We start from the raw sequence: 288,358 nt of genomic DNA on the forward strand, positions 1-288,358 counted from the left end.
ATTGCTTTAAAGAATAGTCTGGTCAGACAACTTCTAGCCATTGTTATAAACCCTGACTTCTTGCTTTTTGCCGCTGAGATTGTTGGGTGTCTTTCTCCCTGCAGATTGTTGTTTTAAGACTGTGTTTCAAAATCCCCTTCAAAATCCCCTTCTTTGGGTCACCATCCAGTTGGATGTGTGTTTCCTTGTACATATATTTTTAAAGATTTTATTTATTCCTTTTAGAGAGAAGAATGTGTGTGTGTGTGTGTGTGTGTGTGTGTGTGTGAGAGAGAGAGAGAGAGAGAGAGAGAGAGAGAGAGAGAGAGAGAAGGAGGAGGAGCAGGAAGCATCAACTCCCATATGTATCTTGACCAGGCAAGCCCAGGGTTTTGAACTGGTGATCTCAGCATTTCAGGTTGACGCTTTATCCACTGCGCCACCACAGGTCAGGCTCTTTGTACATATCTTAATTACCACACATATCACACCAATAGGTCAAGCTATTGGTCTAACTGCCTGTCTTTCTGACTGGATTGTGATGTCCTCCAAGGAAAATACAATCTTATTTATTTTTGAACTGTCCTTCATTCTCAAAGGGGCATGACTGGCATAAGATAGTGCTTAATAAAGTTTTATTAAATGAAGAGTTATCCACCTATTTACAAAAGAATTTAAGGCCATGTACTCTTCTGGATCAGAGTAAAACTATGTGGAATATCATCCATAGTACCTAGCCCCAGTGCGTTACAGAAAGTACTTACTTTCAGTAAATGCTAAGTATTTAATGTTCTGTCAGTGAAATATCTGAGGTAATGCTAGGAATAAGGAAACTTATTATTAAATCTACTTCTGTAGATAAATTAAGATTTTCATGTCCAACTGAGTTTCAGGACTCCGAATCAGGCAAGAGAAAAATTAAGAATTGTTGACTATAGAGCTAGTATTGAGGATTTCTTCTCTTCCCTAAATTGGGCTATGATTCCAGAATCTTGTGCATAGTTAAGGCACCAAGATATGGTGCTATTGGGAGCAGGATGCCATAGTCTATAGGAGTTGCTGCCAAGAATCTACCATTCTAGCCCATTCTGGCTCAAGGCCCAGCAATCTGGTTTGCAGCTGCCCCTGGTTCCGTCTTCTTAGGCACACCGTGCAGCTATTTCCTCTCTGTGGTTGTGTCTTCTTCCTGGGAGCACAGCCCTCTGTTTTGCCTTGCTCTTTCTCCTGGTAACATTTCCCTCTAGTAGTGGGGAACTGTTTTGATGGGCAGAGTATAAGGTGCTGAGGTGAGAGGAGTCCTGACTTCTTCTCCTCCTCTTTTTTTGACCCTGATTACCCTTTTACCAGAGGTTGAGGCTTTTGTTAACAAAAGTCAGAAAAGGCCCTGGCCGGTTGGCTCAGTGGTAGAGCGTCGGCCTGGCGTGCAGAAGTCCCGGGTTCGATTCCCGGCCAGGGCACACAGGAGAAGCGCCCATCTGCTTCTCCACCCCTCCCCCTCTCCTTCCTCTCTGTCTCTCTCTTCCCCTCCCGCAGCCGAGGCTCCATTGGAGCAAAGATGGCCCAAGCGCTGGGGATGGCTCCTTGGCCTCTGCCCTGGGCGCTAAAGTGGCTCTGGTCGCGGCAGAGCGACGCCCCAGAGGGGCAGAGCATTGACCCCTGGTGGGCAGAGCGTCGCCCCCTGGTGGGCGAGCCGGGTGGATCCTGGTAGGGCGCATGCGGGAGTCTGTCTGACTGTCTCTCCCCGTTTCCAGCTTCAGAAAAATACAAAAAAAAAAAAAAAAAAAAAAAAAAAAAAAAAGCCAGAAAGACTCATAGGCTATGCCTATATTCCATTATGCCTCATCTCTCTCCTGAGAAAATGATTGCAGAATCCCTACTGGCATGAATTGAGAGGAAGGGAAAGGGGAAAAAAACAAAACAAAATTAAACAAAGCAAAGCCAAAAGCAGAAATTGATATCTCAGAATGCTCTCCTGGTCACACAGTAGTCCCCTAGTTTCTGGGTCTCATCAAAATTGTGAGAATTAAAAATTAAAGTAAGGAATTTACAATAGTGTTTAGTACATGGCCAGTGAATGCTTAATAAATGTTAGCTATTATTTTCTAGGGCTCCTCTACTCAGGGAAAAACCTAGGTTTCTGTTTCAAGTCAGGTCTTCCAGGACAATTACCCTTACTTATGTTCAAAGTAGTGCCAGCCTGTGTGAGTGACCTATTCACCATGCTTCTGGTGGACAGTTCAGCCTGCATGCTGGACCAATTTCTGGTCTCCCTATGGGTGAGGTTGCTACCATATCTGTAGGGGATTCTCTTTCCTCTCAACACTGGTATCCCTTTCAACCCTATCCATAATCCCCAAAAGTTCACTCACAAGTCCAGTTGGTACTCCCCAGTCCGGGTTTGAGTCCAGGTTTTACTGGCCTTTCTGGTAGACCTGGGATTGGATAATTACATTGAAATTCAGAAGCAAGATGCAATTTTTGGCACTGATGTTCTTTAATTAAATTCAACACGCATTTATTGAGCACCTAGAGCATGTAAAATCTGGTTCCTTTAAATACATTTGGCTCTTAACTATTTAGTCTGTTTTAGTTGCTCAATTTGGATTCATTCTGATCCACCTTTAAGGGTTTTATGAAGAATAAATATTAAAATGGAAAATATTTGTACAATTCTTTGTAAGTATAAACGTCTTGTATGGATGATTGCTGCTACTGTATTAATATTAATTGCAATGACAACACTGCACCTTCCCAAGCACGAGTTAGCAGTTGTAAGGCCAAAAGCAGCCAGACGTGAGAGGTCAGGGGCGGTGCCTCCAGCACGTCCAGCCCAGAAGAGGCGGGGCCTTAAGGAGTGTGCCCAAATCCCGCCCTTTACTCAGCCCCTTTCGTCGGCGCGGCGTAGGCGGTTACCATGGCGATGACGTATAGTAGGCGGGGCGGGGCGGGGCTATGGAGAGGAGGAGGAAGATGGCGGGAGGGCGGCTCTGAGGAGACCTCGGCGGCGGCGGAGGAGGAGAGAAGCTCAGCGCCGTGCCGCGCCGGGGCCCATGTGGGGAGGAGTCGGAATCGCTTTTGCCGCCGCCGCCGCCGCCGCCGTTGCCGCCGCCTGTAACTGCTGGACCGGAGTGGGAGTGAGGGGTAAACGTCAGGATGAAGTTCGCTGAGCACCTCTCCGCGCACATCACTCCCGAGTGGAGGAAGCAGTACATCCAGTATGAGGTACCGGCGGCGGCCGGGCTGTGGGAGGTCTCCGAGGGGCCGCCGTCTCGCCAGTCCGACCTCCGCGGCCGCCTTCCGCTCTGGCTGCCGCCCCGCGCCGGGGCGGACTTTGACCCGGTGCCGCGGGAAGGCACTGCGGCATCCCCGGCGCGCCGGCCCCTCCGGGCCCCGCTGACCTTCCCCTCCCCCGCAGCCCCGCTGCCGCCGGGGTAACGGATATGAGGGCGACGGGCCCGGAGGGAGGGCACTGCCCCGCCGGGGCCGGGGCTTGGTGGTGGGAGGGCGAGCCGCAGGTGGGAGCCCGGGGGGAGCGTGCGGGCAGCCCGGGGTCGCGGCGCTTCCGCGCTCATCCCCCTTCCCCGCTCCCTCTGACCTCCGGTCCCCACCCTGGGCCAGCTCCCCGCGCGGCGAGGTCAGCTCTTGTTTCTCTCTCCTCACCTCTCACCACGGAGTCCTCTTCCGAGATCAGCCCTTCCAGTGGTTCCCTCCATCCCCCCGAGCCCTTCGGCTTTCCCTCACTTGCCCACTGTTGACAAAGGCTTCGCAACTGGGTTGAAACTTGATTTAAATGTATGTCACATAATGCAGTTGTTACAGTGTGCACTCGTATTGTAATCAGCTATTCTGTTTTGATAATGTTACTCGTCTTTTTACTGATTGCGTGAAGTATCCAAAGTAATCACATCTTTGGTTTTGGCTCTTCTGTGGTTTTGGAAGGGAGGAAAGGGGAAGAGGAAGGATGAAGGAAGAGAATTAGTAAAAATTTCAGTTTCTTTTCCTCTAAAATTTTTGTTAACTAGGGCGAAAGTACTGTGTTGTAAACAATGTACTTTTAAGCCATACCTGTGTGTTACAGAGATCATGTCACCCCTCCCCTCTAATTAATGTGATAATAGCTCCAGGAAGGTATTTTAATAGATAGTGATAAGGAACCTTACTGTAATCCAGGGAATAGCATAGATAATGAACCTATTTATAGATGCAGAAGGTAAAATACCTGATGGGCTTTCAGCATCGCAATAGGTTATTCTCAGTCGCTGGCAATAAAGCTCTTGGATAGAGAAAGAAAGACTTCTCTGTCAGCTACAGGAATTCACATCAATGTTATGTGCAGGAACAAAGAGTATAAGATCAATATGAACACAAATATGCTAGCTAGATTTTATGAAGTAAAATGTTTTAGTTCTTAATTTCTATTTAAGGTCAGTGATACATACGGTCTTTAGGCAATAGCACGAGTTTATTCATATAGCAGTTGTAATAATTGAAAACAGGGAAAGGGATGTGGATAGGTTAAAAAGAACCTTGGAAGATTGTAAAATAAATTCACCTTGTAACATACAGTATTTGATTATGGCCAGAAATGAAAGGCCTAAAATTATTAATGCTTTTCTTGTCACTTAATTTTCTGATAGTGTTTTGTGGCTACATTTGTAAGAATGACATGAGGGACTGGCTTTTCAGCCTGGAGAGTTTTTGATTTATTGTTTCTAATAACATTTGGTCAGTTTTAAAACCTTGGCTAGAGTCCAGACGATGGTTTTTATTGCAAGGATGGTATTGGTCTTTCATCTTTCTAGTAGTAATTTTCAGCACCACTGCCAGTTCTTCATAGAGGCAACATCTTGCACTTGCTGTATAGTATGGCATGCTTGATTTTGGGCAGAAGTAATAGTGGCTGTATGCTATGATTCACTTTAAGTATTACAGCACTTAACTGTTTCATAGAATTGTATTAATTTGGAATATCTGAGGCTGGAAGTGGAAGCATATGATTTAGTTTGAAAATGCAATTACCTCTTGATTTGTAATGTCAGCTTTGTGGCTGGAGTAACCACAGTAATTCTGGGACTCCTTATTCACATACTACATTTGTATACTAGTCCTACATGGTTACTCTAGGTTGGTCACAGAAGGACAGAATTCCTGAGCATATATGTGATTGGATTGTCTTTCCTGAGCCAATTATAAAATCCTTTTTTGAAAAATTCATTTACTGTGGGATATTTGAAATTTATTCTGCAGAAAGTCCCTACTGTGTGACACCTGTCTTGGATAAACTAATTGTCTGGTAGGCAAAATTAAATAATGGGCACTTTTCTTTGTGAATTGGAACTATTAAAAACATTTTAAAATACGGGTAGGGTCTGTGTGTTGTATATTGTTTCTTAAGAGCTGGGGCTGTTTCTTTAAAAATACTTAAAGAGGCATAAATAGTACTATTTAGTATCTAGACATTTTGGCAGCTTAAAAATTTAGTGGAAAAAAGGAACATTATAGAAGATGTTAGCCTTTGATAAAGAACCTTCTTGTAATGCAGTAACATGCAGTGTCTCATGTATGAAGTTGAGGCTCTTGAAACACTCTTAGTAGAACAGATATTTGCATTTGTTATTCAAGCACTGGTGGTGAAATTCTGTTGTATTACCCCTGATTTCTAGATTCATCTTCTTTGGTTTTTATGTCATTTTGCTATATTATTTTACTTTAAACACACAAGACATTACATATTAGCTGACAGATGTGTTTTCTATCTATAATTATATGTATTTTTGTGTATACATGGCCACACACTAAGTGCTAGTTCTTGTATATATTAGCCATGAGACCCTGGGAATAGTCTTTCCAGGGCTCTTTCCTCCTCCATAAAGTTAGAATATAGAGCCAGAGCTTTTCAGGGTTCATTGTAGTTCATAGGTTTTTGATGTAACCTTTATTTTTCTTCCTTGGATTGTTAAAATTATTGGAGTTTCTAATTTAAAAATAAATTGTGAAGTTCTTAGGCTAGGTTTTAATAGGCAGAATAATAAAGCATAAAAGAATAGAGCAACATGGAGAACCATATAAAGAAAATATATTTGATCCATTTCTGAATAGTTTTACAAAGAATTAACACAAATGAGCATAGACTATTCATTCCTCTTTCCGGTAATTATTTGAGTGTAAATCTTGGCATAAGAAATAAATCTTTGTAAGAACATTTCTTTAAAATTTAGAATCAGTGATTGTGTATTTTAGAGTTCTATAATTGATTAATCAAAATTAACTTAGACCAGTTTCAACCAAATAGACTAGTATGTCCATGTTAATATTGTATAGAATATTAGCAAAAGAAGCAAATATCTTTGGTGCCTTAGGCTGCTGATTTGTGTTTTCTTTCCTAGGGTCTTGTGATTCTTTTGGTTTCTCAGGAACCCAGGGGTGGTTGTTTTCAGTGTATATTGTAGTTTTGTAATAATAATGAGGCATCTAAATTTTAGAGTTTAAGGGAAATATAGAGATTATCAATCTCCTTGTTTTTTCAGGCAAGGAAACAAAGGCCCAGAGACGTTAAGTCACTGTCCATGATCATATATAGGTAGATAGTCTCTTGAGCTCAGATGTTCAAGCATTGGGAGTCAGGTTGCCTAGCCTACCTGTGTGACCATGATTAAATCACTTTCTCTTTCTAGGCTATAGATTCTTCATCTGTAAACAGAGCCACCTGGATTTGATGGTTTCTAAGTCACAGCCCTATATTTTCTAAGGACCCATCTGGTTCTAAATTTCTGTATGTCTTATGCTTTAATTATGTTTGATATATAAAGAGGAAAGAATGTAAAAGACTGTTATTAATAACATCCTTTTAAATTAACAGTGTCTTTTCCAAAGTTTTTTATAAGATTTTTAATCTGTGAATGGAAAGCTGATTCAGGGGAACTTTTGTTTAACTTAAATAAACAGTGATAGTCATGGATTAGTATTTTTGTTGTAGGATTTAGGAAAGGAGAGATTCTGCATAACTGCACATCCCTTATTTTCAAGTGTAAGAAAACATTGCCATAACATTGTTGTGATTTTCATTATAGAATGCTCCCATGAGAACACTGTGTTGCAGGCTTGGATTTCCCAAAGGTATTGTGTTGATTAGCTTGGCTTAACTTGCCTTGCTGAAACTTGTTTGAAATTTTCAGTTTGGCCACCCGATGGGGCACAAACCACGCTTTTTCTTTCAGTACTTCTGCAAATGAAAGTATAGTATAGCATATTTAAGATGACACTTGTAAATGATTGTGTCAGTAAGATGCTTAGCATTTACAAATGTTTCTTAAATGAGTGAATGAATATTGTATAGGACAAGAAGGTATTACTGTTCATTCTTATCTTTATATAATGAAATGTGTTAGTGAAAATATCCTGGAAAGATTATACTTGCCCATCCATCCTTGCAGGTTGGTTTTGGAACAGCATTTGGGTGAAGGCCCAGATCATAAGAACCTAAGAATCTTATTTGACCTAGTGTGACCATGGAAAATTTGACCTGGCTTTAAATCTAGTCCTAATCTGGAAAGGATTTGAGAAACTGATTGAGTTGTGTTGGTTAGGGGTTTCAAGTATATTTCTGTCAGACCTCAAAGGAGAGTAACCAAAATTCCCATGGAGTAAGAGAAGATAGTATTGGAACTATTAGTTATAGTTATTTTTGTGCATAAGACGAGGAAGAAATTACTAATATTTAATAAATGGATTGATGTTTTAACCTTGTTTAGAAGGTATTCTGAGGGAATTTTTCAGTGTATAGTCATGTTTCAAAACCAACTGAATTCTGAAGTTTGAACTAGAATATTATATCACAGAAATATTAAGCTTTTAAAAAATAATGAAGCCTTTTCAGTTTTCTCTAAAAGTATTGTAATAAATGATCATTTCTTAGAGTAATAATATTTTTGTAGTATTCATAAAAAGTCATTCTTTTTTCATTGTCTCATCTTTGATAACTTTTATTTAAAGATTATGTTTTTTTTTTTGTTTTGTTTTTTTTCTGAAGCTGGAAACAGGGAGAGACAGTCAGACAGACTCCCGCATGCGCCCGACCGGGATCCACCCGGCACGCCCACCAGGGGGCGACGCTCTGCCCACCAGGGGGCGATGCTCTGCCCATCCTGGGCATCACCATATTGCGACCAGAGCCACTCTAGCGCCTGAGGCAGAGGCCAAGGAGCCATCCCCAGCGCCCGGGCCATCTTTGCTTCAATGGAGCCTTGGCTGCGGGAGGGGAAGAGAGAGACAGAGAGGAAGGAGAGGGCGAGGGGTGGAGAAGCAGATGGGCGCTTCTCCTGTGTGCCCTGGCCGGGAATCGAACCCGGGACTTCTGCACGCCAGGCCGACGCTCTACCACTGAGCCAACCGGCCAGGGCCAACGTGCAGTTTTTAAAAGGGTCAATTTAGCCTGACCAGGTGGTGGCGCAGTGGATAGAGCGTCGGACTGGGATGCGGAGGACCCAGGTTGGAGACCCCGAGGTCACCAGCTTGAGCACGGGCTTATCTGGCTTGAGCTAAAACAGCTCACCAGCTTGGACCCAAGGTCGCTGGCAAGGGGTCACTTGGTCTGCTGTAGCCCCCCAGTCAAGGCACATATGAGGAAGCAATCAATGAACAACTAAGGTGTCAAAATGAAAAACTGATGATTGATGCTTCTCATCTCTCTCCATTCCTGTCTGTCTGTTCCTATCTATCCCTTTCTCTGACTTTCTGTCCCTGTATAAAAGGGTCAATTTATAAATAAACATATTTATGAGGTACATAGTGAATCTCTTTATAATTTTTAATTTTTTTTGTAGGGATTTGACATAAAAACATTTGGAATACTGCTCAAGTTGTGCAGCTTAACCAAACCTGGTTGGTGGGTTGCCTGGTATTAAACTGGCGTTTAAGATGGAGAGTGTCAGAATTCACGAGGGTTCTTGCCTTTTTAGGTCTTCCCCTTACCTAGTAAAAGGTAAAAGAAACCAAGTAGACAAAGCTCATGAACATAAATACCTTAAAAATTATTCATTCATTCAAGCAATATTTATAGGTGTTCTACTATTTGCTACAGGCGGGAAGATTTATTAAATTCTAGCTCTTTCATTATCTTAAAAATAGAAAAAACAAAAACCAGTATTTTTGTGGGGTTTTTTTTGGGGGGGTGGGTGGGAGGAGAGGCAGGGAAAGAGAGACAAGAACATTGAGTTGTTCCTGTAGGTGCCCTTACCAGGGTATCGAACCAGCAACCTCTGCACTTCAAGACAATGCTCCAACCAACCAAGCTATCTGGCCAGGGCTTATTTTTTTTTTAATTTTTTTAAGAGACAGAGAGAGGAGCCTGACCTTTGGTGACTCAGTGGATAAAGCGTTGTCCTGGAACTCAGAGTTCGCCGATTCAAAACCCTGGGCTTGCTGGTCAAGGCACATATGGGAGTTGATGCTTCCGGCTCCTTACCCTCTTCTGTCTCTCTCTCTCTCTCTGTCCCCCTCAACAAAAAATACATAAAAAAAAAGAAGAGAGACAGAGAGGAAGGGAGAGAAGAAGGGGAGAAAATGAGAGAGAGGTGAGGGAGAAGGGAAGCATTCATTTGTTGTTTTCAGTTGTACATTCATTGGTTGCTTCCCATGTGTGCCTGACCAGGGATCGAATCCGCAACCTGCTTTCCAGACGATGCTCTTAACTGACTGAGATAAGTAGTAGGGGCCATATTTGGTTTTATATTTTGGTTAACATACTGTTTTCAAAATTGAAAATGTAGAAAGGGGAGATTGCAGATTGAGGTCTTGGAACATTGTTATAAATTTGGATCACTTTTATAAATGATATGGAAGACTTTCCTCTTAGTTTTTCAAACTCTGTATTATATGCCTTTAAATCTTATTTGTTTATAGGAGGAAATAGTTAACCTATTTCTTTACATCACCAAGCAGGTGTATGGTATCTATAGGGACTGATGAGAAAAAGTAGTTATTTTTTTAGAGGTTAGAGGAAAGTATAATTAACCTGCTGTAAGTATAACTTAAAATTTTGCTATCTCTGTAACAAGAGGGTTGATATGTTGATTAGGAAAACATAGTTGGCCCTGGCTGGTGGCTTAGTGGATAGAGCATCAGCCCAGTGTATGGCCATCCCAGGTTTGATTCCCAGTCAAGGCACACAGGAGAAATGACTATCTGTTTCTCCCTCCCTACCTCTTCCCCTTCTCTCTCTCTTTTTCTCCTGCAGCCAGTGGCTCAGTTGGTTCAAGCGTAGGCCCCGGGTGCTAAGGATAGCTGGGTTGATCTGAGCATCAGCTTAAGTTGCTGAGGATAGTTCAGTTGATTTGAGCATCAGCCCTAGATGGAGGTTGCTGGGTGGATCCTGGTCGGGCACATGTGGGAGTCTGCCTCACTGTCTTTCCTCCTTTCACCTAAAAACCAAAAACAAAACAAAACAGAAAGAAAACATAGTCATCTCTCATTGATTGAGCGTGACCTATAGTATTTAGACCATGCACCAGGAATAAGGAGATACAAGTCATTAGACCCAAGTTCTGTCTCTGTCTATTCATAAGTAATTAGTGAACAAGTGATTGTTTTGAAGATTGAAGGGGTGAAATGTAATCAGACAGGAAAGCGGGGAGTTTTTAGATTATTGTGTGAGTGAGTGAATCACAAAGTTGTGATTCACAGAGTAATTCATATGCTTTGTGGACTTTTTTTATACCTCAGAGCAGTGTTTTTAAACTTACTGGTCTTGGGACCACTTGAAACTCTTAAAAATTATTGAGGGATTCCAGTATCTACTGATACATGCTGTACTGGAAATTAAAACAAATCTTTAAAATACAAAAGTATACAAATACACCTACTAGCCATCAGAGAGGTGATATCACACTTCTTGTAGCCTCTGGAAAACTCTACTGTGTACTCTTGAAAGAATGAGAGTGAAAAAATAAAACCAAATGAAGTTGTAGTAGTATTATGAAAATAGTTTTGACCTTTCGGGTTCCCTGAAAAAGCTTCTGAGAGTTACTGTTTTAGGGTACCAGACTCCCATCAGAGAGTAAGGAGGTGGTCTGAGGAGAAGCTCTCTGAGTTGAATTAGTGGAAATACCATCAGCTTGTCATTAAGGAGAAAGGAGTTAACATATTGAGCAGTTAGAAATCAGGTGTCAGCTGCTTTACAGCAATTCTGCAAGATAGATGGTTTTTATTTTATTTTTTTAGATTTTATTTATTCATTTTAAAGAAGGGGGAGAGAGAGGAGGGGTAGGAGCAGGAAGCATCAACTCCCATATGTGCCTTGACTGGGCAAGCCCAGGGTTTCGAACCAGCGACCTCAGCGTTTCAGGTCAATGTTTGATCCACTGCGCCACCACAAGTCAGCAGATGGTTTTTATTATCTCCATTTTACTGATGAGGAAACCTAAGCTTGGAGTATGGCTACACACATAGTAAGTAGAGCGAAAATTTGAAATCAAAGCTGTCATACTTTGTTCTTGCTTTCATATGGGAATTGTAAATATAACACTGGTCATAGCAGTGGCAATAATAACAGCTGTTATCTTTTGAGTGCTTACTGTGTGAGCACTATGGTAAGTACGTACTTTAAAAACATTTTCTTGTTATAGCAAGACATTCAGCTAGGTCGTTAGCTTTGTTTATAGATTGGGAAAACTGAGTCTTAGAGCAATTAATTATGTTGATACTGCTAATAATTGTGGGTAGCAGAGGTGAGATTGTAAGAACTCCTGCTCTTAATTCCTACATCATACATACATTTAGGTGTGATCTGGTCTATTCTGCAGCACCTGCTAAGGCAGAGGTCGGGAACCTATGGCTTGCGAGCCAGATGTGGCTCTTTTGATGGCTGCATCTGGCTCGCAGACAAATCTTTAATAAAAAAAATAATAACGTTAAAAATATAAAACATTCTCATGTATTACAATCCATTCATATCCTACCACTCATATTCATGGTTGCGGGTGGCTGGAGCCAATCACAGCTGTCCTCCGGGACAACACCAAATTTTTATTGGATAATGCTTAATGTACATGGGTTGTTGTATGGCTCTCACGGAATTACTTTATTTATTTTATTTATTTATTTATTTTTATTTTTCTGAAGCTGGAAACGGGGAGAGACAGTCAGACAGACTCCCGCATGCGCCCGACCGGGATCCACCCGGCACACCCACCAGGGGTGACGCTCTGCCCCTTCGGGGCGTCGCTCTGCCGCGACCAGAGCCACTCTAGCGCCTGGGGCAGAGGCCAAGGAGCCATCCCCAGCGCCCGGGCCATCTTTGCTCCAATGGAGCCTTGGCTGCGGGAGGGGAAGAGAGAGACAGAGAGGAAGGGGGGGGGCGGAGAAGCAAATGGGCGCCTCTCCTATTTGCCCTGGCCGGGAATCGAACCTGGGTCCCCCGCACGCCAGGCCGACGCTCTACCGCTGAGCCAACCGGCCAGGGCCCAGAATTACATTTTAAAATATGTGGCGTTTATAGCTCTGTCAGCCAAAAAGTTTCCTGACCCCTGTGTTAAGGTAATTGTTGGTCTCTTTTTAGTCCCAGGTCTCCTCTGCATGTTTTAGTAGAGTCTGGTCTGGAAGTAAGTATCTCTGTTAACTTCTATTTTCCTAAAGATTATCAGTGTAACTATTATTAGATAGGCAGCTGGTAAATATAATAGAAGACCTTATGAGGGTGAGCCATAAGAAAAAGATAATGCAATCCAGTGATAAGGGTAACAAGAGGAAGATAAAGAAAAGTAGGCATACTTCTTGCTATGGTGGCATTTGGCTTCTACATCATACATCAGAGAATGTTAGACCTGTAAGGAATTTCAGAAAGTATTTGGCCCAATTCCCTTTTTCTTACCTAAATGGGAAATGAGGTCCAGAATGGTTTTAAGTTATTCAAAGTCACATGGTTTGGTTGGTGGCTGAATTAACACAATCACTCTAATTTATTTTGTTACTTTTTTTATATCCAATGCTAATATGTTAATAATGCATACTGATTAGACTCTGAAGCCATACTGCCAAGGTTCATATTTCAGCTTTAAAAGTTACTAGCTGAGTGACCTGAGACAAGTCACTTACGCTCTGTGTTTCAGTTTCCTCATTTATAATATGGGTGCAATAATATTAGCTTTATAGGACTTTTGTGAGGATTAAATAAATTAAAATACAAAAAATGCCTAGGACAATGACTGCCTGGCACATAATAAGAGCTATATATGTGACATTAAAATAATACAGTTAAACAGTATTAAATATTGAGTTAACAGTATATTTGCGAGGGAAACCGAACCTCAAAACTTGTCCCTCTGAACTTGTTCAGTTCAAGTTTTCTTGGAAAATGGCTTTATTTTAGCTATTATTCCTGTTATCTGTGATATTTTTGTTAATCAGTTGTTCTTAACCTTTTTATATATAGTAAGAAATTTAGATAGGAAAAATTATGTCACTTTGAAATAAATTAGTTCACCTTGGTCATTTGTCACTTCTGTTCATTTTGGTTATATATTGTATCTCTGTATTTTTTTAATTGGGGTGAAATGTACGTGTGTATTCGTAAGTATGTCTGTATAGCTTGAGTTGTTTGAATTTTTAGTGGCTATTTAATTTTAGCTCTTTTCAGCTTTCTAATATAATTTAATTTTTAATACTAGAATTGATTTTAGAGTTGACTACGAATTTTTCAGCACTTCTTTTTTGTAGATGAGTAAATTGAGGGCAGAGTGACCAAGATATGTGGTTTGTCTCATAGCTAGCTGATAGCAGAGCCTAGAATGAGAATATTGCCTCCTGCTCATTGCTGTACCTTGCTGAGTCTTACCACTGCCATATAAACATTTCTTTGCCTTTAAATTTTAAGAATGAATTCTCTTTGTAAGAGTCAATATGAATTTAAATGTTTTGTTAATGATTACTCAAATATTCTGCCTTAATACATTTAATTTGAATCTAATTCATTAGATTACATTAATAACCTAAAATAGTTCTTGTGGGTGTCAGTTAAAAGACTGAGTCAATTATGAGACTCAAACCTTAATATTATTGTTCACTGAACTTACAGAAAATTAGCCATTGTCTCATCTGCGTAGAATCTATCTTAGGTGAGGAGACAGGACTAAGGAATTAATGGTAAGGCTTGAGTGGTTAGGTATAGAGCAAGACTCAGGAAAGTTGAAGCATCATTTAGGCATTCCTCTGTAACAATTGTATTTGAATGTTAACACAGGTTATGTATGTTACCTGTACATCTCCATCTTGTATTAAGACACATTATGAAACCAAAGTTGGGACATACACAAAATGACTAGCAAAGATCAGAATACATATTAAACCAATTAAGTATTCTTGAGTGCCACCTTCCTTAAAAAAAAAAAAAGCAATAATATGATTATAACAGCAGCTAATGTTAATTGAGTGTGGCAGGCATTTTACATTTAATCCTTATCCTCTCAGGTAGGTTTAATAATTCCTGTTTTATTATTATTTATTTATTTTTTTGAGGAAGAGGAGGGGAGATAGACAGATTCCCGCATGCGCTCTTACTGGGATCCACTGGGCAACTTCCATCTGGGGCTGATGCTCAAATCAACTGAGCTGTCTTCAGTGCCTGAGGCTGATTCTTGGACCAACTGAGCTATCATCAGTGTCTGAGACTGATGCTTGGACCAACCAACCTATCCTCAGACTCTGAGGCTGATGCTTGAACCAGTTGAGCCACTGACTGTGGGAGAAGAGAGAGAGGAGGGGGATCAGGTGGGGAAGAGAAGCAGATGGTTGCCTCTCCTGTGTGCCCTGACTGGGGATCCTAACCTGGGACGTCCATATGCCAGGTGAATGTCATCTATCCACTGAGCCAATTGGTCAGCACGCTTTTTTTTTTTAAATAACAGATAATGAGCCTGACCAGGCGGTGGCGCAGTGGATAGAGCGTTGTACTGGGATGCAGAGGACCCAGGTCCGAGACCCTGAGGTCTCCAGCTTGAGCACGGGCTTATCTGGTTTGAGCAAAGCTCACCAACTTGGACCCAAGGTCACTGGCTCGAGCAAGGGGTTACTCCATCTGCTGAAGGCCCACGGTCAAGGCACATATGAGAAAGCAATCAATGAACAACTAAGGTGTTGCAACGAAAAACTGATGATTGATGCTTCTCAACTCTCCCTTCCTGTCTATCTCTCTCTCTCTCTCTCTCTCTCTCTCTCTCTCTCTCTGTAAAAAAAAAGAAAAATAATAATAATGAGTGAAAGACCATGGTATCTGCCTGAGATGTCATTAAGGGATGAGAATTAGCGATTCAGAAGAGCATGGCTAAAGACAGTATATGATGAAAGTTAGAAGTTCATGTCTGTCCCCTACAGATGTGGCTAGACCTCTGGAAAAGAATTGCTTTGGTATTAATTTAGTGAAGTTTATTATTTTTTTGATTTTGTTTACTCAGTGAATGTGGATTTAGCCTTTTTTACTTAGTTTTATTTAACAAACTCAAATTTGATCAATAATAATGAAACCGAGATATTCTTTGCCATTTTTCAAATATTTTTAATAACAAAACTGTTGGTAATCTGGTTGAATCACTACTTCTGATGACAGAGTTCATACATCTTTTGATAAACCTTCCTTTTTGAGTATAGTAAGCTTTGAAATATGAGAATTTCAAATTATGTTGCTATTAGACATCTGCTGTAGAGGACTGCAACATGTTTTCTCTAGGATTTGTTTCCTTAGTGTCATGAACTTTAAAAAAATTCAGTTCTTACTAAACTGAGAAATTAGAATTGAAATTGTAATAACTCTTTAAGCCTGGGCAAGTCATTTAGCCTTTCTGTGCCTCAAGGTTCTTATCTTAAACTGGAGATAGTAATAATGGTTACTTTAGAGGATCATGAGAAGTGAAATGAATTAATAATTGGAAAGCACTTAGGACAGTAAGTATAACACTTCCTCGCATAGATGTAGGGAGTGAAGAATTGAATATAATGGTTTAAACCAGGGGTCCCCAAACTAGGGCCCGCGGGCCACATGCGGCCCCGTGAGGCCATTTATCCGGCCCCCGCCACACTTCCGGAAAGGGCACCTCTTTCATTGGTGGTCAGTGAGAGGAGCATAGTTCCCATTGAAATACTGGTCAGTTTGTTGATTTAAATTTACTTGTTCTTTATTTTAAATATTGTATTTGTTCCCGTTTTGTTTTTTTACTTTAAAATAAGATATGTGCAGTGTGCATAGGGATTTGTTCATAGATTTTTTTATAGTCCGGCCCTCCAACGGTCTGAGGGACAGTGAACTGGCCCCCTGTGTAGAAAGTTTGGGGGCCCCTGGTTTAAACCTAGGGAAACTTGTAGAGAATAACTATTTTAGGGGGTGGTAAGCCTTTTTTTTTTTTAAAGATTTTATTAATTTTAGAGGATCAAGAGAAGGGGGGGTGTAGGAGCTGGGAACATTAACTTATAGTAGTTGCTTCTTTCTTGTATGTGATTTGACCAGGCAAGCCTCTGGTTTCTAATTGGTGACCTCAGCATTCCAAGTCAATGCTCCATTCATTGTGCCACTACAGGTCAGGTAGGGGGTGTTAAACTCTTGAAATTAGATCTTAAATATGCTGATTTTATGTTTGAAATGCCTATAATTAGATATAAGTAGCTGGAAATTTGTATCAAAAATTGTATGAAAAGGTAAGACTTATAATTGAGATAGTAATTAAAGAATTAATTCATTAAGGGAAAGTAATATGTAAGGCAGAAAAAGAGACCCAGGAAATCTTGGAAAATATATTGTTGTAAGAGACAAGGGTCTTAAGGGTAAATAGATTATCAGAAGTGACATTGTAAACAGGTCAGTGAGAATGAGGAATAAGGATAGGACTTTTGGTATTACAAAAGCAGCCCATTGATAAATTTTGAACATAAATTGTCTTTGGCTAACTTTATTCTGGGTTTTAAGAGGTTAAATTCATTGAGGCAACCCATGTATACTTTTCATTTGAGAAATTTGGCTAACAAGAATAGGATAGAACCTTTTGGAATGAGTAGACTAAAGGAAAAGTTTCCTAAAGGATATGAGATTTATTCAGATTTGAAGGCAGTAGAGGAAGTAGCTTTAATTTCATATAAGTTTTTGTTTTAATTGCATTTTCCTCACTTATTAGCTGTGAGAGCTTTAAAAGTTATTTTATTTCTCTGAACTTCAGTTTTCTTGTGTGTAAAATGGAGATAATTACCTTGCAAGGATATTGTGAGAATTAGATGTAGTAATAGTATATGAAAGTATCAGCAAGGGCCTTACCTATAGAAGGTACTTTTCAATGAAATATAGCTGTTAATTTCTATTATTAAAAATTAGCCTGAGAAGTAACTTTTATTAATTTATTCAATAGACATTTATTTTAGGGTGTTGGTACTCAGTCTTTACTATAACGAGACCTTTTTTCAGGGTCATGAAATTTCTAAGAAACCAAATGATAGCAGCTGGACTTTTAGAATCCATTGCTTGAAAATCTACATTCTGACAAAATTAATTACTGTAGTTCATAGATTTTGAGATACACATTCCCCTGGCTCCATGTTCTAGCACTTAAAAAAAATTTTTCCCCCCATTGATTAGAAAGAGAGAGAGAGCATCAACTTGATCCACTTAGTTGTTCCATTTAGTTGTACACTCATTGGTTGCTTCTTGTGTGAATCCATGACCTTGGCGCATGGGTAGATGCTCTATTCACTGGGCCAGGGCCCATGTTCCACCACCTGTGAGCTTGGGATAAATCATATAGATGTCATAGTTTATTGGTAATGTTGCGACAAAGAGAGGGACAGACAGATAAGAAGGGAGAGAGATGAGAAGCATCAAGTCTTTGTTGTGGCACCTTAGTTGTTCATTGATTGCTTTCTCATATGTGCCTTGACTGGAGGGTGGGGAGGGCTACAGCAGAGCGAGTGACCCCTTGCTCAAGCCAGCGACCTTGGGCTTCAAGCTAGCGACCTTTGGGCTCTAGCCAGCGACCATGGGGTCGTGTCTGTAATCCCACACTCAAGCCAGCAACACTGTGCTCAATACGGCAACCTTGGGGTTTTTAGCCTGGGTCCTCTACTTCCCAGTCCAACACTCTATCCACTGCACCACTGCTTGGGCAAGCTTGGTAATGTTTTTCTTTTCCTTAATGGTACATAAAATAATGGTATGTTGGGTAGTATTTTGTTAAATACAAATATGTTCATATTTTTGATAAGTAGTAGTATATTTGTGGAAACATTATTTAGCCCAGTGGTCCCCAACTTTTGGGGGCTATGGACCGGTTTAATGTCAGAAAATATTTTCACGGACCGGCTTTTAGGGTGGGATGGATAAATGTATCATGTGACCGAGACAAGCGTCAAGAGTGAGTCTTAGACGGATGTAACAGAGGGAATCTGGTCATTTTTAAAAAAATAAAACATCGGCCTGACCTGTGGTGGCGCAGTGGATAAAGTGTCAACCTGGAAACGCTGAGGTTGCTGGTTCAAAACCCTGGGCTTGCCTAGTCAAGGCACATATGGGAGTTGATGCTTTCTGCTCCTCCCCTTTCTCTCTCTCTCTCTCTCTCCCCCCCTCTCTATAATGAATAAAAATAAAAATGAAAATCTTTAAAAAAATAAAACATCGTTCAGACTTAAATATAAATAAAACAGAAATAATGTAAGTTATTTATTCTTTCTCTACGGACTGGTACCAGTCCGCGGCTTGGGGGTTGGGGACCACTGATTTAGCCTACAGAGAATATCTAGTGTATTAAGGTTTTGCAGTAGTGAAATTGGAGCAGTGTAGTGGTCTGAGACCTATGGATTAGAAACTTTTTTTATAGGCAAATAGGAAACAGCATTGCAGAACCTTTGGGTTTCTTTTGTTTTCTTTCAAACAAACTGGCAGACTGTTACTAAGAGAAGTGAGAATTTATGTTGCAATAACTGTTATATTTGGGCAAAGTCCAACATGTTTTACCAACTTGTATAAACTTTATATGTTAAAGAGGACTGGAAGCCAAAAACACTAAGAACCTTTCTTGATCCTGGTAAATGAAAGAGGTTTGAATTTTGTTTAGAAAGAAAAGGTGAAAGTAATTCATTTTGGATTTAGGTTTGTGAAGATGAAATTGGTTTTCTCCAATATGGAAGATAAGCCTGTGTGCAAAGATAGATTGGACCATTCTGCATGCCTTAGAGGCCAGCAGAGGAGTATAGGCTTTCTTTTGTGGCCATTGTGAAATCCTTGTAACTTTTGATCAGTGCTTTGGAAGCATTGATCTAGCAGCAGTTGGTGAGATGTGTTAGAGATATGAAAGCTTATAGGTTGGTAAACCAGTTGAGAGTCTGTTGAAATAGGTCAAATAAAAGGAGAGAAGGAATTGTAAAAGAAATTGTGGTAGTAGCATTGACTAAACCAGATCACTAATCTCAGGGCTGGAAGGGAGAATGCAGAATGTTAACTCCACTGGGACAGGGACTTCTATTTTCCTCATAATGTGCCCCAGGTACCTAGAACAGTGCCTGGTACATAGCAGGTACTCAATAAGTTCTTTGTTGAATGAATGAGAGACCATAGTTACTGAGATTGTGAATTTGTGTGATTTGGATACTGGCAATGACAATAACAGAAATAAAGGACATGAGAAGAGTAGGCATCAGGGAGAAAGTGAATTGAATTTTAAATATTCTGTGTTTATGTTAGCAGACATTTGGCTGAGGATATAGGTTTGAGATTTAGTCACATAGAAATAAAAAAAGCCATTTCAATGAATGTCAGGGTTAGTACAGAAATACGTAAATGTGAATATAACACGATATATTCTAAATTACTAATTCCTATTATAAATTATATATTTTTATACATTTAACATGCACTTAATAAGTTTAATAATTTAATGTTGTAACAAGTTTTGCATATTGAATTGCCTTTTACTGATGGGAGGTACTTTTGAATTACATGAAAATTTTGAGTCATATATACTCTTTCCAATAATATAGTACAGCTAGTGCTCGATTTACGACCACGATTGGTTCCAACAGACTGGCTGTAATACGATTTGGTCGTAAGTTGAGTAGGATATATGTACAGTACTGTGAAATGATGTTATAAAAATCTTTAAGTCATATTTTATCATAATTTTCTTTCATTATTGTTATATATCATAATTTTCTTGTTCATTTTATGCCATTTGTATCATCTCTACACCATTTTGTTTCTTATTTTTACATTTGTCAGGTTTAAGTAAAACACTGCATTACCAGTACAACTGGTTTAATATTTGCAAAACATACAAAATTACAAAATACAGGTGCATACAAAAATACAAAATACAGGTGTAAAAAATACCATAGGAAACATTTTCTAAATTGCAAAACATATCAAAATATATAAACATGTACAAAACATTTTATTGGCCGTTGGTGCTTGGCTGTGGATCATTAATGTCGTCATCTGAGGCAGCAGTTGGGGTTACCGGAGTTGGTTTTTTCATAAACATGTGCAATCACATTCACTTTCTTTCCTCCTTTGTACTTGTTCACTGATTGCTTTCTCATATGTGCCTCGACCAGGGGGTTACAGCAGAGCGAGTGGCCCCTTGCTCAAGCCAGTGATCTTGGGCTCAAACCAGTGACCATGGGGTCATGTCTATGATCCCATGCTCAAACCAGCGCCCCTGCACTCAAGCTGGTGAACCCATGCTCAAGTCGGATGAGCCCGCGCTCATTTTCGTTTGGAGATCAATGGCCTTTCTTTCCTTCTTGGCAGTTTGAGGCGTTGACAAAGACAATTTCCTCTTGGTAGACATCTTAGGAGGGGTTTGATGAAAAATACCCAAGACACAAAACACAAATTGCTGTACTGAGTCTGGGATAACAGTTGAAATGGTGCACGCGGAGATGGTAGTGCTACTGGAAGCTGGTCCGCACTGTCATACGCCCAGCTGGGCAACGCTTGTGCTGCCAGACGCGGAGCAGTCGTGGCTAGCGATTGTGGTCGTAAAGTTGAATGGTCGTAAGTTGCATAGGTCATAAATTGATCAATATCTGTATAGGTTTTGAATTTAGTAGGTGCAAGAGTGCATTAATTTAAAATGTTAATATATTAGATAATAAGAAATTGTATAAGAATTTTTATTGACTTTATGGATTATTTCTATTGTCAAAAACAGGTAGGTTAGCTTATCTATTTGGGGATAAAAATGAAAATTAATTAGATGAGTATTCTTTGTACAGGACACATGGGAATGCTAGAATGTCCTCTTTTGAGGCTTATAATTTGCTTCACAGAAATGTCCTTAGCACTTTAGTATTAGGAAAACATGTCTGATTTCTAGATGATGAGACAAAGAAACCAGGTCAGATGTAACTGACTTGCACATTATTCACAGACTACCCAGTATTTCTGGTGAAAAAAATTAAACAATGCAAAAAGAGGAAGTAGAGACCAAAAAAGAGACAATTGGATAGCATTTCTGTGGCACTGTAGATCAGCACACGATGTACACATTTTTAAAAAATATCAAAATTTTATTATTTGAAAGTTCCATTTGGATAAGTTTTTAGGTAAAAAAAAGTCTCATGTAAGTTTTATCCAATTATAAAACACTGTTAACAGGATAATTCCTTTAAAAGTATATAGCAAATATTTCTTGCCCTTTCTTTTCAAATACCTCTGTTTATTTTGTTTGTTAATGCAATAATTAGATTGCAGGCAGTATGCTGACAATGAATGAATGTTGAAGCATTGAGAACCACATATGTTAGGTATTTTATTGATAAGACTTGATAATATTTATAGTATGTTATATATGAGGCTAAGGGTGAGTTGTTAAGAAGGAATTTTTCTAGCTTCTGATCTCCTTGGTCTGTGAAACATATCTATTCTTTGGAAAGGAGAGTAGAGATGATTTACTATGGGTTATTAAAAATTAACATTATAAGAAATTTGTATTGGCAGTATTATTGAATACATATTAAATTTGAACTATAACCTGTTTTGTGCAATATGTTGTAGAAAGTTCAAGTAATATATTTAAGATACCTTGTTATTTAAAGCACATGCAAATTGGGATGTGTATATTTTCCTAGGAATCTAGGTTTCCTATGAGAATTAAAAATGTATTGAGGTCTGACCTGTGGTGGCGCAGTGGATAAAGCGTCGACCTGGAAATGCTGAGGTCGCCAGTTCGAAACCCTGGGCTTGCCTGGTCAAGGCACATATGGGAGTTGATGCTTCCAGCTCCTCCCCCTCTTCTCTCTCTTCTCTCTCTCTCCCCCTCTCTCCTTTCTAAAATGAATAAATAAATAAAAAAAATTTTTAAAAAGAAAAAAAATGTATTGTGTTCATGTCAGCAGTTATTTTAAAATATAACAGGAGCGTATTTGAGATCATTGACTTTCTTGTATACTATTAATGCCAGGAGATTATTATAGTGCTTATGTTTATGCTTGTTTAGTTACATTGGCTCCAGGTAGTACTATATTACTTTGTGAAGAGTTCATAAGAACTGAAGTAGAGGACCAAATGTTGCCGCAGCCCACTGTGTGCCGTAAGTTTTGTGGTAGTTCACATTCTGTTAACTAACATTCTTTGAGCATCTTTGTTATAAGTATGGTTCTAAGTACTCTTAATGTATAATTATGAATCATAAGTATTTGTGTTTTAAGAGTTTTTAATTTTCACTTTATATCCATGAAGTAAGTACAGTGTGTCCATAAAATCATGGTGCACTTTTGACCGGTCACAGGAAAGCAACAAAAGATGGTATTAATAGAAATGTGAAATCTGCACCAAATAAAAGGAAAACTCTCCCAATTTCATACCTATTCAGTGCAGTTCGATGTGGGCTCACGCACAGATTTTTTTAGCGCTCCATAGTTAGCTATCCCGTATAGCCTTTATAGACTCGTCACTGACTGATGGCCTACCAGAACGGGGCTTTTCCACCAAACTGCCGGTTTCCTTCAACTGCTTATCCCACCGAGTAATGTTATTACTATGTGGTGGCGCTTCGTTATAAACGCGCCGATATTCACGTTGCACTTTGGTCACGGATTCGAATTTAGCAAGCCACAGAACACACTGAACTTTCCTCTGTACCGTCCACATCTCAATTGGCATGGCCATGGGCTGCTCCACTGTATACATGGTGTTATGTCATCATCTGCGCATGCGCACATACTGCCACATCATCCTACAGAAACTGGGAGGGTTTTCCTTTTATTTGGTGCAGATTTCACATTTCTGTTTCTTTTGTTGCTTTCCTGTGACCGGTCAAAAGTGCACCATGACTTTATGGACACACTGTATAATCACTATTACTGTTTTACACATGAGGGCACTGAAGTACAGAGCAATTAATTCTCCCAAGCTAATAAATGATAGAGTTGTTTTTCATACATACACATTGACTCTGTAGCTCCTAGCACTCTTCCCTGCTGCCTCATGTAGAGAGGAGGTACTGAAGAATAACATCACATCAGACATAAAGGCATAAAGAAATTCCGAACTCAGAACAGGTATACTGGCAGTCAGCATGGTGTTTATATTACCAGTTAAGATTTTGTCTCTGCAAACAACATCTATTTTTCTGTTATGTTAATGTTGTCGGTTGAATAGTATTGGCTTTGTGGTTGTATTTGGATTTAATTTGTAAGATTTTACTGTTAAGTGAGTTCTTATAAGCACTAAGAGTTTTGTCCTAGTTTACATATATTTCAATAACATAATAACAGAAAAAATGACACTCAGATGCTGATGAACAGGATTGTTTTGAATCCTTTGGAAATCAAAGGAATCTTTTGTAATGGACATGAATACATATTGATTTTATTTATTATACAAATTCAGAGTTTTATAAAAAGTATTGGATTCCCTTAAAGTAAACAGCAAGAATTGAGGAAACTCTTTAAATTGTTGTTTTATGGTTTTGGATGTATTCCTCCTGACCCAGGCAATTGATCTGGGCGACTCATAGACAGTCCTTCGGTACTTATATAGACAATACTTTGTAGGCTTCCCTATGTCTCCAGTTCCAATTGGGGGCTATTCTTTTGTCAAAGGCATAGAATGGCATCTTATTTATGGAGTTCTCTGGGGTCTATTACTATAAAAAAAACAAAAGGTCTTTTATTCAGAGGAAATCTTAACTAGTAAAAAGTAAAAGGAGTTCTATGATTTCACTAGGGTTGTCTTGATTTAAATGAAATTATGATTCAGTTTTATAATCAAAATTAGAGTATCATTTTTCTCTTTATAAAATTTTAATCAGTTTTTAAAACTTAATTTGGTAAGCTTTCCTTTTGCAAATTTAATTCGTTTTCATTACATGTCAGAGATTCGACAGTGTGCTTTTTCAGTCTTTAAGTAATTTTCTCCAAATAAGAAGCCCTTTTAAATTTAAGAATTATTTATTGAGCTCCTACTGTGTACAAGCCACTCTGCTAGTCATTGATGATTTATTTGGTTTGTTATCACATCATTTAATTTTTATACACATGGCTGTTATACTTCAGAAGTACTAAAACTTATTCAGACATTTAAATCTGTGATACCTGCTCCCATGATAGATTTACTTCTATAAGTATTCTCTGGTTGGGTTTATTTATTTCTTATTCTTTTTTTTTTTTTTTTTTTTTTGGCAAGAGAGATAGGGAGGGAGAGAAAGAGAAGGACAGATAGGGAAAGACAGACAGGAAGGGAGAGAGATGAGAAGCATCAATTCTTTGTTGTGGCACTTTAGTTGTTCATTGACTTGCTTTCTCATATGTACCTTGACTGAGGTTCTACAGCAGAGCGAGTGACCCCTTGCTCAAGCCGGAGTCCTTTGGGCTCAAGCCAGCAACCTTGGGCTTCAAGCCAGAGACTATGGGGTCATGTCTGTGATCCCAAGCTCAACCTGGCGGCCCTGCCCTCAAGCTGGTGAGCCTGTGCTCAAACTGGTCACCCCCAAGCTGGTGACCTGGGTTTTGAACCTGGGTCCCTGGCGCCCCAGGCCTATGCTCTATTCACCGCCTGATGAAGCTGTTCCTTTCTTTTTGTATTTTTCTATTTCTAGTTATTTACTCTGCTCTAAGCAATGTATTAATTTACTGTCTTGAAATATTTTATGGAAAAATTGTAACATAACTACCACTCTACAGCTGTATAGGACTTTGATATAACATGCCAGTTTCTAAAATGAAATAAAGACTTTCTGATGTTTGGTAAAATATTCTAGACTAATTTTTTTTAAGTGAGAGAGAGAGAGAGAGGGACAGACAGATAGGAAGGGAGAGAGATGAGAAACATCAATTCTTCATGCGGCATCTTAGTTCATTGATTACCTTCTCGTACGTACCTTGACTAGGGGGCTACAGCAGAGCAAGTGACACCTTGCTCAAGCCAGCGACCTTGGGCTTCAAGCCAATGACTTTTGGGCTCAAGCCAGCAACCATGAGATCATGTCTATGATCCTGTGCTCAAGTTGGTGAGCCCGTGCTTAAGCGGGTGACCTCGGGGTTTCAAACCTGGCTTCTCAGCATCCCTGGCCAATGCTTTATCCACTATGCCACTGCTTGGTCAGGCAGTGGACTCATTTTTTTTTCCCAGATGATGTTAGTGGTCTCTTGAGATCTGAAATCATAAAAAGAATGGTGAGCATGTACACATTTTTTTAAAAGAAGTCCCAAACCTTTGTCATATTCACTTACGGATTTTGTACGCAAATAGGTATAAGAATTAATGGTCAGCCTGACCAAGCGGTGGTGCAGTGGATAGAGTGTAGGACTGGGACACAGAAGACCCAGATTTGAAACCCTGAGGTTGCTGGCTTGAGCGCGGGCTCACCAGCTTGAGGGCAGGGTTGCTGGCTTGAGCGCGGGATCATAGACATGACTCCATGGTCGCTGGCTTGAGCAAGGAGTCACTCGCTGTGCTGTATCGGTCTCCCCCCCCCCCCCCCCCCCCCCCCCCCCGGTCAAGGCACGTATGAGAAAGCAATCAATGAACAACTAAGGTGCTGCAGTGAGGAATTGATGCTTCTCATCTCTCTCCCCGTGTCCTTTTCTTTGACTCTATCTCTGTCAAAAAAAAGAATTAATGGTCAGTAAACATGAGGCTGAGCTTCAAATACAATCTTTGAAAAGCTGTGGCCCACTAATAAAGGTTTTTTTCAAAAAAAGATTTTTGTTTGGATATTTTCTGTTATCATTGCTGACACCAAATGTGTTCTTTTTTTTCTGGTACCAACAGCCATTTCTCTTACACCAACTGTGTGTCTATAATAATTCAGTTTAATTCTGACACTACCTGGAGTTAGCATAGATCCTATAGGTTAAGGGCTTAGTCCCATAAGTCTCCTCCCCAGTAAGATGCCAGCTGCTATTGAGACTCCTAATCTACCCACACTTCTGCCTGGCTGACTGTAAGTTTGGGATTTCCCACAGCCCTTACCCTCAGGTTTGATAATTTGCTAGGATGACTCACAAGACTCATGAAAGTACTATACTTACTATTACAGATTTATTATAATATAAGGGAAAAAATATATAAGGGATACAACTTATGGAACAACTAAATGGAAGAGGTCCGCAGGCAAGGTATGGAAACAGGTGGCACAGAGCTTTCATGCTCTCTCCCAGACTATCCATGTGTTCATCATCCTGGAAGCTCTGTGAGCCCTGAAGTTTTTGAGAGTTTTTACGGAGATTTTATTAAATCTTTGGTCATTGATAATTGAATTCAGTGTTTAGCCACTCTTCTTTTTTTTGGAGGTCTGGAGTGAGGCTGAAAGTCTTAACCCTCTAATCAGGTTGTTGATTTTTCTGGGGTTCACCTCTGTCCTGAAGCTATCTGGGCCCCTCCCTACCACCTCTCCTCTGTGAGCCATCTCATTAGTATACAACAGACAGTAAACTTCAAGGTTTTCAGAGCCTCGTGTCAGGCACCTGAAACGAGTAAATATTTTTTGTTATAAAACACTTGTATTATTGTGTTGCCTCAAATTCTACATAGATAGTGAATCTTACTGAATATTTTTAGATTTAAGCATGTGTGAAATTAAAATTTTATACATAATTTTCCTACAAAACTTTTTTTAAAATAAAATACGGGTTAAAATGGATAGAAATGTATTGATTTAAATTATTCTTGTTTCTTTGGAAATCCTATTTACTGTTTATTGTCAGGCTTGTTTAATCATGGAACTAACAGGTTGGTCACTAATCTAAAGCAGTGGTAAATTCACTTGGGAAGAATATCATTTTCTAGACTTGAATGCAGAATGGAGGTGTATTTCTTGTCTTTTTGGGTTTTATGTGCTTGAATGACTCTAGGCCAGTGGTCTGGAGATGGGTGATTTTGTTCACCAGGAGATATTTGGTAGGGTCTGGAGACAGTTTTGGCTGTCACTACTTTGGTGGGGAGGTTGCTACTGATATCTAGTGTGTCTCTAGATGCCAGGTGTGCTACTAAAAATCCTGTTATGCACTGACCAGGAATCAAACCTGTAATCTTGCTGTATTGGGAAAATGCTCTAACCAATTCAGCTACCTGGCCAGGACACATACAAGAATCAACCAATGAATACACAAATAAGTGGAACAACAAATTAATGTTTCTCTCTCTCTCTTTCTCTGCTTACCCCCTTACTCTCCCTCTAAAAATCAATTTAAAAAAGACTCAGAAGAATCTATATTTTTAAAAAATCCTGTTATGCATAGAATAGCCCTTCACAAGAAAGAATTGTCTGTCCCAATGGGCAGTTGTACTGAGGTTAAGGAAAGCTAGTGGCCAATTTAGGAACCACCAGTAGTTACATAGATGGTATTCGAAGCTGTAAGTGTTGGGACTGGATATACTGCAGTCACCTCAGCTGATGACGAGCTCTTCTGGAGCCTTACCCACTTAATTAATTCTAGCATTTGATGGATATGAAGACATGCTTTTTGTTCCTGTTCCCAAACCGTCAGATTACCTAAATATGGTTGTTAGTTGATTTCCTAGTATGGAAAAAAACAGTTGCACCTTTAATATCTAGATAGTCCGGAACTGTTATAGGGGACTTTCCAGACCTTCATGTGTAAGTATTTCTATCCAAGATGAAAAGAATTTAGAGATGATCTACATATCAGTATATATGTACTTAACACGACTGAGCTGTACACTTGAAAGTGGTTAAGATGGTGAATTTTATGTTATGTATATAACACAGTTATAAAAATTTGTATCCAGTGTTTCATATTTTTTTACGTGGCATTCCATTGTATTCTTCTAGGACCACTGTTTTTATTGATAGTTTCTATAACTATTATCTTTTAGCTAGAGAGTTTATGTTCTCTTGGGTGATTTCTTTTTTCTTTTTTTTTTTCTGAAGCTGGAAACGGGGAGAGACAGTCAGACAGACTCCCGCATGCGCCCGACCGGGATCCACCGGCACGCCCACCAGGGGCGATGCTCTGCCCCTCCGGGGCGTCGCTCTGCTGCAACCAGAGCCACTCTAGCGCCTGGGGCAGAGGCCAAGGAGCCATCCCCAGCTCCAATGGAGCCTTGGCTGCGGGAGGGGAAGAGAGAGACAGAGAGGAAGGGGGGGTGGAGAAGCAAATGGGCGCTTCTCCTATGTGCCCTGGCTGGGAATCGAACCCGGGTCCCCCCGCACGCCAGGCCGATGCTCTACTGCTGAGCCAACCGGCCAGGGCATTGGGTGATTTCTTAATTTTTCAAATGCCCCTTAATTTTTGAAGTGTATAAATTTGCCCTTGTCTTAAAAATTAGATAATATTGGATTGGTATGAAAATGCTGTATTTTTGTTTTAGCTTCTTAAAATTAATTGAACTGTTTCACTAAAACCTTTATTTAGGGAACCATATGTCATTATGTTTATATTAAAAAAGAAGTAATTGTTCAGCTTCAAATGCTTTTAGTGTAAAGATTACTCAATTCATGTATTCCTTTTATTTCTCCCTAATAGGCTTTCAAGGATATGCTATATTCAGCTCAGGACCAGGCACCGTCTGTGGAAGGTAAGATGCATTAACTACTACATGTAGTCACATATAACCTATTTTTAAGGAAAGATATTTTAAACTGCACAGTGTAAAACTGATACAACCTGTCCAATTATGTAGGCCTTTTAAAATTTTTATAATAATCTATGTTTATATTATATTTCAATCAAATATTTTTGTTTTAGTTTATATTTTTCCTATGGTGGATCTCTTCTATTTCTTAAATCACTTTAGCATTGTGAATCAAAGATCCTGGCTTAGAGTCAAAGTTCTTATATGTGCCATTTTCATCCTCCACCCCCAAATGTGTTTTCATATCTGTCTCTTTATCCATCAACCATCAGTGAGTCCTTAGTCCAGGGGTCGGGACCCTATGGCTCGTGAGCCAGATGTGGCTCTTTTGATGGCCGCATCTGGCTCGCAGACAAATCTTTAATAAAAAAAAAATAACGTTAAAAATATAAAACATTCTCATGTATTACAATCCATTCATTTCCTACCACTTATGTTCATGGTTGCGGGTGGCTGAAGCCAATCACAGCTGTCCTCTAGGACAACACCAAATTTTTATTGGATAATGCTTAATGTACACAGGTCGTTGTATGGCTCTCACGGAATTACATTTTAAAATATGTGGCATTCATGGCTATCTCAGCTAAAAAGGTTCCCGACTCCTGCCTTAGTCCATAATTAGTCTGGGTAACACAGCCTTTTCTTTCTATTTATGCCATGTCTTTAGGCTGGGATTAGTAAAATAACAGCATGTTCGTGTGTGTGTGTGTGTGTGTGTGTGTGTGTGTGTGAGAGAGAGAGAGAGAGAGATAAGCTTTTATTTGTTGGCAAGTACAGTTTGGTAGTCATAAAATGAGTTACCTAAGGACAGTGATTATCCCTCTAATTATCTTTATTGATCCTTCTTCTTTCTGTTACCTCAGCTTCTGCTTATCAGCTCATTCTTTGTGGGTGTAATCTTTGATAGGTTTGGGGAGTTGTAAGTTAAAGTAGTAGGGGTTCTTGTGTCAGTAAATAATTAGGAGCTAATTCAACAACTATTTCTTGAGATAGTGTTCTTTCAAGGCTGGGTAATTTTAAGTTTTCACATCTGATTTTCAGGAGAGAAGAATGTGAAAAAGTATATCCAAGAATATTCTAGTTTAATAGAGATTAATATCTTTATGAAATACCAAACCAAAACACTTTGAATTTATTATAATGATGATCTTTTTCAGGCTTATTTTTATGACATAGATGCTGAAATTGTTAAATAAAACTACAGATTTGTAGTTAAAATTGTGTTGCCTTTAGTGATATAGAAATGTGCATCTTTCACTTCTAACTATTTTGAATTGAAAATGTGCCTCCTTCAATATCTCAAAATCTTTACCAGGATATTGGCACTTAGACATTAGTTATATAATATGTCACCGAATTTTGGTTTATAATATAAATATATTTAGTGTGTTTAGTTCTCTAATATTTAACTGAAGACATTTAAGGTTTATCAAGATGTTTAGTTCTTTTTTGGGTTATAATCTCTTATTTGATGTGTACTAAAGAGTACCTTTTCAAAATATCTTAAGAATGTAAGAAAAATGAAATTACCTGGACTTTAAACTGACTTTCTCACCCAATATAACTTGCTTTAATAGTGATTTTTAAAATTTTTATTCTCTAGGTTGGGCCACTTTAATTTTCTTTTTAAGTTGACCATCTGTTGTGAACTAAGATAATTTGAGATATGTTGAAAGTTATGATCTTTCTTCAGCCCTCCCTGCTGGATCATGTTGTAATTTTCATACACTTTAGCTGTTTCAGAAAAATGGAATCCTTTGAAAGTGTGCTAAAATGAAAATTATTTAGAGTTAAGAATGTTTTTTTTAATCTTGCTGCCCAGAGACGTTAATTTCTTTATACCCAGCCGTGAAGGGAGTTTGTAGGCTGAGCATCCAGATGTATGTTCTGCTTTAATAAGGGAAAGAGCTGCACTTGTTTGTTTTTTCTACTCTCAGATACATTTATTCTGTGTAGTGTTGAGGTTAGGAAAAAATGTTAAAGGAATTATAATTTGTATCTCATTTGCATTGTGATACTATATTAATTTACTATATTTTAAATGGTGTTCAATTGAAATGATAATCATTTTTGTCATTCTTTTATTGGTATTGAGTTTATGTATCTACGCTGTTTTTTAGCTGTTTTCTAAAAAGAATGCACAAAACAGATTTATCAACAAAGTCCAAAATAGTACTTTCAGCTTTTAATACTTTTAATGGAAAAAAAATTTGATAGGCCTCGATTATTTTTTTGAATATTGTCTTTCCCTCTTTTTGTAACTGATCTTTTCTCTATACTTTGAAACCTTTGGTGCCCATGAGCGTTTTCTCTTTTTTTTCCTTGAAACTAGAGTATACCATAAATTGGTGGTTCTCAAATCTGCGGCACATATAAATTAGTTTACCTGTGTTTTTTTTTTATTTGACAACTACTGATACTGATAATCTCAGATCAATAAAAATAGGACCTGGGGATGGATCCTAGGCACTGGTAGTTTTACAGTTTCCCTAGTCAAGAGCCCCTGCCATAAATCTTAAAAATAATTTTTGTTACACAATAATTAGCCAGTATGTTTATAGGCTTCTTAAATTCATTGATAGTATTCTTATTCTATTAGCGTACAGGATATTTTTTGTTTGTTTATATTACATCAGAAGATGTATATTTAAAAATATTGTATTATATTGAATTAAATCTAAGTAATAGCTGCACTGATTGTTTATCTATGTGAAATGGTTATAACTTCACATTATTAGAATTAAAAAATACTTTGCTGATTTGTTACTTGAGATGATAGTAAATTAGTAGCTTCTTATATTTCATACTGCTTTTGTTTAAGATGGGGTGGACTTAGAGTGAAATAAAGGTCATTTGAAATAGATTCTTGAAGAGTGAAGTGGTTTATTTTATAAAAGAGTATTAGATAAAAGGCAAAGTATATGGAGGTTTTTCTTGGTAAGAAGTTGACTGACACTCTTTATTTCCACTAGTGAATTATTACTTTCTTTTAACTTAGTAGGACATTTCAAGAGAGTGCCTTTACTCTTCATTGGTAAAGTGGGCTTTTTTTCCCCACTTAAAAGTAAACCAACCAAACAGAATAAGTTCAATGTGGGATTGTTTACTTCATGTTGTTTTTATTACTCAAACATTCAGAGTCATGGCTATTTTGCTTCATTCATTCTTTAAGAGTGAATTTTATGAACCATTTATTTATATACTGATTCATGAAAAATAAAGGGTTTTTGTTTGAAATAAGTATCTTATGATTATAACTAGGAAATGCTCATATTCTGAAATAATCTCTTATTTCTGGTAAACATTTACATTTAGAAATATATGACTGAAAAGATAACTCAAAATTCTATGTTATAGTTATACATTATATTAATTTTTTTTGGTATTTTTTTCGAAGTTAGAAGTAGGGAGGCAGTCAGATAGACTCCGCATGCGCCTGACCGGGATCCACCTGGCATGTCCACCAGGGGGTGATGCTCTGCCCATCTGGGGCATTGCTCCGTTGTGGCCAGAGCCATTCTAGTGCCTGAGGTGGAGGTGGGGGCCATGGAACCATTCTCAGTGCCTGGGCCAACTCTGCTCCATTGGAGCCTTGGCTGCAGGAGGGGGAAAAGAGAGAGAGAGGAAGGAGAAGGGGAAGGGTGGAGAAGCAGATGAGCGCTTCTATTGTGTGCCCTGGCAGGGAATCGAACCTGGGACTTCCACACGTTGGGCTGACACTCTGCCGCTGAGCCAACCAGCCAGGGCTATATTGATTTTTTAATAATGGAATCGTTAAACATTTTACTGTTTATTCTGTTGTCTTTTTTACAGAAAGAATTGTAGAGCAGCATACATGCCTGTAGATTAAAGGTATCATAAAGTGACTAGAAATTTGTTTTTTTGTTTTTTAATGTGGAACAGCAGATATATATTTAGCGTCCTTAAAGTCAGTCGTAATTGAGTAATGTTTTGAGGAATTTTGGAAATTGTTGTGAGAAACCTTCAGCCTCGATTGTGTTTTCACAATTCCTTCTGTTAATGAGGTATTGTCAATGAGGTATTTAGTATTTGAGTATTGGGACAAATTAAAATTAAGCTGCAAACTCAAGGTTTTGCCAAGTGAATCAATTACACCGTAATAATTAGGATAGTTGCAAGAAAGACAATTTACTTTATTTATTTATTTATTTTTTCATTTTTTCATTTTTCCAAAGCTGGAAACGGGGAGGCAGTCCGCATGCGCCCAACCGGGATCCACCCGGCATGCCCACCAGGGGGCGATGCTCTGCCCCTCTGGGCGACAATTTACTTTAGATATGAAAATATAACTGTTAATATTAGTGCCATTTGACATAGTCAAATTTTGTAAAGCTTGACATATCAAATTTTCAGTGATAGAGAACAACGAAAAACATAAGTTGATATACTTTTCACCTTTCATGATTTTTTCTCCCTTTTGGTGTCTCAGTCATTTTATAGAATTAATCTACTTGGATAAATTATTCACACCTTTTTTGGTTGAAACTTTCTTCTTCCCCAAGTTTGTTTTGATACATATAATTTATATATGTACAAATTTATATACTATTTATATAATTTATACATTATATTTCTTTCAGCTTTTACTCTGAATTAATTTCAAGTAAAGCATCAAACTTAATTTTGTCATTCTGTTTTTAAAATGTAGTCTTTTGTTTAGAAGCATTAATGTTTTTCACTCTTGTGATGGAAAAATCTGAGAATCTGACAGCTCAGATCAAAGAATTAAGAGATCATTTTACCTCTTCCTCATTTTAGATTTGTGTGCTCTGAGACCAAGCTAACCTTTCATGGCTCAGTAAGAACAATCAGAATTACTAATGCTGTATATGACAACAATAGGAGAATTCCAGGGATCAAACTAGTGTTGAAACATACAAAAAGTTTTTTAATATTGACTTTGCATTTTTATTCAGATATCTTTCAGTAACATTTTTAATTAGACATTTCTTTGTATCTCTGTACTTTTAAAAGATTTATGAAGTGTGACTTTGGATACTACTGAATGAACTGTTTGATTTGTTGGGTAAAAGCTTCAAGAAATCTTTCTATACTAATTTTTTTTTTTACTCACATAGTTCCCAGAAGTATTAGGAAAAGTTTATGGAATAGATAAAATATATTAGATAACAATAGTTATAGAGGTTAGGATAAGGAGAAAATGAAGATAGAATAGTGAATTAAAGCTCCAGTAAATTTAATACATAGAATAGATATTGTAAAGGACCTGGTACAGAAAAAGAACATCAGGTAAAAATTAAGGAAATCTTGCCCTGGCTGGTTTGCTCAGTGGTAGAGTGTCAGCCCCAGCGTGTGGATGTCTTGAGTTCGATTCCTGGTCAGGGCACACAGAAGTGGTGCCCATCTGCTTCTCTCTCTCTGTCTTCCTCTCCTGCAGCCATGGCTTGATTGGAGCAAGTTGGCCCCGGGTACTGAGGATGGCTTCATGGCCTCCACCTCAGGCGCTAAGAAGAGCTGAGTTGCAAGAATGGCTCCAGATGGGCAAAACATTGCCTCCTAGTGGGCTTGCCATGTGGATCCCAGTTGGAGTGCATGCGGGAGTCTGGCTCTATCTTTCCTCCTCTCACTGAAATAAATAAATGAATGAATGAATGAATGAAATCTGAGTAAATTATGGACTTTTGTTAATAATATGTCAGTCAATATTGTTCACTAATTGATAAATGCACTGTACTAATGTTAGAATTTAATGATAGGGAAAAGTGAGTAGGGGGTATATGGAAACTCTGGGCTACCTTTTTAACTTTTCTATAAATCTGAACATATTCTAAAATAAATAGTTTATTTAAAAAATAGATGCTGTAAGGTTTTATGTAATTGCCAGATGCTAATTATAAATTGAACTCTAAATTTTCTTGAGTTAGAGGATAGAGGAGAGTATGATTAATTTTATGATTCACATCAGGTAAATATATACCGAGGTTTCTCAGAAAATAATCAATTTTTTGAACATGAGATTTGAGAAATTCTTTTTTTGGACCTTCATGAAGAGTAGTATTTTGTTTGTGTGATGAATAATATCTCCAACAATTTTATGAAAAGCATAATGGTGAGTTTCATAAGACTGTTTCTTACAATCCAAGGGTGTAATGTAAAAACTTATTACTCTGGCCTACAAGGCCCCAAATAATCTGGTCCTATGTCCATGATTTCACCTTCTGAAATTTTCCCTCTTGTTCACTAGGCTCCAGACACATTGCCTTTCTTTTCCTAAATCAGGCCAAGTTTACTCTTATCATAGCACTTGCCCTCTGTTAAAGAATTATCGGATCATCAGTTAAAAATTAAGGAAATATGTGCCCTTCAGAAGGCTTTCTGAATACGCAGTGTTACGTAGCTACCAAGTCACTTTATATTACATCACTCTAGTTTATTTTTTTGCATACCAGTTGTCACTTTCTGATAGCATGTGTGTGTGTTTTTAAGTGTGAGTAGAGGAGATAGACTCTTAATGTGCCCTGACCAGGATTCACCCAGAACCCCTGTTTGGGGAGGATGCTTGAATCAGCCAAGCTATTTGGACCAACCAAGCTATACTCAGGGATGGAACCAATCAAGCCACTGACTGCAAGAGGGAGAGAAGGAAGAGAGGGAGGGCAAGAGATGCAGATGGTCACTTCTCTTGTGTGCCCTGATTGGGAAAAAACCTAGAATGTCCATACCCTAGGCTGATGCTCTATCCACTGAGCAAGCCGGCCAGGGGGCCAGGGACAGCTTGTGTTTTTTTTATTGATTGATTCTCTTGAGACCAATGTAAGTTCTTTGTGATTGGAGATTTTGTCCTTTTTTACTTTTTTATGCCTAGTATCTAAAATAGCCACAGACCTTATATATCTACTGAACACATCAATGGGTAAGAATAAAAATAAATCCTTTCCCTCAATCTTCCTTGAGATCAAAGTACTGTTTATGAAAAAAAAAAAAAGAGTAAATTAGTCTAGCTTGCTTCTTTGTTTTTTAATTTTTAATTCTCCTTAATCTGTGGATACAGAATTTTACTTGCTGGGTAGATGACTAAATGTATTGTTTGTTGTTTAATAATACTAATACTGTAATTTTGTAAGGTATAGTCTTAGGAGACATGTAGCATTTCTTTAAAACCTTTGGAGAAGCAGATGATATGAAGTCCTAGTTTAAAGATTTTGTGTTTTTGTGCATTTGTGTTGTCTTGGTGCCAAGCATAGAATCTCCTTTGATTGCTGAGAAATTATATTTTATAAACTACTAGATGAGTGTATATTTTTTGTAAGATACTAAACATATGTTTTACATATGTGGTATGTCTTCTTTCTTTTTATTTATTTTTTTATTTATTTACATATGTGGTATGTCTTTCTTTTTATTTATTTTTTTGTTTAAATGTCTCCTTTTAAAGATAAATGAAATAGGCATAGATTTGAGGAATCATGTATGAATTTTATGGAGAATTTTTTTCATGTCTACTGAGTGGAATATATTTTTTAATTATTTTCATTAAAATGGAAAGACCTACTGATGCTTTTTTTTTCATATTTTGCCTCTTGTTATAAAGTATTCCTTTTGATGGGGAGTATACATAACTAATGTTAGCCTCATACAGCTCTCTGATTCAGTTAGCTTAATAACAGCTCTCTGACTTTCTGAAATGGAATGAATAGAAACAGTTAAGGACATAAGACACTGACCACTACTTAACTAGTCTCTGCTTTTCAGCTATGTCTTCTTTAGTTCCCCTACCAATTCTCTAATCTTATGACCAGGTTTTGTTGGATATTTTTTACTTAGATTCCCTGTTTAGTCAACTTGGTTAGCAGATGTGTTACGCTCTCCCTAAGCTCCTTAGAATTCAGCTCTTAGTGTAGAAGATGAAAGTATGCTTGTAAATTATTCATTCTGATGATATGCCTGAATGGACAGAGTCCACTTTAGGCATCTTCCACCTTACCTCTGTCCCTAGGTCCTTGATGTTTTAACAGATGTGAGCTTGCTTAGTTCTAGAGGATGGAAGATTGAATTATATTTCTAAATTCATGAAATAATTTTTGCATATATAGGACTACTGTCAAATCCTTGCATTCATTTCATGTTATATATAATCTTATGTCTCCTTCTAGTTTTCCATTTTGTTATCCTGTATCATTTTCTCTTTAAAAATTGTTATATGGCTTTTCTGACCTAGAAATAAAACCATTTGATAATAGAAAGAGCTGTTTGCCACATTCTTTGGTAAATTGGTACATTTACCATAGCTGAGCAGTGGCTAGAGAGTCTCTTTACTGAGTTCTATATTTCTATTGGTGGTGTTTCGTTAGTCCAGGGGTAGTCAACCTTTTTATACCTACCGCCCACTTTTGTATCTCTGTGAGTAGTAAAATTTTCTAACCGCCCACTGGTTCCACAGTAATGGTGATTTATTAAGTAGAGAAGTAACTTTACTTTATAAAATTTATAAAGCAGAGTTACAGCAAGTTAAAGCATATAATAATAATTACTTACCAAGTACTTTATGTCGGATTTTCACTAAGTTTGGCAGAATAAATCTTTATAAAACAACTTACTGTAGTTAAATCTATCTTTTTATTTATACTTTGGTTGTTCTGCTACCTCCCGCCATGAAAGCTGGAACGCCCACTAGTGGGGGGTAGGGACCAGGTTGACTACTACTGGTTTTGTCATTTATTGTTTATTTTTTAAAATCCTGCTTGTAGTGGGTTAATGTTACATGGCAAGACTGTGTATCAGAGACTAGAAGAGAGTTTAACCCAGAAATTAAAGTGCTGAATTCATTTGTAGCTACTGCAACCTTGTTTTGGGAGCAGTGAAAAAATACAGATGGCTAAGAGTGGAAGTTGAGACAGGAGCCAAGCCTACAAGATAATTGTCATCTCTTAAAGAATGATACGTATATTATATCCTCCATTAAGTTGTTTTAGAAAGGTTGAAATGACCTGATTGATATTCAAAGCTATGTAATGAAGTTATTTCTGAAGGGTGTGCTTATTTCATGTTTATATTGAGAAAGAATTGCATATTCATTTGTATTGCGGAAATTTTAACTTCTAGATAGCAAATGTCACCTTCAGTAATAAATGTGTATTCTTTAAAGATGACACTAATCTCAAACTAGTTTAATAATAAGAAAGATGTATATTTCAGTTATAAATAGCATTACTACACAAATTACCAAAGTCTCTTTCACAGAGACTTAAATGTAATTTAATGCTTATTGCGAGAACATAAGATGACAATATAAATAGGTACTCAAGTTATGTGATAAAAATAAATATCAGCTTTTGAGTAGAATACAGGTAGGAAGCTAGCAGAAATTAAGAAATGCTTTGAACACAGGCTTATAATTCTTTGTGACACGGTAGAATATTTTAAAGTATTTTTAGTGCTTAAAATTTTCCTTTGTTTATAAAATCAATACATAGAAAGGCACTGTATTGATTATCACACAGTGCTCTTTTTTATTGGTAAGTTTGAGGGAAGGTCACAAAGTAGAGAAGAGATAATTATAAAACATTACATGATGAAACAAAAAAGCTCTGGGCGTTACTGGCATATACTCTACATTGTAGAGGAAAAGATAACATACCAGATGAATGAATTTGGCCATTTCAGGTAGAAGTTTCTAAACTAGCTATTAAAAAACTGGAACAATTTTTAAATCTTAAAGTTAGCAGAGTTTAAGGTAAAGAAAGTTCTTCTTTATGTTCTTTTTGTTCCCTTAGGCAGAGCCACTTTAGGTGTTTAGTGAATGAAAGCCAATGAGAAAGGTAGAAAGAAGAAACAAAGTTTTGATCAGAGAGTAGCTTTCCAGCACTAGGTACACATTATTGAGTGAAAGAAACAAATTCTTGCCCTTAGAATGTAAAAGAAGCTCTAGAAATAATTTAGATTTTCAATAACTTCTAGTTATTGAGACCATGAAGAGAGATTAGGCAGTCAGAAATTGAAAGAGTAGCTAATACTAGCCTTTCTGTTGCTGCTGTAACAATTTAGCACAATTTAGTGGCTTAAAATATGAGAAATTAAAAAAATATATATGAGAAGTTTATTCTCTCAACAGATCTGGAGACTAGGATCTGAAATCAATGTGCTGACAGGGGCACAATCCTGGAATTTTGTGCGGAGAGTCTCCTTCTTCCAACCTTTAATGATTGCTGGCTTCTTTATCTTGTGGTCCCTTCACTCCAATCTCTGCCTTTTCACTTTGCTTTCTCTTCCATCAGTCTGCTCTCCTACATGTACCTAAGGACAATTGTCATGGAATTTAAGGGCACCTAGGTGATTCAGGGTAGTTTTATCTTAGCATCCTTAATTATATTGCAAGACCCATTTTCCTAAATAAGACATTATAAGTTCTAGGAATTTGATATGGACATCTTTTGGGAGAGTTCCATTTTTGGCCTACCATATCCCCGAATCTGAATTTATAAAATACATTGTAATGTTCCTCAGATTGTGACCTGGAGCTAGAAGTCTAAATTAGGTATTGCTTTCATGTTCTACTCTACCCACTTTGAAAGGATCAAATGATGTCAAAGAAAAATTCAGGTATGATACCCAGAAAGTGAAAAACTGGCCAAGATAGTCAAGCTTGAGTGTATAATATAAGGTCTACTGGAAAGTTCTGTCCGTTTTTGGAATAAAACAAAATACAAATTTTTCTTACCGACAATAAACTTTATTAAATAATATAATTGCCATTATTATTAATGATTTCTTGCCAGCATGAGGGCAGTTTGTATATCCCATTTTTGAAAAATGTTTTATCTTTTGATGCGAAAAATTGAACCAGTGCTTGTTTGATATCTTCTTCATTTTTGAATTTTTTGCCCTTCAAAAAATTTTGTAAGGACAAAAACAAGTGATAGTCGGAGGGTGCTAAGTCCGGAGAATATGGTAGATATGACAGACATGCTTCTGTAGCATTTCTTGTTGAAATTCGTAAAAATTACAGTGGCGTAAATGAACTTTATCAGGAGCCATGGGTACACTATCGCTTCACACATAAGACTAATGTGAATCAACTTTGTTTTAGTTAATTTGCTACGTCAGTATGTATACATTGAGTGATAAAAATAGAGAGGCACACATGCGCCAAATAAACGTGCTTACGTATCGAAACTTGTTATGATAGAAACGGACAGAACTTTCCGGTAGACCTTATATATAGGAAAACACAAATTTATCTGTGTTCAACCAGTGCTACCTGCAAATTATTCTAAACCATAACCCTCTTAAGAATTTATTTTATATTTCCAGTATCCTTGCTGGGGGAAACAAAAAAGCAAGCCTATTCCTTGTACACAGGTTCAGTGTCCCCTCCATGTCTTCCCCCATCCCAGTTTTTATTATGGAAATTTTCAGAACATACAGAAATAAAGAGAATATGTGCAAATCGTACTTACCCATCACCCAGCATTAATCATTATCAGTACAATGACTAATCTTGTTTAATGCCCCCCCAATTATTATGAAGCAAATTTCAGAAATTATATCATTTTATATCTAAATATTTATAAAGGATGGTCTGTGCCCCCATCACACATAAAAGTATTAATAGTAATTTCTAAATATTATTAAATATCTGACAGGGTTCACATTTCCCTAATTGTTTTATTATACTTTCAAACAAAAAGATTCTTTTGAATAGGGACCCAGATAACATTATATGTTATATTGTGATTGATTAAAAGTCTTTTCTCCATTGATCTATTGTTGGCACCATCCATAATGGTAGCCACTAACCACTTGTAGCTATTTAAATTAATTGAAATGAAATATTCTGATCCTTTGTCACACTATGTATCAAGTGCTTAGTAGCCACATGAGGTTAGGGGATACTGCATTGAACAGGACAGAATATTTCACTCATTGAAGACAGTTCTGTTGGTTAGAGCTCATCTATAGATTTCCCCTCAAACTCTTATTTTTTTTACATTTTCTATTTTTTCTTAAAATTTTAAAATAATTATTTGGTAGAATAAAGTGGCTTGTTTGCTTCTTTCAGTCTTCAGATTCTGAATTTTACTGATTGCACTCCTATGGTGTACAGTACCTTAACATGGTCTCTGTTTTCTATAGTTCCTGTAAATTTTTAGTTAAATGTTAGGTACACACATATTTTTCCCCAAGAACACTATATAGGTGCTGATGTGTACTTCTGTTAGGAGGGATATATAATAGCAGGTTATAATTTGTAATGTTACTATGTAGCGATTGATGCTCATTTCCTAGGCATAGATTCATGACTTTAATAATGCTTACAAAATAGTGATATTCTAAGGCTCCCGTATTTATTAGCCAGAATTCTGTAAGAGAAACCTTCCTTCATTAACTGTTTGGTTATCCTTAGTTACACAGACTGTATAGGAAAGGTGGAATAATTTCCTAATTCTTTCCCATTTTTTTTTCTAGTTTTCAAAATAATATTGGTTTCCTAACATTTTCCAAAGATGACCAATGAAACTTTGTGTGTGTGTGTGTGTGTGTGTGTGACAGAGACAGAGAGAAGAACAGTCAGACAGGAAAGGAGAGGGATGAAAAGCATCAATTCTCTGTTGTGGCACCCTAGTTGTTCATTGATTACTTTCTCATATGTGCCTTGACCGTGGGGCTACAGCAGAGTGAGTGACCCCTTTGCTCAGGCCAGTGATCTTTGAGCTCAAGCCAGTGACCATGGGGTCGTGTCTATGATCCCATGCTCAAGCTGGTGAGCTGTGCTCAAGCTGGCGACCCTGGGGTTTCGAACCTGGATTCTCTGCGTCCTGGTCCAACACTCAATTCACTGTACCACTGCCTGGTCAGGTACCATTGAAACTTTTTGATTGTCTTAATGAATTAATATATTTAGATATACTTGGTATGGTTTGGTCCAGTGTAGCCTTTATCGTTATTAAAGATCAGGTTTTCATCTAGGAGCCTCTTCAGGTGATTTCCTCATTCCTTTTGATATGACTCTCATGGTCCTTGATAGTTTTTTTACCTGAGATGACAAAATTTTTTCAGACTTATGTGTTTCTCTAAGCCTGGGACCTGGGATCAGTCACTCTGCCAAGGAGTCTTGGTTCTTTTACTGATCTTGGTATTAATTTCTTTGGAAGCCATATACTTACTGGACACTTCTTTCAAAGTGTCATTGCTACTGAGTTATTCATTATTTTAGGCTTTCTTTGTCAGTGGAAAGAAATACATATATATCCACACATACATGCACATGCACACACTTATAAATATATGTGTGTGTGTACTTTTAAAAAATAAAATACCTCATTCTTTAAAGCTTAGATTGTTAGTGTACTTTGGACTTGAAAGTTCTGTTCTATCTGGAAAGATGGAACTGTGTTGATTTTTGGGATTCAATAATACTCTTAGGCATGATAACCACAAGGACAGCTCTTTGGGATTACAGTGTTGAAGGTAGTGAATCCACCAACACTGATTACAATTTCATAATCTTCATTGAAGGTTGGGAGGTGAAACAGTTTATTATCTATGAGAATGAATGCCAATTAATGGTTCCTGATGAGAAATTGATCACTTACCTATGTGCTTATTACAAGAGGTATAGTCAGTGAGATTGGAAAAGGAAGTTAAATTTATTTTGGTGTGTCACCACATGCAGATAATTTTGCATATGCTCCCAAAGCACATCTTATTTGAGGTTGAAATAGGTATATTTTGAATTAGGGCATTGCAAATCTAGTGTGATAAATATATTTAAGAGTTACTGTTGTTTTGCAGTTGCTCTGTAAGTCCAAATGGTATGTTCTTATTAGGCTATTCACAAAGGGGTCTTTTGGTTGTATAATGATAAAGTGAAATAGTTAAATTTGTACATTTCTTTTACAAAGGACAGAACAGAATAAGAATTTATATTGTAAAATTTATTATTTTTATACTGTTATTTTTTCTGTATGGAATCTCTATTATCTTAGTAGAATAATAGGTTGCTATCTTTTTAAAAGACTATATAATTTCTACTCTGTTCATTCATGACATGATAAATAAATTAGGGTATTTACAGCAGAGAGGAATATTTAACAAGACAAGAATAACGCAGTATATTAAGTAGATATCCTCAGAGCAGTTGTTCCATAATGTCCATAAAAGAATCTTGATGATGAAGTTGTAAGAGAATGATTAATTGAGGAAGTTAGATTTGAATTGGGTTTTGAAGCATAGTTATAGCTATAGGAGAGGGCCTTCTAGACACAGATAAGCAACAGGACAAAATCAAAGGGGTATAAGTACATCAGACATTCAGTTGATTCAATAGAACACTAATAAATGAAAGAGGGTTATTATGGGAGGGTAGTGAACTGTAAGGATGAGGCCAAATGTCTAAAGGGTTTAAAAATTTTTTAAGTTGGACTTTATTTGGTAGCCTAGTATATACCCTAACATTCCCAACATTTGGGGCTGTTAGTCTAAATGAAGATTAGAATTTAGAGATCATTGTGAGTTCTTTGTTTTAGTTCAGCACTATCCAAAATTGTTTTGATACTGTTTTGAACTTCACAGTTAGAAGTCCAGAGGAGTGCAGGCTTAGGTATGGTACCATCCAAGTCTCCAGTTCTGCTATTTTTGTGATTCTTATAGTTGAGTCAACTTCTGTGTTGGGAGTCCTCTTCCATGTTGGGAATCCTCCAACTGTCTGCCAGCAACAATTAGGGCCACATACTCTCTTCAAGAATATTAGAAAAGGTGGATTCATAATGTTTAATTAGCTACCCAACCTAGAATATACATAGAAGCTTTCTTTTTTTTTTTAGGATATATTGACATAGCATAAGATTAGTCATTTAAAAAGTGTACTTAAATTCATGGCATTTAGTATATTTGCAGTGTTGTGCAGCCGTCACCTTTGTCAAGACACAGAGCATTCTTAAATGAAATTGACTTACACTGAGAACAAGGATTACTATAAAGTAATTTTGGCATATGTTTTTGCTTGTTAATTTTGCAGTCAGTCTATATCACGTATATATTTCAGTTTTGATCCTTCCTTGTACTTATATTTAAGATTTATTATTTTGGGGAATCAAATAACTTTCAGAATTTTTCTTATTTATTATAGTAGTTGGAAAAATAAGCAACAAGATCAGAAAACCAGAATAGATCTTTTTTTGTTCCCTTTTGAAAAGAATGAAGTAGTTTATTTAATAGCAGAATTATTTTTCAATTTAGAACATTCCATGGTGGCATTTGGATTTGTGAGACTATACCTTTTTACAGTGCTGACACAACACTGTCTGAATAGGGCTATGGGATATAGGAGAACCTTGTTCTCTATTCTTATTTATAGGTTGTGTGTTACGGACCCAGAAGGGTGAAGGCTATGCTTCCTAATTTTAATTTTCCTTTTGTTGTTTTTATCCCCATTCTCCCAAAAAGAAAAGAAAACTATACTTTTTTTATTTTTAGGACATCCCACCCAGTATAAGCTAAGTGTTGATTGTTGGAAGCATAAATTTTGGGCATTTGTGCAAAATATTTTAGAAAGAATTTAACTTTTATTTTTTAGAAATAACAGCCTTTTTGTGGTTCTGATTTTGTTTGTGAATATCTTCAATCTATACACTATTTTTTCTTCTCATGGTCTCCAGTTCTCTCTGTGGAGGTGGTAGCATTGGTGCTAACTTAGTAACATTTCCAATTAGCTTTTTGTAAGTTTTAGGACCCCTACTGAGAACTTAGAATAAAACAATTAGGCCAAATTTATTTAGAAAAATTAAGGAGACTATTTTAGGCACTATTTTTAGTCAATATGATACGATTAAAAATTATCATGTATTACAGATAAGAATTTTCAGAATTATCAGATGGATTTAATCACTGTCTAATAGTTTGTCTACTGTTTTTGTGAATAGTAGCATCTGTCTTTCACACCATCTATGACTTATAAGACTGGTTCTAAAGAAATGGCTTTAATTTCCTGAAATTTTTTTATTTAACAAATAATAATCATTTACTACGTATGTCTGAGGTAATGAAAAAGTTTGGAAATAGTAGCAGTGGTTTGCACAGCATTGTGAATGTACTTAATACCACTGAATTGTGCACTTGAAAATGGTTAAAGTGATAACTTTTATCGTTTTTATTATGTAAGTTTTACCACAATAAAAAGAAGCAAGAAAAATCTTATCAGTAATTATATCTTTTTGAATGTTAAACCCAACCTTGCATTTCTAGGTTAAATACCCCTTGGTCATGACTTTTTAAAGTATATGTATTGCTGAATGAAATTTGCTGAAATTTAATGAATAATTTTTGTATCTATGCTCATGAGGCTTATTGGTCTATAGCTGTCTGTTTTTGCAATGCCTTTAATTTTGGAATTTGGTGATTAGCAATAAAATATTTGTGTTTTTTTTTACATCAGTTATTTAATCAAACAATGTTTAAATCAATGCATTTAAAATTATGAAACAAAGGCCCTGGCCGGTTGGCTCAGTGGTAGAGTGTCGGCCTGACATGTGGAAGTCCCGGGTTCGATTCCTGGCCAGGGCACACAGGAGAGGCGCCCATCTGCTTCTCCACCCCTCCCCCTCTCCTTTCTCTCTGTCTCTCTCTTCCCCTCCCGCAGCAGCCGAGGCTCCATTGGAGCAAAAGATGGCCCGGGTGCTGGGGATGGCTCCTTGGCCTCTGCCCCAGGTGCTAGAGTGGCTCTGGTCGAGGCAGAGTGACGCCCTAGATGGGCACAGCATTGCCCCCTGGTGGGCGTGCCGGGTGGATCCCGGTTGGGCACATGCGGGAGTCTGTCTGACTGCCTCCCCGTTTCCAGCTTCAGAAAAATGCAAATAATATATATATATATATATATATATATATATATATATATATATATATATATATATAAAATTATGAAACAATAAAGTATGACTACATTTAAAGTTTTATTTATTATGGTTAAAATGTGACAGCGGTTTTGGCAAAACGTTAATAAGTGATGCTGGGCATTGGGCATGTTGGGGCTTATATTCTTTCTACTATCTGATTTATTCATGTTTAAACTTCAACGGATGGCTTAAAAAGACCCCAAACTAATGCTAGTCATAACACATTGAAAAGTCATACGAAAGCCGGTATGTCCCGAAAACATATTGCATTAGAATTTAAATTTCTTCTCTCTTAAAATTGGTTCCTTTGTAATTTTATGTGGTTATATTCTTTCTAAGAAAAAAAAAATAATTGGCACATTATATTGGATGCTTGGAGCAGAGACCCTTGGAAGCTCACAGTGCTCTATGAAATTCTGTCAGTGAGACTATTAATATCTGAAGAAAGTGTAGATTATATTTGTTAATAACATGCAGAGTGAGAGTGGTTCCCCTATAGCCAGAAAACCCCCTGGTGTGCAGAGCTCAGTGTTGTTAATAATGGTTGTGCTAATTCCTGGCCCTTTTTCACGCACTAGTAGACTCTAGGGATCAAGCCTTTAAGTGATGAATTGATAAATACAGTCCCTGGTCCCTGGGTAGAAGTGGTGTGAGAGGAAGCTTCTTCCTCTTTCTCCTTTCATCCTCCCTGAGTTCCTTTCTTTTTTCCTGGCTGTTTTCCTTTCTCCTTCTCTCCTGTGTGCCCATGACCTGTCTCTCTTTCTTAGTCATTTTCCCTTTCACCTGTCCCTTCTCTGTCCTGCTGTCTACTTGTCCTTGATTGTCTTTCTCTCTCTCCCTGACATCTTCTCCTTGCTTGTCTGACTTACTCTGTTTCCCTTTCTTTCTTCCTTTCTTTCAAATACTGTCACATTCTTGTCTGATCCTCTCTCCTTTGTCTGCCCCCATTTGTTTATGTGTTTCTGTCTGTCTCTCTGCCTGTCAGTGTCCCGTCCTTGACTATTGGTCCGTCTGCTTCTCCCCCCAGAGAGGGGTAGACCTATTTAGTATTTGTCTTTCTGTTCATCATTTGGTCTCTCCCTGTTGATCATTCTCTTTCTTGCATCTCTCTTTCCCTGACCGTCTGTCTTTGTCTCTTCCTGTCTTCATCTTCTCTTTTGTTTTCTCTTGCTGTGTTCTAAGTTTTTGTCTATCACTCTTGCTCGTCTATACCTCCTGTCTGTCCCTTTTTCTCCCTTTCTTGTTGTTACTTCTTCAGTCTTTGTTACTAACTTTTCACTTGTTCTTTCACACAATAGAGGCATTGCTGATATCTACTGTACCTAAGGTGCCTAGACTGTGCACAGAGATACTCTAGGATGCTACAGGAGTACCAATGGGATATTTTAACTTTTTGAGGGAAATATAATATATAGCATTACCTGACATCTGTTGGAAGCTGCTCAGACTACTGGTGCTAGGTACTTCAATTTCAATGTTAGATTTTACTATCTTCCTTTTGATATTATATATTTGTATAGACTTTCAGTGGTTTTTGAGGTAAAATTCAAGTACTGTGTGAAAACCACTAAAATCAGAGAATGAGGATAGTGGTGTCCAGTGTGATTTCAGTGTTTGAGAAGTTATGCAGTGCCCAACAGGACATAAATTCTTAAGTTATTTGGACTTAACTGCTTAGTCAGTGGAACTTATTAGGTATTTCTTTTGGCCTGGAGTCAGTGTGAAAAATTACTGGGACAAATTATGGTGTGATTCAGGTAGATTCTGAAACTGTATTCCCAAAGTGGGTTTAAACTGAGGTTTATTATGTGGCCCATGATTATAGTGGGGGACTTGATAAAAGTGTGGGGGACTTTTCAAGGTAGAAATGAGTAGAATTCCTGAATATATACTGCTCACAAACATTAGAGGATATTTCAAAATGAATATGAATTGATAAAATATCCCCTAGTGTTTGTGAGCAGTATAGTTCCTGAGTAAGAAAAGCTCACTTCTCTTGAGACTCTTCTTTACTACTCACATAGAACACTTCATTTCTGATACTTTGGTCAGCAAATGTGTAGGGTTTTTTCCCCCTTACCAAGCAATTCACCAGCTGGGTGTCCTATAATTCTATTCAATTCTGACACTACCTGCTTGTAGTTAGCGCCAAATCCCACAAATAAAGGACTCATTAGCACAAGGCTGCCCCCCCATACATACTCAGACACCAATCGCAAGTCCAAGGTTGTACTTGTGTACTTCTGATTGACTAGCTATAAATCAGGGTTTCCATGACACCCTCCTTGAGTTTGATAATTTAGGTTGCTCACAGAACTCGGGGAAACACTTAAATGTTTACCAGTTTTTATGTAAGGACATTATAAAGGATACAGGTGAACATCCAGATGGAAGGGATACATAGGGCAAGGTACATGGGAAGCGGCGAGGGCTTCTCTGCCTTCTCCGGCACATCACTCTCCCAGCAACCTGGAAGCTCCCTGAACCTTGTACCTTTGGGGTTTTACGGAGGCTTCACCACAAAGATGTAATTGGTCCTTGAGTCAATTTCCAGGAGGATAGGAGATGGGGCTGAAAGTTCCAAGCTTCTAATCACGGCTTGGTTTTCCTGGTGACCAGCCCTCATCCAGGAACCCAGCATGCATCGCCTCAGTAGAACAAAAGATGCTGCAGTCACCCAAGAAATTCCAAGGGGATCAAATTAGCTGGAATCATGATTGCTGAAATTATCATTGTCTTTTCAGCTTCCTCATCCTTCACTTTCCAAGGAGAAAATGGCTTAATAGTGACTGTAATAAAAGTTTGGAAAGTTAACATCCTTTTTGAAAACTTATGTTTTCCAGCCTTCAGCTGTCCCAGCTTACAAAGATTTTTTTGATAGTCTTCAGTCTCACATAGCATAAGCAAATTTTTTCTGTAACAGGCCCCCATATACATAGTTATATGTACCTTTTTACCCACAAGAACAACTGACAGGCAGCGGTGGTTATTTGCATGTGATTATTTTGACAGACATTTTCTCTAAAATGAACAAAGTATTACTTCAAGATAGACAACTGACAATATTTACTGCCAATAAAAATATTTCAGCCCTGGCCGGTTGGCTCAGCGGTAGAGCGTCGGCCTAGCGTGCGGAGGACCCGGGTTCGATTCCCGGCCAGGGCACACAGGAGAAGCGCCCATTTGCTTCTCCACCCCTCCGCCGCGCTTTCCTCTCTGTCTCTCTCTTCTCCTCCCGCAGCCAGGGCTCCATTGGAGCAAGGATGGCCCGGGCGCTGGGGATGGCTCTGTGGCCTCTGCCTCAGGCGCTAGCGCGGCTCTGGTCGCAATATAGCGATGCCCAGGATGGGCAGAGCATCGCCCCCTGGTGGGCAGAGCGTCGCCCCATGGTGGGCGTGCCGGGTGGATCCCGGTCGGGCGCATGCGGGAGTCTGTCTGACTGTCTCTCCCCATTTCCAGCCTCAGGAAAAAAAAAAAAAAGATTAAAAAAAAAATATTTCAAACTTTTTCATTATTATTATTACATTTGTTATGGTGATCTGTAATCAGTGATCTCTGATGTTATTGTTGAATTATTTTGAGGCACCACAAACTATACCCTTATAAGACAGTGGCCTTGATCCACCAACTGGCCATTCCCTCATCTCTCTTCCTTTCCTTAGGCCTCCTATTCCCTGATACTCACCATATTGAAATTACGCCATTTCAGCCTGACCAGGCGGTGGCGTAGTGGATAGAGCTTTGGACTGGGATGCGGAAGACCCAGGCTTGAGACCCCAAGGTCGCCAGCCTTGAGTGTGGGCTCATCTGGTTTGAGCAAAAGCTCACCAGCTTGAGCCCAAGGTCGCTGGCTCAAGCAAGGGGTTACTCGGTCTGCTGAAGGGCGGTCAAGGCACATATGAGAAAGCAATCAATGAACAACTAAGGTGTTGCAATAGGCAATGAAATTAGGCCATTTCAGTAACCCTTCAATGGCCTCTAAATGTTCAAGTGAAAAGAAGAGTCTCATGTCTCCTTAAATCAAAAGCTAGAAATGATTAAGCTCATTGAGGAAGGCCTATTGAAAGCTGAGGTAGGCCGGAAGCTAGGTCTCGTGTGCTAGACATTTAAGCAAGTTGTGAATGCAATTGAAAAGTTCTTAAAGGAAATTAAAAGTGCTACTTCAGTGACCACACAAATGATAAGAAAACAAAACAGCCTTATTGCTGATATGGAGAAAGTTTTAGTGGTCTGGATAGAATATCATACCAGCTATAACATTGCTTTAAGCCAAAGCCTAATTGCAGACCAAGACCCTGCCTCTCTTCAATTCTGTGAATTTTCTAACATCTATACTACAGCTCTTGGATCAAGGAAAAATGTCAATTTTCAAGCCTGACTGTTATTTAAATCCTATAGCTTATGGTTTTTCTGATGGATCTTGGCAAAGTAAATTGAAAACCTTCTGGAAAGTGTTCACCATTCTAAATGCCATTAAGAATATTCATGATTCATGGGAAGAGGTTAAAATATCAACATTAACAGGAGTTTGGAAGAAGATGATTCCAACCCTTATGGATGACTCTGAGGGCTTCAAGACTTCAGTAGAAGAAGTAACTGGATGTGGAAATAACAAGAGAACTAGAATTAGAAATGGACGTGACTGAAGACAGGACTGAGTTGCTGCAGTCTCGTGATCAACCTCAAATGAACGGACGAGGAGTTCCTTCTTAGGGATGTGCAAAGAAAATGGTTTCTCCACCTGGAATCTACTCCTGGGGAAGATGCTCTGAAGACTGTTGAAATGACCGCAAAGGATTTAGAATATTGCATAAACTTAGTTGATAAATAGTGGCAGGATTTGAGAGTTTCCAAGTTTGAAAAATTCTGCGGTAGGTAAAATGCTATCAAACTGAATTGCATGCTACAGAAAAGTCATTCATGAAAGGGTCATTTGATGCAGCAAACTTCATTGTTGTCTTATTTTAAGGAGTTGCCATGACCACCCTATTCCTTAGCAACTATCACTCTGATCAGTTAGCAGCCATCAACATTGAGGCAAAACCCTTTACCAGCAAAAAGATTACAAATCACTGTAAACTCAGATAGTGGTTAGTATTTTTTAGCAGTAAATTACTTTTTAATTTTTTTATACATAATGATATTGTTCACTTAATAGACTATGGTATAGTATAAACGTAACTTGTTATGTGCATTGGAAAACCAAAAAATTGTGTGATTTGCTCTATTGCAACATTCACTCTATTGTGGTAGTCTGGAATAAACCCATGATATCTCTGAGGCATGCCTGTATATGTTTGCAGATCAAAAATGATTGAAATGAGTTGAATGCTGTCAGGGAAAAGTCAGTTAATACCTAGTTCAAACTGGTTTTAATGGTGATGTTAATTGAAAGAGGAGAGCATAGAGCAGGGGTCCCCAAACTACGGCCTGCGGGCCGCATGCGGCCCCCTGAGGCCATTTATCCGGCCCAGCTGCACTTCCGGAAGGGCGCCTCTTTCATTGGTGGTCAGTGAGAGGAGCATAGTTCCCATTGAAATACTGGTCAGTTTGTTGATTTAAATTTACTTGTTCTTTATTTTAAATATTGTATTTGTTCCCATTTTGTTTTTTTACTTTAAAATAAGATATGTGCAGTGTGCATAGGGATTTGTTCATAGTTTTTTTTATAGTCCGGCCCTCCAACGGTCTGAGGGACAGTGAACTGGCCCCCTGTGTAAAAAGTTTGGGGACCCCTGGCATAGAGCTTTATTTACAGTTGAGAAGAATGAAATCTAGTGGAAAGTTTGCAGATAGACTTGCAGAAATAGGGATTGTTGTGAGGGAATCTGAAAGATAAAGTTGGAGAAGTATGCCAGTTTTCTGTCGTGGATTAAAATGTTTCAATTAGGTTTTAATAAATATCGGTGCATTTTACCATCTTTCTAACATATTTCTTAGAGAATAATAGAACAATAGAATAGTTTCTGAAAAGGTAAATGGTTCTGACAGAAGAAAAGAGAGGAGTTAGAAGAGGAGCTGCTTTTTATTATGGTAATACAGTTTACTAGATTGTCTTTCAAGAAATACTAAAAGGAAAAGCAACTTAGTTATCTAAACCAAACCAAAGCATAGTATCTTAGAGAATAAACCTGACTAATGAGGAATGGCAAGCATAATTATATAGAGACATAGGATAGAATTTCTGAAGATTCAAGTTTCTGTTGTCTTAAAGCAGTAGGTGATAAGACAGCCCCTTAGCCATTTGGAAGATTTTCTTTCATGAGAGAAGTAGAATATAAAAGACTTAAGGAAATAGGCCACAGTAATTTTCTGCTGTGCTATAAAAGAAAATTGAAAACTGTTGGCACAAAGTAACATTTATAAATTGATGAATTAGATAGAGCAATATGAGTATGATTTTATGTGTAAGACATGAAAATGCTTATTACAATTTAACATTATTAGATCACTGATTTTCAAAGTGTATTTTCTGGACCAGTATCGTCAGTGTCACTTAGGCACTTAGTGACAATGTAAATTTTTGGGCTCAGCTCAAACATACGAAATCATCAGGGAATGGGGCCTGGGCCATCCGTGATTTAACAAGCTCCTTCAGGGGATTCTGATACATGCTAAAGTTTATAAACAAATTTAGAATGTTACTATCCTTTCTTGTACCAGTCAGTAAATAAAATTCTGTATGTATTATTCTGTTCAGGAGTTGTGCCCTTATGGAGTACCTTAATCAGTTAAATATCCATATCTGAATGTTTATGAGGTAGAATAAAATTGGACCACGTGGTGGTTAGATGCCATTAAAATTTAAAAGAATATCCTGACTGGAGGTGATACAGTGGATAGAGCATTGACCTAGGATGTCGAGGACCTAGGTTCCAGATACTGAGGTTGCCGGTTTAAGCACAGGCTCATCTGGCTTGAGCACAGGCTCACCAAGTTGAGCGCAGGGTCGCCAATTTGAGTGTGGAAACATTGACATGATGCCGTGGTCGCTGGCTTGAACCCAAAGGTTGCTGACTTTTGGTATCATTTGTTAACATTTAGCCTACAAATCTGAGAGTCTTGAGGTTTATAGACTTAGTTGTTAATGATTGGTCTGGAATGCCACTTGGAATAGTATAAAATAGATCTCTGAAAGAAGTGAGGAAAGAATTTCTGCCTATCTTGAATTGGAGCAGGAATTGAAACCATAATTTTTTTGTTGGTTATATGGGTCAGAGTTAGAAAGTCATTGTCCTAATACAGGTAAAATATATCTTTCTCAGGCACAATATTAGGGTTTATATTTTTGTTATACAAATGATCATTTAAACAAAAATGTGTAAAGGAGAGAGTTCAACCTTAAACTAGAAGCATTTAAAATGTTATTTTAAATTAATTGCTATATTTCAGTTACATATTTTAATTTTATTTAGAACTCTCATTTTAGGAAAAAACTACATGAAATTCTAGAAATTAGCTAAAAAATTGTCCTATGCTGTGAAATGATTTGATGTATAATGTAAGTTGAAAAAATTTAATTTTATTCTTAAGTGATAAGTTAATTTATGGTTATTAACTTGAAGTTTGGCTGTTCTTTTGAAAAATCCTGACTAAGGAAGCTAAATGCTTGACCATCAGAACACTGGTCCCAAAATAGAATTCAGACTGTTTTTCAGCTTGACACAGTTGTCTCTCTTGCTTTGCTTTCCTCTTGATAAGATGTTTCCATTTTGGGGATGGGAAGAGCTATGATTATTTATAGGCTAGTGTGTTTTGGACAGGTGGTGTGTTTACGCAGATCAGTGGAATTGTCAATGTTTCACAAGACCTTTAATATGAATACTTTTTATTTTATCATCATCCTTTTATTTAAAAGAATGAAATAATTATGTTGGGTGAATGAAGAACATTCTCTTTAATTTTATATTTTAACACAGAAGGTGTTCTTTATATAGGATGGGGCAAAAGTAGGTTTACAGTTGTGAGTATGCAAAAACACAGTTTATTCTTGTATTATTATTTATTATTTTATTATTTTCCATATGAACAACTATAAACTACTTTTTCCCCACCCTATATATTAGAAATTTTCCACAGTTTTGGAATTATAGTTACTGGTAAACCATACAGCTTTGTCACTGAAAAATTTTAGACTGATTTTGTATCTTCATAAAGAACATAGAAATTATAAACATATTCTTACATTTCCAGTTTCTGCTTTTTATTTGACAGGAGTTTTTAGGGAGTTTTTTGGACCCTTTATAAACCTCAAGTATTTATAAATTACTAAAAATTTCCATATTATATAATTCCAAAATTATGGTAAAGTTAGAAAGTAACTATTGGCAATACTGCATAACAAAAATTTTACAACTTCAGAACACTTCTGAAATTTGGCACATGCACATATTTTTCACCTCTAAAATCATGGTTATATTAATTATGTTAAGTAACCTTTTATTGTACTAGGGCCATTTTGCCACCAAAAGTATCACATGAAATTTTTTCTGTTGACAAATATATAATAGCTCTCTTCTCTAGTGAAGAGGAGTTCACATAAGGACTTGCTTTTGCTTCTTGTAGTAGACAAGAACTACTTTCATTTTATTCCATTTTGAGAGACCCTGCCTCTTGAGAAGCTATTCCCATTTGCTGAGAGACTAGATAATACAGTATAGTACCATTCAGAAAGATATTGAGAGTAAAATCGTTTCCTCCTTTCTTTCTTCCCCTTCATCTCCTTCTGGAACCTCCACTTTCTTCTGTATCCATTAAGCTCTGGTCATCCAAAACCATCTTCAGGTTTCTCTGTTCTTTATTGCACTGAATTGACAATGCATTATAGGATCATCCACGAACTTTATCTTCTAGGAGACATTTGGCTATTTCATGATATGTATCACATGGTTAGAAACCTCTTTCTATCTGTATATTGTGTGTGACCATGAATGCTCATCAGTTTTTTCTGTTTTTGCAGTTTCTGTTTTTCCCGTTTCTGTTTTTCCCATCCTTCTACAAACAAAAATGGGGAGAAGTGGAGTGGGTTATCCTAAATAAAAAACCAGAATCATGTACCAAATCCTGGAGGTGATGAGGGGTGGTTAAAAAAAACAATGTGGCCCTGGCTGCTTGGCTCAGCAGTAGAGCATCGCCCAGTGTGTGGAAGTCCCGGGTTTGATTCCCTGCCAAGCACGTAAGAGAAGTGCCCATCTGCTTCTTTACCCTTCCCCTTCTCCTTCCTCTCTGTTTCTCTCTTCTTCCCCTCCCTCAGCCAAGGCTCCATTGGAGCAAAGTTGGTCTGGGCGCTGAGGATGGCTCCATGGCCTCTGCCTCAGATGCTAGAATGGCTCTGGTTGCAATGGAGCAACAGCCTAGATGGGTCGAGCATCACCCCCTGGTGGGCATGCTGGGTGGATCCCGATCGGGCATATGCGGAGTCAGTCTCTCTGCCTCCCTGCTTCTCACTTAAGAAAAATATCAAAACAAAACAAAAAAACAATGCATAAGCACCATGGTCTAATTCAATGAGGTAAATATTATAAGAGAAAAAAGAGCCAAGTGTTGTGAGAGTTAGAAAGTAACATTCTGCCTTGACGCAAGTTTGGGAAGAGATCAAAGAATATCTAGAAAAGGTGACTTTTTAGCAGGTTCTTGAAACAGGACTAATTTACCTATTAGGTACTGCAAACACCATTTCTAGGGCACATGATTCTCTTAGGAGCCCACAAACTCTGTTTCAATTTTAATGTATTTTAAAATAGGAAGAGAAATAAGTATAAAGTAATGAATTTATAATGAATCCAACCTGTATTATATTCATCTTATACTAATGCAGTTGTAAAACATACTTTTCAATATTTAAAAAAGTAAAACGAGAGGCTTCCAAGGCAAAAGTGCCTGGGACTTGTAAAAGTCATAACGAGGCCTTCCTTGTTGAAGGATAAAGCTTTAATGGGGGCTTGGGAATGAGATCAGCAAAATCTTGAGTAAGAAATTGATAATTAAACCATAGATTCACTTTAAGGAACTTAAATAAATAAGGTTTCTCTTACCCAAGAAGCTACTAGTTGAAGCTCAGTGATGACTGGAGATATAAACAGTACTCAGAGTAAATATCACTTGATAGTCTAAAACCCAAATAATGATGCCATTATTTGTCAATGAATTAGTCATTATGTTGAAAAGCAACATCTATTTTAGTATTTACATAGTCATCAATTCAATATCAAGCTTTTCAGAAAAAATATTTTAAGATCTGCACATAATTGGTAACAGAAATATGTTTAAAATGTGGTGTAGAAAATGATGTCTTTGATACTAAGAAGCACTATAGTTTTTTGGACCCACAAACCCTTTGCCATAAAACTCACATTTTAACATAGAGTGAATCTCTGTTGTGAAACAGGGACTATTTCAGACCTTGATTTTTAGTCACTATTATGAACTAGATCCTGCAGGTGTAGGATATTTATAATTATTATTCCTATTTTATTATTTGGATGAGAAAAACAGTCAAAGAAAGTGTCTTTTCCAGGGTTAAATATTTAAGAAAGAGGCAGGGCCAGGATTTCATCTTCAATAGTCTTGATTCCAGAGCTTTTGTTCCTATGAAACTTCAAGTTGCTAAATTCAGTTCTGGAGATGATGAGTTTAAGGTGTTTATGGGACAGCCTATGGGAAATGTTCAATATGTTGTTTGGAGCTCAGTAAGTAGTGATACAGGCCAAAGATAAAGATTCTGGTGTCCTCCTCGTGTAGGTGGTAAACTTTGGTAGGAAGAACCTACCATTGAACATTAGTACGTATCTTGGAAACCAAGATAAAGGGATAGGTTTAACTATAAGTTCACCTCATGAACTGTGCGTCAGTATTGGAGGAGGATCTCAAAAGATAAAGACTGAAAATAAGTTTAAGTCAAATCTTTTTTTAAAGAAAATTCTATATTAGGTAATATATAACCTGAATTTTCTCCTTATTGCCTTAGCAGCAAAAAGGATGTCACTGGTGTCTATGGCAAAAGTTAAGGTTTTATTTAATCAGCACTGCCTCTCTGTATTAGAGAGGGGACATTGGAACAGAAAAGGATTAACCTTAGAATGTGACCTTATCTGGCAATGATGTCTTTGCAGATATAATTAGTTAAGGGTCCTGAGATTCTTGTCTATAATGAGCCAATGAGGAATAACAGAGATGCAATTTATTTCCCTTGAGGAATAATGGATGTTTTCTATATTTTTATTGTGGTTTCATTGAATAATGCCTGTTGAAAAGCAGAAACACACTTAAATTCCAAAACACATATTGTCAAACAGAGTATGTCTGTTGGGTATTTAATAGTCCAAGTCAATTTGAAAACTGTCTTGTCAAATAATGTCTTTTTCGATATTTTTAAACAGATTTGAGTATGATATTATGGCTCTCTCTACAATTTAACTTGTTTAGACTTAAGAAAAATTGATTTCCGATTAACACCAGATTTCATATGAAAGAAAATATTAGCTAAATAATTAATTCCATGAAATGACATGTATTCCAAACAAAAATAGGCAAAATCTGTTAATTCAATTGAGAGGACAAGATTGAACTTGATCTTTTCATTTTTAAATAGGTATTGTTCAGAATTTGAAGCATCTTTTAAGTACATTTAATGACTCATATTCTGTGTCACATCAAAACTTGAAGTATTTGATGTGTATATAGTCATTAAATATTTTATTGATGGTCAAATGGTGAGAGCTGGTTAGTTGACATCCTTTTAACTTGAACTCCTTGTTAATGATTGTCTTCATCTTCAACATAAGAATATTGTAGTATCTTAAACTCTTAATAACTCTGAGACACCATAATTTTTAAGGTTGAGTTATAAATAAAATAGTAAAGAATAATTATGTTCAGAAGTTTTATTATATATTCCATTGTATTCTAATTATTTGAAATTTTGTAGTTCTTCTCTTATATGCCCTGACCAGGGATCGAACCCAGGGCCTTGGTGTACTAGGATGATGCTTGATCCACTGAGTCACCCAGCCAGGGCCTAGGCTTTATTGTTTCTTTAATACTCTTTCCCATTCAATAGATACTCAGTAAGTTATTCAGATTAATGAAAAAAAAAATTTTTTTTTGAGACAGAGACAGACTGGAATGGGGGGATGGGAAGCATCAACTTGTAGTTGCTTCACTTTAGTTGTTCATTGATTGCTTCTCATACGTGCCTTGACTCAGGGGGGCTCAGGGTGAACCAGTGTCCCCTTACTCAAGCCAGTGACATTTGGGCTCAAGCCAGTGACCATAAGATCATGTTGATGATTCCATGCTCAAGCCAGTGACCTCGGGGTTTTGAACCTGGAACCTCAGTGTCCCAGGTCGATGCTCTATCCACTATGTCACCACCATCAGGCAGGATTAGTGAAGTTTTTTAAAAAAATAAATTAATAGGGAAGACTTTATTACTAATTAAATATGGGACAATACAGAAACATTCTTATTTTTAATTGAACTCTACAAGGCAATAAAAATGTGATAATGCAATTATCTATAGAGAATAAACAGAGCACATATACACAGTCTTTCAGTTGCCATGGCTTTTCAGGTCCTATGAGTCACACTTCCATCAAGATTTATGTGGGTGGGTCCCTAGTTTTCCACCTAAAACTCTTATGTCCATGTGGCAAAATCTTCTCTTATTTAATGTGACTACAGTATCTGTTTTTTGAATTCAAAAGAATGTAACAAAAACATTATTTCCACTTAAACATTTGCAAAGAACAATGTCCTTAGATGAATTTTAAAATTCATCAATTTAGATAGAAATTTTATGTAAATTGCATCCTTCATAACCTGGTATAATAGAGCACAGATGTAGTCAGTCATACCCCAGCTTGAATCACACTGTTACCATTTGCCAGCTATGTGCTCTTGAACGAATCACTGCTGAGTTGCCTGACCTGTGGTAGTACAGTGGATGAAGTGTCGATCTGGAATACTTTGGTCACCGGTTTGAAACCTGGGTTTGCCTGGTCAGGGCACATACGAGAAACAACTACGAGTTGATGCTTTCTGCTCCTTAGCCCTCCTTTCTCTCTCTCTCTTATCTCTCTCTCTCCTTTCTCTAAAATCAATAAATAAAATCTTTAAAAGAAAATGCTGAGTTTTAGTTCCCTTGTTTGTGAAACATTTATACGCTACCCAGCCAATAATGTGCTGGAGCTGGTTTGTACCAGCTCACAAGAGCTGATTGTTCAAGTTTTAGAAATCTGAGAAAGACAAGATGGCCCTGGAGTAGGCTGACATACCAACATCTACCTCCCAGAACCAAGTGGATTACAAACTAATTTTAAGAACTGTCATCTAAAGTTTTAGAAATCTTAGGAGCTGATTATTTGATACAGCCACCATTCAAAATTAAATTACATAAATTTATAATTAAATAAGTTATGTTAAAAACAAAGGCAGTAAGTTCTCAAAACACATCACTTCCTAATTATTTTTGCTTCATTGTACTAGTATTCATGCCTATTATATCTGTATGGCAACTGTATAATGATGTGCTATTGCATATCTCTTCCCAAATCTGTCCAGTACTATTTTATTCACTGGCAGCCTGAAATCTGTCATGGTAGTATTTATACCAAGGAAATTGGTAAATACTACAAACCAGAGCTTGATTTATTGTTTTTTGACTGTCTCAGTTTAAGAAAGTGCCAGTAAAGCAGATTAAACTTGAAAATTTGTTGTGTCTGCTGCCTGTTACTGTGAGCAGCACACAAAAAGTGAAGGAAATATTTTAAACTTTTATCAACTAAACAGAGATGTTGCTCATGTCATTGATGAACAGGTGAAATTATGAAATACATCTTTGCTATTTCACTTTTTAATGTAAGTGAAAATATCAAACAACATAAAGGTTGCAAGTACACTCATTTTTTAGTTGCAACACTAGGTTGGCTTGTTACGACCTTGGCAAAATCAGCAGGAGCATTCTGTGACAATCAATTGGGTCTGAAATTTATAATAAAGAGTATTGTATATTTTGTTATGCTTTTAAAATTGTATCCTATACATCCCTTATCTTAACAAAATGTATAATAAACACATATATTTTATACACACACATACAAACCAAGTGCCGATTTTTAAACATTTATTGGCACACCACTGTGTCTAGCACAGTGCAGGCATTCATTGAATATTGCTTTCCCCTATCCTTTCTTCTCCGTGGTCTTTTCAGACGGAATCAAAATATCTGTTATGTGTAAAGTAATCAGAGTTAGTGAAAGAAAATCTTAACACTGGCTTTAACCTCAAGGCTATTACATCCTCTAGTATTATCATTTTCACCAGTATTAAAACTACCTGAGCTAAAAGGTCAAATGAAGGGATGAGGGAGTATGGTTTTCTTTTGAATATCCTGTGCTGGGAGCTTTCAGGTCTAAAAATACCACTACTTTATTATATTTTAAAGAGGGATATTAGAAGTATATGGGTATAATATTTATTGAATATTGAAAAATAACTATGAATCATAGCAATTACCAACATTTTCTTGAAAATCTTTTTCCTAGTAATGGCAATAATTTAAATTTTGGTTTCAACTTTTTCTTTTTTGTCCTTTGTCCACCTGCTAGTGTAAGTGAGGAAATTATTTTATAAAAAACATTTCAACATTGAGTAGAGTCATGGACTGATTTTTTTTAATCACTACAAAGATATATTATAGATTCTTTGACAACATTACATTTTCTATTATGATTTTTTTTCATTTTTAATCTGAAATAAAACATTTTCTAAAGCTTCTGCTGAACTTTTTTTCTTACATATAGTCACTCTTCTCATTTCTAGTTTACATAAAAGAAAAGCAGCTGTTTGTAGTGCATATCTGATTCCCTTCCAACTCCCTTAAGAGAGGAATTAATTACTGTACATAGAGAAGATGAAACATTGAGATACCTTTCTGTGTGGATTTAATGTTATTAATCAGAGAAAAGTAAGCCTTTGCACGTTTTAATTCTATTATTTCCAAAAGAATAACTTGGATTAATAGTGTTTCCTACTCAAGAATGTTTGAAAATATATAAAGGAATGATTGAATTTTGTTGGCATCATTATAGGAAACCAGTTGACCATATATATGTGGGTCTGTTTCTGGGTTCTCGATTGTCACGCTGTACAATCTGTACATACACTGAGTGTTGTGCCAGAAGAATTTTTAAACCATGCAATACCTGACAAGAAGGAGCACTGACCTCTTCCCTTAGATTGTCAAATAAAAAAATGACAACAACCAAAGCAACAGTAGCTGTCCAGTGTGAATGAATCAAAATTATACCAATTTTGTTTTGTCGAATTGGCAAAAAATATATATTTTTGGTGTGCTGCAAATTTTTAATAATTAGTTTGTGTGTGCCATTGAGAGTAGAAGGTGGAAAATCACCGCGATAGCTTCATAGTAAATCTTGAAATTGGACAGTATAAATTTTCATTTTCAAAATTGTTTGGCTATTCTAAGTTTTTTTGCATTTCCAAATTTTAAAATCTACTTCTCAAGTTTTGCAAAAAAAAAAAAAAAAAAAAAAAGCTTGGATTTTGATTAGGGTAGCATTGAATTTATAGCTCATATATTTCTTCACTTATGTAGATATTATTTACTTTATCTTTGCAACATTTCTAGTTTTCCATGTAGTTTTGGTTTTCTGTATTTTTACATACAGATCTTGTACATATTTTGCTATATTTATTCCTAAGTACTTTATATTTTTGATGCTATCATAGATGGTAATTATTTTAAAATTCTATTTTCTAATTACTTGTTGCTAATATATAGAAATACAATTGAATTTTGTATGTTGCCCTTATCTGAAACCTAGTTGAGTTCATTTAATAGTTCTATGGTGCTTTTATGGATTTCTGAAGATATGGTACGTACACATTGTATTGTCTGTGAACTAAAACAGTTTATTTTCTTATTTTCTGTTCCATGTGCTTTGTATTTTTCATAATTGTTAACCCACAAGCTACAAGGCATTTCTTATTTATGTACCTTTTAGTTAATCATTAGTAACTTCCTTAATTTGAGATCAATTTCTTGCTATTAGTAAATAAATTCTTTTTTTCTTTTTTAATTTTAGAGATAGACAAATCGGGGGAGATCAATTTGTTATTCTGCTTATTATTGCATTTGTTGGTTGATTTTTTAAATTTTTTTATAATTTTTTTATTTTTAATGAGGGGAGGCAGAGACAGACTCCCGCATGCACCTGGACCAGGATCCAATCAGCAAGTCCTTTAGAGGGTGATGCTCTGCCCATCTGGGGCCCTTGCTCCTTTGCAACCAGAGCCATTTTAGTGCTGAGGGGGAGGCCATAGAGGCCTTAGAGCTGTCCTTGGTGCCTGGGGCCAACTCGCTCTAATTGAGCCTTGACTGGCTAGGAGGAGAAGAGAGAGAGAGAGAGGGAGAGAGAAGGAGAAGCAAGAGGGGGAGGATGGAGAAGCAGATGAGCACTTCTCCTGCGTTCCTTTACTGGGAATCAAACCGGGGACATCCGTATGTCGAACAGATGCTCTACCACTGAGCTAGCTGGCCAGGGCCTCATCGGTTGATTCTTGTATGTACCCTGACCCAGTATTGAATTTACAACCTTGGCATATTGGGACAATGCTCTAACCCAGTGGTCCCCAACCGGTCCACAGAGAAAGAATAAATAACTTACATTATTTCCGTTTTATTTATATTTAAGTCTGAACAATGTTTTATTTTTAAAAAATGACCAGATTCCCTCTGTTACATTCGTCTAAGACTCACTCTTGACGCTTGTCTCGGTCACGTAATACATTTATTCATCCCACCCTAAAGGCCGGTCCATGAAAATATTTTCTGACATTAAACCGGTCCGTGGCCCAAAAAAGGTTGGGGACCACTGCTCAAACCAACTAAGCTACCTGGTGAGGGTGAGGAATTCTTTAGTACAGCTTTTCTAAGAAGGCCAGTCATTCAAAGTATTAGTTTCACATTGGTATCTAATAAATAATACTTGGAATAAATTTATTTGAAAATGGAAGTTTCTAATTTTTACAGAAAACTGAAGCCATCTATTTAAAGCTTCTTTTAAGCTGAATCTTTTACCTGCTACTGTTTAAAATTTTAGGACAGTTATTTTATGTTAGATTTACTTTGTGAGCATTAACATTAGTTTTACAAGTTAAATAGCAATTAAAGGGAAGTCACACCTGCTCATGGCATTTAATTATTTTCTGTGTGTTCTTTTATAATATTATTGTTGTCATAATGCATTACTGTTTTATACATTTCACGGAAAATTAAATATAGGTTACTTTCAGAGGTATAGTAATTTCAGTGAACCGGTAGTTCAGTTTGTAGTGGCAGACCCTTTGTCCTATAAAATAGAGCAGATGGCAATAATCATTAAAATAAATCTCACAGCATGTCTATAATTTTAAGTGTGTAAGGGATAGTGAGCTCATTTTTCACTTAGACTATTGAAAATTGTTTCCATCATGGAGGAAGGAGAAAGGAAGAGTTAGTGTCTAAGGGGAATAAATATGTCGCCCATAAGTCTGGGGATATGAGGTTGGGTCCTTATAAATACAGAAAGCAATGTAATGATAGCATCAGCTCTGACACTTAGTAATGGAGAAAGAGAAAGGAGATAGTATAAGTGAAAATGAGATTGAAGCTAATGAACATTTACTTGCAGACTTGAATGCTAACCATGCCTGGCAGGAGATATAGGAAGTGGAAAAGGAACTTGGATTATAAAAAAGTACAGAAGAAATGTGGCAAAATAAAGGATAGTAGTTTGCATAGATGACTAAATTTTAAAAAGGGATATTTCCTTTTTGGGGGAATTTTATGGTTAAATTTGTTCTCTTTGGTATTGTTTTATTGTGGATATTGAATAATTAAAATTATTTGGATATTAAAGTTTACCATAAAACATTAAACAATATTGATATCTCCCTATTCTTATTTTTATCTTTTCTGAGAGCATTAACAATAGCAATTTCTTACTAAAAGTCTTGTATGCTTGATTTTTGGCATATGAAACTTATCCAATTTTTATCTTCTTAATGTAGCTATTCCTATCATTTTTCTTTGGAGATTTTTAGGAACTTTCCCAGTGCAATAGTGCACCAGGGTTGAACAACCTGTGTGGTGAAGAGGCTTGGCTGGCTGTAATTTTACCTGAGGATTAACGTTTTGGCTTACCAGATCCCAGAAGAAAAATGCTCTTTCATAGGCTGTACCTCTGAAATATCTATGGTGCAGTAAAATTAAACATTCAGTTATTTTTTAAAAAAAGAAATACAGCGCAGGTCTTCTGGCTTGTTACTCTTATCATCATAGACAGTATGAATGTACTTTTAAAAGAGTACTAACAATGTAAAGGTAAATTTACTGATAATAGTTTTAGATAGGCACAGTGAATCATTGAACTATAAATTAATTCTCCTGTCCCTCATTTGACCGCATTTTTGTTAGGGCTTACAAATGTGTATTTGGATTTAAGAGGGAAGAGGGAAATCTTACTAATTAAGCTTCAGATAATCTCTTCATTATTTTTTAATACGAAAAGTTTTTATATTGTTCTAATCAATTCTGAAATACAGCATTAAAAAATTGAATTACTGACTAATTTACAAGCAGTATAAATAGCAGAGCTTTGATAAGAAGAAAAAATGCCCACCCACTCCCTTCAAAGTAAAATAATTTTAATAGGAAATTAAATTTAGATATCATAGACATGAGTGGTTAAAAATAATTAAAATTTTGTTCATTAAAATGGTGACAGGCATTAATTATAGTTTTCAAGAGAGATAAGATGGATCTATTTAGTTATTTTGATAGTGTGGAAATCTAAAAAATATATAAACTAGTAATTCTTAGTACATCCCCCCCGCCCCGGAATTTCTATAGAATATTAACTCGGCAAAAGTTGCCTGAAGTTTTTCATTTATATAGGTATTTATTTGAAAAAATAATATTTGGCGATCTTTTAAATATATATAATCTTCAAGTAGTCATAGGAGATAGTGAATTAGACAAATTGGTATATATCTAGCATAGTTATATCTCCCCTTTTCAGAAAATACAGTCATTTGGTGTATGTAAAAAAAAAAATAAAGTTTTATTTGGCTTAATTCCTTTTTTTATAGTGCCTTTACAGTCATCAACTCATTGAAGACACTGAGAAAGGGGTGATCATAGCAGTTAACAGTTTGGGCTCAAGGCCTATTCTCTAGTCCTAGTTCTGCCACTTAGCCTTGTGTCTGTCACCAAATTTCCTAACTTCTTTAGACCTGTTTCCCATTTTTTAAATTGAGGATAAAAATATTACCAGCCCTGTGGCTATAAATGTTAAGGGAGCTAATCCATACAATTTACCTTAGAAAATAATAAATATTTTGCCTGACCAGGCAGTGGCACAGTGGATAGAGCATCGGACTGGGACACAGAGGACCCAGGTTTGAAACCCCGAGGTCGCTGGTTGAGTGTGGGCTCATCCAGCTTGAGCATGGGCTCACCAGCTTGAGTGCAGGGTCACTGGCTTGAGCAAGGGGTCACTCTCTCTGCTGTACCCCCCCCCCCCAGTCAAGGCACATATGAGAAAGCAATCAGTGAACAACTAAGGTTGTTCAACGAAGAATCGATACTTCTCATCTCTCTCCCTTCCTGTCCCTCTCTCTGACTCTGTCTCTGTCAAAAGAAAAAAATATATATATTTTAATAATTTCTAGGTATAATTTGATTCTTTTACCTTCTCATGAAGTCATCAGGGCAGATACTTTATTTTATAGATTGACAATGAAGTTCAGGGAAATTCAAGTGGCTTCTTCTTTTTCCTTTTTTTTTTTTTTTTTTTAATTATTAAGTGAGTGGCAAGGAGGCAGAGAGACAGACTCCCACATGCACCCTGACCGAGATCCACCCAGCAAGCTCCCTACAGGGCAATGCTCTGCCCATCTGGGGCTGCTGCTCTGTTGCTTGGCAACTGAGCTATCAGAACCTGAGGTGAGGCCATGGAGTCATCCGCAGTGCCTGGGGCCAACTTGCTTGAACCATTCAAGCCATGGCTGTGGGAGGAGAAGAGACAGAGAGAGAAAGATGGGGAGAAACAGATGGTCATTTCTCCTGTGTTTTCTGACCGGGAATGGAACCTGGGACTTCCACATGCCAGGCCAACGCTCTACCACTGAGCCAACAGCCCAAGGCCTCAAGTGGCTTCTGCCAAGCTCATATGTCTCGTGTTTAAAGATTGGGACTTAAACCACTGGTTTGATTACTCCCAAGTCCAGTATGTTGATTTTATTTAAGACTCTTTAAACCAGTAAGAGGTTAGATTAGGAAATTTAAAGAGAAATTTTGCAAAAACTTTCTGTGAATAAATAACCAGTTTGGGCAATCTGTTATGCATTTTAGAAATAAATTTATCACTTAATTGCTATCATGTTTTTGAGGTTCCCTTGTACAACTGTAAATATTCTCTACTCTTTGATTTTATCTTAATAATCAGGTTTATGAACAAAAAAATACAAGAATGATATTGTGTATTCTAGTATGGCTTAAAGCAGCAAAATTTTGAAAAAAATAACGTAAATTCCAAATAATATGAAAATTAAATAAACTTTAGAACATCCACATGAGAGAACATTATGAAGCCGTTAAAACCATGATGTTAAAGAATATATGATAACATGGGAAAGTACTCCTAACATAATATTACGTAGAAGGATGTAAACTACACACACACAGACAATGGTCATAATTCTATACAGCACGTACACACCCGTATATGTTCATAGAAAAATATGAAGTTTTATTTAGTTTGAGTGTTTTGTAAACACTAGAAACTATATATTATTATATATTATGTTCTGTTCATAGCTTTCTAAGAGATTCTGCTTCATTTATAGAAGATTCATAGGTGATAACTGATGCCCGTATAGAAAACCCTTGTGTCCCATGATTCTGTTAATATGCCACCTGAATTTAGATTGGAGTCGTGACTAAGATTATATTTATGCAATTCTTTGTGGCTTTGAGAAGAACAAAAGATGAAGAGGATTTTGTATAATGAAATTATAATCATCAGGCATTTCACTGCAGGATTTATGCACACTGATATTTCCCTTTCATAAACTTAACTAGAAAATATTAAATGTGAGTCTGAGGAACACATAAACTTTGCTGTAAGAATTAAAGGCTTCTTATTCCACTGAATTATATTCCAGCCTTTTAGATGGTTCATACTCCTTCCTTTGGTAACTAGAGCCATTCATTTCTCAGTGTCCTTAAGACTCTATTGTTATTTGTAATGATTTTCAGATTCTTGCCCAAATAAATAACTTTTCTTTATGTGAATAAGAATTCTATGGCTAGAAATGTCAGTAAGTTCAGAAAACAGTGTTTTTCACTGGCTAATATTTAGTAAGCTCAGTCAGCTGCAGTCTTCTTGGACTAATTTGTTCCAGGCATTCTGGAACAGGGAAGAATTGCTGTTGTATCCCTTTCTTTTTACTTAAATGACTTTAGCATTCTGAAATAGTAGGTCCAGAGATGGATTAAGGTCAGTTGAGGCCCCGGACACAGAATTAAATATTGGGCCCCTTAAAAAAAAGAGACAGAGAAAATAAAAATACATGTTAACCATATTTTTAAATAAATAAAAAAATATTATGTACTATTAATGTTAAAATTGCACATATGAAACCAAACTTGATATCATTAGGAAAAAGTGTAAAGTTGGGGTTTGCGGGGCCCTTCAGAAGTTGGGGTCCAGGGCGCACGCCCAGTGCACCCGCCATTAAATCCACCTCTGAGTGGGTCTTATCTTTCTTCAAGGTAAATAAGTCACTTTAATTATTTTAAGAAAAATAGAGATGTCTCCTGGGATCTACAACATTTTACATTTAATTTCAAAAGACATTCCTTATAGTTTGTGAATTTCTGGTAAAGAATACCAGTTTTTAGAGTGTCTTTGATTTTCTTTGTGTCTTTATTTTGGTCTTAGGAACTCATTTTGAATAGTGTTTGGCCTTTTCTAAAGGGAAATTCCCATATTGTTGCTTGTTAGAAATATTGTATTATATTTTAATACTTATTTTACTTAATTTGATGCTTTTTAAAATGTTAAAAGATCTAATTTTCTTATGAAAGAATCATTGAGTACTAATGCATATTCTGAGTTAAACATGGAGGATATAGAACTGCAACCCTGTACACACAAAGCATGTCTTCCTATTGTGCATAGGAACAAACTATTGAGGTTGACAAAGCAAAAATAGAATTAAATACCTCTTACTCTCAAAGTAAGCATAATCCTAATTACAAAAATTATGATCTCTTCTAGCACTTAATGAGTAATAAGAGCAAGCTAACACCAGGCTTCTGTGAGAAATATGGGAGCAGGGGCTGTACAGTCTAGTGACTTCAGCAAAAGAGAGATAAAGATATTTAGATGAGTTGAGTTTATAATAACTAAGTCCTGAGGAGAACTGCATGTATACTAAAGAATTTACTCATTTAAGATCTAAATTGCATAATAAAGTTGCCTAAAAGTACAAGGTAAGCTTATACTGTCCTAACTCCCCTAAACATGTACTATGATTCACCTGTACATTACATCACCATGACTTTATACCTGAAAGTTTGTACTTCTTAATCCCCTTCTCCCTTTTCAAACACTCCCACCCCCTCTGCTGACAACCATCAGTTTGTTCTCTGTGTCTTCTATAGCATCTTGTCATATGTTGTTCCTGATGCTTGGAGTGCTTCTGCTGCTCTAGTTAATGCTTGCTTATCTCAGATTTCATTTCAAATGACACTTCTTCAGAAATTCCCATACCTCTCCTCCTCCCAGTCCTCACAGATACCTAGGTATGCGGCTTTTTCTCATCTTTTTTTTTTTTTTTTAATTAAATGAGAGGTAGGGAGGCAGACTCCTGCATGCGCCCTGCCCGGGATCCACCTGGCAAGACCCTACAGGGTGATGCTTTGTCCACCTGGGGCCCTGGTTGGCAAACTGCGGCTCCTGAGCCACATGCAGCTCTTTGGCCCCTTGAGTGTGGCTCTTCCACAAAATACCACATGTGGGCACTACCTCGATAAGGAATGTACCTACCTGTATAGTTTAAGTTTAAAAAATTTGGCTCTCAAAAGAAATTTCAGTCATTGTACTGTTGATATTTGGCTCTGTTGACTAATGAGTTTGCCGACCACTGATCTGGGGCCACTACACCATTGCTCAGCAACTAAGCTATTTTAGCGCCTGAGCCAAGAGGCCCCGGAGCCATTCTCAGTGCCTGAGGCCAACTTTGCTTGACCTTTCCAGCCTTATTGTGGCTGTGGGAGGGGAAGAGGGGGGGGGAGTGGAGAAGCAGATGGTTGCTTCTCCTGTGTGCCCTGGCTGGGAATCGAACCTGAGACTTCTACGCACTGAGCTGATGGTCTACAGCTGAGCCAACCAGCCAGGGCTTCTCATCTTTATACTTTTCCCTCAAATCTTATATTACAGTTTATATATTTTTGTGATTATTTGATTAAAGTCTGTTCCCTAAGGTAGAATGCCATCTCTGAGGGCAGAGTTTATGTGTATTTTGTTTATCATTGTATTCCTAGTACCTGTCTTATTCCCTGGTGCACTTAATACTTGAATGAATGACTCCTGATTGCTCCTATTGCTACTACACCAATGACTTTAGAGTAACATTTTGATGTATGAAGTCTTCTCTGCCATATGCTTTATATAATTCACCCATCTGTTGATAAGGTAGCATTTGGGAAAAATGAATTTCCTAATTTGTAAATCGTACTTTAAAAAGCACCATTTTTTGTAAAAGCATAAGACCAATAATGCTAAATATTCTTTCTATATTTGTTAGAACCTAGTCACATGTTAATTTTTATTTATCAGCTCTCTTTTATGAGTTATTTTTGAGAAGCTAAGAAGTCGTGGAAAGTGTATAGAATATAAAAATGCAAAGAGGTGGTGGTAGTATTAAAGTTAGTGACACTCGCATGAGTGTTCCACAGAATAATGTTCTTAGATTTTTTTTTATTTTTGACAGAGACAGAGAAAGGGAGAGATAGGAACAGATAGCCAGGAAGGGAGAGGGATGAGAATCATCAGTTCTTTGTTGTGGCACCTTAGTTGTTCATTGATTGTTTTTTCATATGTACCTTGGGGTGGGGGACTATAAGCAGAGTGAGTGGCCCCTGGCTCATGTCAGCGACCTTGGGCTTCAAGCCAGTGAGCTTTGGGCTCAAGATGACCTGGGTCCTCTGCATCCCAGTCCGAGACTCGATCCACTGCACCACCACCTAGTCAGGCTGTTCCTGGAATTTTTTTTTTTTTTTTTGTATTTTTTGTATTTTTCTGAAGCTGGAAATGGGGAGAGACAGTCAGACAGACTCCCGCATGCGCCTGACCGGGATCCACCTGGCACGTCCACCAGGGGGCGACGCTCTGCCCACCAGGGGGTGATGCTCTAGCGCCTGGGGCAGAGGCCAAGGAGCCATCCCCAGCGCCCGGGCCATCTTTGCTCCAATGAAACCTCGCTGCGGGGAGGGGAAGAGAGAGACAGAGAGGAAAGAGAGGGGGAGGGGTGGAGAAGTAAATGGGCGCTTCTCCTGTGTGCCCTGGCTGGGAATCGAACCCGGGACTTCTGCGTGCCAGGCCGACGCTCTACCACTGAGCCAACCGGCCAGGGCCTGTTCCTGGAAATTTTAATAGATACTCTTCACCTCTTTCCTCAGCTTCTTCTTGCCATTCCCCCTTCATCCAACCTAGAGGGATTGTAGTCTTATAAATAATTTTGAGAAACACAATATACTTTATCTCTTTTTTATAGACTATTAAGTGTTTATTAGCATAGTAAAGCTTCTTTTGCCTTAAAGCAGTTTCTCAGCCTTGTCGCTGTTGACATTTTAGGAGGGAGAGGATGTCCTGGGCACTGTAGGATATTCAGCAGCATTTGCGGTCTCTTTTGTGTCAGACTAAAGTAAGCATCCCCCTCCCAGTTTCACAACAAAAAATGCCTCCAGACATCGCCACATGATTCTTGGGAGGCAAACTTGTCTGTAGTTGAGAGCTGCTGCCTTAAAGAAATCAGTTTAACTTTGTTTATACTTATATTTCCCAAACTTACTGAATTTTTCTCCTTCACCTGCACACCTAACAACCTGGAATGCTATTTTAAATGATTTAGCAAAAGTAAACTATTCTGCCCCCTCTATTTTTTAGACTCCTCTTTAAAACCCTTTAATACTTTCCACTGAACTTAGAATGAAATTCAAACTCCTTGGCATGGCCTTCCTGTGCGTAAAGGTCTTTACCCACCTCCCTAACCTTATTTTGACCTGTTTTGGGGTCCTCAGGCACCCCCGTTTCCTTTCTTATACACTGTTCTTCTGTGGGGAATCATTTTGCCCATGCTCTTATTCTTTAGGTTCAGGTTTCAGATTAAATGTCATCTCCTAAAGAAAGGTCTTTCTAACCATCTCTTACTCTGTCAGAAAGGATAGTCGTGCATCCTAGTACAGTACTTACCCCTATCTCAGGACCCTGTTTGTGCCTTCACAACACACTTCAGTTTGTAATTTTTTGTATGTTTGTGTGGGTTTCTTCCTGCCTCTGTCACTAGAATGCAAACTGTACGAGGGCATCATTCTTGGTCATCATTCTATCCCCAGCATTTAGCACAGAGCCTAGCATCTAACAGGCAGAATACTTATTGTTGAATAAATGAATATGCTTTATTTATCGGTGTGGTTTTGTTATAGGGTTTAACTTAGAGTTAAAAATATTTTTATTGAAATTTAGTTCAATTATACAGTTGGACAGCTGAAACCTATATACCATATTTCCCCATGAATAAGACACTCTCATGTATAAGATGCACTTTAATTTTGGGGCCTGAAATTTGGGGGGAAAAAATTATTATATAACCTACTGCAATATACTGGTAACAAGTGCGAAACAATGAGTGCAAAGAGAACAAGCACAAAACAGGGAATTCAATTAAAAAAATCTACAACCACGGTATAAGATGCACCCAGTTTTTAGACCCCAGATTTTCCGGAAAAGGTGCGTCTTATACATGGGGAAATACAGTAATTTTATTAATCAGTGTCACCCCAATAAATTCATTTTTAAAAGATGAAAACTATATACCTGGTTTTTTTTAATTTATTTTTATTTATTTATTTATTTTTTTTTTCATTTTTCTGAAGCTGGAAACAGGGAGAGACAGTCAGACAGACTCCCGCATGCGCCCGACCAGGATCCACCCGGCACGCCCACCAGGGGCGAAGCTCTGCCCATCCTGGGCGTCGCCATGTTGCGACCAGAGCCACTCTAGCACCTGAGGCAGAGGCCACAGAGCCATCCCCAGCGCCCGGGCCATCTTTGCTCCAGTGGAGCCTTGGCTGCGGGAGGGGAAGAGAGAGACAGAGAGGAAAGCGTGGCGGAGGGGTGGAGAAGCAAATGGGCGCTTCTCCTGTGTGCCCTGGCCGGGAATCAAACCCGGGTCCTCCTCACGCTAGGCCGACGCTCTACCGCTGAGCCAACCGGCCAGGGGTATGTACCTGGTTTTTATTTTTTGTTTTTTTGGGGTGGGGTCATGTTGGCAAAAAATAAAATTACAGGTATGTAGCTGGATTTCAGTAATTAGTTTATGTGTGCCATGAGATGAAAAAGGTTGAAAATTGCTAGTATATATAAATAAATCCAAAGTGAAAATTAAAAAAAATATAGTTCAGATACTATAAAATTCTCTCTTTGAAAGTGTATAATTCAGTCATTTCTAATATATTCACAGGGTTTTATAACCATCACCACTGTCTAATTACAGAACATTTCATCACTCCCCATTCTTTCCTCTTCCAGCCCCTGACAGCCACTAATCTACTTTCTGTCTCTGGGTTTGCCTTTCTGGACACTTCATTTAAGTGGAATTATGTAATATGTGATCATTAGTGTCAAGCTTCTTTCTCTTTGATTATGTTTTTAAGGTTTATCCATGCTGTACCATGTAATACTATGTTATTCCTTCTTATGGCTGAGTAGTATCCCATTATATGAGTGTGCCATGTTTTGTTTATCCAGTCATCAGCTGATAGACTCTTGAACTCTTTCCATTTTTTTTTGCTATTTGAATAATGCTGCTATGAGCATTTATATATAAATTTGTATATAAACATGTGCTTTCACTTCTCTTGACTATATACATAAAAATGGAATTGCTAGATCATCTGGTAACTTCATATTTAATTTTTTGAGGAAGTGCCAAACTGTTTTTCACAGTACCTGTATCATTTTACATTCTTACCAACAGTATATAAGAGTTCCATTATCTCCCATCTTTGCTAACACTTGTTATTGTCTGTCCTTTTTATTATAGACATCATGGGGGTCTGAAGTGGGATTGTGGCTTTGATTTATATTGCCAGAATGATGATGATGTTGAAATGCTACTGACTGGCCATTTGGAGGAATGTCTGTTGAGATATTTTGCCCATTTTTAACTGGGATATTTATCTTTTTATTGTTGAATTCTGAGAATTCTGTAGAATTTCTGGATATTAGACCCCTATCTGATATGTGGTTTGCAGATATTTTCTTATTCTTTTCACTTTCTTAATAGTGCCTTTTTAAATACAAACATTTTAAATTTTGATGAAGTCAGTTTTTTCTTTCATCACTTATGCATTTGGTATCATATCTAAGAAACCATTGCCTCTTCTAAGCTCATAAAAATTTGTCTTTTTTTTTTTTTAGAGTTTGATAGGGTTAGCTTTGACATTTAGGTTTTTGATCCATTTAGACACATTTTTGTATATAGTGTAAGGTAAGAATGCAACTTCATTCTTTTTGATAATGAATATTCATTTGTTGGAGCTTTATTTTTTTTATTTTAATAAAGTAACAATTTTCACAAAATTATTAAATTTGTTTCAATAGTTACAGTTCAAAAAATAATGTTTGAAGCACATATTATGTACCAGACATATGTTCGGTATAGAACCTATAAAGATAAAAAAAGATAATAACCAGCCCTGACCAATTGGCTCAGTGGTAGATATCAGCCTGGCATTTGGATGTCCCAGGTTCAATTCCCTGTTAGGGCACACAGGAGAAGCAACCATCTGCTTCTTCACCCTTCCTGCTCCCCCTTTTCTCTCTCTCTCTCTCTCTCTCTCTCTCTCTCTTTCTCTCTTTCTCTCTTCCCCTCCCACAGCCATGGCTTGATAGGTTCTAGCGCATCAACCCTGGGTGTTGAGGATGGCTCCATGGAACCTCTGCCTCAGGTGCTAAGAATGGCTCAGTTGTGAGCATGGCCCCAGATGGGCAGAGCATCAGCCCCAAAAGGGGGGGTTGCCAAGTGGGTCCCGGTCTAGGCACATGTGAGAGTCTGTCTATCTCCCCTCCTCTAGTAAAAGAAGAAGAAGAAAAAAAGATAATAACTTCTATCTTCAATATCTCACAGATCTGGCAATTAAGAAAATTTAAAACAGCAATAAAATTTTGAATGAGACATATAAGATAATTGAAGAAATTAATAGTGGTTTTATAGAATAGATTTTTGAGAGATTGTATGTGGAAGTATGATGATGGTATAAGAATAAAGTTTTCCTGAAAGTTGTAAAAATCACTTGATGGTGGTTGCTATGCAGTAGGAATATTTTACTTTGATTAGTACTCTTAGGATTATTTTCTGTTAACTTAGTAATTTGGGGGGTGGATGAGAAAGAAATTGCCTGTCATCTACAAATGTGAGGTAAAAGATAAGACCATAATAGAAATGACAAAGAAATCTTTGCCTCATTATCTCTCTCTCTCTTTCTCTTTTTAGTACAACTGACTAAATTAATATTTAACTCAGAGCAAAGTGTTTTCTGAGTCATACTTCACGAATTCTAGATTTTTTTGACCCCTTTGTCTTTTTTTTCCCCCCCTGTTGATGCTAATCTTATAATCGTTGGTATTCCTGATAGAATTTGTACTTTATGCTAGGTTTCTTTGAACTATGCTTAGTCTTTTGTGACTAATTATTGAATTCATGTTAAGTTCATTTTTGTAGTCTTCTAGGGCTGTGGTAACAGAATACCACAGATCAGGTGTCTAAAACAATGGAAATTTGTGTTCTCACAGTTTTAGGGGCTTCAAGTGCAAGACGAAGGTGGGAGCTTTTCTATTAAGACCCCTCTTCCTGGCTTGCAGAGGGCTTTCTTGCTGTTTTTCTGATGGCCTTTGTAGTGTGCTCAGTGGTAGATATCAGCCTGGCATCTAGGGAGAGTATGGTAGAGAGGGAGAGAGATGTCTTTTTCTATGAGATTAAGGCCCCACCCTTATGACTTTATTTAATCTTAATTATCTCCTTAAAAGACCTATCTCCAAATAAAGTTACACTGGGGTTAGGGATTCAACATATAAATTACAGGGGAAAAGTTGGAACACAATTTAGTCCATACACTCATGTACCACATAGTAGTCACTTTGATATTCTTTATTTTATATTATGAAAATAATTGAGTCTCTCTAAAACTTAACATTCATATGGAAGAGGTAGAAAGCCCGTTGTCATCTATGCTCTCTATACACCTAAACTTCCTCACCTATAAAACAAGGGACTCGAACTGGTTTGTTTCTGAACGCTGTAATTTTCTATTCCTCCAGTTTAGATTTACTGATTTCTAACATTCAGCAGATAAGGTATAGGAAGAATCTTGTAATGGAAACTGATTTGTAAATCAGCATTCTACCAACTTCTCATAACTGAAATAAAAGGCATAATTATCCTATATACCTCTAAATTTTGATAGGGATACTCTTTTTGAACTAGCTATGCTGGTTCGGTTTTATTATATATAATTTAAAATTTGGGTGTGACATGTTTTTCTTTTTGTTTCAGTTAATAATATCCTTTATTTATACAATATAATTCACTTATCCTTCATGAATGTTTCATTATAATGGATTCAAACAATAAGTAAGTGTTGATAGCAAAATGTGAGATTTTTCTCTCATAGCTATTCTTTTTTCAAAGGAGATGACCACAATTAACAGTTCAGTATGCATTCCTGCAATCTATTTAAATGGACCAGAGTATATTAATTTATGCACATATTTTTTCATAAATGAGATCATGCTATCCATATTCTGTTATGTAAATTTTTTCCTAAACAGTGTGCTTTGGGATTTTCACACCTACCAGAATATATGTTTATTACTTTTTATTTATTTATTTTTTTATTTTGCCAACTCCGCCATGGACATCACGACTGCCCCGAGGCAGGATAATCACTTGGCAATGATGGGGAGAGGGCTGAGGTTTTTTTTTTTTGTTTGTTCTGTTTTTTTGTTGTTGTTGTTGTTGTTTTAGAAAGGAGAGAGAGAGGGAGACAGAGAGAGAGAGGAGACAAAGACCGAGAGAGAGAGAGAGAGAAGGGGGGAGGAGCAGGAAGCATCAACTCCCATATGTGCCTTGACCAGGCTAGCCCAGGGTTTCGAACCGGTGACCTCAGCATTTCCAGGTCGACGCTTTATCCACTGCGCCACCACAGGTCAGGCCTGTTTATTACTTTTTAAATGGCTATGTAGTGTTATACAGTATTATTATGATTTATTTAACTATTCTCCTTTTGTTGGACATCACTCTGTTTTATCATTATTGAAAATAATGTGCATGAACATCTTTACACATACATTGATTTGTTTAGAGATTCTTTTAGAATACATCCCCTATATGAGATTGAACACACATTTTGATAGCTGAAAATTTTGATAGCTACTGTCTGATTTGTCTTCGTGAAAAGCTTTATACATTTCCATTTCCAATAATGGAGAGCAAGAGTGCTCGTTTACCTTCACATTGCCATAATAATACCAGTATTTTAAAATTTCTTTCAATATGATAGTTGAAAAATTATATTACATTATTTTAAAGTTGCATTTATTTAATATCTGGGATGTTGAACATCCTTTTATTTTGTTCACTAGCCATTTGTATTTTCAAATGAATTGCTCTAATTTACCCATTTTTATTATGAAATATCTTTTTAATGTTGATTTGTAAGAATTTTTTAAAATGTATTTTAAATGTGAATCTTTTATTTTAAATGTTGCAGATACGTATTCCCTGTCCTTGTCTTTTGACTTAGCTTATGATATCTTATAGACTAGAGATATTTCATTTTGTGACAATGCCAGTCATTCCTTTTATGACCTCTGTTTTGTATACTGCTTAGGAAGACTTCCCTATGTAGAGTTATTTCACTTTTTTATTCTAGTATTTTATAATATTGTTTAACTCCATTTGGAGTTTATTTAAATGGATGGTCAGTGGACCCAACCCTATTTGTTATATTTCATTCCTTCTCACTGATTTGAAGCCACCTTTATCTTAATCTAAATCTCTGTGTATATTCCGATATATTTCTGGAAATTCTCTTCTGTATTGTTTTGTGTTTTTGTTTTTTTTTAGTGAGAGGAGGGGAGGCAGAGAGACAGACCCCTGCATGTTCTCCAACCAGGATCCACTTGGCAAGCCAACTAGGGGGCGATGCTCTGTCCATCTGGGGCAATTTCTCTGTTGCTGAGCAAGCGAGCCATTTTTTAGCACCCGAGATGGAGGCCATGGCACCATCCTCAATGCCCAAGACCAGCTTGTTTAAACCATTCAAACCATGGCTGCGGGAGGGGGGGAGAGAGAGAGAAAGAGAGAAAAGGGAAGAGGGAAAAGTGGAGAAGCAGATGGTCGCTAATCCTATGTAGCCCGATGGGGAATCAAACCTGGGACTTCCACACACTGGGCAGGTGCTCTACCCCTGAGCCAACCAGCCAGGGCCTCATCTGTTTTTTCCATTGTGTTTTACTAATTCCTTTACCAACACTGTACTTCTTTTTTTTTTTTTTTTTTTTTTTTTTGGTATTTTTCCAAACGGGGAGAGACAGTCAGACAGACTCCCGCATGCGCCCGACCGGGATCCAACCGGCACGCCCACCAGGGGTGACGCTCTGCCCACCAGGGGGCGATGCTCTGCCCCTCCGGGTGTCGCTCTGCCGCGACCAGAGCCACTCTAGCGCCTGGGGCAGAGGCCAAGGAGCCATCCCCAGCGCCTGGGCCATCTCTGCTCCAATGGAGCCTCGGCTGCGGGAGGGGAAGAGAGAGACAGAGAGGAAGGAGGGGTGGGGGTGGAGAAGCAAATGGGCGCTTCTCCTATGTGCCCTGGCCGGGAATCGAACCCGGGTCCCCCGCATGCCAAGCCGACGCTCTACCGCTGAGCCAACCGGCCAGGGCCGACAGTGTACTTCTAATTACGCTTAGTTACTGTCTTTTGAAATTTGGGAGGACAAGAACATTTTTCCTTCATTTGATTTATTTTGTATAGCTATTCTTGCTATTTTTATCTATATAGTTTATTTTTCTCTTTCATTTATCTGCTGTTACTTTTTAGTGTTGCTGTAACCTTATTCAGCCTTTTACTTATTTGTGGCGATTAAGTTATATGTGAACTAGAACACTAGATAACACACTGCTTGTATTTTAGATAAAAGTCTTTAAATTGAGGAAATGAAGAATTCACAAGAGATTGATTTATGAGTAGAATGTTCATACTTTAGCACAGTGGTTCTCAAAGTATGCGCTAGAGCGCCCTGGTGTGCCCTAGAAGATTTCTAGGTGCGCCCTATGGTATTCCAGAGAAATATGTGCCTGTTGGGGACCAAAAAACCAACAGGGTTTTTGGAGTTTAGATTTTTGGGGGACAGAGGTGTGGGGAATTGGCTGTAAGCTGACAGTCTGCCCAACCCCCCACCTCATTTGATTGATTAGGTTGCAAAAGGCTGTTAAGCTGTGGTGCTGGATTGTTTACACTACCCCCCATGTTCCCCAGAAAGACTGGAGGCAAGTTTCTTCTATCCTTTGTTTGGTGTAAAGTTAAGATGATCTGTATGTTGGGGGTTTTCTGCACTCAACACAATTAAGAGTAAAAAGAGAGGAATTCTTCAGTGTATTGATGAGGAAATGAGAGTTTGCCTTTCAAATATATGCCCAAACATTGAAGAGATTGCTAAGACACATCAGGCTCATGTTTCTCATAAACACAAGAATGAAAAAACACATTTGTGCTGGGATCTGCCAAATTTACTAAATCTTACTAAGAATGTATCTATAGATATAAAAAGATAACTTTTTTGGTCATTTTTTTAGTTTTTAGCCCTTTTTTACAAATTCTAAAAAGCATAACTCAAAAATAGTAACATAAAATGTTTTTTAATGTCAGAATAAATTTAATTTTGTGATATTTATTTTGTTTAATTACCATAAAAGCATGCTTGGACTTTATATTTCTTTTCTTTACTATTTGACTTTATTATATTTCTCAGAAATTTGTATATAGTGTGCCTACAATTATTTGTAGGATTTTAAATGCGCCCCAACTTCAAAAAGTTTGAGAACCACTGCTTTAGCATATAAAATTTATTACATGTTTCAGTTTCTTAAAGGTGTAGATATTTTATTTTTTCATTTCTAAGTTTTTAGTAATATTTTAAATAGTTGAAGTTGCTGAATATGCAGCCTTTATGTAAACATTAATACAGTGAGTCCATAAAGTCATGGTGCACTTTTGACCTATCACAGGAAAGCAACAAAAGATGATAGAAATGTGAAATCCGCACCAAATGAAAGGAAAACCCTCCCAGTTTCTGTAGGATGATGTGGCAGCATGTGCACATGCGCAGATGATGACATAACACCATGTATACAGCGGAGCAGCCCATGGCCATGCCAGTTGAGATGTGGATGGTACAGAGGAAAGTTCAGTGTGTTCTGTGGCTCGCTAAATTCAAATCCGTGACCAAAGTGCAACGTGAATGTCAGTGCGTTTATAACGAAGCGCCACCACATAGTAATAACATAACTCGGTGGGATAAGCAGTTGAAGGAAACCGGCAGTTTGGTGGAGAAACCCCATTCTGGTAGGCCATCAGTCAGTGATGGGTCTGTAGACGCTATATGGGATAGCTACCTAAGGAGCCCTAAAAAATCTGTGTGTGAGCCCACATCGAACTGCACTGAATAGGTATGAAACTGGGAGAGTTTTCCTTTTATTTGGTGCAGATTTCACATTTCTACCATCTTTTGTTGCTTTCCTGTGACTGGTCAAAAGTGCACCATGACTTTAAGGACACACTGTATATGTGTAAATTATTTTTTAAAACAGAAGCTATGTTTAAATTACTTTATTGAACAACTTTGTTCATTTCTATTATGTTAGGTTAATGAAAGTTGTCTGTTAATAGAGAAACAAAGTAAATATGACCAAACCCATTTTTTGCTTTGGAGTTTTCTTTCTAGAATACAGTAGAAAATGGAAAAAACCACACTAATAGGTAATTAAGTAGAATAAAGTACTGTACAGGCAGTCCCCAGGTTACTAATGAGACAGGTTCTGTGGGTTTGTTCTTAGGTTGAATTTGTATGTAAGTTGGAACAGGTATATTTACCTATTAAATGCAACTTAGACAGATGTTTGTCTTAGCATAGTATTTATTTTTACCTTTCTATGCATATAAATAATTAAACATTTTCAAACCTACAGAACCTATCTCATTTGTAACTTGGGGACTGCCTGTAATGTAAAAGTTAGAAGGTGGAACAAGTAGGAAACAGCAAAAGTAGTTTTATATATGACCCAGAGACTGCCTATATTATTCTTATTTTAAATCAGCTATAGCCAACATCTGTGACCATGGTGCATCTCTAAGGTCAGGTTTTTAAAACGGTTTGACCTGCTTTATGCCTTGAAAAAATAATTCTCAGTGGCCTTGGGCAGCTATAGCCTTTACTGTACCTAAATTGCCGAGCTTACAGGAGGAGCTTAAAGTGGTATCCTCCTTTACTTCAGAATCAATAGAATTCTTCATTATCTGTTCTGTTCTAAATATAAAAAATAGAGAAATAGATGTATATAAATAAAAGTTAACATTTTATATACTACTAATATTTTTACATTTGTTATTCAAATTAAGTAAATAGAGTCAGTTTGCTTTTTAGAACTTCATTTTAAACTTTTTTTTAATGTCTCTGGTACTGTGAATTAATATGTGTGTGTGTGTTGTGTATTACTCAGGAGAATACTATTTCTCTTATTCTAAGGCAAGTGAATTATTTAAGGGTTTCTGGAATTGCACTAAGATTTGGAGCATCCGAGGAACATAAAAGCACCTATACTCTTTCTAGACATTTCCAGCTTAAGTACCCCAGAGATACAGAAATAGGATGATTCTATATTGTGATTTGTATATAGAGTTTAGTCAGACCTCGTATGGGCAGGAACCAAACCTTTAGGTTTGGGGCTTGCTGAAACTACATATATTTGTACTTATGGGATTCAGTAAATCAATATTCTGTATATCAGAACTCACACAATGGGTCCAGCCTACAGTGATTTATATTGATTGGCACACACAGTATTTTTAAAATATCTGGATTTATGGCTTCTCTTGACAATTTGGAAGATCTGACAACCTGGGCCCCATATCACCACATGGCAGCAACTAACTAGATGGACATGTGCTCTCCAGTTTGCCAGAATCCATACCAATCTTTATCCTCAAGGTGGCAGTTGCCATTTATCACCACACTTACACAATCACCCACTTGCTCAATTTATTTATGTTCCTAGCCAGCATCTGAAGGTTTGGAATGTCTCATTTATTATTCTCAATCTACATCTCTTTTTCTGTCTCTAGTGCAGTTAAAGTAAAAATGAGTAGATAGCAATTTAATATTGTTGGAACAGTCAACTCATTTTCCCCAGAAACATGATATATCATATCTTCATTTTCTCTTGCATTTTTCCCCCCTGAAATTAGCTACTCTTGCACAATACTACTCATTTCAGCTGCCAACCCCTTGAATCTTCCTTGATCTTGATCACCTCTGTCTACAGTAATATGTTCCTCTTCTCGAGTTTTAGGACACTTTTTTTCTCCACCACTATAAATTTATTATTGGAGAGGTTTAGAGAGTCTCATTCAATTTAAAAAAATTGTGTGCCTGTGAGGACGCCTTTGATTAGTCTGTTCTTAATATGGTTCACAGTTTACTTTTTCAAAGAAATCCATATATTGACATTTTGAAGACTAAGAAATGCAACGTCAGATTTTATTTTCCTAGTTTCCTAATCCGTGTTCAGACATTAATTTTTTTTTTTTTTTTTTTTTTACAGAGACAGAGAGTGAGTCAGAGAGAGGGATAGACAGGGACAGACAGACAGGAACGGAGAGAGATGAGAAGCATCAATCATTAGTTTTTCATTGCGTGTTGCAACACCTTAGTTGTTCATTGATTGCTTTCTCATATGTGCCTTGACCATGGGCCTTCAGCAGACCGAGTGACCCCTTGCTGGAGCCGCGACCTTGGGTTCAAGCTGGTGGGCTTTTTGCTCAAGCCAGATGAACCCGCGCTCAAGCTGGCGACCTCAGGGTCTTGAACCTGGGTCCTATGCATCCCAGTCCGACGCTCTATCCACTGTGCCACCACCTGGTCAGGCCAGACATTAAATTTAAATATTGTTTTCCTTGCTTTCAGTTACAGATGAGGACACAGTAAAGAGGTATTTTGCCAAGTTTGAAGAGAAATTTTTCCAAACCTGTGAGAAGGAACTTGCCAAAATCAACACATTTTATTCAGGTGAGTGGCTTTTTGGTACAACATACAAGAGACAATTTTTGTTGTTAAAGTAGCGAAACTTGACCATCTCATTGTTTAAACTTCTGGTCATCATTTTAAAACTGGGGCTTGTTTTTCTTGCTGTAGTAAACTTAAGATCTATTTTCCTTAGGTGAGGTGGAAAGAGATCTGGTACCTCAGTGTTTATATTTTATATGGACATTGCCTGGATGTTCTTACAGTTTTAAGGATTTGGGACCTCATTGTTAAGCAGTACCTTGATAGAGCTGCACTGTAGCCTAGTCCAAAGCTTTAAAGAGTCAGAAACTTGATTTTATCATTTCTCTCAGAGCTGAATTACAGTTTGAGCTTTTTAATTACAATAGTTTTATGCCCTTTCATTGCATTGCCAACACTCATGTATCTCTAGAGCAGAGGTAGTCAACCTTTTTATACTGACCGCCCACTTTTGTATCTCTGTTAGTAGTAAAATTTTCTAACCGCCCACTGGTTCCACAGTAATGGTGATTTATAAAGTAGGGAAGTAACTTTACTTCATAAAATTTATAAAGCGGAGTCACAGCAAGTTAAAGCATATAATAATAATTATTTACCAAGTACTTCATGTCGGATTTTTGCTAAGTTTGGCAGAATCAATCTTTATGAAACAACTTACTATAGTTAAATCTTTTTATTTATACTTTGGTTACTCCGCTACCGCCCACCATGAAAGCTGGAATGCCCACCAGTGGGGCATAGGGACCAGGTTGACTACCACTGCTCTAGCGCATGGTTTGCAGAGTGGCGTCTATAAGATGTTATTGAAGTTGAGAAGAAATTATTAGATCTTCTATTTATTTATGTCTTACTCTTTGAAATTTTGGGGGGCTTTTTGTTTGTTTGTTTTTGGGGGGGGTTTTGGTGGGCCACTAGCTTTAATCCTAGCTTGCACTCAGTGGGCCAGAAATACACACAGTAGGAAAACACTTCCCTTTCCATTCAGGGCTCCCAAAGCCACTGACTTATCTGAGTTTCCTAGAATCAAAGGTTTGTACCTCACCAGCCTTATTCACCTTTGTTCCTCACCTCTTTCTCTCTGCACAAACTGGCTTCGCCTTCAGCACTCCGCCATATTGGCTGCTTCTCCTCTCCTCCAGATGGCCTTTTTCTGCTCTCCTCTCTAATGGTAATCTCAGGAACCGAGAGCTAAATTTTGTTTTTAATGTATGTTTACTTCCCTACTTTTTTGACATTTGTTTTTCTGTCTCACAGCGTTAAAAGTTCTTTGACTGCCTCATTGTATTCCAGTTGATCAGGCCCTTCCCAGAATTACTTTCTTGTCCATCAATCATTTTAAACCACTTTGTCCCTTGTACTTATAATCCCTTTACCCTTATGGCCTTGTAATGCTTCTGCCTTGCGAAACTCCAGTTGTGGACCAATCCAACTATTTGCCTTCTTCATGAGTAGTACTGAGCTGCTTAGGACAGCTGGGAAAAAATCATATAGCAGAACAAATTTAACCACTGTGAATCCATTGTTGCATTCTTAACTGTTTTCTCAAAGTCGCCTGTGGATCCTAATCAACTCCCTTTTCCATGCTCCAAAGTGCTCTTCTAAACCCTACACATTCTTACCCTACACATTCTTTTGAGTTCTCTGACCCCACCATCATCCCCCTCATACTTATTAACCTTCTATTTTATAAGTAAAAATAAAGGCCTTCAACTCCAGTTGGTGTGTAATACTTAGGAAGATCTATGCCACTCCCTCCCCCTCAAATATCTATAGACATTCTTACCCTTACTAATTTTTCTCTAGTCTTTCTTGAAAAGGTGTCTCTCTTCAGTCCGTGGCAAATCCCTACAACTACCGATTGAATTTCAGTTTCTTGAGACCTTGCTCCAGTAATTATCTCCTCTAAGATTATTGGGTAAATGCATCATTAACTTCCTTTTTTACTGGTTTAGTCTCCTTAGCAAATCACTCCCTTCAAACAAAAAATAAACAAAGGGAAGCAAATATCTTAACACTGTGTCCTCCTCCTCATTTTTCAATGGTGGCTGATCTTCCTAGGTGGAGGGAACAGTTTATACAAACGTACAAAGCCATTAAAGGACATAGCATTATACCTGTCCTCTTCACAAGCACCTAGAAGGCAGAGACACACTAGGAACATTATTTGAAACTATGCAAATGAATACATTTTCAGCAAGAGAAAGGTGTATAGAAAGAAGGCAGTTTTCAAGGACAAAGATAATTTCCATAATTAGGAGGTAGGAGAATAAAGAGGAAGCAGCAGCGCAGACTGTGATACAATACAATATAGACCGAGGAAGAGAAGACTAAGAGAGAAAGGCATTTGCAGTAGAAAGAGTGTTGAGACTGAGAAAAGGCCATTGAATATGCTCTAGGGCTGCAAATGGAACACAAATGAGGTCAAGTTTATTAGCATTTTTATTTACTATGGTTTTTTTGGGGAGATTTCTGAGCTCAACTCAAAATGGATAATTTAGATCACAAAGAATAGATAATGCTTTTTAGTTCTCAAAGAAAACTATCTACTCTTTTGTGTGTGTGTGTGTGTTTTGTATTTTTCTGAAGCTGGAAATGGGGAGGCAGTCATACAGACTCCTGCATGCGCCCGACCAGGATCCACCGGGTATGCCCACCAGGGGGCGATGCTCTGCCCATCTGGGGCGTTGCTCTGTTGCAACCAGAGCTATTCTAGTGCCTGAGGCAGAGGCCATGGAGCCATCCCCAGCGCTGGGGCCAACTTTGCTCCAATGGAACCTCTGCTGCAGGAGGCGAAGAGAGAGACAGAGAGGAAGGAGAGGGGGAGGGGTGGAGAAGCAGTTGGCCAGGAATTGAACCTGGGACTCCTGCATGCCAGGCCGACGCTCTACCACTGAGCCAACCGGCCAGGGCTGAAAACTATCTACTCTTAATAATAGATACATACCTTTTATATTTTGAATTACACCTAGATATGTTTTGCATATGCTTGTATGTACCTATGTGTGCATATGTAATATATTTAAATATTTTTTCATGAAACTATTTATTCTTACTACTTGTAACTTATTTTGTTTTTCATACTTAATTATTTCTATTTGATTTGATTTTTAAAATCTTGATTTGTGATCTGCTAAATTGCTTCTTTGACCCCATATTGGATTACAATCCTCTTTGAAAAACGGTATCCTCAGACTTGGTTACTTATCACAATCAATTTTAAGCTTTCTACTATTAAAAACTTAGGGGCTGTGATTTAATGACTTCCTTTTTCTATGTGTACTGGCAGGGCCATTAGAGCATGGCTCTTGATGTCATCACCAAGCAGGTACAAATTCATAGTCTTCAGCCTGACTTTTTGCCAGGTCAGGAAGAGATGGGTAATATGAAGACACGATTGCCAGAAATAAAATTTGGCACTTGTCCTAGACAGTATCATTTTTCTCCTTATTTAGCTGCCATTTTCATGGTAGATTGCCTTGTAAACTGTAATCCTCAGACGTGAGGGCACATGAGAAGCTATAAATAGTACAGGGGTGAGTTCAACTTATATACCTACCTTCACTCACATTTTCAAAAACATTTAATGGTTAGCTAAAAAGTTCATTTTTAAGTGAGATGTATAGTCTTGACTGAAACCTTTTAGTACCCAAAACAAATGCTATAAAAAGCCAAACAAACAAAACATAGCATGATTACTACTAAAATGTTGATATTTATTTTCACACCAATTCTGTTACCTACCAATTACATTTTGGATTTTTGAACTTTAAACTTATCATTTAATCGTCCTAAGCCTCCATATATACTTGCATATAAAACCAGCAAATTGATTCCCAGCCTTCTAGGGTTCCACAGATGAGGAGTCAGAGCTATTTTCAGTATTTCAGAAAACCTAATGTAAGTTATTTTATTAAATTTTAATTTTTGTTATATATATTTGGTTAGTAAGATATGGGCACTTAGATTTGTAGATAAAATCTTTTAATATTTGAAGACCCTGGGAAGAGAGGATAATTTGTTAATAGAGGGTTTCTTTTTTCATGAAGTCTCCCAGGTCTCGTCTAACACTAAAAATGGTACCAGTCATGAAGGCTGTGGTGTTAGAAACCTTTTTGTGTGTGTGTGTGTATGACTGGTTAATGTCCTTTTCCATTGGTAATACTATAAATACTTCATGGGACACCATTTTCTTTTCCTAAACCAGTTTGCTTTCTCTCTCCATTCGAAATACTTAGCTTCTTAACAATGTTATGTGCCCACATTAAAAAGAAATACTCAGAATATAGATGTTTCTTTTGGTATTCCACAATTTGAACAGTCAAACCCTTTTCTTTTTATTGATTGGAATGGTTTATATAGCTAAGAGCTTTTTCCTTTGTTTCTAAACAATTTCAATGTTTTTCTGGCCGATCCTAATTTTTTGGCTTCAGTTACTATGTTAGGAACTCACAGGAGTGTTATATGCTTTACCTTTCTTTACCAAAAAGAAAGAGGGATGGAAGGGAGGGAGGAAGCAAGTGAGGGAGGAAGGAGGGAAAGAGGGAGAAAGGGAGGGGATTACAGTAGTGTTACTTGTAAGTAGGAAAATTATAGCAGTAGAAAAAGATTAATTTCTTTTTTTGTGTGTGACAGACAGAGAGAGACAACAGAAAGGGGCAGACAGACAGGAAGGAAGAGAGATGAGACATATCAATTCTTTGTTGTGGCTCCTTAGTCTCCTTAGTTGTTCATTGATTGCTTTCTCATATGTGCATTGACCAGGGAGCTGCAGCAGAGCAAGTGATCCTTTGCTTAAGCCAGCGACCTTGGGTTTAAGCCAGCAACCTTTGGCCTCAAGCGACCATGGGGTCATGTCTATGATTTCACGCTCAAGCTAGTGAGCCCGCGCTCAAGCCAGATGAGCTCACGCTAAAGCCAGCGACCTTGGGGTTTGGAACCTAGGTCTTCGGTGTCCCAGTTCGACGCTCTATCTACTGCGCCACCATCTAGTCTGGCAAAAAAGATTAATTTAACTGTTAAATATTTTCAGGCTTTTTATAAATGCAAGACCAATTGGGTAATAGTTACTCAGAATTATTCCTATTCCACAATTATTCCTATAATCCTCTTTAAAAAAATTTTTTTGTTATTACGTTTTTTGTTTGTATATTTATTTTTGATTGATTTTGCTATTTGTTTTTTCCTATAATCCTATTACACAATGTCTTTTAAAAAATTTTTTTCCTATTGATGAAAGAGAGAAGAAGAGGGAGAGAGAGAGACATACACACACACACACACACACACACACACACATCAACTTGTCATTTTATTTAGTTCTGTTTAGTTGTGCACTCATTGATTGCTTCTCATAAGTGCCTTGACCCCGGGATCAAACCTGTGACTTCGGTGTGCCAGTATGACACTCTCTTCACTGTGCCACCTGGCCAGGGTTATACAGTGTCTTGCTATATGTTTATTTTTCTTTATTCTTATTGAATTTGAGATACTGTGTATTGTTTTTCACTGAGTGTATATAATGAAACATAAGAATCTTTTCCTGAAATATAAATATTCCTTTTACAAGTGATAATATGTAACTGGTACCCACATAGTTAAACTAGGACCTAATGGCTGGTTTTGTTCTCTGCTTTTATTTGTATTAAATGTGGATTAAATATATATATATAATTAATTAGAGTAAAATTCCGATTGTCTTAGCATTTCTTCTAATATTGTGACTCTTTTGAATCTTTAGTTCATTACAACAGAATCAGCTTACTTAAGAGAGCTATTAAGGAGTGGGTAGGAGGTAAAGTGAATTAAAGCAATCAGCCTGCCTTGCTTTCTTGTTAATGCATCTGATGAAAATTAAAATTATTTATGTATTATCCACAATATATTTTGCATTCTATATTTTAACAAAAATGATTGATGGGTTTCTATTAAAGTCAAGCCGTGTGAAACCAACTTTATTTTCTTTCTCTGCTCTCCTTCTTTTTTTCTTCTTTATTTTCTCTGCCTTATTTCTCCTTTACGCCAGACCCTGGCAGCCACTAGTCTACTTTCTGTCTCTATGGATTTATCTGTTCTGTCATTTCTTATAAATGGTATCATATACTATGTGGCATTTTCACTTACCCTGATGTCTTCAAGATTTATCCATGTTGTAGCATGAATCAGTACTTCATTCTTTTTATGGCTAAATAATACTCTGTTGTATATATGTATACCATATTTTACCTACCCAGTTATCAGTTAATGGACATACGAGTTGTTTTCACTTTTTGTTAAAACTACTAGTTTGTATATGTGCACAAGTTTTTTTCTGAACATGTTTTTAGTCTCTTAGATATATACGTAGGAATGGAATTGCTGGATCTTAAGATAACTATGTTTAACCTTTGAAAACTGCCCAAGTGTTTTCCAAATTACAATGTGGCTGTACCATTTTGCATTCTTACTCTTAGTGGCTTTTAAAATTCTATATCTTCATTTGTTAAAAGAAAGGGTACACTTGAGGTTCTGTAGGGAGGGAAGTATGGGGTAGAATGAATAGAGGGTGTTAAACCCAAACATTTTTTCCTATCTAGTTCTAAGTATTGCATGTAGCTTTTTCCCCTAGCAGTTTTAGGGAAACAAACTAGAATAATTAGTAAAAATTCAGACAAGTCACTGAGAGCTTTCACCACCATTTTTATCTTGATGTTTTGACAATTCTGTTTTATTTCCTATAGAAAAGCTTGCAGAGGCTCAGCGCAGGTTTGCTACACTTCAGAATGAGCTTCAGTCATCACTGGATGCACAGAAAGAAAGCACTGGTGTTACTACGCTGAGACAGCGCAGAAAGCCAGTCTTCCACCTATCCCATGAGGAACGTGTCCAACATAGAAACATTAAAGACCTTAAACTGGCCTTCAGCGAGTTCTACCTCAGTCTTATCCTGCTGCAGAACTATCAGGTACTTAGATTCTTACCCTGGAGAATGGAACCTTTAAATAATTCAGAAATTATAATAAATTGGATTACCTTGAGCTGTATCAGTGGGCCCGTCCAAAACAGGAAATCCTTAGCATGCCATTATTCTTTATTTCTTATTGGGCTTTCTGATGTTCTTACTGGCTAAAAACCATGTTATTAGAAGTAGTAAAATAGTGTTAATAAGACTTCTGTTTTTGAAGATTAGTTTTCTAAAACTGTTTTGTACAATATTCAGAAGTAGCCCTTGACTCAAGAACTAATACTTTGCTTCCTATATTCAGAGGCATCTCTGACCATGATGAGTAGAAATTAGGAATAATATATGTATACCTGACCACTATTTGCTATATAAGAGTTTCTCTATTTTTGCAAACCTGTAGTGAAATTTCTATAAATTCAGTTGGACAGTTAACTTTCCTACAGCTAACCCTGACAATATAAAAAGATAACTGACCTTTTAACTTGCCACCAAGAATTCTTTCAGTTTTTTTATCTACAAGCAGCAATATAACTAATCTTGCAAGAAGGAAATTTAGTCACAGCAAATGTGTATACAGATTGTTATATCACATAATATATTTTTTAATTAAAAAAATTTATTGGTTAGCCTGACCAGGCAGTGGCGCAGTGGATAGAGCGACAGACTGGGATGCAGAGGACCCAGGTTCGAGACCCCGAGGTTGCCAGCTTGAGCGCAGGCTCATCTGTTTTGAGCAAAAAGCTCACCAGCTTGGACCCAAGGTTGCTGGCTTGAGCAAGGGGTCACTCGGTCTGCTGAAGGCCCGCAGTCAAGGCACACATGAGAAAGCAATCAATGAACAACTAAGGTGTCGCAACGAGAAACTGATGATTGATGCTTTTCATCTCTCTTCGTTCCTGTCTGTCCCTATCTATCCCTCTCTCTGACTCTCTCTCTCTGTCCCTGTAAAAAAAAAAAAAAAAATTTATTGGTTTTAATAAGAGAAGGAGAAAGAGAGAGAGAGTGAGACAGGAACACTGATCTGTTCCTGTATGTGCCCTGACCGGGGATCAAACTAGCGACCTCTGTGCTCCAGCCAGGACTTCACTTAATGTTTTAAAAATCCAATATGAAAAGTTGAACTACTTTGTATGTGAAAATTTGGAAATACAAGGCATTTATTCTTTTGTAATTGTTTATAAATTTGTTTCTATAGTTAAATCTATAAAGAATTTATTGAAAAACAAATGACTCAATAATAAACATCTCAATTACATAAAAGCATCTCTTTAATCTTTAGAGAGACCTTGTGCACTATTTTTTTTCCATTTAATTCTTGTGATTATTACAGGATCAATTACTATATAAAAACTAAAGGTTATACAAGAAAAGTATTACCTTAGGTAAATACTGGGATTTTAAAATAAAAAATCAATGTAACTCTCACATATGCAGTGGTTTAAGTTGTTAATGCATGTAGTTACTTCTGTTTTTCCCTTTTATAATTCTGCTTTCTTCTTTGGTGGCTTAATAGTTTATTGCTGAAAGAACCACCCAGTTGGAAAATAATTTTAGAAGAATAGAAAAATAATTACATAAGATATATGATAGAAAATTCTTTCCTTTGAAATTTATCCATAGGCTTTATAATTTATTTATAAAAAGAAAATAATATTTCTTTCTTATAAAACATTAACATTTCATATTTCATTAATTATGCTTATGTATTACATGGAAATGCCTTTGTTCAATTTTTTAATTTTCCCAGCAGTTTTGTTTTGGGTCATTATTAAAAGCTCCTTGGGAAAACAAAAATAATTGTAAATTGTAAAAGTTTTGCTCTATCCTCTATTCTTTGAGGATGTTTATTCTGTAAGAATACATTTATTTTGTGAATGATGAGAAGAAAAGGCCAATGGAGAAAGCAGTCTCCAGGTCATGGAATATGCAGCCCAAGGATAACTTAAGATGATTCATTCAAGTATGAGAAAAAAATTGTAAGCAAGCAAGCAAAGCCTAGTTTGGAGTGAGTGCTCATGTATTTTACTAATGGGGATGTGTGATCAGCAAATTGGGAGACCTCTGGTTTAAAGAATCTTGGAAATCCACAGTTTCCTGCTTTTTTTGTGTGTTGATCAAACAACGGAATTTGAGAATGTAGAAAAGTAGGATTTTGATATTGTAGCAGTGGAAAAAATATACTAGCTCCTATCCATTATCAGCAAAACCCTGTAAGTATGATCATTCCTTTTTACTGACTCTTCTTTGCAATCTCATCTCCAAACTGAGAATGGATGGACTCAAAATGAAAGTTAGAGAAATAGGTGATGTTCTATTGTCCGTGCTGGTTTGTACATGCTTGCATAGTAACAGGGCTGAAATGCATACCTATACCAGACCTTCAAAAACCAGATAACTTATAAATGTATTCAGTGTGTGATAAATCCAAAACATTTTCTGAAAATATTTTTTTGATCAAAGAATCAAAATAATGTAAATTTGCTATTTTGAGAACAATTGTTCATAGGAAAATGGAAATAAAAATATTTTGAGTTTAGGACTTCCATTAATTTACTTGAAATAGAAATAATAGTGTCCATACTTAGGGTTTCTTTCTATTACTGATGATGATATACTACCTCGAAATAAAGAAATAAAATAAGAATGAAGATTCTTATCCTTTCAGTAATTGCTTTTATGAAAGCATTGCCATTTCCCTTGGTACTCAGTCTTCAGTCAGCTCTCTCTACACAGAACGCTTATTATTTTTCATATTCTTTTATGATAGTGGAAATTATAGTAGTGTTTCTCATTTCTTTCTGTAGAATCTGAATTTTACAGGGTTTCGAAAAATTCTTAAAAAGCATGACAAGATCCTGGAAACATCTCGTGGAGCAGATTGGCGAGTAGCTCATGTAGAAGTGGCCCCATTTTATACATGCAAGAAAATCAACCAGCTCATCTCTGAAACTGAGGTACAGTAATCTCACTTGTATACCACATATTTCAATAATTTACATATCTCATTTTTAATGAAATAATTCTTTATTTTTGTTCTTTATAATTGATTACTAACTTTAAGCACGTACACGCGCGCACACACACGCACACACGTGTATATATATTGTGATTTTTTTCTTTTGCATAATCAGTACTCATTCACCAAGAGGTTATTAGAGTACCAAATATATAAATGGTTTGGAATTATTTATGCATTACTCATTTAGTATAATGTGTCAGAATTTAATCATATGTCTTTCTAGGCTGTAGTGACCAATGAACTTGAAGATGGTGACAGACAAAAAGCTATGAAGCGTTTACGTGTGCCCCCTTTGGGAGCTGCTCAGGTTAGTATTTGTTTCCAGTTGTTTGCTTGGTTGGTGTTGTCAATTGATTAATCAATGCAATCTGTTTAGCTGATAAAATATACTGATTTCGCCTGACTTGTGGTGGCACAGTGGATAAAGCGTCAACCTGGAAACGCTGAGGTTGCCGGTTCAAAACCCCGGGCTTGTCTGGTCAAGGCACATATGGGAGTTGATGCTTCCTGCTCCTCCCTCCTTCTCTGTCTCTCTTCCCTCTCTATAATGAATAAATAAAATCTTAAAAAAAAATACTAATTTCATTACTTTAAAAAATATTTGTCAAAGTTTTTAGGTAGTTAATACTATTTGTATAAAAAAATCAGATGCCAGATCTCACTTCATAATGAATTGTAATGTCTTCTTCTTACCCTGTATTTCTCTTTTTATCTTTATTTACATGCTAACTTTGAGGTCTCGCCAAATAGTTAAGATGAGATGTGTATTTGACGATAGGAGGTGTCAGATGTGCTAGGTTACAACATAGCTTTATCCAAAATACAATAGTTATACCCAAAAAAGTGTTATTAAATGATACTTGTTATACCCCCCCCAAAAAATTAAGTGATAACTTCTGTGCCATAAAACAAGTCTTAATAAACTAAAAATGATATAAATCATTGAAAGTATTTTCCTGACCACAGTGGAATGGAAATCAATAACAGAAAGAGCTTATCTCATCATAATAAAAGTCATTTATGAAAAACTTACAATTAATATCATACTTAATAGTGAAACACTGAATGCTTTCTCCCTAAGAACAAAAAGAGATATTTACTTTTCTTCAATATTGTACTGGAGATTATAGCCAGTGCAGTAATATAGGAAAGGAAATATGAGGCATTCGAATTTGAGAGAAAGAAGTAAAAGTGGAGGGATTTTTTGCCAATGACATGATGACCTAGAAAAATCTAGTGAATTTATAGACTAGCTACTAGAACTAGTGAGTCACTGAATACAAGAGCAATATATAAAAATCAGTTATATTTCTATATACCATTGTTACAATTGGAGATCAAAACTTTAAAAAATAATACTATTTATAATTAAAATTTGAACTATTTAGGGGATAAGTATGATGAAGGATGGTCAAACTTCAAAATTGCACTTAAATCTCCTATAAGAAAATCAGTATATATATAATTTAATGCCTAAAATTATAATCTTGTTTATTTAGTGACTCAGATTTCTGTAAAAGAATGAATATAACTGGCAACTCTATTCTAGTATTATAGAACAATGAGGGATGATTCTGTGGTTCAAATTTATAAAAATATTGATCACAAAATATTTTTGTTTTCATGGTAGAACTTTGAGACATATATACTGAATGATAGTATATACTAAATATACTCAATATTTTGCCCTACACCCAAAATTCTGTTTTTCTGTTCTCAGCCTGCACCAGCATGGACTACTTTTAGAGTTGGCCTATTTTGTGGAATATTCATTGTACTGAATGTTACCCTTGTGCTTGCCGGTAAGTAGTTTAAAATTTGAAGTTAAATTATTTTTAAAAATATGTCTATGTCATATTCTATCGTTCTGTCAAAGCTACCACCAGACTATCAAAGCTACTGAAAGAGAAATCTGTTTGGGCTAAGTTTTTTTCTTATAAGTGTGGGGGGCGGGTTAGGGTAAGTAATTTTGGTTTGGTTTTTCCCTTTGGGTATATTATCTTTTAAAACATTGCTGGTTGTTGTCTGACCAGACAGTGGCGCAGTGGATGGGGCGGAGGACCCAGGTTTGAGACCCTGAGGTTGCCAGCTTGAGTACGGGCTCATCTGGTTTGGGCAAAGCTCACCAGCTCGGACCCAGGGTCGCTGGCTTGAGTGGGGGGTTACTCGGTCTGCTGGGGGCCCTCGATCAGGACGCATGTGGAAGGGTGGTCGATGAACAGCTGGGGTGTCGCAGCGAGGGACTGATGATTGATGCTTCTCATCTCTTTCTGTTCCTGTCTGTAAGTCTCTGTCTATCCCTCTCTCCTGACCCTCTCTCTGTCTCTGTAAAAAAAAACCCACAAAAAAACACAAAAAAACATTGCTGGTTGTTGATTCCTTATTCTCCATCATTCCCCAGTGTTTATGTACAGTATTACAGATCATGTACTGATTTATTTACTTTGCTTTTTGGAGACTCTTTCACATCTTTTTCAGAACTTATTTAAGAAGTTTGGTTATATTATTTCTTATTCTATGGGAGTTAAAAATTAGAAGGAGTTAGGAGGAATTGCTAGATACAAGTGCACTCCCCACATCAAGAAATGATATAACAGCAAGGGAGACACAATCTTACTAAACCTCCTTTGATATTGTGGATCACTCCTTCATGAAACTATTTCTTAAATTGGTTTTGCTGGAAAACCCCACCCTTTTGGTTTTCTTGTTATACTTTGCTGACCGTTCTTTTCTAGTCTCCTTTGCTAACTGTTTTTTTTCTAAGTGACATCTAAATATTGAGGAATACTACTCGGCTCAATCCTCAAGTCTCTTTTTCTGTGTACATGTCTTTCCTACCTAGGCAATCTTATTCAAACCTATGGCTGTAAATATGTCTACATACTCATGACTCCTGAGTATAAATACTGTTTCCTGTCAATGCCTTCTTTAAAAAAAAAAGTTTTCTATCAATTTCCTATTCAAAATCAAGTAATAGCTTCTCTTACAATATAATTGAAACTTCTTCCTACGGCCTATAAGACCCTACAGGATCTTGCCCATGAGCCTTCTAACTTTACCTTCTGTCAATCTCCTCATACTCACTTTCATCTGTTTTCAACTCCACTTCTGTTGTTACTATTCATTGAACACCCCAAGGTCATTCCCATCTACAGGTCCTTGCAGGTGTCTGAAAGGCTCTTCCCCAAGATGTCTGTGCTTTCTCCCTCTCTTTTTTCATATAGTATCTATTCAAGTGCCACTTCCTCAGTAAGGCCTTTCCTGATCACCCTACCTTAAAATAGCTTGTTCTGTTCCTTTAGCCTACATTAATTTTCTTCAGAGCACTTGTAATTACATGGCATACTATTTTATTTTTGTTTCTCAATACTGTTTTCCCAATGTAAGTTCCTTGATGTGTGGCCATTTGTCCTGTTCACCATTGTATCTCTAGTACAGTACCTAGAACACTGCCTGGGACATAGTAGGAGTTAAAAAAATATTGGTGAAAGTTTGAATGGATGGCAGAGAAAGGACCAAGATGAAATGAAATAATGCACACACACAGACGCACACACACACTCAGGAAAAAGACTGACACATCTCGAAGGTTCTTGCATTTGAAGACTTTTACTTTAAGGGCAAATAATTTTAGCATACCTCAAGAATCTGTGTATTTACCCTTGTAATGATAACTGTGAGTCATGAGTAAAGGGTTAAATTCTACTCAGTGAAACCTGCAAACATAGATAACTTAGAAATAGATGTTATTGTATAAATCACCATTATATTCTGTTTTGGACTTTTAGTAATGATAGTGCAGAAACTGTATTTTTTCATTTTTGTATTTCAAGTTTCTAACAGTGCCAGAGATATAGCAGATGTTTAAGAAATAATTTTACTGAAAATATTATTCCACATAAACATTCTTCTTAATTAAGATTGTGAATTGCACATTATAAAATTTAAATCCAAGTTGTAATTGCTTTTAGAGAGTATGTAAACTTTACTTATTAATGTGTTTTCATTTGTATTTTTAGACGTATCCTTCAATCACTAAAAATTAATAATTATCTGCATAAGCTCATGATTTAATACTAGTATAATTTATGGTATGTATGTATGTATGTATTTATTTACTTATTTATTTTAAGGGGAGGGGAGGAAAGATAGTGAGGCAGACTCCTGCATGCCCTCTGATCGGGATCCACCCAGCAACCCTGTCTGTGGCCTATGCTCCAATCAACTGAGTTAATTTTAGTGCCTGAGGCTGATGTGTTCAGACCAACTGAGCTATCCTCAGTGCCTGGGGCCATGCTAAAACCAATGGAGCCACTGGCTGCGGGAGGGGAAGAGGCTAGAGAAAAGGGGATAAGGGGGGACAGAGAGAGAAACAGATGGTTGCTTCTGTGTGCCCTCACCAGGAATCGGACTGTGATGTCCATAAGCTGGGCCATCGCTCTATCCACTGAGCCACCAACCATGGCCTATGGTCATATTTTAATCTAGTTCTATTTTTTCAGATGAATGCAGTCTTTTTATATAGAATGTGTGGAAATATAAAAAAAGAACCTAGCCCTAGATGACCAAGCTAGTTATTATGGAAACAACAGTTACTGGTCTTCTAAAGGCCTTGCTTGTTGGGTTTAAGTCCCAGCTCCACTGTTTGTTAATTGTTTTGGCTTTAAGGACAGGATGTCACTTAACTTCTCTGAAACAGTTTCTTCATTTGTTAAATGAGCTTACTAACTTAAATTACAGGTTGTTTCAGAATTTATTCATTCAGTAAACAAATTTTATGTATCTCACAGTTTTGCTTGATACCCATGAGTCTTAGGATAGATAAAAGAATCCTTTTTCTATGAAGCTTATCATTATGCTAGGGAGATTAGGACATACATTAAAACAATAATAATACACAGCAAGCTAGAACTGTCAAGTGTTCTAAACAGTCAAGGAAATAAGTGATTATTTTTAAATGAGAACATCAGGGAAGACTTTGTGGAAGAAATGACATTTATACTGGATGTTGAAGGAATGAAAGACATTGTAATAGAAGGAGGCAGATGAGCAGAGATTTTAATTTTAGTTGGCCACAGTAGGGGACGGGGCATAGGAGGAGGGAGTGGGTTATGAAGGAGAGAAGTGATATATTCACCTAGGGTCCTGGTCAGCAAACTGGCTTGCGGCCCACATGTAGCTCTTTGGCCCCTTGACTGTGGCTCTTTCACAAAATCCCACATGCGGGCACTACCTCAATAAGGAATGTACCTATCTATATAGTTTACATTTAAAAAATTTGGCTCTCAAAAGAAATTTCAATTGTTGTACTGTTGATATTTGGCTCTGTTGACTAATGAGTTTGCCGACCACTGACCTAGGGTAAAGGAGAGTATTATTAGATTATAAGAATGAAAATATAGCTTGAGATCAATTCTTAGAGTTCAGGTAAGAAGTGTAAGTAAAACACATTTCTTGGTTGGAAGGAACACATCAATATATATGGTGTATTTGCTGAAAGTTGTTCTTTCTGTAGGGAAAACCATAGCCATTTGTATGGGGAATTTTTCTTTTATTTCCAAGATGAACATGGTGGACTTATCATCATCATTAAATAAGACATAAGAATAAATAAACTTCATTCTTTTTATGTACATGAATCACTAAAGGCTTTTAAAATGCAGGGACAAGTTGAAGTTTTGTCTTCTTTCATAAATACAGATTAAGTTTCTCACCTCAGAGCCCTTCTTTGTTTGATCTTTGTGTTTGTATGAGGAGAGGCAGGGTAGAAATAGTTAAAACCAGCTGTCTATCCTTATTTATCTCCCAGCGGGTGCTTAAAGGATAACAGTGTTGAGAGAGAAACACAGCAGTAGTATGCATGTACAAGCACGATTCTTTTTTCATACATTCACATCAAAAAACAGTGTGCATAATTGCTGCAGTTTCTCAAAGGGACACGACCTCATATTTAGTAATCTGTCGGAAATCTACATAATTCATATATTTACTTTCATGAAGATGAAAAATTACCTGTTTAGATTTTTTAAACTTCTCTTATAGAATCCTAATAACCTTAAGTTGATATAGTAACAGTATACTTGTTCCTTTGCAGTCTATTCTTCACATAACAGCTAGAGTAGCCCTTTGAAATTATTAATCTGGTCATGTCACTTCTGTGCAAAAAAACCTTCCATTGGCTTCATACATCAGAGTAAAAGCATAAGTTTTGACAAAGTACTACAAAGTCTTACCTGATCTGTCCCTGGGTATCTTTATGTCACTTTACCTCTCTTTTATCCTAATTATAGTGGCCTTGGCCTTCCCCTTTTCCTGGAGCACACCAGGCTTTTACTTTTCCCCTTACTTGGAGCTTTTTTCAGATATTCATGATTCATTCTCTGTTTCCTTAAGGAAATGCAAATGATCTATGAATGTCATATCCTGAGAGGTCTTGACTACCCTACCTACAATAACACTTAACATCATTCATCATTCTTTATATTCTCACCATACATTTTCTTTCTTCAGAAATTTATCACTATCTGACATTATACAGAATAGAAGTTTCCTGAGACTGGTATTTTTATCTGTTATTCATTACCGAATCCCTAGCTCTTAGATTGGTGTCATGTATAGTAAGGCCCTAATAAATATTTGTCAAATTAATGAAAAAAATTAAGTTTCCTCAGGTGAAAGGAAAAAGAAACTGATATATACTAAATACTCATAGTCGGCCAAACATTGTTTTAATCATATATTATATATACACACACACACACATACACACATATATATTTTTTTGGTGACAGAGACAGAGAGAGGGGCAGACAGACAGGAAGGGAGAGATGAGAAGCATCAATTCTTCGTTGCGGCACCTTAGTTGTTCATTGATTGATTTCTTATATGTGCCTTGATGGGGGGGCAATAGCAGAGCAAGTGACCCCTTGCTCAAGCCAGCAACCTTGGGCTCAAACCAGCAACCTTGGGCTCAAGCCAGCAACCATGAGATCATGTCTATGATCCTGTTCTCAACCCAGATGAGCCCGTGCTCAAGCTGGCGACCTTGGGGTTTTGAACCTGAGTCCTCTGCATCTCAGTCCGATGCTCTATCCACTGTGCCACCGCCTGGTCAGGCTGTTTTAGTCATTTAATATATGTTGTTCACATTTAGTCGTCTTAACAAACTTTTGAGAATAAATATTATTCCTTGTTATTGACCCACAGTATCCCTACATATTGACCAACAAGGAAACTGAGACTTAGAAAAATTAAATAATTTGCCCTATTATAGCTATGACTTGAAATCTGGTTTTTCGTATCTGACTCCAAAGTAAAGGCTTTCTTTAACCTATATTTTTTAATTATTAAATGTACTGTATACTATAGAGAATACAAAGTTTAATAATAAATGATTATTTAAATTAAGTAAGTGTATAAAGCAACATCATGGCATGCCAAGGCTGCAGGTTGGATCCCTTTTCAGGATACATAGGAGAAGCAATCAGTAAGTACCTAATAACTAAATGGAGCAACTAACTGTAATAACAAGTTGATACTTCTCTTTCTCTTTCCCTCATTCTCTCCCTTCTTCTCCCAAATCAATGGAAAAAAAAATAATAAATGTATAAGGTAGTCCATATAAGAATCAAATGAATGGTACTGATACAATTATTTGGGAAAATTGAGAAATTGTTAGCCAAATTGAAATGTTTGGCACATGGTAGGCTCAAAATGAAACATTGATTCGATGAATTTATGAACAAATGAGGGTTGGGCTCTTAAATAATAAGTAGATTTTGAATTGTTGGAAAGAAGGAGCAAGGCCATTTTACATACAGGGGACAACATAAGCAAATGTGAAACAAAAACTTGTTAAAAGGATAATAAAACTCATCAGGGTAAAAATGAAAATGTTTAGGGGTACTGTGAGATAAGTTTGGGAAAAGTGAGTTGGAGAGCAGACTGTAGAGAACTTGAATTGGGAGACTCAAGTGTTTGATGTTTATAGAGAGCTAAAGAATAATAGTGATACTGAACATTTGGGCATATGGGCAATAGAATGTAGTGGTTAAGAGTGTTGACTTTGAAGCACACTGAGTTAAAATCCTGGCTTTGTCCTATACTAGCTTATTAACCTATCTGTACTCCAGTTTCCTCATTGATCAAATGGTAGTAATAGGTTTTTTGGTCCTTTTTTTGTCTTTTTTTTTTTTTAATTTGTAATAATAGTTTTTAACTCACAGAGCCATTGTGAGGATTAAATGAATTATTTTATGTAAAGATGCAGAGAACAACACTTACCACATCATAAACATTTTATAAGTGTTAACTGTTGTCGTTTATATTACTTTTTAATTTGTACATTGCCATTATGTGTACTATTTCCTTTAATTTTCACAGCAATTCTGTTGGGTAAATATTAGTATATCTAGTTTAATGATGGACAAAACAAAGCTGAAGATGAGTTATGCCAGTAATTCTTAGCTTGACAGAACTGATGTTATGATTCTAAACTATTTTACCTTGATTCCCAGTACTCTAAGAAAGCAGGGGAACAATGGACTAATATGCTAATAGTCAAAATTTTAGGAAAATTACTCTGGTGCAATTCTGCGGAGTGAAATGAAGATGGGAAAGGACTTGAAAGCAAGTTTAGCAAGTCTCTTGAGGTTTAATTTCCTATGCTGGGTTTATATTACTGAGAATTAAGAGAAAGGACAATAAAGGAGACATTATGAATATTCCAACTAACCAATTAATTGATCTTCTTTCAGCTGTATTTAAACTTGAAGCAGACAGAAGTATATGGCCCTTGATAAGAATCTATCGGGGTGGCTTTCTTCTGATTGAATTCCTTTTCCTGCTGGGCATCAACACATATGGTTGGAGACAGGCTGGAGTAAATCATGTGCTCATCTTTGAACTTAATCCAAGAAGCAATTTGTCTCATCAGCATCTCTTTGAGGTAATCAAAGTAAGATATAGAGTCCTACAAATATAGTAGTTTGCATTAGCTATACAGGTGGTTTAGTGGGTACTGAAATCCATCTTCTACTTGAAGAGGACTGTGATTTAATAACTAAATGTTTTTCATACCTTTGTTTTATTAAAGAGATTCTGAGTAATGGTAAAAATAAAAATAACATTTTTTTCCCTCTTTTTGTCTTTTCCATCCCTTACCAGATTGCTGGATTCCTTGGGATATTGTGGTGCCTGAGCCTTCTGGCATGCTTCTTTGCTCCAGTTACTATCATCCCCACATATGTGTACCCGCTTGTCCTTTATGGATTTATGTTTTTTTTTCTTATCAACCCCACTAAAACTTTCTATTATAAATCCCGGTTTTGGCTGCTTAAACTGCTGGTAAGTCCAGAATTTTGTGTATCATTTTTAGATGATATATTGGTCATTGGCTTCCCCCAGGATGAACCCTGGGTCGCTGTATTGCAACAGCTCCAGAGGCAGGGTTCACACTGTAATCTATGGGAGTGGTACCCCAGCTCTGGGGGCACAGAATGCAGTGTGACTGGTACACCTGATGTACATACAGTATGTTATGCAGTGCAGCGTCTCTGCCAAAGCATGTGTGTATTTTTTCCTCCGAATATGGAGAATGAAGTGTCCAGATATTGAAATGATTTTGCAAATTGATAATTAATTCATGATAAATTTAGTTACTTCATTATATAGATTACTTAAGTTTCCTTTATGAAAAAAGTGGTAATATTGTTATTTTTCTGTTAAATTGATGTAGGTAGTCTATCATTTTTATTTTTATGAAAAACTAGTTTTCTAAAAGCAATAAAAATATCTTGTCAGATCACCAAGTTTATTTTGAGAAGTTGTCGTTGACTCTTTGTTTATAATAAATTTTATTTCTTCTTCCACTTTACTTGTTTCTTAATGATCTCAAAATCATGCAGTCTCAGTATTAGAATATATAGTATAGTATTAGGATATGCAAAAATGGTAGCCATATTTGTTTGGTTGGGTTTTTTTGTAATAGTGTTAAGGTAGCTCTGGGAAGGACTTCTGCTTACTCCTAAATTAAGCCAGCTCTATACTGAAAATCAGTTGGGAATGCTTTCATATAATTATCTCTTAGGTTATGAATTACAACCAACAAAAGAACAAAGATTAGTGATTAAACTGACCCATCTCTACACGAACTTTCAGAATTCCCATAATTATTGCCTCACTTCTGTTTCAACTTATAAAACATACTCCCTTAAAGATAAATATTTGAGCCATTTTTATCTCTTGAAATCTACATTAAAATCATTTTTAGTTAGTATAACATTATTAGATTACCTTTCTTATTTTGAGGTCATTTGTCACTTTATTACTGTATTTGTGGAGTTTTAAAACTTATTTGCATTAAAAAATGTATTATTTTATGGTTATAAAGAAATAACTTTAAGATTATAAACACCTGCTATTTCCTGCCTCAATTATTTTGAAATCTCTATATAGTTATTTTGAAATGAGGTTTGAAAGACTTAGAAAACTCAGGTGTTAATATGATATATCATTGTAATAACAAATTAATACAGTTGTGTACATTGTGTGCTAAGTGAGCATTTCCCTAGTGCATTATTTTTGTTTAAAAAGTAAGCTATGATTCATGCATGACCAGTTACTCTTATTAGCAGAATGATTCCCCATTGAATAGACATTTATCTGTGCATCTGCTATGTGCTAATAAATGAGGACTTGTTGATGGAATAGATTGGTAATGGTGATATAAGAAGAAATAATAGAATAATAAAATGTACTATTAGGCCCTGGCCGGTTGGCTCAGTGGTAGAGCGTCGGCCTGGCGTGCAGAAGTCCCTGGTTCGATTCCCGGCCAGGGCACACAGGAGAAGCGCCCATCTGCTTCTCCACCCCTCCCCCTCTCCTTCCTCTCTGTCTCTCTCTTCCTCTCCCGCAGCCGAGGCTCCATTGGAGCAAAGATGGCCCGGGCACTAGGGATGGCTCCTTGGCCTCTGCCCCAGGCGCTAGAGTGGCTCTGATAGAGACAGAGCGATGCCCCGGAGGGGCAGAGTGTCACCCCTGGTGGGCGTGCCGGGTGGATCCCGGTCGGGCGCATACGGGAGTCTGTCTGACTGTCTCTCCCTGTTTCCAGCTTCAGAAAAATACAAAAAAAAAATGTACTATCAAAAGCAGTAAAATACAGAGGAAAACATTGTGGTTTGTTATATTTGTAATAATAATTGTAAATAGGAAAATATTATTTATAGATCATTTTAATATTGGTTAACCTGTTAATTTACTTGAATTCAAATCTCATTGAGAAGCCTGACCAGGCAGTGGCACAGTGGATAGAGCATCGGACTGGGATGCGGAGGTCACCAGCTTGAGCGTGGGCTCATCTGGCTTGAGCAGTAAAGCTCACCAGCTTGGACCCAAGGTCGCTGGCTCGAGCAAGGTGTTACTCAGTCTGCTGAAGGCCCACAATCAAGGCACATATGAGAAAGCAATCAATGAACAACTAGGGTGTTGTAACGAAAAACTTATGATTGATGCTTCTCATCTCTCTGTTCCTGTCTGTCTGTCCCTGTTTATCCCTCTTTCTGACTCTCTCTCTGTTCCTGTAAAAAATAAAATAAAATAAAAAAATCTCATTGAGAAAACTTACCCTTAGACTTATTTCTAGTAAATTTACATGAATGTTTCCACCCTAGTTATGTTTCTCTGATATAGCTCTTTTTAAAGCCTCATCATGAAGTAAAATATTTCCTTTCTTTACTTCTTCAGTTTTTAGTGGGAAAAGAACGTAAGTCACTTGGCCATAGTGGTTAGCACCATTTATATCCATATTTAACTTTGAATCGATGGAATTGATACATGCTACTTTCCTCCCCCCAAATAGCTAAAAAGAAATGATAGGAAATTGATTTATTTTGATATTAATGTTATATATCAAATTAGCACAGTTTTGGGGTGTTTGTTTTTTTTTTACATTTATTAGGTTATACATACATCCTCTCTCCAGATCTGTATTTGCCCTACTTGGAAATCCAATTAGGAAGCATAAACTGACTCAGATTTGCTGAACAAAAATATCTTATTCTTATAGAAGACTACTTAGTTTTTAAGTTAGACTACTTAGCTATATTGGGAATCGATTTTTTCAGTATTTTCTTTAGTTGTATAGTAAAATTTTTACACATGTCTCTACTATAAAGAATATATTAGATACATGTTCTAATTTAATACTGCACTGTTCTGGACATCCTTTTAACAAACCATAAGGTTGAAGATGCTGTTAATCCACATTTTATAAATGAGGGAATCTAGATTCAGAGAGGTTAACTGAGGTCACACAGTAAGTAATGGAGATGGGGGGTGAATGAGCAGTCTGGCTCCATAATCTGTGTTCTTAAACACTACCATTTCACAGCTAGACCTGGTAGTCACTTTATCTAAGGTGCTTAACTTTGGTTGAGTGGATCAAACTAATGGAATATAAAAATCAAATTTGGAAAGAATGTGAATTTTCACAAACCTCTAAAAAGTAGCAATTAAAACTTTATCTCCTTAACCATTAACTGTATTAATTTAGAAGATGATGTTAGCATATATGCTTTATAACTAATTAGTGGCTTTTTTGGTGTGTGTGTACATGGGTAAAAGACCAAATATCCGAAATTATCTCTAGCTTTCTTAATACTGTTACTCAGTGAATCATTAAAATTTTAATCAGAATCACAAGGTAGAAGTTGAAGGATCTTAGAACAAGAAAAGAAGAATTCTTACTCAAAAAGGGGAATTTAGATAAATCAAAGATATTTTTGACTATGTGTAAATGTCAGGGAGTTAAGTAGGGTCTATTTTCCTTCCTTTCATCCTTCTTTTCTCCCTTCCTTCCTCCCTCCGTCCGTCCCTCCCTCCCTCCCTCTTCTTCTTTTCCAAGTGAGAGGAAGGGAGATAGACATGAGGGATCATGCGCTTGACTGGGATTCACCCAGTGACCCCTTCCACCACCGCCTCCCCGTAGGGCCGATCCTCTGCCCATCTGGAGCCCATGCTTACAACTGAGCTATTTTTAGCACCTGAGGCAGAGGCTTCACAGCCATCCTCAGCATCCAGGCCAGTGTACTTGAACCAATCAAGCCATGGCTGTGGGGGTGGGGATAAGAAGCAGATAGTCGTTTCTCCCGTGTACCCTGAGCAGGAATCGAACCTGGGACATCCATTTGCCTGACCAATGCTTTACCACTGAGCCAACCAGCCATGGCCAGATCTATTTATTTTCTACCCCCACCTCACCCTTTTCTCTGACTGAGCTACTTGCTCCCTTTTTCTGTTTCCAGTGTATCTTGTATGTATAGCTATAATAGCACTTACTGCACAGTATACTCATTATTTCTTTAGGTAGTTATTTGCCCAACCAGACTGTGGGTCTTTGAGAGTAGATACTGTTTTTCATTTACCTCTGTAATCCCACAATGCCTGATATATAGTAAATACTTATTAAATCTTTGTTAGATGCATGAATGACTATAATTATATTCTTTCCTTCTTTAGTTGTATTATACCAACATTTATTACTCCCTACTTTCCTTCCTTTATTCACATTTTCTTTTATGTCCCTCCCAGCTTTGAGGCTGAGTTTGGCAAATTGTGAGAGTGAAGGTATGTCTCATGTCAGGGAGAAATCAAAAATTTGTCCTAGGCTACTAGTTTCACAAAATGTGATCCTTTGCTGTCATAGCCTAAATTATCCTCTTGTTTCTGTCTCTGCATCTTTTAGTCTATTCTATACCCTAGCAGGGGTCCCCAAACTTTTTACACAGGGGACCAGTTCACTGTCCCTCAGACAATTGGAGGGCTGCCACATACAGTGCTCCTCTCACTGACCACCAATGAAAGAGGTGCTCCTTCTGGAAGTGTGGTGGGGGGCCGGATAAATGGCCTCAGGGGGCCGCATGTGGCCCGCGGGCCGTAGTTTGGGGAAGCCTGCCCTAGAGTTTCTTGAAACACTAGATGAACTTGTACCAGAACCTCTTCATGCATAAGTGGCTAACATCTCAAACCCTAACTGCTCCCCCCTCCCCAAATATTTGCTGTATCTGGAGCTTGTGGTTGCAGAAAATATAGCTTTTCTCTCTGATTTACTATACAACTTACTAAAAGAGTGGATGATCAAGAGACCGAGTCATGGACTCAAAACTGATGTATTTTATCAGCTCCAGAACATAATGTCTCAGAGTCTGAATTGTGTCCTGCAGACACCTTGTCTGACTTCCAAAGTCCCGAGCAATATCTACAACAGGTAGTTGACACCCAGGATTCATACATAAGATAACCATTTAGCTCCCTGAAATAATAAAGGGAAATATTTAAAGAATAGAAAAAACCAGCGAACTCTGAAAAGAAAGAGCCATAGTCCCCTAGACAGAATATATCTACTAAATGAAGATAGCTAGATGGCAAAAGAGCTACAGATTTATTTTCTCAAAACTACTACTTAGACTTTCTTGTTTTAGGAGTTTGTTTTCACCTGTCCTATATAGAAAGGGTCTGACAGGGTAAGGATTAAAGCTGTCTGCATTCTATCTGCACCTCACTCAAGGCCTCTCAAGACATTCTGTACATTTTGAGGCTGTTTCTGGTGATCTCATTAGTATCTAATCCTACCTCTCTGCAACGTCAGGATTTCTCTTTGCAGAGGTAAACAGGTTTCCACAGAAGAGGTCAGGATGAGTTTGTTGTAGGTCGTCTGTAAAATGGGGATATGAGTGCTACCTAGCTCATAGAATTGTTACAGTGAATGGATTATAAGAAGAACACACAGCATGAATTAGTACTCAATATAATTAACCTGAATTCATTTATCATTGTTTTCAGAACAGTAGGGTTGTGGGCTGATTTTTGAGGCATAATTTCAAGACAAATACAATCTTCACCAGGGCATTAGTGAAATGAAAGTGACTTTGGTTAGAGAAGAAGGTATACTTCAAATGATGAGATGAGCCATCCTTCCCTTCCTATCAATACTTTGTAGGCAGAGGAGACCTTTGTATTCATTTCACAAAGCTCACATCCCAGCTAAGATGGGAGAACATTCCAGAAATTATCATAACACGTGGGCCTCCACAAAATTTACCTTAAAGACCAATGTCAGACAATCTATCAATATTTCTACCTTCTGCCACTCTCTGCTTTCAACTCTTCACACTTCTCTGCTATTTTCTAACTGTAGCTATTTCTTCCTTATCCCACCCCCTTTATTTTCATTCTCAGTTATGCTTTCAATTTATTTCCTTCATTACTAATTCTCAACCTAGTCACTGTTGCCAGGTCCCTGTGTTGTTATTGGTTCATTGGTTTCCATTTTATCAGCTAAAGTAATCATGCTGCATGGTCAGACATGAATTAGAGAAATTTAATATGAATTTTCTTGTTTCTCTGTGTTCCGATTTTTTTTTTCTTTCTCCCAGTTCCGAGTATTTACAGCCCCCTTCCATAAAGTAGGCTTTGCTGATTTCTGGCTGGCCGATCAGCTGAACAGCCTGTCAGTGATACTGATGGACCTGGAATATATGATCTGCTTCTACAGTTTTGAGCTCAAATGGGATGAGAGTGGGGGCCTGTTGCCAAATAATTCAGAAGGTAGGGTATGAATGTGCACCCACACTACTACACTGCCAGTATAAACCAAGACATATTGGGATTGATAACGGAGACATTTAAGATCATGGGGAAAACTCATCCAATAATATAAATTTGATTAAATGTACTTGGCACTCTTTTAGCAATTTCTTTATCTGATATAATTTGGCTCTTAAATTATGATTTTAGCCATTCATTCGCCAAGAGATTTACAACTTACACTTAAAGAATTCTAAAACTTAAAAAAAATAGTTGTAGTGCATGGTAGTTATCTCACAGATGCTTTAGTGCCATCAGTTGCCATCACATTAGTGCTTTTTAATGATTAAAAATACTGATTACTCACAATTAGATCAAGTGCTCTGAGAAAGTCTGTGAATGTTTTAACCTACTGGGAACCTTGTTACTCTTATGACTCTTTTCCCACTCTTAGTTTGTACCAGGAGTTCACATTGTTAAGGAATTTTGCCTTAATGACAAAGACCAAATTCACACAGCTTATGTAACATCTGACTAACAAAAGTTCATGAAGCCAGTGCCAGCACGTTTTCATTGCTTGCCAGCAGATGACAACTGTATTATAGGTTGGTCACACTATAATACAGTCCCAGAATTTGAAGGAAAATTGATTTATCAACTCCATTCTTCTCATTTAAAAATAAAATACAAACTTTGTTCTTCATTTAAAATAAAAAGAAAGGAGTATATAATAGGTGCATGAATGAACAGCCTTCAGTAAATGTAGTATAATGGTTTGGAGTTCATGAAATTGACTCAAGTCACCACTGACTGATATTTGTAGGTTGTCCAGATGTTTCAAATACAGAGCTAATTTTTTTTCTCTTTGACTAATTTACTCATCTTCTAATTGTATTATGGTTCTACCACACCGAAGAAAGTGACTCCAAAAGAGAGTTAGAAACCTAAGATGGCTGATTCTCCCACTAGTCCTTCCTTTGCATTTCACCCTCTTTCCTTGGCTTATTTACCACTAAAATGTTTGAGAATAAAAGAGTTGCAAATAAGAAAGTGATTCTGAAACCCAGGCTCCTAGCTTTTATGGACTTGCTAGAGGTTATAATATATGACTAAATGGTGTGAACAAGTTATTTTATTTTTAATTGTAATTTTTTCTTTGAAATCTTCACAGAACCAGGAATTTGCCACAAATATACATATGGTGTGCGGGCCATTGTTCAGTGCATTCCTGCGTGGCTTCGCTTCATCCAGTGCCTGCGCCGATACCGAGACACAAAAAGGGCCTTTCCTCATTTAGTTAATGCTGGGAAATACTCTACAACTTTCTTCATGGTGACGTTTGCAGCCCTTTACAGCACTCACAAAGGTATCCTGTGATTGACTCAGAAGAGATTTTTCAAAACCCAGGTTTTCAGTTCTTGAATCTGTTTCTTACGTACTGCATACTTTCTCAGTTGTCGGGTTCTTTTTTCCCACCAAAGGTCCTGTCCCCTCAGCTATACTAATTTGTTCTTGAACACAATTTTAGTCTCATTCAAGTATTAACTAACAAGTACCATTAAAAAGAATCAAGTAGATTCTTTTTATCCAGAATAGGAGTTGTGATAACATTTGAAATCCTGAGTATGTTTAATGGGTTCAGTCTGTGGACACCTTGGGTTTTCATTTGGGTTTTTAGACCTGATTATTAATGAGGTTGGGAAATGCTAGGTGAAAAGAGCCCCTCTGGCAATCATGTATATTTTTAATCGCTTTCCTTCACCAAGTTGTAAGGAGTGTTTCCAGCCCATTTAACTGCAAATTGAGTTCTCTTGATCTCTCTAGGTTCTTATCTCCATGGCAACCAGTTATTACTTGAGACTGCTCTTCTGTTGGGAGGAGAAAAAAGCTTTTAGTTCTGAACCACACGCAGTCAAGGCTTTTGAATTTTTAACCTTTTTCGAAGAACTGCCTATCAAAGATCTTGCTTTCTTTTACTAAAATGCATTCCTTCTTTGTATATTTAAATCAATAACAGCCCACACCTTAGAGCCTGCATGCTTTCATTTGTGGGTGGTAAAGAAATGTTACTAATTAAAATCATTACAGTTCTTTTTAAATACTTTGGTAAAAATTTTTCAGTGATTTTTTTAAAAATTAAGACTGTATTTTAGGACCCTTAGTGTACTAGAACTATTGCTTATCTAAATTGTGTCTAATGGTCATGAAAGATTAGAGCAGTGTTTTTTGGTTTGGGGTTTGTTGTTTTTTTTTGGTAAGGCTTGTGATCTGGTCCCCAGAATACATAGACTTTTTTACAGTAGGTTCTGTGATTATAGTAATGTTGATAATGCAGCCAATAATCTTATCACTATATAGGTACTTGTTAGATGATAATTTAGGTACCTCATTGAACAAAACTCATCCTCAAAGCTGTCATAATTTTAACTCTTGATGAGAAATTATGTTAATCAGTATAGGCATGCATCCTGATTTGGTTAATACTAGTGAGTGTTACTAGAGAATTTGTAAACCAGGAAACTGATTTGATACTTGGTACCATATGACTCAAAAACCCTTTACGTTGCTGCCATTCTGGATAAAAATAAGTACTGTTTTTTGGTTGGATTTTTAGAGCATATCTTCAACTATACTGATACCATTTAGTAAGAAGCTGAAAATCTAAATTCCTCATATCTGTAAACACTACAAATCTAAGCAGTGGTTTGGATAGTATTGTGGTCTTTAGACATTTTTTGCTCATCTACCCCTTCAAAGAATCTTTTAAAACTATATTTTTATTTTATTATTTATACTATCATTCAAACTCTATTACTTCTTGGACGTTTTTTAGTTTACATCTGAAATTTTTCATCCTTAGTTTAAATAATAAAAAAAAAATGGGCCCTGGCCGGCTGGCTCAGCGGTAGAGAGTCGGCCTAGCGTGTGGAGGACCCGGGTTCGATTCCCGGCCAGGGCACACAGGAGAAGCGCCCATTTGCTTCTCCACCCCTCCGCCGCGCCTTCCTCTCTGTCTCTCTCTTCCCCTCCCGCAGCCAAGGCTCCATTGGAGCAAAGATGGCCCAGGCGCTGGGGATGGCTCTGTGGCCTCTGCCTCAGGCGCTAGAGTGGCTCTGGTCGCAACATGGCGACGCCCAGGATGGGCAGAGCATCGCCCCCTGGTGGCCAGAGCGTCGCCCCATGGTGGGCGTGCCGGGTGGATCCCCGTCGGGCGCATGCGGGAGTCTATCTGACTGTCTCTCCCTGTTTCCAGCTTCAGAAAAATGCAAAAAAAAAAAATGTAGTTTCTAGTGTATTTTAAATGTTCACATTTTAAAATAAAACTGCTAAATGTTTCTACTAAATGTATCCAGGTAATCTAAATATAAAAGCAGAATACTCACTATAATTTATTTTTTAAAGCAATTTTTTAATAAATTTTTATTAATTTTAATGGGGTGACATCAATAAATCAGGGTACATATATTCAAAGAAAACATGTCCAGGTTATCTTGTCATTCAGTTATGTTGCATACCCATCACCCAAAGTCAGATTGTCCTCTGTCACCTTCATTTTCTTTGTGCCCCTCCCCCTCCCCCTCTACCTCTCTCTCACCCTCCTTCTCTCCCCCCGCCCCCCTTCCCCCCAACCCCAGTAACCACCACACTCTTTTTTTTTTTTTTTAATTATAATTTTATTTTTTTAATGGGGCGACATCAATAAATCAGGTTACATATATTCAAAGATCAACAAGTCCAGGTTATCTTGTCTTTCAATTATGTTGCATACCCATCACCCAAAGTCAGATTGTCCTCTGTCACCTTCTAGCTAGTTTTCTTTGTGCCCCTCCTCCTCCCCCTTTCCCTCCCCCCCCCCCCATAACCACCACACTCTTATCAATGTCTCTTAGTTTCACTTTTATGTCCCACCTACGTATGGAATAATGCAGTTCCTGGTTTTTTCTGATTTACTTATTTCACTTCGTATAATGTTATCAAGATCCCACCATTTTGCTGTAAATGATCCGATGTCATCATTTCTTATGGCTGAGTAGTATTCCATAGTGTATATGTGCCACATCTTCTTTATCCAGTCGTCTCTTGACGGGCTTTTTGGTTGTTTCCATGTCCTGGCCACTGTGAACAATGCTGCAATGAACATGGGGCTGCATGTGTCTTTACATATCAATGTTTCTGAGTTTTTGGGGTATATACCCAGTAGAGGGATTGCTGGGTCATAAAGGTAGTTCTATTTTCAGTTTTTTGAGGAACCACCATACTTTCTTCCATAATGGTTGTACTACTTGACATTCCCACCAACAGTGGATGAGGGTTCCTTTTTCTCCACAGCCTCTCCAACATTTGCTATTACCTATCTTGTTAATAATAGCTAATCTAACAGGTGTGAGGTGGTATCTCATTGCAGTTTTGATTTGCATTTCTCTAATAACTAAAGAAGATGAGCATCTTTTCATATATCTGTTGGCCATTTGTACTTCCTCCTGGGAGAAGTGTCTGTTCATGTCCTCTTCCCATTTTTTTATTGGATTGTTTGTTTGTTTGTTGTTGAGTTTTATGAGTTCTTTGTATATTTTGGATATTAGGCCCTTATCTGAGCTGTTGTTTGAAAATATCATTTCCCATTTAGTTGGCTTTCTGTTTATTTTGTTATCAGTTTCTCTTGCTGAGCAAAAACTTCTTAGTCTGATGTAGTCCCATTCATTAATTTTTGCCTTCACTTCTCTTGCCATTGGAGTCAAATTCATAAAATGCTCTTTAAAACCCAGGTCCATGAGTTTAGTACCTATGTCTTCTTCTATGTACTTAATTGTTTCAGGTCTTATGTTTAGATCTTTGATCCATTTTGAGTTAATTTTAGTACAGGGGGACAAACTGTAGTCCAGTTTCATTCTTTTGCATGTGGCTTTCCAGTTTTCCCAGCACCATTTATTGAAGAGGCTTTCTTTTCTCCATTGTATGTTCTTGGCCCCTTTATCAAAAATTATTTGACTATATATATGTGGTTTTATTTCTGGACTTTCTATTCTGTTCCATTGGTCTGAGTGTCTATTTTTCTGCCAATACCATGCTGTTTTGTTTGTCGTGGCCCTATAATATAGTTTGAAGTCAGGTATTGTAATGCCCTCAGCTTCATTCTTTTTCTTTAGGATTGCTTTGGCTATTCGGGGTTTTTTATAGTTCCATATAAATCTGATGATTTTTTTGCTCTATTTCTTTAAAAAATGTCATTGGAATTTTGATGGGAATTGCATTAAATTTGTATATTGCTTTGGGTAATATAGCCATCTTGATTATATTTATTCTTCCTAACCAAGAACAAGGAATATTCTTCCATCTCATTATATCTTTCTCAATTTCTCTTAACAATGGTTTATAGTTTTCATTATATAAGTCCTTTACATTCTTTGTTATGTGTATTCCTAAATATTTTATTTTTTTTGTTGCAATTGTGAAGGGGATTATTCTTTTGAGTTCATTCTCAATTGTTTCATTGTTGGCATAAAGAAAGGCTATTGACTTCTGTATGTTAATTTTGTATCCTGCGACCTTACTGTATTGGCTTATTGTTTCTAGTAGTATTTTTGTGGATTCTTTGGGGTTTTCGATGTATAGGATCATATCATCTGTAAAAAGTGATACCTTTACTTCTTCTTTTCCGATATGGATGCCTTTTATTTCTTTGTCTTGTCTGATTGCTCTGGCTAGAACCTCTAGTACCACATTAAATAAGAGTGGAGAGAGTGGACAACCCTGTCTTGTTCCTGATTTAAGGGGGAAAGCCTTCAGTTTGTGCCATTTAATATGATGTTAGCTGATGGTTTATCATATATGGCCTTTATCATGTTGAGATATTTTCCTTCTATACCCATTTTGTTGAGAGTCTTAAACATAAAATTGTGTTGTATTTTATCAAAAGCCTTTTCTGCGTCTATTGATAAGATCATGTGGTTTTTGTTCTTTGTTTTGTTGATATGGTGTATTATGTTAACCGTTTTACGTATGTTGAACCATCCTTGAGATTCTGGGATGAATCCCACTTGATCGTGATGTATTATTTTTTTAATATGTTGTTGTATTCGATTTGCTAGTATTTTGTTTAGTATTTTAGCATCTGTATTCATTAGAGATATTGGTCTGTAGTTTTCTTTTTTTGTGCCATCCTTGCCTGGTTTTGGTATGAGGGTTATGTTGGCCTCATAAAATGTGTTTGGAAGTATTGCTTCTTCTTCAATTTTTTGGAAGACTTTGAGTAGAATAGGAACCAAGTCTTCTTTGAATGTTTGATAAAATTCGCTGGTATAGCCGTCAGGTCCTGGACTTTTATTTTTGGGGAGGTTTTTAATGGTTTTTTCTATTTCTTCTCTACTAATAGGTCTGTTTAGGCTTTCTGCTTCTTCTTGACTCAGTCTAGGAAGGTTGTATTGTTCTAGGAATTTATCCATTTCTTCTAGATTGTTGAATTTAGTGGCATAAAGTTTTTCATAGTATTCTACAATAATTCTTTGTATATCTACGGTGTCCGTGGTGATTTCTCCTCTTTCATTTTGGATTTTGTTTATATGAATTCTTTCTCTTTTTTCCTTGGTAAGTCTTGCCAAGGGTTTGTCAATTTTATTGATCTTTTCAAAGAACCAGCTCTTTGTTCTATTAATTTTTTCTATAGTTTTACTGTTCTCTATTTCATTTATTTCTGCTCTGATTTTTATTATCTCTTTTCTTCGGCTAGTTTTGGGTTGTTTTTGTTCTTCTTTTTCTAGTTCCTTAAGGTGTGAAGTTAAGTGGTTCACTTGGGCTGTCTCTTGTTTGTTCATATATGCCTGAAGTGATATGAACTTCCCTCTTATCACTGCTTTTGCTGCATCCCATAGATTCTGATATGTCGTATTGTCATTTTCATTAGTCTGTATATATCTTTTGATCTCTGCACTTATTTCTTCTTTGACCCATTCATTTTTTAAAAGTATGTTGTTTAGTTTCCACATTTTTGTGGGATTTTTTTCCTCCTTTTTGCAGTTGAATTCTAGTTTCAAGGCTTTATGATCAGAAAATATGCTTGGTACAACTTCGATTTTTCTGAATTTGCTGATGTTGTTTTTGTGGCCCAACATATGGTCAGTTCTTGAGAATGATCCATGTACACTGGAGAAAAATGTATACTCAGTCACTTTGGGATGAAATGTCCTGTAGATGTCTATCATATCCAGGTGCTCTAGTGTTTTGTTTAAGGCCACTATATCTTTGTTGATTCTCTGTTTGGATGACCGATCTAGAGCCGTCAGCGGTGTATTGAGGTCTCCAAGTATGATTGTATTTTTGTCAGTTTTTGTTTTAAGGTCAATAAGTAGCTGTCTTATATATTTTGGTGCTCCTTGGTTTGGTGCATATATATTAAGAATTGTTATGTCTTCTTGATTCAGTGTCCCCTTAGCCATTATGAAATGGCCATTTTTGTCTCTGAGTACTTTTGTTGTGTTGTAGTCAGCATTATCAGATATGAGTATTGCTACGCCTGCTTTTTTTTGGATGTTATTTGCTTGGAGTATTGTTTTCCAGCCTTTCACTTTGAGTTTGTTTTTATCCTTGTTACTTAGATGAGTTTCCTGTAGGCAGCATACAGTTGGATTTTCTTTTTTAATCCATTCTGCTACTCTGTGTCTTTTTATTGGTGAGTTTAATCCGTTTACATTTAGTGTAATTATTGACACTTGTGAGTTCCCTATTGCCATTTTATAGATTGCTTTCTGTTAGTTTTGTGTCTTGTTTGATCCTTCTCTTTCGTTTATCTTTTGTTTTTATTTGGTTGTATTCCATACATCTTTCCACTGTTGCTATCTTTTTTAAATCATGTGCTTCTGTGGTGGTTTTTTCAATGGTGGTTACCTTTAGGTAATGAAAAGGGTTCCTACCCTGTTCATTGTAGCGCACTATTTTGTGAGTACTTTTGCACTCCATCGTCCTTTGCTACTGTTAATCTCCATCCTCTCCCCCCTTTCTTTTTGTTGTTGTCACAGTTTAAATTTGGTTTTATTGTGTTCTTCTTGGAGCTTTTACTTGTGGCTTTATTTTTTTTTTGTTCTTTGTATCTGATTGGAGAACCCCCTTTAGTAATTCCTGGAGTGGGGGTTTTCTGATGATAAATTCCCTCATCTTTTCTGTATCTGTGAATGTTTTTATTTCTCCTTCATATTTGAAGGATAGCTTTGATGGGTATAGTATTCGTGGCTGAAAGTTCCTCTCTTTCAGGACTTTAAATATTGGGGTCCACTCTCTTCTAGCTTGTAGAGTTTCTCCTGAGAAATCTGATGATAATCTAATGGGCCTTCCTTTATATGTTGTATTCTTCTTTTCCCTGGCTGCCTTGAGAATTTTTTCTTTGCCATTGGTTTGTGCCAATTTCATTATGATGTGCCTTGGAGTAGGTTTGTTGGGGTTAAGAAAACTCGGAGTTCTGTTTGCTTCATGAATTTGAGGCTTTAGTTCTTTCCACAGGCTTGGGAAGTTCTCATCTATTATTTGTTTGAGTATGTTCTCCATTCCATTTTCTCTCTCTTCTCCCTCTGATATACCTATTATTCTTATGTTATTCTTTCTGATGGCGTCAGATAATTCTTGTAGGGCTATCTCATTTTTTTTAATTTTTGAGTCTCTTTCTTCCTCTCTCTGTTGTGCCTCAAGTTGCTTGTCTTCTATTTCACTAATCCTCTCTTCTATCTGGCCTGTTCTATTAGCCAAGCTTGTTACCTCGTTTTTCAGCTTGTGAATTGAGTTTTTCATCTCTGTTTGATTTGTTTTTATAGTTTCAATTTCCTTGGACATATATTCTTTGTGTTCATTGAGTTGTTTTCTGAGCTCCCTAAATTGCCTTTCTGTGTTTTCTTGTATATCTCTGAGTATTTTTAGAATTTCTATCTTGAATTCTCTGTCATTTAACTCCAAGGTTTCCAATATATTAAATTTTTTCTCCATAGATTTTTCCTCTTCTATCTGTGTTACCTCTCTTTCTTTTGTATCCATGATATTCGATTTTCTCTTCCTTAATGGCATCTGAGGGTGGTTTTGTTGATAGTATTAATGAGATTTAATAAAAAATAAAAAGTTAAAAAAATAAAAAATTGAAAAAAGTTTTTTTTTAAAAAAAATTAATAATGAAATAAAGAAAAAATAAAATAAAAATTTTAAAAAAGGAAATTATTCCCCCCCTCCTTTTTTTCTCTCCTTTCCTCTCCCCTCTTTCTTGAGAAAATCTTGTGGTGAACTGTGAATTATATTGTATTTAATAGAACAAACAATGCCTGTAATGGAGGGCCTGAATTGGGGAAAAGTAATAAAGGGGCAAGAAAAGAAAAAATAAATAAATAAATAAAAGGGGTGGGGGTATGGACCCACAAAAAGCAAATAATGAAAAAATTTGGATCAAGAATAAAATGATTTGCGTTTAGGTGTTGGTTGACTAAGAGTTATGATGAGAGGAGTAAGAGGGAAACAGGAAAATGGGGGGACAAATTAAAAAATTACTATTGTATTTAGTGGAACAAGAGCTTGATAAAATGGAGAGCCAGGGATGGGAGCACTGCTAGTGAGTTAAAAAGGTGAAGTAAAAACCCCCCAAAATGCCACAAACATAAGTTTGAGTCCCAGATAAAATAATTTTTTTGTTATTGAGGTTTGAATGAGAGGAGATGTAAAGGAAAAAGGAAGAAACTAATATAGAGGGAGTAAAGAAGAGAGAGAGAGAAAAAAAAGAGGGAACCACTAAAAGAAGAAAAAAGAAAAAAGAGGAGAGAGAAAGAGAGAGAGAGTTAAGGGTTTTGGAGTGCAACCCTCATAGAGAGAAAGGAAGAGGAAAGAAAAGATAATGGGAGATGTAACACTTATGGGTAGTGTAGTTCAAGGAGAGGAGAGAGTAAGACCGGTAGGGAGTTAATCGACCAAATTGGAGGAGGAAAAAAAAAAGAAAAAAGAAAAAAAAATCAAGGATGAAGATAAGAGAAACAAACGAACAAATATAATAAAATGGGATAGGTTATAAAGTCTGCGGATTATTCTGATTTTGAGAGGTTATCTTCTTGCTTTTTTCTTTTCTCTCCCTCTTCCTGGTCGGCGACTCTGTACCCCGGGTTCTGCCCCTTTGGCACGCTCAGGTAGAGGTTTGCAGTTGATAAGTCTCTATGGCGATGTCATGTATTGTGCTTCAGTCTCGTTGGCAGTCGAGGCTCATTAGCGTTTATAGGCTCCGACAGTGAGAGAGTCCGTGTTCCAGGAGCCTCTCTCCTCGTCTTTCCTTCCTCAACCAGCAGCCTGAGAATCCAGCTATGGGGTTGCTGCTGCCTCTGCCTGGATAGTAAGAGGCTCAAAGAGCGGGCAACTCCCCACTCTTATTTCCGCTCAGCACAGGGCTCTGGGTAAGGCTCAGTCAGTCAGAGCTGCTAGCATAATCAGCCGGGGCTTTCGCCTACTCAAAGACCTCTGGCTCTGTCACTCTGTCCGGTAACACGGGCGGGTCTGCGCAGACCAGGATGTTAGACCGGAAGTCTCGCCCTCTGAGTGAAACCCCCTCCCGCACTGAAAAGTTCCAATGTTGGAATTGGCTCTCGCTCGTCCCTGTATGCCGCTCTTTCAAGGCGCTGGGGCAGCCCGTGACTCCGCCCTCGGCCCACACAAAGGCCCCCGACTCTGCCCCTCCGTGGGACAACACGGGCTCCCACTCCGGAGGTGCTGGGAGGAGTCTCCTTCCCACTCTCCGTGCGCGCAGACCAGGATGTGAGGCCAGAGTCTCGCCCTCTGAGTGAAACCTCCTGCCCACACTGAAAAGTTCCAGTGTTGGAATTAGCTGCGGCTGTCCTCGGGTGCTGGGGCAGCCCGGAGGCTTTCGGCCCACACAAAGGCCTCTGACTCTGCCTCTCTACCACCACACTCTTGTCCATGTCTCTTAGTCTCGTTTTTATGTCCCACCAATGTATGGAATCCTGCAGTTCTTGTTTTTTTCTGATTTACTTATTTCACTCCGTATAATGTTATCAAGATCCCACCATTTTGTTGTAAGTGATCCGATGTCATCATTTCTTATGGCTGAATAGTATACCATGGTGTATATATGCCACATCTTCTTTATCCAGTCTTCTATTTTTTTTTTTTACAGTGATTAAAGCCTTTAAGCAAACTCTTGGCCAATACAGCAAGAATCCATAAAAGAGTATAAAGCAATTTTTAATAGTTAGAAATTTTACATCTGTTTCCCACTGAACTTTATTTTAATGTAACATATTTTTGTTTTAATGCATTTTGTCTGAGCCATATATATGTAAATTAGATTATTAATTTACTATTATTGGAAGGTGCTATGAGATAAAATATTTCTTTGTTGTATTTATCATTACCCTGATTATTATCTATAGTTGATCAAAATTATAGATGTATGACAAACTTTAATAATTATTGCATATAAACATCTCTTAATGAGATAAGTTTATATTATTTCTTACTATTGCATTTTTCAGTTTTTATACGTAAATCCTGAAAAACTGTTAACATAGCTGTGTACATGAAAATGGAATTTTTGTTGTTGCAATGTCGCTCAATTTTGGGGGGACAAATCCTGAGTTCTCTAACCAAAAAGTTACATAGTAGTCTATCATCAATAATCATTTTTAGTGACTTACCAAGATTTTTTATTGAAAATAAACAATAAAACAAAGAATTGAACATAAGCTGAATAAAAAAGGATTTCTTAACTAGTCACTAGAATCATTCACTATTTCTGGACAATATACCAAAAGGCTTGAGTAGAGTCAATCATATGATAATTAGATAATTTTAGAGGCTCTTGTTTAGCTAGACATACTCAAGAAACAAGAAAATCAACATATTGTTAATTTCAGTAATGTTTGCCAATGCAGTATTTTTTGATGAAATGCTTTTACCACATTCTTTAAATATATTTTGAAAAACGTTTTGGATCTGCAGGTTTTATGCATCCAATTTATAGAAAATATATGCCATATACCCTAATTAGAAAACCAGTTAACCATATCAAAAAGTTTGACTTGAATTAACATATACCTCACTTCTTAATTCTAAGGTAGGTAGGTAGATGACTGGGTAGATGGTTGCATAGAGAGAGAGCAAGCATCATTCAGTATTATTGAGAATATTCTGTGAAGCAGCCTGTGCTAGGCACTAAAAATAGAGCAAGAAACAAAACAGGATTATTGCCCATAAGAAATTATAATCTATTAGGAGAAATAATCAATTAAAAAAGGATTAATTAGTTGCACAACAGTGTGACTGTACTTAAAACTTATGAACTATATACAATAGAAATGGTTAAGATGGTAAATTTTATGTGTTTATTTTACCATGATAATTTTTAAAAAGACATTAAAATACAGGGTAGAGAAATAAGCTAGGTACCAGAACAACCTACATATAGCACAAGTCTCTCTAACCTCTAGGTCTCAGGATGTGAGAGATGGAAGTGTTACTGTATCCTACTTCTGTTGTCTTTGACCTGTGGAGCTTTTTTTTTTTAACCTCTTCCCCAGACAAAGCCACACCTTTCAAATGTAAATAATGATATCTATTCTGTTTAACTTCACAATTTGTAAGGATTAAGGTAGTACACATGAAATCACCTTATGCCAGGGGTCTCAAACTCAACTCAGCATGTGGGCCGCAGAGCAAGATCACAGCCGTTCTGCAGGCCGCACTAGGTCTACAAAAGGCAACTGTTACGCAACACTTTTCTCACTGCAGTTGAAAACAAAAAAAAATCAGTACAACAAGCACAATCGTACATGCAGTTTACTCAGTGTCACAAAACGACCAGAAACTGTAGTTCGCATCACAACTGCTGTTAACTAAGCTAATATCTAGCTAGGATGCTAGAGAAATGAAAAATACAAGTAGGCCCCTAGGCTTACTTAATTTTATCCAAAATATTTTGAACTTCGTGGATTAGTCTGCAGGCCGCACAAAATTGTTCGGCGGGCTGCATGCGGCCCGTGGGCCGCAAGTTTGAGACCCCTGTCTTATGCAGTCTAACTTGGCTGCCTAATTGGAATTTATCATTAAATGAAATACAGGTCTCTTTGCTGTATAGAGTGGGTGTATGTGTGTCTTTCTTTATGGAAAATCTTTTTAAGCACTCTGATGGCGAGCTGTGTGGAGTAAGTATCAATTAGGAATGTGTTTGGCTTTTTGTTCAAGTAACAGATGTTGACTCACTGAACTTGGTTCATGTGCCCACAGTTAAAGTAGAGCTTTTTTTAGATGGACAATTGATTAGATATCTTTATCCTATTCCTAAATTTAAAGGAAACGCTATATAGTAAATGTTTCTATCACTAAATACCCCCCCTTTTTTTCCACCAATAAGCCTAAAACAAAGGAGAAAAAATTGAAAATACAACTCAGAGGGACCGTTGACAGAAAATTTGACATTGAGTGATGATCAAAAATAGAATTCAATTTCTGTTATAGTTTTGGGCACTATTCCAAGAGAAAAGGCATCAGAAAACATAAACTTTGGAAATAATCATGAGGTCAAAAGAATACAATCTGTATGGTTATAAGTTAGGTCTTTTCCTGCTGAGTGTGTGTGTGTGCTATTATTGCAAAGGATAAAGTTCTTTGAGAGGGGAAGAGCAGAAGATTGTTAAGTAACCTTATTCAAACTCAAGGATCCAAGACTTTTCAGGGCACTAGTCTGCAGGAGTTGCCATAGTAAAAGCATTATCAAGATTTTTTGTATGTCTTACGTCATCTGCATAATTTGTAAAAACGGAGGCACAGGAGTCAACTCTGTACCTAGAATTATTTTTTAAAAGATGAAGGAGGTGGTTTAGGCCCATTTTAGGGAGACTGTGTGATAATATTGCAGATAACCTCATTTGTTGCAGTAAGAAGGAAACGCATTTTAAACATTTCAGTATATTTCCTTTTCCCTCATTGATTTTAGAAACAAAGGAATGTAGCTAGCAGCCAATCTCCATATTTTAAGAATTCACATTTCATTACAAGCCTAAATTTGATGCCAATTCATACAAGTTTTTGGAATTGGGACTAGAAGAGACAGGAGAATGTTTTAAATGGTTTTTGTGTGTCCTTGAGGTTTCTTGGCTTTGGCAAGGAGTCGCCTGTGGGAGGTACAGTAATAGAAAAAGCCACGATTTTGTCATTTCTACCCAGTTGATGGGGAGAGAGCACTTCATCAGATTTTGTTTTTCTTTACAGTTTCTAACATTCTAAAATATTCATAAATTCGCATTTTGCTCTTTGCTGTTCTCTGAATATATAAAAGGAAAAAAACCTTCTTTTAAAAATACTTTATATTTCACTTTAAACTTTACTGTTAGTATTTGCTAACTTGGGGTAAAAGAAAGATATTCTCTGCTGACTTAAAAACTGAGTTCACTTATGTTTGCTTGTTTTCTCATGCCTAGATGCCTTCTTTTTTTTCTTTTTCTTTTAATTTATTGTGTTTACATAGATTCTAGTGTCCCCCAATGCACTCCCCCGTGTTCCCCTCAACATCCCCCTCGCCCTCCTTCCCGTATTGCCCTCCCCCCTTCCCTCCAGGATTTGCTTTTCAGCTTTCTCTAATGCTGTTATGTGTATATAATTTTACCAATCTCTTTCCCTTCTCTGATCCCATCCTATCAGCGGCTGGGGTTCCTTAAAAGTCCCAGATGCCTTCTTGCTTAACATTTTGTAAGGGGTTCTGTGGCCCTAATGAGGATTCCTCAGCAGTAGCTCAGTGCCTTCAGTGCAGATAGTCACTTCATTGTTTGGGGTGAGCACACATAGTCCTAAAGTGCTTCCTCTCTGGGGGTATGGCCAGTTTGTTATCCTATTTCTACCCTGAATAATAGGCTTCTTTGCCTGAATTTCCAAATTTTAGTCTTGTTATACTATAATAGAAACACTAATTTTTTTTAAGACTTTATTCATTTTAGAGAGGAGATATATATATATATATATATAGAGAGAGAGAGAGAGAGAGAGAGAGTGAGAGAGAGAGAGAGAGAGAGAGAGAGAAGGGAGGAGCAGGAAGTATCAACTCCCATATGTGTCTTGACCAGGCAAGCCCAGGGTTTTGAACCAGAGACCTCAGCATTCCAGGTTGATGCTTTATCCACTGTGCCACCACAGGTCAGACAGACACATTAATTTTTAAAAAAGTTCTCTAGGGAAATATTTGTTCTATTAATGTTTTTAAAGTCATACACAAAATTATTTTTTCAAAAATCATTTACACAAATGTTTTATTTTTTACTAACTGTTGGAAGTAGCTCAAATCTTTAATTTTGAAAGTTGATATTCAAGTATTTCTTGAGTAGCTTTTATCTAGATGGCATTGTGCTAAGTTAAAATACTACACTAACAATCTCATTTATATTATACCTTAACTTGCTTTAAAAATATTATAGCTTTGAATAATTTAAATATTTTTATCTTTCCTCCTGCCCCCTCTTTTTCCCTAATCCCTTGCAACCAGTAATATGTCCTCCATTTAATAATTTTGTCATTTCAAGAGTGTTTCATAAGTGGTATCATATAGTCCTGTAACTTTGGAGTTGTGCTTTTTTCTCTTGGCATCATTATCTGGAGACTCGTCTATCTAATTTGTCCCATGAATCAATAGTCTGTTCCTTTTTATTGCTGAGTAGTATTCCATGGTATGGATATATCATGGTTTAACATTTCACCCACTGCATGACAGTGATGTTGTTTCCAGTTTCAAGCTATTATGAATATAGCTGCTATAAAATAATCATTCATGTACAGGGTTTTGAACATAAATTGTCATTTCTCTGTGATAAATGTCCAAGAGTGCAGTTGCTGGGTAGTATGTTAGCTGCATGTTTAGCTTTTTAAAAACTGCCAAACAGCCTGACCAGGCGGTGGCGCAGTGGATAGAGCGTCAGACTGGGATGCGGAGGACCCAGGTTCGAGACCCCAAGGTCGCCAGCTTGAGCGCAGGCTCATCTGGTTTGAGCAAAGCTCACCAGCTTGGACCCCAGGTCGCTGGCTCAAGCAAGGGGTTACTCGGCTTGCTGTAGCCCCATGGTCAAGGCACATATGAGAAAGCAATCAATGAACAACTAAAGTGCCACAACGAAAAACTGACAATTGATGCTTCACATCTCTCTCTCTGTTCCTGTTTGTCCCTATCTATCCCTCTCTCTGACTCTCGCTCTGTCTCTGTAAAAATAAATAAATAAATAAATAAATAAATAAATAAATAAATAAATAAAATAAGAACTGCCAAACAATTCTCGTTAGCAATGTATGAGTGATCTGTTTTGCCAGGATTTTATGATGTCACTATTTTTTATTTAAGCTCTCCTCATTGGCAACAACTGATCTTTTTACTATCTCTATAGGTTTTCCTTTTCCAAAATGTCATGTGATTGGAATCATACAGTAGGTAACTTTTTCAGGCTGTCTTCTTTCACTTAGGAATAGACATATAAGGGTCTTCTAGTGTTTTTTTTGTACATGATACTTATTTCTTTTTATTGCTGAATAATATTCCATTGTATCGATACGTGCTAGTTTATTCATCCATTCACCTGCGACATCTTGGTTGCCTCCAATTTTTGGTGACTATGAGTAGATCTGCTGTAAATGTCTGTGCTGATTTTTGTGTGTTCATAACTTTTCAACTCAACTCATCATAGGAGTACATTTGCTAGATCTTATGGTAATACTATGTTTAGCTTTGTGAGAAACTGCCAGACTACCTCCCAAAGTGAGATGTTCTTATTCCTATCAGCAATGAAAGAGAGTTCCTGTTGCTCCACATTTGGTATTGTCAATTTTTTGGATTTTAGCCACTTTAATAGGTTTGTGATGGTATCTCGTTACCGTTTTAATTTGCAATTCCCTAATAGCATATGATGCTGAACATCTGTGTGTATGGTTATTTGCCATGTGTTACATATCTTTGGTTAAGTTTTTTGTTCAAACCTCTTGACCATTTTTATTTGGGTTATTTATTATTGTTGTTTTAAGAATTCTTTGTATATTTTGGATACAGTCATTGGATAATATTTGTGAGTATTTTCTCCCAGTATGCAGCTTTTCTTTTGATCCTCTTAACATGATCTTTCACAAAGCAAATGTTTTTAAGTTTGGTGAGGTCAACCTTATCTGTTACTCCTTTTAAAGATCATGCCTTTGGTTTTCAAATCTAAGAACTCTTTGCCTAGTCCTAGATCCTATAGGTTTTCTGTTTTTTTGTGGGGGTTTTTAAGACTTTTATACTTTTATGTCTTACATTTAAATTTGTGATCCATTTTGAGTAAATTTTTGTGTATGATGTGAAACAGGTTGAGGTTCATATTTTTGCCTATGGGTGTCTTGTTGCTCTAGCACATTTTGTTGTGAGGGCTATCTTTCTTCTATTAAATTGCTTTTGTGCCTTTGTCAAAAATCATATTTGTGTGGGTCTGTTTCTGGACACTGTTCTGTTACATTGATATATGTATATGTATCTATACCTCAGCAATTCTACACAATCTTGATTACTGTAGCTGTTTATTAAATTTTGGTGGGGTTTTTGCAACAGAGGGACAGATAGGGACAGAGATGAGAAGCATCAAATCTTTGTTGTGGCACCTTAGTTGTACATTGATTGCTTTCTCATACATGCCTTGACTGGGAACTACAGCAGACCGAGTGACCCCTTGCACAAGCCAGCAACCTTGGGCTTCAAGCCAGTGACTGTGGGCTTACGTCTATGATCCCACGCTCAAGCCGGTGACCTCAGGGTTTCGAACGTGGGTCCTCTGTGTCCCAGTATTATAGTTCTTTTTTCCTTTATATATACATTTTAGAATAATATTGTCTATATCTACAAAAAGTCTTCGCACAATTTTGATAAGAATTCTGTTAAACCTATATATCAGTTTAGGGAGAATTGACATTTTTACTATGTTGAATCTTCCAGTCCATGAACAGTTCTCTCTGTTTATTTAGATCTTTCATTTTTTTCATCTACATTTTATGGTGTTCATTGTACAAGTATTTTACATATTTTTGAGTGATTGTAAAGGATATATTGTTAAATGTTGGTGTTGATGTGTTCATTGCTAGTACATAGAAATACAATTGATTTTAGTATGTTTATTTTATATCCTGTAACTGTACTGAATTCATTCATTCTAAGGGGATTTTTCTGGTATTTTTTTGAGATTAGACGATCGTGTCATGTACAAATAAGGGCAGTTTCATTTCTTTCTTTCTAATTTCTGCGCCTTTAATTTTCTTTCTTTACCTTACTGTGCTATCTCGAGCTTTTAGTACTGGGTTGAGAGCAGATATCCTTGCCTTGTTTTCAATCAGAGGGAAAGCATTCAGTTTTTCATTATTAAGTATAATAAATAAAACTTCCTCAGCTAATTCTGTAGGGTTTTTGTTAAGGAAGCTTTGTCAAGTGGAGAAAGTTCTCTGTTTCTATTTTTCTGAGACAGTTTTTTAAAGTCATGAATGGGCGTTGAATTCTTTTCCAGTGCTTTTTCTAGATCTTCTGATATGATGCTGTGACTTTTTTTCTAAGCTTCAGCCCATTAATATGGTGAGTTAGATTATTGATTTTTCTTTTTTTGAGAAAGAGCCAGACAGACAGACAGGGACACTCAGACAGGAAGGAAGAGAGATGAGAAGCATCAACTTGTAGTTGCAGCACTTTTAGTTGTTCATTGATTGTTTTCTCATATGTGCCCGGCCTGGGGGGCCCTTGCTCAAGCCAGTGACGTGGGCTTCAAGTCAGTGACCTTTGGACTCAAGCCAGCAATCATGAGGTCATGTCTATGCTCTTGTCCATGCTCAAGCCAGTGACGTTGGGGTTTCAAACCTGGATCCTCAGTATCACAGGTCAGTGCTCTATCCACTGCACCACCACCTACCTGGTCAGGCAAATTATTGGTTTTTTAATATTGAGGTAGGCTTGCATCTCTGAAATAAATGCCACCTGGGCATGGTATATAATTATTTTTATGTATTGCTGAATTCTGTTTGCTTATATCTTAAGGATTTTTGTGTCTGTATTCATGGGAGTTATTGATTTAGAGGGACTTGTATTATTTTGGTGGTTTCACCCACTATCTACATATATATGACTACCAAATCTGCGTCTTAAGCTTATTTTAGTTTACATTTGTTTCCTGGTCTTTTTCCACCTTCATGTCTTTTATGTACCTCAAAGTCAACATGTTCAAAACTAAATTTTTCTTTTTTCAGACCCCATATTTTCCATCTCAATTTATGATTCTGTCCCACTTAGTCACCCAGGTTAAAAACGAGTTATTCTTCCCCCCCCCCCCCCCCCGAGATAGAGAGTCAGAGAGAGGGATAGATTGGGACAGACAGACAGGGACAGAGAGAGATGAGAAGCATCAATCATCAGTTTTTCGTTGCAACACCTTAGTTGTTCATTGATTGCTTTCTCATATGTGCCTTGACTGTGGGCCTTTAGCAGACTGAGTAACCCCTTGCTCGAGCCAGCAACCTTGGGCTCAAACTGGTGAGCTTTTGCTCAAACCAGATGAGCCCGCGCTCAAGCTAGCAACCTCGGGGTCTCGAACCTGGGTCCTCCACATCCCAGTCCGACGCTCTATCCACTGCGCCACCATCTGGTCAGGCACGAGGAGTTATTCTTAATTCTACCCATTATCTCACCTTCAATTGCTACCAGTTTTAGTTCCTAAATATTTCTCAGTTTTTACCTGACATCTCTATTCCTTCTATTTCCATTTGGCTCTAGTTCTCTATATTTCTCACCAGGCTACTAAAACAGGCTTCTCATTAGTGCACTATGCCCTGTCTTCACTCCTTAGACTCATTCTCCCCTATAATATGTAGCACTGCACTATTCAGTAATGAAGCTGCCAGCTACATGTGGCTACTGAGCACTCAAATGCGCCTCGTGTAAATTGAGGTATGCACTTGACCAGGCAGTGGCACAGTGGATAAAGCATTGGCCTGGAACGCTGAGGACCCAGGTTTGAAACCCTGAGGTCACCTGCTTGAAACGAGCATAGACATGACCTCATGATTGCTGGATTGATCCCAAAGGTTGCTGGCTTGACAAGGGGTCACTGACTTGGCTGGAGTCCCCTGTTCAAGGCACGTATGAGAAAGCAATCAATGAACAACTAAGTTGCCACAACTATTATTAGTTGATGTTTCCCATCTCTCTCCCTTCCTCTCTGTCCTTGTCTGCTCCCCCAAAATAAGTAAATAACTAACTAAATAAATAAATAATTGTGAGTGTAAAGTACAAACTGGATTTTGAATGCTTAGGATGCAAAAAGAGTAAAGAACTTATTAATAATTATATTTGAATATTAAAATAGCATTTTAAATTAAATAAAAAGTATTACTAAAATTATTTTAACTGTTTTTAATATTTAAAATATGGTTACTAGAAAATGTAATACTGCATGTGTATTTTAAACTATCCTCCCTGAAATATGGTTCTGGATGACTTCCATGTGGAATTTTTCTTGTTTTTTTCTTAACACTTTTCCTGGAATATTATTTTTCTTTATCCTCCTGTGATGACTATGGGTATAAAACTCTTAAGAACCTTACTTTTATTTGTTTTAGATTCAGTAGATGCCATTATCATAAATACATCCAGTATGAATTATGCTTCTAACATGGCACATGTATAATAGAAGCTTAGGGGTAGAATAGCAATGACTCAATTTTCTGTTGTTCTGAACATCATTAAAGTAGGCTAACAGAGTTAGCCAAGAGAGAATTAGATATAATTGCTTGCCTAAAGTGATAATATTTTTTAGTACATCTTCTGAATACCAATGAATACAGATGATTTCGGGGGAAGCACTTATCATTTGGGAGATGAAAAAGATCAAATAAGGGTAATAATTAAAAAGAGACCAAAATGTAGCACATGTAGACCAGGTGTATGCTAGTCATTGTTTGAAGAAGTTCATAAGATAATTAATACATTACTTACTCCAAAATATTCTGTTAAAATATTTGTGTTTTTTAAAAGTCAGCAGATCCTTGTATATGTTTCATAGAAATTGTATAGAAATAGTATGGCCTTAGATAGAAAGGAGGGTGGTACTTGATCCCATTATACCATTTTAAGAATTATACTCTAAGGATAGGAATTGTATTTAATATATAAAAGAAATAAAATTAACACATTGCTTTTAGTTTCATTATTAATTCTTTTTCTTTAAATTACTTTTCCTCCATATTCTCCTTTTATACAATTATTTGAACTCAGTAATTTCCATAATTAAGAAAGAAAATCAACTTTCAGTAATGACTTAATATTACCTATACTTACTTGAGAAATACTCATTTTGTTATCTCCTACTGAATGTGTCTTTTACTGTATTTTCATTTCATTACAAAATGGTGGCTTATTGTGTAATCTAGCAGTTCTCAACCTGTGGGTCGTGACCCCTGTGTTTTGGTCGTTTGACCCCCGCCGGGTTCGCGACCCACAGGTTGAGAACCGCTGGTATAAACTAAATGAGATATTATATGTAAAGCACTTGGCACATAGTAAGCAATCAATTTTTAAAAAGTTGCAAATATAATTTATAGCTAAGTCACTTGTCTTCATTTCTTTTTTATCTTGTTTTGAAAATAAGTGTCAATTTTGTCAAGTTGCTAAATTTGCTTTATTCTTTGCAAACCATAATAGATGAGTTATAGGATCATGCAACCATGATGCTAATAATTGAACTATACTACTAAACTAGACCCTGTGTCTGTCTACAGAATGAAATATATCTCAGAACACATCCAACTAAAACTAGATAATGAGAAAATTTTAAGGCCTTTTAACTTCATTCGTATGGCACAGTGTTATAACATATTCAACCCAATTTGCTTTTGATGAAAAAAAAAGTTTTTATGGGCCCTGGCCAGTTTGCTTAGTGGATAGAGCATTGGCCCAGCGTGCAGGCGTCCTGGATTCGATCCCTGATCAGGGCACACATGAGAAGCGATCATTTGCTTCTCTTCCCCCTTCCTATCCCGCTTCTCTCTCTCATCCTCTCCTGCAGCCAGTGGCTCTCTTGGTTCAAGCATCAGCCCCAGGCGCTGAGCATAGCTTGTTTTATTCCAGCATTGGCCCCAGATGGGGATTGCCAGGTGAATGCAGGTCGGGTCACATCTGGGAATCTGTCTCTTTATCTCCCCTCCTCTCACTTAAAAAGAAAACAGTTTTTGGGGAGGTAATTTAAACCTGAAAATGTGTTTATATCCAAGCCTGACTGTTCATTAGAATCAGTTGTAGACTATTTAAAAAATATTTGTTTTTCTTCCCTACCACTGACTTTCCAGGAGAAGAAGCCATACAGTGCTGTGATTATAAATGTTTACAAACAAGCTGTCAGTGGGAGTGGGGAGAAGGGCCACTGGTTGCAGTGCTTGCTGATATCCATGATGTAAATACTTCCACCATAGCCAGTTTCAAGCTATTAGGATGATAAGTAGCTTTGGATATTGAGAAAAGATGCATAACATCATATAGTGTTTCTCCATCTCACACATACAATAAACATGTAACTGAAAAGAATAATAATAGCAAAATTTAGTAAAATAATTAGAAAGTGACAAATTTTGAGTTTTTATTATTTTTCTTAATTTGATTTTTATGTAATTTAATTTTTAGTAATGACTATGTTTAACAACCAGATTACAAGAGTTTCTGAAAAATTCACAATTGGCTCTCATGAGCTGGTACAAACTGACTTGCACAACACTGGAGCCCTGAGAGATCCATGTATTTTTAACCAACTAACTAATTCTGATACAAGCAACCTGTCAATCAGTTGTTTTTCTAAAGTACCGATCTGATCCTAAAGCCCAAGAAGGCATTCCACAGTCAGACACAAAAGATCTTTCCAGCCTCAGTTCAGATCATGCCCATTCCCTAAGATGCCCTATTTCAACTATGCTAGATTTAGACTACTTGCAGCTTCTCAAACACACCTTGAACTTTCCCACCCTCATGCCTTTTCATTATCTCCTCCAACCTTGAATGGCCTCATCTGCCAGACCTTTGCAGCACTGTTTATTTATCCTACTAGAAATAACTCAAATGCTACTTCCTCTTATTGCCTTTTGTTGGAAACATTCCAGTTCTTCTTGAGTTCTCATAGTACTTTGTTTATAATTCATTTTGAGCTCAAATTTATCAAGAACAAATGGTTGTTTCACTTAGTAGATTATAAACAGCCAAAGGGTGCCTTTGAATCATACTGTAGTTAACACTTTAATACGTGAAAATGATTAATAAACACTTGTTTATTTTAATAGAAGGGATTGCGGATAATATATGATACATCATTTACTTTCTCTGTCTTGGGAAATTAATCAAAATTCAAATTGTTTTTGAATTAGATGTTTTGTATCATTTTCCCCTATTCAGGAACATATTAGTAGTTCTATGCTTATATCCTAGAGAACACAAATATCATGACTCTTGAACTTAAAGAATTTCATTAGAGAACATAAGCATTTAAGAGTGAAAAAAAAGACTAAATTGCACAGCTACATTTGCAAATTATTTTTACTATTCTGATTTAGTGCACTTAATATTATTCACAGCATAAAGTCAAAAGTTACTTTATAGTGTTCCCAATATAAAATCACATTGGGCCTCTGTAAGAAGCAAAATGTCATGCTTTGCTTTGTGGTTGAAGAAATTTGCTTTTATACATGTTCTTAAGGATAAATTTTTCATCAGTAGTTTGCTTTCTGTTATTTTATATAAAAAATTATCTGATCACCATGACAATAAGTATTGACAGGATCTAAGTGTATGAAGGAAATGGTCTAAATTAGAAATAATCCGAGAATTTTTAAGCAAATATAGTACATTCCTTGTTAGCATTTAATAAATTTTTTTCATCTTTAACCCTGAGCTGCCACCTGATGGCAAAAATTAAAATGACATCTTTTGTAATATTAAAAACCTCCATTGCAATTATTTGAATTTTTATATATTCAGCATAGAGCCTCCAAAACTCCAAATGCACACTTGTACAAATTTTATGAGATCCAGTGTTTGATGACTACTTGGGACGTCAGGAGAATCAGCTTTTTATTTTAGCTTTGTGAGACAATGATCATGCTAAAGCAATTTGTTTAAAATCATCCTTTATAGAACCATATAAAGAATCTGTTCTTTAATTAGTTTTATTTAATGAAGAATTTTACTTGACTCTAGTAATTTTCTCTTTCCCTTTTCTTTCTTTAGAACGAAATCATTCAGACACCAAGGTATTCTTTTACCTGTGGGTTGTCTTTTGTATCATCAGTTCCTGCTATACCCTCATCTGGGATCTGAAGATGGACTGGGGCCTCTTTGATAAGAATGCAGGAGAAAACACCTTCCTCCGGGAAGAGATTGTATACCCCCAAAAAGTATGTACAGTGTTTGTGTTTGTTTAAAAAAGAAAACAAACAAAAACCCTCAGGTGTAACACCAGCTAAATCCTATTACAATATATACCCAATCCCAGCCTAATATAATTAGAAAAAATAACTGTTCACTAAAAAATACTGATTCGTTCAGTCAACAGAAATGTATCGGGTATTTATTATATGCTGGGCACTGGAGATATTCTGGTTCTTGAAGAGGCCATGCACTATAAGTAAACATATTGCAATACAATATAATAAAGACTAAAATAGCTTACTATAACATGATTTATTTTTTAATGTGCAATTTCCTCCACTCAAATGTCCTCTCTCCCCTTTGTCTGCCTTGTAAACTCCTATTTCTCCCTTTTTTTTTTTTTTTGTATTTTTTCGAAGCTGGAAACGGGGAGAGACAGTCAGACAGATTCCCCCATGCGCCCGACCAGGATCCACCCGGCACACCCACCAGGGGCGAAGTTCTGCCCACCAGGGGGCGATGCTCTGCCCATCCTGGGCGTCGCTATGTTGCTACCAGAGCCACTCTAGTGCCTGAGGCAGAGGCCACAGAGCCATCCCCAGCGCCCGGGCCATCTTTGCTCCAATGGAGCCTTGGCTGCGGGAGGGGAAGAGAGAGACAGAGAGGAAGGAGAGGGGGAGGGGTGGAAAAGCAGATGGGCGCCTCTCCTGTGTGCCCTGGCCGGGAATCGAACCTGGGACTTCTGCACACCAGGCCGACGCTCTACCACTGAGCCAGCCGGCCAGGGCCTATTTCTCCCTTTTAAAAGTCAGTTTTTATGTTAACTTTCTCTAAAAAGTCTCTCTTTATTTCTCTAAGCGTTATCATAATCCCATTTTACCTTATGCAGCTTCATTTTAGCAGTTATCAAATTGTATTATAATTATCTGGTTAGCTGTCCATATCCTCACTGCCTTGCATAGTTCCTGTCATGTAGTTGTGAGTGTATATAGTCCACGGCTGGATGCACAGTGCTGGGAAAGCGCAGGGAAGGGAGGGCCCGATTGCTTGGCCCATCAGGAATGTATTTCAGCCAGCTTTTGTTAAAGTGCCAATTCAATCTGAAAATATATGGATAATTCGTTGGGAATCATTTTAGGATTTATCTGGATATGAATAAAAACATGAGAGGCTGAATTAAAAAGTCAGAAGACCAAGAGGATCTTTACTCAGATATTGGAAAGAAATTAAACAGTTGACTAGAAATCCTGATAAGTGAATTCTAATCCAGCTTGCTTTCTAACTGTATAGCTATATAACTTTAGACAACCAGACTACAGTATACTGTGAGGCAGAGTATTCATATGAGGTTATCTCTTGATCTTTTCCCAGTTCTAAAATTCTGTGATGGTTGAGGGATTATAGGTTGGGTCACTAATACTTTATACTATGTCAGAATGTCGCCTCAAAATGGTGTGTGAATGAATGTGTCATAATTAGTTGGTGAGTAGGGAAGGCTGTTATCAAGTGTGAGGATTGAAGGTAAATGATAGGAGAGTGGCTACAAAGAATGATAATACGTAGGGTGACTTCAGATAGCAAATGAAGGCAGAAATGGGGATAGTCGTGGACAGTGATCTTTTCCATGTAAATAGCAACAATAACAATGTGCAAACTTAGACTATGTAACCAAAATGGTAGATGTACCTCCATAAATCCCATTTGAAAAGAAAATCAGTAATGGTAAGCACAAGTCAGAGAGCAGACGTGAAGTCATGTAAAAACGGTCCATGCCTGACCTGTGGTGGCGCAGTGGATAAAACGTGGACCTGGAATGCTGAGGTCGCCAGTTTGAAACCCCGGGCTTGTCTGGTCAAGGCACATATATGAATTGATGCTTCCTGTACCTTCCCACTTCTCTCTCATTCTCTTTCTTTCTCTCCCTCCCCTCTCTAAAATGAATAAAAATAAATAAATTTTTAAAAAATGTCCTTTGGCCCCTACTAAATGTGTCTGCCTTATTGTTCCTATTATTCTCGCCTTACTGAGAGATAGACTACATTTATTTGTTATTATGCTGATTGCTTAAAAGAACTGTTTGTATCTTTATGCAAGTGTTAATCCATTCTTCCTTTTAAATATTGCTAATTTACTGGTTTCTATGTAATAAAATTAGTGAATAGAATCTTTCAATCAGTTTCTTTATTATTATACATTTTTATGACCCCAGAAAATAAAGTACTATTATATGCTTTCCTACATCATAATTTGCAGATGTTCACAATAGCCACATCGCTTTCACTTTTAAAACGGTAAATATTGGAATAAAATTTATTCCACATGAAAAGAGAAGAAACTATTTGTAGAGTTTCATGGGGCTTCATTTAAATATTAAGAACACAGCTATGTGAACCTTAAAATTAGTTCCTAGGGATTAACAGTGCATAATATTGAGCATCATACCTAGTTCCAAGAAGCATTTTTGTTATTTAAAGAGCTAATCATCCAGAGAATAATAATGAGCAAATCCATGAATTATCGGTCTGGTCTGTTGGCAGTTTGTGTACAGACTTGTGTAGCTAGAACTGGAATCCTAAAAATCCTGGATACTAGTACCTGGAAGAATTTGTTAGTTGAGTGCTATTTTCCCATGTAAAAATGGAAAACATTCCTTAAATTCAACCATGTTTGTGAAATCTAAGTTTAATTGTGTCTATTGATACCAGAAAGCAAGGTAAAACCTCCTTCAAATACATGGTAAAGCAGTTTGAAAATGAAAGTACAAATGACAGAGTTAATAAATCTGTTAATCTTTTTTAATATTAGCTGTTGCATTATTAGTATATCACGGACATATTAGAATGTCATCTCAATCTGTTTGAGAATCTCATCTGGCTTGTATTTCTTGGGTATAGAAGAGAGTCTGTTATGCAATACGGAAATGAAATATATTTGTTAAATGATTACTTAAATTCAGTTAAACTTCATTTTGAATACTGCACCCTTTAAGGAAAAAAATCCTAAATTTGTGAACTCTTTCTAAAATATAAAATGAAATAGGCCCTGGCTGGTTGGCTCAGTGGTAGAGCATCGGCCTGGCGTGCAGGAGTCCCGGGTTCAATTCCCGGCCAAGGCACACACACAGGAGAAGCGCCCATCTGCTTCTCCACCCCTCCCCCATTCCTTCCTCTCTGTCTCTCTCTCTTCCCCTCCCGCAGCCAAGGTTCCATTGGAGCAAAGTTGGCCCGGGCACTGAGGATGGCTCTGTGGCCTCTGCCTCAAGTGCTAGAATGGCTCTGATTGCGGCAGAGCGATGCCCCAGATGGGCAGAGCATCACCCCCTAGTAGGCATGCCAGGTGGATCCCAGTCAGGTGCATGCGGGAGTCTGTCTGACTGCATTCCCGTTTCCAACTTCAGAAAAATACAAAAAAAAACACCCTAAAATGAAATAAAACTCTTTTTCTTATTGAATCTGTGCTTGTTGGTAAAATGTGTATGAGTCTTGTTGCTGTGATAGGTGTGCTTATTTGTGGGAAACATGATGGGAGGTGTACTCAATTTGCTTATTATTCCGCAGGCCTATTACTACTGTGCCATCATAGAGGATGTGATACTGCGCTTTGCTTGGACTATCCAAATCTCAATTACCTCCATGACTGTGTTGCCTCATTCTGGGGACATCATTGCTACTGTCTTTGCTCCCCTTGAGGTTTTCCGGTAAGCAGACTACCAAAAGTTTATCAAAGATTCTTTTTACATAAAAGATGTTTGAATTAATATTTCTTAAAACTTATACTTGAAGAGCTTAAATTTTACAACTTTTCTCAATGTTATTAGCCTCAGTGTTGGAAAATTAATTCTTACAAAATTAAATAACTACTGCTGATGACATACAACCTTTTTTAGAACTGGGCTTTATTGAAGGATCATGAGTAAAATTTGGTAAGTAAAAAGTCTTAGAACAGAAATTAAAATTTTTTGAGAACTGTTTTTGCAATTTGTCAATCTTGGTTATTCAGCTCAACTTTTTTACTAGAAATAAAAAATTCAGGATAATGATTTAAATCTTCTTAAAACCATCAAGGATTTGATAAGCTGCCCAAAATCTTAAGTGAAGGCAAGTACCCCACCAAAAGCAGAGCACTAAAGCCCATTTTGCACTAAACAAAATTTGCCAAACCTAGAGACTTGAGATTCAGTTGTGATAGCCAGTTCAAATTTGTATATACCTAATAACATAGCTTAAAAATATAACATTGCTAAAAAGTAGTAATGGATGAAATCGCAATTTTAGAGGGAGATTTTAACATACTGTACTTTTCCAGTTAACCAAATTGACCTAATTTGACATGTGCAGAGCACTGCATACAACTATTGAATGCACATTCTTTTAAATGCATGTAGAACATGTAACAAAATTAACCATATGCTAGGCCATGAAGGAAATTTTAGAGGATTAAAATCATAAAAAGATAATGAAAATTCCTGAAGATTTAGAAATTAAGCAGTACATGTCTGAATAACCCATGGGTCAAAGTTGAAATTGTATTAGAAATTAAAAAATATTTTGAGCAGAATGAAATTGAAAATGTGACAAAAGAAAATGTGGAATGCAGCTAAAGCCATTCTTAGAAAGAAGCTTATATTCTTAGATGTGTATATTAGAAAGGCAAAACAGCTCAAGAAATTAGAAGAGTATTTAAACAGAAAATCAAACTCAAAAGAAAGTAGAAGGAAGGAAATATAAAGAACAAATTAATGGAATAAAAAAGAAACACACTATAGAGAAAAATTAACAAAGCCAGAGCCCTTTAAATAGACTAATAAAATTGATGTCTAAATAGGGCCAATCAAGCAAAAAAGGAAAGAAGGCACAAATTACAAATGTCAAAAATACTAAAGATTTTTTTAAAAAGAGCAAGGCAATATTACTTTTATCCCAATAAATTTTAAAATATAGATGAAATATACAAAGTCCTCTAAAAACACAGTTTACCAAAACCAATAAAGAAAAAACAAATTTGGGTATGCTTATATATAGTGAAGAAATTAAATGCATATTAAAATCTTTCCCACAAAGAAAACTACAGGCCCAGAGAATTCTCCCAAATATATGAGGAGGAAATATTTTCAGTTTTACAGGAAACTCTTCCAGGGAAAAGAGATAATAATAATGAGCACTTTCAAGTTCATTTTATGCAGCCAGCATGACTTTGATGTTTAAACCTACAAGGACATTTCAAGAAAGACCTGTCTCATGTACAAAGCTGCAGAAATCCTGAATATTACCTAATAATATTACAACAAAATAAGAGATGTCTGTGCTTGCTGTTTCTATTCTTTCACTCCTCCCCCAGTCTCTCCTTAATTGAATTTGTCTAATCTCCCAATGCTCATACTAAATCACTCTTGTTAATAACCTATAATAATAGCAAAAACTTATGTATTGTCTATTATATACCTGGCACTGTTCCAAGCCCTTTACATGTATTAATTTATTGAATCATTACAACAATCTTATGAGGTAGATACTGTTACTGTCCATTGACACTGAAGCATAGGTTAAGTCTGCCAAGGCCATTACACCTAGTAAGTGGTAGAGTCATGATTCAAATCTAGACCGTCTCTCAGAATCTGTTCCTGGATCATACAGCCTCTCTACTATGCTAAGTCCAGTGGCCAGTTCTCTACTTATTTTACCTCTCAGCAGAGCACTGTCTTCACTTGATTTCTCAGAAAATACTGTTTCACTACCTATTCCCTCTCAGCACCTTTACTACTGCTTCTTCCCCTTCCTAAACTGTAAAAGCTGGAGTACTCCAGGGTTTAATCCTCTGCCTTCAGCTCTCCTCCACTTAAATTATTCCAAAGCCCATGGCTTGAAATGCTGTCCTTTTGTTGTCTTCAGCCCTGACTCCCTTGAACTGCAGACTCATGTCCTCCCAGCTACTGAATTTTCCTCTTGGATATCTAATGGCTCTAGCCTATTAGGGGCAACCTAGATCTCCAGTACATGGTGTTACCATTCCCTGAGACCCAGAACTGAGACCACTCATCCCAGTAAGTCCTGTCAGCTCCATCTTCATACATTCCTAGTCTGCCCACTTCTCATCACCTCTCTTACCACCTTAATCTGTCTCCATCATCTCTTTCCTGGACTGCTGCAACTTTCTAATTGGACTTCCTTCAGCTCTTCTTGCCTTCCTCTGATCTATTTACGCTACAGCAAGTTAAATGATCTTTTTTAAACAAATCACATTCTTTTGCTCAGGACTGGCCTTGTTTTCCATCTTTACTCTGGTTTCTAAGGCCCTCTGTGGATCAGGCCCTTTCCTATCTCGCCTTCTTCATCTCCTGCCTTTTTAACCTCCCTGTTTCACTCCAGCCCCTCTGACCACCTTTGTCAGCACCCCAAAGGCGTTTCCAACGTGGAGGCCTTATACTTGCTATTTCCTCTGACCTTCAACACTTTCTTAAGGGTTTCACATGACTTGCTTATTTGCATCATTTCAGGTTTCTGCTAGACGCCATCTCTTCAGAGAAGCAAGCTCTATCCCCTTGCCCTGCTTTATTTTGTTTAGTGCACTTACCATTAGCTGATTATTCATTATATCTCTGCCAGTAGAAATCACACGCCATAATGGTAGAGGCTCGGTCTGTCTCGTTCAGTGCCCTTCCCTGTAGTATTGTAGGCACCCAGTGTATATTCAATAAAGTGAGCGAATGAGGACTATGAAACTGCATTCCATGAGTCCCTTCCCTTTGCCTACTTCATTCTTGTTCCCCTAGTCCCTCTCACCATGCCACCTTTTCCTGTTTTATTTTAATATTCTAGTTCTTGGTTCCTTGTTTTTGCTTCTATGTGTGGAAACTTGATATACTGGAAAGTTTACAGGTTATAGTGGTGTGTTCACATTTTATAAGTAATTTGCCTACTCGACTCTGTTTGCTAAGGCGATTTGTGTGGAACTTCTTCCGCCTGGAGAATGAACATCTGAATAACTGTGGTGAATTCCGTGCTGTGCGGGACATCTCTGTGGCCCCTCTGAATGCAGATGATCAGACTCTTCTAGAACAGATGATGGACCAGGAAGATGGGGTACGAAACCGCCAAAAGAGCCGGCCGTGGAAGTACAGCCACAGCATATCCCTGCGCCAGCCTCGCCTCGCTTCTCAGTATGTATCGCCTCCACTTCTGTGGGACAGCTTTTCTTTAGGCTTTGGCCCTGGATAACTGTTACCCTAACAACCTGCCAGGGTGAACCAAATGAAGTTGTTGGCATTCAACCACTTTTCGTCTGCAAAAAACAGCAATAACAATTTAATATGATCCAACCTATAGAATGTCTTAATGAGCACATCGGGTAAAATGACATTAATACATTAATTAGTGCGTTAATCAGTGCCCACTAATTTGGTTTTAAAAGTACCCTGTGGAAAATTTGTTAGAAATAATTTATTTGATTCTTCAATGTTTTTTGTATACAAATAATGTTTAAGTTACAAACTAGGAATCCTGGATCTGCTGCTTCTCACCTATATAACCTTGTCAGATTACTTAATTTCTCTATATTAGCCCTCACCTGTTATTAATATGGGATTATTAATATGGTTCTGTTGATAGGGTGGTTAAGTGTATTAAATTTGTTGTGACGTGGCCTATTTTTATTTTTTAACTAAATACCTGCAATAGTATTTTTTATCAGTCATTGGCTTTGTATGTTCCTAAAAATAACAATAAGTGTAAGATATATTGTGGCAGCATTTGAAATTTAGACATAGTACCTTTGATAGTCGATTGGAATGAAGGAGGAGACTTCAAGTCAAGCATGAACAATTTTCTAAAGGATAAAGGAATGTTTGGATAGGTCAGAGGCATAGTTAAGACATGAGGGTGGAAATGAGGGCAGAAAGAAAAACCATGTGACTAGAGCTAGTAAGAAAATTTAGCTAAATAGATGAAATGTGATTGTAAAAGTCTGAAAAGTGCAAGCTTGAACATGTGGGCAAGAAGCAGTCACGGAGAATTTTTTCATAGAAGAATGAAATTAGTATTTTAATAAGTTTTAATGGTGCTGCAATATATTTTTTTCAGTATTTTTAAGTATGGAACATTAGGGACTTGGATTAGAATGCTTATAGTAAGACTTAAAGGAATGTAAAGAGATGTTTTAAAGGAAGTAAAAAAGAGGTGATAATGGTAACCTGTAGATAGAAGGGAGCAGAGTAGAAATGGCTCAAGTTTTAGATAGAATTTGGAGGTACTCTGAAGAGAAGAAGGTGAAGAAAAGAAGAAAGCAGGGAACTGAGTCTTAGAGAAAAAACACAGGCAAGGGAAAAATAAATGGGCAGAAAAGGAATGGTCAGGGGTTGATAGGAAGAACTGCAAAACAAAGCATGATGCTATTATAGCAAGGAAGCAGAGTTTTAAAGAAACAGGACGGGGTGTGGGGCAGGTGAGATCAGCCAGATAAATGCCACAGAGGCCTGAAAGAGTACTGGAGGTGGTTATTTCATTGAGCTCCTAAATTTGAAAATCTAATCCTTAGTTGCCAGCAGAGGGCAGTCTAAACATGCACTGTTTCTGTTTCAGAAACAAAGGAAGCTCTTTGGCTACAGATTATGTTCAGGTGTTCATGGAAAAACACTGGAATACTAGATGGCAACAAGAGGAAGATGTTTAAAACAATGGAGCAGGTTCTGTACAAGGAGAGAGCAGAAAATCTAAAATAAGATCTTCTATCTGTCAAGTAGGAATAATATCTACTTCGCCAGACATCACTTTTACCTCATGGGACCCATGAGTTGCAGAAAATTTCAACGTTATCTAATCCTATTTTTCATCCAGTGAATGAATCTCTTCCACAGCATCCAGAATAGATGATCCTCTTACACTGATTGATAAGCATCAGCGGTGAAGTTTATAATTACACAAGGCACATGATTTTATTACTGGATAGTTATCGTGGTAGATAGCTTATGTAGGGCGGAGATATGTTTCACTGTAACTTCAACAAGTTGACCCTGGTTCGGCACTCTATGATAGCTTAGTCTCCTCCCTTTCTACATCATACTTAATCGCCTGAAAACAACTGGCATGCCTGTCCTTAGGTCTTATCTTCTGCAAGCTAACTCTCCTTGTTTTACATGTGCATCTCAAATGGCATTATTTCTACCATCCTTACCATAATTCTTTGTTTGTCAAATGCTTTACTGATGCTTTTTATATCCATTTTCTTACTTGATATTCTCCGTGAGGTGAGAGTAGTACTATGTGTAATATGTATTATTTTTACTGTTTTAGAGAGATGAAAATTGGCACTCAAAGAGATATAATGAGATACATCATAAAGTCAAAGTAGTACTCAAACCTCAGATCTTATTCCAGAATACTACATTCTGTTGCACATGACCTGCCATTGTTTTTATTACCTTCGTCTGATTGCGGTCTAGTAGCTCAGTGTTTTTTTGTTTTGTTTTTTTACAGGGACAGAGAGAGTCAGAGAGAGGGATAGATAGGGACAGACAGACAGGAATGGAGAGAGATGAGAAGCATCAATCATCAGTTTTTCAATGCGACACCTTAGTTGTTCATTGATTGCTTTCTCATATGTGCCTTGACTGCGGGCCTTCAGCAGACCGAGTAACCCCTTGCTCAAGCCAGCTACCTTGGTTCCAAGCTGGTGAGCTTTTTGCTCAAGCCAGGTGAGCCTGTGCTCAAGCTGGTGACCTCGGGGTCTCGAACCTGGGTCCTTCCTGATCCCAGTCTGACACTCTACCCACTGCGCCACTACCTGGTCAGGCTCAGTGTTTTTGGTTTTTTTTTAATACCAAAAAATATGCGACTTCAGGAATAGTTTGTCTGGTGCACTATATAGTGCCTGTTTAGGATCTATTCTTAATGGTAGCAAGGTTGGAAATGGACCTGATACTGTGGATATATTGGTATATTAGTAATGAACTAAGTGCTCTTTCTCCCCTTTACCACTAGATCCAAGACTCGTGACACTAAGGTATTGATAGAAGACACAGATGATGAAGCTAACACTTGAATCCTCTGAAGTCTAGATTAACGTCCTTGAGTTTCCTACTCTACAATTCTTTCCTCGACCAACGCAACCTCTAGTACCTTTCCAGCCGAAAACAGGAGAAGACACATAACACATTTTCCGAGCTCTTCCAGATCGGATCCTATGGACTCCAAACAAGCTCACTGTGTTTCTTTTCTTTTATTCTGGTTTAATTTTCATTTTCTATTTTTAAAACATATTTACTTCATTTTGCCAATCAGAGGACGTTTTAAGGAACAAAAACATAGTACTTATGGATTGTTTACAATCACAAGGACACAGATACCTATCAGGATGAAGAAACAGGCATTGCAAGGACCCTCTGATGGGATGGTACTAAGATACCTTGGCTTCTGCTTGGCCCGGTTTTGACTGGTTGAAACCGGACATTGGTTTTTAAATTTTTTGTCAGTTTATGTGGAGAATTTTTTCCTTTCCTTCATACCCAGCGCAAAAGCACTGGCTGCACTTGCAGGGAAAGTGCAACTTAGAGCAGTACCTTCATTCACGAAGCTACTTTTTAATTTGATGTAACTTTTCTTATTTGGGGGAGGGTTTCTGGGTGGGTGGGAAATATGATGTATTTGTTACGTATAGTTTTCTCATTATTTATGAAACTTAACCATAAAAGAATGCTATAACTCCTGTGCAATGAGGGTGATAACAGTGAAAGAAGACGGGGGAAACTGATGTTGGACAGCATCTATGAGGGTTTAGTCCACAGTACCTCTTTCATGAGACAACTTGCACCCATTTGACTTTTTCTTTTCTTTCTTTTTTAATTTTATGCCAAAGTTTAATTACTGATATTTTAAGTTGCTGCTGCTATAGAATTCTGAGCATGTCTCTCATAACAAAGCATCTACACTTTCACACAACCAGCTGAAGTTTATTTAAGAGGTCTGATACCTTTTTTTTCCTTTAAGGGGCAGATGTGGAATACATTTGCCCGTATTCCAACCATAACAACTAAAGTTATGCCTTATTAAACCTCAACACGTAGGGTAATTGAAATATAACCTTTACTAGAACTCTGAATTAGAAGACAACACTATTTCAGAGAGTCTTCTAGACCCTCATCGGATAGCTTTTCTTCTGGGCTCACCTTGTTAGCCAGAATTTGATCAAATTAAGCTTGTCTTGGGGAAACCTTATTTTTTGAGAGCATAGAACAAATTATCTTTCCTCTTTCACATTACACTGATGAGAAAGACCTTGGCAGCCATTTCTCCCAGCAGTTTTAAAGGATGAACATTCGATGTCATGCCCTCCAATGATAGAAAACCCTCTTTTAAAATTTTCAGGGTCTAAGCTTGGTCATACACAAAAAGTATATAACTTAGACATTTCAGACTATCATGGTCTGTACACCATGTTCATTTTCACTTCTTTGTCTAATTTCTTCCCTCTGTTCCTAACTTTAACCCAAATAATCCCAAAAACCATAAGGGATTTTACTTTCTTAAATGTGGTTGGCATTAAAATTACCATTTCATTATCTAACAATTAATATAAATACTAGAAAAAGTAAAATGTGTTTTAGTCCATCTCACACCCAGATCCAAAGGAAGATTCCAGAGTCAACATCAGTGGATTTGTGAAATTAAGTTACTTTGTTGTTTTCAGCTTAATTTTAGACAAAGGAACAAATGAGTGAAAGGGCAGCTATTATCACTTAATGATAATAGAAACATATGGTTACTGCCCCTTAATATACCCCTATATCATCATCTCTTCTCCCGTGCATCATAAGTTTTTACTCATCCTTGTAATTATTTCGTAGATATGTAAAGGTTACTCTTATTACCAAAATTCTATCAAATAACTGACAAATAGTTTCTTTTTAAAGGAGTTTCTTCCATCTTTATTCTGAAAAGCTTCTAAAATGCCCCCTTTTTGAATTGAGATATTTTTTTGAAAATCATACAATTTTCTGGATTTTATGGCTTTTTGTGTTTTGCCAACCATGTTTTTGTCCCAAAACTGAAGAGGAAAAGTTTAATTACTGAGCGTTTTTTTTTTTTAGTTTAAATAAATTGAATCATTTATAATAATCAGTGGTAACAAGTTAGTGCCCCTTAACAGATTAAAAGTTGCATTACTTACACTTGGGACTTTTTTTCCTAACTGTAGTTTTTGTACTTTAAAACTATAGGGGAAATATCACTGATGTGTCAAGAAATAGCAGTAATTATTAGTGAGTTATATAGTTAAGTCCAGTGGACCAGCCTTTTCTTGTACAAATAAAATTGGTGGTACTAATGTGTATCCAGAGCAATTTGAATTATCAACTTCATTCTCTATTAGTAAACCTATATAATGACACAGAATCTTACAGTTGATTTCTGGCATATGAACTCCTCAGTGTATCCTATGGCCAATTTGCTCTTTCTTCAACTGTTACGATTCTAAGCCCTAATCAGTATTATTTATTCATAGATACTATAATATTAGAATATATTTCTTTTCTGGTGTATTTGTCCTATTAGCTTAGTTTTTTTTGAAAATGATAAGGCTTATGTAACTTTCAGCTTACCATGACAGATGCTTAAATATGTACTTACACACACACACACACACACACACACACACACACACACACAGCTCTATTTTCCTCTTAAAGCTATAAAGAGAAAGGGCTTTTCCTCATCAAGAGGAAACAGTTTGGGAGACAATATACGTTTACGTATTTTCCTCCAAGAAAGGCAGTGCGCTGCTGGGAATGCTATGTCATACCTAAAATTTTATTGAAGTCTCCTGTGCACTGAAACTCTCAATAGGACTCGAACAGCAATCTAACCAAAGGTAAAACTTCATCTAATTTTAGGTTTAGAAATTCTAGTTTTATTTTATTTGAGAGTTACGGGATTTATGATAGTTAAAATACTCCCCAAAGGAATGTAAATAAAGTTCATTTTTCATTTTATGATAGTACGGAAACCATTGATGTGTGTAGAGAAATGAGAAGACAAAAATGGCGTATTTTCTATACACAAATACACACCTATATGTAAAGCTGCCTGTAGCATTAAAATGGAATAATTGATGATTTCATACCATACAGGGAGACAATATAATCAAAGATTAAGTCATTATTAATTAGGTTATAAAGGTTATTCTTAAAATTGGAAAGAAGTTGAAAACCCATGTGTAACTTTTTTTTCCAGCAACTACCATTTTTCTCCTTAAGAAAGCTGCTTAAGGAGATGCGAGAGGAGAATGCCAGTCACCTCAACAGTAACCTATATGGACCCTTAAAGAACGAGAATGGGAGCCAGCCTCTAGGATCCATGACTTCCCAATATTTTCAGTGTGAGAGCTCTAAGAAATTAACTGAGATTTTACTAGAAGTAAAATCCACCATGGTTTGACCGAAGTACATTCATGGTAACTAGAGAAAGCAGTTCATCCTTTCTTACTAGGTAAACTAATGCAAATTAAGAATAGGAGAAAATAATCTATTACTGAGTCATACAGGCATCAGATTAACGTTTAGTTGAAGAGAAATCAGATAATCGAAAAGAGAACAGGAGGATGTTGGCTGAAGGAAGCAGAGGCAGGGCAGTTAGGAAGCTGTGTGAGCTCCGTGGCCCAGGGGTGGTGCCTTGCTGTCTCTCCTTTCAGAGGTTATGTCGCTGGTAGAGATCTGCCTTTATTTTCCTGTCATCTTTCTTCATTATTTTGCATTATTCAGGAAATAGTTCTTTATGCCCATATGCAATTTGCTAAGCAATAACTAGAAAAATTTCTTAGTCTAAGGAAAAAACAATTTAGAAAATAACCCTATCCATGGCATTATTTTATTCGAAAACTTAGAATTCTCTGAAGTTATTGCACTTTATTTAGTAAACAAATTTTAAATTATTGTTTAATAGCATAAAATTTTTCTTTCTCAAAAAATGATTTTTGCTATATAACATTTAACTTTTTAAAATTAAATAGCTTCTCAGATTTGAAAAATAATCATGGTGACTATAGCTTTCTGAACTACAAAATCACCATGCTTTTCTCAAATCTAATTAAAAAGCCAGTATCATTACATGTAAGATCTATAGTCACTAGTTTAAGACAATAAAAGTTCTGGTAGAACTTTGGAAAAAAATTAAGAGTAACTCAAATTTATCAGCTTAATTCATTTTTTTAATGATGTGTCTAAATTTTATTTTTTGCTTGTGATGATTAGCTGAAGCAAGAAGAATTAAGGTGAGAGTTTATAAATTATACATTTCTGCATTTGAGGTATCAGCCTTGATAGTAAATCTTTTTTCTATTTTTAATGTTTATTGTATTGATTTCAGAGATAGAGGAAGGGAGAAAGAGACAGGAACATCGAGCTGCTCCTGTAGGTGCCCTGACCGGGGATCAAACTGGCAACCTCTCTGTGCTTCAGGACGATGCTTTTCAACCTTTGTTTCTCACACACTCATAAACTAATTACTAAAGAAAAAAGGGCCCTGACCTTTTCTCCCTTAGTAACTAATTTGTGCCATAAGATGAAAATGGTTGTATTTAGTCAGGGGCACTGACCTTAGTAATTAGTGTGTGTTTGTGCCATGGAAAAAAAAGGTTGAAAATCACTGCTCTAACCAACTGAGCTATCTGGCCAGGGCAATAGTAAATCCTAAAAGCTAACTTTCCACATTGAATTTCAATCTACATGTCAGAGCACAGTGGTGTTGTGGGATACAGTTGATTATATTAGAGCATAAGAAATTTGTGCTGGTCAGTGCTGCAAACTACTAATTTAACCAGCATTAAACCACATTCCACCCACCAAATAGGAAAAGTGAAAGCATCTCATTAGATTTGGAAGAGCTTAATTTGAGAGAGATAAGTTGCCTGGGAATGGAGAGGAGCCTGCTGATTGGTATGGTTCATAATGCCATTCTTGTATGAATTGGCAAAACTCGAATATTGAGTTGCTCCTTAGAAACAACTTCCCAGAATGTATTGGCTTACCATGGAAGAGGAAGTGAAAGGGACAAATGAAAGTTTCTCCTGAAGAGAATCACTAGAGTAATTTTCATCTAATGTATGTTTCCTTGTAGCAGACCTTTGGTTTATTTTATTTTTAAGTCAAAGCCACCTTCAGTTTTTTTATGGTGCCATCAACCTAAGGAGGACAATCAAATAACCAATTGTTTGCCTTGGACTCAGTGTGTCTGCTAATTACACAATCTCATCTATATACCTGCAAACCAGTTACTTGACTAAACTTCCACCATATTACCTTAGTTCTTTCTATGCCCCTTCCTCTGTACCACCACCAGAGGGAAGACTTACTGCCAGAAAGATGTGGACTTCTAAGAAAGAGCAAGGATTCCATCCCCCTATACCTTTCTCATGCTCTCTGAAGTCTCTACCCACACTTCCGTGATTGTCCTATAGCACACCAGCATGGTGGCAATAATCAGAAAGATTTGGGGGAATCCCAAAAGAGTCATTCACTGATCACGACATTGGAATTCTGTTGAAATGTAAAATTGTGAGCCACTCACATTTTCAAAAAGCAGAACTCTCGATCACATTGTGAAAATTAATTTCTTGATATTTTCCAGATTAGCACAGAAGCTTGTATCAATAAAGAGTATTTAGGAAGGGAATAGAGTGTAAAATGTATCTGTTTTTTTCAAACCCTTTCCCATTACTCTTGTTTCCTTTCGCACCCTACCACACTGTATTGGTCAAATGATACTATTCTATGAAACCCTGAGCTATAGTTGTCAAAAGTAACTATGGAATGTGATTAGTCCTCTGTGGGTGCTCCTTTCCTTCTTTTTTCTTCCTTGCTTTCTACCTTCCTCTCTCCACTCTGGTAAATGGAAAAGGTGACGTCAAAGAATTGATGCTTGCTTGGACTCATGTTGTATTTGTGACTATGCTATTAGCTGTCTCCTTTTTCCTTCTTATATGGGTAGAATTCTTACAAAGTGTGGAGTTCCCTTCTTGATAAGTAGGTTAAATGCACAATGTGGTACTGTTTTATAGTTTCTAGATGGTTGTATAAAGCAAAAAGTTAATGTGGTTACGTGTTTTTAAAAGAAAATAAGTGATTGGTTATAAAACTCTGTCATTTTTTTCATTATTACAAGCTCTGTGTTTTCCAACAGTTTGCTGACTCCTTTGTCGCTGGTGAGTGGTTTGTGTGCTTGTGTATTTCTCTCTGGGTTTCTTGGATTCCTGAACATGATTCCTCTTAGGACTAACTTTTAAAAGGGTTTAGGTCAGACTTCAAGGGTGAAAAAAATTTTAACTCTCTTACTAAATCAAAAATATAATCATAAATTACCTTTTGGTTTTTTTTTTGAGGTACTGGATGAAGTGTAACTTTAACTAATTGAAGTGATGCAACAGGTCATTTTTTGCTTTTATTTTTACTCACACAAAGAATTTCAAGTATTTGGTGAAATGACATATTTGGTCATATTTGGAGAACTGGACACCAGTTATAACTACATATCTGTGCCCTGTATAGGAACATAGAACTTTCTGTAGAATTCCTGGATTAGTTATCACTCCTTATATCTGTCTAGGAAAATTTCTGAAATTAACACTAAAATGAATATACTCAAAATGCAAAGAGAAGATTATTGTATTGACTAAAGCATAAAAGCCTTTTTATTTTAACACCATGAACTCTATATTTCTGTGTCAGCCAGACCAGAAAGTGACAGTGTGGGGTTTCCAGATAAGTTGTAAGTATATATGAATCACTAGATACTTAATACTCCTTCCTATAACCTGGTAATAATAATACATGCTCAACATTTGTATGCATATAGTATTTTACATTTGCCAAACATATAGCATCTCAGATTGGAGTTAACAAGTCATCTCAATTTGTAGATGAAAAAGACAGGCCTAAACCAGCCATGATTACATCCCAGATAATTTTAGCTCAGTCCTTGTTAATCTATCATAGACATATCCAGAATCTTTGAACTGTGTTTAGTTACTTGTATCTATATGGACAATTCTGATTAGATCGTTTTTCTAAGTTTATGAGAATAATAATGACCAGTTTTATTTTATTTATTTTTGTTGATTTTTAGAGAGAGAGAGAAACATTGATTTGTTGTTCCACTTATTCATGCTGTCATTGGTTGCTTCTTGTATGTGCCCTGACCTTGAGGATCAAACCCCAACCTTAGCATGTTGTGATGACCCTAACCAACTGAGCTTCCCAACCAGGGCAATAATGACCAATTTTATACTTTATGATATACTTCTTTTTCTAGTTTTCCACCTCTTTTTTAAGGTGTTTTTGAATTTTTAAAAATTAATTTAGTTTGTGTTTATTGAGTTTCTATCATTATATTTTTACAGTCTTATGGAGACAAGCAGGGAAAGGTGATAAAATTATTTCTAACCTACTTACCTAAAACCACTGCCAAAACCAGACTGTCTTGTTACTAGGTATTCACCCCAGGGTAAGCTGGATTTTCTCTTTGTCTGAAGGTAACAATTCCTCTTCACCCCTTCCCAGGCAGATATTTTTTTTATTCATTCTTTTAAGGATTAAAGTATTAGCTCTGTCAAGATCTGTTTCTTCAGAACTTTCTATTGCCAAAATGCTGTCCTTATAATTCATCTTAAAATTCACTTATTAGGAATGTCTTATCTGAATGAGTATACTCTTTTTAACAACTAGTGACAGCTTCTCACACAGGAAACATTTAAAAGAGGTAACTAACACATTAGCATTGCCTGACCAGGCAATGGCGCAGTGGATGGAGTGTTGGACTGGGATGAGGAAGGACCCAGGTTCGAGACCCCAAGGTTGCCAACTTGAGCGCGGGCTCATCTGGCTTGAGCAAAAAGCTCACCAGCTTGGACCCTAGATCCCTGCTGAAGGCCCACAGTCAAGGCACATATGAGAAAGCTATCAATGAACAACTAAGGTGTCGCAACGAAAAACTGATGATTGATGCTTCTCATCTCTCCGTTCTTGTTTGTCCCTATCTATCCCTTTATCTGACTCTCTGTCCCTGTAAAAAACAAACAAACAAAAAAACACATTAGCATCAAAATTCAACCAATGCTTACCTTTATAAAAATGAAGTTTTCCCCCAAATATTAATAAATTTAGATTGACTGCATAGCTGAGTGAGAATGAGGATGATACAGCATTCAGCCTTGCTCCAACTAGGGCAGCCTATGGCTTCTTTCTTGCATAAGTGAATAGAGTAGCCAATGCTAATGTATGATTTTTGGCAATAGATTTACTATGCTATTGTACTTTGTTATGGTAAGTGTAGAAGGTAAGGAGAAAAACAAATAACTCAAGAAACAGGCAGGTAACAGGAAAATCCAGGAGCAATGTATTATCAAATCCTTTGCCACTTGATTAAATTTAAAAATGTATATATTGTGTGAAGTAAACAAATTTGCTAATTTGTGGCTTATTAAACACTGCCTTCTGACTAGATGAGTCAGTAAACCTAAAAATTTCAGTCAATCAGGGCTTCTGTATTCCTTCTATGAGGAAGTATCAAAGATAGTTCAGAAACATCAGTTTGCCAAAGATTATTCCTGTCAACTATTGGATTTAGACATTTTTTTGCTGCACTTCCATAGATTCTTTTTTTGTTTGTTTAAATCAGTGAGAGGAGAGGAGGCAAAGACAGACTCCCACATTTACCTGGACCAGTATCCATCAGGCAAACCTACTAGGGGGTGATGCTTTGCCCATCTGGAGCATTGCTCAGCAACCTAGCTCTTCTTAGCACCAGAAGTGGAGGCCATGGAGCTATCCTCAGTGCCTGGGGCCAACTCACTCCAATTAAGCCATGGCTACAGGAGAGGAAGAGAGAGAGAGAAACAAGAGGGGGGAAGATTGGAGAAATAGATGGGTTCTTCTCCTGTGTGCCTTGACTGGAAATCAAACCCAGGACATCCACACATCAGGCTTTACCACTGAGCCAACTGGCCAGGGCCAAGTTCCATAGATTCTTTAGAAAACTAAGCCCCTACCTGGCAGCCCAGTCAAAAGATTTGCTGGGTTCGGCAAGTGCCCTGCTGCCAGTTACTCTGCCCATGAAGACATGCCATGGTCTCCCTCTGTGGCAATGCTCCAGTCTTGACTAGTCTGGAACTCTAGTAGTAATACAGTTCAAGAGAAAAAAGACATTTGTTTTTCAAATGTGTTTTGTTATCACCAGGAAGTCACACAAAATCATATTTACTAAATTTTTTGGAACATTTAGTAGTAGGGGCTTAATAAATATTTGTTAAACTGGAAAGTACCTAGTAAATAGTAAATATTTGTTAAATTAAACGGTAACTACTAGAGCCTATCAGTAGGTGAGCTGCCAAGTAAATTTAGTAGGTAATTGGCTTTTTAAAATTTTTTAAAGGGAAACATCAAGTTGTTATTCCACTTAGTTGTGCATTCGTTGGTTGCTTCCCATATGTGCCCTGACCAGAGATCAAACCCATAACCTTGGCATATTGGGATGATGCTCTAACCAGTTGAGCTACCCAACCAGTGTGGTAATTGGCTGTTTTCATTGACAGCTACAGAGGGTCTGCTCTTAAGAATGTTTGTTCATTGGCAAACTGGTCAGTCTCCTAACTTTGATCCTGTGTGAAAATTTGATTCTGGTGCTCCCTTCCGATAATTAGCTGATGCATCTTCATCCTGTGGACTTTCTGTTCTATCCCACAAAAACAGCAGGTCCCTTCAGGGCAGAATAGTCACTGCTAACCCTCATTGCCTACCAGAGGCAAGGCACATCCCACATCAGTGTGCATCAGATAGTGTTAGCTCCATTTATGGAGGAGAAAGCAATGTTAAGTGAATGGTCTTGGACACTGCGGTAATTACTGAACCTAGGATTAGCACTTGGTTCTGACTGATTCTATAGCCCACATTCAGTCTCCTTAAAGAAAAAAGAAAAGCTGGGAAAAGTTATTACCTGCTGCTTGGCAATCAAAACTAGAAAGTGGCTTGTGATGTATTGCTTTTGGAAGCTATGCTTGGTCAGGATCAGAATATAATCGTTTTAAAGAAAATCAAAGAACACCCTCCACCTCCACTCTTCCCCAAAACACAAACCTGCACACACACGCACACACCATAGGTTCCGTAGCAAGCTGGGTCCCACTGATGGCTGCTTTCTGGGAATGTGTCCTCTACCCTTCCAGGGAAGACCACTGTTAGGGTTTTTTTTTAAGTGAATAGTAAGAGCTGATTAGCTCCCTAATTGGCTGCTTTTTACAAAAGTCCTCTCTCTTGAGCCAACCACCTCCCTTCTCTTCCTTCCAGTTGTTAAAACCTTTACTGGTGAATTGGGATGGTATTCTGGAGGAAGACATGGACTTGCAGTGTATCAGGCATTTGAGATTTAAAGAGGAGACGGCAGCTATAGAGCAATGAGGTTGGGTGGCTATTATTCAGTGCCATTGATGCCAACAGAAGGACAATGGACAGCTGGGGGCAAGTCAGGCACCTGAAAGCCAGATGTGGAACCAGAGGGCCTCTTTGGTTGCATACAAAGCAGCTCTCCTCTCCAGCAGTGGAAAGGAAGAGAAAGTGAGGACCAAGTCCAGGACTTGATAGATTAGCAGAATTTCAGCTATAGTTAAATAACTAAACAAGGCAGGTGTTTCATGCAAGGTCAGAGCCCTGATTGGGAAAACCTGAAACATCAGATACAACATCTGGTTGGATCTCCCCACTCCCACTAAAAGATTTAGGCTCCCTGTTCCCATTGCATCCATGATGGGAAACATTAAAATGGCCTCTCGTGTATGACAGCATGTGTCCCAGTCAGAATCCTCCTAACTCAGCTGGGGACATACTGGGCCTGCTAAGGAAGGTTAAGGACTCTACACTCAAGGAGCCTTAAGGTAATAGCATGTACTGATAGCAGCTGGAGGAGATCCTGAGGGTGCTTGAAGAAAGGGTCCAGATTATTAGATTGAGTAGAGAGGAATATTTTGACTTGGAAGTGCTCCCCAAGATACAGAATTTAACTCTGTGTCTTGGATTCCAGGAGTTGGAGCAAACTTGCCACTAGCATGGCTCCTAGAAACATGGGAAAAGCGATGGCAGCGAATCAAGTTGTGCTTCTCAGCTTACAGTAGTAGAAGAAATGATGGACAACCAGGAGGCTGGGGGCAGTTACCCCAATAAAAAGTCACAATCCCTCTCCCAGTTTCCAAACTTGAGCCAGTTTTCGGACCCGGAACTATTGAAGAGAGATGTGGCGGGGGCCCTAGGAGGAAAATCACTGCAGTATCAGGACAAGTACACACAGGGATGATTCCCCTAGATCTTCCCCACGGGCACTTACGCTTATATACTTGGGTAGCTTCTGCACCTGGGAAAAGGAAATACCCAAATATTTTGAGGACTATTGAACATAGAGCTTGAATTATTGATGTCCAGAGACCTGAATCATCTTTGCCCCATGTTATACACTGCTCACAAAAATTAGGGGATATTTTATCACTTCATATTCATTTTGAAATATCCCCTAATTTTTGTGAGCAGTATATTTAGGTCCTGTGGGAGCCAGATAATAAATGTCCTGACCAATGTCCAGTTTACAGAGACCCATAGTATCCATGGCCTTGGCCCAGTGGTCAGTTACCCAGTCCTCACAAATATAAATGGGATGACGAATCTGGCAATTGGCCAAACCCCCACATTGCATCCTTAGCCTGAAAAATAAGAACTACGTTGGGAGAGGCCAAGTGGAGGTCTCTATCCTTTCTTCTAGGCATAAATGGGGAGAGGGGAGAATAGAGATTATTGCCGCATTCTATCTACCCTCCTCTTCCTCTCTATCCTTATTTGTTTGACCAATCTGGTCCCTGGAGAAACCTGATGGATTAGGAAGAGTCACTGCAGACCATCGCATGATCAAGTATCACCCAGTCTCGGGCACAGCACCAAATGTGGTGTCTTCATTAGAGCAGATCAATACCACCCCAAGTATACAGTATCTAGCTATTGATTTGGTGAAGGCATTCTTTTCCCTTCCAATCAGAATGGAGTTTCAGAAACAATTCACTTTTCCTTGGAAATGACAATATACATGAACAGTTTTGCTCCAAGGCTGTATTAAGTCCCAAGAGATCTGGACATCCACAGAACATCGCATTGACCCATTACATCAATTTTGTTATAATGATTGGATCAGATGAACAAGAGGTAGCTAGGACATTGGAGACTTTTATAAGACATGCGTTCCTAAGGATTGGATCCTCTTTCTGCCTTGCCATTACCTGCCTTCTCTGTGTCTCACATGACCTACTTCTGTGGATGCATCAAAAGACAATTTTTTTTTTTTTTGAGAGTCAGGGACAGACAGACAGGAAGGGAGAGAGATGAGAAGCATCAATTTTTTGTTGTGGCACTTGAGTTGTTCATTGATTGCTTTCTCATATGTGCCTTGACCATGGGGCTACAGCAGACCGAGTAACCCCTTGCTTAAGCCAGCAACCTTGGGTCCAAGCTGGTGAGCTTTGCTCAAACCAGATGAACCCACGCTCAAGCTGGTGACCTTGGGGTCTTGAACCTGGGTCCTCCACATCCCAGTCTGACACTCTATCCACTGCGCTACCGCCTGGTCAGGCTCAAAAGATAATTTTTAAAAGAGGGCATAATCATGGCTCTCATATAGCTACAAAACGAACACATTAAAGATTTTATTTGTCCATTAATTATTGAGAGAATCGGTAAAATGATACAACCTGTTCAAAAGAAAATCCAAAAACACACACATACATAAGACATGTGGAATGCTTTGGGAAAACTTATAAATAAAAGCAAAATCAAAACTGGTCAATATTTATGGGGTAGTTCCACCAAATACAATTGACAGTTCTATGGACAAAAATCATTTGAGGCCCTGGCCGGTTGGCTCAGCGGTAGAGCGTCGGCCTAGCGTGCGGAGGACCCGGGTTCGATTCCCGGCCAGGGCACACAGGAGAAGCGCCCATTTGCTTCTCCACCCCTCCGCCACGCCTTCCTCTCTGTCTCTCTCTTCCCCTCCCGCAGCCAAGGCTCCATTGGAGCAAAGATGGCCCGGGCGCTGGGGATGACTCTGTGGCCTCTGCCTCAGGCACTAGAGTGGCTCTGGTCGCAACATGGCGACGCCCAGGATGGGCAGAGCATCGCCCCCTGGTGGACAGAGCGTCGCCCCATGGTGGGCGTGCCGGGTGGATCCCGGTCGGGCGCATGCGGGAGTCTGTCTGACTGTCTCTCCCTGTTTCCAGCTTCAGAAAATGCAAAAAAAAAAAAAAAAAAAAAAAATCATTTGAATTATTAATAGTTATTCTACAATTTATAGAGTTGTAAAATACTCAGATAAACTGGAAGGTGGCACTAGAGACAATACACCCAATAATCTTTCTGGTGCATATCCAAGTCTTACACATTTTCCCCTGCATTTTGATTCATGGCTAACTCTTCCACCCCATATGTACATTTATTTATCAGGCTACATAATTTTTAAAAACACAATGAAATGCTTTTCTTTATACCCTAGAGAAAAATCGTTTTCAGTTTTATCCAGTTAACTAGTAGCAGCAGCCTGGTTTAGGTCCTGGGGCAGGTGGAATCCACTCCAGTTCTTGCTACTTCTAAATCTTCACAGAAATGGCCCAACTGTTAGCAAGAGATGTTATTAGCAGTATCATTGTTAGCAAGAGAAAGGGTTTTTTTGGTTTTTTGTCTCAAAAGCTTCACACGGAAGAATTAGAAACATCTAACCCTCTTTTTGCTGACTGAAGGGATCTACTACCATGATTTTCACCGCTGCTGTCCTGATGGCAGAAAGGCAATTCTAGGTGAGAAGCATCTTAGAGGACAAAAAGCCATGAACCAGACAGGACCTTTCCGATGTGGCTGCTGCTTATGAAAGGGTGACGTGGAACCCAATGGGGCAGGACTGTTCACATATAAAATCAGAGCTCTAATGCTTGAAAACCCTCAGACAGTGGCACTGCAGAATGCTTTCTAAGAAATTGTGCAGAATCGGCCTGACTTGTGGTGGCACAGAGCGTTGACTCAGAACGCTGCGATCTCTGGTTTAAAACCTGAGGTCACCAGCTTGAGCACATGGGATCGTCAGCTTGAGCACAGGATCATCGACATGATCCCAAGGTCGCTGGCTTGAGCCCAAAGGTCACTGCCTTGAATCTAAAGCCGCTGGCTTGAAAAAGGGGTCACTTGTTCAGCTTGAGCCCCCTGGTCAAGGCACATATGAGAATCAATCAATGAACAACTAAGGTGCCACAACTATGAATTGATGCTTCTCATCTCTCTCCTCCTTCTCTCCGTTCCTTTCTCTTTCTCTCTCTCTCTCTCTCTAAAAAAAAAAAAAAAGGTATAGAGTCCACTTTGGCCTGAGCCCTGAGCCCACTGGCCTCCTAGGTACTCTAATTTCTCTGCTCTCAGCTCAATAAAGGAGCTGAGACCCTTCCTCAGTATGCTCTGAAAAGGGCCACTGTGTCACAGCCGCTTTACCATTAAACACATACTTCTGTACACAACCCTGGCTGGGCCCCAGAGGCTAGTTGGGGCAGCATCTTCCCAGGGAACACCCTGACCTCCCCCAGGTCCCGTTCACCCCTTTGCTCTCCACCATCGTGCTTTTTTTTTTTAATTTAATTTATTTATTTATTTTTTTACAGAGACAGTGAATCAGAGAGAGGGATAGACAGGGACAGACAGACAGAAACAGAGAGAGATGAGAAGCATCAATCATTAGTTTTCCATTGTGCATTGCAACACCTTAGTTGTTCATTGATTGCTTTCTCATATGTGCCTTGACTGCGGGCCTTCAGCAGACCGAGTAACCCCTTGCTGGAACCAGCAACCTTGGGTTCAAGCTGGTGGGCTTTTGCTCAAACCAGATGAGCCCGCGCTCAAGCTGGCGAGCTCAGGGTCTCGAACCTGGGTCCTCTGCATCCCAGTCCGAAGCTCTATCCACTGCGCCACCGCCTGGTCAGGCTCCACCATCCTGCTTTTAAACTGGTTTTGGACCCAACCTCTTGAGTCAGTAGCTCCTTACCTTTTCATTACTGGTTGGTCCTTTATTACTTCCACGTACCCTAAGTTTGCAAGGATTTTGTCCAACAAACCAACCATATTTATTGCATAATAATCCTTGTCCCCATGACAAATGTTGTCAAACTGAATTGATACAATACCAGTTGAAAGCAAAGACACTTCTCATGGTAACTGTATAATTTCCACTAGACTTCTTTAAATATTATTGGAAATAGCTTATGCTCCCCCCACTCATTAGGTGTCTGGGGAGCCCACTTTGGGAAAGTTCTGTTCTAAGGGCTAATGTTGAGTGAGTGCCAACCAAGTATTTCTCATCCTCCCTTTTTACAGATGGGTAAACTGAGGTTAGTTTTAAGGTGAATCATTTTAGTCAGATTGATAAAGAATCAGAGTGGAAACAGATTTTTAAAAATGTCCCCTTTTTTAGGCCTCATAGCACTAGACTTTCTAAAATAAAATAAAGCAAGGGTGGACTGCCACTTGCCCCCAAGGGAGCCTTTTATGCTTGCAGCCTGGCCCTTCCTGTGGCATCTTGGAATTTGCTTGGAGCTTGCTCCTCCCCACTGGGTTGAGAAACCTGGACTATCCCAGCGGGAACGACCCTGAGAGGTTAATAAGACCAGGTTGTCCCAAAGTGTATTCCAAAGGATGCTTATGGCTAGTCTGAGGTTAACCGGCTTCTGTGGTCAATTACTTTTGGGAAAGGCAGGGTTGAACAAAGGTAAACTGGGCTAGTTTGCTTTGTTTTCACTTCAGGACTTCCCTGGGCCTTTGAAATGCCCTTGTGCCTAAAGACCTGCCCAAACTTACTGGACACAAATTCTCTTTTTCATCGGAGACATATGGATACCCCATGGGACCCTGAGGTTCTGAGGAATTCAGTTTGGGACCTGTCAGTCCAGTGCACCGTTTCCAGGTGAGGAAACCGAACCCCACAGAGTGGCCAGCACTTGGTCCCACAAGTAGATGGAGCCTACCAGGAGCTGAATCCAAGCTGCCAAAGTCTCATCCTGGACTTTTCAAATTTGAGTCTTTTCTTCCATACTTCACCAGCCATGTATCTTAATTTAACCCAGGAGAAAACTTTCCAATGGGCCGCTTAAGGGGGGGAGGGGAGTGGATTCTGCTCAGAGAGAGGCTGCTGCTGGGGTTCATCTCTGTCCTCAGCAAAATCTCCTAGGCTGGTGGGGACAGGAGGGAACAGAGAGACAGGAACCTCTCCCCACTCCCCCCACCCCCCAACACACACACACAGGTCAAGGCATTGCACAGCCTGGGGTTTAGAGAGGGCTTCCTCCTGGAGGCCCCGGAGAGCGGCAGGTCTGAGGAGCTAGTCTGCAGCGGGAAGGCTCTGAAGGCAGCTACCACATAGGCAAAGGCAGGCTCGCCTGGGCCTTGAAGCCTGGCTTCCCTGGGTGCCCCTGTGAGCCCACACCTCATGGCCTGAGCCAGTTGGAGACATCCAGCCTGCAGCTGCTGGTGAGGGCTCCCAGGTGTCTGTCCCCACGGTGGCCAGGAAAGATATCCCCAGGCAAGATCGTGATTGCTCTCAGAGCTCCTGAGGCAGCATCCGCGCCCAGCAGTGAGGGGCCTGCAGGGCTCCGTGCTGACTTCCCCACTTGCTTGAGGCAGTGTGTTCAAGGGGCTGCCGAGAGCAAGATAAACAGGCCTTTGCGGAGCAGTCTCGGGCACTCAGTCCAGAGAAAGGACACAGGAAAGAGAACAGTGAGGGTCGAGGCTTTCCAGGGCGTCGGCCCTACTTTCCCGGCAGCCAAGGCAGCCGAGGTTACTCTTTCCCCTCTGCCCACAGCAGCTCCTGAGACTGGGGAGGCCCGCCCCAACCCAGCGCTGAGCGGCTCTCCTTGGCCAGGTTAGCACTGCGCGGACACAGCCAGATCTTTTACCTGCCCGCCCGCCCACCACCCAAGTGGGGGAGGAGCCGAGCGTGCAGCTGTTCTCCAGGTCTGACTCTTCCCACCACCGGCTCTCCCGGGAGCAAGTCTTCTTTTCGTCTGAGCGTTAGTAGGCTGGGAGAGGCTCTGGCTTGAGAGGGAAGCAATCTTGAGGGCGCCTGGGAGCAGTGGTTTGGTGGTGCCACGTGTGGGGCTCTCTCTGGAAGGCTAGCCCCTGCCGCACCTCAGCTGGAAATACGGTTGCCCCGTCTGGAGCAGGGCTGAGGGCCGATTCACTCATCAGCTTTGTAGCTGTGGGCAGATTCCTAGGCCCCCGGGAGCCTTTGCTCCTTCCTCGAAAAATCTGACACGCAGGCTTGTTGGGGGCTGTCCCAGAGTAGGAGCTGATGCTCTGGTGCACATGCTGGTAGCTGCCTCTCACACAAAGGACAGTGAGGCAGATGGCAGTGTTTAAGTCCTGTCCCTGAGGATGTGGGAAGGCATGTTCACAACCCAGGATTCCAGCACATCAGCCCTCAGTGAAAATCTCCTCAGAGACTCTCTTCAACAAGTAAAATGCATTTCCACTGTCCTCATTTCCAGTATCTCAATCAAGTTCATACCCAGACCCTGAACTTGACCCTCAATGAAATTAAATGTGAGGGTTCTTTATAGTAAACAGTCTTTTTTTTTTTTTTGTATTTTTCCGAAGCTGGAAACGGGGAGAGACAGTCAGAGAGACTCCCGCATGCACCCAACCGGGATCCACCTGGCCCGCCCACCAGGGGCGAGGCTCTGCCCCTCCTGGGCGTCGCTCTGCCCCGACCAGAGCCACTCTAGCGCCTGAGGCAGAGGCCAAGGAGCCATCCCCAGCGCCCGGGCCATCTTTGCTCCAATGGAGCCTTGGCTGCAGGAGGGGAAGAGAGAGACAGAGAGGAAGGAGGGGGGGTGGAGAAGCAAATGGGCGCTTCTCCTAAGTGCCCTGGCCGGGAATCGAACCCGGGTCCCCCGCACGCCAGGCCGAAACAGTCTTTTTTTTTTTTTTTTTTTTCATTTTTCTGAAGCTGGAAACAGGGAGAGACAGTCAGACAGACTCCCGCATGCGCTCAGACAGACTCCCGCATGCGCCCTACCGGGATCCACCCGGCACGCCCACCAGGGGCGGTGCTCTGCCCCCCAGGGGCAGGCCCATCCTGGGCGTCGCCATATTGCGACCAGAGCCACTCCAGCGCCTGAGGCAGAGGCCACAGAGCCATGCCCAGCGCCCGGGCCATCTTTGCTCCAATGGAGCCTCGGCTGCGGGAGGGGAAGAGAGAGACAGAGAGGAAAGCGCTGCGGAGGGGTGGAGAAGCAAATGGGCGCTTCTCCTATGTGCCCTGGCCGGGAATTGAACCCGGGTCCTCCGCACGCTAGGCCGACGCTCTACCGCTGAGCCAACCGGCCAGGGTAAACAGTCTTATCATCTACAAAGTATAGTGAATTTATGTTCCTTTAAAATAATTATACATTATAATTATAACTCATTTTTAATAATTATACATTTCAGGACTTACAGATCATTGTTAAATAAATATGGTTATGCCAAGCATTCTTGTTCAGTCGCTGATTTTGACCACCCTGGAGTTTCACCATTTTGTAATATGTTGGCTGTTAGATATTATTTGAAAAGATATTTTTATTGTGTTAAGGAAGCCTCTACTTCTATGTGCATTGTTAAATGTTGCCAAATACTTTTTTAGCTTCCAGTGAAATAATTGTAATTTTTAATTGAACTCTTATTGTGAGGGCTATACTAATATATTTTATTCAGTTTCTCATACATCTTAAGCAAGTCATTAATATAGTACCAGGCACTTTGTTTTTTCTCAAGATCAAAAATTGTTACAAATGTGACTTTAGGGCTCAGTCATCCTCCAATATCTTTCTCCTTGAATCTGTTCTCATTTTGTAGATGAGAGAATTGACTTGGCCAAGATGACAATGATTATTGAGCGGTGTCCTGGTAATGACAGCCTCCTGTGGAGCAGGAATGGTAGAGTAGGAGGGACAGTGTTAAAATATTTCCCTAATCTCAGTCATTTCCCTATGATTAGGATTATGAACTGAAAAGCTGCAGTTTGGACTGAGGCACAGGAACAGATGCCTAGCAGAGTCGGTGGATACCGGGTGTGTGCGCATCAAAGGCTGTGAGTATGGAGCCCACATCTCCAGGGAAGGGCTCCCTGTCTGCCAGCCCGGAGGACTGGTGCCGTCTGACCCTGACTAGGTAAGAACCCCACTTCTGTTCTCCCTGGGACTCAGTCAATTCAGGCAGGAGTGGCATAGGAGAGCATGGCATGTATGTCTTCACATATACATATGTACATGTGGGTTGGAGTATACAGAGAAGCGTAACAAGGAAATGAGGTGGCTGCTCTCCTGAGGTTCCCTGTTATCATGTTGCCTGACGGTACATGTCCCTGGGGTCCTCTCCCAGCCTGGTTTTGTGTGCTTCTCTCTCATTCTCTTCTCTCCCTGCGCTCATCCATTTCTTCTTCCGATAGGTATTTTATCTCCAAATTTCCAGGCTCAGTGGGAATTGAAGTAAAGGTCCACCCTGCTATCGGTGCTCAAGGACCATTTTGGGAAGAAGAGAGAGGGACCAAGGCAGGGAGGCCTGGCATTGGGTGTAAATAGGAGTCAGTCAGGAAGCCCAGGGGCTGTCCTGGCCCTGCCAGTGACCGACTTCTCACAGGCCCTGGGGCATGACCAGCCATATTGAGAAAATGAACCAAACCCTTTGGAAATGGCTTTGATCCTCTTAGCAAGCAGTGGTCCCCTTGCTTCCTTTTAGGCATCCTAACCTGATAGGGATTATTTTTTCTTTCATTTAACAGTCTGGCACTTAGTCAATACCTTTTGTGTGGCTGAGCACATGTTAGAGGCCAGGGACAAAGATATGGATCAGGAAGGGCTCTGTGAGGTATCGGATGATGACAGCTCAGTGCTCTGGCAGGAGTGAGCCCGGGCGCTCTAACCCTGCTCAGGAGGACTGTGGAGAGGGTTGGGGAAGGCTTCCCTGAGGAGGAAACATTGGTAGGTGTGTGTGCAGAGCATTTCAGGCTGAAGGAAAGCCTGGACAAAGGCCAGGAGACATGAATCAGTGTGGCGGTCAAGGGAACTGGAAGCAATTCAATATGGCGGACATGCAGGACGGCTGTTGGGGGTGAGAACTGAGGCTGGAGGGACCGTGTGCCATACAGGATGTGTGCTTCTCAGAACTGACTGGGCCTCAGAATCACCTGGGCAGTTTATTAGAAAGCAGATTCCTGGGCCTTACTCCAGCCTAAGGAATCAGAATTTCCGTGGCTGAGACTCAAAATCAGCTTGCACGGGCGTCCTGGGAGAGTGTCTACCTACAAAGGCACAGGTCTGCCAGCCCTTGGGAAATAGTGGGGGTTGGGGCTCTAAACAGGGGAGAGGCAGGTGCATAGGAGACAGCCCCAGTGCTTTCAGGCCAACGCTGCTGAAAAGAAATCCTGAGGCCTGAGTGAAGACCCTGGGGCAAAGTGCCCCCACCAGGTGCTCCTCAGGCCACATGCCCCATGGCCAGGACCAGAGCAACCAGAAATTTCAGGTTTCCTTCAGGCATATAGCAGAGGGATGGCAGAGGGACTGTGTACCATACAACCCCTCCTATCACTGCCCCCCCACACCCATCTGGCTCTGACAGTGTGATCTTGAAGGACTATGTCTCACCTATGCCTTCATCCTAAGGGAAACCCAGTTTCCACATCTCCCATGGCTCCTAATTCAGACTGAGTGTTGGGAGCATGTGGAGGGAAGGAGTCAGGCTTGTGTTTTTATTTGGGCTGAGTGGAAGGAGGCTTCCTGGGGTAGTGGGTATCCCCAGTTGTTCAAATGGAGGAGGAGGGCTGTGTGATTGATACTTACCATGTAAAGGTGTTCTTCTTCGATCTCTCTCCAGAAGAAGGTAATGAATGACAGAGTCTGATGCATAAGGACAGAAGGAAGTGCCCCAGCCTGGAAACGTGCCACGCTAACGGGCTGGGGCCAGTGTGGACCACCTTTTAGGGATTCCCACTCCGCAGACTGGAGTGTCAATTCCTCACCCGGCCCAGAAGCCCTCAGCCAGGCCACAGCACCCCGCTCTGCAGCCTCAACCCTCCCCTGGCCTTTCCCAGTTAAACGTTTACACTTAGTAATACTGAAACCAGGCAGTTTCACACCTCAATGCCTGTGTTTATGCTGATCTCTCTGTCTGAAATGCCTCCCCCCCCCCCCACTGTCTGACTGATTCCTGCTGATTCTACAAGACCCAGATCTTTGTGATACCCCCTCCCACACAACACATAACCTCAGTCTGTTCCTATGACCCATCCACCACCACCACCCTATGCTAGCTTCGCACAGAAAGTTTATATGCTTGCCCTTCCCCTGCCCCACTTGACCAGAAATTTCTCAAGGACAGGCTCTATGGTATTATACTGATATATTTTGTCTCCCCAATGCCTGGCACAGAGTAGGAGCTCAGCCTATTCTTGCTGAACCAAACAGACTCCAGATGAATGAGTAGTGCCCTCAGACATGTAAATATCTTCATAACTTCATAGTATTCTGAGAATTTGCTTATTGGTGTTTTCAAACATATATTTTAAAGCCACTATACAGATGTGACATTCAGGTTCCCCTATATTAAGTAAAATAAATTCAAAAAAATGACTAAACTAAAGGTGATTATTTGCATCTCAGAAAGGGGGCAGGAGGGGTGCATTTCTTTTAAACATTAAGCCCTTGCTGGAACTTTCATAAATTTGCTTTACAGATCATTAACTTCCGGGGGAGGAGTCACAGAGAAGTTAAGTCTGAGAGTCTGCATTCTGAGGAGCCTCTGGAAGGAGGAAGCTGGGCAGAGGATCTTGGAGCCAGACAGGATCGACTCAGATTCTGCTCTGCTAGCTGTGTGGTCCGGAGCATGTCCCTTAATCTCTCTGTACCCTAATTTCCTTATTCCTGAAGTGCGGAGACCCTATACCCATTTTGCTGGGTTGTTATAAAGATCTAAAAGATTCTATGTGGAGCACCTAAGCTCGTAAGAGGTTTCTGGTAATAACGATGGTATTGTTGTTGTTGGATTTGACATTGCATGTGGAGGAGAAGAGTGATTTTACCTTGAGTGGCAGGAATAAGGAAGGCAGGAATGACTCGGAGAAAGGGCCAGACCATCATGGCTGGGCTGCATGTTTTGACTATTAATTTTTTATGCTAAAAAAGCTTTCCATGTTGAATGTGCAGAATATTGGCAACACGTGCAGTGTGATTGCTGTGAAGGTCTTGGGCTCCAGGAGGCCTGCCACTTACTAGCTCTGTGACCTTGGGTAGGTCACCTAACTCAGTTTCCTCATCTGTACAAAGATGGTAAACCGTACCAGGCTCTTAAGGTTGCCAGGTAAGATAAGGAATGCAATGTGCTTAGCCCAGGAGGGTGCACAGTACGCCCTCATAAATGGCACGTTACTCTATTATGAAGTGATCATTACTGATGTACAGCGTGCCCTGTTGGAGAAACCACTTGACCTGGGAATAAGCAGCGGGGAGGGGATTAAACGCAAGAGCACTGGTCTCAAACTCTGGAGACCACCTGTCAGGAGAATGGTGGGACCTTGGGCCTGCTCTGTAACAGAGGCTTTGTCCTAGGTGATCTCTCAGCTTCCTAAGTTAGCCCAAGGCCACCCTTCCACCGCTCCCCAAAAGGGGGCTCTCAGGCTTGAGTGCTTTGGCCTCGCCCAGATGCCACCTTCTGCCCGGGAACTCCTCCCTCAGGACCCGGGTCTTCTCAGCAAAGGTCCTTGGCCTCGCCCCCCCCCCCCCCCCTCAGTGTATGGTCCTGACAGTTGCTATGCCTGTTGTCTGGATGGGGACTGTAGTGCACAAGTGCCAACGGGAAAGCAGCCCACATTGAGAGAGAAGCTTGCTGGCTGCAGGACAGATGAATGAGCCTTTGCCCTTAGTAGAGATTTCCAGAATCTCCACGGTCCTAACTCTGTTTCCCATCCTTTGTGGGAAAATAGGTTTGGAAATAGGTGAGGCTCCCGCACCTCTCTCTGGGTGGAAAGAGAAAGAAAGCTCCTGTTGGTTTGGGCCACAGCTGCAGGTGAAGCCCTTTGCTGCTATTTCCTGCCAGGTAAAAAAGTGACAAGTTGTCTTCTTCACCAATCCCCAGAACTCTGAGAGCCGTCCCTACCCCAGGCCGCTAGCAACGCAGGCAGCAGGCTCTACCCCTCCATAGGACAGGATGAGAGAACCCACTTCTATCCGGTTACCCTCGCGCCTCTGCAAAGCAGAAAGGAATGACCTTGACCTGGGAGGAAACAGCGCGCTAGGCTGCTGGGGACTTCCCGTCGGAGAGGGCCCACGACGCCTTCGGAAAAGCTGTCTAAACAAAGGGCATTCCTTAGCTTCAACCCGGGTAGCCGAGCCTCACCCCCAAACCGAGGTGTAGAGTTACACGCATTCCCGCGATCGGGAAGAACGTGCTGTTTCCTTAGCTCTCACTCCCGTGGAGCCGCATCCCACGGCTGCGCCGGCCGCAGACGCCCAGGGCCCGCCGGCGGCCGCAAGGGCTCAGCCCGGCCGGGCGCCCCGCGTCCGCGCGCAGGGCCCGGCCGGGCTCCCGGACTCAGCCCGGGCCTCGCCGTCCTCCCGCCTCTCTGACGTGTGCGAGGCGCTGGCTCCCCGGTCCGCGCCGCTGGGGAAGCAGCTCCCAGGGGCTCGGGCGCCCGGGCCGGCGGCTGCCGCGGCGCCGAGGGGCGAGGCCGGGCGGGGCAGGCCCGCTGCTCCAGCCCCTTCCGCTCCCCTCCTGGCTGCGCTGCGCTCCGCTCGCGCTCGCCCCGTCCCGGCCCTGGAAGGCGCCAAGCTTGGCTCCTTTCCCCTTCGGGGCACAGCCACGAACTAGCAGCCGATGCTACTGCCTTCCTCGCCCGGCCCGCTCTCTTCCTCTGACCCGGAGGGAGGCCGCGCTCGGACCCCACCCGAGCCTGGGGCTGCCAGAAGAGCCGGGAGCGGAGTCCGGCCCTGGGGCCTGGGAAGGAGAGGGGGCCAGAGCAGGGCTCGCCGGTCCAGGGATGGAGGGGATGGAGGAGGCGGCCAAACCTGCCGGCGGCGGCCCTCAGTGAGTACAGAGGAGGCGAGGAGGCGAGGAGGCGAGGAGCCGGGCCGGCGGGGTGGCCGGGTGGCGGGGGCACGGAGCTGCAAGGGTCAGGGGAGGCCCGCCCTCCGTGTCCATCTTCATTTCAGCCTTTCTCAGTTTGAGCAAATACAGTACTTGGGCCAGAGTCAGGCGGCTCCATCCATCTCCCCAGGCGACCGGCAGAGCCCCGTTGGAAGGTTCTCCTCCCGAAGGTCTCCCCTGACCGATTAGCTCTGGAACACAGGTCCAGAGTTTATCCATCAGAAAGATTTTTGAATTTAACTGAAACCGCTCCCATTACATTCTCATGCCCTGTTCCCTGGATGGAACCTTAGAAGAGAGGAGTCAGTGACTTGACTGCAAAGAGAAAGTTCGTAAATTCTAAGATTAAATGATAGAGTGAATGACCTCGGCCTTCTCAAGAGTCCTTACACTTCACTGGCTTACAGCTCCTGTGACATTTTGCAGTATGTGTGTGTGTGTTTTACTTTATGAAATATGTACATGCCTGAAGCATGCATAAATTGAATTATAATAAACTATAGAGGGACTTGCCATTTAAAATAATTCTATGGTGAATCCTTAGTCAATGTACGAAGTGAATAACTCCTAATTTGTGGTAGATGTAAATATGAATTTTTATACACACAGTTCAAGTGGGAGGTAGCTAGATGAATGGTACTGAGGGAGCATTTCCTCAGAGAACAGGGTGACTGTGGCCTCTGTGTGTGCACAGAACAAGGTAGTGAATAAAATCCCATGCTCACTTTCATCCCATCAACCATGCCACTGAGGAGCTGTGTCATTCTGGAAAGTCACCAAACCTCTCTAGACCAGATTATTCTCATCACAGAATAAGGGGGTGGAGTTAAGTGACCATGGAGTGCTTTGGAAGAGCCCTGGCTTTGGGACAGGAAACATTGCCTTCCAGCTGGTCTCCCTGTAGCACCTATGTGACATCATTTTGCTGGACCTCAGTTTCACCATTTGTAAAAGTGAGGATGATAATGCTGTTACGGCTGAACTGTATGAGGGTTATTTGAGAGAGTATGTTTGAAAGCACTTGCAGATGCTGGTAGTAGAAGTTAGTGACTGATCATGGTCACCTTTTTTTTTTTTTTTTTGTAATGTTCATTTTATTGATTTCAGAGAGAGGAAGGGAGAGAGCAGGAGAGAGACAGGAACATCTGTTCCTGTATGTGCCCTAACTGGGGATCGAACCAGCAGCCTCTGAGTTTCGGGACAATGCTCTAACCAATTGAGCTATATGGCCAGGACTGATCATGGTCACCCTTTGAGCACAGCACCAGGCTGTGGGCCTGTGGTTTGGAGGGTGTGAGTGTGGGGGAAGTTCATGGGGTACCTCCCACCCAAAGGTCAGATCCTGAGATCCTGTGAGATATCACATATTCACTGAGATCACTTGTCAGGGAAGCAAGAGGCCAGGGATCAGGATATCTGACCTGGCTTTTCACTCTGCTCCACATCTGGCATAGGATGAGTTGTTGTTTGATGTTTATGCCCTATCTGTAAAATGGGGATAGAAAACCTAGAAACACTACTGAGACCTGGAAGAAAAAGTTCAGTAATACCTTATTTGTATCATCCCATGATTTGTACTTTTATAAATCCCAGTATCTAGAGGGAATGCCATTACTCTCATCTGGACAGAGCTCAATATGAAGGCACTCTGTGGACCCAAGGGCTGGGTCTAAGGAGCTCTGTCTGTTTTCTCTCCCAGAGAGCCCAGAATAGGGAGCAGAACAGCCAGCGGCGTGGATGTGACCCCAGCTATGGAGAGAGGCGGCACTGAGCCCCAGCCCAATAATGGATACTTCTCAAGGCCCTGGCCTCGCCCTCAGGAAGACAGAACGCCTAGCCCAATGGCTCCCCATCCTCTCAGGTCATGGGGACCCTCCGTGCTGGAGTCCAAGGTCAGGGCCTTGAAAGAAAATATGACAACAGGCAAACAGGGGACCAGCCCCTGCCTCACCGCCCATGAGCGGCCATCCCCCAAGAAACCCAAGTGCCGACGAGTCAAGGTGGGTGGAGCCAAGACTCTCTTGCCAGATGCCATGGTGGTCCCCCATGCTCAGAACTGGACCGAAGGACAGCTGGACAACAGTGTCTATGAGGAGGAACCTGCTGGAAATGCGGACCCTGGGTCATCCAGGTCGCCTACCCCTGGGCTTGAGTGCTGTAATGGGAGGAAGTTGTGGACTCCAAAAACAGTCTGGGCACTGCCTGACCATGAGAGGGGTCTGCTGCTGGGGCCTACCTCTTTGGAAGAGAGCCCCACGCACAGAGTCACTCCAGGCCGACCAAGGGGCCCTAGACCTAGTAACAAATCCCCTCAGGTGCCCAGCCTGAGGAAAGGCACGTCGTACCCCCTTCAGGATGACCCAGGCACAGGGGGAGACCTGGACAGCTTGTCCCTGACCTCCGAGGAGGACTTTGTTCCCAGGCCTGCCCTGCCCGGAGGGCTCTGGAGAGCTGGAGACGTGGGGGCTCTGGGCCCTGCAGGCAGCGCCTTGCCTCTGTCTGAACAGGTGGAGAGGAACCGCCTTCTTCTGCAGGAGATGCTAATAGTTGGGGGACAAGCCTCTCCCAAGGTGAGAATCCCAGCCTGGACTCCATCCTGGGACAGAGCTGTACCAGGTAAGGCTCACTGTGCAGGCCTGAGTGGTAGAGGCAGCAGGAGGGGGTCCAGAAGGAGAAGGGGAGGGGGCTGCCATGCAGGGGGATGGGCAGGAGAGGGAGGAGAGTGCAGCTGCCTCGCCCCGAAATCATCAGATGTCCTCATCTTGGCTTTGGCATAGACTCTTACCACCTCACAGCCCGCCCATCTGCTGAGTGCTCCCCGGGCCTGGGGTAGGCCGCCCTCTATGCTTGGGATTGGCAGCTGCTATAGCTGCTCCCTCGTAGATTGTCGCCCTTTCTGGAGTGACTCTGTATCTCCCTCCAATGCCGCACCCTCACCCTCCCGTGGGCCCCTCCCCTCAAAGTGGTCGAGCATCTTATCAGGTGCGCTGAATGCAGGCAGTAGCAGCTCTGGGATGTGCACGTGTTCACGTCTGAGAAGACACCTCTGTCCCTTCTTTCCTTCCCATTCCAGAAGCTTGTTCCTCACCCATGCAGGCCCCTTAGCCCAAGGCAAGGCCCAGTACAGCCACTGTGCCAGGCTGTGGCTCCACCTCTCAGGCCAAGACACAGAGACACAGACGTGTGGCGAGGGGGGGGGGGGATTTATTTGGGAAGTAAATGGCTTCTGGAGAAACCTCCTTGTCATTTCTTAAATGACAGTGGAGAGCCCAGCTTCTGGCTCTGTGCTGATGTCTGCTTCTGTTCGGGGTCCTAGAGCGACCATCGGGGGACTTGGACTGGGACTCAGGCATCTCCCTGCAGGACTCAGAGCAGAACAGGTAAGAGCTCAGAGCGAACCTTTCTCCCTCTCCCTCCTCACCTTCCAGAAACTGTGGAAGGACCCCTCCAGCACTGCTGATGAACAGGGCTGCCCAGATTCAGGTGGTCCAGCTTCTGCTCGGTTACTGGCTTTCTCAGGGGCTTCGGCCAAGGACTGCGGGAGGGGCTGTCTGGTTCCTTCGGCCCTCATCATTTATGACTTGGAATCCTAGCTGCCTCCCTTCTGTCAGGGGTCTCTTCTCCAGCCTCCATTGCCACCATTTGCAGCCTCTCCTCACATCCCCACCCCGCCCTGTCACAGTGTGGAAGAGTGTGACAGCAGAAAGGACTGTGGTCCTCACTGACACACTTTCCCCTCCCTCCAGAGTCCAGAGGGGAGCCAGAGAGGAGCCGGGTTTGGGCAGATGCACCTTGCTCCCCGTGTCAGTGGAGACGGTGCCCCTTTCCCTACAGCCGCTCCTTCCCGCCCCTGCCCTCACCCTTCCTCCTCTGGGTGCACCCTGCTGGGGGCTGTGTCCCTGGTCACTGGCAAAGGAGGAGCCTATGCTCCTGACTGGCATGCTGGGTAATAAGTAATAAAAACACCCTGTTAAAGGAGGAGAGCCTCTACCGTAGGGTAGGGAGGGACTTCCCCAGGTCCTGCAAGGTGGCGGCGTTTGTGTGGGATCCTCTGGGTGGGATTTCTGGATTACTGTTTAATCTGGTCGGCCAGCTGAGTGTGCATGTGTAGTATGTGTAGATGTGTATGTGAATAGTATGATAATTGTATATGTGGTGTGTGTGTATGTGTGTGTGTGTGTGTGTGTGTGTGGAGAGAGAGAGTACCTTAGGGGGTCCTAGGGTTCTGCCCAGCATATATCCAGTCGTAGAGTTGACATGGGGAATGCTCAGCATGCCCCACTGACATCTTTTGGCAATCTACAGCCAGACCCCTGCTGAGCAGATACCCAGGTCAGAGAGTCTGTCTAGTTCAAGGATGGGAGAAAGCTCAGGATGTCTTCTGGCCCTCCTCGGACAGGACTACTCATTTGGCACTGTGCCTGAGTCTCCCGAGCAGGTATTAAAGTGGTCCTTAAGACACAGCAGGGCTCCACCTGTCACCTAAGGGGGATAGATTTATTGAGGCCACTTGTGTACAGCTGAACTTCTCAAGAGACCTTTGAAATAAGGCACGCTTCTGTCGGCTCTACCCCAGGAGTGCCACGTGGGATCAGGGTTCTGGGGCTTGGTGTCCACTCTGAGGGGCTTAGGACAGCAGTGTTCCGAGGCTGTGTGTGGCCATGCAGCATGCTGGCTATCCTGAAGGGCCCAGGACATGAGTCAGGATGTTCTCTGGCAGTGAGGCCCTCAGACTTGCTCAGGGTTTGAGGCATGAGAGGTCCAAGTTTAGCATCAGTGCCGTTCAATGTTGAAATTAAGCGTTTGGACCGTGTTAACCCAGCATGTTTTTTATTATGTCCACAATTGTTACTGCTCTGAAAGGTGATAAAACAAGGAGCTCGTGAATGACAATGACTACAGAGCTCAAGACTGGGGTAAGGGCTAGTCACACAGACTCAGCCATGGAGGCTAGACCACCTAGATGCCAAGGAACACCAGAAATGCCCCAGGACCCTAACTGTGGAGGAGACTTCCCTCCCCCAACCCCAGGTGTGTGTTCTCTACTGAGGAGCAAGAGAAGGCTGTGTCCCAGAGGGCCAGTGCGTCCGGTGGCCAGTGCCTCCCTCCAGAAGACCGCGCCAGCCCTGCCACTTCAGGCACTGTGCCCATATTTTTGTTTTATCTCGTGTATTGTTCCTGTTTCACTGACAGAGACCCCTCGGGGAGAGGTCAGGTGGCTTGCCCAGGATAGTACTGCTGTTGGGGCGGAGCCAGGATTTGTACTCAGGGCTGCGTGGTGCCGAAGTCTATGCTCTACGTATTTTCCCTCTGCCTACTGCATCCTGTAAACTGGGAAGCGTCAGGCCACCTTACATTCCAAACGATTTCCCTGAATTATGTTCCTGGGATAGAAGGGTTAAACCCAGACTTGCTGGAGCTTATTGTTTTAATCCAGGATTATGATGGCTGAAGAAAGGCCACTCTGTTCCACTGATGTCCCTGGCTAGGAGAGCCTTGGTGGTTGTCCTGACCCGAGAGCTCAACCTGCCTGTGTCTCCACCAAGAAACTGGCTTCAGTGGGGAGACCAGAGGGGAGGGGGCTACATGCTGCCCTTTGTCCTTGGGAAGCAGCTCAGGATACAGGTCGTTGTGGGGGCAGAGGGAAGGGCCCGAATACTCCCGTGGAATTCCACTGGTCCCTAACGATCAGGCCTCTGTAGGTTTTGCAGCTCCTTGAGGGCCAAACATCTGTGGTGTGAACCCCGCAGGGAGAGGACGTTAAAGTCCCCCCTCCACCTTGGGGTACACCAGACTCCCTGGCCAAAGTCCCAGACTCGCAGGGTAGCATGTCCTCTCCCTTATTCAACTCCTGCTGTTTACAGGTGGGAAAACTGAGGCCCAAGGAGGAAAAGCACTCAGCCACCTGATCCCTGGGCCCTACCTGCTGAGCAAACGAGCCCCAGATACGCAGGCGTTCCAAAAAGTGGCAAAAGCTGTCTATTCTTAGGTGGACTGCCTCTGCCTAGCCCAGCGGTTCTCAATACATATTTTATTTTCCGATGGCTTTAGGCGACCCCTGTGTTTTGGTCGTTCGACCCCCGCCGGGGTCGCGACCCACAGGTTGAGAACCGCTGGCCTAGCTGTACAGTAGCTGCCCGGCCCTTCCGGAAACCTCCTGAAGAACTGTGAGAGCCTGGAGTGTGGGTTATAGTCCGCGATGGCAAGGGTTTGGCTCCAGGGCTGCGTGCCCTTGACTGAGGCCAGGCTTTGATTGGACCAGAACGGCTCCCTTAGCTGGGAGAGTCTGTACCCACCTGCCTCCTGGGGCTGGTTCCCCTGCGGGGGGACCAGTGTGATGTTGGGCTGGGACAGGCTCAGCATGCGCAGCACCACTGCAGCTGACCCCCTGCCTCGGGAGAGAGACCTTCCCCCCCCCAGGGCCAGTCAGCACCTGCCCGCTCCACTCTGGGTGCACCAGTAGAAGTTGCCCGCCTCCTGTGCTGACCTTGGCTGCCATCTGTGAAGGTGACTGCCACTCTCCCTCTTTGCTTAGTTTGTTACTGCATGGATGCCTCCAGGCGCCCCAAAAGCCCTGCTTTTCTAATCAGTGGAGAAACCAGCTTTGTGTGCCAGGAACCAAAGCAGGGCAGCTGATGGAAAAAAGAAAAAAAAAATCAACAGCTCCAATTTAAGGGAGAGAAAGGAAATAGCAGAGCTGGAAATGGTTTAGAAACCTGGGCAAGGCCGATCCTAGCAGCATCTGGCCAGCTGCCTGCGACCTCCTGCCTGCCCACCAGGTCTTGTGACAAATGCCCTCCGACAGCCTGGAACCACAGCTGTCACCGGAAGGCTCCGAGTGTGCAGGCTGGCAGCCAGAGGCCCGCAGCTGCAGGGGCGGCTCTCCGGGCTGGTAACCTCATTATCTGTGCTGTCGGAGCGGGAGCCCCAGGGAGCAGAGCTGCTCTCGGCAGCGTGGCAGCAGAGGGGCTGCCTGCTCAGGAAGCCGTGCAGAGGGAGGCCTCTCCTGCCAAAGGAGGCTTTGCGGGGCCGTGGGCCTGGAGACGCGCTATCGCTTCACGCTAGTCATCCCTTCTGGTTCCAAACTGGGCCCGGGCCCTGCCAGGGTTTGTGGGCACAGATGGCGCCTTTACTGAGCAGTGCCCTTTTCCTTGGGCCCCAAAGCTTGGGTATAAATTAATAAGAAAAAGATGGAAGGAAGGAAGGAAGGAAGGGAGGAAGGGAGGAAGGGAGGAAGGGAGGGAGGGGAAGGGAGGGGAGGGGAGGAAGGAAATAATAAAGAAAAAAAAAGGAAAGAAAGAAATGCTAGACTGCCTGAAGCTTATCTAAGGACATCCCAAGGAGGCCTCAGAGTTGTGCCATTCACATCTCTGTCTCCTGCCACCTAGGAAATGGTTTGGTACCTTTCCCCTCCCAGCACGAGGCCCCTTTCTCCAGGGTACGTACTGGGTGGGAAGGAAGGGGCGGGCTGAGCTCCAGGCCCTGCTGAGCCTCTCCCTGCCTGAGCTGACTTCCTGCGGACCCTGCCAGGAGAGGACTGGGGCAGCCACGAGTGATGCTGAAGTCACTTCAAAGAGTGTGTCTGATTCTAGCCCTGAGCATCCTCAGCCTGCCCTGGGATCCTGGAAGGAGAGGGGACAGAGGATGTGGGAAGATGCTACAGGCATTGGGGCTGGCTGTTGTCTCCTCTGCTCTTGACTGATGTTTGACCTTGAGCAATGTGCGAGTGTGCCTCTCTGCTCCGGAGCACCCTCGTCTGTCACATGGAGAGAACACCTGCCCTCAGCCAGCCTGGCTGGGAGCACGAGCTCCGTGGAGAGAAATGTCTAATCGGTGGGAGGCTGTGGGGACGTGTCACCGCTGTGACACAGCACGGGCTGAGTGTCACTGTCTGGGAGACAGCGCTGGGAGGGGGCGGCTGTCACTTTCTGCAGCCCTGGGCTGGCTGGGAAGGCAGTCCCCGTGTAGGTGGGGAGGGTTGGTGAGGACCCTCATTATTATGAAAATCGAGCCATTTGCTGACTTGGTGTGAGTCCAGCTTATTTTCTCTCAGCCCTTAAAGATGCCTGATGGGTCTGGATTGGGACCCAGGCAGGAAAACACCAGGACTTGCAAAAATGTCATTCCCCCAAGGAGCAGAGCTGTGATGGGCCTGGTCCTTGTGTCTGTGGGGGGTGCTCGGGGGGGGGGTGCTGGGTAGCTTGAAAGGGTATGTGTGGGTGCAGAGAGACAGAAGGAGAGAGGGAGGTGACGCGTGTAAAGACCATCTGGCTGGGCACAGGCCCAGCCCGACAACCCGGGCCCTGTGTGCCCCCTCCCTGCAGATAGCTCCTGCTGTCTGCCCGGTGAAGGGACAAAAGAATAATCTGGAGACACCCCTACCCTTTTGTAGATCCTCCTGGGGTCTCTGGCTCTGGCCCCTGAGCAGATGTCCAGGGTGGGCCAGCGCTGCAGCCCTGTCCGGAGTAGCTCAGGGCCAGGCCCCAGGCTGGGTATCTGTGAGAGCTGGACCAGGAGGGCTGCACATGCAGGGTGCTTTCTGGAACAGCCGTGCTAGACACTGTTAAAGCCCTCCTAATCCGTGTTATTTCTTTCAAATCCCTTCCCTGCCCGCCCTGGTCTGCGCACCACCCTGCAGGACCTTTGGCCCCAAGCCGGAGCCTGTGCTGAGGAGCCCCAGGCATGAGGAAGCCAAGCACCTGCTGCAGCGTGCCCGCATGAAGGCCAGGACCCGGCCCGTCCGTGCCAGCCATGATATCATGCCCACCATTGACCAGGGCGGCCGGTGAGTGGGACCTGGGCCAGGCTGGCCGGGCAGAAGAGATGGGACCTAGCCAAAATGCCTCTGCTCACTCCTCCCCTCTGTGTGCGTGTGTGTGTGTGTGTGTGTGTGTGTGTGTGTGTACGTATGCACGCACACACGTGTGCCCCACATCAGGGCGCTTGCTTTAATTCATTTAGTTGGTCAACATACCTTTATGAGGGGCCTACTGAGTGTCAGGCATTGAATATTTGAAGATGAATGAAACATAATCCACACCCCACGGGGAACAGAGTTCACTTTCTCCAAGGGGAAAGGCCAGCCAACGGATGGATACAATTCTTGGCTGTCATATAGGAGAGGAAAGACACACATATGGGCAGGACATCTGTAGCTCCACCTGGGAAGGACAGGGGAGGCTTGAGAGGAGGTGGCTTCCAAATTGGGGCTGGGAGGAGGATGTAGATATCACTGGCAGATGAGGGTGGCAGGGGTAAGCTTCCCAGGCCGGAAACCATGAGCAGAAGCACCGTGCTCAGGAGTTGGGCCAGGCTGGAGCCTGAGGACATGCTGGGTGCATGATGTGAAGGCCAGAGAACTTCATGCAGGCCCGTCATGGAGGCCTCCAGGCCTGCTGGACATTCCGTGTTTCTCATAACAGTCGGGCGCCCAAAGGGTTTTAAGCAGGTGGGTAGCATGATCACATTCGCACGTCAGTAAAGCCATCCTGGCTACAAGGCTGTGTTGGATCTGGGTTCTAGGGGCAGTGAGGTCTGCTCCCTGGTTCTGGTGGAATGTGACAGGGAGAAGGATTTGGAGACTGCCAAGAGCCAGAATAAGCAGGTTTAATGAGGCCTCAGAGAAGAGGTTAAGAGACTCTAGAACCAGGCTACTGGGTTGAGTCCTAGCTCTGCCCCTTATTAACTTTGTGCGTTTAGAGAGGTCTCAGTGCCTCCGTTTTCTCACCTAAAAGGGGAATTGTAATAGTCCCTGTCTTACAGAGTTGTTGTGAGGGTTATGAGTTAATAAATATATGTAAAGTGCTTAGAATAGCTCCTGGCATATAGTGAGTACTCTATGAGTGTTACCTCTTCAAAGTAATTTACCGTAGTCCCACCTTATTCACAGGGGATGTGGTCCAAGACCCCCAGTGGATGCCGGAAACCACAGATAGTACCCAACCCTCTATATCCTTGTTTTCCTATACATTCATACCTTTTCACTTGAAGGAAGCATCTAACATCTTCTCTTTGGTGTATCCGAATTGTCAACATCACTACTCTTGCTCTTTGGGGCAATTATTATGTAAAACAAGGGTTGCTTGAACACAAGCACTGTGATACCACACAGATGATCTGATCACAAAGACACTACTAAGTGACTGTGGGCGGGGAGCATATACGGTGTGGAGACACTACTAGACAAAGGGCTGATTCATGTCCCCGGTGCGATGGAGTGGGACAGTGAGAAATATTATTATGTAACTTGGAATGGCCTGCAATTCAGAGAATATGAATTTCTTATTTCTGGAATTTGCCATTTAATATTTTCAGACCGCTGTTGATTACAGGTAACTGAGAGCACAGAAAGCAATTCCACAGATAAGGGGACACGCTAATGTGAGAAGGGAGGCATCCCGGATGGAGTGCAGGATACTGACTGGGTGTCTGAAGGTTTGCTGGGGTCTTAGCCAAGGCGTGAAGCCCAGGTGCAGGGTCAGGCTTTGGAGGGGGTTGCCCAAGGAACACCCACTGGAGACACTCATCAGGCAGCTGGATATGGGGTCTGTAGAGGAGGAGAGAGGGCAGAGCTGCACATTTGGGCATTGCCCTGCTTTCATGAGGCTGGAGCTGTGGGTGAGCGTGAGGGCATCAGGGAGGAAAAGGGGGAAGGAAGAAGTTCAAGGACATTCAGATCAGTGCTTCACACGTGGCTGCTCCCTGAGTGACACCCTATCGCCATCGTTGTGATTGTTCCATGTACGGGGCACCGCAGGAACCACTTACAGCAGGAATTCACACACCAGAGCTGGTGCACTCGGGCCTGAGATGAGACTGCCAGCTCATGTCAGACTCCACCAGGCTTGAGTAGGGCCCCCTGTGTGGCTGACAAGGCCTGTGGGTTCCTTGGCATTGTGGGCAGGCTGGGCCTGCCGGTTTTCATCACCACGTGGCACTAGAGGGAACGAGGCTTCTCAGTGGAACTGGACCACGGGCTCTGTGATGGAGGAGGCTGAGCCCACTCGTGAAAGGCTGAGGACCTTCCCAGCACCACTGAGATGACTCCAGCGTGAGCAGAGGGCTGTGGCCTGCTTCTGTGGTCAGTGTCGGTGTGGCCTCAGGAGAGGGGCTCCAGAGACACTACACCCTGGCAACAGGTGCCAAACAGGCTACCCTTTTATTTCCACGTTTTGTGCCTTGTCTTCCTCTGGCTGGAGAACACTACTTATGAATGGGCATGGCTTCACTGAAGCAACCTAACTATTCTTCTCTGCATGGATATGGGGCCCAGAGCCTTAGACTTTCACGGAACCCTCCTGTTCCACTTTCCATATGTGTATAGGTTGGGATGGATAGTCTCAAAATAGGCAAGTCTATCTTCAAAACAGACTTCACTGTGTAAGTGTGCTCTTGGATGCTTCCTCTACCCTGAGTCACATCCGCAGCTCACAACAACCTCAATCACTAACCTTAAAGTAGGCTTCCCTTTGCCAGGCCGTCCCCTGGCCGTAGAGATGCTATAGAAATGCAAGGTGACCCACTTTAGCAGCTGCTGTGTCCAGAAAAGAATTACTTTGACTTGGCAGCGCTGTTGAATCCTCAGAGGGTAGAGCTGAAAATCAATGCCAGATGGCTCGCTACAGATGCTTCTAAAGGTTACGCTTGTCAAGTCACCCTGGAGAGCCATGCTGAGTTAACATGAGATGCCACAAAGGCCTGGGCCTCAGTTAGATGCATGAGCCCCTCACACACACCCCCACCCCCAGCCCAGAGGCATCACTCCTTCCAAAGAGCAGTTTGGCAGAAAATGATGGAAGAGCAGGGGCAGGCAGGGCCATCTCCAGAAGGCCTTCTTAATCCCAGGCCTGGCGCAGGCAGCCGGGGCGAGCCCAAGTAGACAGATGGGCTTTTCCAGGAGGTGAAGAGGTAGCAGTAGCTGCATTTTCTGGAAACAAATCAGCAGAGATATTGAGTGGCTCCTGGAAGCACATGCTCTTGCTGTTTTGGGGACAGGCACACCTAGATTATTGGTTCTAATCTCGGGAGGGCAGAACATATTAACAGGATACAGGGCCTGGCAGGTGACACCATAAGTGCCATTGTCTTGTGTCAGAGAGGGGCTGTGTTAAGACTATAGAGCTAGGGGAGGGGGGAGGGGAGTAAAGAGGGACAACTTATATGGTGATGGAAAATGATTTGATTTTGGGTGATGGGCACACAAAGCAATCAACAGTTCAAATGCTAGAGAAGTTTACTTGAAACCCATGTAGTCTTATTGATCAGCGTCACCTCATTAAATTGCATCGATGGGTTGCATTGATTGTGTGGCTAGGACAGCATTGTTGTAGGAAGTGGGCCTTCCCATCCTTCCCATGGGGCCCTTCAACCCAGGTCCTGAGCCAGACAGAATCCTTGCCAGGACCGATGACTATGGAGGAAGCTGCTGGTGGTATCTCACCCTGAGAAGATTGGCAGGGTGGCATCTGCTCGCTGCCAGAGACCTTGTTTGTTTCATCCTTGTCTCCCAGATCCTCACTGCACATTTACACGCTGTCCCCAGCACCGCGGGGGAGGCCTCTGGGTTTTAGGACTTGAATTAAAGTTAACTTTGTGATGAAGCTCTCCTTCAGTTCTCCTTTTGGAACAAAAATGTTATCTCTACCTTTGACATGAATTCCAGGTTGGCTCAATTCACCGCCTTGCATGCAAAAGTTAAGATCAGCGTTGTGGCTGACAGGACCCGGACTCCCTTCTGAGATGAGGGAAGCGCTGTCCCTAAAGCTGGGCTTTCCCTTTCCTCCCCAGAAAGTACAGCCCACATCCTGTCAGCAGAGCGGGACACACCTCCAGGGCCTGTGTAGGGGTCCTTGTGTCTGAGCCAGGGTCCCAAGTCGCCCAGTGGCCGCCCTGCACTGGGTGGGCCTGCCAGCCATGGCATCCTGCCTACTGGGTGGGCTGCTCTGCTGTCTCAGGGAGTGAGTTGATGCTGTTTCTCTGTCTGAAGCCCCCCTTTCCTGGACATGAATGTTCTGGAGAGCTGACCCAGGAACCCCACATGGACAGTGATTGTCCGCCATCTTCCTCAGGTCCTGACAGGTACAGGCGGAGTCCTCAGGGAGGGAAAGTACGGTTCACACTCAGGTGGCCTCCAATAGAAAATGGCCTGTGGACCTGGGTCCATTTGCATGGTGGCCTAAAAGTCAGGTAACCTGGCTCCAGGGGGCCCTGGTGTGAGATGTGTGAGCAAGGGTTGATGACAAAAAGGGGAGACTTTTCCTCGCACAGCAGTTGTCACCGAGAGAATCAGGATAAGAGTGTGCGTGAGGGGCTGGAGAGGGGCAGGTACAAGGAAGGGTCGTGGGAACAGACAAGACGGAGCATCCGTATCACTGTGTCTACATTGTGTCTAAGCACAATGATTAGGAACCCAGAGCGAGAGCAAGAAACCCCAACTCCCAGTTTCTGTAGAGACTTAAAATGCACTCTGCCTATTGAACCTTTACAGCAAACCCAGTATTGCCACGGTTCACCACCACCAGACGCCGTGGTGGCCAGGCTTGTGTCTTGTTCCGCACACACGCGTGCGTGCGCGAAGACTTTGGTGTCGTCTTTATGTACAGTCCTGAGTTTAATAATGTTTTGTCTTAACTCAAGCTGAGCTGGCAACAGAGGATTTTTTAGACACTGTGTTCTCAGGATCGGAGTAGGCTTGGAAGCTACTCTAGTTTGCCACCTGACTCTCCAGGAACGTTATCTGAAGTAACTTTGGGGTTGTAGTTACCACAGAGTACCCCAGGGTACCTTCCTCCTCACTTTTGCCCGTTACCTCTCTCCTGTCTCCCCACCAGGGATGGCGGGAGAAGCCCAGCCCTGGACGGGAGGATGCCCTTTGCCTGCAGAGACAGCCTCCACAACGGGAGCACGAGCGACTCCTCCAGTGGGGAGTCCAGCAGCGGGCAGTGGCCAAAGCGGGGCCCCTCCCCGTCCCACGTCCGCTTTGAGGATGAGTCTGCCCACGACGCCGAATCCCGCTACTTGGAACGGCTGCAGCAGCGCCAGCGCCAGGCGCAGAGCCCCGCACTGCAGATGGCAGACCAGGGCCCCCTGCTCTCCAAGCCTGAGCTCGCTGACTTCATCACCCGAGGCCTCCAGTGCAGGGATGCCGGCAAAGGGGCTCTGCACAGGCTTGTGGGCCACTTGGACCGCAGGGCCCTCCCTGCGCCGCCGCCCGCACGGGGCAGCAAGAGGACCTGCAGAGCCTGCGGCAGCTGCATCGAGGACCCACGCCCTGCCCTGGGGAAGGCAACCCCAGACCCTCGGGACCTCCAGGAGTGCGAGGCTGCCTCTGGGCTGGAGAGGGTGTCGGCAGAGCCCCTTAGCTCTCGGGGCCTGAGCGCCCCCCTCCGGCTCTTCCCCGCAGAGCAGGGGCTCCGCACCGAACGGATCCGGGAAACACATATCGGAGACTCTGTGCGTCCCGAGGAGGTGGACTCTGCCCTGGACAGCACGGACACCTCAGACAGCTGCAGGACCGACAGCGAGGAGGCTGGAACCTCTCAGCCCAGCAGGGCCCGCGGCCCGGCCCGCGGCAGCAGCCCCCGTCTGCGGGGCTCCAGGCCTCGCGGAGGACACAGATGGTCTGGGAAGGCTGAAATGGAGTCACCCGGGAGCCCTGGGGACCCACACTACCGGCCTGGGATTGATCTTATAGAGGTTTCAGATGAGGTGAAAGAAGGCAGAGGACACATGCCTGAGGGCACTCTGTTTCCCAGGGGAGACCCTTGCTCCAAGCCTCGTGTGAAAGAATCTGAGAGGGCCTGGCTGGGGACCCAAGGGCAGTCACAACCAGGACCAGGAAATCACCCGGCTCACCCTGTGGATTCCTGGGCTCTGTGCAGGACAGCCTGTACCATGGCCTCGTTCGAGAAGCCAGGCAGACAAGACCAGGTTATAGAAAGTCACGAGTCTCTGGAAACTGTCCACCTGCAACAGGCCTATGCAGAAACCCCTGCCTCACACCAGGCCCAGCAACCAGTGGCTTCCTTTTCCCCTGAAGTCTGGGTGCCAACTCCTCCTTCTTCCAGGAAAATCACCTCCCAGGAGTCTCACAGGAAGGTGCCCCGCAGGCCAAGTGAGCAGGGAAAGCCTGTGGACACCCCTCTGCCTCCTTCAGGAAGTGTAGTTCCCAGGACCTGTGAACTCACGCCCCCACAGGCCCAGCCATGCAGCCCCCAAGTCAGGCACCCAGGGCGGGCCCTCTCCACCAGCAACTGCAACAACAGCATGCCTGGCTTGTGGCAGGAGCCCTGGGGTGGCACCATGCTCGAGGGCAGGGTGGAGAAGGGCACCAGCAGCCAGGAACCCAAGGCACCCCCAGAAAACGGTAGAGATGGTAAGGAATTGCCCCAGATCTGGGACAGTCCTAGAGCTGAGACCCCAGGCCAAGTCTGTGGCCTCATACACGCTTCTCTTACCGTTCGTCTTCATAGATGACATAGCCAGGCCCTGTTCCTAGGAGCCCCTTGGAGCCCCCAGGTGTCGGGGAAGCTGGCGGGGTCTGTGGATTGGGCTCGGGTTCAACATCAGCCTGGAGGTGGGTTAACCAGCTCCTCCTGGGGCAGAGCATGGGGAAGAGGCGATGATGCCTGTGACTCTTGGGCAACCCTGAGGGGGATCCAGAAGCCCCCAGCTGTGTGGCTGCTGGAAGCCGGGGCTGCAAAGGAACTTGACCCCAGGCAGAGCAGGGAGAGGCAGCAGCTTCAGGATTCACTGTTTACTTAGAGAAGTAAGTGCCGAAACATCCCTTCCACATCTTCATTTCATTCACTCACTCACTCGTTCATTCGTATCAATTGAGCACTTGTTACATACCAGGCACCATACTCTCGTATGCATAAGTAAATTAAGGTAATTCAGCAGGAGTCCTGTCCTTGAGACCTTCTGTGGCCAGGCAGAGACATGCTGTCCAGAGGACACAGTGGCCAGCAGGCAAAGCTCTTATAAGGCCTGCAGGGGTGGCTTTCTGGCACCCAAGCCCTCCCAGAACACCGGCCCTGCTGGGCAGGCTGGCGTGTTTCAGCAGGCAAAGGATGTAGGATATCGCCTCTGCCCTTGGAGGGGTCCTTCTATTACAGACAGATCCTGGGCATCAGCGGCCTTTACGCCAATCCCCCCACCCCACGCTGTGAGCCTCATGAGGTGAGCAACTCAGTCATTCGCTTTTAGGAGGAAGAAACAGGCCCATCCCACATGGTCTGCTTTCTGTGCCCTCTGCTCTGGCAGCTCTGGGGCTGGGTGGCTCAGGAGGGGTCCAGAGCTTGGAGACAGTGGAGGAGGAAAGGGCAGAGAGATGACGGGCATACTGACCTTACTGAGGATGTGAACGCCAAGACCTCCCCCTGCCCCCGTTGCTGGCCACCCTCCAGACAGACACATGCACTTTCCCTCTCCCTCCCTTGTTCTCCCTAACCTAGAGGAAGCAGGCCCCACCCTTTGGTCTCTCACCTGTGTTAAGGCGTGGTTTCCTTTCCTGGTGGGCTCTATGTGGTTGCCCCTAACCACTTCCTGTGGGGCTTCTATTCTGAGAGCTGCTGACCTTTCTGTGCAGCCCGGCTTTCACCTCCCTGGGGCCTGGAGAAGAGGCCCAGGTGAGGCTCCTCGTTAGCTAAGAGGTCCTGGCCATGTCACTTAACCCTCCATACTCCAGGCTCTTCCGCTGTAACCTGAGAGGAGTAACAGAAACTGTCCCCTAGGAACCCAAGAAAGAATCTCTGGGGAGGGTTTAACTCACTGCCTAGCATATCACAGATGTCCAGGAATACAACATTCTCCCCTGTTCCCAACTGTGTCTCTTGGTATAGGAGGAACATGACATATTGCAAGCAGCCCCTTCATGTAACAGGCATGAATGATCTAACCGGGTGCTGTTCTGGGGGTAACAGCAGTAAATAAGACCCTGTCCCTGTTTCGTGGGTCTCACCTCTGCCTCCACTGTTCTCATGGGGCCTCTGGCTCTCCTGCCTCTGGGTTGGGACTGTCCCCTCCCCTGTGGGATGCTGCAGTCGTTGCAGGAGGACTTCAGGACTTTCTCGCCCCCTCAGGTGTTGGCACCATCAGCTCCACAGGCGTCACCTTCTCCCTGGCCTTGGAGGAGCCAGAGTCCAGCTGGAAGCCAGAGGGAGGCCTGCAGAGAACGGAGTTGAGTTCCAAAGGGCACCTGTCATCCAGGTGAGTGACAGGAGCAAGAGTGAGCCCTGACCATAGAAGGTGGGAAACCGGGGGTGCTAAGTGAAGAAAGAGCCCCACGCCCCAAGTGGTAGCATCACTGACTTCGCTGCTCCCATGTCCTTGGAGGGTTTCCACACGTCCGTCCAAGCGGGCACCCCAGTTTCCTCTCCCAGACATTTTCAGCCTGATGTATTTGACCAGTCATTCACGGAACATTCATTGGATGAGCTCAAGCTCTCAGGGTGCCCCAGGAGGGGCAGTCTGTCTGAGAGGACAGGCTCTTGGCTGGGCATGGCAACAACTAGATGCTGAGGAAACAGCCCACTACTCCCAAATCCATTCCCTCTTTAGCGTGATGTCTGCATTCTTGCTATGGGGCCTCACAACCTTGGCGAGCCCGTCCCCTACCCAGGGCCTTCTCTGCTGTGCACAGTTTCCGGTGACATGTGACCAAGGCTTCACGGGCCACTGAAAGTCACGTCTACATCTCCAGCCTGGGTGTTCCCAGAACTCCAGACCTGTGCAGGGAATTTCCCCAATGTGTCCACTAGGGTGCCTGAGAGCCTAACCTAATTCTCCATAGCTCTAACACAAACCACTCCCCCACGTCCTCTTCCAGGGCCAACAACATGCCTCCTTGCAGTGCTCACATCCCAGGTCTGGCGTCAGCTGGCCACCCCCACATCCTCCTCTCTGACTCCAGCCCCCCCCCCCCCACCGGGCAGTCCTGGGCAGCCCCAGACCCACCCACATAGCGTCTCTCCTGGTCTGACCCGCCTTACTTCTCTCTCTACGCCTCTAACAGCCCTGCTTCTCTCTGCCTTCCCTTCTGCCCCCTCCAGTTCCTTCTCCACACAGTAGTAACAGGTATCTTTTGAAAACCTTAATTAAATGTCATTTTCCCCTACTTAAAACTCCTCGTGTTTTTTCCTTTCACCTAGAAGAGAATTCAGACCTCTTAGTTTATGTGCTCAGTGTAATCGGCCCCAGCCTGCCTGTCCAGCCTCACCTGGCACCCCTCCCACCTTGTTCATGATGTCCGAGTCCTAATGGTCTGGCCCACTTCTTCCTGGAGAACACGGGACCTCTTCCCAGCCTCGAGCTTGCTGCCATCTGTCTCCTCCCCGGAACTCCTGCCTCTGGGCTTGGTGCGCTGACTTCTTCTTGCCATTCAGCTCTTGGTTTAAACATCACCATCTCGGAGGGGCCTTCCCTGGCCACCCCCTGTCTCACCACACTCAGCAGTCACTGATGGCTCCTCTCCTGTCTCCTGCTCTGCTGTTTGTAAGCTCCCGAGAGTGGGGACCTGCCTGTCTGTTCACACCTTACCCTGCTTGTTCGCCACATGTGCCGGTGCCTCTGAGAGGCCTAGAAGAGGTTCTTAAGAAGTAGTGAATGAGCAAATGAAGGAATGAATGACAGGGTGAATCCACAGTTGAGTGGGAAACCAGGGCTCTCGTCTGAGCTGATCTCTCTGAAGCCGCCCAAGCAGAGGGCCCTGCAGAAGCCCACTTGGCGTCCTCCCCGCAGCCCGGCTGGCACTTCCCCACAAGGTGTGGCAGCTGGCACATGGGACACTGAGGTGCCGTCTGCCCCGGCCGCCCTGCCTGCTCCCCTACTCTATGTCCACTTGCATTTCAGAGCGCTGCCGGGACTCGGTGCAGGACCTGGCCTGCCCTCGGCCACCCCTTCTGACAGGAACAAGAAAACCAGCGGCAGCATCGCCACCCTGGGCCTGAAAAAGTTCCTCTTGGCCTTGGGCCAGGGCACGCGGCCCAGGTTGGGCAAGTCCCGCAGCTACAGTGTGGAGCAGCTGCAGCCCCCTGCGCCCGACCTGGCGTCACACACCAGCACCCCCAAAGTGAAGAGAGCCCCGTCGCTACAGTCCCTGCGTCTGGTGAGTCCTAAGGGCCCAGCCGAGGGCTGTGTGGGTGAGGCCGGTGGTGGGGTAGCCACCACTGGAGTGAAAGGTGAAAGGAGAAATGAAGTGCTGAGGAGGCCGCCCAGTGAGGCCATCGTGGAGAAGGGGGGACTCCGGACCTCCCCACGGTTGATCTCTGAGACGTGGATCCCCAGGACCCAGTGGGGTCGCAGCGTCCCACACTTGGTCTTCCCCCACAGCTGCCCCGCGTGGGCTCATCCTAGAATCTTCTCTCTCCTGCTCCCTCACTCTGCACCTCTGCCAGGGCCTGGAGTCTACTGCCCGGTTGTTCTAGAACCTTCCTCATGGCCATAGTGACTCTTAGTCTAGCACAAATCACTTCACACACCTGGATTACCCCAAGGACCTTCTGATTGGCATCCCTTCCGTGTCTTTTTCCACTGGCTTCCGGAGCGGTCCGTCTGATACGCAGATCTGGCCTTGCCACCCCCCTGCGTAACACAGGCCACTGGACCTTACCGTCCTCAGGATAAAGTCCAGCTCGCTTGATGTTGCCAGAGGGTTTCTGGGACCTGACCACTTTCATCTTTCATCGCTCTTCTTCCAACACTTGAGCCCAGTCGTCCTCAACCTTGGAATTCCTTAACAAGGGCCACACACTGTCTGATTCTGAACCTTCATCTGAAAGGTGTCTCCCACCTTCTCTACCTGCTAGTGTCTGCCCATCCGTGGACACTTCAGCCATTTCCCCCTCCAGAAAGCCACTTCTTCCCCTTCCTTCGGCCCGAGCTGGTGGGGGGCTCTGCTCTGTTTTCCATCTCATCCCTGGCTTCCCGCCTTGGTGGAACATGCACAGAGTATATTAAATGACTTTTGTCTGTCTCCCCTCACTGGCATGTGACTTCTTTGAGGGAACACCACTTGATTTGTATATTCGCAGGACTCAGTACAGTGGCGGGTGTGGTAGACCTATGCCCAGTGAGTGAGTGGACGCCAGGGCTCTCGCTCCCACGGGGCTGAGGGTAAGCCAGCACAGTGCGTTGACTCTGCACTCGGCCTCTGTTCCAGGTGTATCCAGGTATTATGTTTGTTCCTCTAGCACCTGCTCCCGTGTCTGGGCAGAAGGAAGCAGGGGACTATGGTTTGGGGTATGGGAGCTTTCCATTTTCAGGCTAAATAAAAATTGCACTTCAGCCTGACCTGTGGTGGCACAATGGGTAAAGCATTGAACTGGAACACTGAGGTCGCTGGTTCGAAACCCTGGGCTTGCCTGGTCAAGGCACCTACAGGAAACAACTACTATGAATTGATGAGTCCTGCTTCTCCCTCCTTTTTCTCTCTTTCTCTCTCTCCTCTCCCTAAAAATTAATTAATAGAAAATTTTTTTAAAAAATTTGCATTTCAGTCTGGCACCAGGAACACAACATGGCACATGGTTGTTAGCTGTGCCCCCGTGCATGGGAGCCAGGGCAGCTGGGTGTGTTGTCCTCAGAGCTCCGGTCTCCATAAACCTCTCAAGGGAAATGACAACAACGTTAGTGTAGTGGAGGCATTGTCGGCAATGTAAGCCACGTGGGCACATCCTCAAGACTGGAAAAAGAAGATAAAAGAAGAATCTGTCTCACCCAGAAATATTCACGACATAGCTCCGGGCGAGCGGCTTCCTGTCAGACTGCTGTGCCGCCGAGCGTGTGGGGTGAGAGGGTGGGCAGACAGCACTGGCTTGGTTTTCATTTTGCTCCCACATCCGCCAGTGGCCGGGGCTCTTTGCCTTTGAACCTGCGTCCGGAAGGCTCTCCTCCCCGGGGACCTCCTGCTTGTCCTTCAGGTCTGAGTTAAACGTGGCTTCTCCCAGGAACTCTGATACCAATCAGCACCCTCCCCCCTTAAGTTTCTTGATAATATGCCTTATTTCTCCAGAGCGTGGATACCAAATGTGATAAAATGTCTGTAATATATTTTTAAAAGTCTGCTCCTCCCTGCCTCTGTCTCCTCCATTTCCACCCCCACCTTCAGAATGCCCTCGTCATTGGGTCAGTTTCTAGAAGACAGATGAGATCTTGTAACTCTTCTGATGACCATCACTCAGGGGCTCCTTAAAAGGCCATACAGGGTCCCCCTCGGGCTGGCCCCTTGCTCTAGCCTGTCTCCCATCACTGCTGCAGCCTCCCACCCAGACCATGAGTATGATTCAGAACCTACCATCTTTCTCTCGTCTCTCCATGGCTTTGCATCCGCTGTTCCTTCTGCCTGGAGCACCCTCTGTCTTCACCTCTAATGTCCCCAAACCTCCTAAGCCAAACGCAGTCTCTCTCTGTGCCCCTGCATATCGTCTGCACTTCCAGCCAAGCACTTACACCTACATTTAGGGCTTTTAACTTACCTGTGCCTGCCCCACCCCTGTCACTCGGGAAACTGTTGTCTTTTTTATCTTTTTATTCTATTCATAATGGTTTAAGGTACACACTTAGATTAAAAAAAAAAATTTAATGTGACTGATCATAAAAAGGATATTAAAGAATCACAAAACAATATTTAAAAATTCTAAAATTTTGTTTATTCTATAATTAATTTGCTTTCACTTTTCTTAACAAGAATATTAGATTTTCTTAATAAATAAGATAATTAGTGTTGTACTACTAAGTTGTTATTTCAGCCAAAAACACCCTCAAAAAACAAGTTGAAGCTTTAGATCAGATCACCTGTGTAGGCCTATGCACTTGAGTGAATTATGGTGACTTCTGTTGAGTACTTTGAAATGATGACAAAAACTCCTACGTTACTTTGAGAAGGGGCTGTCAGGTTCCTGGTGTGGTCAAGTCTGTCAACCCTCCTGACCAGGTGGGTTTTCTTACCGGCAATATTGGACCTTTACCACTAGGTGTCACCCCCTCACCAACATCGGAAAGCTGCGTCCTTTCAGAACCTCCATTCTCTGCTGAGTGGCAAGACGGACCGATCCAGCCTGTACCTAGTCGAGGAGCCAGGGGACCACAGGTAGGTAAGAGTGAGCAAGTGGGCAGGTGGTTTGGAGGACAGACTCAGAATGAACAGTGGAGCTATAAGTTTAACTCCTTCTTGCCTCAGCAGCATGGCCCTGGATGGGATCCCATTAAGCACAGGGGAGGCCAACTATCTGACCACAGGAGTCTTGGAGCCTGCCCCTCATTACCCACGTGCTGTGCGATTGAGCTCTGAGAAGGTGTGGGGTGCTGCAAGGGCTGGAGTCGGGAGGTTTGGTTCCTCCATCCCTCTGCTGTCTGATGACATCTTAAAATCAGAAGGTTCAGAGAGCTTCTTTGGCCCAGCTAAAGAGCCAATTAAAGATGCAGAGACAGAGGCCTCTTTTGGGGGCCTGTGACCTTGCCTGGAGAATTCTCACCCTCTGACAAGAGCCTCTACATTAGCTGCTCCCACCTGGAGCTCCGTGGAGGAACTTCAGGGTGTCCAGTAACTGGAAATTTTATATAAAATTATAGCTTTTGTCAGGTTCTCAGAGAAGCCTCTGCACCTGGAACGGTGAGAAACTGTTGCTCTTGGGCTGGGGGGCTGGTGGTTGAGTAGCAGGCTCTGCGGAGGTCAGGTGGCTGCCGGACAGCCAGTCTCAGCCCTGGGGGCCCTTCACGCGCGGACACCCCCAGTCTCAGCCCTGGGGGCCCTTCACGCGCGGACACCCCCAGTCTCAGCCCTGGGGGCCCTTCACGCGCGGACACCCCCAGTCTCAGCCCTGGCGGGCCCTTCACACGCGGACACCCCCAGTCTCAGCCCTGGGGGCCCTTCACGCGCTGACACCCCCAGTCTCAGCCCTGGGGGCCCTTGATACGCGGACACCCCCGGTCTCAGCCCTGGGGGCCCTTCACGGACACCCCCGCCTTCAGTGCCCCAGGGGAGCAGCAACAGCTGTTATTTGTTTACTTATGTAAATGTGTTGTTATTGATTTTAGAGAGAGAGTAGAGAGGGGAGGGCTAGAGGTGAGGAGCGGGAATCATTAACTCGTAGTAGTTGCTTCCAGTTTGTGCCTTGACCTGGCCAGCCCGGGGTTTCGAGTTGGCGACCTCTGCGTTCCAGGTCGATGCTTTATCTACTGCGCCACCACAGGCCAGACAGAAGCAACAGCCCTCTTTAAGCCAAGAAGGCACGGAGCCCAGTGTCCACCCTCCTGGCCCTCACTCTTGTCTCTGGTCCCCTTGAAGGTTAGCCAAGGCCTTGCCCCGGCGGGCTCTCAGCGTGGAGGACGTGGGCGCCCCCAGCCTGGCTCGCACGGTGGGCCGTGTGGTGGAGGTGTTCCCGGATGGCACAAGCCAGCTGCAGCTACAACGCTCCCCAGAGGGCACTTTTGGCTTCTGTGTGGCCTCGGGAAATGGGCGCCGGGACTCAGGTATGATCCCTCTGCTTTCTGGGTCCACAGCCCTGGGGCCTTAGCAAACCACACTGGTGCCTTTGGCTGTGGTCAGAGGCTTTGTCTGGTCTTTGGCTGAGCAGTGGCGCTCTGGACTCAGAGGAGCTCTTGTGGAAAGGACTGAGTTCTCCCCACAGGGCTCTTTCTGAAGAGTCAAGGTACAGGGCTTCTGGAGGAGGGGCTATTGGCAGGCTTGACCCCACTGTCCCTCTGCTGTCTGCTGACACCCTCACAATCAGAATCTTGAAGGCCAGCTTTTTATTGGGGAGCCAGAGGGAGACTGCGCTTGCCAGTTCTCAGAGGCAGTCCCTTTGATGCAGCCGATGTGTTTAAACGGTTCCCTCCTCCCGCTGCTGAGTGAGTCTGGGCACAGGGAGGGTGCCTGCCTGCCTGTGCATCTGGGTCCCTCCTGCAGGGCTGGCCCCTCGGGGGTCCATTCATATGCATCCTGGCTCCCTGAACCCAGCAGAGTCAGAAGGAGCACTCAGTAACCTGCAGGGAAAAGTGCCTGCACTCTCCTTCCCTTTCCTCTTCAGAAAAGGAGTGTTTGGGGAGCAGTGCTCCAGACGGGGACGGACATGCTCTGCATCATCTGTCACTGTGAGATCATACACAACCGCACACATGTGCTCTGGCCCCATCCTCCCCAAAAGTCCCTTTAGGCCCCTTTGCAGCAGTGGGAGCCCCTCCCCCTCGCCTGTCATGGAGTTCTGATGGTCAGGGGTCTGTAATCACCAAGGGTTCCTTGGGGCTCTGCCCTGGCCTGCCCCCCCCCCCAGCTGCCCCTCACCTGGCTTGGTGAGAACGCTTCCCTGTGCTGCCCAGGTGGTGCCCTGCCCCCGCTGCTGCAGCTGGCCATGGGATGTCACAGAGATCCCCATGCACATGGAGCAGGCTGGCCATTGGATGTCACAGAGATCCCCATGCACATGGAGCAGGCTGGCCATGGGATGTCACAGAGATCCCCATGCACATGGAGCAGGCTGGCCATGGGATGTCACAGAGATCCCCATGCACATGGAGCAGGGCTGGCCATTGGATGTCACAGAGATCCCCATGCACATGGAGCAGGCTGGCCATGGGATGTCACAGAGATCCCCATGCACATGGAGCAGGGCTGGTGGTGCCTCCTTTGCCACCGGCTGTCCTTCGGCAGCCTGGAGTCCCTTTTCCTGGGCCTCAGGGGCTGTGAGCTGGGGTTGCTTCTCCTTCCTCCCTCAAACCTCAATATTCTCGTGTCCACTTGCTGGCTATCACATCTATTCGCTACAAGCAGGAGAGAACAGCAGGATGTGCTTCTGCTTCTAATACAACGCAGAGATCCTACATCCTTAACAAAGGCCACGTCTAGCAGACAATAACTGCCTACAATAGCAGTCTCTCTGTCATATTTTTGTCACGACTTGCAGTTGTGAAACCTACCCCAGAGTCTCCCCCAAACGGCTGGCACAGCATTCGTGTCTGGTCTGGCTCTGGCTGCATCCTTTGAGGTTTTCCCAGCACCGCACGCCCCATCCTGCTGCACAGCAGCCATTCCTGCAGGCCCCGCCCACCCCACTCCACCTGCCCTTTCCCGGCATGCTGACAGGCAGGCAGGCAGGCAGCGCAGACGGGCAGACAGACAAGGCCAAAGGGAAGGCGTGGGCTGACAGAGAAGCCTGTGCAGTCCCGATGATGGCAGAGGGATGACGTCGGGAGGGAGACAGCCTTGTGGGAAAGGTTCAGGGTGGCTGAGAAGCCCTGAAAGGGAGTGCCTCCACCCAGACCAGGGACAGGGAACTTGTCCAAAGATTGAATTTGCTAAACGCAGAGCTGCAAACCTTCCGGTAACTTGGAAGAGATCTCCATGCACATTCACCCCACATTTCTGAGGGTGGGCTCCAAAAAGCTTGACTGTCGGGGCCAGAAGCTGGGCTGGGTGGACCAGAGAGATGGTCCAAGACGTGTTCAATGGTTTCAAGTCAGAGATTGAGGAACGGGACAGGCTGCCCTTTCGAGTCTCTTCTGAGGAAGCTGGTTGTAGGAAGAGGAGGTGGGGAGCGATGCGCCCGCAGCTGTGTAATGTGGGGGAGCCAGCCAACCGCGCCTGCACAGGGAGCAGGCAGGGCCTTGAGGCGGCGCTAAGCTGCCCGGTGAATTCAGCAGGTGTTGGCAGCCACACAGGGTCTGTCCCCTGCAGTCCTCCAGCGGCCTGGGCTGGTGCTCTCAGACACCCAGGCTCACCTGGCTCTCCGTGGAAGACCTGCCCCTCCTCCGATCTCTCAGGTGGAGGCCGCTGAAGGGGTTTGAAAGGTTTTCAGCAGCAATTGGCGGTGAGAGGGGCTTCCTCCGCCAGACTCCTGCACTGTGCTGTTGAGAAGCCAGGGACACCCGCCCAGCCAGCCCTGCAGTCCCCACAGAGCCTGTCCCACCAACGTGACTCAGTGCCCGGAGTTGGGCCCAGGAAAGGAGGAGAAGTGGGTTCCCAGGCTCACGCTGCACTTCAGAACCCTGGGATGGCCATACTGTCCAGGCAGGGCATACTGGGAGCAGAGAGGGGAGTGTGTGTGTGAAGGGAACGTGAGCCCCCAGGGCTTTATGTACGAGGGTAGGATTTTTATGGTTCCGGGCTCTTGCCCAGAGGCCTCCAAGTGGGGAAGCAGATCGGAGAAGGTGGTAGGCCAGGGCCGGCCCTAAGCAATACCATGAAGCAAACCAGGCTCAGACTGGACCTCAGCTGCGTCAGTGACCCCTCCCCCACCTCCAGCGACTTGAGGCCAGCAATGGTTCTTGTCTGTGAGTGCCACCTAGCACAGTTGTCATAGGTCTTTTTCTTAAGTTTTAATCATTATTTTCCTCCCTATTCTACAATCAAAGCTCATCTCAGGAAAAGCTAAGATTAGCTCATTCACACTGGGGTGCATATGAATAATCACAGCTGAAAGCATTATTTGCACTAGGGCTATTTCTAAAATGGAGATGGCGAAATGAAGTTATGCCATTGAGCACACTATAGCTATAAAGCCGGTTGTGGTTTTGAGTGGGAAGAATGCACGCGCATGTGCAGAAGTGCCCGGTATGAGTACCTGCCCCCGCCCCTCCCAAACAGCACCCACCTCGTCAGCATGCCAGAGAGGCATGTCTTTAATGTCACTTGTTACATTCTCCTGTTCTCTTTTGCAGGCTTCTACGTGCAGGAGATGTCTGACGCGAGCACGGCCAAACTGTACTCGGGGCTGCTGGGGGTGGGGGATGAGATCCTGGAGGTGAACGGGGCCAAGGTGGCAGGGCTGGGATTGGCTCACATTAGGGAGCTCCTGGCCCATGCCGAAAGCTTGTCCCTCCGCGTGCTGAGGCAGAGGCCTGTCCCACGGTGACCCCGAGCCACCCCAGAGGGGTGACTGGGAATACACTGCCTGAAACTGCTGGGAAGAGCAGGGTACTTGGAAGGCCAGGTTTCTATGATTGACCACCCTAGGGAGAGGGAAGTAGCCTGTTTGTAATGCTTTGTTTAAGGATGTAATCCATGTAGAACAAGGGAAAGAAAATACAGGTGCCCATGCCGGAGGTGGTATCAACAGCTTCCTGCACCTTGTTGTCAAGGGGAGGAGAGAGATTCGTCGGGTCATTCATTTGGTCCCTGAGCATTGGCTTAGCTCACCTCCGGGGTCCATCCACTCCTTGTCAAGGGCTCCTGCAGCCTCTCACTCCAGAACCAAAGGACGTGCTGAGTCATCTTGGCCTGGAGCCTGCTCTTTTCAGTCTCGTTTCTACCAGCTCCCATTCCACACCTTTGCTCTTTCTTCAGAAAGGGGCAAAGTGTCCTAGCGGCCTTGCAGTCCCTGACCACATACTGCACATCAAAAATTGGAACATGTGGCCTAGGGTAAGAACTTTGGGGAGATGTTATCTGGTAGCCAGAATATTAAGAATTTTTTGTGACATACAAGGTTGAAGGGGGAGAAAAATGAAACAGACCGATTCAGGGAGGTGTAGCTGTGGCCCGTGAGACTGCCAGACCGGCCCCGTCCCCACCACCCTGCCTCTGCCTCCGCTCCTGCCCAGAGCGAGGCTGGAGCGGCTGGAACCCGGCCACGAGGGCCTCTGTCTTCTTCTGTTGAGCTTGGAAACTAGGCTGTAGCTTGAGCCAGGCTGTCCTTGGCCACAAGCTCTCTGCCCAGATTCCCTGTTAGCAGCTGTGGATAAACCGCGCAGCAGGGAAGCCGCAGAAGGAAGGCGAGGGGGATGGGCTCTCCTACCTGGTTGCTTCCCCTGTCTGGGCCGGAACACTGCCCAAAGGGTTAGAGCTGTGTGGGAGTGGACGGACACGTGTGTCAGTTTTAACTTATTAAAAAGCAAAGCTGAAGATTCTTCTATGCTGAGTCGCTAAATTTTGGGCTGGATGCTTGCTCGCTCCCTTGACCTTCACTAGCCACAGTCAGGGGCCTGGGGTAGGGTAGGGGAGGAGGAAGGACAAGGCACAGTAGTGTTCTGTGTTGGGCATGCCAGAGGGGGCGGCTGGGGAGGCGCCCAGGGTTCGGGTGACAGGGTAGATGCAAAAGTCTGCAGAGACACTCCTTACGCTGGGACAGGAGCCCCGGGCAAGGTGCGTTTATGACCAGGAGATGGAATGAAGCTAAGGGCCTTGAATTGGTGCAACTGGGGGTGAAGTGGGCAGCTCAGGGCTGTTTTAGAACTTGGTTGGGTGCAAGCTGTGGTAAAAAAACAAACAAACAGCCTTAAGCAGAATTGGGTTAAAATGAATGTCAAGCAGCTTTCAGGGAGCAAAGTCACTGAAGGCTGCGGAGGGAAATGTCATGAGGGGAGGGGGCAGCAATCCTGTGGAATGTGAGTGTTCTCACATTCTAGTGTATTATCCAAAGGAGCCAGTTAAAAGCCCTCTCAACTACCCCTGGAGGCTAGGGCATGAGAGGGACTCCCAGGATAGCACAGCAGGATAGGGAGGCTGGGCAGGGCTGGGGTAGGAGATGGAGGAAGACTGGGAAGGCTCTAGCAGGCGAGCAGAGGGGCCAAGGGAACAAGTACTTGGGCCTTCTGGGTGTGAAGAGGGCCCTGGGACACCTCACAGATTATAGGAAATTACAGGCCTGAGGAAACCCTGGTGGCTCCTGTACCCCAATTTTTGGCCTTGAGATATTGACCCAAGAAAAAGTATACCTTTCAAGAAGGACTCCTTGTGGTTAGTTAACAGGGCCCAAATTCATAATCAGAGACTAGCAGCCACTGTTTATAGAGGCCTTTTATGTACACTGTGTATCAGGGAAATATACTACAGACTGAAGCGCTAAACCTCCTGCATTGTGTTCTTGCAAGCTTAGCCAACCCTTATAAAGGAGTTCCTGGGATCCTATTTCAACCAACGAGCTGAGACCTGCCCTGTCCAATCAGAACTGCACAGCTATATACTGATTTGCATTGTTACTGACCAATCAGAGTAGCTACGTAGTGGCCAATCAGAACACATAATTCTGACCATTTAGGACAGTGCTATTTGGACCAGTCAGGCTATGCAAACTTGGATTTCATATTTATGGCAGATCACATTTTTTGGTTTCTACCAGAGGTTGCCTTTCGCTGGTTTTCAAATGGTTCACTCTTACGAAGTTTCTCATTCCTGGCGCAGCCTGCATGCCTGTCGACCTTAGATTGGTAGTAGCAAAATTTGTTGACAGAGGTCCTGAAACTTTGGGGAGATAATCTTGTTGAAAAAGCTTTTAGGGGCAGAAGACACCACTGTTTTCTCTGAACGTGGAGACAACTTGCTTTCCAGCCCCAGGTGGGAGGAATGGAAAGAGGGGGCCGATGCTGAGACAGGACATAGAAAGGTCTCTAAGGAGTTCTGAGCCTATGCATCTATCACCTCTCAGGTGCCAGGCCAGGCTCTTGTCACATCTTACATAATCCTTAAAGAAGTCCCTCCAGGGATGTCCTCTAGATTGTCTTCATTTGTACCGCTGGAGAACTAAGTTCCACAACAATAATAGGGCGTTCAGCCCTGACTCCTCTAACTGGGGGCTCACTCTTCCTACTACAGCCCCTCCCCCAATGCCACAAAAAGCCTGTTAGAGAGCAAGGAGGGGGGAGGTAAAGAGGAGGAAGAAGAAGGGGTGAAGTATACCTGCCTGGCTCTCATTTGAAGGAGGCTGAAGTTGCTCTTTCCTGGGGTGAAGCGATGCCAGCGCCCTGTCTTGCCAAGGTGGGAGGGGATTTTGGTTCCTGCCCTTCTGACTTTACCCATCTCTGCTGCTTAGGGTCCAGCCCTGTATCACCCACAGGACCATCAGAACCCTTAGAACTAGGATCCAGGCCATGTGCCAAGCAGGAGCTCAGGTTGATGAGAAAGACAGGCTGTACCTCACATGGTCAGAATCTAGGAAAGAAGCTCAGCCGTTACCACAGGGACAGGTGTGCACAGCAAGAGAAGCTGGCACCTGGCACTTGCAGGGTAAGGAGCCTGGGAGTGGTCAGGGATCAGCTGGGGAGGGAGAAGCGCCCACGCAGGGCTTTGTGAAGTGGGTGGGAACTTATAGGAAAGGGAAGGGCAAGGATGTTCAGGCACAGAAAGTGAATGACATGTGCAAAGGTGTGACTGTTTTCTGCGTCTCACAGTATGCCCACACCCCAACACCGTGGCAGTTTAATGTTACTGTGTATCCAGACCTTGATTCACACAAGGCACGGAAGGTGGCACCGACTTTGGCCTCATACAAGTCAATATCCTTCGGGTGACAGGCGTCGGGGCAAGTTCAGAAACCACTAGCAGAAGCCAGCGGTCCTGGGCAGGCCGTGCCCCCACCGATGCCTGTTTTGACCTGTCTCCTCTCATCAGGCGCGGCCTGCGCCAGGTGCCCTGGGACAGGGTACCAATGTTTGGGGCCAGTGATTGTGCGCCCACCAGCCCTGGAGAGCAGACTTGGTTCCGGTGCAGGTGTCATCTGCAAGTCAGGACAGAGGCGGAGCGGTCCTGCGGACCGGGGCCCTGTGCTGGCTGGGGCCCGGTGCTGGCCGCACCATCCCAATCGGGCGGCCACCGGAGGTGCCGGCCTCGCCGGACTTAAGTCCTGGTCTTGAGTTCTTGGCAGTGTTGGTGGGGTTAAGGTTACATGGCCCCACCCCCGGCACGCCGTACACTTTGCAGGGCGCTGGAGGCTGGGATGAAGACACCTTGATTTTGCCCTTGGGGATCGCACGGGCGGGAGGGCCGGGGATCTGAGGGACAGACTCTGGGAACGTAATGGTGACTGCGTCTCGCTAAAAGGTGGTGGCGAAGCGCCGAGCGCGGCCAGGACACGAGTCGGGGCTGGTGCGAGGGGAAACGGGGAATCTGTCCGTCCGCCTGTCGCCTGTCGGGGGCACAAGGATGGGGACTCTCGCGGTCTCAGGCATGACCCAAGAACTGCAGGCGTGGCTTAAATTTGGGAAATTAAGGTTAACCTGGGAATTCAGGTACGTGCAATCGCTGAGCTGTCTGCTCCGCAAATATTCCAGAGCTCTGTTGGCGACAGTAAGGACACAATCCTGAATCCTTATGGCAGTTTTGCGAGGGAGAGACCACTTATCTCCCAGTTACAAACTAGGAGCCAGAGACTCAGAGGTTAAGTTACTTATCCAAGGTCACACAGCAAATAACTAGCAGAGGCACCACTTGAATCCGGCCCTTTAACTCCCAGCCTGCATCTGTCCACCCTCCTGAGACCCTGCTGGGTTCACCACGCCCAGCCTAGGGGCTTTGCTTCGGTTTTCCTGCAGGGAAATGGGGTTAGCGTTCCCACCCCTCTGCCAGAGGAAGGAAGAAGGTTGGGCAGCTCCCTTTCCAGAGTGTTCTGACCTGTTGGCATCACCTGCTTGTGGGTTAGGAAAGCTATCTTGTGGGTGGAAACCAGAAAAAAACAAATCAATGTCTCCCATAGGGCAAGAGTAGGTTTTGTTTGGGAAATGCTTTTTTCAGGTGTGTGTCATGAGCTGTGATTTAGTATGTTGTAGTTTAGTGTTGTTCATGTCCCAGCTCTGGAGTTAAGAACTTGCCCTAGGGGCTAAGGCTGGGTGTGTGAGGGAAGGGGAGGGGAAGGGAGGGGGGAGGGGAGGGGAGGGGGAGGGAGGGGAGGGGGGAGGGGGAGGGGAGGGAAGGGGAGTGGGGGAGGGGAGGGGAGGGGAGGCAGTCTGGCCCTCCATCCTGCCCCTTCACTCCACCAACCAACTTCCTAGGGTTGTTAGTGGCCTCCTGGGGGCTGCCCAACCCCTGCCTGGTGGCTGCTCAGTGTGCTTGGCCCTGGGAAAGAGACTTTTTTTTAATTGATTGACTTTTTTTAGAGAGAGGAAGGGGGAGAGAGGCATTCATTTCATTGTTTCACTCAGCTGTGCCTTCACTGGTTGCTTCTGCATGTGCCCTGACCAGGGATGGAACCCTCAGCCTTGGTGTTTCCAGACGACACTCCAGCCAGCTGAGCCAACTGGCCAGGGCTCATGAGACATCCTTGATTTTATATCACCATCTCTAAAAGGAGGCCCCTATCCTCGTGGTGCAGTGCAAAGTGATTGGACTCCCTGGTTCTCCCAACTGGTCTCCAGCAGCAGGATTCCTGGGGGCATGCATTTATTGGCAGGAGCTTGGATCATTGGTTCCCTGATCTGGGCATGCCTCAACTCCACCCATTCATTCACCCACCCTTTGCTTATTCATTGTCTTTGCTGGAACATCCTTCTCCTTATCGGCCAGGGGACCCTCTGGCGGCCTTCAAGAACATCAGAGGAGCCTGCCCTGAGAAGCATCCCCCCCCCCCTCCCCGACACCTCTGTGCTGACTTTGGCCCCTCCTCCTAGCTCCCATGCAATCTGGTACCAAGGGCTCTTTGTTTTGATTCTTTTAACATAATTGCTTGTTTTTTATCCTGTACCAAACTTACCTGGCAACAACTGGACCTCCCTGGTCCATCAGCCCAACTCGTTTTCCGCCCAAATCCCCATGCTGGTTCTGGAGCTATTCAAAAGCCCTGCTGTCACTGGGCTCCCCTCCTACAGCCTCCCCCCCTCCATTCTCGCAAAGTTTCCATCTTTCACCAGAGCGCCTGCTTAAAAATGGCAGCAGCCTTCCTTGGCAAGCTGTGCTCAGCTCTCTCAGGCTATGGGTTTGACCAGGTCGGAGTGCTGGGCCCCGAGGAGGGGGCTGCTAGGATTGGCTCCGATATCTGCCCATGGAGCCAGGCTGTAACAGCTGCCCTGCCAGGCCTGGAGGGTATCCGGGGCTCTCCTATGGAGGCCGGTTTGCCTGCTGAGCCTGCCTTTGTCTTGTCCTTCTGCAGTCTGGGCTCAGGCCCCAACTCACAGTGTGGAGCTGCCCTCAGGGGTCTGGCCGGGTGCCGGGCACTGGGGAGAGGCCCTTCCTGCCCTTGGGAAGCCCATATCCCCAGGTGGACACAACTACAGCTGTGGAAGGAGACAAACCAGTGTGTCAAAGGCTACAATGGAAGCCCCAGGCAGGAGGCCCCTCTCCACCTGGTGAGCAGAAAATCTTCCCAGAAGAGCCAGCCCCGGGCTCACCAGCCTGCATCCAACTCTGATGCTCTCAGGAAAGAGGAATGTTGGCAGGCATGGGAGCTCACAGCAGCGTGCAGATGCCACAACCTGATTCTCAGCCTGGCTCCTCACGCTTGCTCTCCAGGTTTTGCTAAGTTCATATAATGAGTTTCATTCACTTTTTGCACAAATTTCCAGCCTAATAAAGCTCCAAAATACAGGGATGGACAAAAGAAGGTTTACAGTTGCATTGTGACATTCTTTTGAGTTAATGAAGCCATTTTAATAAGCTTAACTGTGTATCTTTTTCTATACGAACAACTGTAAGCTTACTTTTGCCCACCGTGCATTTTATCATCAAGGCTGACCTGCCTGAGATTCTTGACCAGATTTCTTGAGCTCCATCCACTGTGGCCTTACAGGGTTTGAGACATGGTCAAATCCACGGCACTGGTGTCCATTCTTTATCCCGGGCACGGCTAAGAGTTCTGCAGACTGTACCACAGCTCTTTTCATCTCTCTGCTTCTCCTTAGCTGCCTTCTACCATTTCTCTGGTTGGAAAGACAGCTTAATGAAACATCTGCTTGCTACCACTGAAATCTGAATGGTGTCTTTTAAGGGAGGCAGTGCAGTGGTCCAAGCAGACCTGGGTTCCATTGCTACCGCTTGCTAGTTGTATCTGTATGGCAGATTTCTAAATTGCTCCATGCTGCAATCTTCAGGTATAAGATGGGCCTCAATAGTATTTCCTCATGGGGTTGTGAGAATTAAACCCTGTGTTTAGCTCCCTCTCAGGTCCCTAGTACCTTGCTCAAAGACCTGCCTGACACATCAGATAAATGTTGGCCAGAAGTATTGGTATTTTGTAATGAGATACAGAATTTGAGAAATTTGCTCCTGAAAGAGTTGATGACCCCTTCCCAAAGCCTGGACAACGTTAATGTGAACTTTTGTGGGAGGAGACAGAAAACATGTAATGGTGTGCATAGAGAGGGGCATGGGAGGGAGAGTGGTAGGAAACACCGCTGTGGAGGGCAGGTTTGAGAGCACATGTCCAAGTCCAGGGTGGCTTTTGGAGCCTGGCTTCCCCGCTCTGAGAGCTGCATTGGTGGGGACTTTTTGCTTATGCTCTGCCTGCACCTGAACCAAACAGAAGCTACCACTAAGGTTCTGGGTATCAGCAGCTTGGTAGAAGGGGCCCTGTTCTCAAACAATTGACACCATGGAGGTGCCAAGGATCAAGGTTTCCTGATTTTACTTGTACAGTAAAAATGTCGCACTATGGGACGGGTCTTCCCTTCCTTCATGTCCCATTTTTGCCTCAGATCTTGCCTTTTAACATTTCCAACATGAGTTTTATGTAAGACTTGCAGCCAGTGGGGACCTTCTGATTGACAGCTGCACAGCAGAACCACCAATAGGTGGAACCAAGGCACCTGTAGATTCACTTTCTCCCCTTGTCCATAACACAGTTCTGCACCCTCTGGGGTGCAGGGAGGTGACCTACTTGGATTAGGTGACATGTATATCCATTTCCTCCTTCTCAATCTCTTCCTCCTCAAATATGAACCACAACTCTCAGAATAAGACTCATCCCTTTGGCAAGGCTGGTTGGTATGTTGATTTGCCTTGTCCCCTCCTAAGCTGGTTATCATGATGTTAGGTGAAACCAAGCGACGGACTTGTTGAAGCATGGCCTGCCCACTTCTGTGTCAGACACATGTGGGGCATAGTAAGTGTCTCTGCCTCGCACCAGCTGTGTGATCTTGGAAATTACTAGTGTCCCCGTTTCCTCATCTTCAAATTTGAGATATTAGATGAGGAAACATCCCAGTTTCATACAGCCATTTTAAGTATTCTATATGTTAATACAAAGCATTTAGAACAGTGTCTGGCAGGCACATCATAGAAGGTGCTCAATGAGCGAGGATGATGGCAAATGGACTGAAGGTCCCTGCCCTTAGGGAACTTATGTAGCCTCCTCACCTTATCCACACAGAACTGAGGGCAGGCTCTTCCAACCACAGATTCGGATGGCCAGTATGTTTGCCAGCGCTCAGTGGGGGGGGAGGGGATATAAAGGAATCACTCCTTTTGTGTTCCAGTCTCTGTGCTACCCCCAGATTCCTCGTGTCAGCTGAAACTGTGCTGTACAGGGTTCTGAATACACAGTATGGTTATTTTGGGACTTAAGAATCCACCTATATAACTAGCTCAGCCAGAGAAAGCACGATTTAGCATTCAGATCTTCCAGCAGCCTCAGACTTTTCCTACCCTGTGCATATGCGCATATCCGGGTTTATTAGTAGGGGCAGAAAGAAGGGAGGAAGACATGTTTTAGTATGAAAACAATAATAATAAACTTTAAAAAAGGGCCAAAGTTCATGGTCTCTCTATTTCACTTTAATACCGAATAGTATTCTTTATACAGTTGTAACATGATTTCAACAGCAGAAGAAACATTACTGATAGACTTCAGGGTGCAAAAATATCACTTTAAAGGATGGCTAGTTGAGGTTTTATTTTACACAAGTATTTAACAACTTTTTTCAAGTTTATAGTGTCTGCAGACTTTGTTTAATGTCAGGATTACAATCAAGGCTGTGGAAGATGTTTTATTTTGCAGGAATAGTTTACTGTAGCCTAAATTCCACAATGCAGTAGCAGCGGGTCTCAAGCTGGAGTGGGACTCAGAATCTCCCAGGGTGCAGGGCTTGCTAAACAGCCTGCCGGCCCTGCCCCATCTGCGATTCAGCAAGTCAGGGCGGGGCCTGTGAATCTGCATTTATAGCAAGTCCCTGGGGGATGCTGCCACCACCGTTGGTCGCAAGCACACTTAGAGACCCACGGTGTAGAGAAGCAGGGTCTATGTACCTGCGGTGAGAGCTGTAAACTTGTGTCGCCAGGGCTCTGGCACTCTTTGGAGCCTGGAGGCCGGGGAAAGCACCACCTGGAAATCACCCAGGCACTTTCCATTCTAGCCCTCGGTCTCTTTAGTTTGTACCTCTAGTTATTTAAAAATAAAATGCTATAAGGCTATTAATCCTCAGAAGGAAAATATGACGATTTAGTCCAGCTGAGTCCTGCCAAGTATTTTTAAATATTCTAGTTTTAAATTACACTACTTTCTAGTAACAAATGTGCCAGTGAAAGCATATTCCTACTTACAAAAAATGGACCATAATCATTTACAGACTGTTTTCTCTGGCTCTTCCCTGGTTTCCCAGCTACCCCTCACGCTGTGTATTCTCCCAGCCGGGGTCAGGGCATAATCACATGGCATTCACAAGCAGTTCCAGTAACTTATTAGTGACACTTTACTAGGGATACCTGGCTGGCCTCTCCTTAGCCTGCACAGATGACCCAATATACTCTATTTTCCTGAGGACTATGGCATCTGCCTCTCCCAGAACAAACCTTAGTTGCAGGGTTGAAACTGCCATTCAGGAGTGGGTCTCAGCTAAACCTACTCTCTGCAGAGTTGGAAAGAACCACCTTGAACTTGGCCCCACTCCGGGGCTGACAGAAGGCTTGGCTGGGGTGGAACTCTGGCTGCTGCCAGGGCCAGGAGAGCTTTGGTCCGAGAACAGTGGAACTGGGTGGTCTTATACCTCACACCCCCTGAATAATCAAGTGGCTCCTGGGTTTGAAAACTTATCACCTTCAAAAAGAAATCATAAAATACACTTTCTCACCAGGGTCCGGATGCAGCAGGCAAGCCCCCTCCGTGAATGTCCATGTAAAGCCAAGCAGCAGGGCAGGACATAGCGCCCTCTAAGTGCCGCTCCCGGACACAGCCCTGGGGAGTGGCAAAGGCCACGTCAGAAGGAAAACAGCACCAGCCTGTGAGCTTATGTCATAGGGAAACAACTTCTTTTTTCTTTTTCTTCGTCACCTTCCCAAATGTCTGTATTGGTAAAGAGACTGTAAGATAAAGATGACAGCAACACGACCAAGGTGCCACTGTAACATTCATTGTTTTTGTTTGTTCAACAGCAAAAAACATCAAACAGCTGGGTGACCATGACAAGTTACAGCCGACCTCAAGTCATGTCACTGAGGTCAGCTTGTCCCAGAGTGTGAGGGCTCCACATCTAGGATGCAGTGCACCAAGTGACTCCTGTGTCTGTTGGGGGAGCTGAAATTGTTTCATCTTTAAAAAAGGAGACTGAATCAAGTAAGTCCCACTGAGTCTACCGTTAGAGACACTAACCCCAGAAGTCAGCTGGCTTGGAGTTTCTGCTCCAGCACCAGGCTTCAGTTTTAGAGGGTCAGAGTAGGGCTATTCTAGTCTGTTCCAGTCTGAAGGACTATTCTCTACTCTTGATTTCTGGACTCGACCCCAGACTGCAGTTTCCCAGTGAGCATTATCAAGTAAGCATGGTGACAATGACAGACGGAGGCTGGCCTTGCGAGAGTAGACAGGCTCTCCTTATTTTAAGCAGAAGCATTGTTTTGTGGGAGCTGAGTCAGGGCAGCTGGCCATTACAGAAAGACCACCTGCTCTTATCATGCCAGCCAGGTGACTCAGCTGCCCTCACACAGAAGCAGAGGCCCAGGAAGATGGCCTCAGGGGACCTTTCAAACAGAGCAGTCCCTGAGAACTGACTTAGGTCAGGGAAGGCGCGAGGAGGGGCTGGGGCTGAAAGTCTGCAAATCCTTTCGCTTCACCTTCTCTCTGCTCTTGATGGACAAAGAACATTCTTCAAGGTAAGAAAATTATTCTTAAAATACCTGGGAGGGGGAAAAAGGCCAGCAAGAGAAAGACAAAGGGAGAATTAAAGGCAGTGTAGTTCATAATTAAACCTTGAGCTTCCCAGACGGTCCGGATTTTGTGTTGTTCACACATTTGCCCCGTACTGTACAGGGCAGAGCCAAACAGTCCGAAGTCCACGGAGCAGAAGAGCAACTCGTATCTATCATTCAGTTTTTAGGTCTTCCAATGCTGCGACTTCTCTGGGGAGGTAACAGTCTGGCTTTGCAGCCAGGAAAATTACCAAAAGAAAAATCCTGGCTCCGCCACCTTCACATACAGAAGGTGCAGCACTTAGCAGACAGATTTCTGTGGAGTTAGGCTGGATCTCTCTTCACAACCCGTAATCTCACGAGGTGAGAAGGAGAAGCCGCCAAGGAGTTGGCTCCCACACCCATCAGTCTGTTTAACTCTGGCTGAAAGCAGAGAACACTGGGCAAGTTGCCAAGTTTCTCCCCCCTTGCGCTCTGGTGTGAAGATCCTCATGGAACACACAACTGTCACATCTCAGCAGCACACAGGAAGCACTGGGATTGTTCTCAGTTCACGCACAGACCAGCTTGACAGGACCGAAAACAGGTGCCTTGGTTTTGCAGTTGGGTTCCCACCCCGAGTCAGCTCACCAGTGGAGTTCTTCCAATAAACATCCATCGGGTTCTTTCTCGCTTATCTATCATGTTCTGTCTGTTCTTTAGATGATGAATGTGGGTCAAGGTGTGAATGCTGAAGGAGGAAAGAAGCCTAACTCTGCTACAGGATGTGATTCGAGCAGCCTAACCCCGACCTAACCTAAGCCCCTGCTAGTGCTCTGATCGCCAGTTTGGAGTCTGAGTGCTGTGTTTTCAAATGACCCCCCGTCTGTAGTGACTGCTCAGTCCAGGTACAACAGGCTCAGACCCAGGGTCAAGACAGTGAGGCCAGAAGTGATGCGGGGTAGAGCCAGTACTGAGCACACATTAAGAGGCCAGCTGTCAAAGGACAGCTCCTTAGAATCCTGGCGAGCAAGGCCCTACAGGGAGAGTGCACATAGTGCTTGTATTTTCAGTAAGTGTTCTTGTTCTCAACGTTCCTCTATTCAGCTTCAGCCCCTGGGTCTGCTTTACAATAGCTGCTGTTTAGCTAACACTTGAAGTGGGTGAGGTCAGCATGCCAGTTCCAAATATATCCAAACATTGAGTAATTAAGCCTCAGGGTCACAAAACTTGGTCCCTGAAGTCAGGGAAATATGTTAGTCATTAATGATCAGGTGTGGTCCCAACAGGCCCTCCTGACACACGTGACAGTTCAGTAGGGCAGTACATCTGGTAAGAGCAGGACAGTAGTGTGGCTCTTACACAGGGCAGGTGTGTGGTCCCAACACTGGCCGTCTTGTGTGACGTGGACAGCGTGGATGAGAGGACAGAGACAGGCCCACATCTTAACAAAGTTTTAACAAAGACTTGTATATTTGGATACAAATCTAAGGACCCTCTCTGTTCTAAGTTTATAGAAAACTATTTGAATAAGTCTCAAAATTTTGTAAAACAACCTAGTACCCTACATCTAAAGCCCCTTGTGATAATCACCCATTTTTTTTTGCTAATTTGAAAAGAAATAACGTATTTATATATCAAATAGAATTGAGTGTAAACGTGGATGGTGACCACCCTTCAGTTTTATAAATCTACTTTTAGCTTTCATCCACATTCAGATCACCTTACCTACCATCATCCTAAACATGAGAAAATACCCTTCTTTAAAAAATTGTTACAAATATTTATTAAAAAGTGCAATTCAAAAGTTAGCTGGCAAGTACATCGCAAATCACAAAAAAACAGGGAGGGGAAGCCCAAAACAAAACAAACACCAAGAAATACAAACAAAACAAGAAAAAAAAGCTGCAGAAAGTTAGGAATGGCCCCCAAAAGAGGAGGAAGTGAGACATCAAAGCTAGAACCCTATCCGGATCTCGCTGCGCTTTCCACACACACAGAGGTGAAGACGTGGTCTCGGCACCGGGCTCTGACTCTGCTCAGCTGCTACTTCAGTCCTGGGTTATTCGTCAGGGAGGCTACAGAAATATCCTGTATACATGTGCACATTGGAAGCATTTACAAGTCACCAGAAGCTTGAAGTTTAGTGTCTCAGCAACTAAAACTCAACGGAAGCATCTATCATTTAAATTTGGATTGGCTCAGTGATTTGAATGGAAGATAAAAATCGAGTTGTTATCTTAGGGAAGTATTCAATAAAAGTCTGCCTATCCCTTTTGCCATTATTCACAGGGCAAGAAAAGCCTGGTCCAGAACTAGCCTTTTTTGTCATTACAGTTTCTGACTAAAAGTAATGAATGTGCCAACAGTTCCCAGCCCCACCCGGCCAGGTGGAGTGTCACAGGCTCTAAATCCATTCAAGCCAGCCACTCAGCAGCTGCATGTTTAAGGGACATCCTACAGACAGGCTGCACCCCTGGGGATGAGGCTGCAGGACAGCCACCTGCATTCGGCCTGGCTGTGACCTCTCAGGACCTTACCACCCTCCCCTCAGCTGTGCACACTCAGGGTCCTGCTGCCCTTCCTCTTGTCAATTCAAGACACAAGTTGTTAGCACTCCAAAGCTTGGTGCTCTTCATTATTTTCCATTAGTTATTCTTACCCCAAAAAGACATGCCTGGAAAAGCAATTTTATCCCCAGACTTATCCCAGGGAAAAGAAGCCCTGCATTTGCCATCACAAACTGCTTCTGGGCCTTCTGACCCCATAATGACCAGCTCTCAGGCCAAAGAATGCTCCCACGGGGCAGTGGAGAAGACCCTGGACCCTATTCCTGCCACCAGGGTCCTTCTGGACGGGACAGCAGCTGCCACTGAGCAGGGAGAGCGTCCGTGCAGGAGAAAGGGCCGCCGAAGACGGGTGGAATGAGCGAGAGCGGACACAGCTGAGTCTGCGAGTTTTCCTGGACTGCTCCAAGGCCCTCCACGGGGCGCGAGGTCCAGGGAGGCAAAGCAGCGGTGAGCTGCCCCCAGGACAGGACAGGCAGTGCGGTCTTTATGTCCTCTTCCCACCGGCCCCTCCAGCGCTGGGGTGGAGGAGCTGCCTCAATGGTGGGGTCACAAAGGGGCAAGTCAGCGCAGACTCTGTCTTCAGGAGAGGAAGATGAGAGCCGGCACAGCACGAGCTGCTTGTCCTCCCCAGGGGGCTCCTGTGCCGTCACAGCACCAAGAAGAGGAGCAGCACGACCAGCAGGACCACGAAGAGGATGGCGATGGCACACCACTGGCGCCGATCTGCAAGGCAGGACACGAGGGTTAGCTCTCAGGACTCGACGTTCCCCAAGATCCAGCCACATGAAACCTGGGGCCACACCTTGAAGCAGAAAAGCAACCAAATGTGCAAATGGTGGGGCAGAGGCTCTTGAACCTGCCCAAGCGCCTGGTCCTCTTAACACTGCTCTTCTGCTGGCCTACCCTGCACCTGCATTTGCAACGCAACCTGACCCAAGAGGTGCCCGTGTAAGTATGTGCTTTGTGTCTCAAGTCTTTAGTGGAACTGAAGGCTTGCGGCAGCCTTTTCTGGGCTGGCTCCGGAGCAGAGCAGGAGCCTGTGGGACTGAGCACAGGAGGTGCCTTCCCCATTACTCGTTAGGGGGACACTTCAAGCTTTTCCTTCTCAGGTGACCAAGTCTAGTGAAATTAAAACCTGTGGCTCTCAGTTTTCTGCTGGTGGTTACCACATCCCTGGAGAAGGTGTTGGCCCTGGTGTTATGATCAAAGCCCATCTGCTTTAATTTCCCACAGAAGTCAAATCATTTAATTCAGCAATAATCCTGCTCTGTTCTCAAAGCACTGTGGGAGGGTGGAAAGCGGACAAAAGCTAGTGCTACTCACTTTGGGAAGCGCAGAGCTAAAAAAGCAAGCTCCAGGGATCACAAGCATGGTCCTCACACCACATGGTCCTCATTAAGTGAGAAGTAAGATCACTTAACCAGTGACGGCGTTAAAGTAACTTACATAGCTTCTCTGGAGATGAATTGAACTGTCTTTTCTGAAACTTTCTGCCCCACCAACAATTTAGAAAAGGCACAGGAAACAAGGTGGCTAGAGCCCATCCAAATGGCTGAGAGCAAGGAGGCTCTGAGGGACAGAGGGGCCCACATAGGCCCTGTGGGAACCCCAGCTGGACCCAAATCCTGACTGTGGCCCCGTAACTCCACAACAGGGGCCTCACAGGGCTGCTGTGAGAGTCAAATAAGAATACCCTCACACACAACCTTAGGGCACATGGACATGGGACACTGTCCCTGTCAGGATAGACCCTTAACGTGGGGAGATGTAGAAAGAACAAGTGGTCTTTCCATTGATGAGTCCTGCAGTTTTCCAGAGGGTCAGACTGATAGAAAAGAATTTTACTATCTTATGGAAATGTACGTCAACTGCTAGAAATAAGAGTTCCATTTCAATAGAACTATAAGCAAATATTGATACATCAGAAGTTTATTTGAAAGCCTGCAGATTTTAACACATCATGGCTATTGAGATTCATATTATAAAAAGGTCTGACTCTAGAAAAATAGATTGTAAAACCTTCTACAGTATAATGCTAAGTCCACAAAACATGAACAAATTATTTAAACTGGAGAGTAAAATCTTAAAAGCAGCCAACACAACTTCTACTAAACGATGTAAATGGAACAAATACCTTCTTAGTGACGGCCAGCTTGCTCTGCCTCGGACATGATAGAAACTGCCTTCGTATCTGTGATCAGGACAAAGACCCCCAAGTCTACACATTCCTTTTCTGAAGCAGAGCTATTCCTAAGTATGCAGAGCTGGCCTACTCTACATAATGTTTTTATTTTATTTTTTAAAGAAGTAATTTTTTTTAATTTTAATTTTATTTATTCATTTTTAGAGAGGAGAGAGAGAGAGAGGGAGAGAGAGGAGAGACAGAGAGAGCGAGAGAAGGGGGGAGGAGCTGGAAGCATCAACTCCCATATGTGCCTTGACCAGGCAAGCCCAGGGTTTCGAACCGGCGACCTCAGCATTCCAGGTCGACGCTTTATCCACTGCGCCACCACAGGTCAGGTCACACATACTGTTTTTAATCCGTTTAACTACAACTTAAATGGTCAAGAAAACTACAGTATTTTCCTTTCATCTACTTAAAAATGTTTACAATAATTTAAAACCATTGTCACTGAAAAGAGTCCATGTTCTTCCAGGACAAAACAGTGCAGAGAATTACTTCCTAACCACCCTACCCCCATCTCACACCTAAGTCCTGTAATTAGCCCCCACCCCCAGACTTCCAACACTGAACCTGCTTTCCACTCTCTGGCTTTCCATCAGCCTCCACCAACCTCCTCCCCGCTCCAGCCACTTTCTCTTGTGCAACCACATTAAATAGTTTTCATCAAGAAGAACATCCATCACACAAGCTAGCACAACCCAGAATGCTCTTTGAACATCATTTTCCTTTGAAGTGGTAAATTGCTTCTATGAAGCATGAACTAGGTAATTCCAGGGAGCTGCTACCCGAGCTGATTCTCTGGAGAAGGGGCAGGGATTTAACCACAAGTGCTTCTGTGAAAAGTCCTAACCGGCTTTCTACAAGCACAAGACCCTCTTCAAAGAGCACAGGGGAACAAAGGAAATCCAGTGGTAGTTTTTTTTTTTTCTCCTCCCAAAATACTATCCTTCCCTAAAGAGAAAAGATGAACAATAGAAACTTGGAAAGTAAGGGGAAGAAAACCTTGGTGTCTATTCCAAAGGATATACTTTGGGTAGGAGGATGATGAGATAGTATCTCTCCCCGGTCATTCACAAAAGAAGTGTGGCGTTGTGGCTGATTTCTGCCCATAAAGTAGCAGGCCATGGGAGAGCAGGTGTCCTGTCGCTCAAGGATAATAGCACGTGTGTCCAGAAACTGCCTAATCGCACTTCAGTGTGTCTCGATTTACTTTATGTACGAACAGGTTGGATTAAAAAGCAGTGGCATTCCTGAAAGTTATGGGGGACAGAGACAAATACAAATTGCTGTGTCCACAAACTGCAGCAGAGACCACCAAGCAGGAGGCCTTGCCCCTTTCTTGGGGAGCCAGCAAAGATGAAAATGAAAACCATAGGCAAGCTGTCCAAACTGAAGGACCTCTCGGGCCAAATGCTCTGTTTCCTGGCTCACTTTCCTAGACAAATATAACTAGAGTTCTTACTTTGCTCCCCAAACCTTTCTTTCAGGAGAAAATAGAATAAAGGATAAGGAAGTTTCGGTGCTATTTATACACACTGGACAGCTTATCACAATGCAAGTACTTTTCTAAATTATTCATTCCCGGAATGCTGGGAAGCAAAGACACAGTGCATCTTTGTTCACTTGCTCTTCCCCCAAACAAAACCGGTGCTGAAGTAGCTACTTGACTTTGCGACTAATACATATACTAGTGAGAGGCCTGGTGTTTAAACTGGTTATATAATACTCCATTAAAGCTTTGTGTTTTTTTGTAAAGCAGAGGGGTGGGGGTGGAAGAGGAGGGAATGGAAGGAATCAGAAAGACGACTTCAAAAACCTTTCTTGCAAAATGTCAAAGGTGAAGTAAGCCAGTGCTGCTTTAGGCAGTGGTGAGCCTGCTAGAAGCATAAATATATATACATACATACATACATACATACATATATTTGCTCCTGGAAAGAAAGGAAGAAAGTCTAGCTACATGCTTCTCTTTGTTTTGGATATAACAGGTCACTACCCCTTAGGGCCATCTTCTGCCTGAATTAATGATTTTTTTTAAAACAAACATTTACTGGGTACTAATACATGGGAGACACAAACATTTGTACATTAATTATTACTATTTCATTTAATCCTCACAGTGACCTTGAGAGGCAGGCATCACCCTTTTTTATTTAAATAAACTGAGCCCCAGAGAACTGTTAATGTAACTTGATTATGAGTTAAACTGCTAAAAAGCAAATGTACATATGTATTTAAGTCTTGCTTCAAAAGGCTAAACTATTGAACTCCATAATGTGTACCTCACAGGGAATGAGGTATCAAGAAACAGGAAATTCTCCTGGGGGAGGGAGTACTGTGGTTTAAGGACACTTAAATTACCTCAGGGCGGATCTCAGTTCATTTCCCCAAGTCATCCCCACCAAGGCAAGGAAAGAAAGAAATACTGGCTTGACCTGTGGTGGTGCAATGGATAAAGCATTGAACTGAAAATACCGGATTTTCTTTGATTTAAAATATATTATTTCTCATGTAATAGGGGAGATAGGTTGTAGTAATAAAAAAACAGAGTCACTAAAACACACATCTTCCTGTATTGTAACCAATTTGAAAAATGTTACTTCTTCATCCCCATCCTAGTGCAAATTTGCTAGACTATTTCACTATGGATTTAAATATAAACAATTTAGGCTCTGCCCGGTGGCTCAGTGGTAGAGCATTGGCTTGGCATATGGACGTCCCGGGTTCGATTCCCTGTCAGGCCACACAGGAGAAGCAACCATCTTCTTCTTTCCCCCTTCTCTCTCTTCCCCTCCTATAGCCAGTGGCCTGATTGGCTCGAGTGTTGGCCATTTGCCCTGGGTGCTGAGGATAGCTCGGTTAGTCTGTGCACATCAGCCTTAAGCACTAAAAACAGCTCAGTTGATTTGAGCATTGGCCCCAGATAGGTTGCTGGGTAAATTCTGGTTGAGGCACATGCGGGAGTCTCACTATCTCCCCTCCCTTACTTAAAAAAAGGGGGGGGGTAATGTATCTACAAAATGGGATACCATAGATCTGGGAAAAAATAAAATAAAATAAATAAATATAAACTATTTAGATGTGCAAGAGCATCTTATTCTGAAACGGAAGAGGTTTTTCTTTCAATGAAATCAGTCTAGGAGAAACAGTAACTGGCTTCTTAATGTTTTAAAATATGTTCCCTATTTGGGCAAGGAAATAGGGGGAAAAATGATTTTGTAATTGCAAAGAAAGTTGCTCCACCAGGAGAAAAGCCACCAACCACCAACCACTTACAGAAAAATGTGCCACAGAGAAGGGGTCTGAATGGGCACACCGTGTGAAAACCCCCAGGGACTGTATCCAGAATTAAGTAAAAATTCTTATGCTTTAAACACCATACATACCACTGGTCATGTGAGATACTTTTGCAAGTTTCTTCATTACATTGTCCAGCCGAGACTGAGTGCTCTCCAGCTCATGCGAGAAATCATCCAGCATGCTAGAAAGAGAAGCAGATGTAGATGGTCGCCGGGCAACACAAAGCCTCAGCAGTGCGTGGCTCGTGGGGTTCAAGTAGGAGCTCGGCTTTAGTTTTGGCAAACATGACAGGCAACACTTAGATTCACGCCCCCAGTTTATTACCTAAAATCCTTGAGACAGATATGTCTTTTAATTCGTAATTTTTGGACTTTAAAAAAAATAGTAAGTCTTATATGCCACATATTTGTCAAGATCCTCGGCAGGACCTGGGGCAGTCCCCCTAATCAAACGTGACTATTTCTGCAGAGAAAACTATGAGCTTGGGTTAAGTTAGGGCTCTCAAGGCATCTCACGCTTCCCTATCACAGCAGTCCTCCCTTTGTCACTACTTAGTGACTTACATTCGTTTATTTCATGTTCAGTCTACCCAGTCAATGGTAAACTCTGATGGCAGAGACACCGACTATTCCGTTCGCTCCTCTGCTGATACCCAGGCCTCCCAGAACAGGTGCCCGAGGATGTGTAATAAATGTGTAACACTGAACACAAAATTGAGAGAGGAGACTTCTGATATATCCTAGTGGACTACTTTTTTTTTTCCAGGAAAAAAACATATTATAAAATGGTAAAGGTATTATGTAGTAGTATCATTTAAGAATACTGATTTTGGTATCACACTTCAGAACTTAAAAAGATTGTGCTTAAGGAAAAACAAACCCAGCTATGTTTCCTTTGTGTGTTTTTACTTTTGATTTTTGAAGATAAAGATTTTTTTATTAATTGAAGTTACATTTTTAAGTTTTTCTCATGAGATTGAAATTTAGGATGCAAAGCTAAACACTTTGTTCCGTGTGGTGGAAGAGTCATGGGATGACAAAGTTAGCCCATGTCCTATCTGTGGGATGCAAATCTCCACAGAGGTTACCCAGCCAGCTGTTACACTCCCATTCATAACAACACTACAAGTCCCTGCTCAGAGGAACCCGTATCTATTTTTGCTGGTGTTAATAATAATCATCGTCACTTTGCCTAAACCCTGTTGAGTATTTTAACTGATAATTCGCTTCTTTTGGAGAGGCTAGTCTGTAAAACAGAATAAAAATGTAGCTGTAAATACAAGTTTTTGGTTTTACTGGTCGTGTAACTATCAGGCTTGTTAGGGGCCCGTGAGATGACCCTTGCCCTCAATGTCCCGGCCGCCGGCGCTGCGCTCACACTGCCTGCTCCTCCAGCTCCCCTCCAATGCGCTGCGACATGTTCTTCAGCACCCCAATGCTGCCAGAGACCAGCTCCAACTGCTCGTCCTGCTGCCCCACGATCAGCTGGTGCCAGAGAAACGGGAAATCAGCAATTAAAATCCATCTTACCTGGTTCCAAGCCCAGCACTCTAGCAGCTGCTAGTTTCTCTGCCAACTTGGGACAATTCGCATTCAGAAGCAAAGCCCAGAATCAAAGGACCAGACCGTAGCCTGCAAGAACACACTGCTCAAAAGGCCGAACTGTCAAGCTACTGATCTCTCCTGCTGATCCGACTTGTGAACAGTCAGCAGGTCTTAAAACCACCCAGAGAGACTTAACTCTGGTTGGCTGGACTCCAATAAGGGAACAGACAATGGCCAAAAGCACCTGTGCGGTGACCACTGAGCCATGAGGATGCTGGGAAGAGGAAGCCCACTGCCAGGGTCAAGGTCTCGCTCCACAATAGACCTAAACACAAGAGAGTCAAGAGAGTCTGGCAAACCCCTGGATGTGGGAAAACTCCACACACGGAATCTTTTCCTCCCTTCTCAAGGACACACCAGAGGAGGCCCTGTGGCAGTCAATTACTTCAAGGACAACTGCTGAGTGATAAATATTTAATTTAATTGTGTGGTGGCCTCCTCACTTTTCATAAAAAAAAAAGCTTGCTTGGTTAATAGCAATTAACGCAGATAACTGGTTAAGCAAACATGCTTTAAAGGGCATATAACCTATATAAAAATACATATATAAAACATAACTTTTAGGAACCAGTAGCTTTAATGGGTAGATAATCTTCAAATCCTTAGCTATATCATTAGCTTCCTTTTATTACTACAACTACACATCAGAAGCAACAACACAAATATAAGCAACTTCCCTTTCCTTCCATCCTTCACCTTCACCAAAGCAAATTTTCTATGTAATGGAACCAACGATAATTTTCAATGAAAACACCAGGACTCAATTTTTCCAAAAGTGTGCCTTTGTTGAACAAAAACTGAGTATACAAGTGGAGGCTGGGAAGACGGGTTCTCTTGTTTGTTCTGTTTTTAAATCAGTGGCCTTGTCTGTCAGTTTTGGCGGTCTGGTCTGCTTTTCCTAAGAGACTTAATCAAGCTTGGTTCTCTTGAAACAGTTGTGCTTTAGAGGCAGTTTAAAAAACCCTTTATATATGCAGTCATTACATATGCAGACGTAGGCAGCCGTGGGGCAAGCTCCGGTGCAAGCTGCCTGTCATTTGCTCCAAAGCCAGGAGCAGGGAGGTGCCTGCCTCTACATCTCTGTCCTCGGCCGGCGGTTCCGGGTACCTGTTGTTGTGCTTGCTGCTCCTCGATGAAATGGGAGTTGGCTAATTGGAGCTCATGGTCAAGGCGCCCGTATTTGTCTGGGGTGCTGGTGCTCCAGTTCTGGCCGCCACTGTCTCCCAGCAGTGCCTATGAGAGTGGGGCCGGGGACAGCAGTAGGGACACAAACAGTTACATGTCTGCAGTCCTCCATCACAGCGACACAGAGTTCTATACTGCTCATGATCTATTTCCCACGCCCGCCTTTTACATCGTGGTGTAGGCTGGTGCCCGTGTAGTCCGATTTAAGGAATGCTGGAAAGAAAACTCTGTCTCTATGCTCTCCCAATGGGACTCAAAAATCAGCTTTGTCCCATTAAAATGCAAATAAATGTCAACTTGAAATCAACAAATGCCCATCTGTATACAGCTTTATAGTCTAAAAGCTCTGCCTAGCACCCTTAGAAATTCACCGAAGACCACAGGTTCTAGTCTGGTTCCAGAGATCTGGAGTCCTGTGACCCAAGACTGTTTTTTAGAAGGGGGAGGGGTTCCTAGAATGACAAGAAGCTAAGTCATAGTCTCACATACAGACAGCACAAGAACCATTAATGTCGGTTCAATCTAACCCGTGAATAAATCCCAGCGCCCATCAACTGAACTAAAAATCTACAGCAGCGGTTCTCAACCTGTGTATTTTCCGATAGCTTTAGGTGACCCGTGTTTTGGTCGTTCGACCCCCGCCGGGGTCGCGACCCACAGGTTGAGAACCGCTGGTCTACAGGCTTCACAGATGGGAACTGGGGGTTGCTGCATGAGGCAGGTACGGCTACTGAGTACTAACCCTAATAACCTGGGCAGTGCTGGCTGTAAAGCTAGTATCACCACCAGGGCCCCCAGATGCCAGGATCAGGCTCCCCAGTAGGAATGTGAGGAAGCTTGTAGCCAGAAAAGAGGATGTTTGGGAATGTCTCCCACACACGAAGAGGCCAGCTAGGAATGTGAGCGCTCAGCTGCAGCAGGTGGCTGACCAGAGACCTGCAGGCCTTTCTGCCGGGTTGGTCCAACGAGCAGCTCACACCAGCCTCATACAGAGAACCAGCAGCTGCTGGTGACTAAGGCTCTTTCTCCTTACAGAGTCACCAAATCTGACCAGCCACTTTTTATCTCTGAAACTGCTGAAAGCCTGATTACTTGGTTCTGTCTGAAAAGCCCTCCAACAGTCCCTCATTGCTCCACTGACCTCCTCACTTGACTTGCCAAGGAAATTCGTCTGAGATGACGGCCACACTTCAGGGGCTGGGCTCAGGGAAGCTCAGGTACAGAGCAGAGCTCTGAGGCAGTTATGACAAGGGGATCAGGACATCTGACAGCTTCCAGCAGACCGGGGCCTGAGCCTAGTCAAGAGGCTGGGTGGCAGCTGTCTCAGGTATAAAGCAGATCAAGGTTTCAGGGGATGGCTCTTCCCGACCTGGTCACAGGGCTGTCAAGATCTGAAACATCTGCTGGTTCAAGGACTCTAAGGACCTCTGTGGAGGACACTGGGGCCCAGTGATAAGTTTTTCAAGATCAGAAAAAGGCTATAGGCCCTGGCTAGACAGCTCGATTGGTTGGAGCTTGTCTTGATATGCAGAGGTTGCGAGTTCAATCCCTGGTCAGGGCACATATAGGAGTAGATAGATGTTTCTGTCTCCTTCTCGTTCTTCCCCCTCTCTCTAAAAATCCATAAATAAAAACTCTAAAAAAAGAAAAAGGCTATAGAGTACATCATTAGGCTATGGACAGAGAACTAGGGCTCCTCTGGGGGCCAGAATCACAACTGTTTTTCTAGCTTACCCATGGTCTACACTAAGGTGGAGATATGACATGCTGTTAAGAGTTGTCAGGGCGACTTCTCTGGCCCCCGGCTCGCGGACCAGAGAACATCGTCCGGGAAACGTTTTACTAAATAAAGCTTTTACTATTCCATTAAAAAAAAAAAAGTTGTCAGTACTTTATTGTGAAATAGCTTAGATTTCAAAAGTCTGTTCTAATGGGAAAGAAGATGGAAGGAGGACCCAGAGCTCTGGAAGACCAGCCTCTGTGTAGGTGCCAAGGCAGAGGTACTGGCTAGGCAGGAAGAAGCCCAGCACCAGGTACTGGTATTGGGCAGCAAGGGGTCTCTGCCCATGGAGTGCTTAGAGAACCCTGGCCCAGCTCTTCCTTGATAATTTGTGACTCTAGACATTTCACTCACCACCCAAAACAAAATTTTGAGCCATACTGGAAAGGCAATGCATAAGTGCACATTTTACTTGTTAGTTCAACTATACTATCTAGAGATTAGTAGTAACTGAGGATATGTTACCTACGTCACTGCCACAAGGCAGGGAGACAGAAAAAACAACAACAATGACTTAAAAAATGAAATGCAAGAAAAGGAAACAGGAAAATTGAAGTAATATTTGGAGAGCCCCCTCTCCTTCTTTGGGCTTTTATATTTATTTTCAAAATTAAGTGGGTCAACAAACCCACAGGTGTACAGTAGGGATTTAAATTATGAACTACTGATTCATAGGTAAAAATGGTGAGCTGATTTCTTGAGTTGAAAGTCTACTAAATGGACTATTCTTTATGGAGTCTGAATAAAATCTAAATCTAGTCTAGACTTTAGGTGACTGTTGTATATTTTTTATTATCAGTTGGAAAGAAATTTCTATGATACGCCAAAGTGTCTAATTTAAAAAATATATAAAAAATTCAAGAACTGGTCTCTGGTAGTTTTCATTTTTAGATATGTCAAGATCTTGTGCTTTGGTTTCTGAAATTTATTAGGTTTCATAATTTATTTGTAATAACTAATACAAATTGGACCTCATCTAAAAAATAAAGATACTTAAAATGATGAAATATTTGGCCCTGGCTGGATGGCACAGTGGACAGAGTATCGTCCCAACACACCAAGATCATGGGTTCAATCTCTGGTCAGGGCACATATGAGAAGCAACCAATGATTATACAACTAAATGGAACAACTAAGTGGAACAACAAATTGATGCTTCCCCCTCTCTCTCTGTCTCCCCCCACCTCCCTCGCCCTTCCCTCCCCTTCCTCTCTCTCTCTCTCATATCAATGGAAAAAATATTTTTAACTTAAAATTTTATTTTAAATGATGAAATATTTAATTTAACACATTAAATTCACACATATTTAAGATTCCTCAAATGTCTTTCATTTTATTTTAAATATCATAAGATTTCCATCACTGAATATCTAGTGAGTTCGACAGGGTACACAATATAACAACAGATAGAAATTAAAAAAAATAAAAAGACCATGACACATCCTTCCTTACTCTCAGGGAGCCTGGGATCCAGCAGAGAGAAAGACAAGTAACTAAGCAATTACAGCCCTTAACAGAACCTGGCACACAGAATGTGCCCAGCAGGTGCAGAATAAATGGCCGGTGGTAAGGGCTGGAAGAATAAGCACAGGACACTGCGACCCCAGAGGAGAGAAGCAGAGGGTGGGAGGGACAGAGGGCAGGGCTGGTGGGACAGCTGACCGTGGTGCTGGGGCAGGCTGGTGACTGGCCTTTCACAAAAACCTGCCAGCCGCCCTCCGGCTCCGCACACACAGGGCTTCTGCCCGATCACTCGACACACACATGTCAGTATTTTAAAATTCTAGTAGCTAACCGTGTATTTTCTTTGATGCTATATATTCAGATGTTTACTTACCTGTCTGTTTTTTCTTTCAGCTAATGCCTGCACAGATGAGGTTGACATCTGATCCTTCATGTCCTAATGAGGTAAGGAGAAGACCAGAAAACAAATGAATATCCTCAGAGAAAACAAGTCATGGTTAATATTTTGTATGCTAGCAAAATACACATAATTTTTTTTTTTACAGGGACAGAGAGAGTCAAAGAGAGGGACAGACAGACAGGAATGGAGAGAAATGAGAAGCATCAATCATCAGTTTTTCCTTGTGACACCTTAGTTGTTCATTGATTGCTTTCTCATATGTGCCTTGACCACGGGCCTTCAGCAGACTGGGTAACTCTTTGCTCGAGCCAACGACCTTGGGTCCAAGCTGGTGAGCTTTTGCTCAAACCAGATGAGCTCGCGCTCAAGCTGGCGACCTCGGGGTCTCGAACCTGGGTCCTCTGCATCCCAGTCCGATGCTCTATTCACTACGCCACCGCCTGGTCAGGCCAAAATACACATAATTTATCCATTTTTTAAAACAAAAAAGCATTCTTTGGCCTTTTTTTTCAAAAATAAAGGAAATAAAGGAGAACAATGTACTCTTAAAAAAAAGGTAACCTGGGTATTAAATTTAATTCAGAAAAAAGAGGAAAGGAATTTGTCTTTCCTAGACCCTACCATGAGCCAGAAATACGGTTAAATGATTATGTGTATTTTCATGAGGACCCTGTGAAGCTGGTATTATCCCTAATTTACAGTTGAAGAGACTGAGATCGGGAAAGGGTTAAAGTGCTTTCTCAGGGTCATAGCCAGGAAATGGCAACCTTGGGCCTCAAACACAAATGCCTGTGGTCAACGGCAAGCATCTTCACGTAAAACACATGTAAATAAAACCATGCACTTTAGGAAAATTGCCACTAAATACTGAGAAAACTTTCAAATAGTAATACAACAAATAGATCACTTATTTTATTTTTAAGTTGGATTCATGTGAAGTATATAGACTTTTATTTCTAACACCAGAATGAATTTCCAGAATGGCATCAGAAATAATTTTGTATGGAAAGAAATATGAATGAACCCATTACTTACAATGAAGAAAAAACACTTTGTTAAATATGAGCCATTTTGCTTGTTATCTGTAAGCACAATCCAATATATTTTAAAATGACTTGAACTGAGTACATAATACAACTTTTCTTCAAGACTGCCTAAATACTTTATAGTTTTCTGTTGGCCTGTAGACTACTTTATAGATGCAAATGTTGAGGGATTAGGCTTTCAGAAACTTCTTCCAAGACCTATGACAAGGGAATGGTAGACCAGACAGTGCCGCAACCTTCCTAACTGCTACTGTGGGCAGTCTGAGCAGCAACCGCGTGGCTTCAACCTTCAGAGTGCCCATGGCTTCCTTCTCTTCTACAGGATTTCAGTTAGACTTTATTTAAATTAAAACAAGAATGATTAGAAACCCCAGTGTATTCAGTTGGATAATAGTAGCCGAGTATGATTTAGATCTTGGATTATTTACCTTACTAAAAAATATATCACCAAACAACGGGGATTCCTAATCAGAATAGCTTTATGAACTGGCTAGAAATTAGGATTTTGTAATCCAAACGCTCATTATGTAGATGGGAGAAGTAGAGGTCCAAAAAGGTTACTCTCCCATTAAAATTTTTATTTGTTTATAAGTAGTTTACAGTGTGTGTGTGTGTGTGTGTGTGTGTGTGTGTGTGTGGCAACTAATGAATAAAACAAGGAACAAGAATATTTAAAGTTCAGTGATGATCTACCATTTGAAATAATTTCAGAAAGAAATTATATGACATAAAGTCTTTGGCAAACATATACCAAGGTTCCTGCCTATGATGACTCTTAAAAAGCCATATGTTAGCATTGATATAATCCCAAGTTTTTTTATTCAAGGAAGCTGCTTTCTCGTACATATGTTAAAGACAGCTGGTTCTGTTACATCTAGTTATGCTAATCAAATGGCTTAGCCATACAGTTTCGAAATACAAACATATCAATGATATAAGATTTTACTTAAATGATATTTTTCTCTTAGGTTCTTAAACAATAGGTTATTTTCTAAATCGTTTGAGACTAAATACTTGTTCATTTATATTGGTGTTTGCACTCTGACAGATGCCTGCTTGCTCTGGGTAACTCCCGAAAGCCTGTCAAGCAGTTGTATATGGAAATGTCAGTAATGTGGGCAAGAAGACTTCCAGAAGCTGAAATTCAGATGGCGAGAGGCTGCCATCCAAACCCAGAAGAGTCACTCTTCACAATGCAAAGTGATTACCAATCCATCAAGAAACCAAACGGTTTCTACAATAGTAATTCTTCCTTTGGCCCAGAAACACAGTACAGTGAGAAATAAAGAGGAAAAAGATAAAACTGGTTTGGAGGAAAAAGAAGTATGGACAAGTAGATACCGCTGAAATAACTTCCCCAAACCAGCAATCGGCTCTCTCTGCTCAAAGAAATACTCCTGACAATACTAAAGACAGATTTCCTTTTTCAACTAGAGAACTTCTATGTGGGAAATTGACATTTAATCCATATGAAAAAGTTGTTTCAGAGATGATGTATTAGTTTACAATTAAGGAAAAACAGTTTTGAGAAGTCTGGCTATTTCTTACACAACTGATAAGATCATGTCCCTTACCCTGACAACTTGCCGGGTACTTGTGATGAAGGCTTTTCTTATACTCAATTCGGTTGCATCGAGATTGAATTTTCTAGGATTTGCTTCAACTATGCGTGGGTCAAAAAGTCAAGGTAAAGCCATGTCATTATCAAAAACATAACAAACCACATCATACTAAACCACAGAATCTTTCCCAGGCAAGCAATAAAGTCTGGCCCAACATTTCTGAAAAGATAGTTTGACACTAATCATCCTCAAACTTTCTCTGCCCACAGCTATAGAAGGATCCTTGTGCCCCAGGGCACCTGTCAGGTAAAAACCACAGACCTGACTGAGTCTACTCTAAATCCATGGCTGGCTAACCACAGCTGGCTGGGCTCTTTCAGATGCCTGCCAGCACTTTTTATCTATTCTTTTTTGACCCTAAATCATCTTTCCCATGACAACTTCTGCAAGCCTTTTTCATTAGCCATTCCAAACTCTTCCACTTATGTCAAGCTAACCCTGCTTCTTAATCCAGAGAAATAGAGGCCTCTTCCCTGATCTCCTCATTCCCAGCCTGGTACTGACGCCCCACATCAGACACTCGCGTGGCTCTCTGGGCTTTCCTCTCTCAGTCTGCAGCAGACATCTGTGCTATAATCTAATGTCTGTACCCGCGAATCTCTCTCCACTCCTCCCTGTAAATTCCATAGGGCCGGTGCACTGTTTTGCTTACCAGTCCAATCTCGGTAACTAATGAAATGTCCAGCACATGGTACACTCAAAAAACAGTTTGCTGGTAGATAGATATCCTCTGTCCTCTTTCTCTCATAATTCCTTATCTCCCCCAATCCTTTTTCTTCCCTCCTGTCTCAAGGGAAGACGTACCTTCCTATAACTGCTTTTGATCCCACCCCTCACATATTGTGTCACTCATTTTAGAGAACAAACTTGTCTTTTGGTCATATAAAAGGTGCCAGGGTCATTAAGACTGGTAGAAATGATGCATTTCAAACATCAACTGCAGATGCACTATGCTGCCTATGGACTGACCCCGACCGAGTCTCGTTTCCTTGATGTTTTATCACACTTAAAAAACAAGCCAAAGAGAGCACAAATATGCAACTGGCATGTCTTGAATCTCAAGTTTTGATTGAGTGGGATTTCTCCTGTGGAAAAGGCTTCTTCATCTCAGCTTTTTCAGTTCTCTGGTTTGTCAGTCAGATCAGGGGGCTTATTTAACAGCAATAGCATCACTTAGCATAATAGATCTGTTTTTACTGAAAGCTGTTTCATGAAAAAAGATGCCTCTCACTGGACACTGGCACTGTTACCTTACATCCTGAACAGGAAAAAGCCAGTCTACAAAAGGATTTTCTTTTGCTCTCGAACTATTCACATGTAACATCATCTGTGTGTCTCTTTCTGTGTCTCTCTGATGATACTAACACTTGTACAGAAGTTCATGGTGTGTTGGGCACCATTCTAAGCTCTTCACCTGTTCAACTTGCAACAACCCTATGGACTAGGTACTATCATTATCCTAACTTTCTACTGGAAAGGAAACTGAAGCAGAAAGCAATGTGTCCAAAGTCACACAGTAAGTGGAGGAGCCAGGACTTGGAACTTGCAGTCTGACTCCAGGGTCCAAGTGCATAACCACTGAGCTATGCTGCTCCATGTTGCAGGATTTGCCATGTACTCTAAAGAATTTGGCTACTGTACCTTAGCTTACTGAGCAATTATTTTAAGTGTGTCATGGTCCAAATAAGAACATCAATCAATTATAAACAGAAATGCCTAAGCTATGTGCTTCAGACATCTGAATAAAACGCTGTCTGTCTGTTTGCCCCAAATGATGCAGACAGCACCGAAAAGGATATTGATGGTTTCATCAAGGTCCTCTAGGTCCCACTCGATGCTCCGGAGGTTGTTTCTCAGCTCGTTGGTGGTCCAGTCGATTTCCTCCCTCGTGGCGGCAGAAGGGTCCTGGAGGAGCTCCGTCCATCTCTGGAACAACCCCTGGGCAGTGTTGACGGCTTTCTGGACCTCTCTGTAATCAAGGTAGGGGCAGGAGAGGAGTCACAGACGACACGTTTCTGCGTAACTGAAGTTAACATTTCTCGTCACACGCCATCTTTAGCAGCTACCACCATTCCCAAAAGTGTATTAAAATCTTTACAGAAGGCTCTTCATAGGCAAATGTCAAAGTTCAAAACTTTAAAGTAACAGTAAGTATTATGTTCTCAGCTGGGGTCCAGAATAAAATAGCCATTATTTAAGCAGCTCTAAAATCAAGTTTGATTGAGAACAAAAATTTAATTACGCTCTGAACAGACTATGCTTCAAGCAGTATTAGAAGCAATCGTACAAATTAAAGGGCCATTTACATTCCCCCATGCTGCCATTTGCTGGGATAATCATTCATCTTAGACGGAAAAGTCCTAATACAGCTTTTCTTTTCCAGGGTGGATGGGGGAGGTAACAAAGGGCAGAGAAAGCGTTACTCTTATAAAGCTAAAGTTTTAGTGGATAAGTACCATATTTCCCCATGTATAAGATGCTCCCATGTATAAGACGCACCTTAATTTGGAGGCTCAAAATTTGAAAATAATGTATTACATAACATTATTGAACTCAAGTTTTATTCATCATAAAATTCATACAACTCCTTATCACTGTCAAAACTCCCATCCGCCTGACCAGGCGGTGGCGCAGCGGATAGAGCGTCGGACTGGGATGCAGAGGACCCAGGTTCGAGACCCCAAGGTCACCAGCTTGAGCGTGGCTCATCTGGCTTGAGCAAAAAGCTCACCAGCTTGAACCCAAGGTCTCTGGCTTGAGCAAGGAGTCACTCGGTCTGCTGAAGGCCCACGGTCAAGGCATATGTGAGAAAGCAATCAATGAACAACTAAGGTGTCTCAACGAAAAACTGATGATTGATGCTTTTCATCTCTCTCCATTCCTGTCTGTCTGTCCCTATCTGTCCCTCTCTCTGACTCTCTGTCTCTGTTTCTTAAAGAAGAAACACAAAAAAACCCTCCCATCCATTAGCTTGTCCTCATCTGTGTCTGATAAAAAAATCACTGTCTTCAACAATGAGCCCAAAAACAAGTGTGGAAAAAGCAGGAAATGCAAGTAAAAAAATCTACAACCACTGTATGAGACACACCGTTTTTAGACCTCAAGTTTTTTTATTCATGGGGAGATATGGGTATTTTTATTTGAGACATTTTAAAACCCCAAATCTCATTAGAAAAATTTCCAACGTTATTAGCTTTAAATATATCCACTTTCCTGGACTAAGCAATGCTGTCAAGCAGATAGGTGTGTTTCTTGGTTAGAGAGGGGCTAGGCCGTAAGTGCTAGTCTCCTCCACCACTGGGCCAATGTTCACCATGTAAATGTTCTAGTCTAACACTACACCACATATAAAAGCCAAAAAAGGAGTCATTTTATAATCAGATGGTCTCTTGTGTACAAAGATAACTTTACTGCTCCCAAACTAAGAGATCTGTTTTGATTCTTGTATGATTCCTTAACCAGTTCTTCCATGTGTTAAAAAGGGTGTTTGTTGTCTGTAGCTTTAAAACAGAATTTGCATGCTTCCCATTTCTGCTGACATTTCAAGTACCAGAAGAGAAAACACTAACAGAAATGAAGAAGAGTGTCTGACTATATTTCGTCTGTGGAATACTGATGAGAGCGAAAAGGCTGAGCGTTAAATACAGAATTTATATAGCCATTGCACCCAGGTTGAATAAGTCATTGAGCTCCATGGCCCGCAATGCGCCTACCAAGGTGACATTCATATCCAGTTTAAGTGTTGGGCAAGTCCTCTCCCTGTTCCTCTCCCATCAGCTTTTCCTTTCAGTGCTAATGAGGAGCTCTAATTGAGACAGACATGGGAAGGCCTGAGCAAGTGAGATGTAAATCCACTGTCTTTACTCCTTATTGAAGTTTCTGGCTGATTTGGTAAAAAAAAGGAGTACACATCTTCCCGTAACATGAGGCACTTGGTTTATTTCTAAGTGTGAAATATTGTCGATGATAGTAGACGACAGTTAAAAGGGGATCTATAACAATACCTTATTTTAAAGAATATAAAAGTTATCAATTCTTTTTTTAAAATTTATTCATTTTAGAGAGAGACAGAGAGAGAAGGAGGGAAGGGCAGGAAACATCAACTCCCATATATGCCTTGACTAGGCAAGCCCAGGGTTTTGAACCGGCAACCTCAGTGTTCCAGGCTGACATTTATCAATTCTTTAAGTAAATATAAATTCCTTTTTGAGAACTAGGAACTTCAAACCTAAGAAGCCCCAGGCTAGGGCATATCACGTCCTCCACCACGAGTACACAACTATATAGGGGGCTGGAATCTGACTTTCTCTTCTTTTTTTCTTTTGAAATTGAATTTAATGGGATGACATTCATCAACAAGAGTTCACAGGGTTTTGGTGAACATCTCTAAGCTTTAAGCTGCTGACTGCACTGCGCGCCCACTACCCAAAGCTAAATCATTTTCTGTCACAGTATATCTGTCCCTGGAATCAGACTTTCTTAGGTAGCAATCTATATTTTTTCTTTCTTTTGTTTTTTGGTCTCAGGACTTCTTTGTACTCTTCAAAATTATTGAAGACTCTGAAGAACTTAAATCGATATAGAAATCCAAACAGATATGTAAAAAATATTTATCGATTAATTAAAAATTACAATGAACCTACTACGTGTTAATACATTTTCATAAAAATTAACTTCTAAAAATTAGTGGGAAGAATGATAGACATCTGATTAATTACATATGTAGAATATATTTTAAAAACTCTCAAAAGTTAACAAGAAAACAAACTCAATTTAAAAAGGGCAAAAGACCCTGGCCAGTTGGCTCAGCTGTAGAGCATCGGCCTGGCGTGTGGAAGTCCCAGGTTCGATTCCCGGCCAGGGCACACAGGAGAAGCGCCCATCTGCTTCTCCACCCCTCCCCCTCCCCTCTCCTTCCTCTCTACTTCTCTCTTCCCCTCTCTTCCCCTCCCACAGCCGAGGCTCCATTGGAGCAGAGTTGGCCCAAGCACTGAGGATGGTTCCATGGCCTCTGCCTCAGGCACTAGAATGGCTCTGGCCACAACAGAGCAACGCCCCAGAGGGGCAGAGCATCGCCCCTTAGTGGGCATGCCAGGTGGATCCCAGTCAGGCACATGTGGGAGTCTGTCTCTCTGCCTCCCCGCTACTAACTTCGGAAAAATACGGAAAAGGGGGGGGGGGCAAAAGATTTGAACAGTTACTTCACCACTGAAGACAGAGACAATAACTCAGCACATAAAAAGATGATCAGTGTCATTAGTCCTCAGGAAAATGCAAATTAAATCCACCAGGAGCTACCACTACACACTTAGAATGGCTTTAAAAAGACAACAAAAACAATGCCAAGTGCTGCCCTGGTGGTGGAGAACCGGGCACTCTCATGTGTTACTGGTGAGAATGCAAAATGGTATGGGCTACTTTGGAAACAGTTTGGCTGTTTCTTAAAATTAAGCATACATTTACCACATGACCCAACAATCCCACCCCCAGGTGGGTAAATATGTAGTAATTTCGTAATTACTCTTGTGGGTTAAATAAAAGGTTGCCTTTACTTAGTTACCTAATGTTATACAATTTTTTTTTTAAAGAGACAGAGAGATAGAGAGAAGGACAGACAGGGACAGACAGACAGGAACAGAGAGATGAGAAGCATCAATCATTAGTTTTTCGTTGTGCGTTGCAACACTTTAGTTGTTCATTGATTGCTATCTCATATGTGCCTTGACCGTGGGCCTTCAGCAGACCGAGTAACCCCTTGCTCGGGCCAGTGACCTTGGGCTCAAGCTGGTGAGCTTTTGCTCAAACCAGATGAGCCCGCGCTCAAGATGGCAACCTCGGGGTTTCGAACCTGATTCTTCCGCATCCCAGTCCACCGCTTGATCCACTGCGCCACTGCCTGGTCAGGCCTGTTATACAATTTTGATCTCAACCAGTTGCTGCTTCCACAACGCCCCTGGGATGGTAGTCCTGGCACCAATGACTGCAAGTTAAAGTCGTGAGTGCCTTGAACTCATCCTCATTGTTACTGTACTTGATATGACAACCTTCGTATCTATTTTCTTGAAATTCTCACTTCCTCTGGTTTTGTGACATTGTGCTCTTCTAGTTCCTACCAATTTTCTCTTTGCTCTTCCTCCACTTGGTCCCCATGCTTCTTCCTCAGCAGTCTTTACAGCTTCTGGGTACTCATCAACACTCACAGGCTCAATGGATCCCTTTAAACTGTTGACTCCCCAACTGCATTTCCAACTCTAACCACTCACCCAGAATTAACTCCTATATTTTTAGCCGCCTATAAGATCATTCCACTTGCCTAAAACCAAACAAATCATGTCCTCCCTGCAAAAAAGGCAAATTTTCAAACAAACAAAAATTAAAAGGGGTTAAAAATCTGCTTCTTTCTCTAACTTCCTCATTCTAGTAAACAGTGCTACTATTTTCCAAGATTCAAAACTTGTCTAGACAAGTGTCAACTTTGACTGTTCCTCTTACTTCTCACCTTGCACAACCTCTACTTAAGCCCAATCACTGGATTTTAGATCTGGAAGGAGTTTCAAGATAACTAGTCTGCACTCATTGAGCAAATAAAGAGAACTAGGGCTCAGCCCTTGGCCGCCTGCCTCAAGTCCTCTGGCTCTGAGTACGAGGCACCTTTCACTACTCAGACCTACTCAATTCCATCTTTGCTATGCCTCCAGACAAATGGATTATCTTTGTGGACTCCGAAAACCTGGGTTTGAGCCCTGAAAAGCTGTTTGGCCACAGGGAAGTGAATAGTAACTGCTAGTGAAAACTGTCTCCTGATTAAGAATTTATGGTAGGAAACAGATTAAATTAAACTCCTCAGCTGAGTATTCCATGCCTTTTCTTCCCCTAAACTGGTCAACTTTAATATCCAACCTGATTTCTCACTAAAACAAATTCAGTTCCAGCTGGCAGGCTGTCTCCCCACCCTCCATGTTCTCATAGACTTTTGCGCACATTTCCCCAGACCAGGAGAGTCCTTACACCTCGGCAAACGAAAAGCAGACACTTCCTTTGAGGCCCAGATTGAGACCTGCTTGCATTACTAAAGTGTCCTTGACCAACATGGCCACTCAGGGTCTTTCCTTTTTTCAGTCCCCACAGCATCTCAACTGTAATCCAAGATCTTACACACAATGCACATTGTCTTTCCCCACTCTCTGCACTCTGCACAGTGTCCTCCAAACCAGACAGTTTCAGGAGCCAAACATAGTATTAGACATTCAAAATATTTATAACCAATGTTTGCAAAGCTGTTTTTACAATGAAACATCTGATTCTGATTTTTTAAAAGTAGGAAACGAGATTTGACTTATATTCAATTGCACTGGACGAAAGTTCTTCTGCAAAGAATAATTAATTTTTTCACAGTGATGACACCAATAACGTTTTCTCAGCACTGAACAGGATGGCAATGCTGCCTTCAAGCAGCTCATTCTCTAAAAGGTTCTGTATGCAGGTAAGAGATAGCGAGAGGATAATACAACAAAGCACACCATCTTGCTCATCAGCTTACTTATGCCATTATTTCAACACTGATCCACAGCCAAGACCCAGAAAGAAAACTGGAGTGGGAGAGGACATGGGCATGAATGAGAGAAGATTCTAGAGATATCCTAGCGATGGCATCAATAGGACATGACGTCCAAGTAGACACAGGACTGCAGGAGAGTGCAGTCAGGAGCGAAGAGGGCTGAAAGGAGGACAGGCAGGGGAAGGAGAAGGAAAAGAGGTGTCTAACCCCATTGCATGGTGAGTATTGAGTAATTAGTAGAAAACAGAAAAGCATTTAGGAGGGAGTTGTGCCAGAGTGACTGGGGTGTGGGGAGCACCTGAGGCAATGGAACAATGAAGGTCACCCAGTGAGAACACACAAAAGGATCACCAGAGAGGCCACACTGAAGGGACGGGGGGGGGGGGGGGGGGGGGGGTGAGAGGACACAGGCCTGCCGGCAGAGGGGCTCAACACAGCCGGAGACTCAGGCATGGAGTGTGAGTTACACCACAATGTGTACCCCAGTGTCTGCACCAGGTAGGGTCCCACTTGCCCTAAGAGCCACCCCTCACTTCCCCACCCACATGTGGGATTTTCTCCTCTGTGCTCTGGACAAGACTTTGGCAGTGTCAAAAATAAGCTTCAAGTTCCCAGGCATTCATCATTGCATATTTAAGAAGCTTTCTAACTAGTCTACTTTTTAATCTTTCCTCATATTGATATCACTACCAAATCAACATTCCTAAAACCCTAATTTCACGTCATTTCTCTGCTTTAAAAATTTCCAGTGGCCTCAAAATGAGATTCTCCTTAACCCTATCCTACCTTGTACTGTGAAGTGTTAACAGGATGAAAAGAATTATTTGGAATCCTGGATCTACCACTTATTAGCTCTGTAACCCTGGCCAAGTAACATAACCCCTCTGTGCTCCCTCAGCTCCGCATCTCTGAAATGTGGCCAATACCCACATCACAGAGCTGTTCTTATAAAGTGCTTACTTAGCACACCATGCCTGACATAGGAGTTGCATCCTTTAAATGTTAGCCATTATTATTACTTCCCAAAATAAACTTCCTACTCTACCTGGGATGTTTGTCTTGATGACATCTAAACAAACAATACTCATCTCAGGGCCTTTGCTGCTGGCGTCCCACCCATAAGCTGCCACCATCGCCGCCACCACCACCAAACAGTATTCATTTGACATTTATGCTACTTATCCAAGGGGCTGGGCTGGAAATACAGGAAAATAAACAGTCCCAACCCTCAGAGCTCATAATCTAATAACGAAAGACAGAGGAAGAGGTGCAATACTGTGTTACAGGTGTCAAGGGAAGTACTTCCTGGCAGTGGAGATGCTGACACCGGATTTTAAAGCAAGTGGGTAAATCAGGCAGCCCGGGCCCATGTGGAGTAGGAGTATGCTGTACTGCGGTCACAATGAGTATACTGGGTCAGGTGTGGCTGGTACTCTTGAGGGGAGGGCAGGCAGAGTGAGAGGAGGGTACAGGAGGGCTGGATCGTCAAGGGTAGGAAGTGTTTGGGCTTTATTCTGTAGAGAACAGGCAGCACTAAGTGATATTAAATAGGAAACCTCTACTGGGTTCATTTGACTTTTTTTTTATATAATTTTTTAAATTTATTTATTCATTTTTAGAGAGGACAGAGAGAGGGAGAGAGAGAGAGACAGAGAGAGAGAGAAGGGGGGGAGGAGCTGGAAGCATCAACTCCCATATGTGCCTTGACCAGGCAAGCCCAGGGTTTCGAACCGGCGACCTCAGCATTTTCAGGTCGACGTTTTATCCACTGCGCCACTACAGGTCAGGCCTCATTTGACTATTGAATGCATGAAATGTGCTAGTATGACTGAGGAACTAAAATCTTAATTCAAATTAATTTAAATTGAGAAACTAATATGCAATTCCGTTACTGGAAAAATTTTTAAGTATGCTTGGAACAATTTGGGTATGTGAATCTGATTTCTCAACTCTAAGTTTAATAAACTCTAAACACAGATAAGTATGTCTGATGAAAATTTAGCATCCAAACTGATATGTGCTGTAAGTATAAAATGCACACCAGAATTTGAAGACTTAGTACAAAAAAAAAATCTCATTAATAATCTATTTTGGTCAATCACATATTGAAATATTTTGAACCAATTACATTGAAGATGATATTAAAATTAATGCTGCCTGTTTATTTTCACTTTCCAATGTGGCTACGAGGACATGTGAAATGCATCTATGGCTCAGAGTCTATTTTGGATAGCCCTGATCCACTACAACCCAGGGTGGATGAAAGAGAGACTGGGAACAGGACAACCAATTAGACTCTTTAATGAGAGTCCAGATGAGACAGGCCTGAATTATCTAAATTCTACCCATCTTCAAAACCTAATTCAAGACTTAATTCTACCTCTGAAAGCTTTCCAGTCATAACCATCCCTCATGAGTCATGTTTCTCCAAACTCCTGGGGCACTTGTCTTCTGTAGCATTCACTTCAGCACTTAATCATTTACCACCTGTCATTTCTACTTACCTTGTTTCTCAGATCAGACTCAGTTTCTAGGGTAAGGGCTACAATTTAGGCATCTTTAATATTTCCACCCTGTGTGATGCATTTTCTTTTTCTCTTTGTATTTTTTAATTTAGAAATTTAATGGGATGATATTGATCAGTAAGAGTATATAGGTTTGGTGTGTGATACATTTTCAACACTTTTAATAAACAGAAGTATATAGTCCCAAATACTCTGTTAGATATTGAGAGTCTCATTTCCTTCAGACGCATTAAGGACAATAAAATGATGTCAAAATCAAGCAAGACTCTAGGTCAGTGTTCCAGTAAAGGAGTGAGTGATATCTAATCAGTGAGCAAGCATCAGGAGACTGTACTGGATACTCTCAGGGAAAAAAAGTCAAGATGGCAGAGCGATTTAATGTTTTCACAAATTCCATTTAAAAATCAAACAAAAATTTTTGATTCTCTCTGGTCTCTACTGACAGAGATAACCTTTGCAACCTAAGCATTAAGAACTTTCATTCTGGGGGGTGGGGGTAGGGGTGGGTGGGTGGGGGCACAGCTTTAACATTTAAAAACTAATCCCTAAATCAATCCTTCTAATAAATAAAACATTTCCAGGTAGAAAGCCACATACTACTAAAAAGAAAAAAAAAATCTATAACTTAAACATTTTCCCATCTAAATTAAAGTAAGGTGAAGAAAAACCTTTTTAGGGTAATGTTAAGAAGTATATTAGATATATTCTGCTGTATCATGGATAATAAAGTATTTCTCCTAAAGTACCATTTAAATCTTCTAAGAACCCTTAAAATAAAATTAAACACCCAGGCACCAGGGCAACTTTCACCACCACAGAAATAGGAAGTTAGTAGCAACTAGTTGAAAACAAATGGTTATTAGTATTGATCTTCTGGGAACTTGGTAGTTCTCTCTTTAAATGTTTGACATTTAAAACATAAAGTTGACAAGTTGTAACAGCATTAGAATCCATTTTTCCTGCATTTGTTTAATGGCTACACAGTGCAATTCAAGTTTCTATCTCCAAACAATCCAGCAATCAAAGATGGAGTCAGGAGAGCCCAAAGGGAAAAACAAGTGGGAAAACCTGTCAAATAGCCTGGGTGAAAACAGGGTGTTGAAAAGAAAGCGCTCATTTCCTTTACCACTGTGGGAAAATCCCGGTGCTAATAGAAAGCCGAGAAAAGTTTAGTTTGGCTGATTTCATTCTGTTTTCCTTCCAACATCATCACTGAGCATGAACGACTGCTTTCCTCCCGTCCCATTACTCAGTAAAAACTCCCCCACTGAATTGAGCTGCCTTCCGGAGCCCTGCTCCCCAGCCTCCCAGATCCACACCGCCCCCGCCTCCCAGCCTGCAAACGTGCTGGGACGGCTCGTGGCTGGTTGTGGTCCCACCAGTCTGCGGGCCAGCGCTCGGAACTCAATGGACAATGGGAGCTCACCCCCGTCAAAGCCAACTACAAAGCTCAGGAGAGCCATTTCCCTTTTCCTGCCCAGATGCTGTTTTCCCTCCTTCGAAGTAGGGCCGGGTGCTCCACTAGAGACCCAGTTTGGGCAGGGACGCGTGTCTCCCTCCCCACCTGCAGAGCTGCTGAACTCCTCGACCCCCACATAAGTTCGACAGGAGCGCACAGGCCAAAGGGGACCCCTAGCCCAGGGGCTTGTTTGGGGGCACGGATTTCACAGTCCAGGTAGGTCAGGGAGGGGGGTCTCCGGACGCTTGGTCTTGGCCCTGAAGGATAAGCCGTGCTTATTGTCCCCTCCCCAGCCTCAACTTGTCTCCCCTCCCCCTCCATCAAGGAGAGCGGGGAGGTGCGGGCAGGAAACACTGCCACCTCCTCCTCCCGTGGAGCCCTCGGCGACACTCACCCTTTCACCACAAAGAAAGGGTCCTCCATGGACATGGCGTCCCGGCCCCCGGCCGCCTCCCTCCGATCTTCCCCCTATCCGCCTCCCGCAGCCGCCGGCACCTCGGCCTGGGATGACCCAGAGCAGCGGGCGCGCGCAGGCCGGGGTGCACGGGACTGTCGCTGGTCCAGCACTCCGTGGGACCTCAGATCGAAGCCCAGACTCTGGTACCGGCCCCCGCCGCTGCCTCCTCCCACGGCTCCTCCAGGCGGGTCCCGCGGACCTGACCCCGCCCCCGGACCCACGGCCGGGCCAACCACCAACGCGGTCCGCTGCACCACTTCCGCACCCGCGCTCAGGTGACCAAATATTGCTCCGCCCCTCGTGGGCGGGGCCTGGGCATGCGTCACTCAATACTGGAGGCGGGGCTCGGGGGGGGGCCTATGGAAAAGGGCGGGTCTTCTCTCGACTGGTCTCTCAGTATTCAGGGGGAGGAGCCGCTTGTTCTTTCTTAAGACAGGTAGGTTTTCAGGATATGTGGTAGTCCCTGATTTGCACAATCCTGTTACCTTTTCTCTATGTACTTTTAATACCTGATTTTGATAACGCGATTTATAAATTTATCTCGTCCTTGACTTACAGTAAAGCGTGCTCATACAATATATAAATACATCTTCTGACTCTTTAGGACTTACTCTGTGTCCGGACGCGTACTAAAAGCTATTTATGTATTAGCTCAATATTGGTTTGGGGGAAGGGTATTATTATCCCCATTTGGTAGATGAGAAAAGTCAGAGAGCTTTCAAAATTAACTGTCGTCATACAGGCTGGACAGGGCAGAGTCACAGATTCTGTGCACTTACCACCAGACTGGGGTGTGTTTCCTTTTACTGAGCATTCTGCAAGTAACCAGTAAGGTAAATTTTTCATACAATGGTATATATCAAGGGTCCCCAAACTACGGCCCGCGGGCCACATGCGGCCCCCTGAGGCCATTTATCCGGCCCCCGCCGCACTTCCAGAAGGGGCACCTCTTTCATTGGTGGTCAGTGAGAGGAGCATAGTTCCCATTGAAATACTGGTCAGTTTGTTGATTTAAATTTACTTGTTCTTTATTTTAAATATTGTATTTGTTCCCGTTTTGTTTTTTTACTTTAAAATAAGATATGTGCAGTGTGCATAGGGATTTGTTCATAGTTTTTTTTATAGTCCAGCCCTCCAACGGTCTGAGGGACAGTGAACTGGCCCCCTGTGTAAAAAGTTTGGGGACCCCTGGTATATATGGTGAGTCCCGAGAGAGAACACCTTTGAGGGACAAAGAAGGGACCAGGTTTGGCAACTTCCTCTAAGTTAAGGTTCAACAGTTCCTCCAGAAAGTATTTTGGTCAGAACACTAAGCCAACTCATTTGATAGATAGGCTTTGGAGGTTGTGAACTTTAATCACTGATAATCATTGAGCAACTACTATTTCAAGCACTGTGCTGTTATCTCAGTTGCTTTCCCATTGTAATTACTGTCATTGTCCCCACTTTATGAATGAGAAATCTTAGTCTCTTGGAGGTTAAGTGACTTGCTGAAGGTCACCAGGTTTTTTTGTTGTTGTTTTTTTGAAATCAAAGAGGCCCTGGAGCCAAACAAACCCTGTTTGAACCTGGGTTCTATTATTCAGTTTCTCATCTCTAAAAGGTGAGCTCATGGGATATTGGGAAATGTTAAATAAAAATGAACATAAACCCCAATGTCCCAATGAAGTGAGGTAGTGAAGTCAGGGAACCAGTCAGGAAGCTGCTGTGGTCAACTGGCCTGAAAGAATGAGGACCAGACAGGTGAATCTGATAGGTGTTTCCAAGGAAAAACAAAACAAAACTGGACATGATGAAAGATTGAATGGGTTTAGGGAGGAGAAAGTAGGAAGTCAGAGACTAAAGCTTCTCTGGAGAGAGTGGAGATCACATGTGGAGATAAAGAAGCTATTGGGAGAGAACTATTTATTTGGTTATGGACATATTAAGATGAGGAGGTGGAAAGAGATCATCTTTTATTCATTCATCAAACACATGTAAATTGAGGGGCATATGAGAATAGTGATTAAGAGCCATACATGGAACTGGATTGCCTGAGTTCAAATCCCAATTCCGTTACTTTCTGTTGGGTATTGGGCCAACTGATTAATCTCTCACTGTCCCCAACTGTGAAACGGACACTATAAGAACACCTTCCTCATAGAATGTCATGAGAGTTAAATGCATTGATGTGTGACAGTGCTTAGAACAGTGAGTGCTCAGCATGTGTTCTGCTCTCACTATGTGTGAGGCACTGAGGAGACAGAGGAGAACAGTCTTGGTCCTTGCCTTCAAGGAACTCTCAGACCAGTGGGAGAAACAAGTAGTTACACAATAAGAGAAGGGCACAAGTTGCCAAAGAAACAGAGACAAGATACCAGTTGGTGTGTGTGTGTGTGTGTGTGTGTGTGTGTAGGTTGTTTCTAAAGAGTGACTAGACACAGCCAGGAGATAGCATGGCAGCCTGTGGGGAGCCACGGCAGAGGGTGTTGCAGGAGTGAAAGGAATGGATGGTGGCAGGAGGACCAAGGCATGCAGATTGACAGGGTCAGATCATCAGAGCCCTTGACTGTGACGTTAAGAGCTGTGGACACTCTCCTATAGATCATGGCAGTTGGGATTGACAAGGTCAGACTGGCATTTGAGACAGATACTGTGGTGGCTGGAAGGTCATGGTCCACAGGAGGGGTGAAGATGTCCTGAGGTAAGGTCATGGCAAATATCAATAGAATGGAGAGTAGGGATATATTTGAGAAATGCTTTAGAGGCAACATCAGTGACTTGGTGACTGACTGGCTCAGGGTGTCAGGGGCTTGGGGAAAGCAGGGGTAGGTAAGAAGGCTTGTGGAGTTCTGGAGTTGGAGGTGGGGAACTGTTAGTTTCAATCACCAGCAAAGAGAACAGAGGGGGATTAGATGTAGCCTATTGGTTTGCCCCACTAAACAGTAAACTCCTGGAGGGAGACGAGACTGTGTTAATGTTATTGTCACCTCAAAGACTAGCATAGCCCATTATTATCTATTCCATGAATTTATTAATTAAACCACAAATGAGAAGTCAGAAACATAGAAGACAGAGAACAGAGGCTTGGAGATTCCTATAATTAGAGGGTTGGGAAAAAGTATCAACAATGGAGAGAGTAGAGGGTTGAAATATGAAATCCATGTGTGGGCAGTACAGGGTGTCCCTTTTTGAATGTGTCATTCTCTTCCACCTTCTCTCAAACCAGACAAGACTATGGCCTCCACTGCCCTGGGTGAAGGGAAGCTATGATTAAAATGCAAGCATCTTTCATATGTTTATTAACATTTGCATATTTTCTATAGAGAAATGTTTATTCAAGTTTTTTGCTCATTTTTTTTTTTTTGTATTTTCTGAAGTTGGAAACGGGGAGGTAGTCAGACAGACTCCCGCATGCGCCTGACCAGGATCCACCTGGCACGCCCACCAGGGGGCGATGCTCTGCCCATCTGGGGCATTGCTCTGCCGCAATCAGAGCCATTCTAGCGCCTGGGGCAGAAGCCATGGAGCCATCCTCAGCACCCGGGCCAACTTTGCTCCAATAGAGCCTTGGCTGTGGGAGGGGAAGAGAGAGACAGAGAGAAAGGACAGGGGGAGGGATGGAGAAGCAGATGGGCACTTCCCCTGTGTGCCCTGGATGGGAATCGAACCCGGGACTCCCACACGCCAGGCCGACGCTCTACCACTGAGCCAACCGGCCAAGGCCTTTCGCTCATTTTTTAGTTGTGCTGTTTGTTTGTTGTTGAATTTACCCTAAATCTTTTTTTTTAATTTTAGAATTTTATTTAGACAATTAATTTTAACGGGGTGACATTGGTCAACTAGAACAGTGGTCCCCAACCTTTTTGGGGCCACAGACCGGTTTAATGTCAGAAAATATTTTCACAGACTGGCCTTTAGGGTGGGACGGATAAATGTATCACGTGACTGAGGCAAGCGTCAAGAGTGAGTCTTAGACAAATGTAACAGAGGGAATCTGGTCATTTTTAAAAAATAAAACATCATTTCAGACTTAAATATAAATAAAACGGAAATAATGTAAGTTATTTATTCTTTCTCTGCGGACCAGTACCAAAAGGCCCACGGACCGGTACTGGTCCGCGGCCCGGGGGTTGGAGACCACTGAACTAGATTTAGAGAAAACATCTCCAGATCATTTTGACACTCGATTATGTTGCATACCCATCACCCAAAGTCAAGTCATCTTCCATCACCTTTTATTTGTTTTTTTTTATGCCCCCCCCTTCTATCACCCCCCCCTCCCTCTCCTCCTTTCTCCTCCTCCTGGTAACCACTGCACTCTTATCTATATCCATGAGTCTCAATTTTGTGTCCCACCTATGTATGGAATCATACAGTTCTTATTTTTTCTGATTTACTTATTTCACTCAGTATAATGTTATCAAGATCCATCCATGTTGTCGTAAATGATCCTATGTCATCATTTCTTATGGCCGAGTAGTATTCCATATGTACCACATCTTCTTTATCCAATCTTCTATTGAAGGGCTTTTTGGTTGTTTCCATGTCTTGGCCACCGTGAACAATGCTGCAATGAACATGGGGCTGCATGTGTCTTTACGTACCAATGTTTTTGAGCTTTGGGGGTATATACCCAGTAGAGGGATTGCTGGGTCATATGGTAGCTCTATTCTTAATTTTTTGATGAACCACCATACTTTCTTCCATAATGGTTGTATTACTTTACAATCCCACTAACAGTGAATGAGGGTTCCTTTTTCTCCACACCCTCCCCAACATTTGTTATTACCTGTCTTGTTGTTGATACAAGCTAATCTAACAGGTGGGAGGTGGCCTAAATCTTTTTTGAAACAACACTGTGTAAGGGAGACAGTGTTCCATAGATGTTAGGTATTATACCCTTCATCATTATCCTAATTATTTTTTTTAAGTATTCCAGTTTTTTTTAAGACTTTATTCATTGTAGAGAGAGAGCAAGAGAGAGAGAGAGAGAGAGAGAGAGAGAAGGGGGAGGAGCAAGAAGCATCAACTCTTGTATGTGCCTAGACTGGGCAAGCCCAGCGTTTCAAACTGGCGACCTCAGCATTCCAGGTTGATGTTTTGTCCACTGTGCCACCACAGGTCAGGCAACCTTTTAAAAACCCTGATACGCACAGACATGCTCTGGAACACGCCAGAGCATGTTCCAGAAACACGTTGGCTTTCACTGGTCCAGCCACAGCTGTCTGCATTTCCCCACCCCAATGACAGGAAATATTCACACACTGGTTATGTTTCCTTCTCATCCTTGGTTGTTGCCAACACCTGCACCCTTACTCTCTACACACTGGTATAAAATAAACAAGGAAGAATTCTTGTCAACTCACATATCCAACACTTGAAAATGATTACGAATTTATGAAATACCCACTTGATAGTTATTGGAAATGTTGTTTAATAGTGTGTAATGATATGTATAGAAATAGTAAGACACAGTTATATATATGATATGATTTCAACTCTGTTTATTTTTACATATTGAAACATTTTTATACATAGTAAAAAGGAAATGTAGCCTGACCAGGTGGTGGCGCAGTGGAAAGAGCATCGGACTGGGATGCAGAGGACCCAGGTTCGAGACCCCAAGGTCGCCAGCTTGAGCGTGGGCTCATCTGGTTTGAGCAAAAAGCCCACCAGCTTGGACCCAAGGTCGCTGGCTCCAACAAGGGGCTACTCGGTCTGCTGAAGGCCCACGGTCAAGGCACATATGAGAAAGCAATCAATGAACAACTAAGGTGTTGCAACACACAATGAAAAACTAATGATTGATGCTTCTCATCTCTCTCTGTTCCTGTCTGTCTGTCCCTGTCTATCCCTCTCTCTGACTCACTCTCTGTCTCTTTAAAAAAAAAAAAAAAGGAAATGTATGTGATGTTTGGCACTATGAAATGTTTACTTGGATAATCAGAAATACAAATATCATTTAAATTTTTTTTCAAAAGAGAAGTGAGAAAGCCAAGTAACCACATATGCAAAGTACATCAAAATGTATATAGTTTTAAATGTTTTTGAGAGTGAGGCAAGTCAAGAATGTCTGAATGAATGCATTGTTGCAAGTATTAAAAGTTAAAAATACATTACTAGAATTCACAGAGGTTTTTTTTTTGTTGTTGTTGTTTTCTGAAGCTGGAAACGGGGAGAGACAGTCAGACAGACTCCCGCATGCGCCTGACCGGGATCCACCTGGCACGCCCACCAGGGGCAACGCTCTGCCCACCAGGGGGCAATGCTCTGCCCCTCCGGGGCGTCGCTCTGCTGCGACCAGAGCCACTCTAGCGCCTGGGGCAGAGGCCAAGGAGCCATCCCCAGCGCCCAGGCCATCTTTGCTCCAATGGAGCCTCGGCTGTGGGAGGGGAAGAGAGAGACAGAGAGAAAGGAGGGGGGGAGTGGAGAAGCAAATGGGCGCTTCTCCTATGTGCCCTGGCCGGGCATCGAACCCAGGTCCCCCGCACGCCAGGCCGACGCTCTACCGCTGAGCCAACCGGCCAGGGCTAGAATTCACAGAGTTTCTTGACAAAACAGTGAATTTGAACCATTGTAGGAGGGCAGGTATGATCTTTACCTTCTCTAGGAATCTCTTGGTACTCAGGTAAGGAGAAACCACAATTTCTCACGGTAAACTAGTGAGTAACAATATAGTAATACTGATTGCTAACATTTACTTATGATGTAGCAGACATTGTGCTAACTGATATACCTGCATAATTTTCAGAAGTAGCTCCAAAATTTATACATAAGGCAGGTTTTAGGATGTAACTTAAAAGTTTGAATGGCAGGACTAGGAAGCTTGAACTGACATTATATGGCAGACCTGTCTTTTCTTTATTTCTTTATTTTTTTATTTAAAGATTTTATTTATTGGTTTTAGAGAGAGGAGAAAGAAAAGTAGTGAGGGTTGAGGGGGAGCAGGAAGCATCAACTCATAGTTGCTTCTCATAAGACAAGCCTGGGGTTTCAAACCCAGGTTTTGAACCAGCAATCTCAGCATTCCACGTCAACACTTTTATCCACTGTGCTACCCACAGGTTGAGGTCTTTTCTTAAATTAGAAGTTTATTTGGCATGGCTCAAGAGAGCTGGTAGTGATTGTGTGTGTGTGAGACTCTAAAGTCCCAATAAGTCTCCTGACCAGGCAGTGCACAGTGGATAGAGTGTCGGACTGGGATGCGGAAGGACCCAGGTTCAAGACCCCGAGGTCTCCAGTTTGAGCGCGGGGCTCATCTGGTTTGAGCAAAGCTCACCAGCTTGGACCCAAGGTCACTGGCTTGAGCAAGAGGTTACTCCGTCTGCTGAAGGTCCACAGTCAAGGCACATATGAGAAAGCAATCAATGAACAACTAAGGTGTCGCAATGAAAAACTGATGATTGATGCTTCTCATCTCTCTCTGTTTCTGTCTGTCTGTCCCTATCTATCCCTCTCTCTGACTCTGTCTCTGGAAAAAAAAAAAAAAAAGAAACCCTAAAGTCCCAATAAGTCTCCTACTAATGTTATTACAAATTACCACAAATTCAGTAGCCCAAACACAAGTTTATTTTCTTACAGTTCTAGAGGTCAGAAGTCTGAAAGTGAGTCTCATGGACTAAGATCAAAGTGTTTACAGGGTTCCATTCTTTCTGGAGGCTCCAGGGGAGGATCTGTTTCCTCTCCCACCAGTTCTAGAAGCTATCTGCATTGCTTGGCTCATGTCTCATTCCCTTCCATCTTGCTTATGCTATCACATCTTCTCCAACTCTGACCCTTTTGCCTCTTTCTTATAATGACCCTTGTGATTACATTGGGCACACCAGATAATCCAGGCTAATCTGCCCATTTTAAGATTCTTAATTTAATCATGTGGACTAATTCCCTTTTGGCACATGAGGTAACAGTCACAGATTCTGGAGATTAAGATGTAGATATCTTTAAGATGTGTGTGGGTGGGTGGCATTACTCACCTACTACAAAGGGAAATCACTTATACAGTTCTGCTACCTACCAGGTGCATTATAAACAGAATCTCATCTTCTACTTCAACAACTTTATGAAATATATACCAGGGTTTGCTTCTAAAGTTGAAGAAATTGAACCTCAGCTCAATTTGGGAATCTGCCCAAGGTCAAATAGCTGGAATGCATACCCTGGTCCCTCATGTCCTTGCCTCCACTCATCTCTCCCAGGCTCCTCTGCTTCCTCTTTGTTGTCGGGGTCTGTCCCTCAGCTCCCTAGACATGCTTGAACTGCTTGTCATGCTCTCCTGATGACAAGGTAGTCACAGCTTAACCCTGGGGATTGCAAATCAAGCAAGCCAAGTGGCTGCCCCTCAGAATCTACTTTTAGGTCTTTTCTTGCTCTCTATTCAACAAGCTTCTCCCTTCCTTCCTTCCTTCCTTCCTTCCTTCCTTCCTTCCTTCCTTCCTTCCTTCCTTCTTTCCTGCCTTCCTTCCTGCCTTCCTTCCTTCCTGCCTTCTTTCCTTCCTCCTTTCCCTTCCCTTCCCTTCCCTTCATTTTCTTTCCCTTCCTTCCTTCCTTCCTTCCTTCCTTCCTTCCTTCCTTCCTTCCTTCCTTCCTTCCTTCCTTCCTTCCTTCCTTCCTTCCTTCCTTCCTTCCTTCCTTCCTTCCTTCCTTCCTTCCTTCCTTCCTTTCTTTCTTTCTTTGTATTTTTCTGAAGCTGGAAATGGGGAGAGTCAGACTCCCGAATGCGCCCCACCGGGATCCACCCGGCACGCCCACCAGGGGCGAGGCTCTGCCCACCAGGGGGCGAGGCTCTGCCCCTCCGGGGCGTCGCTCTGCCGTGACCAGAGCCACTCTAGCGCCTGGGGCAGAGGCCAAGGAGCCATCCCCAGCGCCCGGGCCATCTTTGCTCCAATGGAGCCTTGGCTGCGGGAGGGGAAGAGAGAGACAGAGAGGAAGGAGGGGGGCGGTGTGGAGAAGCAAATGGGCGCTTCTCCTATGTGCCCTGGCCGGGAATCGAACCCGGGTCCCCCGCACGCCAGGCCGACGCTCTACTGCTGAGCCAACCGGCCAGGGCCTTTTTCTTTCTTTCTTTCTTTTTTTTTTTTTTTTAAATTTATTGTCCTGGGTGCTAGAGCATAAGGGAAGATAGACCTAAGCTAAAAATGCTAAGACAGCTTAAGTGCCTTATATAGCATATGAAGCCTGAGCAGGGAATTCCAGGTCCTGGGAACCTCGTGTGGCTATCATCCACCTAGGATGAAATCTATGCTCCAGGGAAGAAGCAAAGGCTTCTTTTCTTTTCTGTTTCCTGAGGGACTAGGAATGATTCATCTTTGCATTCCCTGTGCCTTGCACATAGCAGTGCTTCATAAATATTTAAAAGTTGGAAACAGGGCCACCTGAAACTAATATAATATTCGTTTGCCAACTGTAATTGAAAAATAATTTAATAATGATAATAGTTTCAAAGATTGGGAAAAGGTTCCAGACAGGCATACCAAAAGGATCAAGCAGTGCTTGAAACCAACAAAAGGTTAAAAGTGACCCGGAAAGGCGCTTTCATTCCCTCTATTCTACCTAGCAGCTGATGACACACTGCACACCACCCGTTTTTATTGGGAGAAGCCACTGAGCGGCGCGCAGTTGCTTCAAACACGGAAGAGTGGGTGGAGTTTAGGTTCCTGAGGGATCCGCTAGGACCTGTCGGTGTTTTGGTTGAAAGAATCAGAGAAAGGATTTGAGAAGGGCTGATGGTGCTCCTGTTACCCCTCCTTATTGTATTTACGGTGAAGCACTGCGTCGCCCGTGAGTATCCCAAGTTCTCTTGGCTCCGAACTCCAAAGTTAAGGCAGCTTGGGGGCACAGCTCGTCTTCCTAAAACTTGAGGTGAATTGTAGAAGAAGCCCGGAGGAAAAGCGCCTTTATTAAACCAGGACTCATAGGAGCGTACTAAACCCGGGACTTGTGGGAGTGGTGGACTAACTGAACAGTTTTCTAGTCATGTGTGTAGGATTCTGGTGTCGCCCTTCCTACAGAGTGGGAGCCATTCTGGAAAGACCCTCCTGGGAACTTCCTCACTTTCCTTCTGAGCATTGCGCCACCTCTTTTCTGCTCAGATCCTTTCTTTTGCTTCTGTTTCTCCTCTTTGCTAGCTTAGCGAGTCTCGTGATCATTATTCAGGTTTATTTATGTTTTTCTTCCTTATCACACGCTCCACCTGTAACAGAAGATTCCAGAAAAACAAAACCATGGCTCTAGACTTGGATAATGTGTGTAAAGCAGGGGTAGTCAACCTTTTTATACCTACCGCCCACTTTTGTATCTCCGTTAGTAGTAAAATTTTCTAACCACCCACCGGTTCCACAGTAATGGTGATTTATAAAGTAGGGAAGTTACTTTACTTTATAAAATTTATAAAGCAGAGTTACAGCAAGTTAAAGCATATAATAATTATTATTATACTTACCAAGTACTTTATGTCGGATTTTTGCTAAGTTTGGCAGAATAAAGCTTTATAAAACAACTTACTATAGTTAAATCTATCTTTTTATTTATACTTCGGTTGCTCCTCTACCACCCACCATCAAAGCTGGAACGCCCACTAGTGGGCGGTAGGGACCAGGTTGACTACCACTGGAAAACATTATCACCTGGGCAGAGGAGTTTTTTGTGGTTTAGGGGCCCATGTCACTGAGGAAGCAGATGCCTACAGTTGCCCCAAATACATTAGATACAGGGGTCTCAAACTCAAACGTGGATTGTCTGCGGGCCGCACAAAATTGGTGGGCGGGCCGCGAGTTTGAGACCCCTGCATTAGAAGGTCCATGAGCTGGAAGCACCAGGCTTCTCTGCTCTAAGCAACTTCTCTTCCAGCTAGGGCAGCGGTTCTCAACCTGTGGGTCGCAACCCACAGGTTGAGAACCGCTGAGCTAGGGGCTGGCACTCCCTGGTGGGCAGACAGTGTCTGGACCTCTGTTTCAGTGACCACCTGAGGCGGTGACTCATGAGATGATGGCAAGGAGCTCTTTCAGATCACCTGTGTATTTGCACAAACGCTGGTTGATGGCTTACCACATGCCAGGACGGGAACATGACTGAACAAGACAGACGTGGGTCCTTCTCCTACAGAAATTTAATCCAGAAAAATCTCACCCTTTAAATCAGAAATGGGAAAGATTGGGGTGAGGGTCAGCAGCAGATGATGGAAAGAGAAAGGGAGGAAAGGATGGTATTTCTAGAAGGTAAAAAGCTTATATATACTACCTTCATTTGATCCTTAAAGAGTTCTTCATTATGACCACAGTATCCCCTAAAGAATCTTTCATGTGATGGTCTCACTAACCTTGTGGCAGAAAACTCAGCCCAGAGAGGTTATCTTAGCTCATATAATGAACAGTCTGAAATATATACAGGTCTCTTAAGGCCCACAGTTCAGGGCTTCTTGACACAGCGCTTCTGGATGTAGACACTTTGCATCCAGAAATGCGAAATAAAACCAGTCATCTATGAAGAGTAGGGAGGGTCACTTTATGCTGGTTATTTTCCTTTTGACTTCTGGATGTCATCCTTCTCTGTCCTGTCGTGTGCCCTGGGGGATGACTTCCACAGACTTCATCACCCAGTCTCTCTTGCAGGTTGATTTCCAGCCAACAGAGACACTGGAAGGAGAGAGATCAGAGAGCAAGAAGGGAAGAGGGGTTGGGGTATTTTGTCTTCCCCTGTTTCTGTAGTGTCTCTGGTGGTAGCTGTGTTCCTCTGCAATATAATTTTCCCGGAATAGCCCCTTCTTCACATAGCTCCAGCTCCCACTGGGCTTTGGTAACACAATTTGCTCCTCTTATCTCTGCAGCCCTAGGGGGTGGTAACAGCTTCCCATCATTGCTAGCTCCTGGGCCTCAGTGTCCCTCAGTGTTTCCTTCCGCTTGCCCCCACCTCTATCAGGAGTCTGTTTTTTAAGTTCTCTTCAGGAGACTCATCTGGAGTGAAGGCTGTTTCCTGCCAGGACCCGATGGACTGAGAATTCTCGAGCACTGAGGGTTGCTGACAGGGAAGGGAGCCAGGGTTATTACAAGAGACTTGGTCTACTTAATATAGGTGCCCAATGCTGGCCCCATGTAGGACCTTCTAAACATGGGAAAGCAGGCAGTGTTTGGGGGCACAACTCCAGGAAATGTCAAGATAATTCCACTGTCACTTCCGGTGTGTTGCTTTCATTGACTCCATAGCCTGCAGTAGACTGCTCCTTCCTGTGTATACCCATAGCTCCTGTTCACAGTTTTTAAATTTCCTTTTACAAAAATCTTTCCTTCAAGGCTTTCCTTAAAGCTAGGGAGAGCTCTTCAATTTTTCTCTCCTTTATTTCCTTAGCACTACCTAGTGACCTAGAGGCACTTAATAAACGCCTCCTGAGTGAATTTATGTTCAAAGGTAATGTCCCTCCTAAGAAATTGAAGTTATCTGACTGTGTGAGCCATAGAGAACTTGGGCAGCAATACTGACTGCAAATTTGCCACTGTGGTTTACTGTACTTGCAGAGTTTGTATGAAAAAACAATGTTTTATGCTTTACAACTCATCCTGCTCTTCATTTCAGCCTGTGTGAGACTGTGACCTGGTGATATGGGTGGGTGCAGTTAGCCAGGGGCAGGCATAGGATCTCTCTTGCATAGCCATATGTGGTTTGTGAGTTTAATATTGAAATAACCAAGGTCAGTTTCTTGATATTATTCATAATTCTATGGATGTATGGATGTATGAATCTGATACATCTATTTGTTTCATGAATGATGGTATCCTTCACACATAAAGACTGATGTTGGATAAGCCCCTTAAATTGACAACTGAGCCAGTGTAAAAACACGGATTTACAGATTATCTGTTTAGCAATGACCTTGAGTGCAAACAGTTAACATGAGAAAATATGGGCAGACTTTATTAGACTTTAGTCTGTTTCCATAGAGCTGTTGCTAAGGTACATGCAGTAGAAATTCCTCCAAGACATCATTTTACTCTCCCAAGGTCCTCTTCTTCTTGGCTGACATGGAGTCTATCTAAACCTGAGGAATTCAAGTAATTCTTAGATTTTCCCCCCTGCCTGGTTGGAATATCTATTTTCACTAAAATCCATTGACCTCAACCATCTCCTTACCCCAGAGGAGTGCCACGAGCTGGAGGGAGGGCGCCAAGTTTAAAGATCAGATGTGTGGCTCTTTAAACACCTGATCTATGAAACCCAAATTGAGACAGATGACAAAGGACATTCCTTCTGACATCCAAATTTATACTTATTATGGGAAACCTTTCAAGAATATACATATCAGATCACATTTTGTTACAACCTCCGCGAATCATTTAAAAAGAAGAAAACTCACACAACTGGAATTCTTGTGGGAAATACGAGGCATATGGTGATTACTGTATACAGAGTACTGAGGAAAACAACCCACAGAGCTCATTTATTCACTTCTTCTCTGATGCTCTAGATGGTCCCACAGTGGTGTCCTCACTGTTCCTCAAACACACCTCCTTGAGGAGTTGGGATGGGCCTTCCGTCTGGAAGGTTCTTCTCCCATGGCTCACTCCCTCACTTCATTCCCATCTCTGCTCAGAGAGGACTTTCTGGTCCTTGTATCTAAAAGATCAGCCCTCTTCCCGCTGTATTTTTTTCTCTGCTTTATTTTTCTTCACAATTTTCATCTCTGCCTTCTAGAAATTGGTCCAGAGGCTGGGACTTTGATGTGTTCGTTGCTGCATCCCTAGCACTAGGACTGTGCCCACTGGAAATTCAGAAAAGAATAAAACTTAGACAAAAGGGGACATTGGTGACCTCCAAAAGGGTAGCCTGAAAAAAGCAGCTAAAAACTCAAACTGTCACGTTCAGCACTTTCAGGCCCTCAGTAAGTTCCTGTAATTAGAAGAGTTCTTGCTGCCTGTAGAACCATCCACCTCTCTGTATGCTTTGAGAAGTGTCCAGGGGTCCTCTTAACTAAAAATATCACCACCCACTTCTCCCCTCATTCCTGTGATGCCTGAAATTCCAAAGAGTAGTTCCCAGAAGTCATAATCATTCTGACTGTATTAAAGCACCAGGCTACTTGGGAGGGCCAACAAATAATAGGGACTTTGTTGACCGGGTTAACCAATCAGGGCCCACAGCCACTTGTAGGAAGGTCTGAGCCACCACCCACTGAGGGAATCAGTGACAGTGGGTCATCCTTGACACAAGGGGGCAGGAGAGAGCAATGGTGATGTAGTGGGGAGCCTGAAACAGCCTGGGCTGGGGAAGTTGGGTGTCTAAGGCAGAGGGGCTTCCAGTCTGAGAGGTCAGAGAGTGACTCCTGGCTCCTCCACATATGGATTCTAAGGATGATCTTGGGCAGTTTTCTTCATCTCACTGCACCTATTGAAATGGGAATTTAAAAAACCTACCTCAAGGGTTGCTGTGAGGAGTACATGAAGTTCATGTTTATCAAGGGCTACACCCGGTTCCTAGCCATGGTATGTGCTTAATAAATAAGTGCGGTTCTCATGGTTATGGTTCAGGTGTTGCTGCCCTCTGTAGCTCACTGAGGGCCCAACTTTGTGGAAGGATTGTCACCTCCTCCTTGGAGCATTTCCAGATTGCTTCACATGAGAGCAGGCTCAGTGTTCACTGGTGGCACTTCCCCGCTTCTCTGTGTTTATTTATGTTAATGCTTTAGTTCTGTGATTCTGTAAGTTCCTGGAGGAAAGAACTGGTGTCTGATTTGTTTTGCTCCTCCTGACATTGCCTCACCCTTCCTTGTATGTGGTAGATACCCAGTAAGTAGAAATTGCTCACATGGGTGAATATCTGAAAACACCATCAATTATTTTACAACCAGTAATTTCCACAGCCTTTTGCCAGAAAGGCTTAATTTGTTAATGCGCAAGTTAAAGGGAACATGACTGAGGACACTAAGGCACACTGCACCCGGGCTGAGCGCTGTTTGGTCGTGTTGCTCGGGCTTTCCAGCAGTTCCCAGCAGAACCCTTTGAGGAATAGCTTGACTGGCCTGACAGAAGCCAAATTCTTTTTGTTTTTTTCTTTTCTTTTTTCTTATTCAGTGAGTGGAGGGGAGGCAGAGACAGACTTCTGCATGCACCCCAACGGACCGGGATCTACCTGGCAAGCCCCCTAGGGGGTGATGCTCTGCCCATCTCGGGTGTTGCTCCACTGCTCAGCAACCGAGCTCTTCTTAGCATCTGAGGTGGAGACCATGGAGCCATCTTCTTCCAATTGAGCCATAGCTGCAGGAGGGAAGGAGGGAGAGAGAGAGATGAGAGAGAGAGAGATGAGAGTAGGGAGGGGTAGAGAAGCAGATGGGCACTTCTCCTGTGTGCCCTGACTGGGAATTGAACCCAAGACTTCCACATGCCAGGCCAATGCTCTACCACTGAGCCAATTGGCCAGGGCCAGAAGACCAAATTCTAAATTGTAGATTCCAGTTTACTAAGTGAGTTAACACTGATAGTCTGTTCATGGAAAGGAAGAGAGAAACCTAATTTCATAACTAGTGGAACAAGAAGAAAGAATTGGAAGATGCTTAGATTGAATCATATGAAATTACCATTTTAGTAGATCAAAAATGATCAAATATAGGGATCTTTTTAAGTGATTCAACCTTCATAGTTATACCAGAAATCTGATCATCCAGGTAATATATCCATCGGATACTAGTTATCACAAGGTCTAATGTACCCTGAGAGAAAGGGGACTGTAGGCTTTCCCCTGCCTCCTCTATTTATCATCTGTCCACCAACCTCCCATCACAGCTGAGGTTGCATTTTGGAAGCCCAGCTAAGGAGCAAACCTCGTACCTGTGGACACACCAGATGGGTAACTGGGCCCATGGCAAAGGAAGGGGAGAGGGCTGTGATGTCCTGGAGAGGGGCCAGGCGCAGCTGCCAGAGGTGGGGACAGGCAGATGACCGACAGATGGAGACCAGCCTTGAGGGGCAGAGCAGCCTTTGAAGTCAGGGCTGGCAGGCGGAACACTGCTCTGACACCAGGAATTAGACTGAGTCTGAGGTTGGAGGGAAGGACACACTGGATTCGGACAATATAGTCAACATCCTGTTTCTCTCTGCTCACCTCTTCTAAACTCTAGATAATGCTGTTTTTTATGAAGTGATATTTTTTAAATAAGAAAGCGAAATTACAAGAATTGTATGTACTGTGTGTGGCAATGATATCAGTGATCCTCATTTAGAAAAAAATCTCTCGTTGAGCAGTAATGCCCCAAGATGTTAATACCTTTTTATCTCCACTTGTTGGCATCTACTGGGCGCGCAGACCCCAGATGTCATAAAAAGGAATCCCAGATTCCAAGGGAAGTTCTATACTAGCCCAACTTAGCTCCATAACACCATCTCTCTTCATTTCCTTCTTCCTTCTCCTCTCCCATTCTGTGCCACGAATTTTATTTCTGTCAGGTGTTTTCTTTTGAATAACGGTGGAAGCAATTCCTACTGATTTCTTACCCCCTCAGTGCCTCAGCTACCACCACAGGCCTTCTTGCTGTTCTTGGGACATGCCAGGCAGCTCCTTTCCTCAGACCTTTGCACAGTTCCTGCAGCCTGGACTGCTGTCCCCAGATATCTGTCTGGCTCCCCTCACTCCCTGCTCCCTGCAGAGACACCTTTCTTCTTTTTCTTTTAGAGGGAGAGACAGACAGGAAAGGAGAGAGATGAAAAGCATCAACTCATAGTTGTGGCACCTTAGTTGTTCATTGATCACTTCTCATACATGCCTTGTCTGGGGGCTCCAGCCAAGCCAGTGACCCCTTGTTCAAGCCAGTGACCTTGGAATCATGTCTATGACCCCACACTCTGCGACCCTGCACTCAAGTTGGTGTGTGCTCAAGCTGGCGACCTTAGGGGTTTGAACCTGGGACCTCAGCATCCCAGGTGGCTGCTCTATCCACTGCGCCACCACTAGTTAAGGCAGTGACACCTTCTTGAGGAGGCCTTCCCTAACCATTGCTGTTTAAAATTATATTGCTTAGTTCTCCTTGCAGCTCTATTTTTCTCTATTGTACTCTTTAAAAGACATGTTATATTTATATATTTCATTTATTTTGTATTGTCTGTCTGCCTTCCTTTTCCCCATTAGAGTGTCAGCTCCATAAGGGCAGACACTTGTATCTGTTTTGTCTGTTGGTGCTCAGGGCCTAGCCCAGAGCCTGGAACAGACAAAGCGCTCACATGTTTGTTAAATACACAAACGGATATCAGGAAGGTGTGAGAACTAATAATGTTCAACACTTGTTCTTCCCTTTGTCTCCATCTTTAAACAGTTACATATCTGCAGAGCCACAAAACCTTTCCAGATGTGGAGAAATAGAACTGTTTCAAAGTCAGTTACAGCCTGACCTGCGGTGGCACAGTGGATAAAGCATTGACCTGGAATGCTGAGGTCACCGGTTCAAAAACCCTGGGCTTGCCTGGTCAAGGCACATATGGGAGTTGATGCTTCTTGCTCCTCCCCCTTTCTCTCTCTCTCTCTCTCTCTCTCTCTCTCTCTCTCTCTCTCACACACACTCTTACTCTCCTCTCTAAAATGAACGAATAAATAAATAAATAAATAAAAGATTTTCTCTAAAAAAAAAATCAGTTTCAAAGTCAGGCATGTATATCTTTCTTAGACTCTAGAATGCATGTAAATTAGATTTCTGCTCTGCTCCCCCTTCACTAGCCTGCCCTTTAAGAAAACTATGTTTTAGCCCTGTCCAGATAGCTTACTTAATTGGTTAGAGTTGTCCCCATACACAAAAGTTTTGGGTTCAATCCCTGGTCAGGGTACATACAGGAACAGATCGATGTTTCTGTCTGTCTGTCTCTCTCCCTTCTTCTCTCTCTAAAATCAATAAATAACATTTTTTAAAAAGAAAAGTATGTTTTAAAGTGTAAGTTCCAGGTTAAAATGGATCCATATTTATTTCCGCATATTTCATTATTTCAGAACAGAGAAAATGTCTTGCCAACAACTTAGTTCACAAATACTTATAAAGCTTCTACCATGTGCCAAGCCTTGCAGGAAATCCAAAGGAAAAAGGAAAAAGGCTAAGTCCCAGTTCTTAAGCGACTTAGGATCGAGCAGTGGGTAGAAGGTAAGCAAAGAAAATAAAGTAGAAAGCAGAATACAGTAATATTGGTTTTGGGTAATCTGTACTTCTGCTTCAATCCCTGCTCTTGCCATAAGAACCAACACCTTTATGATGAGCTGCCCAACTCAGAGGCTCCCACTGCGTTGCCTGTCACTCTTGCCCCCAACACCTACAAGAAGGGAAAGGGGGAGGTAAAGGGTCAAAGCAATGCAGAGAGGCCTCGGGGGCCTTAATGCTCCCACCAGGCCTGGAGAAGACCAGCCTCCATCTTGCTCAGAGCTGCAGCTGACAGGATAGCACCTCTGGGAAGGGCTCAGGGACTGGGGTGCCCACTGCCCACCCTGCCAAGGCTGTGTATCGAAGTGGAAGCATAAAATGTATTTAACAGTTTGTTGGCTTGATTTTTTCCTAAGTATTTGAATGTCGCCTATGTGCACCTCCTTTGTCCTCTTTTTTTTTTTTTTTTTTTTTTTTTACAGAGGCAGAGATAGACAGGGACAGACAGACAGGAACAGAGAGAGATGAGAAGCATCAATCATCAGTTTCTCGTTGCGCATTGCGACTTCGTAGTTGTTCATTGATTGCTTTCTCACATGTGCCTTGACCTCGGGCCTTCAGCAGACCGAGTAACCCCCTGCTGGAGCCAGCGACCTTGGGTCTAAGCTGGTGAGCTCTTTGCTCAAGCCAGATAAGCCCGCGCTCAAGCTGGCGACCTCGGGGTCTCGAACCTGGATCCTTCCGCATCCCAGTCCGACGCTCTATCCAGTGCGCCACCACCTGGCCAGGCTCCTTTGTCCTCTTGACTTGGCTGTACAAATGTCAGGGCTATCCCTGAGCGTGTCTTTGGAGGTGGGCTTTGAGGATCGGGAAGGTTTTAGAAGGATCAAATGGCAGGAGGCACAAGCTGAGCTGGGCATTTTCGGAGAGCACAGAGCAGGTAGGAGAGAAAGGCACGGAGCGGGCACGTCCTCTCCCTGCCGGCTCCTTGGCACGGCCGGGAGGGCCTTGCCCTTCTCAGCCTTGCTCTGCTTACCTGTCAGGCATCATCTGTCCCGGTCTCCTCTGTGGTACTCAGAGTGCTTCAGCCACCCGAGGCCATTGCTTCCCAGCATGCCCTGCTCCCCTGCCTCCTGCTCTAAGACCTGTCTCTGGACCGCGTTCCCGACGTCCACACCCTGCACTCACACCGTTGTAGCGCCCATCACACCACTTTGAAGCTGCCTCATCTGTCTCTGCCGGACTGTGAGCTTTTTGAACGAGCTGTGGAGCTCAGTGTGGAAGCGGCCGAGAGTGCTAAACAGTTTTGTTTTATTTTTGCTTACTTTTGACCCTTCATGATTATCACAATTCTTATAGTGATAGTTGGCCAGATGAAAAAGTGGAGATAGCATAGGGAAATGGTTGACAAGTGGTTTGGTATAATAGGAAAAGAATTGTGCTTTTAAAAAATGTATGTGGGTTCTCGCTCTGACTGACATGGGTGTGTGTGTGTGGACCCTCATTTATCTACCCAAAGTCCTCATTGGTAAAACAGAAGGATGAGTTATTAGTGTTTTTATTTTTTACTTTTTTATAAGAGAAAGAGATAGAGACACACAGACAGACAGACAGGAAGGGAGAGAGATGAGAAGCATCAACTTGTAGTTGCAGCATTTTAGTTGTTCACTGATTGCTTTCTCATATGTGCCTTAACCAGGGGGGTTTTAAGCCAAGCCAGTGACCCCTATGTCTATGATCCCACACTCACACCAGTTACCCTGCACTCAAGCTGGTGAGCCTACGCTCAAGCCGAACAGGCAGTGACCTCGGGGTCTCGACCTTGGACCTCAGCATCCCAGGTCAATGCTCTATCCATTGCATCACCACTGGTTAGGCAGGTTATCAGTGTTTTTAAACCTGGGACCAATAAGTGGGCCTGGGCCCTTTCCCTGCAAACCAGAACAGCACTCCCTACCTCACATGGAAATTGAGATTACCTGTAGAACTTCAACCTGAGGTTTCCGAACCTGGTTTAAAAAGGCTTCACGTCTTGGACTATCGCTCTCATCTCCTTTCCAGTGCTGATTCCCGGGGTTATGATTCCGTAAGAGGAGGCGGCAGCCGGTCCCGGAGGAATGGGCACAGCTGAAGACAGAGCGCTGACGTGGGGGTTCAGTGGACTGCAGGGTACGGACCTGCGTGGTCGGTGACTCTAAATATCTTCCTTCTGTCTCCCTCCCAGGGACTCACTCTCTGAGATATTTCCGCCTGGGCGTTTCCGATCCCAGCCATGGGATCCCTGAGTTTATTTCAGTGGGGTACGTGGACTCGCATCCCATCACCACATACGACAGTGTCTCTCGGCTGAAGGAGCCTCGGGCGCCATGGATGGCAGAGCACCTCGCTCCCGATCACTGGGAGAGGTACACCCAGCTGCTGAGGGGCTGGCAGCAGGCATTCAAGGTGGAGCTGAAGAACCTGCTGAGTCACTACAACCACTCAGGTGGTGCGTGCAGCTGATCACGTCCCCTCGCTGGTCCCCACCCCGGCCAAGAGGTCCCCAGGCTGACAGCACGTGTGAGCTTTTGCTATGAGTTTTTTCCAAGTTTGCCCTCTCTGTGGCTTTGGCAAAGCCTGGACCGTTTGATTGATGGGGTCCAGTGCCTGCCATCTGCCCTGTGCATCTTTCATATTGTCTGCTGTCCCTAGGAGCCCTTTGTCCTTTGCTGCCATATTCCTGTCCCACTATCATTCCTGCCTGTATCTTCTCCTTTCCCATCTAAATGTCACTATTCTGTGTCTCATTTCCTGGGGGCCAGGCTTAGTGAGTTGCTCACATAGGCATCGTGACTTACGACAGTCACTTTTCCAGGGATATTTCTGGCTCCTGCATATCTCTCCCTCTCCCACTGCACTGTAAGGTTTATCAGTCCATCATTCCCATGATGGAATAACTTTCCAAGGCAGGAATCATCCTGTTCCCTCAGCACACAGTAGGTTCGCCACAAATACCTGTTAACAGATGGGATTATGTCACAGCGACCTCGCAGAGACAGGGATGCCATGGTGGGCCTGTAGGGTGCTGTGTCCTGGGGTGGAGGAGGATGCAGTGACGCCAGCTGGGCACCCCTAGGGACACCCCTTTCTGGCCTGTGTTCCAGGGTCCCACACGTACCAGAGGATGATTGGCTGTGAGCTGCGGGAGGATGGGAGCACCTCGGGATTCCTGCAGTATGCATACGACGGGCAGGATTTCCTCATCTTCAATAAAGACACGCTCACCTGGATAGCTGTGGATAATGTGGCTCACATCACCAAGCGGGCATGGGAGGCCAATCGGCATGAGTTGCAGTATCAGAAAAATTGGCTGGAAGAAGAATGTATCGCCTGGTTAAAGAGATTCCTGGAGTATGGGAAAGACACCCTCCTAAGGACAGGTGAAAAGAAGGGAGAATACTTGTCCCCACACCCTGGGACCCTTGGTTTTCTACAGAACTTCCTCTAATCTAGGTTATAGTCACCCTATTCCAAAATCCGTCTTTTTAGTCGGACTTTTATGATCTGTAACACCCTGTGCAAACTTCCCCTAGTTACTGCTTGTCAGCATCTTGACAAGTTCAGCAGTTGCACTAGAGAGAGTGCAGTCCCTCCAGGGACACCTTCTTTTGAGGGGATCCAGTAAGACAAAGTCTTCCGTCTCCTGCCAGTGACAAGTTGGGAACTACCTTGGGCAGGGGAGCAATCCTTCCAAGTTGTGTAGTAACTAAGGGCCCTCATAACCTAGTACGAGTGAAAGCCTCGGCTCACAGAGACAGAGAGTCTTTGCTTTACTGAAGGGTTTATGATGAGATTTCCTTCATTGCAAAGCTCCTCTTATGCAGTAACGATAGGATTTAATCAGTCAGCTTTTGGTTAATACAGAACTTTTCACTTATAATCTTATTCAAAATGTATTTTGCCTGTATCACACTGTAGGAAACTTCTAGACACAATGTGCCTTTTCCTGCAGGAATTGTCTCTAATGGGGGGACTTTCCAGAGCTGGGGGGGGGGCTTGGGAGGCAGCCGGCCCCCATTAGGAATTTGGACTATCTTTCCAGGAGGCTCGGCTGCAGGGGCAGATAACTCCAATGTGAACTTAACTCTCTTGCTCCCTGGCTGAACCATATGAGTCTCCACTTCCTCACCTCGATGAGTGGTATCGGCTTTGACTGCAATCAAAGAACCCCCCAGGGTCCTGGCCTGCTGTTTTCGGTGAACCCAGCGCCAGCAGAAGGCAGACAGAGTTTAATTGGGATTGGAGGGCTGATACTCTGGAAAAGCAGGGGGACGCCTGGGCACGGAGGGTGTGTGGGAAGCCTAACTTCCGTGTGTCTGCTCCCCCTCCAAGCCTCCTCTCTCCACCATGAGTGCCCTGATGGGGTCTCAGCCTGTTGGTCAAAACCACCGCCTAGAAGAGCATCTGTGATCATTTCTTACAGGCACTGTCAAAAGGCTGAGTCTCTCTCGGTAGCATTTTATTTTCTCTTTAATGTTGAAAAACCTTTTTCTCCTACTAAACTGCACACCACAGGACAGAAAAGGAAGGCGTGGTTGGGAGAAGGGTCCTCCCTGTATCACGGCGGCAGGTAGCGTGGTGGGATGAGGAAGCGAGTCTCAGCGAAGAGCAGGAAGCAGGCCCTCTGGGGGTGGCGTTGGATGTGACCCAGTGTCAGCAGGACACTCTAAGGACAGCACCGTGTGGAAAATAAGCAGAACGGTCAAGGGGGAGCAAGTGGACAATTCTTTGTCGTCCCTGCTGGAGTCCCTCTGGAATGTGAATTTCTGTAGGCCCTGCGAGGGTACAAGGTGACCTGTGACGTATGTCTGTGTCTGATGGCGGTCTCCGTCTTAGCTCGTTCGGGCTGCTATAACTAAATGCCACAGCCTGGGCAACTCACAAACAACAGCACTTCATCTCCCACAGTTCTGGAGGCTGGACGTCTGGGATCAGGGCACCCGCATGATCAGCCGAGGGCCTTGTTCCAGGTAGCAGACTGCTGATGTCTTGCTGTGTCCTCACCTGGTGGAGGGGACTAGGGATTTCTCTGGAGCCTCTTTTACATAAGACACTAATCCCATTTTTGAGGGCTTTATCTTCATGACTTCAGCACCCCCCCCCCCCAGAGGCCCCTCCTCCTAATACCATCATCTTGGGGGGTTAGGATTTCAACATATGAGTCGGGAATGAGGCACAACCATTCAGACCACAGCAATCACCAAAGTACTAACTTGAGGACACAAGGCAGTTCAGGGCCAAAGTGAGCTGAGGCGGCTGTGATGTCTTTGCACTAGCACAGAATTGAGGAAAGGGAGTGCTGAGCTCTAATCTCCAAACTTCTGCCGAATTACGTATCACAAATAGTCACTTACAAATTCTGTAGCTCAGTTACCTGGCTCGACTCCACATTCATTATTCCTGAGCACACTGCCCTAGCAAGGAGTATACAATAAATAGGCTTCTTGTCAACCAACCAGGGTCATCCTTGGTTTTAGATGTTTCCTGCAATGAAGGGAATTAATTGGGTAATCCAGTCGCCAAGTTCTAATACTGTATACACTCAGTGCATAAGATATTTCTACTTCACCTTCTTCTTCCTAGAGCCCCCACTCGTCAGAGTAAGTCGCCAAGAAATTTTCCCAGGAGTTACAACTCTTTTCTGCAGAGCTCATGGCTTTTACCCCCCAGAAATTTCCATTATCTGGATGAAAAATGGGGAAGAAATGATCCAAGAAATGGATTATGGAGACATTCTTCCCAGTGGGGATGGGACCTACCAGACATGGGTGTCGGTGGAGCTGGATCCTCAGAGCACTGACCTTTACTCCTGTCATGTGGAGCATGTTGACGTCCAAATGGTTCTCCAGGTCCCTCGGGGTAAGGACAGGGTGTGGCTGTCTGGGAAGCGAGCCGAGGAAGGGGGTGAGAGCCGGCGTGGATCACTGCGGGCTCTAGGACGGCTCTTTGAAATCAGAGCTTCTCTCACTCTTTGGTCTCAGGGTTTCTTTATCCTCTTACAAATTACTGAGGACCCCAAAGAGCTTTTGTTTACGTGGGTGATTTCTATTGCTGCTTACTCTATTAGAAATTAAGAATTTTAAGAATGTAAACTGAAGAAAACACGAACACATGTTTCATTAGCTATCAGAGCAGTGGCGTCATCACAGGGGATGCAGCCTCTAGAGCAGGGGTCCCCAAACTTTTTACACAGGGGGCCAGTTCACTGTCCCTCAGACCATTGGAGGGCCGGACTATAAAAAAAACTATGAACAAATCCCTATGCACACTGCACATATCTTATTTTAAAGTAAAAAAACAAAACGGGAACAAATACAATATTTAAAATAAAAAACAAGTAAATTTAAATCAAGAAATCCCAGTATTTCAATGGGAACTATGGGCCTGCTTTTGGCTAATGAGATGGTCAATGTGCTCCTTTCATTGACCACCAATGAAAGAGGTGCCCCTTCCAGAAGTGCAGCGGGGGCCGGATAAATGGCCTCAGGGGGCCGCATGTGGCCCGCGGGCCGTAGTTTGGGGACCCCTGCTCTAGAAGCCCCACTATGTGCACGTGAGAGGGAAATCATGACTTTGACCTGCCTCCTGGACTCTCCGAAAGAGTCTTTGAGAACTACTGTCTCTCTTTAAAGATCATTGCCCTGCGTGGAGCCATGAAGTGAGAAGCCCCAGTAAGAAAAATGGCGTTGGGCTTTCTGATCATTACACGGACAAGAGTCCCCAAAAGTTAACGTGGAAGGGGAGGAAGACTTGTGGATTTTTCCTCATGTGCTTGCTTTCAGAATCGGAAATTCTCTCTTTGGTGATGAAAACTGTCTCTGGGTCCGTGGTCCTTGCCATCGCTCTGGCTGGAGTTGGCCTCCTGGTCTGGAGAAGGAGACACCGAGGTGAGGCACCGGCAGCAGCCCTCGGGGGCTGGATGCTATCACCCCACCCTGCTCTCCACTTAGAAATGAGCTGGCCCTCACTTTGTGGTCACAGAAGGACCTGGAACCTCCCACAAAATGAGGAACATACACTATGGCCAATGCTTGTGAGGCGAGTGGCCTGTTCCATCGGTGATGGCTGACCTCAACCAAGTAGTAGTATAGCTGTCCAGGTGAACTGTCCTCCCAGAACCTGGGTCAGAGAAGATAGAATGGTCTGATTTTTTCCTAAATTATATCCTTATTATTAATTACTATTAACTTTTTGTTTTGTCCTACTGATGTCTTTGTTTCAAGACATCAGTAAGTTTTCCTATTTGACATTTTCTGACTTTCAATTATATGAAAGTTCTTTCCCATCTAAACTCATCTTTCAGCACGTGAAATGTTGAAGTGTAGAGACCTTTGGAAAATGGGACTCAGGGGAAGGAAAAGGGGGAGGAGAAATGGGGGGATATAGGTGCTTAATACTTTGGGGAAACAGTTCATTCATTATATATATATAGACATATATATAATTCATATATATATATATACATATATATATATATATATTAAATACGTACTATGTTCCAGGCACAGTACTGGATGCTGGGATATAGCTATGCAAAAGACAGACATGGTCCCTGCTGTCTTATAAAGTCATCTCCCCCCAACCCTGACCCCTGGTTTTAGTAGACTCTCAAATTGATCACAGCATAATATTGATGAGATCTGGGTTATGGGTTTGAACCCAGAATGGGCCAGGGTTTGGTATGGTTTCATAACCACAGACTTCAACCCCAATTCAAGTGATATGCTGTAATGCATGTTATTAGATCAAAGTAAGGCAACCCCTTTACTAGAAAATCAACTCTGAGAGTTATTGTGTCATTCTGATATTTTCTTTATAAAGTGCAGCAGTAAGCCCAATCCAATAAATGAGAGCTGCTAAAGAAAATTAAAAAAAAATTTTTTTTTTATAATAACACACCTGTCTCAAGAATAACACACACTGTGAGTTCTTGCTTTTTATCATGTGGAATTTGTGAATTTGAGTTAAACTTTGTCAAGCACTAAGAGAATCTTGACAAAGCTGGCTAAAAATGTCAATGTCAGCTTCTCAGATTTTGCTGAACATTGCCCTTTTTTTTTTTGCACTATAAGGAAAAAAATGCACCTATCTGACTAAAATGTCTTTCTTTCAGAAAATAATGAAGTCATCTACCTTCCTGCACCAGATCAATGATTGGGGATAGCTCTTGGACAGTTGTCTTTCTCCTGGGACCCGTGGTCTCTTCTGTCCCTATGGATTCATGTTCAGCACTCAAAACTCTTGACTACACCCACAACAGACATGGATATTACAGGGTTGAGCATTTATGGCAGAAAGACAGGAGCCACAAAGTTTTCTTTGTTCTTTGGCTCCAAAAAGACTGTCAGCTTTCAAGCTCTTTTGATGGACTTCTTTATCAAAATCACATTTGGCTCTAAATACAGCTTATCTCACGATACAGCACAACCCCACGTACCATCTGTTACCGAAGATTGCCAAGTATATTAGGGAATCTTGGAGCTGGAAGGAATCTTCCATTCGAGGGCCGGAAATGTCTTCCCTTTGACTTACGCATCCAGCCTCCACTTGAATACCACCAGTGAGGGGAACCTCGCTACATTATGAAGTGGCCTTTCTCTTCCTTCCTGAGAATATATTATGCAAGAGCTTTGAATTGCGGGTGCCATGACTGTGACCCAACAGCCAGGGTTGGACCACCCTATGAGAACCACCAGCGAGTTGCTACCATGGCCAGTGAATAGCCGGATCATTTTACATGTTTTTGGCCTGAGAGAAAGCCGGAGTGTCCTGTTCTTATAGCAGCTCTGCCTGGTAGCTTGGAATCTTGGAAATATGCCTGGCCAGGCCTGTGGAAGTGATCTTATTGTTTCTCTCTCTCTCTCTCTTTTTTTTTAAGATTTTATTTATTCATTTTTAGAGAGAGAAGAGAGAGAGAGAGAAGGGGGGAGGAGCAGGAAGCATCAACTCCCATATGTGCCTTGACCAGGCAAGCCCAGGATTTTGAACCAGCAACCAGTGTTCCAGGTCGACGCTTTCATCCATTGAGCCACCACAGGTCAGGCTCTTTTTTCTGTCTCCTGAGGTAGAGTAAGAACAATAATTATCAGACATTTACCACCTTCAGTGGAACTACAAAGATCTAGACCGAAGTGCAGTCTTTTAATATGAAAATGATAGTATATTTATCGGAATAGGCTTCAATTCTAATTCCTGTCCTTTCTCTTTGGGCTTATCGTAGATGGGCCTGACCCACCTGTCCACACGTGCTTATCCGCCATGCTTACGCCCCATCCCCCAAGAGTACAGAAAAGCCCAACTGTGAGAACTAATACCCCTCTGAACTGCCTTTCTGTACCCCTGAAATCTTCACTATCATTTACCTCTTGTTTGCCTGTCATCTTTGATTCTCAGTAAGAAGGTCACATTTGACCAGAGGGGAAATACTGGTCAGTAAGTTAAATCAGAGTTCGGACCCCAGGACCCTGGATTCTCCTGGACTTAAGATTTCTAGAAACACTCAGACCATGGGGAGCCTGTATTGTGCCTCCAGGGGAAACACAAGCTTTCACTGTGGCCTCCTTCCCCAACAAGTTTTCTCCTTACTTCCCCACAGTTGCCTTGGCTGAGTAGAAAGAATACCCAATATGGCCACTTACAGGAGTAAGTGAAGATAAACACCATCAATGCCGTTTAATGTATCTTTGTTGTAAATCTTGTTGATTACAACTCATCACTCTGCTCATTCTATTTCTGGCTTGTGAACCAGCTGAACAGGGCCACAGCTAACCCATAGGGGACATTTGTTCAAATTAGAGAACTGTCCCCTTCCTCTGCTCGGATCCTGACCCGGCCTGAGTGATATGGCTTAGTGAGCAAATCAGAGAATGGATTTCTACCCTGCGTGCCCCCTTGGTGTGCAGGGCACCCATTACAAGGCATCTATGGTCGTACCATTAGAAAATAGAAGAAAATTGGCCATAGACTAGGATGAATAAATTGATTTGGAGGGATGCCTGACCTGTGGTGGTGCAGTGGATAAAGCCTTGACCTGGAATGCTGAGGTCGCCGGTTTGAAACCCTGGGCTTGCCTGGTCAAGGCACATATGGGAGTGGATGCTTCCTGCTCCTCCCCACCTTCTCTCTCTCTCTCTCTTCTCTGAAATGAATAAATAAAATAAAAATAATTTAAAAAAAATTGATTTGGAGGGAAGGGTGGGAGTGGAAAAAAACAGGTTGATTCTTTCAAAACAGTAGCATTAGCAGCCCTGTTTGTATATCCAAACAGCTAAAATTATCCGAAAGGTTTTACATAATCCTATCATGGAGTTTATTTATGGCGATCTATTTTTAAATTTTTGTCATATTACACAGTCTGTTTGCACCATGCCTTGTATGTAGTAGGAACCCAGTAAATACTTCTTGAATGAACCAGTACAGTATTTTAATTAGCTAGTCCTTGTGTACCGGTGCAAAGGAACAGTGTCATCTTACCACTGAAATCATAGAGGGGAAATAATTCCACTCACTATCACATGACATTCCAGAGCCCAGGATGAAGGCCCCAAGGACCAGTCTGAATTCTTCAAAGGTTTCTACAGCATAAGTTATTTCATACTTGATCTTGTCATTTTCTTGTCTGTGAAATTAGGGATTCCAAACATTCTAACCACTCTCCTCCTCCCACACACACACATACTGGGGGTAAGGACAGAATTCAGAGGGTCTCAGTCAAGGCACGATTTTTCTTAAAGGCTATGAGAAAAGGCACAGTATAGGAGCAATCATCCTGGGGACCCAAATATTCTGACCACCTAATAGCTATCTTTTTATTGCTGAGGCCTGGAGAGCTGTTATATAATCTGAATGTGTTTTCCTGTCATCATCTGGGTCTTTCGTTCCTGGAAGTTTTTGAAACACAGACTTCATCAGTTCTTATTAATGACCTAGGGAGTTTGTGAGACTGCTCCTTCTAAGGACCGATTACATATGCTTTTTCCTCTCTACCTTCCTCCCTGAACTTGGTGTGAGCTGAGCCAGTCAGGCAGGAGCTTCTCCATGTGTCCCTTGGCAGGGGGTGGGTGTGGAGGAGTGTTTGGGACCAGAAAGTCCTGAGCTGGGCTGGTTGGAGCGAGAGACTGAGGGGCAGGCGGCTGGCCGGAGCCCTGGCAGGCGGAGGCTGGTCTGGGGCAAGTGCCGTGGCTGCAGCCGGGCTTCTCACGAAGCAGAGCAGGGCCGGAGGGTGGGAACAATTGAGAAGAAAACCCGCTTCTGAGAAAACAGCTTCTCAAATGGAAACTGAATTCAGGGAACTGGAGGCTGCAGACCAAAATGGGGAGCCACCAGAATGGAGAAGGAAGTGAAACCAAGAGAGAAGTGCGACATGCAACCTCAAGCTGAGAGTCCGCTTTTCCCTCTCTGAGGCGAGGCGGTGTGGCGGTGTGGGCCCACGGCATGGCAGTGGGGTGGTGTGGCGGTGTGGGCCCACGGCATGGCAGTGGGGTGGTGTGGAGGTGTGGGCTCACGGCATGGCAGTGGGGTGGTGTGGAGGTGTGGGCTCACGGCATGGCAGTGGGGTGGTGTGGAGGTGTGGGCCCATGGCATGGCAGTGGGGTGGTGTGGAGGTGTGGGCTCACGGCATGGCAGTGGGGCGATGTGGCGGAGTGGAGGTGTGGGCCCACGGCACGGCAATGGGGCGGTGTGGAGGTGTGGGCCCACGGCATGGCAGTGGGGCGGTGTCGGCCCACAGCGATCCTATTCCCTGAACTGAGTAACAGCTCTGCATTCTTTTCAGCAACAGGACAGCAGCCTGGAGAGAGAATGCTGGGCACCTCAAGAAGACACAGACTCTAAAAGGTGACGATTCTGATTCTGAGGCCACGTGGAGGGCTGGGAAGAATGGAAAGGAAAACATCTGCAGTCTCATCAGCTGCTGAGTGCAACCCCTTGTTGCGCTGTGAAAGATCTGAAAGCCCGTGCTCTCTTACTCACACAGCGGCTCCAAGTACATAGTCTGCGCGTGAGACTCAACAGGAAGTGGCTCGCCAGATGTAACCCCTGAGGCTGAGAATCTGGGCCGCCCTCCGCCTTACTTCTTAGAGACTGAATCAGTCATTGATCCCTGAGGATCAAGGAGGCTTGAAGACGAAAGGCAAGCTGCTCTAACCCAGTTTAGGCCTTTGCAACTGAAATTAAGATCGAGTTTCAGAGATTTGTAAATTTGCCCAGCTTTGTTGACTTGAAATCAGTCTACATGATGATGTGTTTATAGGCCCAGAGATGGACATTTCAAGGACTGTCCTTTGCCACAAGGAATTCATACTGTCTCTGTGTGTCACTGTGTACACTGTATTTTCATTAATGCCACAGAGTGTATTTACTGATGATTGACCATAGATATTGATATTCAAATTAGAGTCTTACGGCCTTCCTTAGCTCATCCACCATTCATAGAATGTAGGTTCCATGAGTCCTGGGACCCCAGTGCATGGCACACGGGAGCCACTTAATACAGATGCATATCAGCCAAATGCAGTTTAGCAGTGCCCACTATGAGCCAGACTATGGGCACTAGAGCCCAATAGCGATCTTTTGAATAGTATCAATTGCAGAAATGGCCCAGATATATACTTATAAGCAAATCAAGCACATATATCATAGAAAAGGATTTTAAGAAAGATAACCTGGAATGTAATTCTATAAACTAGACCCTGGGTTTTGTGTTAATAGAAGAATTACAACTCTGACAGTGACCATTGGTGGTAATGCTGAAAAACACTGGCTGGATACAACTGCAGAGTGAAATGGGAGGGCCTGCATATAAATACTCCGTTAATGAAAGGAACGACGGGCAGAGAGGACCGCGGCTGAGTGCTGCCTCCCTCTCAGCAGCAGCTGGCTGGGCTTCTAGGACCAGCAAGCAGTTGTGATGGTGACATCCAGGAACTCAAGGGTGTGCAGCGAGTCAGAGTGCATTTTAATCCTCTGTTTCCTTCTGCCTTCCTCGGATGGCCGATCCTCAGAATTAACTCCCTCTCTAAACTTGTAAATGCTTTTTGGCTCTGCTGTTCAGCTGACACTTGGCAGCTCTGTGTTGGTGTTTATCTGTTTCTACCCAGCTTATCTCTCCGGCTAGACCATAAACTCCTTGAGGACACAGTTTAAATTCCATCTCCTTTGCTTGATATCAGGTGATCTTAGGTTACTGAACTTCTGAGCTTCAGTTTTATAAAATCAGATGTGTAGCTACCTGTCTCCTAGCATTGGTTAGTATAGAAAGTAAATGAGGGGTGTGTGTGTGTGAAGGCAGATTGTACAGGGGGTGGCACATGCCATGTCTCGTCCTCTCAGTGTTCTCCAGGCTGTTACTCCCTATGTCCCACACAATCATAGCTAGCATTTTTTTAGTGTTTACTTCAAACCGGGCATTTTATGTGTGTTATCGCTAGTCCTCATAACACTTTGCCAGCAGGTATTATTAGCTTCATTTTGCTGAAGTTCAGGTGAGTTATGTTTCTTGACAGGGTCACAGTTAATAGGTGGCAGAGGCATGATTCAAACCTGAGTCTTTCTCCATATATTCTTTCCAGTACGCCACCCTGTTTGCACACAGTAGGCACTCAGCTGATGCTCTGGGTATGACCTGCTCAAAACTATGCTCTGTAGCGAACCTCCTTCCTTGGGAACAAAGGAATAAAAACTTCACAGTGAATCAGAAAATCAATGAAGTCCCTTATAAATTCATAGAAGTCTGAGTCTTTGCTCTCAGCCTTTGAGAATCTGACTTAAATGCTGAATAAGGCCTAGAGGGTTGAATGAACCCATAGGGAGTTGTCACACATTTCATGGAAATGTCAAGAAAGGCCGTGGATAAGATTCATTACTTGGCAATTCTTTGCAGATGGGAATAGCAGATGCCCAAAGGGAAAATTCAAAGCACTTCACCTTGCAAACAAACTCAACCAGGGTAGATCCACTGGTACATAGAATTTTAGAGCTGGTGGGTTGTTTAGGGGTCATATAGTTAAATTCTCTCATTTTACAGATGAAAGAAAAAAATTGAGGCTTGGAGAGAGTAAAATGGTTTGCCAAAAGAAACTCTGAAACCAATTATAAATGTCATGTCTTTACAAAAATATGATCAACATCACCAGTCATTAGGGAAATGCCAATTAAGACCACAGTGAGATATCACTCTACACCTGTAACAACAACTCAAATAAAAAGCGACAACACTAAACTGACAAGGATGTGGAGAAATGAGATCACTTATCCGTTGTTGGTGGGAACAGAGAATGGTACAGGCATCCCAGAAACAGGCTATTTATCTAAACACTAAATATATACTTACCTAGCATTACACTTCTGGCATTTACCCCAGAGGTAAATGAAAAGTTCTGTCTGCGTTAAAACCTGTGCAAAATTGTTCAGAGTAGCTTTATGTGTAATAGCTCGAAACCGGAAATAACCAAAAGATACCTCTGTCGATGAATGGCTAAACAAGGCTGCATCCATGCTATGGAATACTACTCAGCAATAAAAAAAGGGTACACTATTTCTAGATGCAACAATTTAAATAGATTTCAAGGGCATTACACTGAGTGAAAAGGAAAAAAAAAAGCCAATCCGAAAAGGTCACATAGTGTATAATTCCATTTCTGTAATATTTTCAAAATGACAAAATAGAGATGGAAAACTGATCAGTGTTTGCCAAGGTTAGGGGCAGTGGGGGAGGGGCGGGTATGACTGTAAAGGGTGGCATGAGGGTGGTGGGAGTCCTGTGTCTTGATTACAGTGGCGGTCACACAAATCCTCATGATAAAATAACAGAGACCTATGCACACATATTGTATTGGTATCAGTTTCTTGATTTCACTACTGTACCATAATTATAAGATGTAACCATGGAAGGAACTTGGCAAAGGGTCCATGGCACCTCTCTGTACTAACTTTATGCTCTCCTGTGACTCTGCAATTATTTCACAATACAATTTTTTAAAACTTGAAGGACAATGCAACAACTCATTTCTGTTATGGTAACTTGTCATCATCTGGTTTACGTGAAACTAGTTTCATGTAGAAATTTGCCAAATAATAAAAGTGGCTGATAGTTGAGCTTTTTAAAGTAATCTGTGCCTATGTCCCCAAAACTCTTTCTTAGAAAAATCCCATTTAGTTTGCAGTCAGTAGAATACAAATTGAGATACTTAAAGGGACCCATTAACAGTAGAATCATCTGAAAAGGCTGTGTTATTAGAATTTGGTCATAATGTTATAGCATAAAAAGTAATTTATTTAGGGAGAATTGGGAGCATTTCTACTGTTCTAAAACCCCATCGAAGAGAAGGCACGAGGTATTTGGTCCCTCAATCTAGCTGCCGTCTTTCATAACTTGAAGGTGCCCCTGCCTAAGGTTAGCGTCATCTACCTGTGTGACTGAAAATTGTTATTGCTTGATGGTGGCAGCTCAGGGTGATCTGAACTTTAAGCCTCCCATTGCATAGGCAGGGGGGCTATGACTGGAGAATGACTGCCCTTGAACCATCCTGATGGCTGGTCCTTGAGCTGGTTCCTTTGCAGCAGCTGTTTTCTAGCTGTGCACAGCTGCACCTTGAGTCTGTAAGTAAACCACCCATTTTCTGGGGCCCCTAGTGACCCAGGAGTATGACTCATGCTTCCCCTTGTGCCTGTACTTGTCAACCTAATGAATGAACTTCCGTTCATATATGTTTCCTCAGGGGGAGTTCCTCGTGGAATTTATGCCTGCTTGGCATTTACTTATAAATATAACCCTGGGTGGTTTTGTCCATAACAGCTATTCCAAACATTCCTCATCCCCTCCAGCCCCATTTTCCTCCAACCTCACAATGAAAGCGGAGGTTCTTAGAAGTTCCTTAGCCCCCCACCTACAAAGGAACCTGCAACCCATCCCATTACCTTTCTTGCCTCCTTCTCAGTAGAGATGTTCTGCTTTTGCTCTGGGCTGGTTCCACCCTTTCCTGACTCCCCCAAGACCTTTTCCCCCACCCTGCTGTAGCTTCAACTTCATAGACTCGTGTAGGTAGGTATCTATAGAAAAGGGCAGAGACTTCACAGCCAGCCAGACAAGGGTTTGAGTCCCACCTCCTCCATTTATTAGCTGTGGGATCTTAAGAACCCCCCCTTTTTTTTTGTATTTTTCCGAAGCTGGAAACGGGGAGAGACAGTCAGACAGACTCCCGCATGCGCCCGACCGGGATCCACCCGGCATGCCCACCAGGGGGCGATGCTCTGCCCATCTTGGGGCGTCTGCCCATCTTGGGGCATCGCTCTGCGACAATCAGCCATTTTAGCACCTGAGGCAGAGGCCATAGAGCCATCCTCAGCGCCAGGGCAAACTTTGCTCCAGTGGAGCCTTGGCTGCGGGAGGGGAAGAGAGAGACAGAGAGGAAGGAGAGGGGGAGGGGTGGAGAAGCAGATGGGCGCTTCTCCTGTGTGCCCTGGCCTGGATTCGAATTCCTGCATGCCAGGCCGACACTCTACCGCTGAGCAAACCGGCCAGGGCTAAGAACCCTTTTTAAAAAAAATTGCAGTAAAATACACATAACAAATTCACCATCTTAACCATTTAGAAGTATACAGTTCAGTAGTGTCAAGTATATTCACGCTGTCGCTCAGCCAATCTCCAGAGCGGGTTTTACCTTCCCAGACTGCAACTCTGCATTCATCAACCACCACAGTATTCCCCCTCCCAGCCCTGACGGCCACCGTTCTGTTCTCTGTTTCTGTGAGTTTGACTACCTCAGGTCCCTCCTGCGAGTAGCTCACACAGTGTTTGTCTTTGTGACTGCCTCATTTCACTTAGATAATGCCCTCAAGCTTCACCCATGTTGTAGCACGTCTTGAGCAAGTTGTTAAAACCATCTCCAAGCCCATTTCCTCACACATCAGCCCCACACAGTCCCAAGAGTTGTTGAGAGGGTTAAGTAAGACGGGAGCTCAGTACTGGTTGGTTGCCTTGCCTCTTATTCCCTGTGGTCCTCCCCGAGAAGAAGATTTCTAGCCTTTCAATAAATCTTTCTCAACTTGCAGAAACCCTCTCGAGTTCCCGGATTTCTCTCTGCACTCTGCTGATTGCACAGTCAGAGCTGTTCAGGGCAAGCTGTCTGCTCGCCTCCCCGCTCCTCACTTCCCCTCCAACGCCCTGCAGCAGGACTTAGGTGTGTCAGCACCACTCCAGCTATACCGTCGCTGGGACACTTCCAACTGATGAATCTACTTCTCAGTTTAGTTTCACTTGTCCTTTCTGCAAAGGTGTGACATGAATGAGCATCATTGAATAGACTCCTTTGTTGGAATCTTCCTTGGCTTTGTGATACCACAGAGAAGCGTTCTGGTCTGGTCAAAAGGTATTAGGGCATGGCCGAACAGAGGATATGTTTTTTTTTGTTTGTTTTTTGGGTTTGTTTGTTTTTTACAGAGACAGAGAGAGGGATAGACAGGGACAGACAGGAACGGAGGGAGATGAGAAGCATCAATTATCAGTTTTTTGTTGTGAGACCTTAGTTGTTCATTGACTGCTTTCTCATATGTGCCTTGACCGTGGGCCTTCAACAGACCAAGTAACCCCTTGCTCGAGCCAGTGACCTTGGGTCTAAGCTGGTGAGCTTTTTGCTCAAAGCAGATGAGCCCGCGCTCAAGCTGGCGACCTTAGGGTCTTGAACCTGGGTCCTCTGCATCCCAGTTCGACTCTCTATCCACTGCGCCACCGCCTGGTCAGGAGGATATGTTTTAATGTATTATTTTTATTCACTCATTCAACAGCCATTGCTTGAGTCCACGATATGCCAGCTACTGTCCTGGGGGTTAGAGGTACTTCAGTGAACAACACAGAGAAACGGGTGTCCTCGGTGCTTTGAGGGAAGAGGCTACTTCATTAAGGGTTGGACGATGGCTGGAGCTCCCCTAGCCACCCCATCTTTCTGTTCATTATCCTCTTCTGCAACTAGAAGAAGAGTAAGTAGCTCAAACCTCTTTCTCTGGCTCCATGAGCCTTGGCGCCCAGCTCTCCCCTTATCTGTGGCCCTGCATCATAGAGGAGTTACCTTTTTCCTCTGGTCCCACCTTGTCCTTCCACCTAGGCCTATTGATGGGCTGATCACTATGAATGTCTATACTCCCACCTGCCTGTCTCCCCATGCAAGGAGGGAGCTGTGTGGAGGCAGCCCTGGAGGGGGCGTAACCATCCTGGTGTTTCTGGGGCCTGTACAGTGCCTCGTTCCTAGCAGGCAATCAGCGAATCTTCATTGGATGAATGGAGTGGAAGAAATTTATGTTTTCAGTTAATTAACTAGAATGTAATGATGGTTCTTTCTGTCCTCTTAAATTTCATCGGTTTAGAACCTGATCTGCAGGGATTTTAATAAACCCCAGAAAGGCAGAGGAAACATCTCCTTTTTTCCTTTAAATATCCCTCCACTGCCACTAATTCGGCAGGTAAAGCTAGGCTACTCAAAGTCTTTCTCATTCCTCTTTTTTTCTTTTTAGTGTGTTGGAACTGGAAGGGACCTTAGGTGGACCTCACCACATCACAGATTAGGATCCTGAAGACCAAAGTGCCCTGATTTGCAGTGTCGCCGACTAGCTAGGGGCAGAACCCCACGGGAGGGTCTGTTTCCTTGGCCCGTGTTCTCTACATTGTCCCCTGCCATCTCTCCCAAATTCAAAGCAGCTGATATTTATGGGGTACCAATTAGATATCAGACAGTGGTCTGAATCTACTGGAGAAACAGGAAGAAAGACATGCATGCAGAAAACTGTAGAAAATTTATGCAGAAATAAGGTGCATGAAAAATTAACGTGGCAATGAACTCCAACTTGAAGGACTGGCTTTGGAGTAAAGGCGTTATCTTAACTGAGCCCCTCTTCTTACTTGGGAAAGTGGTCGTGGGTATGTCGAGATGGGGGGCATCAAGTCCTTCTCTGGTCCCAGAGACCATTTCCAGCAGAGCTGGTGGGATTGGAACATTCACCTCTCACTGTGTACTTATAGCAGAGACCAGTGACCAGGAGGACTGTGCCCAGACCAACCACAGGTTTTCTGAGCAGAGAAGAAAGAACTGGGCTCAGTATTTCAGGCACGTATTTACAACCTTATCTTTTCTTGATCTAAAATGTTCCTGAACAAGGGCTTTTGAGCCAAGAGTCTTAGTTTGCAATTCTAGTCAATGCAACTTGATTTTGTAAAACAACCTCCAGAAATGCCCAGGATATTAAGTGATCCAGGGCTGCAGAGAATAGGCAGTAGAATTAATGTGCTAATGAGGCAGTAACACAGCTTTGCTCAGGATTAACACATTCAGGAGCCAACCAATTAACTGCCCTTTCTAATACCTCCGAGGCATATTCTGGGTTCAGAATTTGGTAAAGCGCCTGGCCTTTCTGCTGTCTTTTTGTGGGGCTTGGGCAGTGGGGGAGGAGTTGAATAAATGAATGGCCTTAAAGCTAGCTGAGTGACAGATCCCAGATTGAGCTGTCTTGTCCTTACACTCAGTTTCGGTTACCTACCTGCATAATCACCTATCTGCTTAGCATCATTGTTCCAGCCCTTCACGGACACACACAGCCTTTTCCCCTCCCCGGTTTGGGGAAGAGCAGGAGCGGTTCTCTGAGCTGCAAGTATCCTATTCTGCCTACTGTTCTGGTGCTAACCTTGCTCCCTAACCAGCGTCCCTCAACCATGCAGAGTCCTTGCCAAAGTAAAAAGAATGTAAGCATCCCTGGATCTGAAAGTCTTACATTTGAGTCTGCTGCAAATGCCTCTAAATGGAATGACCATGCCACACGTATACCCCCAGTCCTCTCTTCACTTAAAAAGCCCATCCAGGCCCTGGCCGGTTGGCTCAGCAGTAGAGCGTCGGCCTGGCGTGAGGGGGACCAGGGTTCGATTCCCGGCCAGGGCACATAGGAGAGGCGCCCATTTGCTTCTCCACCCCCACCCCTCCTTCCTCTCTGTCTCTCTCTTCCCCTCCCGCAGCCAAGGCTCCATTGGAGCAAAGATGGCCCGGGCGCTAGGGATGGCTCCTTGGTCTCTGCCCCAGGCGCTAGAGTGGCTCTGGTCGCGGCAGAGCGACGCCCCGGAGGGGCAGAGCATCGCCCCCCTGGTGGGCAGAGCGTCGCCCCTGGTGGACGTGCCAGGTGGATCCCGGTTGGGCGCATGCGGGAGTCTGTCTGACTGTCTCTCCCCATTTCCAGCTTCAGAAAAAAAAAAAAAAAAAGCCCATCCACAGGCTGCAGCAGCCCTTTACATCATGAAGTTTTTGCCTCTTCATGATGTTTCACAAAGTCAAGGTTCAGAAAGATACGTATCACTGTTTGTGTCACTCTTCCATCCTCTTTCCTGAAAACTTTTTCCTCGAAGGAAAATAGCTGTTTTTCTCCTCTCTAAATCGTTAATTCAACAACTGTGTGCTGAGTGGGACAGCACAGTGCCAGGTGCTGAGGAGGGTACACGCAGAGCAAGGCTTGTTGGAACACCGCGGTAATCCTGTCCTTCTCCGTGTTGCCTACCTGTCAAAGGAGTTTGCCAATTCTATATTACCTTTTCTAGAATGTCAGGAGAGAAAGAGATAATGTATGAGTATTCCAAGTGTCTTCCTCTACTATTTATTCTCCCTTCCATCCATCCATCCATCCATCCATCCATCCATCCATCCATCCAAACACTTTGAGTCCTTCCAACATTTCAGTGCATTTTTTGGACCAAGTGCTATGCTAGGCACTGAGGATACACACAGGAGACCTGCTGCTGTCCGCAGGGAGTCCCGGGCCAGGGAGACACGGTTGTATGATCAGACCATGAACTAGAATGCCACTGTTGGAGTAGAAGCATGCACACAATGCAAAAGGAACCAAGCCCACATCTTGCTTTCTAGCGGCTGAGGTTGAGTGTGAATTAACTCGTGGAACAGATTTCTGTTTTTGATGGCTGCCGTGACACCCACTGGGCATATTTTCAGGGAAGTTTAAAAACAGCAAACTCTAGGCTCCAATTTGATATGTGTAATCTTTGAATCTCTGGGGGTGTGTTCGGCCCTTCCATTCCACTCCCCCACCTTCCCCTTCTCTCTTCAGGCTCCCAAGGACCTTCTGGAAGACTCGCTGCTGGTCTGGTTCTCTTTGTGCATTGTCTGCTTTCCCTTCCCATCCATGTCCCCACTCACGATGGGAGATGTTTCAGGACCCCAGAGAGCCTGGGCGGGCAGAGCAAACTGACAAGCGTGAGTATGAGAGGCAGCTTTTCAGAGCAGAGAAGAGCAAAAGGTCAAAATGGCACACTGAGAGAGCAGAACAGGGGCAAGGGAACAAGAGAGGAGGGGGAGAGGTCGAGAATGAAGAAGGCAAAAGAAGGAGAAGAGGTAACCCCGGCCCTAACCAGCTCTCTCTAACCCTGGTGTTGGGCGATTTCTGTAACTGGGAGTCAGAAAGGGCTGGCGGGACAGTCCTTCCCAATACTCCCAATACCGGGCGAGGTGAGCAGAACCGCAGGAATGCCAGAGGACCTGACTCATTCACTGAGCTGCAACTTAAAGGGCCGTTTCACTTCCCAATTATGAACCGAGAGGAAAGAAAACCTTCCCAACATCCATCATGTGTTGCTTTTGAAAATTATTATTTTGGAGCACGAAGTGGTTTCCTGTCTTTAAAGCCTATTATAACTGTTTCGCTTCCAGGTGGAGCCTGGGCTGCCTGCTAATTTAATCCCCTGGGTTTCCCCCTCTGCCTTCAAGATCGCACAGAGATGCAGGCTTCAGAAAGAGGGCACCTTTGTGTCTTCCTCCCCTGAAGGGCCCCATCCAGCCTGGCAGCCAAGGAGATGCTATTTTGGGAAACAGCAGCTGAGTGGGAAGGATTGTTAATTGTTTGTCAAACCCTTCCAGTCTTGGTTAGATAGCTTGGCAAAAAAAAGAGCAAAGCTATACCCTTTCCTTCATTCTATCTTACTCTCCCTTTTGGGTGAGGAAAGAGGGATAAAGACTCCTTTTCCTCCTTGAGCACAGACACACCTAACTAATGTGTGGGGTTTTTAAAAAATAAACCCAATTCTTCTAACCAATCAGAAACACATAGAAAACATAATATTGGCCCCCAAATCAAGCAAAATACAATCGTTGAAAAATCATTTTTAAGCTCAAAACCAACCAACCCACCAACCAAAAATAATCCCTGTTATAACAGAAGAGACATAGAGGCCTCACCATTCATTGAGACCACAGATAGCATTTATTCAACCCCTGAGGTCAGATTGAGCAGATACACCCTCGCCCCCCTACCAACACCAACTGACACACCCTCACTGACACACAAGAAAATAATTCTACCCAGACACAACAATCAGAACATCCAGGGTGACAGTGCTCACTCCATCATGGCGTGGACAAATTAAAAATCAAACAGAAAGCCAGCGAGGCTGAAGAAAGGCTCCTTGGGATTCTGATCCCCGCCCCATGTGACTCTGAGACATCCCACGCTTAGCCTTGTGGGAGGAAGCGAGGAAGAGGGGGGTGAAAAGACTGGGAACCAACATCTTACTCTTCTTAAAAGAATATTCTATAACTACCAGTAGTTTGTTTTTCTTCCTTGACTAATTCTCATATGGAGGGATGTCTAGTCCACCTTGACTTTGAAAGAACACTTTTTTTTCCCCTGAAAAAATTTTCTGGTATTTTCAAGGAATACCAACAGGAATGATCACTTATTAGGAGAGGAGTTGGACTCAGAGAGCTTTGTAAGTGACAATTCAGGGAAAATGTGAGAATGCTGCCTATTTTACAGCGATTTTCCTCAAAAGAGCTCAGACTGCCTTATAAACGTATTTCTGCTAACCCACACCCTCGCTCCTGGCTAGACAGCAGTTTCTCAACTTTCTTTTACACTGAAGGATGTGTTTATATAAATACTCAGCATTTGCTTAGTCAAAAGGAGCATGAAAAGGGGTGATGATTTTTGGTTTTTGAATTGAATGGACTAAAATGGACTTGACTGATGAATTAGAACTTATTCTAATAGCATGGGAGTGGGGAGAGGCGGCAAGACTTTCTTATTGACTGAAAGATATATGTTACCCCTAAATGAGGAGCTGATACCCGGTAGGGTCTTCAGTACATCACTAACCCCTAATAAATGTTTAATCAGACAGAGCAGGCAAGCAATTACTTTCTCAGTAACAGACTCACATTTGTAAATAGCATGGCAGAGAAAGCAAACCGTCCATCAAAAATCACCTTGTTTTACATTAAAAAAAAAAAGAAGGCTTTTAAAGGGAAATGGTTGAGCTTAGGGCCATGGGTAATTAATTATAAGCTAGGGTAAGATGAAATGTATTTGGAGTTGTAGTTTGGTTAATTTGCCACTAGTATTAATTTTTAGCGACATTTTTTTTTTTTTTTTTTACAGAGACAGAGAGAGAGTCAGTGAGAGAGATAGACAGGGACAGAGAGATGAGAAGCATCAATCATTAGTTTTTCATTGCACATCACGACATTTTAGTTGTTCATTGATTGCTTTCTCATATGTGCCTTGACCGTGGGGTTACAGCAGACCGAGTAACCCCTTGCTGGAGCCAGCGACCTTGGGTCCAAGCTGGTGAGCTTTTTTGCTCTAACCAGATGAGCCTGCGCTCAAGTTGGCGACCTCAGGGTCTCAAACCTGGGTCCTCCGCATCCCAGACCGACGCTGTATCCACTGCGCCACTGCCTGGTCAGGCGCCACTAATATTAATTTATGTTGACCTTTTTTATCCTCGACTTGGCTGTGTTTGAATATTTTAGGTTCAAATTTTGGTAACTTATTAATTTATCAAATGGTTATTGATCCCTTGACGTGTACATACCAGCATTTGTGGGTCTGGGAGTAGAAGAGGCAGGATGCAAAAAAAGTGTAATGTAATGTCTCCCAGAACTTTATAATGTTCCTGGGAAGTGAAAAATGTATCAGCATACAAGTTCAATAAGTAACATGTGAGTAAATAAAACACAAAACCAAAATAAGGGCTATCACAAGATAATAATTGATATTGTGGTTTTAAGTAACAAATGACCATTAGGTTATGAGAGAGGGTGTGTGTGTCCAAGAGAGCACTATAAACACTAGTGGACACAGAAGGCTTCCTGGAGGAAGTGGTGGTGCAGAGTTTGGGCAGGAGGTAGATCGTATTCTGTTGAGGAAGTAGGAGAGGAGACATATTCAATATATTTGATTGGACTTGTCTAGCTGAGGAAGAGGTGGGTGCATTTATGTTCGTCAGGATGGTAGAAAGATTGGAAACGTTTGCTTAGATTCACAGAATCATAGAATTCTGAACCTGAGCCTGACCAAATGGTGGCGCAGTGGATAGAGCGTTGGACTGGGATGTGGAGGACCCAGGTTCGAGACCTTGAGGTCGCCAGCTTGAGCGCAGGCTCATCTGGTTTGAGCAAAGCTCACCAGCTTGAGCCCAAGGTCGCTGGCTTGAGCATGGGGTCACTTGGTCTGCTGTAGCCCCTCAGTTAAGGCACATATGAGAAAACAATCAATGAACAACTAAGGAGCCGCAACGAAGAATTGATGTTTCTCATCTCTCTCCCTTCCTGTCTGTCCCTATCTGTCCCTCTCTCTGACTCTCTCTGTCTCTGCCACAAAAAAAAAAAAAATAATAATAATAATAATTCTGAACCTGAAACGATCCTTTAACAATCAGCTAGCCAACTGGTTCTCAAAGGTGGCCGTACATGTGATCACTTACAGAACGTTAAAAGATTGCAGTGCCTGAATCTCACTTCGGAGATTCTGATTCAATTCATCAAGGGTGAGGAATAGGTATCTCCATATTTAAAGGCTCCTCAGGTGATTCTAATATGTAGCGCAGACTGAGAACCACTGATTTAGTCCTACTCCCCAATTTGACAAGGTAAGGACCACCTGCAAATCTGCCCACGCATAGCTAGTAAGAAGCCAGGCTCTGTCCACCATTCCAGGCTGTTTGACAGTGTACTGCGTACCATGCAGGAGAGCAGCCCCGAGGAGTGAATTTTTGCCATAAAGGCCATGGAGAACCATGGAAGGTTTTTGTGCAGGAAAGTGGCACATTGAAAATAAATGGCCCTGTGACTCCCAGATGGACACCCGAACTGAAAAGAATGCACCCCAGCAACACTCGGGAAAGACACTATCCAAGTGAGGACTCTCTCTGAAGTTTAAATTTGCATGTGTGTATTTCGAATTTAAAAAATAACATTGTGATAATCTCTGTGTCATCATATTCAGATACCTGGAATAACAGTTCTCTACTTTTGTGGCAACTTCCTGGTTCTAGAAGGAACTTTCTGCTGGCTGGTTAACTGTTTTTTACATTGTTCTTTGATTTTTCTCCTCAGCTCCACAACTATTGGTTTTAGGTTTCATTTCCTTTTTTAGTTGATCTTTCCTCTCCTTTCCCCCTTCGCCCACCAAGGACATTTGTTAATTGCTCACAATATGCTCATGAATATTTATATATCCACACCTCCCTATCCCTTTATTAACCCTAGGGCAGTGTTGTCCAATAGAAATGTAATTTGAGCCACATATGTAAAAAGAGACAGACTAAATTAATTTTTGATAATGTCTTTTATTTAACCCAATAGTCCCAAAGTTTTATTTCAATATGTGACCACGCTAAAAACATTAATGAGATACTTTGCATTCTCTTTTTGGTATAAAGCCTGAAATCTGCTATGTGTTTTACAATTACAGCATCAGTTCTGAAGTTAAATTTTCAAACTTCAAAAATAGGACACAATAAAGTTGGGCTTCAGGAAAAAAGGATTTTATTGATCATGTTTCAGTTTTCCGGTTTGAATTAAATGAAATTTAAAATCCAGTTCCTCAGCTGCACGGGCCGCGGCAGCCTAGTGGCTACAGTACTGAACAGTGCAGGTTTTATCTGGTGGTGTTTCCCCATTCTGTGGCTGGAAGGGGTACTAGGTTCATGCTAACGAGCCTGAGTGCTGCTCTACTTACTGAGGACTTTGTCTTCCTTAGAAGTAATAAAGAAGGCAGGGTATGACAAAGATGGTCATAAAAACAGCCTAAGGGCCTGACCTGTGGTGGCACAGTGGATAAAGCGTCGACCTGGAAATGCTGAGGTTGCTGGTTTGAAACCCTGGGCTTGCCTGGTCAAGGCACATATGGGAGTTGATGCTTCCAGCTCCTCCCCCTTCTCTCTCTCCTCTCTAAAATGAATAAATAAAATAAAATAAAACAGCCTAAGGTTCTCTGACCCAAGATACAAAATTAGGACAAGAAGGAGGGTGAGGCTATAATCGTTGAAAAAAGAAAATGGGGAGGAGAAAAGAAAAACCCACATTTTGGTGCCCACCCCTAGTCAAATGCTATTGGGAGATAAGAAATTTTATAGTAGTTAAGCAGCCAAGAGAGAAAAAGGTTGTAATTGAAAAGTGAATTTGTCTGTTCTCAGAAGAACAAGTGGAGTATTGCTTACATAATGTGCGAATGCTGTGTGTTCATAGAGCTTTTCCCCTAAAGAACTCAGTGTCATACAAATAATTACTCACATAAGCAACTTTGAGCCCCCAAATTCCAAATGTCCTAACACAGATAACATTTTAATTTCACCTCCCTGCTTCTCACTCATTGTAACTTCTCACAGAACTATTGTGCACATAATCCACAGTGAGTTTGCACTGCTCTTATATAGACTAGACTCAGTTTAAGGCAATATAAGCTCTGAAGTCATCTGATAATAATACTTAGCCTTCAAATAGACATGCAAACAAGAAATAAAGCCAGTAGCAGTGAGCAGACAGGCCCTGCACTGAGAGGGCCAGACCCCAGGTAGTGCGTGAGTGGGAACAGCTGTGGCCAATACTCTGTGCTAATCAGCTTGCGCCAAGCTAAAAAGACGGGTGGACAGAACGTACACCCCCGATGGGTATGCTTGGCCACTTCTTCCAGACCAGCTGCTTCCCTGCCTTTCTGACACCCCTCATGTTTCTCATAGTGCTAACAACATTTTTTAAACTGAGAAAATCTCAAAGATTAATGACAGCAAATTCTAACTCAACTACTTGCTTCCCAAAGCTTAGAAGAATATGTGCTATAGCTCTCTACTAGTTTTGATAGATGGAAGTGAAGTTTGCTGATCATATGAGCCTGGGCCCTCCAGAGATAAATTCTCAAGTCTCCATTTGTTGTCTTGGGATTAGAAGAAATCCTGGTAATAATAGTGATCATGCTCAATGTTAAGGCAGCAGACATTTATTGAGCACCCATTAAGTGGTAGAGTAGAAGAAGCATTCAAAAGTCAACAAGTACTAACAGTGTCCCTACTATGTGCTTGGTACTGAGCGAGGCAATGATATAACAATAACAGTAGCTAGACTTAGAAAGTGCTTGTTTGCTGCTAGAGACCATACTAAGCACTGTAGCATTTTTATTATTCCCATTTTACAGGATAGGTGACTGAGGCATAGAAATGTTAGATAACTTGCCATGTCACAAACTAGGACATGGTTTTCTCATTTCACCTAGATGTGCAATACCTTTCAAAAAGTCAGAGCCTGACCTGTGGTGGCGCAGTGGATAAAGAGTCCACCTGGAAATGTTGAGGTCGCCGGTTCGAAACCCTGGGCTTGCCTGGTCAAGGTACATATGGGAGTTGATGCTTCCAGCTCCTCCCCCCTTCTCTCTCTCTCTGTCTCTCTATCCTCTCTCTCCCTCTCTGTCTCTCTCTCTCCTCTCTAAAAATGAATTAAAAAAAAAAGTCATAGAGCAAGTAACAGGTGGAACAAGGTAATTGAGCCTCAAGCCCCACCCTCAAACTTTAGGGTTACATTGACTCAGAGTTGAATCCCACCTCTCTGCCCCCAGCTGTATGACTTTGGGGAAATTACTTAATTATTCAGAATCTTAGTTTTCTCATCTGTAAATGGAGAAAATGATTTGTGCTTTCAGAACTTTCTAAAGATGATAAATAATGCCTGCAAAGTGACTAGCACAGGGCCTGGCAGACGATATCATTATCAGGGGTTTGTTGATCCAAGTGCATAATCAAACATTCAGTATGCACTGGTATGGCCACTCCAGTTGTTAAAATAGTGAAACGTTCCCATGCCAGCTGACAGAACCGTTGCCCTCGGCCCCTTCCGTGCCTCCCTCTCTGGCCAGCCAGCCCCTCCTGCAGGAGCCCCACATAACCTGTGGCATTCTAAGGACCTCCAGGGCTCTGTTCTCATGGTTAGTGCCTGTGTCTCCCAGTTGTTAAGTATTTTCACTATCTCCTGGCTACAAGCATGGATGGGCTCCTGCCTCCACGGAGAGCCCAGTTGGAGAGCGGCTCCGGGGGTGATGGGAAAGTGATGAGGGCGATGAGGAACAACGCTTCCTATGGTGCAGGATGGCGAGATGCCAGCTCAGGTGGGTCTGGATGGCTTCACCAGGGGCTGGCTCTGTCACTGACCTGTTTGGTTGTGTGTGGTGGCTGCCTAGGTCATCCCTAAAGCTCCTTTTGTTTCTTGTTTTTGTTTTTTTAGGGTTTTCTTGCTTTCTTCACCTAGTTCAGGCTTCATGACCCTTTGCCTAAACTCCCACAAGAGCTTTATAATTAAGCAGTCCAAAAAAAAACAACAACAAAAAAAACAACAAACCAAAAAACAAAACAAAAAAAAATTAAGCAGTCCATTTTATAATTAAAGTGTACCGACCGGTCTAGAATCCATTCTGTGATTCTCTTACTCAGCAACCTTTAGTAGCTCCGTCTGGCCCCATCTCTTCATTGAGCCATCCATGGCCCACTGTGGAGGACCAGCCTCTGTTTCCAGCCGTTTCCACTTACAATAGGTGCCTGGCACACCTGCCAAGTGAGATGTTCCCTACACAGGACTCTCTTCCTCCTGCTGCTTGGAACTTGTAGATCTCACTTGAGGGTCTTTCCACACCCTCCTCAAACACAACTTCTCTCATCTATGCTCCCCCACTTTCCATGTCTCTTCTCCCACCCCAAGGTCATGTTGGGGGTGATGTGTTCTGATAACCGACATACAATCGTCACTTATTATATGCCAGGTTGTTATAAGAGCTTTGCATGTGTTACCTTGTTTTAGGCTCACAAAAACCCTTAAGAGGTAGGCATTATTAGTATCTCTTTTGAAGATGAAAAATACCAAAGCACAGAGAGGTGAAATAACTTTCCAAAGTTTACACAGCAAATAAAAAACAGGAGCTGGGATTCCAGCTGAGGAAGCTTGTCTTCAGAACCTGTGCTCTTGGTCAGTGTTTCATATGACTAATTAAACTCCCAAGAAAGAGAAAATAGAAGAAAATATTTCTTACGTTATTACTCAAAATATACAGCTTACTTTTGTAATTATTTGTGTTATCATTTTATCTCCTTTATGTAAGCTGAAAATTCCTAGAGGAGAGAAACTCTGGGTCTCATGGACTGGTATCTCAGTTACCATCCATCATTTGTGGCCATAAGTGTTGTTACTGAGCCATGACATCCTTTGGAGGCATCTGATTGTGAATTGGCCATAATCAAGCCTACTTTCACTGATATTTCTCCTAAGTATATATGCAAGTCTTTGAATAATGTCATTTTGTTCAACGTCGTTTCCTTATAACGTTGATGAGAAGACATCGGAACTTGACTCTTGTTTATGCCTATTAGCCTATGGTAAAAATTGGTTTTGTTATATATTGTCTCCCTTAAAAGCTCAGAACCTATTGATGATGTTAAATGGGGAATTACTATATACCATTCGATCAAACCCTGGTCAGGCCCACTGTTTCACATACACTCCAAGAAACCTGTGCTTAGTTTTATTATTCAGATGTTGAACTCAGTTGCCATTTACCTTCTGCATAAAATAGAGCAGATGTATATGTGATTTCTCCCTTTTAGAGTCAGAGAAGCTAAAGGGTCCTGAGGTTTTTACCCAGAGTCATCAGGAAGATGTGGAGTTTAAGTGCGACTAACTGGAACGGACCAGGAACCCAGTCCAGGCCTCTGTGCAGCCCTGTAGTGATTCTGCCCTAGTGCCAGTGGTTAGGGTCAGAAGATGGGCTAAGTTGTTGACTGACCACAAAGTTCTGAAACACTCTTCCCCTATATTTTTACCTTGACACAAAATAAAATTATGACATCATGATGAGAACACAAGACTTCTCAGTTTGTATTTTTAGACCTTGCTAGGTTTTTCCAATGGTGGTTAGTCAGTCTTCCTGATGAAGACAAATCATTGTGGGGAACCTGTCCCAGCTTTCACTGTAACCTATGGGACAACTGTGCCTGTTCTAAAATCTAGAGAACAAAGTGACAGATGCAGGCTTTAGTGGAGAACCAATAACTTTGTACCTAGACACAGTTCCTTGATACGCAACCAAAATTTAGAAACTTTCAGAACCCTCTTTTTTTTTTATTTCCTTTTCAGGTTTAGAATTGACAGATGCTGAATATGGTGTGACTTAGGGGGCAAGGACCTCATACAAAATTCATATCTGCTAAATATCTTCCACTAATACTATTTGTTATCCAGGGGTATCCCTTGCCATGTTTTGCTGTCATCTTCATTTCTGCCAAGGTTGGCCACGAGCGTACAGGTGTGTGTAGCCTAGGAAATGGAGGTGGAGGTGGGGTGATCAGGGAAGGATAGGGACGTTATTGTGGGCCAAAATCCACCTCCATACTTCCATGAAAGTTCGAATGGTTTGTTTTGCTGTGGTCTGGCAAGCCAACGCACAAAGCAGAACCTTTACGTACAAACAATACAGTGACTACACCTCGTCCCTACCACCCACCATCTGGGGCTGGGCACAGCCCCCTCCGCCCGACCCCCCACCTGCCTGTTCTTTGCTGTACACCTCGTCCCCTTTAAGAGCCTGCTCCGCGGGACTAACGTTCAAATGGCTCAGGTGCCCCTCCTCGGGCTCTGATTGGCCTCGAGCAGCTCACGGGGGCGTGTCAGCCCGCCCCGGAATGATTGGCCGCTCCTCGGATTGGTGAGCGAGAAGCCTATATAAGACGCTGGGCGTTGGGGTTTCCCTCAGTTTGCGGACCGGACAAGAAACTGTGCGTTAGTCTTTTGGTGGAGTAGACTTAAGAGGTCAGTGAGCCTGTCATCGGAATTGGTTTCTCTTCTTAGTAGTTTTAAGATATTGAAGACACCCCTGGGGCGAACTTGTTGAAGCCTCTGATTCTTCTCCCCGCTTCTGAACCGGAGCCCCGAGCTCAGCACTCACCTCCGCGCCCGCCCGAGGTGAAGGCGGCAGGCAGGATGGAGTTCAAGCTGGAGGCACACCGCATCGTCAGTATCTCCCTGGGCAAGATCTACAACTCGAGGGTCCAGCGCGGCGGCATCAAGCTGCACAAGAACCTGCTGGTCTCACTGGTGCTGCGCAGCGCCCGCCAGGTCTACCTGAGTGACCCGTGTCCCGGTCTCTACCTGGCCGGCCCCGCTGGGATCCCACCGCAACTGCCCGGGGAGCCAGTGGCCAGGCCCCCCGCGGGCTGGGGGGAGCCTCCCCCACCGGCTGCCCAGGCTGCCTGGCCGGAGACCGAGCCGCAGCCAGAACACACCGTGGTCCCAGACGCGCCGCGGGCGGGTGACGCGGAGCCCGTGACCGACTCCAGGGACTGTCTTCAGGGCGGAGAGGCAGCTGCCGGCAGCGCAGACGTCTTCCCCGAGGGGCCCGGAGCGGCTCTCGGCTACTGTGGCTGCCCCGCAGTCGCGGAGGACACGCCGGGGGCGCTGGGCGCGTCTGCCCGCGGTGACTGCTGCTGCGCGGAAGACGGGCCCCCTGCGCCGCCCCGGCCCGGCCCCAGGAAGCGCAGCGCAGCGGGAGTGGGCGGCGGTGGCCCCCTGGGCTGCCCGGCGCCCTGCTCGACCCCGCTGAAGAAGCCCCGCCGGGACTTGGAGGAGCAGCCTGGCAGGGCAGAGGAAGAGGAGGAGGAGGAGATGGAGACCGGGAACGTGGCTAACCTCATTAGCATCTTTGGTTCCAGTTTCTCAGGACTCTTGCGGAAAAGCCCCGGGGGCGGCCGGGAGGAAGCCGAGGGAGAGGAGAGCAGCCCGGAAGCCGCGGAGCCGGGGCAGATCTGCTGCGATAAGCCGCCGGTGCTGAGAGACATGAACCCCTGGAGCACAGCCATCGTGGCCTTCTGAGCGCCCGGCCCCGTGCGTGCGGGCAGGAGGTTGAGCAGGGGGCGTCTGACGACGTGACGGCGGGGCCTGGCCCGGCTGCCGGGACGCCCGAGACCGAAGGCGCCGGGCGCGCTGGGAAGACGGTGCTGCGGGGCCGCACGGACTGCCCTTGGCCTCGGCGGCACTGCTGTGTTGGCCTCTCTCGGGGCCTCTCTGAGACTGGGCAGTGTGAGGCTAATCGGAAGAGGACGGTCGTTATTTTGTGTGTCTGTGTATGTCAGTTTGTCTTGTGCATTTAGAAATATTTTGTCCTTCTGGAATGCATCACCCCTTCCCCAAGGGTTAGGAGCTTGGGGGCAGACAGGGACTTTCCTCCACCCGCCGCGCGGAGAAGGAAGCGGCCCAACGGGTCGGGGAGTTCCCCATTCGTCCTCGAGGCAGGAAGGGACTTTACACACACCCCTCACATGAAAGCTGTAATAGAACCGTGCAGGCCGGGAGTGGCGCTTCCTCACAGGGTTTTAGAAGACTAGAGTGATTCAGTCTGGAGAAGAGACTTGTCTTTTTTCTCTCCCTCCCCACCTTTCTCACTGAAGAAACGTTTCAATCCTGTGATTACTCTGGGAAAGAGGAATTTTAGCGACCCTTGTCTTCCCCACAGGAATAAAAAAAAGCTTGATGAGCTTCGCAGAAGAGTTCAAGCTTGGAAATACGGAGTTTATAGAGAAAAGATATATTTTTAAAAGCTCTAGCTCAGAACTACTACACAGTGCTTTTAAAAAGTGTTTAATGAAACAAAGTTTACAGACAGAACCCCTAAGTGGAAAGACCTTATGGTTTTGTAGATTCAGTGACTCCAGTCTTTGTTGTATAAAGGTTGGGGGAGCTGACAAGGTTTTTGTACAGTATTTTCTCCTTCGTTGTATTGATTTTTGTATAAAAATGTAACTTTACGTGTCTAACACGTATTAAATATTTTGAAGCAATTTCACTGCCTCCTTGTCTGTGATCACCTGCCTGGGTTGGGAGGAGGGGAGAGGGGGGAGTATGGTCCAGGCCGGAAAATTGAAGGTGTGGTTCTTAGTATCAGCCAAGCACAGACGGGGGATATTGTTTGCTGACTTCACTAAGTATCAAGAGAGACACGTTTAAGGTTTCTCCCCAGATCAGGGGACTGCTTTTAGATACTAATATCAATGGCCTGCCAGTTTCTTTACACTTGCCACAGCAACTGCCTTTTTTCTAAAGTCGGTTTAAGCCATTTGAATTTTTACAGCCAATCTGATGGTGTCTTCATATTAAATAACTTAAGCGCCAACTTTGAAGCCTTTCCCATCCACAAAAATGTTTTTCACTTGAACTTTTCTTTTTTTGTCTCCTGTTAAATGGTATAAACCTGAGTCATCTTTCAGCTTTGTTATTGAAAGAAACTGACATAGGGGGAAGCTGAAGAGACTGACTTTGCCCAGCTGGTCTGGTCCACCTCTGCCTCCCAAGGGCTGTCAGGAGAGAATTTTCAAGGTTTTTTTTTTTTTTTTTTTCCTTCTGTTGTTATATCTGCAGAAAGTAACTGGGTCAGTGAAAGGAAATTGTTTGTGTCAAACCAGATATGGGAGGAGGCCCAGGAGGGCTAGGTAAATTTAAATTATTTAGCAAAACTTCCTGATTTGTTTTAGTCATCCCAATGATGAATGACATCAATGTTTTGAGTTGTGGTAAACAGGTGATCACAGCCAATTCATCTGTTCATTTCCCTACAATGACTGCATTTGAGAGAGCTTTCTGTCTAAGGCAAAACAGTTAATATTTGAAAGTTATTCAATCTATTGCAGAAGAAAATCAGCTAGAGGATGGGGTCTTAAAATATGGTTGCTAACACTTTAGAATATGGTATTGGCCTATAAAGTTTATGACTAAAGAGTGTTTAAGAGATGGGAGAATTGAAGAAAGATTAGATGACATTTTAAGTAAAGTGAGGGCCTTTGAGCTAAAGGAGTATATGAATGGTGCTTTGGCCTTCCTAAACCCCTGATTATATGAATTTATGTCACAACTGAGTAGGTCAGTGCTTGGATAATTTTGCAATCTGTTAGTGATTCATTAATCATAAGGAACTGTCTACTTTGCACTCTATCACTATAATAATATATTCATAGAATTAAACATTCTCTAATTAGGGTCTTGTTAAAATTGACTTGTTTTTCTTTTAGAAATTAGCTACTTAAGTTCTGTTATAGCCACAAAAGACCCACTGAGTACTGACTGCTTAAACTAAAGATGGTGTCCAGGGCCTTAATTTTGCAAATATTTCCTGTTGCTAGAAAGTAATTATGATGCAGGAATAGCCATCTCAATGCATTTTTATATTTGAAAAGAAGTAACATTTAGTGTGTTTAAGAGAGTTGATATGTTTCAGATGAGACAAAAGTTCTTGTTGATCCTTGTTTTCACATTAAGATGAACCATAGGACTGTGTGTCTGCTTAATTTAAAGACTGTAAATGGACATTTGGTAGGGAGGTGCAGCCTTGTAGGAATTTAGAAAAGGTCATTGGCTTTTTTGTTGCAGAATTGTTGCTGAAGGAGTATGTGGGATGGTTAGAGCATGGGCTCTGGTACCAGGCTTCTTGGGTTTGTATCTTGGCACTGCCACTCATTAGCTGAGGGGCCTTAGACAAGTCACTTCTCTCTCTGCCTCAGTTTTTTCTAATGTGAAATTGAAATAACTGTATCTACCTCATAGCGTTGTGTAAATTAATGAGTGAATGCCCCCGAGTTTTTAGAAAGGTACCTTGTACCTAGTAAGCACTTAATTGTTGGTTAATATTGTTAAGGTAGAAGTGAATTCTGTGTCTAAATCAGATATATTATGGTCAGAGTATTGTGTCATTTATAAGAAAGGAGGGGGAGGGGAAATCTATTTTTAAATTATCCTATCTGTGAATGCTAGGTTCTTTTCTTCTTCTGTTTTTCTCTGGACATGTGGCAATCCCATCAGCAAAGATTTGCTGGGTTGTGTGTCTCACACCAACCCAGCAGCTTTCCTGATGGGGTCAAACAGGTCTATTTTCAGGGAGGAGTAAGCAGGAGTGAAAACACTCAAGGAGCAAAGATCCTGTTGACATACAAATGCTTTCTGTGGATGAGTAAAGGAAAAAAAAAAAAAAGCCCACAGAGTTATTTTTAGCTTGAATTGCTTGGGCATAGAATGTTTCTTAAGCTGTTAATTGATAGGTCCGGGAAAAGCGCCTTCCTGGTGCCAGGATGGGGTTATCACACACAACTAAATCAGACTCGGTGTGACTGGAAACGCAGCCATAGTCTTCGTGCCTGACTACTACTTCTTGACCATTCTGGAGGAATCTATTCTCTTGATCAAATTAAACTTAGCTCTGATCTGGGGGGAAACAAAATTTTTTTTGACTGCCATGTTAAAAACAGATATGTAAAGTGCTTTCTGACAGGTACGCCCAAGAAGATTAATAATGAGTAAAGGTGTTAAGTTTTAGTATAGTACTTCTCAAGCATGTATCTTTAAACCTGTCTTCCTACTGAGATTGTACTTGGGGAAAGGATCCAGGGATGGAAAGCCCAAACCACCCCTCTGAAGTGACTGGGTTTGCTCTCAGGCACTGAACACAGTGACAATCGCCCTTCCATTCCTCCCATTCGTCACTGATTGGATTGGGAGATGAGAAGTGAAAGAGAATGGGCCATTTTAACAACTTTGGTAGAATGTTTTTCAGAATCAAGATGTGATAAATATTGGGAACAGAATTCATAATGACAAAAACACCATTTTGTCACTGGATTAGTCTGAGTCTCTTAACTGCAATTTGCTAGGCATGGACAACGCAGCTTAGAGCCTGCGAGATGGGGTCCAAAGGCTAATACCCACTGTGACATGGAGTTTAATGGACATTTATTTCCTTATACTTTTTTTTTTTAAGTAGAGTTAGTTCAGTTCACTGAATAAACCAAAGAACTTCTGATCCCTTGTCCTAAATATTTTATTCTCGTCCTGTTGGTGAAATTTTTATTCTCCTAGACTTGCTTTTATCCCAGCAGTTACTGAAAGAAAATGAGAATGAAAAGAAACACTGATCCAACCCTCCTGTGACTATGAAAGAAACCATTACTATTAGGTGCAGAACTCCAGTGGGGCGTGAGGTCGGCTTCCCAGGATTCCTGACACTCTTTCCAGTAATGAGCAGTTTGTCTCTCCGCCTTTGAACCATTGTTCAAATTTAAAATTCTACCCAGTGGAACGCCTTGGGAGGAAAAATGTAGTAGAAGCGGAGTTGTGTTAGGAATCACTGTGATCTTAACTCATGCCCTCGGAGTTTTTCAAACAATTCTGGAGGGTACAATAGAGAATGGACTATGCGAGAAAGTGTAAAAGGATACACGCATCTAGTAGAATGCTTCCTCCCTGATCCAAACACAGTTTTACCCAATGCCCGCCACCAACCCTTGTCCCCCAGC

General features: G+C 42.3%; 5 protein-coding genes across 10 annotated transcripts; 4 read left to right on the forward strand and 1 right to left on the reverse strand.

The window, feature by feature from the left end:
- Window positions 1-2,920: 2,920 nt before the first annotated feature.
- XPR1 (xenotropic and polytropic retrovirus receptor 1) lies at window positions 2,921-145,085 on the forward strand. The gene is made up of 15 exons (XM_066361679.1): window positions 2,921-3,201; window positions 28,930-28,981; window positions 82,503-82,604; window positions 89,318-89,541; window positions 92,346-92,495; window positions 92,784-92,867; window positions 94,281-94,362; window positions 101,317-101,507; window positions 101,726-101,905; window positions 107,992-108,163; window positions 109,314-109,508; window positions 132,402-132,568; window positions 136,100-136,239; window positions 139,477-139,698; window positions 142,514-145,085. Exons 1-15 carry the CDS (start codon window positions 3,133-3,135, stop codon window positions 142,572-142,574), a joined length of 2,091 nt encoding a protein of 696 aa, XP_066217776.1. The 5' UTR covers window positions 2,921-3,132; the 3' UTR covers window positions 142,575-145,085.
- A 20,973-nt stretch (window positions 145,086-166,058) lies between these two features.
- On the forward strand, window positions 166,059-194,602 carry KIAA1614 (KIAA1614 ortholog). 2 transcript variants are annotated; one of them, XM_066361671.1, is made up of 10 exons: window positions 166,059-166,680; window positions 168,440-169,356; window positions 170,057-170,120; window positions 175,379-175,525; window positions 180,570-182,113; window positions 183,822-183,948; window positions 185,590-185,845; window positions 188,712-188,827; window positions 190,025-190,209; window positions 193,393-194,602. In XM_066361671.1, the coding sequence occupies exons 1-10, from the start codon at window positions 166,634-166,636 to the stop codon at window positions 193,584-193,586; spliced, it is 3,597 nt and encodes a 1,198-aa protein (XP_066217768.1). In that variant the 5' UTR covers window positions 166,059-166,633; the 3' UTR covers window positions 193,587-194,602. The 2 variants fall into 2 exon arrangements, with proteins under 2 accessions (XP_066217768.1, XP_066217769.1); XM_066361672.1 differs by having other exon boundaries at window positions 180,570-181,852.
- A 7,582-nt stretch (window positions 194,603-202,184) lies between these two features.
- Window positions 202,185-233,808, reverse strand: STX6 (syntaxin 6). Its single transcript, XM_066361673.1, has 8 exons — window positions 233,562-233,808; window positions 223,425-223,594; window positions 221,578-221,672; window positions 218,931-218,993; window positions 215,236-215,361; window positions 213,902-214,008; window positions 212,611-212,705; window positions 202,185-207,762 (listed from the first exon to the last, which is right to left on the reverse strand). The coding sequence occupies exons 1-8, from the start codon at window positions 233,594-233,596 to the stop codon at window positions 207,686-207,688; spliced, it is 768 nt and encodes a 255-aa protein (XP_066217770.1). The 5' UTR covers window positions 233,597-233,808; the 3' UTR covers window positions 202,185-207,685.
- Window positions 233,809-243,250: 9,442 nt separating this feature from the next.
- LOC136390751 (major histocompatibility complex class I-related gene protein) lies at window positions 243,251-266,825 on the forward strand. Of its 5 annotated transcripts, XR_010748760.1 has the most exons (8): window positions 243,262-243,383; window positions 251,559-251,706; window positions 253,925-254,259; window positions 254,844-255,119; window positions 257,323-257,598; window positions 258,522-258,626; window positions 259,853-260,776; window positions 263,513-266,825. XR_010748760.1 is itself a non-coding variant. In XM_066361674.1 (6 exons), exons 1-6 carry the CDS (start codon window positions 243,329-243,331, stop codon window positions 259,891-259,893), a joined length of 1,017 nt encoding a protein of 338 aa, XP_066217771.1. In that variant the 5' UTR covers window positions 243,251-243,328; the 3' UTR covers window positions 259,894-262,149. The 5 variants fall into 5 exon arrangements, 1 of the variants encoding a protein (XP_066217771.1); XR_010748757.1 differs by lacking the exon at window positions 251,559-251,706 and having other exon boundaries at window positions 243,251-243,383; window positions 253,925-254,188; XR_010748758.1 differs by lacking the exon at window positions 251,559-251,706 and having other exon boundaries at window positions 243,251-243,383; window positions 253,925-254,188; window positions 263,519-266,825.
- A 15,969-nt stretch (window positions 266,826-282,794) lies between these two features.
- Window positions 282,795-284,862, forward strand: IER5 (immediate early response 5). Its single transcript, XM_066361675.1, has one exon. The coding sequence runs from the start codon at window positions 283,008-283,010 to the stop codon at window positions 283,893-283,895; it is 888 nt and encodes a 295-aa protein (XP_066217772.1). The 5' UTR covers window positions 282,795-283,007; the 3' UTR covers window positions 283,896-284,862.
- Window positions 284,863-288,358: the final 3,496 nt, after the last annotated feature.

Source organism: Saccopteryx leptura, chromosome 2 (assembly GCF_036850995.1).
Source record: "Saccopteryx leptura isolate mSacLep1 chromosome 2, mSacLep1_pri_phased_curated, whole genome shotgun sequence".
NCBI classification, from domain to species: Eukaryota; Metazoa; Chordata; class Mammalia; order Chiroptera; family Emballonuridae; genus Saccopteryx; species Saccopteryx leptura.

What these genes read in the sequence shown, in the direction of transcription:
- IER5 (XM_066361675.1), top strand. Translation starts at nt 283,008, where the DNA reads ATGGAGTTCAAGCTGGAGGCACACCGCATCGTCAGTATCTCCCTGGGC.
- XPR1 (XM_066361679.1), top strand. Translation starts at nt 3,133, where the DNA reads ATGAAGTTCGCTGAGCACCTCTCCGCGCACATCACTCCCGAGTGGAGG. An exon ending in AGCTCATCTCTGAAACTGAG is followed by an intron (nt 92,496 to 92,783) that starts GTACAGTAATCT and finishes ATGTCTTTCTAG; the next exon opens with GCTGTAGTGACCAATGAACT. An exon ending in GTTGCCAAATAATTCAGAAG is followed by an intron (nt 108,164 to 109,313) that starts GTAGGGTATGAA and finishes AAATCTTCACAG; the next exon opens with AACCAGGAATTTGCCACAAA.
- STX6 (XM_066361673.1), bottom strand. Translation starts at nt 233,596, where the DNA reads ATGTCCATGGAGGACCCTTTCTTTGTGGTGAAAGG. An exon ending in GGACCTTGATGAAACCATCA is followed by an intron (nt 221,673 to 223,424) that starts ATATCCTTTTCG and finishes TTTTTGACCCAC; the next exon opens with GCATAGTTGAAGCAAATCCT. An exon ending in CTGAAAGAAAAAACAGACAG is followed by an intron (nt 215,362 to 218,930) that starts GTAAGTAAACAT and finishes CCACTCTCATAG; the next exon opens with GCACTGCTGGGAGACAGTGG.
- KIAA1614 (XM_066361671.1), top strand. Translation starts at nt 166,634, where the DNA reads ATGGAGGGGATGGAGGAGGCGGCCAAACCTGCCGGCGGCGGCCCTCA. An exon ending in ACCATTGACCAGGGCGGCCG is followed by an intron (nt 175,526 to 180,569) that starts GTGAGTGGGACC and finishes TCTCCCCACCAG; the next exon opens with GGATGGCGGGAGAAGCCCAG. An exon ending in AAAGGGCACCTGTCATCCAG is followed by an intron (nt 183,949 to 185,589) that starts GTGAGTGACAGG and finishes CTTGCATTTCAG; the next exon opens with AGCGCTGCCGGGACTCGGTG.
- LOC136390751 (XM_066361674.1), top strand. Translation starts at nt 243,329, where the DNA reads ATGGTGCTCCTGTTACCCCTCCTTATTGTATTTACGGTGAAGCACTGC. An exon ending in GGTGAAGCACTGCGTCGCCC is followed by an intron (nt 243,384 to 253,924) that starts GTGAGTATCCCA and finishes TCTCCCTCCCAG; the next exon opens with GGACTCACTCTCTGAGATAT. An exon ending in TCACTACAACCACTCAGGTG is followed by an intron (nt 254,189 to 254,843) that starts GTGCGTGCAGCT and finishes CCTGTGTTCCAG; the next exon opens with GGTCCCACACGTACCAGAGG.